The sequence below is a fragment of the Anarhichas minor genome, unplaced genomic scaffold, assembly GCF_050575085.1.
Source record: "Anarhichas minor isolate MPS153535 unplaced genomic scaffold, ASM5057508v1 ptg000012l, whole genome shotgun sequence".
Taxonomy (NCBI): Eukaryota; Metazoa; Chordata; class Actinopteri; order Perciformes; family Anarhichadidae; genus Anarhichas; species Anarhichas minor.
In genome coordinates, this window is record NW_027466458.1 from 8,301,481 (window position 1) to 8,589,838 (window position 288,358).

Sequence of the window (288,358 nt, forward strand, 5' to 3'; positions counted from 1 at the left end):
AGTCTCTATGACAAAACACACCCAAAAAAATCTTCAAATCAAAATCCACCGAACAAAATACACAGTAGAAGGTAAACGCTGCAAATGCTTTTTACCAGAAACCTGAAAACAGTTCACGTCTCAAGCAGGAGAGGCTGGTTACGCTGCAACATATCATGGATGTCCTCAATGGTCTGGACTGGTTGTCCATTTAGTTTGACTATAACGTCAACTTACATGAAGCCCTCCTCTGAAACACACTCATTAAACTGTGTGTATGTGTTTCAAAGGCCATTCAGGGGGTAACCATGAGCAGGAGGCGGAGTAGAAGAAAAGTAAAACAAACAGAAGTCCAGCGATAAAGTGAGCAAGAGTCAGCAGAAAGTTGCTGATCCCAGGTGAGAATTACTGTCCAGTGTCCTGGATGAAGAAGAGTGAAGGAATAAGGAGCACTGGTCCCAGTTATGTGGCAGAACGTGTGAGAGGAAGCGTATGGTAGAAGGAGAGAAGTTCACTGATTGGTTGGTGCGTCCAAAAGGGAGTCAGGGATTGAGGGAGCTGGTCACTCTGAATCCCGCTGGACCTCAGAGGCGTCGGCTCGACAGAGAGGACAGGTTCGGTTCGCCTGGAAGGAATGAAAACATCCTGATGCCTAAAAAATGTCTATCTTTACTTTTGATTCCTCTAAAAACAACACAAACGTGTAACGTAATGTTGGATAAAGCATGTGACCCATCAGCAGACTGATGCTCCTTTCTGTCACAACCACCACCACTGGGGTGTGATTTAGTGAGTAATACTATAAAACATCCACTTCACAGACATCGGGATCTCAAACAACAAAGACAGAAACTATTTGCTGTTACGTTCTATGTGCTGCTCAAGCTTTGACCTCTGACCTTTGCTGGGTTTGGTCTGTGACTCTGTGAGGAAGCGTCTGATTCTGTCTGAGGGTATAGCGAAGGATATCCCTGCTGTCACTTTCAGAGTGTTGATGCCTATCACCTCACCGTCCTGAAGGGAACACACACACACACACACACACACACACACACACACACACACACACACACACACACACACACACACACACACACACACACACACACAGTAAAAATGTGACAAGATCTGAAATACTGTCCAAGTCTTGGTGTTTATTTTGGACAATATATTCAATATATGGGCTAAAATATTATTTTGATTACTACAAATATGATCTGTTTGGTAAATTGTGCATAGTTTAACACATTAAATATTGCTATACACTGTATAAAGGCATTTGTGCAAAATCTTGCAATTATTTATGCAAATGTTTGTCTAAAATTCAGACTGAACTGACATTTTGTTTTTACTTCATTCATTCTTTGAATCGCTCAACAGATCTCAGATGTGGGCCGAACTCCAGAGGCCTATGATCGGCCTATCAGTGGACAGCTTCATTACTATCTGTTGTGTTGTTTTGGGTCGATGTTGATGCAATGAATGATTTATTTTAGCATTTTTTTCATGTAACAGGTTTTTAATTGTTATGTGTAGAACCAATATTTCAAATCAAATAATTTTTTGAATTGCAGAGTCAAAACATCCCATATTTTCACAGAAGTGTTGGAGGACAATAAGCAGTAGCAGTAGTTGTTATCATGTGTAAATATCATGTTATGTGATGATATTGTTGGACTCTCAGCATACATTTCAGCCCAATGTGGGAACAGAGTCTTATAATGTTGGGATCATAAGCACATGTAGATATATGTCTAACACTGATTTATTTTGTTTTGTTAGTAATGTATGGACCTCAATCAAATTATCAAGTTATGAACTCTACTCACCAAGTTCACAAGAGGTCCTCCAGAATTTCCAAACTTCTCACAGAAAAGATGAAATATGAGACAAAGACAAACACATCAATTCTTTTGACGCATATCCAAACGACCAAAATATATAATATCCATATAAAACAAAAAGATCTCTAACTGCATCTGTCCTTAATGAATGACCTGTGTGTGTGTGTGTGTGTGTGTGTGTGTGTGTGTGTGTGTGTGTGTGTGTGTGTGTGTATGTGTGTGTGTGTGTGTGTGTGTGTGTGCCTGTGCGTGTACTTGCAACATAGTGAGGACCAAAGCAACTTTTTTAACCACAGAGTGAGGACATTTTTGGAAAGTGAGGACTCCTCACTTATTCAAAGGCCTGTTTGAGGATTCAGACTTGGATCTACGGTTCAGGTTATAATTCGGGTTGGGGTTACGCCTTTAGTTGTGACGGTTGAGGTTAAGGATACGGGTCCCTAGTCAATGAGGGTTCTTACAAAGACAGAAGTACAGGGGTATGTGTGTGTGTGTGTGTTCTTGTGACCTCACATTAATAATAGCGTCAGTCTGGATGTAGTCTATGTCTGAGTCCTTGATGCCCAGCTCCTTGCCGTCTCTCTGAGCGCTGCTGACGATGCCGGTGGTGACGGTGTTCTGCAGGGCGAACGGGCTGCCAATAGCAACCACAAACTCCCCCGGTCTCAGATCAGCTGAGCGGCCCAGAGACAGCACAGGGAGCTTTCTCTGCTCCAATATGGACGGATCAAACATACCAACACAGATCAAACACAGACAGGAATGTCAGACGGAGACATACTGGGAAAGTTGTACAGAGAGAAAAATGCAAAAGATGAAGGGCAAAATAAATGAGGAAAAAAAGAGACAAACGGGAGAGAAATGAAGACGTGTTTAATGCTGACAAAACTGTCCAAGTATTTGAGATATGGGTGTGAGAATACACACATCAGCGCCGTGTCTGAGTCACAGAGCTGGTGTTTCTGAAGGTATCTCGCTGTGTCAGAATGTCTAGAAGAAAAGTGTCTGAAGTTGGAAGAGACACGTGTCAGGCGATGGGTTGTTGTGCAATAATGCAGAATGTGTATTTGTATTAGGGTGGAAATGTCTGTAATGTAAAGATGTTTTACATCCTTTTGGATAAAGAGAAAAGGGTGAAGAAAGTGGTGTCTTCTGGACTTGACGTAAACGCTCTCACCTGGGGATCGACCTTGATCGTGGCGATGTCCGCCTTCCTGTCTAAGTCTCGGACCGAGGCCTCGTAGGCGTCGCCGTCGTGGAGCTGCACGCGCAGCTGGGGCCTCCCGGTCACCGCGGCGGCTGTGGTTACCACGTGAGCGTTGGTCACAATCACACCTGAGTGGGTCACAATGAAACCAGAGCCACCGGAGAGACGCACGTGGCGACCAAACAGGGGATGTCTGGAGACAGAGACGAAGGAGACGGAATGAGAAAGAAAGGACAAAAATATTCTCATCTTATTTTGGGTCCAGGTTGTGTTGAATTTGTATCAAGTTTCTATTACATATATACTGTATATATATTCCAGATAATGACAATAATATTTACAAATTAAAGGTTAAGGAATAAACTTCTGTGATGTTTGTTTCATACACTCTGCTAATACACACAACACTCCCTCCTGCTTTAACGTCTCTCTACACAGACACGTGCCACACCTTATGAACAGTTCGATGTGGACAACAGCAGGAGCTATCTTCTCCACTACGTCAGCGATGAAGTTGAATTTGTAGCGAGGGCTGCTGGGATGGACCTGAGGACGACCTGTTGACGTGAGGAAAGCTCTTCATTAACACAAATACTCACTCACTCACACACACGTACAGAGATAACTACAAGTATTCATATACTGCTATTTACAGTATTCAGTACATCAGTAGGAGAAAGACTCATCCTCAGGAGGATCCTCTGCATCTTTTCAAGTTTTCCAGTCAAGTGTAAAATACAATGGAAATTATTTCCAAAGTATGTAAAAATATATTAACAATTCCAGATTAGGGCTGCAATGACGGATCATCTTCATTATTGATTAATCCGTTAATTATTGTCTTTGATGCATTGATTATAAAACACTAAATAGTGAAAAGGCTCCATCACAGTTTCCCAGGTCTTCAAACTGTTCTTCTGTCCGACAGTCACTGTTCACTTTACAATAACATATAAAAAGAGAAAACATTGATATTGATTAAGTGGAAATTAGATCATATTTGGCAGTTTTTACTTGTTTTCTTTCAAGAAATTAAAATAAAAAGTAATCTTCATCATCATTAGTCATTAGTAGTGATTTGATGAGGTGGAAACCCTGCAAAGTATTTCACCTGGTTGATCTACACATAAACCCTATCGCACCAGAGACACATGTATAGTCCATTTAGGACGTTTTGTGCATTTGTTTGATCATTTTCCCCAAACGCTCCATGTGAAGCCCTCCGACCACCCAAAGCTGCCCTACCTGCGCTTGAAGGTGCGCAGGGTCCTTTGTGCACTTGGCTAAGTGCGGGTCTCCTGTTCTTCTCGGCTTTACGGCTGGCTGCCCTCATCTTACACACATTACCATACGTTTTCCCGTCGCTTCCGCACACTCCATGCTCCTTCTTACACCGGCAGACCCCCTTGTTGCCTCGCCGCCTCCCCGCAGCGAGCAGCTTGCACTCCAAGCCATCCCCGCAGGGCAGGTCGTTTTTGCGGCCGCAGGGGTCCCCCTCGCGCGGTGAACACGCCAGGCAGCAGTTACATCTATCCGGGACGTACCCGCCGGGACAGCTGGGGCTCGGACAAGAGCTCACGTCGCAGCGGGAGGCGCACTTCTCAGAGCGCACAGCTCCGGTGAAGTCGTGCGTAAAGAGAAACGCCGCTGCGAGTAAAAGTAATCGCATTGTGATGAATTTTGACAGCGCCATGGAGCTCGGATTGATTTGATTCATTCCTTATATCTTCATATTAAATGCCTGTATCCAGCTGCTCCTCTGTGTTCTGAATAAAAAGGCTAGATACACTCTCCACTGGTTACTTCTCTCCACACATCTCTGGTGCTGTTTGCTAAATGATTGGGTCTACGACGCGCGCGTTGTCAGCTCTCTGTAGTTTAACTCTGGACATTGCTGAGTCATACGTGCCTGCATATTTTGACAACCTAGTGACTGTACATCTGTTAGTTCTGTGAGCAACATCCGAGGAGCCACTCAGGAGGAAACTGACGCGCACCATCTAGCGGGGACAAACCGCATTAAACACACATCTAAAGCAGCCTTCCGATAATGGTTTAAGACTCCTTCACTGCTCTACAGCTGTCCTCTAAAGTATGGCGTACATTAATCCAAATTCATATGAGCGCAGTTATTTTACACGGATTTGTTGAATGACATATTGAAACATGGACATAAAAGGGATTATATTTCTGCAACTGTCAGCGATTCTACAACATCAAAATGTCTCAAAATGTTAAAATAAACGACTTTAAAAAAAAAGAAATGTTGTTTTATTAATTATATTCAACTGTTATCTTACCCCTGCAGCAGTTGCTCCAGTGTTGATTGAGGATGCCCCCTGCAGGCTATTGTTCTTATAGCTGCACTTCTTATATCTGGTGGTTTTCTTTGTGTTACAGAATCAAACAAGAATAAGCAAATGTGTAAATAATACAATCAATGATGGCTGAATCCCAATAACTTGCTTTAGTTGCATCTGCTCATCAATGCTGAAATGTAAATGGTTTTTATCAGGCTACGCTGAGACACGTTGTGATGTCACTTCGAGGTTTCAGTATCGCTACTTTCTGCAAGCTCACTGATCACCAAGGCGTTTCCATAACCTTCATGATATATGGAATAGGTATTTCCCATGAATGCTGAAACAATAACACAATCAAATCAATTAGTTGTTTGTCATTCGACGAGATAAATTGCCAAATACTCAAAAGTTTGAGCGGATTTGCTACTTCTATTAGTCTACTTCTTCAGGTATCACCGATCCCGACATCGGTTCATTAAGTAGTCCAACGGTCTCGTCAGGAAACCGTCTGACTCAAGTCATCCGAGCTCTGCTGAACAAACTTTGTCAACATTGTTTGAAGGCAACAAACAAGATTCAAATTTCCCAAATTTTATTTTTTCATCTGTTAAATATACAACTTTTCTTATACAATCATCGAGTTGGAATATAAATTTCAAGATGCATACATAAGAAAACAGAAGGGCATCACTGGTGTGAAACAGTGTTTTCCTCCTCGTGTGTAATATAAAGGGCACAGGTGAGGGGCCGACCCTCGCGCCACAACGTTCAAGAGAAAGCTGCTGACCAGCAATTAAATACATTTCACACAAGAAATACATTCATCGTTACAGCGTTCACTCATGTTGAAATGTTTCGGAGCAACAATCTGTATAGAAGACGTAAACAGATTACATTCAAACAATGTGTTTATCATCGTCCTCCATCCCAACATTTCATATTCAAGTTTCAACAATGTTCACTTCCTTGAGGCGGTTAAATACTCCTTCCACAAACAGGTTTTGGCAGTAGTGAGGGGTGAAGACACTGGGTTTGTGTTTGTTCAACAGATGGTTTTGAGAGCTACCGCTGGGTAAAGAGCAGTGACCCAGCTCTGTAGAACCAAACACCTCCAGCAGTGCAAGTTCACATCTATCTGTTCATAAGAACTCCTACAAGGCAAAACAAACAGTTTGAGACTTAATCCCAGGCGAGGGACAACACTGTCCCGGATTCAAAGATAAATAAATAAATCACTTTCTGGAGAGATCTGTGAAACCTTTAGATTCCCAAACATACGGGACACATTCTTCTTTGGCCATTAGCGCCACTATGAGACCTTGCAAGGTGCTTCAGTAGGTACTTTAGGTGGTTCAAAAAAATCCTTTTTGCCTTCTAACAATAAACAAAGCCCAGATTATCCTATCAAGTCACAACGGTAACCACAAACAGACCCCAGGTCTCTAGGAGACACCGGTAAACCAATCTCTCAAGCTCCCGAGCTTCTCTGCGCTCTCTTCACAAAACGTGGAATGGGGCGAAGTTTCTTCATCTTACTCTCCGTCTCACTTCTTCCGCGTCGTCATTTCTTCTCTCGGCAAAGAAACAGGAGCAGCCTCCAGTGCAAGGACCGCGTCTTCTCCCTCGCTTCCTGACTTCAGGAGAAAAACAGAGCTGCTGCAGAAGTCTCTCCACAGCTGCCCTCCTCACTCATCTCCGACTACCAAGAGGTGAAAAAGGGGCGCTTGCAGTGGAAGGTTTGTGTGAAGGCGTTGCCAAGTGTGACCACACGTCCATGACCGCCTGAGCGGCTGCGCTCCACCACCACCCGGGGCATCTGCACCAGATGGATGGGGCTCTTCCCGTCCTTCAGCGCCTGGGTCAGATTCAACACCTGGAGACAGAATCACGATGTAATGCATACAGAAATCATGTTGCATTCTGAGTACTGGTGCATTGCCCCATTGTAATTAGGTTACAATGGGTAGTGATGAGGTTAAAAAGGAAAGAACTAAAGTAACAGAAAGTAGGGCACAGGAGAGAGAAGGGAGAGCAGGTAGGATATAAAAGACAAGAACAGAGTCAAACAGAAAACTCACCTGTCCCCTCATCACAGACATCTGCCTCTCAAACATGGTTTTATCAAAGCCTTTATCCGTCTGAAGAGAGAAACAATAACTCCTGTTATTTACAGAACTATTAGATCATCTCAAAGGGAAGAGGAACGTTTTAAGGGGACTCGCACCTTGAACATCTCATAGAGGTCCTCACAGAGGTCCTGGACAAAGTTCATGTCCGACAGGCGGGACAGCACCAGGTCTCTGGTCTCCTGGGAGAAGGTCACCTTAGCCTGGGGGAGCCATGCCCAGTGGAACGGGTCTGATGGAAGGAGGACACAGTTCTCTTTGTCATGATGCCGCTACAGTCAAAGCCCTCCTCTCCTACAACCGTCTAGAACTATACGCAAAGTCTACGCTGTCTTCTTATATGATTTTGTGTCTTTAATGTTGTTTTTCCTTCATTGTAAACTGTCCTATTGACAGAACCCCTCAAAAGGATCCAGAGAGACGGTTATACAAAATAATAACAATAATATATATATATATATATATATATATATATATATAGTAAGTTAACTATTTGATGGAGTGATAATTAAAATAATAACTGAATCACTTTCATGTCGAGAGCTCATAAGGGAAGATTGATAGCACTACATGCAGCAGCTGGTTAGCTTAGCTTAGCACAAACACTGGCACAGGGGAACCATGGAGCCTGGCTCCACAGATAACAAACTAAATCATCCAACGAGCTCATCTCAGCTCACTCATCAACATGTCAGATCCTGTTTGTTCAAACTGTACAAAACAACTAAATGTTCTTTGTTTGTTTTATTACCTTTGGAAAGGCCGGCTAGCTGTTCCCTCCTATTCACAGGTGTAATGCTAAGCTAACTGTCTCCTGACTCTTGCTTACCATCTAAGTCTCAGCAAGAACAGAACTATTCCTTTAACTGAAAATACCAGTCTGATTGAGAACGGCTTCAAATCTAAAAGACACCGTTCAGTTCTGTTTCACCTAATTAACAAATGATGAGAACTGATGCTAATGACATTTATATTAATGTAACGCTGTCATTGTAACTTAAATAAATAAAGGCCGTCATTCAATGCTCTGGTAGCTTGTGATTTGTCATTTTTTTAACTAAATGACAACAAAGAAATGAATCCAGGATGAAAGTCAATAACCACCGTTTCCACTATTATTAGTAAAGACAGAAGATGAAAGAAGAGAGCAACGTACAGGCTCTCCATTCGTCCGGGTGTTTGAAGGGGAAGGCCAGGCCGTTGTCGATCGCTGCTATCTTCATGCAGGAGTCGGAGCTGTTCTCTGGCCACTCTGCATCCTGCATGAGGAGAAAGAGGATCAGAAGAGTCATTGATCACTGCCCAGAGCCCTGAATAACTGGTACGATAGATGACGAACTTTAGCTCATTTATCAGTTAATTGGTAAATAATGATTGTTGATGGGGAGTCAGACCGTGCTCGGGTTGCTGGAAGCAGCAAAGTCACCGGGGCAATGGTGTGTTCCATGTATTGCCTGTCTGTGTGGCCCCTGTGTGTGTGTGTGCGGGGTGTGAATGAGCGGCAGAGTGTTGTGCGTTTGTTACGCAGTGAAAATGTATCAGCATTCCAGCAGTTTAATCGCATGACGCAGGGTGAGAATATACTGACTGAGTCTAAACACACCCTCAGTAAGTGTTGATTCAACCTCACCTTTTGTCCTCCTCCTCCTCGTCCTCCTCGTCCTCCTGGCTTCTCATACTTGATCAACCAGTTGTCATTCCCTCGATCTGAGGACGACAAAGAGAGGTTATCATACGAACATATGTAGGTGAGGGAAGACCACAAGCAGGCAGCTATTAACATGATTGCTCATGATGACAAGTTCAAATTCAGTGTAACACACGAGTGAACTTACAAAAGAACACTGGAGACAAAACTCACTGTAGTAGAACATGATGAATGTCATTTCTATCATTACCAGAATCTGTGAGTCAATAAAAGTGAGCGTAACACCGCTGGGTTTAAGTTTAGTAAACACTGTGATTAAACACAGACACACCCTCACCCGTGTTTCTGATAACGTAGTCCAACACCACCAGCCGCTCAAACTGGGACTGCAGCTGCTTCCTGATGTTCTCCGGCAAAGGTTCCGCCTCAAAGCGCCGCAGCCAGTAGTCCGCTTCACGGTAGCCCTCCACAAAGAGCTGGAAGGAGCCCACCTGGAAGCAGACGCACTCCTCATCACATATTGTTTCCAGCTTGTTTCCAACGGTAATGACGTGGTGGGGCGCAAATTATGCAACGGGAAATTGTGACACCAACAGGCCGAAACGTCAGCAGTGCATGAGAGTTTAAACATGAAGCCAACTTCCTTCCTCGTACTTCTTTCTGTACATTTTATAAACATCTGCAAAGCTAAAGATCATCAAGAAGCCCGTCTCAGACGAGGAACAGGGAGCTGCACAATACGTTGGTTTACACGTTGTTGATGAAATGTTTACATTGGTGCTGGATGCGATTACAGCAGCACACCACACAAGAGATAAAAATACACAAGCACAGTTTGAAGAACCCGGAGAAGAGATGACATGTATGCTTCCTCTGACCTATTCATTTGAATGAACCTGTCTTTTCAGGGAGCAGAGTGTGACGTGATTCCTGTTACTGTCCTCTGCATCAGCAGCTGCTCTGAGCCCTCAACCCTTTCATTCCATGACGACGCGACAGCAGAACATGCGTGTGTAAAACTAAACGTATGACATTCAAAGAAATGATCAAATAAACAGAAGAGATGTTAGTACTATAATTATTATAAGTATATCTTCGTATGTGTTCTAATTAAACCTAAAAGGCCTTCACAGCTACAAAGTGTTTTAAAGGGGTATAACACACAGGAGCACACAGGGGATGAGCTGCTCATTGACTGCTCTGATACAACAGCTAAAGGTTGGAGACATTCCTCCTTGACTTACCTTGGGCGGCAGGCCCACTCTGTGGAAGCGTAGCCCCACCTTGGGGACTTTCTCTAAGGCGTACTTCTTTCCCCTGGACTTGGCTCTGTCGATGGCGCTGTAGTGGAACGTCTCACTGGCCAGATGCACCACCTGATGAAGCAGAAGACGCTCAGTTACCGCTGGTTTAGAGCTGTGACTTATGACCACATCCAGGTCCATTCAGATGTTCACTGAAGGTTCTGTTTCCTAACATGTACACGAGTTCAGAATTTAGTCCGAGTGCAGTCAAACTGTGAGGCCATGTTGCAAAATGCATAAATAATAATGATGACAATATATTTTATTTGTATAGCGCTTGAAAAGGGTATTCAAAGGTACTTTATGTGGCAAATAACAATATAAACAAGGCAGAGAGATGACATTATAGAAACATAACTAGCTTCTCAGGTTAACAGCAGATTTAAATCGGTGAGTTTTAAGTGCAGTGTTAAAGTGGTGAGTGACGGAGAATGTCTGAGAATGCCTGCCCCCCCCCCCCCCCAGGTCCCATGTTGGACAGAGTAGGGGGGGTAAGGAGGTTACGGGTGGGAGTGTGTCAGTGCAGGAGGTCAGAAGGTATGAAGGGGCGAGATTGTGAAGGGCTTTGTATGCAATAAGGAGAATGTTGAACTGGATTCTTTGCTGTTTGGGGAGCCAGTGGAGGTTTAGAAAGCGTGATGTCATCTCTGGTGGGGGAGAGCAGATGGGCAGCTGAGTTGTGTGCATGTATACAGTTGTACATGTGCATGTATACAGTTGTATGCATGTATACAGTTGTACATGTGCATGTATACAGTTGTACATGTGCATGTATACAGTTATATGCATGGCTGTATTGTAGTTTGTTGATGATTTTGGTGGATGAGCCGTACAGGATGCTGTAGCAGTAGTCCAGTCGAGAGGTGATGAAGGCGAGGATGAGAGGGAGGGGCGTAGACGGGCGATGTTTTTGAGGTGAAAGAAGGCGTTTTTTGTGATGTGACTGACGTGGCGTTCGAAGGAGAGGGTTTGATCGAAAACGATACCCCGGTTACGGACATGTGTGGAAGCAGGAACAGTGGTGCCGTCGATGGAGATGTGTTGAAATGCAATAACATGCATGCAGTCAGAGCCCCCACCTTTGTTTTCGGCACCACTCCCAGGCCGAGTTTGGTATCCACCAGTGAGGCAGCAGCCTCCGAGAGGTAACCCTGGTTAGGCAGCAAGCAGCCTCGGCCGAAACAACACGGACAGCACAGCTGGTTAGAGGAGGAAAGAAAAGCTGGTTTAGACTGCTGCTTGTGCTCCTTCAGGTCGTTCACACACAGAGAACACACACACACACACACACACACACACACACACACACACACACACACACACACACACACACACACACACACACACACACACACACACACACACACACACACACACACACACACACACACACACACACACACACACACACACACGGCGTACCTTGTGAAAATATTTGGTCCATTTGGGGTTCAGGTGACCGTAAGGTTCCTCTGACTTTGGTTTGAAAACACCGATGACTTTCTGTGGAAGGAAAAGAGAATCATGAAGAGTGTTGTATCAGAAATGCATTTTAAACATATATTTGGTATCTGGCAGACTGTGGGAGAGTAGAGCACACACTGGGACAGAACCGCGACAGAACTTGCCATATTTCATTTTATGGGACCTTTAAATAACAAGATTAAAGAACAACAGGCCAGGTGTGTAAAGTTATAGCAGCAAATGTAAAGTGACAGAGATGCTGCTAACAAGTTAAAGATCAATTTATTCCCCCCGCAGTGTACATTAAACATGCCAGCTGTGCATGACGGCCATCTGCTATATGAGTCAAGCGTCGCTGGCTGCATTATTCAAAGAGTCTTCACTACGGATTCCTCCTGTTAACCTTGCAACTCACTCCTCTGAGCAGCTTGACTGGTTGAGATCAATGTAGACCTTCCTGATAGGCAGCTTACAGTAAGCTGGGTTCCATCAGCAGCTAGAACGTCTACACAGCTGGATGAATTGGGGAAAGTGAGTATATAATCCTATGAATGTGTGATTCCTCCATCCCCTCCTTACCCCTTTTGGGTCTTTGACAAAGTAGCTCCCGCTGGAACCCTGGGAGATCCTTTCTGGGAAGGCGCCGTTCTCGATAGCTTGTTCCGCCCTTTGGATAATATCTGCAAACTCGGGATCGTCAGGGAAATGGTTAAAGTCTCCGCTGCCGGTACCTAGAACAGGACCAAAATCAGATCGATATTCATGTTCATGCTCTATTAAAAGCTGTTTTAAAGTGAACACAGATTGTAAAAAAAGTCCATCTCTGTATGCTTGTAGGCTTATCTACGGGTCAGTCTCACCCGGTCCACTGTCTCCCATCATGCACACAGTTCGTATGTGAGAGAGGCAACTAGATCCATCCATCCATCCATCCTCTAACAGCTGATCCTGTTCAGGGTCATGGGAGGCTGGACCTGTTCCCAGCACTCACGAGGACCGGTGGCTAGTCTATCACACACATTCACATTGATTTCACCAAACCTGCATGTCTTTGGACTGCAGGATGAAACCCACACAGGCACAGAGAACATCCACAGACACACACACACACACACAGAGTGGGCGGGTGGATTTAACTCCAGTACCTTCCATCTGTGAGCTGATGTAGTGACTCTGCAACTCATCAGAAAACACTTTCTATTGCCTTGCAGATCTGATCTGATTCTGTGGATGAGACTGGGTGCTAATTATTCCTTCAATGAAGGCCCGATGATACGACACGACACGTTCTCTACTGTCTCCTCCTCACACGGGACGGAGCAGTCAGCTGACAGAAAGGCTCCATACGCTCTGTATCAGCAGTGGGATGCAGGGAGGGTGAAGGGACGGACACGGGGAGGAGGAGGGGAGAGGGGGGAGGACAGTTAATATAACGTTTTGTCACAAAGGGAGAAGGAGAAACCAGAGATAGCTTTGTAGCTAACTTACTTGAAGGGGGGCTGAGAGAGAAGCACATTAAAAACGAGGGAATAGAAGGAAGATAAACAAAAGATGATCTCAGGGACTTGGATCATTTCATGTCAGGATCACCGACACATTAAAATGTCCTATCATAGTCCGTCTTTTAATTAACATTGCGACTATAAAAGGACTTCCATCAACTGTTTCTGTTCCGATGGCGGTATCTTCAGTATCTTCAGTATCTTCAGAGGGATCTAAAAGCCACACACTGATGCATGTTTTATGGTTTACGCTCTGTGCATGAGGTGCAACTCAAAGTAGTGCTAGGCAGCAACCAAGATACTGTATTAACAGAGGCTGTGCTTGTGTTTTCTGCTCCACTTGGTAAGACTAGTTTATACTGTAGAAATATTAAAATCATGCCTGAAAGTAGAGCACTAGATTTTATGACCAGGACTAACTTCACCGGCAGGAACAGAGATGTGCCTCAAGGCTTGACCGTCTCCATCGACCAACTTTCCATTAAAGTACAAACTAAATATAGTTTAGCCAATATACGGTATGAAACATCAAACTATTGACTGACACGCACAGTTCACATGAGCTTGATGCTGATTTGGAGGAATATATGTGGTGAAACATTATCACACACCATGTTGTGTATGTAGGTCATGATTGTGCATTCTGGGGGTCCAATGACTCGTATGAAGGTATACTGTTGGTGATCTGCAGGGAAGCGGATTGATATTTAAAAACATTGAGATTAATATAACAAGGTGTCAACACAGACCTAGAGACAGATGGTGATAAAGTGCTGCGGAGGGCCTCTGATTTACACAGTTTCTCTGTGTGTGAAACAGAGCTGACACAATACTTTATCTTCATCGTTTGATTTCCAACAATAGACTCAGTGTGTGTATTCAGCCGTCCTGCCTGCTGGTGGATGTGTGCTTGCACTGGATCGTGCTGCTGATGAACGTCTGTGATAATGTCACTGCGCTCTCGTCTCATTACTTTCACCCCACCGAAAGTTGGAGTGAAAGTAAACACGCATGTTTACTTCCTCTCTCCCACATTCCCTCTTCTTCATCATCCTCATGGTCCTGTTTGCTTGCACAAAGGCCTGGTGTATATTTAATGTCTCGGGTCAGTTAATGGGCCCAGCAGAGCTCCAGAGACCTGCTGACCTGCAGTGCACACAGTGTGTGAGATGTTGCAACACTGCACTCTGGGAAACTTAAAATCCAAGTCACCGGCAGCTCATAGTCTGGATTCATTCGTGTTTCTCTCGTTACACATGGAAAACGTTGTCCTGCGCTTGCAAAGTTATAAGATTCAATGTTCCAACGTATGCAAATGTAGCAAGATTTAAATGACTTTTGCATAACTTTAAAATAAGATAACGCCCCATTGCTCCCTGCGATCAGTACTCATGGACAGTGTGAACCCAAGGCTGAATTCAGTTTGGCAGATTATATGAATGTAAATTTCAGCTCTTAACTCAAATGGTTTAGCGCCATGTTCCATGGTAGAACTTAACAGATTTGCAATGGAGATTTAATATCATACAAAGCGACACAGTGTTCAGGTCTACAACTACAACACGTGTTTCTGTTCTGTGCATTACAAAGTAGGAGTCACACATAGTCCTGATATTGTATTATTACTCTGAAAGGCCGGAGGAAATGGGGGGGGGGGGGGGGGGGGGGTTTGAGGGTGAGTGGTGTTAAATCCCATTAGTAGTTAGGTCAGAATATATGCTGCTTCCATGGTGAACAGATCACCTTTTCTTTGTTGTCCACTACACCATCTTTAACTTTATATATAGTCCAAACCAAATCTAGTGCTGCAGTTATGTAAGTCTGGCAACAGATAAGCAACAGAACAACAACCTTTTAAAGTCTACATCCACGCTGAGGAGGACATCTGCTTAAAAACCTGCTTGAGCTGGATTGGCATTAACACAGGAACGTTTTTAAAAACACAGTTACTATTGACTGTTCCGGTCACCAGGTCGAAGTGCCAGCTGATATCATGCACAGAGAAGATAACGCGTTATTACATCAGCTCACTGGGAACAGACTCTTAACACCATGCAAACACGAGCCTGCTGCATTCAATGCACCATGAAGCTTATGGATAGTTTGCACAACATTCACAGAGTCGTTTGTGTTGCTTAGAAACGGGGTACTTTCCTACTGAGCAGAGCAACAAGTTACTGCTTTACATCCTAGCAACAGCAAACGCTTTAAGACCCCCAAATCAGACCCAAGACCCTCCAGGGGCCACTGACGGGCTCCTTGTGGAGAGCCCCAGTAGGCCGGTTAACACTCCTCAGAGGACTTTGCGAGGCATCAAACCGTGTGGCCACGTTGCATTCACTGTTATCTACACATCTAACAATAAGGCGTGCTGCGCTGGTTGAACCATATGCGACAAAAAAACACAAGTCCATGAAGACATTGCACGTGGGTGCTCTGAACGAACTGAACTGCCCGTGTGTGTACTTCCGGTCATTAGATCTCGGTGGCATTGATCCACAGCAGTTACCTGGGGAGGCCAGGGTGTCTTTATCCGACGATGAGCTGTGTCTGTTGCGCTTCTCTCCCACACCCCGCGGAGACGACGAGCTTCCTGCTGAGCACGGTAACAACAGCGCCTCTTCGCCAGACCCGTCCGTCTCCAGTTCGGTTAGGACGCTTTCACACGAGTCCGAAATACGAACAGCACCTCCGAGGTTCGTCACCAGCCCCAGACCTATCCCGTTCCTGTCAAACAACACCTTCGGAGGGTCTGCGGAGTGAAAGTCGCACTCTGAAGCTGCCACCGCTGTTGCTCCGGTATCCAGCCCGGGCTCGCTCCTCTCTGCCTCCGTCGGGTCGCATTCTGACATCATTATGGCTCAGTGTTTAATACATACAATTCAATGTTGATTAAATTACACCGACTGTTGCTTCAAGCTGCCAGCCGTCCATTTTTAAAAGACTCCCTTATTTCCGCGAATATCTAAACTCTCAAAAAATGATTCGGAAGCGGCTTCCTTCACCGATTTGTCCACATAATCCGTCAAGATAGTCTGCTCTGCTTCCTAGTTGATCACTGCGCATGCGCGCCACGAAATTACACTTCTGGCAAGAGTTGCCTTCAGGTGCTCCTCGTGAAATCAGAACTCGCGGAATTTGGAAGACGTTAGCAATCTCTGACAAGATTTATTATGGAATTCACACCTGTCATAGACTACATATAATGTAGGGTGTGAACCAAATGTTTTACAATCCATAAAATTTGCGTTCAACGTCTTCAAAACACTTCAAAATTACAGCTAGGCCAAAACTAGTTGCGATGGCTTTTTGAGTCGATCAGGTAATAATGAGGTTCACCTGTTGGCCTGCTTTGAAAATGCGGCCTTCCCTCCGCTTCTTCTCTGTCGCATCTTTTAAGAAGCTTAGATAATGAACAATACCAAAATAAATGCTTCATTTATACATTAACATCAGGTAATCATTATAAATCTGTTTGACAAAGTTAAGCAGCTCCGAGACTTGTTTTTTTAGGTTTTATCATGACGAATTTCCCTAAATCTTGACACACAAATTAGAATTATTTTAGTTAACCGGCCAGACTCCTTTCATGGTAATAGCGACGCCCTTTTACATCACTTGTATTTTGATATTATACTCATCGTCATATTTCAACATGTTCGAGACACTAAACGAGTACAGTACACTGATGCCTTCTTTTGAAATGTGGTAACTTTTATGGCCACCAGATGTCGACAGTGATACACAGAAGAAGACGAGTGCAAAGTGTTGAGTCCCATGCAAAGTGACTTTTCCTTAGAAACGTTCTTATTTTTTTTTCTTTGATGTAAAATGGTTCTATTCAATTTGTTGTTTCTCATCATGTGTCGACATTATCTGGCCAGCAGAGGAGTGATTCCTGACCTACCCACAGGCTGCCTTTGAACTCATACTAATTGTTGTAGTGCAGCCACCACATGGAAAGATATTGATAAATGATATTAAGCGCTGCACCTCTTTGGGACCCATGTTGGATTAATGCAGGTTTAAGAATCCTTGGTATGCCAGACCTAACACATTGATTTTACATTCCTGCATTTTACTTCCCCCTCTCATTCTTGTTTCCTCTATAATTCCATGGTCTCTCTTCCTCTTTTCCGTCAGCCCTCACAGTGCCCCTCAATAACCCAGCGCTCTCCACAGCAACTTGCTCTCCCTTCACCCTCAGCCCCTCTCAACCTATAACTCGGTGCTTCCACCACCACCACCCCTCTCCCTATTAAGAGAATGTAGCTGAAACACATGCAAATGAGCAGTCAGCCAGCTGGTATCACAGCAGTCATGTGATCTATCAAGGTAGGGGGTTAGGGGGTGAAGGAGACATGGAGGGAGGAGGGAGGAGGAGAGTGCAGGGATAGAAGAAGAGGGAGGATGAAGGAGGTTCTGGGGGGATGAAAGGGAGACGGACAGGTTCAAAGACATGCTGGAGAGACACAGGCATCCCTCTGCTCTTTGCAGATGTTGAAATAATCCCATCAGCCCTCTCTTCCTTTGTCCATCAGCTTTCTCTGTATTGTTTCTGCCTCTGCCTCTTTAATCCTTTATACCCCTTTCTTCTGTATCCCATCCTTCAAGGACAAATACCTGAAATGTCACTCTTGTGACACATGACACTTTACAGGGAAGCACGTCAGCACACCCCTTTCTGTGTGTATGTGTTTGTGTCAATGTACTTCACCCACCACTGGGTGACAAGCCCCTGCAGCAGTCAAGACACACTGCTTCAGGGGCAGCAGTGTGCATGAATGCATGTGTGTGTGTGTGTGTGTGTGTGTGTGTGTGAGATCTGTCTTTGCGTCTCTGTAGCACCCATTCCAGCAGATTTCGCTGGCACAATATTTGGTTTACCCTGCCAACAGCAACCACCCTCATCCATTCCTCCATCCTTCCTTCCTTCTCCTTTCCCCTGGTTGCTTGATGAGGGAGAGAGGGAGAACATTATAGCTCAACTCACTTTTTTGTGTGTGCACGTGTGTTGTCTGTGATTAGAGTATTGGTTAGCTTGTGAGCAAATACACCCACCCAGCGTGCCCAGATATGAGCATGTGGGCTCCTGACTACAAAGTTCACCACAGAGGCTGAGACATCCACCAGGGTTAGACGTTGGCATGTTTAAAAATGCATTTATTAATACAGACTTACAATCAAAATTAATTCACATTATAAAAGTGAACAATCACCTACACGTGGCATCAAGTGGTCATCACACATTTATAAATACTGTGTATTTGTCATGATTTGGGGTTTTTTGTAAGCCTCTGTCAGCATTTGTCCATGTTGGTTCAGTCTGGTGTCCATGAACGAGCTGCACTGTGCCATGGCAAAATCAGTCACCTGTTACCTGTCAAGAAAGATTCACACAAAGAAAAGACATTCAGAAACTGCATGTGTGTGTGTGTGTGTGTGTGTGTGTGTGTGTGTGTGTGTGTGTGTGCTCTCATGGTGGGAAGGCAGTACCTCTTGGACCAAACATCTTCAGGTAGCAGTGTGGACAATATGGCTTCTCATCATACTGAAACACAAGCAGCAGGACACATTTACTGCATCGTTCTTCTCATTTGTGTAATCACTTTTTATTTATTTTTTAATTTTGCCTCCTTTATTGTCCACACATACCTCAGCATGTTGTCCAGCTGTGAGCTGTCTGTTGCACTTTTGACACTTGAGACATAGAGGGTGGTAGTCCCTCCCTAAGGACCTCTTCTTCTCACCTGGACCAAGGAAGACATAATGAGAGGCATGGTGGGTTATCGTAGATGTTTCACTAAAAAGTCAAAAGAATTTAGTATTTGCATCTCTGAAATTTGGGACAATCTCGTCAATCAAAAACAATAATATTTGTCATTTACAGTCATTTATAAGAAACAGTGAGATTTAAGGGCCTAGTAGACTGCTGTTAAGTACACATTTAACAGAAAGTATGTTGAAGGAGGAGTTAAGTGGACCATGTCACAGCAGAGAGTTTGAACTTAACTGGCTCATAAAAAGAAAAGTAAAAATAGCTTGTAAAATAAAAACAACAGAATACTTGGTTTAAGTGCTGGTGTGCATTTAGTAGTGAGTGATCTGAGTGTGGGAGGGGACTCAACTAAAAGAGACAGAAGGTAAGGAGGAAACCCAGAAAGCAGCGTGCATGCTCATTTGGCTAGACCCACATCCTGTTATCATGGATTTGTGTGCGAGCATTTGTGTGTGCATGCTTGAAAGAGGAGAAAGCCAACGATGAAGGCCTTCTTTTTGTCCTCCGAACAGACAATAGAGCCAGATATATCAACAAAACATTAGTTGCACATATCAAAATTAATATCAAAGCCCCTTTTTCAAGGCAGATTGACATGCCATAGCAGGAATAGCACTGGTGTAATGAATGATGCCAACAATGTCCCAGTTACGAGAATGATGTGTCTGTATTCAGGATGCACTTAATAATGTTACAACTAAATGAAATCCAGCCATTGTTCAAATTATGAGTTGCACCTGTGTAGGTTATAATGTCCACTGTAAGAAAGGTTTATTATGAATAGGATACATTCGTTTCTTTTATCCCATCGACTTTTTCGACGTTTTGTGACTTTTATGACACTTTTTTGAATTAATACAACTGGACTTTTCGTATTAATACTTTTTCCTCTTCAGGTGAAATGAGTAAAAGAAGAGAGAGAGAGAGAGAGAGAGAGAGAGAGAGAGAGAGAGAGAGAGAGAGAGAGCAAGAGAGATCTAAACAATCAGAGAGAAAATTCTAGACAGATGAAGGCAGACAGACGTATAGAGTAAAAACTTCGAGGTTCACACTCACCAAAGAAGACCGGCTTCCCACAGATCGGACAGTACCCTACCATGATGGCATATAATTATTTAACATACAGTCTGGGCACGTGCACTTTAGCTTGCGTTGTGAGAAAATATATCCTACGAGAGCATGTATGAGCATATGTGTGTGTGAACTGAGAATTGACAGGAAAACCGTTAATCTGCAGCTATGTCGGCGTCTTGTGACGTCAAAACCAGGATGTGGTGAGTGAGACGTCACAGGAAGAGAGAAAGATGTGATTTGAAAAGCTATCATCAGTAGAGAAAAGACAGGCCGCAACTCTAATCACACCTCTTTATGATAACAGATATGAAGCCAATTAAATAGGCATCATTTTATGGGCAGTTGTATATATGTTTATACAAGTGCTTTGGGAACACACGCAGCCATGACACTGTAAAGAGAGACAGAAACAGAACGACACAATGAGGGGTGAGGAGAGAAGGGACAAAAACAGCTGTCAGCAGCTCCAGTTCCAAGCTATCTTCTCTCCTTTCCTCCTGTTTTCACCCTCGTTTCTAGATTAAAAAGAAGGAGTTGAGCCTCTGAATTGAAAAGAGAAACCTGACACTTGTGCCTTTCTTTCCTTCTTTCTGTCGATTCTCTCTCTCTTTCTCTCTCTTTCCCTGTCACATACTCACACACATGCACGCCCCCGCTCACTGACTCACGTAGACACACACACACACACACACCATACACCCCTTTATACTCCCACACACTCCCACAAACACACACACACAAACCAAAAGGCTTCACTTCTCTTCAATGACATCACATAAAGAGGCTGCAGCCAGAAGGAGAGGCAGGGTGAGGTTGGGTTGGTTTAGGGACAGACAGAGGGGGAGGTGTGTGTGTGTGTGTGTGTGTGTGTGTGGAGGCAGTTATTCCCTCGGGACAGCCGATGGAAGTAGACCTGGGGAGGGACAGGGGTGAGGAGAGATGAGCGACACATGGATGGAGACAGTGGCCAGCCTCAGCTCAACAGTGACAAAGAAGATGAACTCTGTTGAACTTCGCAGAGCAGAACGGGTCAGTGTGGATCTGTCTGTGTGGTTCCATCCCAATCACTGTCAATGGGACTAGTTTCTTGCTTATGAATGACTGAAAGAGGCATCCGACTGCATGAGAGCAGGCAAAAAACAGTGGTGGATGAAGTATTCTGATCATGTTACTTCAGTAAAAGTCAAGGTAAAATTACTCCATTACAAGTAAAACTCCGGCACACAAAATGTCAGTAAAAGTTAGCAGCTAATGTCCTCAGAGTATAACAAGTAAAAGTGATAATTGTAAAAAATGACCTTTGTCAGCATTGTATTTTTTGTATGATTATCACGGATGCATTATGCTGCGTTTCATGTTGTCGCTGGTTAGTTGAAATTGTAAAGCGTAAAACAGGTGTTTACAGGTGTTTGGGAGCACCGCATGTGATAAACGTTGTTGTGTCTCCAGAGGGAGCTGAGTGAAGTCTGATAAATGTCCTCAAGTGATGTCACTTCAAGTGACATCACTTGAGTCATTGTCGGTTGAGTCTCATTTTCAAGTTAAAAAAATGAAAAAAATGAGTGAGACTGTCGATGTCATCGCAGTGAAATGCTAAATTGATGGAGTAGCTTTTAAACTTTATTTTACTATCATATTATTATATATTGTTAGAATTTAAATTATACTGAAAGAATTGGAATCAACTTGTGAATATGGAAAATAATTTAAACTTGTAAAGAGATGGTTAAATATTAATAAGCTATCTCTGAATCTGAGTGAGACCAAATTCATCATGAAAGTGATGTTTTTGGGAGAGATTATAGTTAATAAAGCTGAAAAGTACATCTAGACTTATGTCAGCAAAGATGTCGAAGTCTTTAAATATTGTTAGTTATAGTTTTCATGTTAAAGAACAAAGGGGTCACGACTGATGAACAACGATATACATTGCTTCATCTTATTGTATAAACTGATCATAATCTCCAAATTGTAACTACGGTCGTCAGATAAATACAGTGGAGTAAAAAAGTAGAATATTTCCCTCTGAAGTGAAGTGGAGTAGAAGTATAAAGTATAATGGAAGTTAAGTGCAAGTGCTTAAGTACAGTACTCGAATACATTTACTTAGTTACTTTACAAACATATGTATGCTTATTCATACACATGTGCACACATGTATTTACAACATTGGTTATGTTTTAAGGTATGTTTTCCAGCCCTCACACAGAAAATACATCTGTCGTTTCTGTTCCAGATGAACTAAAGAAGGCCATGAAATATATGAAGTATTTCATAATTTGCATATTTGCCAGCATCCCTCTCCTGTGTGTCATGCTTTGCAGAGGGATGGAATACCAAGTAGCTTCTTCATTTGACCAGCCTTCCCTACAGGATAACCTATCATGTCTCTCCATCAGCATTCATTGTGTGTGGACAGCGCTGGGAGAGTTACATCCTGGATCGGAGGCCGATATGCATGCACATCTTACAATGTTTTTTATGCAAATGATGATGTCATTATTTTAATAGAGAATTGATAGTTAATATGCACAAAGAAAAAAGCAGAGATCGGAGTCATTAGAGCGTGAAGGAACAGCTGGAAGAGGAATCAGAGAGGATTTCCACAGGTTGGAATGGAGAGAAGAGGGAGGAATTAGAAAGAAAGAGGGAGCGGAGCGTTAAGAAACAGAGGAGATGTAATTGTGAAATGGAGAGGGAAAGGAAACAAGAGGAGTAAAGAGAGGGGGCGTTAAAACCACATTTCCCAGTGGATCTTTTGGTAAGGCTGCGTTGAGAAAACTGCCAAAACTCTTAACACACACATTCTCACACTGGTTCACTTCTACCAAGTCATATGAGATACACAAACTGGATGGAGAGATGTGGGAATGTTTGTGTGTGAACAGGATTCATAGTAACATTCAGAGAGTGGTGGAAACAGACAGAGCTGCGAGGAGAGAGAGTGAAGGGGAGAGAAACACTGGCTCCTCTCCTCCCTCTCCTCTGGTGGGTTGGATCTTGTCGAGGCCAAACCCTCCGACGCCGGCTTTGAGAATTGTGTGCGGGGGGGGGGGACACAGGAAGAGGCTAGGATAGAAAACGGCTGGAAGGATTCCTTCTTCTCACACATAAATGCACTCTTGATCACATATGTGCGTGTACATGAGAGTACACACACACACACACACACACACAGCAGAAAGGAGTCTTTGGAAGGCTTCCTGTTTCCCCACTCGCTCTCACACACCCACTCGTCATCACGTTTCACTTCTTGGCATCCTCCTTTCTCCCCCAAGCCCAGAATATGACATGGCTTTGGGGTTGCATCTCAGCTGCATACACACAATCAGCTTCGCAATACAAGACATATGGCAAACAAAATCAAGCAGCGTTTCAAACATTTGACGATAAAGATAGCCAAAGGACCTCACAGTGATTTACTTTGTGCTACCTGTTTGCTCTCCTCTGATATGAATCATCAGACCAGCAACAGCACAAAGAGAAACAGCTTTAGCTTTTCTAACAAAGCCAAAGAGTATATCTCACCCTTTATTGTTTCAAAGCCATTCTGGTGCTTATCTGGCACGCCGGTCAGCTGTTTTGGTGCACCATGGTGTGTTGCTAGCCATTTCTGGGGTGTGTTTACCACAAATATCCCCCTCTGTGCAGCTTTTCTGGAGTCAGATGATCTAAAGGCTATAATCCTCTACTTAGGGTATCAGTGGATGGAAAAACAAGTCCTTGTTTTTCATATTAATCTGGCAAAGCCTATAAATCCCCTCATGCCTCGAGTGATATGATTATAGCATAGTGACTATTACTCCATGATTAGTAGCTTTGAGTAGCTTCGTCAGTCAGATTGCATTATAGGATATTTTGTTGTTTTGTATGAACTGTGAAGAAACCAATGGAGCAATGATCTTTGTTCATGTGTGTGTGCCAGTGACAGAAATTACACAGGTCTTGAGGCCAAGTTGAGACTTTTAGACCAGCTAGTGGCCAGCTGGTCGGCCAATTGGCCGGTCCACCATTTTGGTCCAGACTGAAATATCTCAATAATTATTAGATGGATGGCCATGAAATTCATTCATTCATTTAACATTCATGGTCTCCAGAGGATGAATCCTACGTACATTGGTGATCTCCTGACTTTTCCTGCAGGGCCGCCATAGCTTTAAGTAAAATCCTCAACAATTTAATGAATTGTCATGAAAACTGGTACTTTTCATCTAGCGCCACCAGCAGGTCACATTTCCACTTATTCAGTGAAATATCTCAACATCTACCAGATGGATGCTGTTTTGGTTGAGAAGTTCATGTCCCTCTCAGGATGATTTACAACAGCCTAACCCTAACCCTAACCCCCTAACCCTAACCCTAACCCTCTAACCCTAACCCTAACCCCCTAACCCCCTAACCCTAACCCTAACCCTCTAACCCTAACCCCCTAACCCTAACCCTATCCTCTAGGTTCATATTCAAGTCATGTTTTCTAATGTGTGCAATTCTTTGGTTTATGATCAAATACTTGATATTTCCATCAGCCTCAGCTGTGCTTTTATTTCAATGTTAGCATGCTAAAACGCTAAACTAAGATGGTGAACCTCGGCAACAGGGATAACTGTTAGCCTGTTAGCATTGTGATATGATTATAAGAAAATGTTATCATTTAGCTCAGAGCATCGCAGTGCCTAAGTACAGCCTCGCAGAGTTGTTGGTGTGGCCGTTGACTGATACGTGTGATAAATGATGTAGAAATTTAACATTTTTAGTAACACTAGTGGCCACATACTGTGTCTGGCTAATGAACAAGTCATTACAAACTCAGGGCATGCAGCGAAACACTGACCAAACCCACAGAACTTTGTAATAAATTCTAATTGAGACTGCAAAGGCACATATGTCAGACTGAATTTGGTGAACATGTGCACAGAATGATGGACAAATACATCTAAAAATGTTCCTTTTGATTGAATGATGCAGTCAAAAACCATCTCTTTCTTGGGTGTAAATATTTCACTCAGCTTAAACATCATAGAGCTTCAATGAAGAGTTGGAACAAGCTAATAAAGAATAAAAGTGAATGAAACAGACAGATTGTGTGGAATACGATGAGTTTAACAAACCTAAAGCTACTTAAGAGGAAACAAAAAACGAAAATGTGTTTTAAGGGGCTCATCAGACTTTCAAACTTCAAGAGTGGACCTCCGTCACTCAGCAGGGTTCTGTATGTATAGCGCTCAGTTCTCGTGGCTGGTCCCACCTATTGTTTAGATCTGCTTGGGGGAAACAGAGAGGCAGGCAGAAGGAAAAAACCTAATGTGTTGCTTCTTGCCTGTGCATTCTTGGCATAGCTCTTTGCCCTTTTCATTTTTTGACTGTGATTTTTTTTCTTCCTTGCTTTAATAGAGAAGCCAAGGGTCCACAGCCAGCCAAGTCCCCCCGCTCCAGTCTGGCTAAGCCACAGAAAGCTTGGCTTCTTCGTCTCTCTCTCTCTCTCTCTCTCTCTCTCTCTCTCTCTCTCTCTCTCTCTCTCTCTCTCTCTCTCTCTTTAAGTCTGTATGTATGACTACAGTATGCGTCCCTCTCTCTTTCTCTTTGGATTTTCTCTCTGTTGCTACATCTCTTCTGTTTGTCTCTTTCCTTTCTGTTATATTTTTCTGTCTGGGTGCATTGGTCAATCTGCCTCTTTGTCTCAATTTCCCTTCTTGTGTACTCTTCTAACAAAACACACACAGACACACAGACACACACGCACACACACACACACACACACACACACACACACACACACACACACACACATCACCCTCTCTGTTTCCTTGCCTGTCAGTCTGTCACAGCCAGCGAACTGGTTTAGCAGGCGAGGTTCAGCTGGGCTCCACAAACACATGGCTCTCAGTCTGCCTTCTTGTGTGTGCTGGAATGGTATTTATTTTTCTATGCTGTTCATGCTTGTTACTTAATACTCTTTTAAATTTATGGACATGTTTAAAGACAGTAAATATGTTTACACTACATATAGACGAGGAAGACATCGTACTGTGCCATATACGTATGTTTTAGTTTTTTTGTGACGAACTTTGTATCCGGACTAAGACATTTCAATCACTTGGATCATTGAAACACATTGTCACATACCTTCAAAAACATATTGCCTAATGATTAGGTAACCCTGGAGGCATTAAAGCAATGACAGGCCATCTAAAATCCAGCTGCTCCTCAGAAGGCACTCACTCCTTTTCCACACTAAACAAATAAATGTGAGTTTGAATATGGATGTAAGAGACAGTGATAGCAATTTGCTCATCTCTGTCTCTCGAGTGAAATTGAATTATAGATCAAGAACCCCTTATGTGCACTAACAACAGATTTCTCCAGCTGAAACAAAGCCTGCTCCCTCTTCTGCAACGCCTATTTCTATCTGATCAGCACCATTCATTCCGCTACTTAGACAGGAATCTAATTAGACCAGAATATCAACATTAAAACACATATCTGCCCCCCTCCTCTCTCTCCTCTCTCTCTCTTTGTTTCTCTGCTCTTCCCTACAGCTGGTGAGAGTATGGTTTGTGGCCGCCCCTCCCCCAGCGTTTGAACAAGCCAATAAGAGAGCACGTCAGCAAAATAACCCTCCCTCCACAAACACACACCATCCCTCGTTTCCCTTACCACCCCATCCATTCCCGACCCCATCCCCCAGAGCCCTCTACACCCCATCCCCCTTTCCTACCACCCTTAACCCACTTACTCATCCTGCCTCCACCCTCCCGCACACCCACGAGACTTCCCACACCCTCCCTACTTTCTCACCCGTGTTCATCCTCCCTATAAATGCTCCTTAGTCCTCTTGCTTTCTCCTCTCACAGATTCCCACTCACCCTTATGCCTGAACACCTTTTATTCACACTCCCTCTCCTTCATTACACCCACTCGCCATTTTCCTTATCCCCATCTCTGTCTCTCCCCTTCCTTCCCCCACCGCTCTCTCTCTCCTCCCTCCCTCTTCTGTGGCCTTATCTTGAGAATATCGGTAGCACACTGGGTGAAAAATTGATCCTCCCCGCCTGTCTGTGGACGCTGCCACAGCGCATTAGCCTGTGTGTGATGTGTGTGTGTGTGTGTGTGTGTAGGCTTGCGGGAGAGGGGGGGGGGGGGGGGGGGGGGGGGGCTGAGGTGGTAGGGATATTTGCATATCATCAAAGTAGGGAAGGGAGTGTAATGAGGAGAGAATGTGTGTGTGTGTGTGTTGGGTGTATGTGTGTATAAGGGCTAGTGTTGATGGGTTGGGTTTGAGTGTGTGTGAAATGAGAGAGAAGACCAAGGGAATATGGGAGGTGAGATGGACTGGGATGGGTTTAGGTATGTGTGTGTGTGAGAGAGAGGACAGACAGACCGAGATCACATGCATGCTTCCCTTCACATGCCAGCCATCACACCCCTCACGCACACACACCCGCACAGAGATGATGCACATAATATCAGCAGTCATCATTTACACTAGTTTATGTCAGACATATTAAATATGCTGGCCATATGCTGATTTTGACACAACAGAACTCGACAAAAAAGTACTCTTTCTAGCCTCACGCATTGCTATGAAACTATGACAAATGACCACATTTCACTATAAGAGCATACGGAGCTCAACTGGCGTGTGTAGGATGAGGACACGTGCACAAACATGTTCTATCCGTGAGACATTTGACTCGCAAGGCAAGCAGAGGGTCACACAAGCAGACTCACCTCGTTTAGCCTTGATGGTGAATATTTAATTAGGCCAATTTATTTGAGACGTAGGGTGAATAATCCCCTTTTTTGTTCGTCACAGTTTATTTTCTTTCTGTCTATCTGTGTGTGTGTTTTTTTAGCTACTGTAAAATGGTACGCAACTTTGGCAAACACAGCAAATACTTATTTTTAAAGCGAACTTCCAGCTCCAGCAGAAACAGCTGCAATGGGTAGGCTTGGTATTTGTAAATAAATAATTTAAAGCCCCTTTTAGCCTGCCTCTCTGCTATCCGCAGCTTCTGATTTACCAGGAGATATAATCGACTACCGATCCTCGACGAATTCATATCACCAAGTAAACTCGTGGTTCTAAAATAAAGTGAACGCAAACACGCCATGAAAAACACTTTGAAATATAGTTTCGTGTTCTTTTGGTCTCGGCGAATGTTGAGGAGAGGTGTACGCCGAAACCAACTACAAACACTTTCTTTGTTCTGGTTTCGATTGGTCACGCCTGGTGAAATCCGACTTGAGCGTTGACGGTCTGTCACATTTCACGCTGACACCAAGCGAACACTGGGCGCATACACACACATTGGCATCCAGCATACACTCACACGCTGGGCTCACCATATTATCGACAGATCCGAGTCAGGAGTACAGTCGAGGAGAGCACATCGCAGGTAAGGTGTTGTAAGAATGAAACTACTCCGTGTGGGGAAATTAGACCGGCTTTCAATGGCAGACTCGGAGGCGGGGTCATTCCTTAAGATCGTGTTAATTTTAGCCGTGGTTCTTTCTTTGTAATTTTAGGTTGACCACTTTTTAAACATCCTTCTCTGTGTGCTTTGCTGTTTGCCCCTTTTACAGCTGGGGAAACATCACCGGGTCACCCCAACTCAACGAAATATATCGCGAATAAGTTATTTTTAAACGCCTTTTTTGTTTGGTTACTATTAACCAGGCAATTTAAAGGGATCCGATGCGTGGGTGGCTAGCGACGGACGGGGTTTTTCTGTGTGTTGGTCGGTGGAGGAGGAGGGGTTGGTTGAGCTTGCCAAGCTAACGTTAGTGAACGACACTACGCATCCTGACTAAAGTTTAAATGGTTCTTAAAGTGGACAAAGTTGCATTAAACTTAATTCGGGGTTTAAACCGGTTGTGAGAAAGCCACCGGGTGTGCTAACGCGGTTGTTGTACGCTTATAATAAATGTATCATGCGTTTACCACGGTGTGCTATGCGCACTAACCCCCCCCCCCCGCTAGCCTCATGTGAGCTAGCGAGCCGTGGACTCACTGCTCGGTTGTTGTGAACTAAACGTCGCTGGTGGACCGTGGGGTTGAACAGTACTGTCCTGTGGAAGTAGCTCCGTGTTTGTTTAAGTCACCGACACCTGGCCACAGTAGTGATGAGTTAAGAATAGAGATGGTATCTCGAGCAGACAACGTTGTTTAACGTTACGGTAGTTGTTGAACCGGTTTGGGGAATCACGCGGGGGTGTAACGTTAGTAACGTTACTTAGGCAAACTTGAGGGAAGTAGTAACGTTACCTAAAGTTGGGCCACACACACGTTATATGAGCTGTGTTTCTTCACATCTACGTGTTTGTGCGAACAGCAACAAAGAGCTCAGTTTAACTCTGTAACTTTGTATTTATAAACAGTGACTAAACGCTTCGTCTGTGAGAGGAAACGAGAGGAAAACGCAAGAAAAAAAAAAAGAGGAAATCCCCCGAAAGGAAATGCCAATCGCAGCCACTGGACAGCCAACGACTCAGGAGCCTAGAGTTTGCCCCCGGCTGCCCTCCACCCCGGAGCCTGGACCTAAAGGGGCTGATTTATTCGAGGAGGCGGGGGCGGCGGAGTCGGCGGAGCGAACAGAGTACGGGGGCGCGGAGGGGGGCAGAGGACCGGGCTACAGTTACAGCCAGAGCGGCGCTAGGGGCTTTGCACAGCCCGGATCCACCAACGGCTCTCCGCCGCAGTCTCCAGCCGCGTCCTCCTCTTTTCTCTTCCACCCACTTCACCCCCACCAAATGGCCATGGAGCCCCCAAGGACTCGATCGCGTTCTCGGTCTGGATATTACCAGCAGTACGGTGGTGGGAATGGCAATGGAATTACCGGCAGCGGAGTCATGGGATCTAACCATCATCTCCACCACCACCACCACCATCAGCAGCAGCAGCAACTACATCCACAGCAACACGGTGCCGGTTGCGCACCACTTGGAGCTCACGGCAACCTCCCGGAGAACCAGCCGCGAGCCCCAGGAAGTAACGCCTCCCCCGGCATTCAGAGGCTGTCTTCGGTCCCCGGAGCGCACCGCATCCCGGCAGCAGGTAAATGCCGCCAGTTGTCATTGTAATTGAGTATGTATGTGGTGGTGTACCCTACGACCGATAGAGGTAAACGAATCGGACGTTTCACTCGACTTTTGCCTTCACATACCTGCAAGTTGCAGAGATAGACGTCGAGGCGGTAAATACCTTCGGGGTGTTTTCAGAGGCAAGTTGAGAGGAGCGAGCTGTCGGGTTGGCGTGGCAGAAGTGTCCGTGCATGTGTGAACACATTTGTTGTATTTGAATAAGACGTGGGGTTGAATGTGCTTGCAACAGAGCTGCAGTGGGGATGTGGTGCACCGTTCGCACATGCAGTAGGTGCATGAACAGCAGCAGCCATGTGTGTTGTGCTTATTGAACTGCTGTGAATAGTTAGTCACACAGACAGTTTTTCTTAGACATGTCTTTGTCTAAACTAGGCCTGTGTACAAAATGATGGCTAGATAACCAAGGAGTTTGGCTCTGTAGCCTGTAAATGAAAACAGGGATACCTCATACATGTCTGTTCATTTGATCTACACTCTTGTATCGCTGTTAAAGATGCAGGTTTGTTTTCACATCCACATACTAAAATCATAATACTGTAAATCTGAACCGTCACCACTTTGGACAAGAGACAAACTAAACAACAACATATGGTGTGTCATGTTCTATGAAAGAGGATGCACATGGCCTCCACAAAACAACAGGGTTTGTAAGGTCCTGAAAAACATGGAAAAGTCCTGGAATTTGAAAATGGCAATTTCCAGGTCTGGATATGTTTTGGAAACAATACTTAAAATGTCTGAGCAGATCAGATACGTCACTTGATGTTACATTATGCTCTGCGTGGGGTAATGTAAGACTCTGTCCCTTTTTATTTGATCTTTTATGTACGCAGACTTTTTGGAGAATGTATGATCCCCGATGGCACGGGGAAGTCTTGGGAATGAATATTGGTGAAGATGTGTATGAACTCTGATTATACCAACGGTTGCCTGAGAGCTGGATGGGCATATTAAGGTTCAGATAGGGGGTTCTCTACCGGTCACTATCTGGGTAAAACACGCTTTGATATTTGTGCTTCATTGCAACGTAAAATGTACAGAGAGTGTGAATAGACTGGTGCTAGATGGAGAATACATGTGAGGCCACTCGCTGCGTTGGCAGTGCAGCGTACCAAACAACATAGAAACGGCACAGCTAGAGTTTCACTTTCAGCAAGGCAATGGGAACGCTTTCATTTCAGCACACCTAACAGGCTTCTCAGGTTAGAAGCATGCGTTGTTGTTGTTAGTGGCCTTCTGTGGTGCTTTGGGGAATATTTTTTTATTGGTAATTTCATAGTTAAACAAAAAGCTTAAAGAGATTTTCTTCTGCGCGTGTAATGTACAAATCATCATAAGACGGATTGTTTTTTTTGATGAACTTTTCATTGGCTTTGTCAAATGTCACATCGACCACAAACGAACAGTATTTAACACAAACTATACACATTTTGACACAGAAGGGTATTCCCAGAAAACATGAAGGAATGTACCAACAGTATTCTGTCGACATTTAGTACAATTTTGACTATTTGTGAGCTTCATTTAGTTTCACCTGTATGGTACGAGGCAGAACTTTCTGTCGTGTACATTTTAATTATCGACTGTCAAAATGAAGAGACATATTTGATAGTTGCTCAGGGATTCTTTTGCTCTATCCTGAGCAGACTGGCTACTCATTCTGATTCTACATCCACCGTCATTTCACTCAGGAAGCAACTCCTAACTTAGTCACCACACGTGTTTATTTTAGTTCTGGGCACATAATTCTACTACACGGTGAAAGAAATGTAATTTAATGCACAAAACAATATTTTACCAGTCCAAATTCCACACTTATACCTCTTATGTTTTTGTCTGTACTGTCACAAAAAGTGCCTGCATGCATGTGCATTAGAGACTGAGCAACTGTCTGGGAGAGCAAGAAAAAGCCAGCTGAACATGCATACAAAATCAAAGGCCCCTTCTGGACTGTCCGCCTATAGCTTGTCTAGCCGTTTGTGTTCTATGTGTCTATCTCTGTGTAGCCTGCTGGCTTTGAGGGAAAGCATCAAGCTCTATGTGTGTGTATTAGTGCTAGAAAGGGAGATCAGGAAGAACTGAGACAAAGAGTCAAACAACAACAACCCAAAAACAGACTATGGTGGTGAAGTAGTCATCTGCAGAATGTATTGGTCTGCTGTGACCTACGACCCATACTCTGTCATGGTAGCTTGGCAATGACGTGTAGGATAGCACCAATCAATGGAGAGAATGACTGTATTGTATTTCCATCCAAATGGATTTCGATCTCGAGGGGTAGGCACTGGCTGGAGAGTCATTATCTGGATTCATTTCATTCAGACCTGGAACGCACAGGAACGCACAAAAGAACAGTAACATGGAACATGTATAGGTCTGTGTTTGTATGTATTTGGAGCAACGGTGGTGGAAGGGTTATGCTTCATGTTGTAGCTGTGAAGCGCTTTAAAGGTAAAGCAGTTGCTTTATATTGAAATAAATAAAAAAAACGGACTGCTTTTGTTTTTATATCCGAGTGCCAATTCCATTGTTGAGTTAGCCAGAGGAGGCCTCAGGGCTGATTTATAGTTGAATATTCTCTCACTCAAGTGAAGCAGCTGGCCAGCCGGACCAACACTACACACCTTTTTATTCGACCTGCTTTCCATTTCCAGAATGGGTCCTGCTTGTTGGGAGAGAGCGAGCGAGATGGAGAGATACTTAGTCCATTCTTCCTGTGCTAGTCACCTGCGCTCAGCATGAAAGCTAATGATATCCTGTCCTCTTCAATCCCTCCTCTTCTCTCTGCAGTAGTCCCTCCTCAAACTTCTGGCCTCTTTGTGCCTCGTGCTTTCATGCCTGTTTTATACAGTTTGTAGTGCTCACATTTGTTTCTTTATCTGTATTTGTCTTATCTCATTTACTATTTACACGACTTTGCTTACCCCCCTTAGGAAGTTAACATGTCTAATGAGGTAAAAAAGACTATGAGAGCCCACGTCTGCACAATTTAGACTCGAGCACAGAAAATGTAGAAGCACAACAAATGCTTTAAACTGCTGCCAATTAGGTCCGTGTGGATAAATCGTCCTCTGTAGTAGCTGCTGTCCTATCCTCATTCTTACCCACCTCTGTCAATGCCGGTCCTCTCTCAGCCACATTCATCTCTTCCTCCCCTTTGGATCAGTCGACCCTTCCTGTACCCCTCCTCCCTCCCATTTGTCTAATGGAGGGATTGTTTTAATGGATTGCCCAAAGCAGCAGAGGGGAAGACGCTCCTGCCACTCTACCTTTACCCCTCCACTCCACTCCTCTCCATCCTTCTGCCGGCAGCAGAGGTGGAAACATGCACTCTGTTTTTGCTTTTACTTTCCTTTGTCTTGTCTCCCAGGCAACCCCCCCCCCCCCCCTCCAGTTTGAAGAGAAACTCTTTCACTTGGATCGACCAAGTAGCAGGGGTTCCCTGCTCCTCTGTCACTCCAAATAAACAACAAAGCGGTTATGTTGGTAAGCAAGAGAAGATCCTGGGGGTAGAGGACTGTGCCCTCAAATTAGCTTTAAACCCAATAGAGGGGCTCTGATCTGGTTTGACAAAAAAATATGTACTTCTAAGAGGGAAGAGATGGTCAATGTGGGGATCAGTCAGTGGAGAAGAGAGCGGCTGGGAGCCGATGGAGGCCCGGCAGAGGGTGGCATAGGTGGTTGGACTGGAGGCGGTACGTTTCTGACTGTAGGTAAACGTATGTGTGAGAGATGCATGTGTGAATTCATTTTGAATGAGTTACTCCTGCTGTTTGCATGTTAGTCTCAGGTCCCTGTTGATGTAACTGATCTAACGGAGGTGGCTCAGTTGTGACATTGGTTCCAATGTCCACTGGAGTTCTGAAGGAGTCGGTCTTTCGGCAGCTAGATGTGTGTAATTGTGCAGCTCTCTCACAGCCTCTCTCCAACTCAACTTGGATTTTAAATGCTTTAGAAGCGGGTGGTCTTGAAAATCTTAATTTGAGTATATTTTTTGCCAAATCAAATTGTTTCCAAGATATTTAGCCGTTGTTTCTTCACAATACATGTAATACATGTAATACTTGACTTTTTCTTTGCATGGCTCGTACAAATGCAATAAAGTAGTTTATGAATATGAGTTTATTACAATCCCTCCTCGTCACTGTGGAGGTTGATTGTATTGCTTTTTGCTGGTTACTTCTACAGTCTATGGGCATATCTGTGGGTTACACTCGTTGTCTTCTTTGATTCATCACAGTTCATTCTGTTTGTACCTCCTCTGGCGTATCGGAGAATATTGCAGCGCATAGAGTGTAAACACGTCCGTTCATGCTCGGAGCTCGCGCTACGTAAACAAGACTATACTCGCTCACACTTTGAACTCTTGTTGCTTTTGTTTCAATATCTTTGTGTCAACAGTTTGTTTGCATCTTCAGCATTTCTTTTGTCATCTCAACATAACCCGTCTGTGTCCTTCCCTGTATCCCCCTCTTGTTGTTCTCCTTCTGCCTCTGTTTTAACGGTTACGTGGACACTACAAGAGTGTAGATGTTGATTGAGGTTGCTGGAACCTGCTGACAATATCCGTCTTTTGTTGTTTTTAAATTCACTGACTCTTTCACACAGTCCACATATCTACACAAGCGACTCTGTGTGTGTGTGTGTGTGTGTTGATGTGCCTCTACTGACTGTCTACTGACTGTGTGTGTGTGTTCATGTGCCTCTACTGACTGTGTGTGTGTGTGTGTGTGTTCATGTGCCTCTACTGACTGTGTGTGTGTGTGTGTGTTCATGTGCCTCTACTGACTGTGTGTGTGTGTGTGTGTTCATGTGCCTCTACTGACTGTGTGTGTGTGTGTGTGTTCATGTGCACACGTCTTGTTTCGTTGCTGCCTGGGTGGGCCTGGAGCAGGAACAGGAGTGTAAGAAACACATGCATACATACAGAATAAGCAAAACATATTGTTGAATGGAGAAGGACTCTTTATGTTTTGCAGTAGTGACGCTGACTTAGAAAGAAACATGTTTATGATGCAAAACCAATGTCTTTTTGTCTTTCCAAGGCTTTCTAGGCTGTTGTTCTGTGTAGATGAGTTAAACCGTATACATTGATGCTTGTGCAGGATGTATGCTGGGTTGCGGTAGCTCACTAGTCTTGTAAACTCAATATGCTCAATAACTCAGAATAACAACTGCACGCCGTGTGTTTTTGCGGTGCTGTGTGAATCAAGCCAGTTGTAATCGATTGGTCAAGGAAGGATCTACAACAGTATTGCATTCATTTTCTTCGTCATTGTATTTCATGTACTCTAGGGCTGGAAACAGGTTTTGTGTCTCCGTCTATGTTTCCTGTGCTTTTTTTCATTTTGGCCAAAGCAATACTGCCGCTGCACGTAATAACTTCACAATCAAGTATGCGTGTATGCGTGTGAACACCTGCGCGTGTTCTATGGGATGTATAAGCAGTTTTAAGACTTGAGGAGAAGTGCAGGGTGGAGGAGCAACCTCACGGACTGCAGCAGTAACGCTACAGAGAGGAAGATAATGAGAAAGATAACGAGGAGGAAAGAACAATAAATAGATGGAGGACAATGAAGTGGGAGAGAGGTAAAATCAGTCCCATTTCTAAATGCACACACACATTCAAGCTTGCCATCAGGCCTGTGTGAAGCAGTGTTAGGCAGGTAATGGTTGGGCAGACGTTACATGGCCGCCTATTTAAAGCCTGTATGCCAGCTCGTTACTCAACTCTGCTTTGCACCAGGGTGTGAAGTGTGCTGTGACATGTGTTCAGAAGGCGGGGTGGTGTGTGTGTGTGTGTGTGTGTGTGTGTGTGTGTGTGTGTGTGTGTGTGTGTGTGTGTGTGTGTGTGTGTGTGTGTGTGTGTGTGTGTGTGTGTGTGTGTGTGTGTGTGTGTGTGTGTGTGTGTGTGTGTGTGTTAAATTGTCTTTCTGTATGTAAATTGGTACGAGTTCTGCGGCAGTCGACAACATTTTCCCATTTGTTACAGTTCAGCTGGTGATTTGTTGTGTAGTAAGCTCGTCACTTATCTATCATCTTATCTGTCCAGACACTTTGTTTTGACATGAGAAGGGAAGTTTAATAGATAAAGTCTGCAACAGAGAGGGTGATGGAGATCATGGGCCGAGATGGTGCGATAAGGAAAGCAAGGAAATGTGTATGCTGTGAGATAAAGAGGAGGAAGGAGGAGGAGAAAGAGAAAGGAGGGAGGGAGGAGGAGGAGGGAGGGAGGGAGGAGGAGGAAGGGAGGGAGGAGGAGGAGGCTTACAGAAAATCAATAGCAGTCAAGAGGGGAAGCCACAACCCCCACCCTGCTCCCTCTGACGGCTGTCTCCGCCTCCAGTCGTCTTCCTTATGTATTTTCCCTCCATTCTTTATCTTCTCCCATCTCCGTTTCCTCCTCGGTGCTCTCTCACCCTTTCATGTACATTTCCATCGTTGTCGTCTGCTTCTGTAACGCCACTTTGCTGCCTTCTTCTTCTTCTTCGCCACATTGTCTTCCCCGGCCGGTCCCCCCCCCCCACCCCCCTCCATCTTCACCTCCCGTCGCCGTTGTGCCGACCTTGTCTTTCACCCTCCTTACAGAACATCCTCTTTTCTTCTACAGGCTTCCGCAAGCTTCAGACGGAACATGGGTACCAACTGTACCTCCATCATTTCCTTAACGTTCATGCAGCCATTGGGAGGGTGTGGTTGGTTGAGGTTGGTTGTGGTTGGTTGTGGTCGGTTGAGGTCCGTAAGCGTAGTTCATTCTTCACGCTGTCACTTAAACTAATTGATTGTTGATTACTTCATATTATTTTCAGCATTAACCTTTTTCTGCATTTGTGTCATGCTCTACTTTTATACCACCTGTAGCTTTGACACCTCCGTACAGGATTAAACCTGTTTTGTCTAGTTGGTGTTGTGCTGTTTCTGTGAGACTTGTAAAGGCGTGCTCTTTTCTTTTTAGTCGTTTAAGTCCAAACATTTTATTTTGTCTGGTTAATAGAGCATAAAAGATGTCCTGCTCACAGTCAAACCCTTGTCTATAATGGACATCGTCTCATTCCAATTTTACAATTTGTGATCATTTGTGGTCAGATTAGTCTGCTTGGAGCATCTACACACCTTCTAGGCTTGTTTTATTTCCTGCTTGGAGAAGTGAAACCATTTCACATTGCAAATCCCATTTATTTAGCTAGAATTGGAAAATCTCTTCCCAGAGTAGAAATGGCCTAAAGCAGTGGTTAGTGAAACGTGAGTCCTCTTACACTAGCTTCTGTAAAGGAAAGCTTGTCACACATGTCCATTTTGTTTTTGATTTTTCTTTTCTTAAAAGTGCCTGCCTTTCTTTGTTAAATCCCATAGTTTCAAATTGACAGTTATTAGTGTTTTTTATTGAATTATCATCCTCATCCTTTCACTCTTTTCACTACTTCCCCTCCAACATGTGAAACATTGATTTTGCCTGCAGCGTGTCTGTTGTGTGTGTGCATAAGTCTCCAGTATCTACCTCCACGAGACGGTGCGTGTGTTTAAAGTATTAACATATTTTAAAGTTCATAATATTCATGAAATAGCGCCATTAGCATTTTCTAAGATTTCCTAGAAGAAAGTATTGTGTCCACACACATTGAAATTCATAATGCTGTACTGCTTTCAACTTTCCTTGAGGCCCAAAGTGTAGAAACTAAACTGTGTACTGTGTGCCGTGTAGTGTGTGCCGTGTACTGTGCTGTGTGCCGTGTAGTGTGTGCCGTGTACTGTGCTGTGTGCCGTGTAGTGTGTGCCGTGTACTGTGTGCCGTGTACTGTGTACTGTACTGTGTACTGTGTACTGTACTGTGTACTGTGCTGTGTACTGTACCGTGTGCTGTGAACTGTACCGTGTGCTGTACCGTGTGCTGTGTGCTGTGTGCCGTGTACTGTGCCGTGTAGTGTGTGCCGTGTACTGTGTACTGTGTACTGTACCGTGTGCTGTGAACTGTACTGTGTGCTGTACCGTGTGCTGTGTGCAGTCTGTTAGGCCAACAGTGGATATGATGTCATTGAATCATTTGAAACCTGTTCTGCAGCCTCTGTGTTGCTCTACAGAGTGACTCCGGCTGAATCACTCGCCTCTGACTCAATTTACCGGTTTCTGACAATTTGCAAGTGAGCCCATATTCAGGGAGGGAGCTGGGTTTCTGCCTATTGGGACCGGTGAATCAGTGTCGTACAGGAAAGTGCTGTGCAGCCGGCGAGTCCCATGAATGCCTCAATGCACTCCGTCCCAAATCAACTCGGTGAAAATAGCCCGTTAGCCGGTTCCCACTAATGTAACCTTTACTTAACTCAGCCTTTGCAATCCTTGTATTTTCTAGGGATTGGAGAGGAAATGCTTTCTTAAGAATTCAGTTGTGAAAACCTTCCTCTGTCTGCTTCTTCTTTCTCTCTCCTCTTTGTTGTCAATCACAGCTTTTCTTCAAACACGGAGGTTGTGAGCAGGAGAGATCCCACAAACAGCCGAGGGGTTTAAAAAGTGCTCTTTTCAAAAGGCCTTTTTTTGCATCTACTCCCTTCTAGTTCAGCTCTCTTCATATCTACCGTACAGGTAGACTTGTCTGCACTGCCCTTGGGAGTGCTTACCCTTGGTACCACTGCCACCATCTGTGTGAGGACGTCCCCGGCTGAACACACGCCCACAAAGGGAAAAACAAAACCCAGACTGAATAGAAGACGATAAAAAGATGAAAGGATTGTGGCAAAACAAAGGAGTAAAAAGTCTTAGCCATGATGCAAGCGGTGGTATCATCAGCTCCTCTAATCCAGGATTACTGGGTTTATCACGTGTGTGTGTGTGTGAACCTACATCTACTGCCTCTAATCTAAGTGTATGCCATATGTGTTTAGCCCCTGTTGTGCCGGACACATGGTCACAAACATGTTGTCATTGTTTTTTTGCTGCTGTGTATTAAATCCAAGTTGCATGAGAACAATAACAACAAATAGATTAAAGGTACTGTGTAGAATAACAGGAGTCTCTCCACAAAGTCTGGGTATAACAGTGCTATCAAAGAAAATATATGTAAAAAGAATCTACCACATGAATTAATAGTTATGATCTGTAGAACATGTCGGATCCCTGAGCAAGTAAAACACGTTATATGAATGTGTATGAATAAACCCCCGACCTGACAGACCTGAGTACGTTGTCTCCCGGTGTGACCGTGTGTTCTTCTGTCACCGTCTCTGTGTAGGAGCTTCTGGCGGATCCTACCACTGCCACCCTGATCACGCATATGGAGAGGAGAGTGACAAGGTAAGCCACACACCTTCAACAGACACCATGAAACATGATGCCTGTATTGATGTATTTCAGAAGCACTGATTGAGATCATGTGACTGAATATTAGATTACATTTTCTCTCAGCTGATGCTGGGTGAAGGCCCGAGAGGCTTACACACAGGACCCGACCAGGGTGGGGAGGTCGGTGTCTAGGTGTGTGTGTGTGAGTGTGAGCACAATGTATATGCAGTTAACAATAATGTGAGTCTCGTGCTACCACAGTGAATTCATAGTCTAACGGTGTAGGAGGCTGAGCTGTAGCCAGTAAACATGACTGTAATGGTTCTGGTGCTGCCGCGGTCAAGGACTCTACTCTAGTAACCTCTGACTGTGACTCATTGTGATATGAAATGTCCACCGTCAAAGGATATGGTTTTAATAACCTTTTGTCCAACACAAGTACATGAGAACTACTACTACTGATGCATTAAACACTGCCACTAAACACAGCTTTCCAATGAATTATACATTTTTAGAGTTATAAAGTCAAAGAGAAATGTATTATTTTAATGACACTAATTCAGCTTCATCTATTTGTGCAGAATATGGGTGATTGTAGTTGAAGCTTAAGCTCAGAGAAACACTTGATGATGTTCAGTATGTCGTGTTTATGTACACACTTTCAACAGTAGTGCCTCCTTGAGAAACTCAAACACAGCACAGTTTGCAAATCTCAACTCTTATGTTTCACAAATGCTGAAGTATATTTATACGGTATTCATTTAAACCATTACACGCGTGTAGAGAGCCTGCTGAAGCACCAGCCGCCCAAAGGGTGGAGACATGTAAAGTGTGCTTGTTTGTTGTCGAAGCACATTTCTTGTGGGCAGTCGTGCTCACGTTGCTCCACACCTTCTCTTTCTCTCTCCTTTCATTTGATTAACAGGACGTTGTAGCAGCTCACCATGCTTTAAATCATTCGCTGATCATCAGCTGTGGAAACTTGTTTCATCAGCTGATGACTCAACGATACTTCCATGCGTCCTTCATACATACACTGTCCACACTAACCACATAGTGTTTCATTGAGGGTACGGATCCTTTGTTAGAAGCTATAGACTCTAATTCATAAGGGAAGAAAATGTTAAATCTTTTCAGCGTAACTGATCATTTCAGTCAACATTGCCTGTAAATGATGGCAGTATTATAGAAACACATTCATGTGGTTCATATAAGCCTAATTTAAAGTGTACATGTGTACTTCAGTAAATTACAGTCATCGTCACAAGCGAAGGCCTGTTTTTAAAAAGCCAGCAGACGAAGCAAAAAACCGGTGAAAGAAGGAGAAGAGGGGAGGCAGGATGCTGCGGAAGGTGTTGCAGAAAGCTTGGAGGGAGGAAGGGAGGGAGGGGAGGCCGAAAACAAGGAGGGGGTATTGCTAATGATTTCAGCTCCAGCTGTGGGACTTGGTTGGAGTGAGGGAAGGGGAAGGAGGAGAGAGAGAGAGCGGGAGGGAGGGGGGGGAGGAAGGGAGGAACAGTGGCAGAGGAAAGAAAATGGGCTTTGAAATCTTGTTGATGGAAAGAAAATAAGTGGGGGAGGGAGAAGTGTTTGAGTGTTAGTGGAAGCATGTCTGCAAATATTAATGAATCTGTAAAAGCAAATGACCATATTTGCTCAGTGTGCGCATTCATGCACAATTTCTAGGCCATGAAAGCTGGAAAAAAGGAAACTTGGGCTCAGTTGTGTGTCTTCGGTGAGTATTTTCATTCACTCTGTGGGCCTCTCTTTATTCTGGTTCTCAGCATTGACAGCGAAGCTACAACAGCTGCTGGCCTGTGTGTGTGTGTGTGTGTGTGTGTGTGTGTGTGTGTGTGTGTGTGTGTGTGTGTGTGTGTGTGTGTGTGTGTGTGTGTGTGTGTGTGTGTGTGTGTGTGTGTGTGTGTGTGTGTGTGTGTGTGTGTGTGTGCATCCCAAATGTGGACAGAACTAGAATGTGGTAGGGTGTGTCTGTACTTGTGCTTCAGGATATCTGCCCAGCCTGGTGTGTGCACGCTGAATGTGGACACAGTGAAAGGAATGGAGGGTGTGTATGCGTGTGTGTGTGGTCTCCACACTGTGAGCACAGCCGAATGTGCTGTAATATCAGCCATAGAGCAGTTCACAATGTTGTGTGTGTGTTGAGAGTCAGCATGTTTTTTTTTTCTCCATTATTCTGGCTTTAGTGCAAACATGGGACCAGAAGTGTGTATATAAGTTCACAACAAACACTCTATTAGAACATAAGGCCACGTTGAGGCATATTGCTTGAGAAAGCGCGCACATACACACACATACAGTACACACATACACACACGCACTCTCGCCCCTTTGTCTGACGCCGCTCTCCTCCCACTAACGCGGGTAGACAGGCCCATCAAACTTTCATACTAATGGGCAATAGTCTGCATGTGTTAAGACAGAGTGTGTTTGTGTGTCCTGTCTAAGAACTTCTTGTCTTGTCCCCTCAGATTTTAGGCCGGGGTCTCAGGAGAGGACAGGACCAGAAAGGACAGACAGACAGAGGAAAAAGGGGGAGGGAGCCAGAGGAAGAGGGGTTCAGCTTATCTGATGGAAGGAAAGGGGGGGAAGGGAGGAGGTTGTTGAGGAGGGAGGGTGTGAGGAGGGAATATGTCAGGCTGGGGATGGAGGAAGCTGGCTTAGATATGAAAATGGGCACAGTAGATGTCCCTAGGGTGTTGGTGTTGGGGCTAGGCTGGTACAGAAATGTGGGGTGTCGGTAAGGGGGGGGTTGCTGTTGAGAGGAGCAGAGTGGTTTGGGAGTGGGGGGGGGGGGGGTTGTGGATTGCTGCTGCCCTCCAGCATGTATAGAAATGGGCATAGATATAGAGTGTGCCTTCTATCTCACTTTTGATCCAATAAAAAGCGAGCACGGCTTTACTTCATGATGGAGCCGACCGTCGTACTTTTCTGTTTCATTGACCAAAAGGATCATTTCAATGTTACTTTATGTGCAGAGGTCTCCTGATGCGTAAGACAACCGAATTGTGTTGGAACATTACAAAGTACCTTTTGTGTCTGATGTTAATTATGTAGCATTTGAGAGATCTGAAGTTATAATAAGAATACTACGCCATACATATTTAGTGAGGACTCTACACATCCTGGCTCATTCCAACCCCTCTGCCACCGCACAGTTCAAAAGCTGGCGGTCAAAGACAGTATACCCTTACTTCCAGAGAGAATGAGATGACTGTATTCAGGGACGTGTATTAAGATAATATGCTCTGAACGGGTCGGGACAGGCTCGCTGATGCACCAGTCACTCTGGACACAGATTCTCGGGCATGGTAATTTATGGTAAATTCGTGGTGCGTAACCCATACGACCCAAATATATTTAGTCATTAAGGGTCTGGTGTGCCCTGAGGCTCCACCGAGCTTCTCCTCTCTTTCATCTGTCTTATTCTATCTCTACTCTACTCTCATCATTCCTTCCAGCCCTCTCCGATCACATGGTCCTCATTGTTATTGTTTGTCTTTCTCACAAGCTGCTCAAGCGCAGGTCACATCCAGTGCTCGTGGGCGATGGAGCCGTTAGTGTACAGTGTGTTTTAACCCGACAGTCAACATGCATTTAGTTCAGGGTTGTTAGAGCTGCAGCGTCTTGCTCTACAGAGCTTCACAAGGTATTGTTCTTTATAGGCTGTAGAACTCAAAACAGTGGCAGCTGCCCATGTGTGAATGCGAATTTGCACATGTCTGCAGGCGTTTCCATAACTGTGTGTGTTTCTGCAGCCTGTTCTCCAGCTGTTTCCTGTTAGCTATCACACTGCTCTCAAGGTTGCTGAGCTGTGTGTGTGTCTCTGTATGTGTGCGTTAAAAGTCACAGCCGCTGAGTCATTTTTATCACACTTTAACAATGTGTCTCCCACGAAGAGGGGAGGTGGAAGCAGGGATCAAGTAAGTAGAGGGGGGGGGGGGGGACTATGAAGGTGTGTGTGTGTGTGTGTGTGTGTGGGGGGCTCTCAAAGAACCTGTGTTCCTCAGAGCGTAGCTACGGTCTGTTAGTGACTAAGAACTCATCCATGAGCGTGTGTGTTCTTGCCTCACCAGGTGCCAAGTGTGAGAGTCACTGTTTGACTGTAAGTGAAGTGACTCACAGATGAGCTGATAGGATTGAAACAGAGTTCGTGATGAGTCCTTAGTCAGTCGAAATCTCGATGACAACACGTTCAGCTATTTCGCGGCCTTTGTGTGCATCACTGACGTCTGTTTGTTGAGGGTGTGTATGTATGACTCGCACATGGGCTTGTGAGTACCGTACTTGTCTCGCGTTTGCATTTGCTCACTCCAAGAGGAAGTGACTTTGTACCCTCAGAGCGCTGGTGGTGTAATATGCTCTCATTCACACACACATTGCACACAAATACATATAAGCACACGCTCACTCTGGATCATACAGGAAATGCCATGAGCCACAAAGGAACTTGGTGTCCATGCAGTAGTATGGATTGGAGGATTGTTGAGCATCGTGAAATTGATTTGATACGAGTGCTATGGGTCGCTAACCGCAACACTCATCCTCTCTCCCACTCTTCCTCCATTTTCTACCCCCCCCCCCCCTCTGCAGAGTGAGGAAAGCCCCAGTCCAAAGCGCCAGAGGCTGTCCAGTCAGTCTGTTTTGGAACAGCTGACCTCATCCGCCCCCCCACCATCCACCCCGTCTCCCCCCATCCGCCCCTGGGAGTCAGGACCCCCAAGTCGAAGACAACCTCACCCCCACACGCACTACCATCAGGAGAGATGCCTCACTCCTGCTCGGCACAGACGCAGGTCAGTTGATTTCTTGATGTCTGCAGCTGAGTTGGTTAACTGATGGTCCTAAATGTAAAACTGTCCCTCTTTCCTCACCTCTAGCCCGCCAGCGAGGCGCCAGCGCGGCCGTCTCGCCAGACCCACCCGTCACATGCCTCCCCATCACCACCCCTCCACCCAAGGCCCTGCACCTCGCCTGTCGCCATTAGAGCACCAGGATGAAAACTACCACCACAACCCCCATCCCTCCACACACCAGGCATACCCAACACACACACCCAGCGTCTATGGTCAGCCCCCTACAGCTGGAGGCGGAGGGGCAGGTTTGGAGGAGCCCCGAGCTTTCCACCCTCCCACCATGTCGCCCCGACTACTTCACCCGGCTGCCCACCATCATCACCTTCACCATCATCACCCGCAACAGCATCATGCAACGCAACAGCAGCAAGGAGCCATGGTCATGGACTTGCATGAACAGGTTAGTCTGCAAATACTTGTGTTAGATCACTTGGAGACTTGTGTGTGTGGCTGCATATTAACTGTGGTGTGTTTTCTCCCCAGCTGCAGCAGGCCAGTGTACCAGTGTCCTACACAGTGACCCCAGTCCCTCCGCACAGCCTGGCAGCGCCTTTGTGCAGCGGCCAGCACCTTCCCCCCACCTGTTCCTCACAGCAAGTCCCCGCCTGCAGTGTGGTTTTCAGCACTGGACAACACTACCACCCGGTGAGAAGAACACAGCAGTGTGCATCTTGTAGGAGTGTGTGTGGGCTTGTTTGTTGATAAGAAAGTACACTTTGTGCTGTACACTCTCTTATGAATCAACCAAAGAAAAAGCAAAGTGCACAAAAAGGAAAGTGGGAAACATATAGGAAAGACCTGCAGAGCATTTCCCCGTTTAAAGGGGCTCGTTAATCTTTCAGGTATTTGCTGCCACCTTGTGGCAGGACTTGGCACATTACAATCACAATGGTGAAAAACAAGCATCTCTAACTTTTCTCTCTCTTCTTATTCACCTCTTCTCTAGATGCTACAGGCTTGTTCAATGCAACATTTGCCGGTGCCCTATGCCTTTCCCTCGCTGCTGTCCAGTGACCCTCAGTTCCTGCTTCCCCATCCACCCCACCTCTCCCACCACCCGCCCCACCTCCCCACACCCGCACAGTTCCTGCCTTTCCAGACGCAACAGCCACGATCGGTACGTGAATGAGTTAGGATTTATAGTTTAGCTTTTTATTTACACGAGCTCTCATCATTCTGCGCTAAAGATGGCAACACAAGGACCATGGTATGCATGAAGGAAGCCATTCATGTTTCTGAAGTTGTGGTTAAATAATAGAAAGACGTCTTTTACCCCAAAAATAGTGTTAAAATAACAATGTATCGTATTGAAAAATCTGCTGTCCTGATTTAGCAGCAAAAAAAAGCCAACAAAGCTCCCTGTAAAGGTCTTTGTCCCAGTTATTATCCCATCACAACCCTCATGATCGATGATAAAGCGTGTTTCTTCACAGCCTTTACAGAGGATCGAAAATGAGGTTGATATTCTGGGAGAGCAGCTTTCAGTAGGTGGAGGCTTCAGCTACGCCCATCATCACCACCACCACCACCACCACCAGCCTCACTCCACCCTGCCGCCCGCCACACCACTCCAGTTCCTCTCGCACCATGACCCCCTGTCGCATGAGTTCTTTACAGTGGTGAGTACATGCGTGACCACACTCTTTGATTATGGTAAAATGAAGCCTTTTCGCTGGGAGGAATGAATTCATTTTCTTTTCTTTGTCCCGTCTTTCACAGCCCTATCCCCACTTTATGCCGCGCCGATTCACAAGCCGGCGTTACCGCTCTCAGCAGGCTGTGCCCCCGTCACCCTACCACCCCAGCTTCCTGCCTTACATCCTGTAAGTGACTTTAACTTTCTCAAGTTCATGTTGGAACTACACGGGTATATTTGAGTACGTCTCAGACACGTAACAAATGCAGTCCACTAAATTTTGTCTACCGTGTCTTCAACCACATACAGGTCTATGCTTCCCGTGCCCCCAAATGTGGCCCCCACTATCAATCTAGAGCTGGATGTTGATGACGGAGAGGTTGAGAACTATGAGGTAGGACAAAGTGCTACCTGTCAACCAGTAATGATGTTAATACGTGATACACCTCAGGATATCATTTCGGTTTTTAAAGTGACTTCTTCTTCTCTCTCTCTATATATCTATATATATATGTATGTATGTATGTATGTATGTATATATATATGTGTGTATATATATATATAGTTGTATACTATGACGGTCTTCATACCGGGACTGGAGAGAATCTGTTTTCTAACTGCTTTTAATACTTTTTCCATTGTGAACTTCTAAACTTTGCATTTGTGTGTGAACCCTTCAGGCCCTGCTGAACCTGGCAGAACGTCTCGGGGAGGCCAAGCCCCGCGGTCTAACTAAGGCCGACATAGAACAGCTCCCATCATACCGCTTCAACTCCAACAACCATCAGTCTGAACAAACACTGTCAGTACATTCCTGCCTTTAAACATCTGTGTGATGAAGTATTCTTGTGGTTGGTTTTAGGTTTGAGGCGGTGTGATTTTGTACAACATATTTAAATATTAACCCTTCGCTTTGCCTTACAGGTGTGTGGTGTGCATGTGTGACTTCGAGTCTCGCCAGCTCCTCAGGGTCTTGCCCTGTAATCACGAGTTTCACACCAAGTGTGTCGACAAGTGGCTTAAGGTGAGCAAAGACACTCTATTCACGCTATTTATATATAACTTAAATGTATTAACTGTTTCCCGCTGCGCCCTTAAAGCCCGGTCGAACCACAGAGTGCCACAGTGACATTCATCCGTGTTTTCTCGCAACATTTTTTTTATTCTTGAAGCTGGAAAGTAGTGACTCCTCACAAGACTAGTGAGCGAACTACCAAAGAGCTAACATGCTAGCCAGCCAGAACACCCTGCTGCTCGTCTGTTACAGTAGCTCTCTGTGCTTGTACCGGGCGGTTACTACTCCTGGTATCAGGGTTTCAGAGGTGTACATCCTTTCATTCAGTAGTTGAAGGGAGATAAAGGCTCTCTGAACTAACAAGCTAGCTAACTAACAGGCTAGCTAGCTTAGCTTACAGAACAATAAGTGAATTGTACCATCAACTCCTGTCTCATACATTCTGTGGAGCAGGTCTCACTCTGATATACATGTGTATATATCTATATGTATATGTGTGTGTGTGTATATACATATGCTGTGGTATTTTAACTGTTTAACACACATCTCCATACGTTTTCATTCCTTCCAGGCGAACCGAACCTGTCCTATCTGTCGAGCCGACGCCTCTGAGGTCCAGCGGGATTCAGAGTGACCAGCTCCCTCAATCCCTGACTCCCTTTTGGACGCACCAACCAATCAGTGAACTTCTCTCCTTCTACCATACGTTCCTCTCACACGTTCTGCCACATAACTGGGACCAGTGCTCCTTATTCCTTCACTCTTCTTCATCCAGGACACTGGACAGTAATTCTCACCTGGGATCAGCAACTTTCTACTGACTCTTGCTCACTTTATCGCTGGACTTCCTCGACCTTCTGTTTTGGACTTTTACACCCCTACTACTCCGCCTTCTGCTCATGGTTACCCCTTTACTATCAATGGCCTTTGAAACACGTACACTCGCTGTCATGTTCAGGTGGATATGTATGTATGTATGTATATATATATATATATATATATATATGTGTATTTTGAGCCCTGGACAGAAAAAAGACGTCTTTGAAAAACGTCGGTATCGTTGAATTGGCAGCCCAAAGACTATGGTAATTTCATTGTTATTGTTCTGGTTATAATTAAGCATTCACATCTTGGCTCATCTCTACCAGACTCATTATAATTGCATTTGAACAGTATCAGTTAAATTCCTGTGTGTGTGTTCTTGCATTCCTTGGTGTGATGGCAGTCTGTACGGGGCGAAACAAAGGATCTGTTTACTGCAGCACAGCTACTTTAGAACAGCGGGAAATAGACTATTTTCTGTGTGTGTGTGTGTGTGTGTGTGTGTGTGTGTGTGTGTGTGTGTGTGTGTGTGTGTGTGTGTGTGTGTGTGTGTGTGTGTGTGTGTGTGTGTGTGTGTGTGTGTGTGTGTGTGTGTGTGTGTGTGTGTGTGTGTGTGTGTGTGTGTGTGTGTGTGTGTGTGTGTGTGTGTGTGTGTCTTCTCCTGTTCATGTTCATGTGGGACAGTGCATCGACTTCCATCACCGCGTTTCTTTCCACTCATCTCAGATAGATTAGACTCTCTGGAGGTCGAGGGCAACTTCACACATTTATATCCAAGATTTGTTCAAAAATCAAAGTTTAAAATCAAAGGACCAGAAGAACCTCCATTGAAGTTAACGATGCTTTCTCATCACGTTTCCTGTTTGTTTTCTCAGCCACACGTCAGTTACACGCTCTACACGTGTAACTCCGTGTCTGCCCAGCGACATTATGTCCTCACTTAAAGGAATGGATGTGACACTTCAGCACTATAATGCTTAGAGTTAAGACCTACACACTCCTTCTTTATATATTCTGAACAAACCACTCATCAGTTTTCACACAGTCCATTTGTGTCTGAAAACAAATATTTGAATGCATTAAAAACATGCATGTTCTCCACATTGACTTCCAGTACCTGCAGTATCCCAATATGTAAATTCTTTATGTCATTCTCACTCCACATCAGCTTCTTAATGATACGTTGATCTCTGTAAGGCCCATGTCGGCATGTGAAGATGTAACTCTGAGATGTTCCCCTCATGCACAGAGCAGGCTTTCTAATGGAATCATAGCTGTTGATCACACTTGGTGTTTAGTTCTCAGACGGCAGCCTAGCACGGGCCTTATAGAGACGCTTAGACAGGCCAGGCACCTGCACAGTCTTCTCTGAGAAACATTCACAAAACTTTATTTTCTGCAGCTTCAACTTGTCTCTATGCAGAGACGTCGTTACATTTGTTCAAACCAGAGTTTTGTTTCCCAGAAAGTGCAAGACGACGGTGAGTTAGTGGAGAAGCAGGAAGAGCGTTGTTTCATGAAACTCTCCTTCAGTGTCCGTGTATAAACTGGTGTAATATCCGTGGGAATGGAGGGGAATTATATGTTATGTCCTCTTTTTTTTTTTTCTTTATTTGTGACCGTATGCTTCCGTTCTGTGTCTTGGGATTGTTTTACGTTGGACCGTTTTGTTGTTGTTGTTGTTGGTACAATAGCAATTACCTCACTCCCACTATTTATGTCTCTTCAGAAGACGGCACCACCAGTATGATTAGTGCTGATCAGCTCATTCTGCTCATCTTTTCCATGCGAGCTGTTGGGTTGTTTGAATACTTTGAAACTATGAAACTCTATAATTGAAATGGTGTCATAGTAGTTTCATGATGTATTATATCTGTAACCAAAATCATTTGAAGGCTTGTTATGACGATAATGACATTTCTAACAAACATTTGTACATTTTGTATGAGAGTAATTACTAGTAATACTTTATTAAGTAGTGCAATGATTTTTTTAATCCCTTACTCCGTCTTTTGGATTTCAAAAGCAGGTTCAATAATAAATGTATAACGTCCTCTTCTAACACGCTGTTCTCCAGTTATTCTGTCCTCACCTCCCGGTTATCTTTCAGCTTTTAAAAATGTAATTCTTCACTAAAAACAACAACATCATTTCCGCTTTGGGACCGTCCACTTGGTGGCAGTGAAGTGATGTTCACACCAGGTACCTACAAGGCTTTGAGTTGTTTACATGAGATAAAATCCTCTGCTTGTTACTCTTCTTCTAAAATCAAGTTCTGACAACAACTCGTCTTTATTTGACAATGCAGCATATTTTAAATACAGATTCGTTGGATTATAACACTTCATTAAAACATTTCAATGCTTAACTGAGAGCAGGCTGGAGGCCGACTGAGTGAACAAGTGCACAGAAACACTGCGGAAGGCGGCTCTCAAAGTATGATATTGTAATCTGACGACTGTATCGTGTTGTGTTCAGTCCCTCTGGAAGAGTTAAAGCAGACGCAGCGTTTCTTCCTGAGTTCAACTATGTGTGTTGTAGGATTAATATTGTTGGTCCAGCCTGGATGAAGATGATACTGAAGTCTTGTTGATGCCTTGTTGGATCTAAAAAGGTGAGAAGAACGTGTTTCTTTGCACTTCTTTTCAGATTCATCAACATTTACAAGCTAACTAATATTTTAATTTATCAGTTTCATGATGGTAGATGATGGACAAGCAGTGTGCAGCGTTGGAGATGCATGGATCCCAGCTACAGGAACAGCCAGCGCTCGCTTCACGTTGACAGTCGTTGGGATTCCTGCGAGGAGCGTTTACCTTTTGTTGGCTGTAGACTGGCTGCTGTCAATTTAACCTGTGTTGTGGAAGGGAAGGGATTACTACACCTGACATCAAAAAGCACTGTGCATGTCCCACATGTGCATGTCCCACATGTGCATGTCCCACATGTGCATGTCCCACATGTGTATGTCCCACATGTGCAGAGATTGCTGCAGCACTGCTGTCAACGTCCTAAGAGACTGCATTGGTGTGTCGCTTGTTCACCATTTGTCAAGAAATGAACAGGATATGACGAGGGGAACGTTAGTAGGTCATTGTAATCTAATACATGGACCCATGAACACGGTAGATTGGCAGGTTTTTAAACACGTTTACAGTACTGTGCTGTATAGAAAATACATTATACTGTTATTTAAGTGTTCCTACTGTAATCTCGTTAACAGTTTATTACTGTAGAATGTGTTTACAGTATAACACTGCTAGAAGCTAACGATTTTAAAATGTTACATTTCTAAATTAAAACCCCTGAAAATTGCTAGAATAGAAACACTCAGACAACAGATGGCCTTACAATATTCAGCTTTTATTAAAGCCAATGCAGTAAGTGAAACATTAAGTAACTGACTATTTTAAAGTTTTATTTTATTTTAGTATTTAAAGTGTTTCTGGGGAGATGTTGCCATTTCTTCTGTAGTTGTGCGACTATACTTATCAGGTGACACTAGGCTCTAAAGCAGACACTAGGCTCCATTATGGTGGATTGAAATATCCACTGGGCCGTGTGACGGAGTAATGTGTTGGTTATTTGGCCTGGTCTGTGAGGGATTCATGCACATGCTAAACCATCAATAATGGGCAAATCTCCCATCACTCATTGTTGTTGACATTGTTTTAGTTTTAGGTGATTTTGTGACTGCATGGCCTTAGATGCACACTGCTGTGTTCTTCTCACGGGGTGGTAGTGTTGTCCAGTGCTGAGAACCACACTGCAGGCGGGGACTTGCTGTGAGGAACAGGTGGGGGGAAGGGACTGGCCGCTGCACAAAGGCGCTGCCAGGCGTGTGCGGAAATGGGAGTGAAAAAAAATTGACTTCTGATTTAGATTCAATTATAAAAATGGGTTTCATTCTTTTTGACAGAATAAGATCCATAAGGTTATTTTCTCATATATCCTGCTTGTGCATTGTGTGTTTTAAACAAACATCTCAGTCCCTGGCTAAGAAGAATCCATGCATGCGACTGAATCTGCAATGGGTTATTCATGAGCAACAAGCAGGAATATCTAAGAAGCGGTGCTGCCTCTTCATGTCTTCTCCTCTTTATTGCTTTCACACTCAATCCTTTCTCTCTCTTCACGGTGACTTCTGCAGCAGAGTGGCCTGTGACATGAATCTCCTCTTAGTGAGACTGCAAATCATTGCATCGTGCACCTGGTCCGACTGTTAAAAATACTTTTATAAAGGCAAGCCCACATATGCACCATGACTGTGCCTTTGATGGATGATGATGTAGGATAGTAAGAACTGGAGATATTGGCTCTTTTAACAGAATAAGTTTCAAAGTAAAGTATCACTTAATAAAAGCAAATTGTCAACCCCGAGAATAATTAGAGATACACAAAGCCTGTTGGTGCATAATGAATAAAGAAATATGTGGTTACTGCAACTGCCACTACTCCCATTCTTGTATTTATTGTGATTGTTAAAGCCTCTGCACAAAAATGTGTTCTGCTTATTGTGACTTAATGTTTTACCTTCACTGTGTAGAATGATGTATTTCTCACATACATCTACTAAAGGGGAATGTTTCTCTTTATTCCCTTAACTCTCAGTTAAAGACATGAGCAGGATTTTACATCGTCACTATTTGGATGATAAGTTTGATGTGGAAACTTGAAATCTCTGTTACACACTAAGATACTTCTCAGTGAAGTAGGAGACAGCAGTATTGAAATGAACATCATTTGCCATTGATTATGGATTTTCAGTGAGGGAGAAGAAGTAGATGTAGTTTTAGCACATTTTAACATTTAACTTATTTGTGGGAAAACATTCTGGACAGAAGTTGTGATTCAAGGTTTGAGGATACTGATTCTTCTTTTTCCAGATGCACAGTGCCTGTGTGTAATGTCTTGCTCACTGCATGTTGCTGTTACAGGGATCAACCAGATGTGGGGTGCCCGTTCAGTGGAGGGGGTCTTTCTATGATCACCGGTTCATTGGTGTGATCCCTGTCTCCCCCTGTCTGCAAGTGTCTGTGAGCAAGACAAGCTGCTCCCTGCTTTACAGCAGCCCACTGTCCCTATGCTTAGGACAGAGGTAAGATTTAATGTATATGTGACAATTCAAATAAAGTTGAATGTAACGTTTCATTTAATTTATTAGTCTCCCGATTAGCTGTTAGTTCAACAGCTATAGCCTACTCTTCCTGGGTCCATAGAAAAAAATACTACAACAATTACATGTAATAATGTCAATTAAAAAGTAAGTGAAAGTAGTATTACATGCATATGCACTTAATGTATTTACTTAAAAAAAACAAATGTAAACAAATATGTATATAAATAACACAATACAATATATTTTCTGTATGTATGTATATATAATATTATATATTATATATTAAAGCAGCTTAAAATAGATTCTCATAATGGCTCATATTTAGATCAGACGGGTGGAGGCTGCACGTGCTCGGTCATGCTTGTCTCTTCTTCTCTTCTCTGTATTGTTCTAGTTTGTCTTCACGTGGTGCCGTGAAAGTAGATCACAGCTCCTCTGGCAGGACGGAGGCCAGCAGAGCAGACCGGCCGCTCAACATCAGTTCAATCCATGACGTGAATCTTTTTCACTCCGGTCCGCAACTCAAGAAGCACACTAACTCACCCCCCCCCCCCCCCCCCTCCACATCCGGCTTCTCCTCCCGACTTCTCCTCCGGGCAACACGGACTTTCATAGTAATCCGTCGCTGGCCTCCGACATAAACCGCTAGTAGTTACCGGAGGTAACACGTGCACAACGAGGGTCTTGTCAGTGCGTCCTGCACTTTCTGCAACTGCGGCAATTTCTCTACGCACTAGAACTTGTCCGCGCTTCACCGGAGGAGAGCGAACCTGGCGCAGGTGAGCGCTGCTGGTTTGATCCACAGATGAAGAAGTTCAGAGATTTTGGAGCGGCATGAACACAACACCCGGACACTTATTTGGACTCGTGGATTTGGATGGAGAGCGGTTTACATGTGATCGTGGCTGGTTTGTGGCTGAGGCGGCGGTGCGCAATGGTCAGCCCAGCTCCTCTAGTGGTCGGCTATGAAATAAGAGACCAACATGTAATCTTTGGCAAATAAACATTTGAAACAAATGTCCTGTTTAGTATATTTCAGAAGTTTCTGTCATTATTGCGCTGCTGAATATTCAGGCAAAAGACGACGAACCGAAGCAGGTGTGAGTGAACCAGCGCAGAGAAGCGAAGGAACCAGATCCGCATCACGACGGAACATAAACACTGCTGATCAGAGCTGCTCACAGTGAAGCTCTTCTTCTGTTTGGAGGAGAACATAACAAAGTACCAAGTCTGTTGAAGGAATCAGAAAGGAGATGACTGCCAACACTGTCCTCCTGCTCTTCTTTCTCTCGCACACAGGTATGTTCTTATGTTCTTCTATATTCCTTCAATCTCACAAAGTTTGGACGCGTATCTAAGTGCGGTGACGTAGTAAAACTGTTGTTTTGATGAAAGTCTCGAGACGTACAGGAATGGCCTCGTGTGCTTCAGCATCTGTACATTGACTAAAACAATAAGACGCTGTCCATGTGCACAAGTTCACCATCAGGAAAACGTCACCACACACACACACACACACACACACACACTGTAAAGATTAGGTCTAAGTGAACTGCTGCTAGATAATGAATTGTCCTGTTAAGTTAGTAATGTCCTGTAATCCTGCACAGGTAGGTCACATTAAAGGTGGCACTCATTTGATATGAACATCTTACAGTGAGGAGCCTTGAAGCAGACGGACTGAACGAACACTAACCGGTGTAGACGTGTTACACGAGTGCTAATTCAGTTTGATAATCTATCGTCAATGTATTGATTCAATGGAAATGTATTGTGAAGAAATCATATATCGAGACACACAATTATGTTGTCAAAATTGATAAGCGCATAACTCAAATTACTCAGGAAATCTGAATTGATAAGAATTCTGCTCATTGTTGTTAAATCAAGCTATTGTCTTAATGTGACTACTCATGTAAACGCAGGACATATATTAGTTTTCACTTGAAACTCTTATGTTATTCAAAAATAGGCTGTAACATGTAGTTATTTCATACCCACATTTATTCATTGAATTACAAGAAAACATGCTTTGTCATGATGTATATTGTAATCACGATATATATATATATATATATATATATATATATATATATAGAGAGATAGAGAGAGAGAGAGAGAGCTTGTCATCTTAGTGCTCTTAGTCAGTGGAGCTAGAGTCACTCTTATGCATTTTTATAACTCAACAGGCAGTGCAATTGTCTTTCATTTTTTGCTTTTAATTATTAGTTTGACCATTTTCATCGCCCTCTGATCAAACTCTTTCCCACATGCCAGGAGTATCATAACCACTAAACCACTCAATCACTTTCCTTTATTGAAATGGAATATTGTATGAAGGCAACACGACTTCCTAACAGAAATGCTTTGAGTGCAAAACCCACCATGTGTAGTTTATGTGTATTTTATAAATGTTTAGTTCTTGTTGCCTTGAACAGCATTGAGGAAATGACCTCACACACAGCCTGCCTACCTCAGATCCAAAGGACGTCTCTAGGAGGAGACGATGCTGTATGTCTTTTGCAACAAATTTGAGTTTTTAAAGCAGCCAACACTCAACTTTTGCCGCAGAGACGGGGTTTTAAAAACTGTGTGTAGTAATCATACTTTTAAAACACTCGTGAGTAAAAGCAGATGGGCTCTTTGAATAATTTACAGAAGGCTATTTTTTACCTACTGCCAAGAAAGCAGCGTCTCCCTTCTGTTAGGCACCACTGTCCTAAAAGAAGAGCTTCCTTTTACTAAGCTAACCTTGGTTCAGGCTTTCTTCTAAAGAGTGTTGACTGTTGCATAATGGGACCATGAAATGGTGTTAGCTTGTAGGCTCTGCTTTAGCTCCAGTTTGTAGGCGAGACTTATCTTTCAATAGGACAACATTATTAAGACAGAAAAAGTAAATCAGAGCCATCAATAGTCATGTCTGCTCTACAAAAACAAGTGGAATCTGACCCAGATCAGGTATGACAGGCAGCCTAGTCAGGCAGCCTAGTCAGCCATTTCTCTGTAACATCCATTAAGGCAAAGAGACCCTGAAATCTAGCTTTGAATTATTTAAATGATGTAATACACCATGAAGGCAGATCGTACTTTGCTGCGTCTGCCAGCATGTTGTTGTGAGCGTTGGAAGACGTGAGCAGGCCTTGTACTGTGAGATGATGTCTGGCACCATTCCTCAGTAACAGCATCTGAGTTTCAACTGAAGCCGTCAAAAAAACACACCAGTCCCAGTAGTATAATAAACTACTCCATCAATGTTGCACAGTAAAGTCTGTTAGGTCTTGGTAAGTTGTATGAGTCTATTGTGGCTCTAGAGGGAGCTTTGTGAAGTCTGATAAATCGTTACTTGAGTCAGCTTTGAGTAACGTGTCTGAAGACTGCGAGTTTGAAAATTAAAATAAATGGGAGCGTGTGGAGTAGAACTAAGTGATCCCACCAGACCTCCTTGACCGCTCCTCATCTCTGCTCGAGGCTTGCAGCTCGAGGCTACATGAACTACTATCAGCATAACACACCTGACCGAACAGAACCACATGCAGTCAAGTTACACTGTAGGAAATGTGGGCGCCAGGTTTTGACAATCAGACAATGTCTCTGGTTCTGCTCCATCGTGAGTCAAACCATGTTATAAGAGCGCCAAATATTTGGGGTACTCTTTCCAACAGTAATTGCTGTTACCTTCAGCTGGAACTACTCATGCATGAAAGTATGTGGTTCAATGAAGTGGGTCTGCTGGGATAATTATGTTCCTACACTGAAAAAAATGAGTTTTTGGCCTTGTAATTATTACCTCGATTATTTTTGTAAATTTTACAAGAAATTATCATTTCAGTGCTTTTACTTTAAAATATCACCTTTTACTTAATGTGTTACTTGGTATTTGTTTGTAATTATGTATCCTCATTTTTATAAGTAAATTGTAATCATTCACACCAAGTAATATCTACTAAACTACTGTATTGAATGCACTACCTGACACAACAAAGTAAAATGTACTTGGGTAATACGAGTAAAACCTGGCAACCTATAGCGCGTACTCGGGGTGACGTCAGAGGAGATTTCGCGCTCCTTTCGTCAACGAGACGACGGAACAGCAGAACCTGAACAAGGACGGCAGCGTTTCACCTGAGGAGAGGAACTTCATGGACGGGAGCCTTTGGGGTAGGTTATATGTTTAATTAATGCTCTACGTTGCTGTTGAGCCTTCGGTCAAGTCTGTGTTTGAGTTGTGAACACTGAAGAGTAGCGAACTGGTCAGTTTAGCGTGCTAGCTAGTTAGGCTATCGTGCTAGCTAACTTGGGGCAGCATTACAGACATGGCTCACGGCGCTACATTTTGTGGCTGTTTTTGGTGGTTTTGGTCGTGACTTTACAGGGTTCTCCCTTGAAAAGTTGTTGGCCTGGGGACACGGTGCTCGACCGGCTGCGCTCCGTCGACGTGGGGGGGAGGGGGGCTGAATTACTTCGGTTAAGTGAAGCCCACTTCTGCCACACAGGTGCTTTGCTGTGCTGAGTCACGCACACAGCGCGCTTTCTCTCGGACATCCTCAAGTGCAGCCGAGGTCGAATGAGGGAAATGTGCTAAAAAATATTCCATATGTGGTGGAATTAGTGACTTTAGAGCGAGTCTAATACACTTAACATTATTTTGTCACTATCATATTCTGACATATTTTTACAGTAACTTATATTTCTGTCATCAGTTTTAAACTGGTCTCTTATGTCTCTATCCAGTGCGGTGTCCTTGATGATGAAGGCTTTGGGCATGAAACAAGGTGCCAGTACTGTGTTGAGTTAGTGTCGCATATCAACATGACCAGGCCTGCTGTGTATCTCAGTATTAACGTTATGGTGGCTTGTTTATGTGCTGTTTTTGTGTGTGGGGATAAAACATGCTATCAATATGAAGATTTAAGCCAAATTCAGATTTAATGTTGTGTGTTCATGTTTTAACATAATTTCTTTATATATTTCACAGAATATTAAAGGACGTTCACTCTCAGCAAGTTGACATCAACAGTTGACACAAGGTAAAATCAACTTAGTACTGTTATAGTTTAATTAGCTTGACATATACATTTGAAGTAGTAGTTTGTTGCTGCTCAATAGTACATTATACTGGGAGGACTACTGCATTAATTGTTTTAGGTACCTCATCTTGATCATGTTGTTTTTTATTGTCTTTTGTTTCAGATCAATGAGGAGTTCAGAAGAATAACCACAGTTCATCTGGAGCGAACCTTTTTGTCGAAATTGGAGAATTGCACTACCAACTTTCTGGAGATACTTGGGACAAAGGGCGGAGTTGCAGGAACCAAGACCCATGCTGGAATCACCCAGCCTGGTAAAGTTTGGATATCATATATTGATATTATATAAAATTGTGTTGGGCTCATATACACTGAGAATGACGCATTTGAACACTTTAAATATTTTTGTTAGTTTCCCCCACTATTGTCCTTTTTTGAGAACACATCAGACTCGAAGACGTAAAAATGAACATTAGTAAATTTGAATTTCAAAGATGTCATTGAAGAGGACTATGCTCAACATGTCATGAAGATCCTTGTCATCCATGGAAATGCAACACAGAAAGGCTTCACTCCTGACAATCGTGTTCGTCGTCATCGAGGGAAAAGAGGTTCTTGATGACTGTCAAAGTGTGGCAAAGGCTTGCCTTCTGCTCATGGGCTATATCTATGTGTATCCAAGTGTTGTCCAGCAATACCCATCGTTTCAAATTAAAAGTTTGTTAAATGACTAAACGTTTGTGTTCTTAAATTTCTTATTGGCAGCACTGATTTAGAAATGTTTTGTCTGGCAATGCCAACCAGATTATATATGTTGGTATTTGTGTGTCTGTCAGCAGTGACCTCTTTCACCAGTTAACAAGTAAAGCTGCTGTAGTTTAAAAGAAGATGTTTCATGTTTTGTAGAAGCCTTATGTTAAGACAATTTTATTAAATAACTAGCCCAGTTTAAAAAATGCAACATTCATATTTGAATAGTTGTGTAGAGTAGTAGTAGATAAAAGATATATTGTGTAAATATTACTTAATATTTCTCAATTAAAAAAGTAAAGAAAAGCTAGTTAAATATACATGAAACACCTAATTGAGTTTTACTGGGGTTTTGTAATTGGATGCAAAGGTAGCCTGAGTAAAGATTACTATAAAAGGCTAAGTACATTTTATGTCTAAGGGAGACATTTGCAAGTAAAAGTTACTTGCAAATTCTGGATAAAAAACAATTCTTACTAGTAAGTAAATTTAACTTGAGAATTCCTGAGTGAAAATTACTTGGAATTTCTGAGTGCAAATTGTTACCTAGCTTTTTTCAAGTAAATGTCACTTATTTTTTTTTTCAGTGTATACAACAAAAGCACCTCGTGAATTCTGTTTTCAGAGAAAGTATTTTGTCTTGCATTATGTTTTCTTTTGATGTATCACAAATACGTTTGAAATAAGTCCGTGGAAGTCTGCTAGTTTAAAGGTTGGGTTTGTGGATGGGTGAAGAATACACAGACTGCTGTTTGTGTCTTATGTGAACCGAACTTACTCTTGTTGCCTAAATGTAACCAAGTTGTTTTGTTTGCCAAAACATATTTTTTTTGCGGGTTTTTTTCTGTCAATTTTGTAGTAATTTAAAGCCAAACTATGATATTTTATTCTCTAAACCGGACAAAGTTTTGTGTTTTGTTCTGTTGACCACGTGCTTCAAACTGTTTCAAACTGCGACCGTAATCCTGCAGAAAACTTCACTTTTGCCGCCCCCTGTGGACAAAGGCGGTAGTGTTTCCATGAGCACCGCCGCCTCGTGTTGTATAGATCTTTATCGGGCTAGTGCAGGCATTTGCTTTGGGCACGAGTGAAAAGAGACACTTTATTTTTATTTTTATTTATTTTGTCCTTTGGTCAATTTCTTTGTCTTCCTTGTTGCTGATCCTGCCTCAATTATCATCCATAACCACAAAACATAATGTCAAAAATAAAACAGTCGTAAGGAAAACGTACTCTTGCTTTTAACTGTCTTTACCTGGGAAACGTAAACAAGGGCTGTTCTGGTAAATAGTTTTGTGGGATTTCATGGGGAACCGGACCAGGCAACAGGCATTAAGAGTAGCTGAATAATCATAGTCTTCTTAATGTTGGTCTCGTTTGCTAACATAGGTCATATAGCAGTATTAAACTGAAACTGTTTCATAACCAGTTTAAAACTCCTTAACCACACATGTTCATACTGTAAATACATTGATGACTTAAGAGAGCATCTAAATGTGATTAAGTTCTCCAACTATTAGGTTAATTAAGCTTCAGTTTAACGAACAAATCTCTGGCACAAATAAACAATTTAGGTTTTTACTTGATGGAAAGTTATTTATCCTCTGAAGTTAAAATGAACTGTAGACTGAAGTCCCTTTAAGTTCAATTAAATCTCACTTTTAAATAGCTGAACACACTGAGAGTGACCTGAGAGAGCAGCGTGCTGTAGTATAAAGAGAACATCTTTGCTCATTCAGCCTTCTCTTACAACAACAGTTCATGTGGCACAGAGGGGGGGGGGGGTATTAAACGCTCTCTGCGCTATTGTCACTTTGTTTGACGATGTAGACGTAACGTCTATGGAAGCCAGGAGAGCGGGTCAAAAGCATTTTGCTTCTGACTTATTCATACGATCACTTTTATGTAACCAATGATTTCGGGCTGAGGAAACACAAAGCTTCAGGGATCCTCTCACACTGATGGATGCATGACTGGAGTTTTGTTTGTTATTTTGCTCTAAACCCTGCAGTAAAGTGTGAGACTGCAACACGCAACCCCACACACACACACACACACACACACACACACACACACACACACACACTCGCACTCACACTCTAAAGAGAACACGTGATTCCGCCCTTTGGTAGATTTACTTCATTTACACCCAACTTGTTTATTGTTCATCATTCATGGTGTCACTGGACTGAAAACATACTGTGATGAATATCACGCTTGGAACTGCAACATACACGCAAACATAATGCGGTGACGTCTTTGTATTCAATGAGTCGACAAGCGAGACACACGACCCCGAGACAAGTACATTAAAGGTACATGCAAGCGTACCTGTATTGTTAAGATTTGAAATGGTTTTTAGCTCTTTCTAAATGAAATGTTTTCTGAACGGTCTGCAGGCAGCAGGGCAGAGAATGCAGAGGAGCGGCTGGTGAACTATCTGTTGGGTCCAGAGCGCTACAACAAGCTGATCAGACCAGCTGTCAACAAGAGCCAACAGGTCACCATCTCTATTCAGGTGTCTCTGTCGCAGCTCATCAGTGTCGTAAGTATCGTTTTATACACAAAAACACATATTTGGGGCTTTGATTGCGGTGACATCAAATATTGTTTTGAAAATGTAAGGCTCTTACGAGCACACAGGACACATTCCGCTAATAGTTTACATTAAATATAAATATAAGATATTCTGTGGGACCAGCGCAGCTCCCAGTCGGTGTCTGAGCCCAGTAACGCTGTTAATAACCGTCAGCTCAGCAGTGCTAACTCTGCTGCTTTGCATGTTTCACCATTTTAAGCGACCGCACAGGTTCTTCCGAAATTCCTAGACATCCATGTCAGAAGTAACGTTACATAGACGTTACATAGACGTTACATAGAGGTGACATAGACGTCACATAGACGTCACATAGACGTCACATAGACGTCACATAGACGTTACATAGACGTGACATAGACGTCACATAGACGTCACATAGACGTTACATAGGCGTGACATAGACGTGACATAGGCGTCACATAGGCGTCACATAGACGTGACATAGACGTGACATAGACGTGACATAGACGTCACATAGACGTCACATAGACGTGACATAGGCGTGACATAGGCGTGACATAGGCGTGACATAGACGTGACATAGACGTGACATAGACGTGACATAGACGTCACATAGACGTGACATAGACGTCACATAGACGTCACATAGACGTGACATAGACGTGACATAGACGTCACATAGACGTCACATAGACGTGACATAGACGTGACATAGACGTCACATAGACGTCACATAGACGTCACATAGACGTGACATAGACGTGACATAGACGTCACATAGACGTCACATAGACGTGACATAGACGTGACATAGACGTGACATAGACGTCACATAGACGTGACATAGACGTGACATAGACGTGACATAGACGTCACATAGACGTCACATAGACGTGACATAGACGTCACATAGACGTCACATAGACGTCACATAGACGTGACATAGACGTCACATAGACGTGACATAGACGTGACATAGACGTGACATAGACGTCACATAGACGTCACATAGACGTGACATAGACGTCACATAGACGTCACATAGACGTCACATAGACGTGACATAGACGTCACATAGACGTGACATAGACGTGACATAGACGTGACATAGACGTGACATAGACGTCACATAGACGTCACATAGACGTCACATAGACGTCACATAGACGTGACATAGACGTGACATAGACGTGACATAGACGTCACATAGACGTCACATAGATGTCACATAGACGTCACATAGACGTTAAAGATCTTTGTTACTGAATAATATCAATAACACTAACAATGATTGCGTCCTCTCCATAAAGGTGTGCTTTGATATTTGGGTTTGATCTTTAGTGTGTTGTGCTAAATCCACTGCCAGTAGACAGCATTATAATAATTCAACCGTTTATATTGTAAAGGGATTTTTATGGAAATGATGTTTATCGAATGACAAGCTGACTATTGTTTTCTTGTAGAATGAGAGAGAACAGATAATGACGACCAACCTGTGGCTGTTTCAGGTACGATTTCATCTTTCTAACTATCCAATGCACACACAGTGTTCAACACGCACTATTCTGGTGTGTTTGTCAGTAAGGGAGTTCATAAACGCTCTCTCTGCAGGAGTGGAATGACTACAGGCTTAGATGGGACCCAGAGAAGTACGAAGGCATCAAGAAACTACGAATACCATCCAAACACATCTGGCTTCCTGATATAGTGCTCTACAACAAGTACGTACGAGCACGTCATCCCACAGAGAGAAGAGCAATGTGTACATGTTTGATTTAGGTGATCTGGATCTTTCAGATCAGTGAGTGTAATGAAAGAATGCAACTACATTTACAGCATGTGTTAATGTGTGTGTGGTGGAGTCATTTAATGGATTACTGTGTGGTATTAATGGAGTTAGTGTGTATCATTCTATACTGTTAAGAGGTTTTCCAACAACATCAGGGCTTTACAAGCACAACATCTGCGAGAGAAAAGCACGTTACTCGATGGGGATTTTGGGTTTGTCTGATTATTATCATTGCAATGAAGGGAGAACAGGTCTACAGTGCTGCCTTAAGACTTCCAACATGTCTTATTTATGTGTTGATTGTAATCGCAGACTTTGAATCCATCCACCTTCTGATCTTACCTCTCACCCACAACCTCTCACAGTGCTGATGGCGTGTACGAGGTTTCCTTCTATTGCAACGCTGTGGTCTCCAACACAGGAGACATCTTCTGGCTTCCCCCGGCCATCTACAAGTCGGCCTGCGCCATCGAGGTGCAGAACTTTCCCTTCGACCAGCAGAACTGCACTCTCAAGTTCCGCTCCTGGACTTACGACCACACGGAAGTGGATCTGATGCTCACAAGCGACTTTGCCAGCCGCGATGACTTTACGCCGAGCGGAGAGTGGGACATCGTCTCGCTTCCTGCGCGCAAAAACGAGGACCCCGATGACATCACCTACCTGGATATCACCTATGACTTTGTGATCAAGAGGAAGCCACTGTTTTACACCATTAACCTGATCATCCCATGTGTGCTGATCACATCGCTGGCTATCCTGGTGTTCTACCTGCCGTCAGATTGTGGGGAAAAGATGACGCTGACCATCTCCGTGCTGCTGGCTCTCACTGTGTTCCTGCTGCTGATATCAAAGATCGTGCCACCCACCTCCCTCGCAGTGCCACTCATAGGTCAGTGATATTTATCAGCATCTTTGTGCTGCTGTAGGCAGTTAGGGGCGTGAACCATTGCTTACAGATGAGTCTCGCATTATTAAATAATAAATATCTAAAATATGTCAAGATCTCTGCTAAGTTCTGATCAAAGTTAAATGAACAAATAACACACAAGTAACTTCTTTGATATCTTGTTCAAAGACATAAACATATCCTTCAGTCAGATTTTGCCTAAATAATCAGATTGTTAATACTTTTCCCATGAAAGACTAGTTTCACATTGTGGGTAATAAACGTTCTTGCAGGGATTACATGAGAAGATGAAAAGTGCTAGCATGTTCGTCTACCAGCACCTACCATCAATAAAGCCATAACATCTCATTTATTTAATCTGTAGAACAGCCAAAGTGTAAAAAGTTGTAATGTTTACGGGAGATTATGTATTGGACAATGTTTTGCACCTCAGAGCAGCACATTGGTGAGTGTGACGTGATGTTGTTGTTGTACTGATGGAAGCAGTGATGTGGAATGTGCAGCCTGAAGAAGGTGAGCCATGCGGGACCTTTATTCTGACTTATTTGTTCATGTTGGACATCATGCCCACAATTGTTTCAGACTTATTCAATTACAGAGTAACACATGATTTTGTTTTCTCTCAAAGGTAAATACCTGATGTTCACCATGGTGTTGGTCACTTTCTCCATTGTGACCAGTGTCTGTGTCCTCAATGTGCATCACCGTTCCCCGTCCACCCACCACATGCCCGACTGGGTTAAACGCTTCTTCTTAGTCCGCCTCCCCACCCTCCTCTTCATGAGGCGTCCGGGATCTTCCAACGTCCGTGATAAACTCCGCAAGAAGTATGCAAACCGGAGTACCGCCGAGAAAAATAACTCCCAGAGCGGCACAGACAAGAGGCAGTATTCAAACGTCAGACTCGGTGGGATCCGAACAGATGCCGACTCTTTCTACGTGAATGAGGACTTGGCACACAAGTTTTGCTGGAAGGTGGACGACATCCCAGATGGGGGTGGTGGGTTTTCAGACTTCCGGAGGCCTTCGGCTGTTCAGTGGGATGCAGATGTGGAGGAGGCGGTGGATGGAGTAAGATACATCACTGAACACATGAAGACAGAAGATGACGATGAAGGGGTGAGGAGATACAGCCGTGCTTAAAAGAATACATAAGTGATGATGAGCAGGAAGAGATAGGATCAGAGCATGAAAGAAAAGGAAGACAGAATACATTATTGGAAAGAATGAGGGAAGACAAGACCTATAAAAGCAGATTATGGAGATGGGTGATGACATGGCAATAAAGAGATCTGTACAAAAATGAAGAAGTTATCAGGGCCAGACAGATAAGAACATACCAAAATGTCTTAAATCATTCAGTATTTGCTTTTGTCCTTCTGTCACAGTATTCCAACCTGTCAACCTCAGAAACCCATGCACACACTCTCATAAACACAGACTGACGGACTAACCCGAACCCCAGATTTGTGGCTATGGGCTCTAAAATCCCACCAAACTCTCACACTTAATATACATTGTAATTGTTCTCCATCAAGCAGCCTCTCTTCCTTTGGCTGCAGTGCAGTTATACCCTGATGGCGCTTCATAGACGCAGCTTCTCATCACTAATATTAAGCTGAAAGAGTTCGCTCCTTGAGTTTGTTGGAAGCGCTGACTTTACTGTCTCCAGCTAGCTTGTATTAAAATGAGAACCCAATAAAGTGCTTAAATATCCACTGAAGGGCTGCACACCATATTGTGTTGTAAAATTGGTGTTGCAGAAGACATGGGGTGTAGCATCCAAACCTTTAGCAGAGTGTGAACCTGAAGTTGACACGTGTTTCTGGTCCTATGCACACAGCTCGCACCGACACCGCTCGTAGGTGAAAGCAAAACGTGTTTTATTGATCCAATTTCCTTCGTTTATTCTTAAAAGTACCACCGATTATCTCGACACACTCAGAAGATCCACAGGTTAATCCACAACATGATCCACATAACACGTTCCATATGCACAGTTTGAGTTTGAATGTCAGAGTAGCGCTGTTCATGTGTAGTCGAGCTGCTTGTCGACTTCAGGGAAGGGATGAAAAATGTGCTTGTTGCCAAGGAGGAGGAGGACGCAATGTGTTTAGCAAACATAATGCAATCTCAGCTCATTCTGTGTGGGGCTGCTGAAGTTTAAGCTCTCGGGACCTAGTTTCTAACATTACTTTTCACACAGTGGGAAATACCACAGTGGATGTGCTGGTCATAAACGGGTGTTTTTTCACATTAGACGTAACCCTGAACCTCACAGACTAGTTAGTTAATGATGTGCTCCGGGGCGTACTACTAGTAGTGCTAAACTATTATTGGACAGTCACTGTTTCGGGGACGGGTCTAGCAAACAATCACCTGTAAAATAGGTGGATTGTGAGCACACAAACCTTCAGAGACCCCTCATGAGTTTGTGTTCTTCTAGTTAAAACATGGTGTTTCCCTGAAGGTCTGTTCCTACAAACTCACTTTGTCGTCATGATTTGATCCGTGTTAACAATCTGTAACTTGCTGGTTTGGTTCCAGATCATAGAAGACTGGAAGTATGTGGCCATGGTGATAGACCGTCTGTTCCTGTGGATCTTCATCCTGGTGTGTCTGGTAGGAACTCTGGGGCTCTTCATGCAGCCGCTGTTCCAAAGCTATAACACACCCACAGCTGATGGCCCAGAGTGAGTCACATACACACTCTGAAACATACAACGAAGCACATCTCAACACGTCTCTTATCTCGGCAAAAACAAGTCATTTAAACGTCTAAAATATGAAATAAACTTGCTGTTTTCTGTATACCAGATCAATGCTAATGTACATTTGCACTGTATTTGATTTGAACTGGTAACACACTGAGTTCCTTTGCAGTCGCCCCAATTAAAGCTTTCCAAGTAAGAGAAAGTGTTCTCTTTATAAACTGCATCTGAACGGCGTTAGAGTTCATTAAGCTCCCGAGTGGACGAGATGACGGCGTGATTTCAACCTGCACTGCTGTTGTCTGATTGTTGATGCAGATTAATGGGTTGAGATACAGTACGGTGGAATCAAGTATCCTGTTGTTTATGGATAACGAGCTGCCTAAATCAGAGGAAAAATAGTTGATGATTGCTTTGACATTTTTCAGTTTGTTTCTCGTTTCTCGTACAATTGAAGGAATTTATGAACCAGAATCAATAAGCTAAAATCAATATGACAAATCAGAAGAGATAAATGTCTACATTATAGCCAAACCTGTCGTAGTTATTTGTGGTCATACCCTGGGTGCTGTGAGATACATGCATCACAGCATTCATGGAGCAGGTGCTCATTGCATGTCTTCTAATCTATTTCTATTCACTATTCTGTGTTTTTCTTTTCATAGGTACGGAGATTTCTAAGATTTGTGTGACATGAGATAGAAAACCACCAAATAATCGTCTCCCATAGAAACTATAAGTGAGAAGCTGCACCAGGTCTGATACGTACCTGATCCATGCAGCTGTGTTTGTAACAGTGGACCTAAAATAAAATACCTCTGTTCTCCTCTGCAGCACTGTTGATGTGAAAAATACGACATTATACGAATTATTGGCACAGTACAATGGACCACATTTCCTCCTGCCTCAAACCAAGCTTTATTGTAACAACAATGTGTCCTATCCACCTTTTCTCTTCATAAAGATATGAATCCATCACCTCTCTCGCTCTGTCCTTCTTCATGTTCTGCTTCAGAGCGCTGGGCCTCTTCTCCACAATCCAGCGTTGTAATCGTTACCGCTTTGCTTCATTTTGAAGAATGTGTATTCTCTCCTCATCACTTAGCAGCACCAGGTTACATCCAGTGTTAAGAATAAATATGACACTGACTGTATTCTATTACATGTTGAATAAAGAGGTCTGTATTTTATGTGCTATTCCCTCACTCACATCTTCCCCACTTTCTTCCTCACATCTTCCCATTTACTTAAAGACTCTACCAACACTCAGCCCAGTGACTCCTGTGTGCTTAAAAATTACACAACAAACATTTCCCAATTAATACAAGTGTCATTTCTGAATGCATTTGTCCTTCCATGGGCCCACTGGTGTCATATTACTGTAGTTTGTTATCAAAATCAACTTGCAGACACTTGAAAATTGCTCAATATAGCGAATGCATCACAGTGAAACATATACAGCACTGGTGTTTATTGAAGCTAAATGCAATGTTAGTTTTTATTGTGTTAAAATCCACAGACCTGGTATAGTCCTGAAGTTGGTCTAAATGAAGGTTCCAGTCATGAATATGAACAGCTGCACTATATTAAAGTATTGTTGATAAACCAATGTTATTACTCTGACTCATTAAAGTTCCACACATGTTGCATCATTACCATCAAAGACACAGCAACTGTCATTTATTTTCACCACACCCCACATACACCGACCTGCTGCTGTGAATATTCACAATTGCACCAAACGTGTGTCAATCTAAAAGTAGTGCCAAACAAATCCACTGCTTCTTCATCTTGAGTAAAGTGTGCTGAACTCTTCTCTCCTGGTGTTCCAGAATATCACTGGGCTGCTTTAGGAAATTAAACTCTATATTCTTGAGCTTTTGTTAGAGATTTACAACTTCAGTTGAACAAATGTACAAAGAAATACTCCAAATAAATAGACTTTCAGTCGAGTCTCACGTGTGATATTTTGCACACTTTCTGCCATCAACTTTTCCACAGGCTCACAACAGATCATATCAAAAGATGTGAAAATGAAAATGATTTACAAGCTCAGAATTTCTTTGACTCTATCCTCATGTTGTACCTGAAGACGCTGTTATACAGTATGTACTATAGATATATATATATATATATATATATATATATATATATATATTACAGTAAAAGAGAGGACGGGATAACTGACAGTAAGCGATAAAAGCAAGTGTTCAGCACTCAGAAGGGGGCAGACAGGGTTGGCAGAAAGTGGTACAAGTATTTTTATACTTCTCAAAAGTATAGTAAGAATAAGTATAGTAAGTATAATGACAGTAAAATGTCATCCGTGACATGTTTTATCTGGATGACCTTAATCACATTATGAACTTTCCCCACACTTGTTTTCATCGTGCGTTGATCAAACGGCGTCGGAAGACAAGCAGCTGTGTTTGATTTGCGTGTGTGTGAAGTCTTGTGAGTGTTGCTGTGAAACACAGATTCAGTCAACATACATTTGTTCTTTGTAAAATGTTATTTATGTTCATTTCCTTTATTGCTGAGATAAAATGAACCACAGTGATCATTTGTAGCGACGCACACACCCTTTGCTTTGGTCAGTGGATCGATCTGAAGTGGAAAAAAGGTTGAACCCACATTCAGAGTCGCATCCCGTTAATGGACATCCTGGTGTGTGTGTGTGTGTGTGTGTGTGTGTGTGTGTGTGTGTGTGTGTACGGGAAAGCCTCGTTCCTCAGTCTGACAGAAGAGGAAATGTGCTCCACAGCACTAATGCACTTTTGTAACATCAGGTGAAAATAACATCACCTTCCAACTGTCGGCAGCCTCTGAAGACGCAGAGCACACTGGTGCTTTGAATGTCCTACCACTGAATGAACACACACACACACACACACACACACACACACACACACACACACACTATGATAAGATTTAACTCGCCCAAATCCTTTATCTCAGCAAAAGTGAAGCGCTGATTCCTGAAGTCAGCACATCAGCAAAAATACTGTGAGCCTCTGCTGCTGTGGACAGCTATCGACAAAACAGATATTTACTGTGCCCCCTCTGATTTGTGTGTGTGTGTGTGTGTGTGTGTGAGATATTTAACAGGTGCTCCACCCTATAAATATGAGGTTGACTGGAGCATAAAGGTGACAGATGTGATGTGGATGTGTCGAGAGGAAAGGCAGCAGGCCAGCTGACATACTGTAGCACTAGATCGTGTAATGTAATGCTGTTGTGTGCAACTTAGCATTAGCTTATATCCATCCATCCATAATCGAGCCGGCTGTAACACCGTGTTACGGTTAAGAGTGCAAGCAGGAATCTAAAGTAATGAATAAAGAGTTATAATAGTTATCTCAATGTAAAGGTATTTAAAGCAGTAGTTTACTAAAGGCAATGGGTACACAGTTAGCATAGTTAGCTAAAGGTAAGAAATGGACAAATGAATTAGTTGCTCAAAGTAATAAATTGGTTAAACAGATCAAATAGTTATCTAAAAGTTATTGATAAATAAGTGTTGCCACAGTAACAATGAACTAACTTGAGTTACAGCTTTCATTTCTCTTCCAACTGTGACTATGATTTCTGAACGGTGTCACAGTTCTTCATGGAGCAGCACTTTTCCAGGACACTGATCTCTCTCCATCTCCAGCCATCTCCAGCATCTCCAACTCTTGTCATTTAGCTTTTACAAAAATATTCATAGCACTAGATAAGTTTACATTTTCAAGAAGATCTTAAACACATCGTTGCATTGGCCTTAAAGGAATAGTTTCTATTACCACATTCTGAGATGAGAATGTGGATCAGCAACCACTCATGTCTGTGTGTTGAATATAAAGTTACAGCTAGAAGATAGTTAGCTTAGCTTAGCATAAAACTGGAACAGAAACTGGAAACAGAGCTGGGCAAACAGCTAGCACAGCTGTTTCCGAAGACACAGCTCCCGTCAAACAACAAGGTATCGTACATTTACAGATTGAACAAACAAGATTACATTTGTTTAGTCAGTGCTGGTAGACAGATTTCTATACCTTTGGACAGAGCCAAGCTTGCTATTTTCCCCATTTCCAGTCTAAGCTAAGCTAAGCATCTCCTTGCTGTAGCTTCATAGTTAATTATGAGAATGGTATCAATCTTCTCAGCTAACTGTAGGCATGAGAGGGAATAAGCATGTTCCACACAATGTTGAACTATTCCTGTAGTATTCCCTGTTATCTTAACTTGAACACAAATCTTCAACAAAGCTTTTATTCATAGCTTGTCTTTACATCCAATTTAGGTAATCCTCAAATAATATTCCTCTTTTCGTTTTATCATTCAGACTATCACTGAATCTCCAGCACTCACTTCTATGTGTTTCTTCGTTAAACGTAACAACATGACGGGATGCCTCCATCAGACTGATGTTTTTTATGCCCTGTGATGTGTGCCGGGGTTAACAGAGGTCTGCATCATGGCGGATAATCCGGCTCCCTGCGTAGCTCAAGTTTCCTAAGGTTGCTCTCCTAAATAAGCATGTTTTGTTGGGCTCCCCTGCAGTCATCCAGAGGGCTTGTTCTGCTCCGTCTACCCGTGCTGGTGCCTGAGGGTAGAAACACTACTGCTCCTTCACACACACTCCACCAGACCTGGACACGTGCCAGGCTCCATCTCTGTGGCCCAGTCCATCTTTCTCTTCCCTTTATTAACCTCCATTCTCGTCGTCCTCCTCTTCCTCCTCCTCTTCCCTTTTTCTGCTCTTCCACTCCTTCACTCCCTCCGCCCCTTTTCAGTCTGTTTTAAATTGCGTGTGGAGAAATGTGAACTAAAAATACGCCAGTGATAAACCCAATTATCTGTCCTTTTTCACGCTACACGCCCAGATAGCTTAGAACATGGGACAGGCTGTGCGCCAAATACCAGCCTTCAGTGTAGATCTCTGTCTTTGTAATTTAGGTACGGTACGTTATCGACTGCTGTTACCGGTGTGGAACTACAAATCAACTGAATGCACCATTCACTCTCACTGTAAGAAATTGAAATCGATTTTTGATACAATTATTAATTTGGACTAGAGAAGTATTGTATCTTCTTCAGTGAAAACTAGCAGAGAGCCAAACAGCCAAGATAAAGTTGTGCTGGTGCAGCGGTCGGCTGCTCCCTGATGACCCTGCAGTGTTACTACTTCCTGAGTTTTCACTGTGTGTTTGTGGCTCCTTTCACAGAAAGTGCACTCCTTTCACTGTGTGTTTGTGCTTAGCACGATGGCTTAAGTCAGCTTGTCCCACAGGATAACCCGCTTTCAGCAGCACACACTACTTGATCGCTGTGTGCGTCAGCTTGCATGTGTGTGAACGTGTGTGTGCGCTGTCTGAAGATGACCGGAAAGGACACCAGCAGAGAAACACTGCAATGAGAAATGAATGCAAGACGAATGCTTCTGTCCTCTGAACAACTCTGAATATTTAACAGACGTATTCTGTTACAGGCTGCACATCACCGATGCACTGTCCTTGGCAGCTGAGTTTAAAGTTTGTCTTTTCAGTTCATTTCAGATATCCAAAGCATGTACAAACATCCCCAGTATTCACAGTACATTAGGTCTCTAATTATACTCCCCTTCCTCTTCTGCCACCACAGCGATGAATATAAGATACCGAGCTCTGCAGACAGTAATAAGTGCGGTGCTCTTAGACAGCACTTATGATGTACTAACGGAGGTTTGAGCTTGTTTAAATATTCCTCCTGCCTGTGGCTCGAGTGTCAGATACTCCTTCCCTCGCTATCACAAGCTGTAACAGTCAAAGCATTGCCAGACTGGTGAGCGGCCACATTTCTTTCAGGATTTATACCCATCAGTTTACAATCCCTGCAATCTCCTCACACTGAGACCTTTGGAGCTCAGAGTTCAGGACTTTAAACTAGTAATCTGGGAGTTTTATATATCATCTGGGGCAAACATTGGTGTCCCCAATTTGATTTATTGCAGTTATAGTCAGCATATATTTTGGACCACATGCAGCAGACCATACGACATTTACTGTCCCAGAGGTGTGTGTGTCTCTGTGTGTGTTCACGTTTAGCTTCAGTGTAAAATATGTTACCTGCTGCTGATGTAAATCATCTCTATGCAGGTGTACACTGACACTGTAGAGCTATAGATCTACGTGGGTAGAGTCAACCAAACTATTGCTTTCCTTAATCAGACAAATGAGCAGATGTGTTTGTGTAGGTGTTTGTAGCTCTTCCACCTGTATGTATCTGTGTGCGTGTGCATTAAGCTGATAATCCTTCGTTCAAAAACAAGGTTGCCCCTGTTGGCAGTCCTCATGGGATTTTATGTTGGCACAACCAGATGTGTTGATATCATTTATTTAAAGTCTTTGCTGAGGTTGCTTCTCTTCTGAATATACACTTCTTAAGAGTTGATTGCTTTTATTATTACCTTTTTTAAATTTCTTGAGAATTTAAAGGATAGAAAAGATTGCTCTCATGTGAATTAAGATTCAATGGTTGCAATTAAGCCCCCATTGAAGCAATACAAAGACATTCATTTCATTACAGCCAGGGTTTGTAATCTTGAGAAACTAGTTTGAGTACGCTAGATTAAAAATGATCCAACCAAAAAACCTGAAAGTCATGCCTTCTGCTTTGTCCATATTGCATCTATGCCCTCTTCACTACTCTACCACCACTCTTATTTCTTTTCTCACCATATAAAGAAGACGTGATATCCACCTTCCTGCTTCCTGGAAGCTTCCAGAAGCCTCTGATCACCGCCGCTCCATTAAACCCCACCTCAGTGAGACGATCACGTCAGGGAGAATGAGAGAGGCCATCCACATTTCATTACGCAGAGTTGAAAATAAAAGCACTTCTCTCGGGGTCATGGGATGTGGTGCAGATATGTGCATGTGAATAATTCAAGATGGTCTAAAAGTTCTAGCGAGGGAGATAGATATTTTTATACGTTGTGTTTCACTTAAGGCAGAGAGATGGCACCAGTGTACATTGAATGAATGAGAGCAGGTGCAGTGGGGGAAGAATGTTAGAGGTGTGTGAGGTGAAAGGAGAAGGGCATCAGGAAGCAAAATATATCCAGCAATAAGTAAAATGTTTTATAAAAAAGGACTGAGAGGAAAAGAACGGTAAAAAAAGGAGGACCCAGATTGATAAAGATATTTTGTGTAATGTTGGGATGACGGCTGAAAAGAGAGGGAGTGCAGAATGGAGAGATGACGCTGTGGAGAGAAGAGAGGTTGACACTAATGGCTTTTGGGCTCGGTGCATCCATCTTTTATGAAAAACATGAATTAAACATCGCCCAGGGCAGAGCAGCAGCACAGGCCATGGTGCGTCACGTTAAACAGTCCTGGCAGAAACATTGATTCTCACCTAGTTCCTCCTTTTCAACCGCTTCCCTAATAAGGCTGGTGAAGACAAGCGTGTCGTGATGCCACACTGTGAGCTCAGCACTTGTCAGATGGCGACACAAGCAACAGCAAAAACACATTATCCCCACCATGCTTATTCTGTTTCTCTTCATGCATCCTTTTCATGCAGCGCTTGGGATTAGACTCGGTAAACTCCTTACAATTGCTAAATAAGAAAGAGAAGGAGAAATGTACAATGATTTGATGGTTTTACTTGTGTTGAAATGAGGCGATACTGTTTGTTGTGACACCACGCAGATGTTGTTGTGAGATTGTCTTTATCCTCGGTAATATTGCCTGAGGGTGAAGGGAAGGTCTTGACATAGAGTCTGTGTGTATAAACGCTCGTGTAAATACAACTATATGCTACATATACTAACAGGATATTTATATCCCATGCACATCTGGTAGAGTTTTACCAGAGGCAACCGCCCTCTTTCACTTCAATATCATAATTGTGACGTCGTAATCCTTTCATCCAGTCTCATATTGCATTACTTTCATTAACCTTTGTAATTCATTTAAAATATAATAATACATTAAACTAAATTATGATTATTGGTGTATTGGATGAATGTCAGTGATTTCTTGGTGTTCCTGGATTTTCTATAAACTACATGAGGGGATGCAGTATATCAAAACAGATCAAGAGAACATGATTTAAACAAATCATTGTATTTTTTGAACAATAGGTCACATATTTCAACAAACTAAAACATCTCTAGTGCTTTTTCAGGATAAAATAAAAATAAACCTTATTGGAAAGTCACAGGACTAAGTCGGTAGTGGTGTGAACGGCCTATTGTCTGATAGTATGCCCCTAGAACAATTAGAATAAAGCTGAACAATAAAATAAATCATGAAGTTAAACAAAGCGAGGGGGTTGTGATGGCAAAAGTTCCAAAATCACTTCATAGTGCCAAACTACATAACACAAATGTGCCCGTCTGTGTGTGTGTGCGTGGTGTGTGTGTGTGCGTGTGCGTGTGTGTGTGGTGTGCTCCCATGTATAAGCAAGTGTCAGACAGGCACACATACACACACATACATCCAACCATTGAGTGTGTCCTGTTCACTTTCTACCCACTCACTGAAGGTTTTGTGTCGGCTCGGCTCGGCTCAGCATTACTACCTTAATTACTTTGTTTGATGACGTCAAACCAAGCGTGGAAAATCGCGGGCTAAAATTAAACATAATCAGCGCGATCCGGAGGCACCTGGGGAGCAAATAACACGAGCAGCCTTCTGAATGAGACAGAAACGATGTTTCAGAGCAGCTACACTTTCCTCCTCAGCACAGCACAGTGCTGCAGTTTAGTGGCTGGGAAAGGAAACAGCAGGCCAAACGCTCCATCTCTAATCTGGGATTTAGCAACGCAAACAATCTGCAGTTATGCAAAGATTGTACTTTGGGACACTCTGACACATGTTTCAAAAAAGACGTTTCAACATCTAATCGTTTCATGCAAAATAAACATGGTCTAAAATCCTAATAACACATGAAATCTCCCTCTCAATAAAGTACGTGCACGTAACGCAGCTGACTTCAGCACCACCGACAGCTCTCGTTGAAACTCATTGGCGCTGTCCGTGGTGCTGAAATCATCACAATCACAGATCATTCAGTTCTGCATTTACCGTCACACCAAAACTTTCTACCACGTTTATCAGCTGGAGATCGGAGCATTTAGAGCAACTGCCGACTACTGAAATGTTTTTTAAGTCAGACACTATTCTGTTTCATTATTGTACTTACTGACCTTTTTATGGCTCAGCCACAAACACATTAACGGGCATTTGAATGTCCCGCAGTGTGAGTTAAGTTAATGATATTTTACTCGTTCTTTGTTCTGTTCGAACCTAAAGAAAATTGCGCCGCGGTGGGTGCAACCCTTGCCTTTAGTTACTATACCAGTGCCAAACATTTCTCCTTAATATAGGCTCCGTTGTTGTTGTGTTTACAGATACATTTTCTCTTCCTGTCATCCACGGAATCAAATTACGCCTTTTTATCCTTCAGAGCAAGTCAGGGCGGCTCTTTCCTCCCTGTGTGGAGTCCGTATGGATGCGCCAGAGGGGAGCTTTGCACTCATAGGGGAGGGACGAACGAAGTCAAGTTCGGATCAGATCAGGAAGGAGCGCACCGGCAGAGCGAGACAGACGGTACCAGGGGAGAGACGCACGTTTTCATGCCATTACACATTATTTATTTCGCTCATCGATTGAACAGACAGAGTTTCTTCAGAAGAAAAAAAAGTGAAGCGGATCCCTGAAACGACACGGGGGAGATGCAGCCGGCGGCGAGATGGACTTTGCTGCTTCTTTCCGCGGGTTTGATGGCGCGAGGTAAGTAGGATGCAAGCTAGGCGCATACATATATATAATGTAGTTTAGATTCTTTCAGGTACGTATTCATTCCAGATCTGTTTGGTTTAAAAGAGGAGGTGACGATAAGGTGTGAGGTTTACGCGCCAGTGACTAGACAGTTAACTTGGACATTTTGTGATGCTTCAGTTGAACGCTTTTTAAAAAGATATATTTCATCTGTGGGAAGTCAGCAATACGTTATTGAGTTTCTGTCCAGTGCGGCAAAGCCGAAGAAGTTCATCTGACATTAGATCAATAGTCATCGATAATCAGTCTAATAACTTTTTTCCAGTTTGGTTGTTTTGAAAATGTCAAAATAGTCGTTCAATTGTCCAACGATTTAAAGCCAAACGGTCAACTTCAGCCTCGTGAAGTCATTTGAAATTGTTATCCATGTCGTCATTCTCGTGTCATATTCCTCATGACTCGGTTCCATGTTAACTAGGGCAACAAAATGAAATGCGGAAGAATCCCAGAGATGAATTTAGATGAATGCAAATTTAGTTTTGAGGCGTAAATCGTGAATTAAGGAAACCAAAACAGATTATAATTTGTTTACAGGATGTGTTTACGGCTGGTGAGAGTGGAGGGCCTGTAGGTCACTGTCTGCCACCACTGTATTATTCAGACAGAGGGCAGATAGGTGGGCTTCTGCAGGATTTTAAATAAAACCTTTCTCATCGTCATGTGCATCTATGGATAAGTCTTACAACCTTATTTCATTTTACCCCAATTATGGTGTGAATACAAAGTTGTATTTACATGTAATTACTGTGCTTGCTCCTGCACTACTTTATGAAAAGAGAGAAGTATATTTTTAGTGAGAATATTTTGTGAAGTTTGGTCATTTTAGGTTATTTTGATGGATCCTCAATTTATCAAAATGATTATTTTTGGGGTACAAGTTGTGTTTCTGGGTTAAGTTTAGTAAGTGAAGATCGGGTGGGAGTCATATTATGGTTGTGTTGATGGTGGAGCTTAGGAATTGGTAAAACAAAAGAACATATATATATAAATCATTTTTAAAATAAGGCACAATAAGCAGCTTTGTCTGTAGACATTAAGTTGAAATTGATTGGATAAGGAAGGGAGGGATAGAGGGAGAAAGAATAATGGAAGGAAGGAGGACAGGGAGGGGGAGGGAGGAAGGAAAGGAAGTAGGAGAGAAGGAAGGAGGGACTTGGTATTATTGAAATGCACCCAGACTTAATCATTGTCCGCTGCTGAGGCAGAGATGTGACCTCCACTCTGGGGATTCAGAGGCGGTAATTATGCCGCGGCATTTCAAAGCAGTAACGTAAACATTTGCTCTAAAGGCATAAATAGCAGCTATCTCATTTATGCAAGATGGTGCAAGGTTTATGGTTTATCAGGCTCCACACATATTTCATTCCATGCATGACCCTCTTGGCTGGGGGGGGGGGGGGGGGGGGGGAGGTGTCTCTCTGTGTGTGTGTGTTTGTGTTTCCCTCACTCTCTTGTTCCGGGCATTTTCAGAACGTTGTACTTCAATCATTTGTAAAGGTTTGTGTTGAAAGTTGTGAACCTGAATCTGAATATGTACATGTAATAACTCAGACACACAGCTCCAGACAAAGGGACTTCTGGGAATGAAGTAGCAACATCTTACCGAGGTTACTGGTATTTACTATATATCGGGGGGGGGGGGGGGGGGGGGGGGGGGGGGGCAGCTACAGTAGCTAGTATTAGCCAGCTGCAGGCAAGCTGTGGCTGACATCTTTCAAACATTCAGTCTGATGATGAGGATCTTTTTGTGTGACGGATTTTACATTAAACAGTTTGTTTAGTTAACATTTTCATTCTTGAGTACATTGTCAACATTTAGAGTTAAATTTACAAATCTCAGTTCACATTTAACAATTGTTTCACATCATTATGAATGTAAGTACTCTCACCCATCCCATCATTTTACAAATTCACAAATCTGAGACCACTTAGTAATTAGAGTTCACTTACAATTCAAAGTATATGATTACGTTTTACATCATTATAGATCTACAGATCATTTTACATCCACAAATTCTAGAACACTTACAAATCTCAGTTCACTTTTATAGATGTTTTTACACAATCGTAAAATAACCCACATTAGTATTAATAAATATACTTTGTGTATAACTGTAGTATTGCAGGGAGTACATTTTTAGCAGACCATCAACATAATAAAGAAACTTATTTTGAATTATTATTATTATTATTATGTGAACAATGTTATAAACTGTCAACATATTTTAAATCTTTTTTTTTTCTAGTATCAACTGAAACAACATTACAATGTTTCTGGATATGTTTCAGCAAACAAACCAAATAACTCGGTTAAGGTGAAAGACAGATTGTAGTCTTGATTAAATGTTGAAAAACACACAGATATGTTTCAGAGGAAACATTATAATGAATGTTGATTACATTCATTATAATGTTTCCTCTAAAACATATCTGCGTTTTTTTCAATTATGTTTCCTCTGTAACACATTTGGCAGAGCAAGTTAATAGAATACAAACATATTTTCCACATCCGGACAGTAAACCAGAGATGCACTCTGTTCATTATTCATCACCATGTAAGGGACAACATTACACTACCAGACAATACTGTAACGGTAGCATCTCTCTGACAGGCTGATGAATCAACATTTATCTTTTACCCACATCAACACTGTGACGTCACATTTGTTTTCAGGGCTGAGTGTTGGGAGATGTTGTCAAACAGAGGGCTTATGTGACCATACCGTAAGCTACAATGTTCATACACATCTACACCAACTGATATGCACATAAAGGTCCTCAGTGCCTTGAAAAAACATGAACACAGAGTAAATAGCATGTACACATATACAGTATTTCTGTTGCTTCTGGTGGTTTAAAGATGTGCTACTAATGTTACCTCAGCCTGTATTCATGATGCTGTCCCTTGTTTTCAAATAGAAGCTGCTCTCTTAATGTATTTGAATGCATGACTGATGACCCAGTCAGTGAACTGTGATGATGAGATGTGTGTGTGTGTGTGTGTAGCTGCATGGTAACAAGGCTTATATCACAGTAACATTTATAGAGCAGAACACAGAGCAGAGGGGGCGTGGTTAACTGAGTCACAGATAAATGTGTTGAGAACACCTCACACTGTGCTCGCTCCACAATGCTCCTCAATGCTCCACAACGCTCCTCAACGCTCCTCAACGCTCCACAACGCTCCACAACGCTCCTCAACGCTCCTCAACGCTCCACAACGCTCCTCAACGCTCCTCAACGCTCCTCAACGCTCCTCAACGCTCCTCAACGCTCCACAACGCTCCTCAACGCTCCTCAACGCTCCTCAACGCTCCTCAACGCTCCACAACGCTCCACAACGCTCCTCAACGCTCCTCAACGCTCCTCAACGCTCCACAACGCTCCTCAACGCTCCTCAACGCTCCACAACGCTGTATCGTCCGACTTTTTTCATGAACACCCAACTCATCATTTGATTTCACCATTTTACGCATAAAGCTTGGGAGCGTTTTTTATTTCCGTAAAACACACTTACATTTTAATAATTTTTTGAACATATATGTCAACAGATGTTTCACTTTTAACACTTTTTATAATAGCATATTTTGTGTAATGTAACACGTGTGCTGTCCCAAAGAGGGCACATTTTTGATGCCCAATGTTTCTTGCTCTGGCTTCTCTAAAGGAGCGATAACATTTCCTAAAACATATGAAGAATATGACCACTTCAGGGTCTCATTTACACCCAATCACCAAAGAAATTGTACATTTCTAAATGAGAAAATCACTGTTGAGATATTGAACTACAAAGGCTGAATGACTCTTTTACATGAAACATATTCAAATTCATGTAACCCACTTTTTGGGGAATGCGCCTTGAGGGAAAGATGTGCACTTTCTATTTGCTCTGCTCATTTTGAACGTGAAAAAAGTTAATTTTCTTTCCGCATGAAAATGTGTTAAAGCACTGATACATGTGTGGTCTTCTGTGAATTTCATAAGGCTTTTAATAGCACTGCATTAGACCCATATTACAGCTTATCTACTGAAAGAAGACAGGATGAAAGAATGTGAGGAGAAAAAATGAAGGGAAGTTGTTTGCAAGGTTTTGACACTGTAGTTGCAATGAGAAAGAGCATGCTGCTACGCATCACATCGTTTCCTATACCTTTTACTGGACACACACACACACACACACACACACACACACACACACACACACACACACACAGTCCTATCCGTGCTCCACTATCTTACGTTCTCTCGCTCTTTGCACCCGTCTCCACACTTCCTCACCCACAAATCTCTCAGGTTCTGTTACTGTCATCAGCTTTCTACTTCATCTTACTCACTTCCATCTCTGTCTCTTCTCCTGTCTGTCTCCCTCTCTCTCCCTTTCTCCCCCTTTTAATCTCTGTCAGTTGACTTCAGCTCATTTCAACTAAAAGAAAACAAATAGTATAAGCAGAGCATTTCAGCTCATGGCAAAGCATTTACTCATTCATACAGTGTTTACAATACAAACATTGTGCATGATGAAGATATTAAAGTGAAAACACACTTTCTCTTTCACCCCCCTCTCTCTCTCTCTCTTCTTCTGACTCTCACTCTCCTTTAAAAGCATGTGCGTGCTCAGGGGAGAATGAAGGCTAAATGGCTCTCAGAGAGTATCCTCTCAAACAGCCCATAAAATGGTCTCTTCCTCTCCATCACTCATTATCCGTCCTTCACCCTCTTCCCCTTTCCCCCCCCTCTTCCTTCACCTCACACTCGCTTTTCATCATCGTCCTCTTTTTCTATTGGGTTGACCTCCTAACCCTCTTCTCTTGGGTGCAGTAAATATCTCACGGGATCTATATTTGAATGAAGTTGCTTTCTAAGTGTTTTCTGACAGATTCTGCATATAGTTGAATAATTATATATATATAAATATGTCTCTGCAGCAGTCAGAAAATAAATGCTGGAAGGACACAGCACATGGTTGATGTGACAGTACAGAAAATTGTGCAAAACTATTTGCTGAAATTAAAACCAGAATTCTGGGGTGCTCGTTCAAAACACGGCTGTTCAGACGGGGCTCAATGCTTGAACTGTGGTGTTGCTGCTTACAGCTCATAAACACACTCAACACCTCAGACGGCTGTAAAGGAATGTCCAATCCCTTACCCGTCAACGACATGCCAAGGCCTGGTGATGGATTAGAAAGGGGTTTGAGCTATACGCCTGCCATGACATATATAGTAGTTGTGTCACACACCCAAGTCGGGGTATTCACGATCAGAATCACCAGTGAAATACACTCTGGTTCAGGGGCAGAAGATGAGCCACCTGGGCCTTGCTCATTAAAAGACGCTGACTAAAACTGATTTGTATTTATGATTATGTTTTAATTATTTTATTATTATAGACACATTGTCTTACTTACAACTTTCAAAAGACACTAAAGCACTTTAAAAATATGCAACTCAGCTGTTTACTACTAACTGTGCACTTCTACTGTAGAGGCTTCACACGCTGTGGGTCTTGAAGCCCAACCCCTGCAGCTACAGAGCGCTGTTCGCTTGTTCTTTTTATTAATATTGAATGTGTCAAATGTCCAAATTGCATCAAATTCGACACTTAAAACAAACATTGGACTTTTGTCCAGGAGACCGCTGTTCATGTTCCATGCGCGAGTAAATTAAGTTCAATTTTGCTGGTGAAAACGACAGCTGTCGCTCGCAGACCCGATCAACTCTTGCTAGCATCTCGGGCCGGCGTGCACACAGTGGATGCACCCCGCAAACTAATACTAACTCCAGCAAGTTAATGAGATGGTGTTTGGCCTTGGAAGTAGCACAAGCTTATTGTATGTAGTAAGGCAGTGAGCCGGACATGCTAAAAACACAGTTTGAGCAGTTTTAAACACCACTTCTTCAATGCAGAGTACCACTCTACACTCTACATGTACACCAGGTGAACATGTTGGCCGAGCTCTACAAACACAGCCGGTCTAATGAAGGTTGGATCATCACCATGGGCGGGGGGGTTAGTGATCCATTGGAAGATTGAGTCACGCTTATTTGGTTGGTGGTAATGGATAGCAAGATGCATTTGTGATCACATGATTAATAAACACTTCACAGTTATAAATTTGTTTTATTTAAACATCACGAAATATATGATTTTTTATAGTATTAAGTTTTGTCTCAGGCCTTCTCCTTCTCTTTCATTTTCTACTTTGTTTCTCAGCCCTTTACCTTTTTGCCACGTGATATATTAATCCTTATGAAAGAAGCCACCGAAAACTGTCCAATGAGATTGGTTGACTAATGAGAGAGAGAGAGAGAGAGAGAGAGAGGAAATGTGACAAATCCAGATGAAAGTGGGTAAAATCTGTACCTCATTTTTTTCATAATTGGTTCTTTTATGATTCTCAGCGTGGAATGTATCTGACCATGTTAAATGTGTTCGTTTGCGTTTGTGTGTGTGTGTGTGTGCGCATGTGTGTTGGATTGTGTTTTGATCAAAGAGCTGTTTAATCAGTGGACGTGTAGCAGAGACCATTAGTCCATCTTAGTCCATCTAATTTCTCCACTTCTTCTCTTTTATCTTCTAATTAAAATGACCTTTTTTTCATCCTTCCTTTCTCGTTCTCTTCTATTGTCTTCTATTTTTTTTGCGCTTGTTCAGAATATACTGCTGTCAACATTGTGTAGTGGAATTTCTTTTTTCTTGCCAAACATGGATTAGAAGTGTTTGGTCCCATCCTCCTTTGTTTAGCATAGCATCTGCACATGCTAGGCAGCTACTAGACAGACGCTCTGAAGTCTGGATTCTCATAATCTTCTGAGTGACATCTTAAGGAGGCTTTGCTTTCAGTCTCCTCTCTTCTCCTCTCCTTGTCTTTGTGTTTGCTGACTCCCCTTGTCATTCTCTCTAGAGGGCTGTCACCAGGAGTTCACAACCAGCTGGCTCTCTGGTGTCATTGTTGTCTCCATGAACAGGGTTCATCTCTTGCCTTTGAGAGGAGCATCTTGATGTAATAGGGTCAGCGCTGTTTCATCATCAGGATTTCAAGGCCTTCTCCAAAGAAGTCCATTTTAATAAGATATTTTCATCTCATCTATCATAAATCAGTTTGGCTGCTTTTAGTCAAATGAGTATATATTTAAAGAGAGGTCAGAGGCAAACAACAGAAGTACCTCACGGAACAATCTGCTGTCTTTGAGTTCTGCAAAGACATCTTCTTTGTCTTACTGCTTCCCATATTTCTTTGTCTTTGTTTGTTGCCTCGTTTGTCTGCTTTTCTCTTGCTGTCTTTATCTCTTCTGCATGATCCCTCTTCAATGCAGCTCTATCCTGCATCCTCGCCTCCATCCAACAACCTCCAGAGCTGCCCGACAGAGCAGAATGTGGTATTGATCTAGATATTTCACAGGGTGACGGGGAGCGAGCTGGGTGTCTGTGTGAGAACTCCAGGAGCACTGGGGGTCTGGAAGGAGGAAGAGTGGGTGATCACCTCCACACATGGCAGAAGTATGTTTTGTTGTGACTCAGTCGGCCTCAGAGCAGCAGACTGTGTGGGGAACCTTCAACTCGTCGCTTTGGTTTACTTTGAAAACGTTCGTGGATTACACAACTAACAAACAGGTTTATCTTGGTAAAGAGTAGTAGCACTGTTATTTAATGTCATAACTAGGTTTAAAGTTGTAATCCTTGTCATGGTCGTTTAGTTTGTTTCCTGTTTGATTTTAAAAGTTACTCTCACCATATGTCATCTTGTGTTTTACCTTCTTACTTTGTCTTTTTCCACCACACCTGACTTTCATTAGTTAATTAGTTCCTTGCGTATTTAGTCTGTGTGTTCGCACATTTCAGTGTCAGACTGTCTGCTAGTAGCTTGTGTAAACATCCCAGCCTCGCTCCTGGTGTTTAGTTTACGTCAGTGGTTTTTGGATGGTCTGTTTGATTGGAAAATTAACCGGAAACAGAGGCTTGACCTCGTCTAGTCACTGCATCCTGGCTCTAGCCAGGTTGAGGAGGTGCGACTCGGTTAAACCAGGTGTAAGTAATTCGGATAAAGGTGTTAAACACACTAAACACTGAGTAAGCTGATGGTCTCATCCAGCATTTGATGCAATATCTGTACGAAAAATAGCATGCTGTCATTTGTAGAGATTCCATGAAGTTCACTGTAATAATACTAAAATAGAGCAAAGTACATACACAAAACATGGAATAACTGTGAAAAGACACATTGTTTGATGGTGTAATTGGAGTGCCTTCTGACTGAACAGATAAGGCCCAGGAGTAATCAAGCCTGGCCGTTAGCCTGCTTCATTACTCCTGCACAGAACACATCTCTACGGTCATTTGTGTGCGACTGCTTTCATGAAACCGAGTCATGGCTAAATTCAGTCAGGATAAATGGAAAATCCTGTCTTAATCCGCCATTTAGGTTTTGTTAATAGCCACCAGTTTTTCACTACTGTTTCATATAATATTTAAAACTGATTTGCTGGTGTCTTGTATTATGAATGCTTTTTTTATTAACGATTGCGGTCATCAAACTGTGGTGACAAATACGTTGCTTTTCCTGTGGCTGTTTTGCAATAAAAGCTTTTAATGTGAAGCATCGGCAGTAAACAATGAAGGCTGATATGAATGAGATTGAACTTTAAACTGTAACACTATTTCCTGTAAATCCCTCATACGAGGAAGGTCATTCCAACCATGGTTTGAATGGCGGACTCCGCCACATAAAAAATAGAAAAACACTATTTAGAGAGGTAATTATTGGATGTAAATATACTGAATATGAATGGAGTTTGATAATCTTAAAGATTATGACTTTTATTAATTCACTTTTGATTGTTGGTCAATTTTGGATACATTTTGCTGTGGGATATAACGATGGAACAATGTTTTAAATTTGCTACAGTTCGAATTCACATGATGACATAACATTGTTACATTAACAAGGAGAGTGCAATGTATCTGTGTTAAGTAACACTGAGTATATTAAATAAACGAGAATACAGAATGGGGAAAAGCACAGAAAATAAGCAGCGTCTCTCTCTCACAACTCGATTCCTCACCTGGGCTTGAAAAAAAGACAAACTTTCATCCCTTCATCTCCTGTCCTCAGGCTACAGTCTTCAACTCCTCTGCACTAAGTTAAAATAGCTTGCCGTGCATTTTCACGAGGTAGACATGCTGATATTGAGCCTCAGGCCTTCCAGCTCCTTCCTGGGTGATTAGTAAATAAGACCCTTCATATTTTGATTATGTGTACAGAGATGAAATCTTGTACTCATACTGGCTGAACACCCTCAACTGCCAGCACCTCGAGAAGAGGACGGTATTTATCTCCATTGAGATTTTTGATTTAGGCTTAAATGAAATTCAGTGGTTGTGTACCAGCTGCCCATAACTCCTAAAGAACAGAAAGCATTTCTCGTACTGCACATAAATTGCAATGGTGGTCAATCAATTCATGAATTCTGGTTCGTTACAATGGTTTCCAGAAATGACAATAACTATTTAGACTGAAATGAATTAGTGAACCAATGATCCTAAAGTATTAACGAAAACAGACGATGCGATATCATACTATTCAGAGTGGACATGCCGGCTTTGTGCTTCCTTACTTAACAGCTTTCAATGTTGTGACTCCATCTAAAGCCACTCTGTCTGCTCCGCTCCTCTCTGTCTCTCCAGACTGCTTTTCATCCAAAGCAGAGGACCGGCTCTTCAGGAAGCTGTTCAGAAGATATAACCAGTTCATCAGACCAGTTGAGAATGTCTCTGACCCCGTCACTGTGGAATTCGAGGTCTCCATCTCACAGCTGGTCAAAGTTGTAAGCTACACACCCAAACACACACGCAGTAGATATTCTAATCATAACATGCACACAAAGCGGTTAAGTCCTCTGTTCAAGGTGTTTTAAGCACTTTTGCATATTCATTTCATACCGTTCTTAATATTTCGTTTTACAAGCGTGTATGAGCAAAGTATGTAACCAAAATGTTGTTTCACTAATAGCAACCTCCCAAATACGTGTGAACTGCGAGACGTCTTCCAACAAGCATGTTGATCATATTTCATACCTTTGATACAGAAAAGGCAAAAGATAAGCTGCAGAACGAGAGACGTGAACACAGTCTTTATTTAGTCTGTTCAATGTCACGGATTGTGAACATGTCACACAGTGTTGTTCTACACTGCTGGTTCGCTTTGGCAATGTTAAGTTTAAAGCGGTGGGGGACGGTGGTGTTGGTGGTAGGTGTGGGATGTGCAGCACCCCCCCCCCCCCCCCGGTTTCAGCTCAAAATGGAAATCCTCAGATTAAGGGGAAATTGCCTGCAGGAACCTGTTTCAGACTGGACGGATGTATAGCTATGTCGGTGAGATTAATGGAAAGGTGAGTGTGTGTGTGTGTGTGTGTGTGTGTGTGTGTGTGTGTGTGTGTGTGTGTGTGTGTGTGTGTGTGTGTGTGTCTGTACACAGTGTTTGCAGCTGATATATTTTTGTTTGTGGTTTATGTGGAATTCTGAAAATCACAGGACTGCAAATCAAACTGATCTATAGAGTCACAGAGAGAGGTGGAGAGGAAGTGACATGTGTAACCTCTCCATCTGTTATTAACCTTTTCAGTCAATCAACTGCAGCTCCAGAGGACAAAGAGTAGACGACAAATTCCATTTATTTTAGAACATTTTGTGAATAATTTTTCCTGGATATATAATTTACTTTTATTTTCTTTTAAAACTCCACATGGCGTACACTTTGCTTTACTTCAACTGATGTACCAACAACACACACACACACACACACACACACACACACACACACACACACACACACAGACACACACACACACACAGACACACACACACACAAAGAGTTCTGCATGTTAACAAGCCGTCTTCCTTCTTTTTGTCTTTGCAGGATGAGGTGAATCAGATAATGGAAACAAATTTATGGCTCAGACATGTAAGTACACACACAAGCACACACACACACAGACACAGACACACACACACACACACACACACACACACACACACACACACAGACACACACACACACTATTTCATTGACCTAACCCCATTTCTAGAGAGACAGAGGTAAGGGGAGACTGAGGAGGGGTATGTTAACACATTCCTATATATATAAAGCAGACATCAATATGGGATGCAACACCCTGTCTCTATGTGTGCTTGTGTGTGTGCTTGAGTGTGTGTGTGTGTGTGTGTGTGTGTGTCAATGTCATTCATCACTGAAATGTTAAACACAGTCAAACAAACAAAGAACATGAGACAAGTGAACAAGAAAACAAGGATATCTCAGATAGACATTTGAATGCAGTCAGCTGGTGATGGATGTCAGCATTATGTTTAGTCACGCGCGTCTCTCAGCAGATCAGGTCCATGGACCCTGACCTCCTGACCTCCAGCCAGCTATTCTCCCAAATAACACATTCTGTCTCCATCCTCCAGGCTGCCTGATACCTTTAAGTTATTGTTTATTTCCTTTTACTGTACGAAATCTGAATTTCCTTTTGAAAAAAAACAACTATATAATTTAAGCTACAATTTATGGTAAACATTATAGACTTTGCCCTTTTAAATCAGTGACTGATTGAGGCCAAACAGCTGTTGGATGCGGATCAATGGTGGCTAAGATGATCCTGATCTCTAAGCTTTCAAATGAAAATGCATTGAAAGGCCTGTATAGGATGATGTTATTGGTAATGGCTGAGCTGTTTATTTATTACAAGGCATCACTAATGAGACGCGGTGTAAACACCACAGTCACTGATAAAGATTTTGATTCGCAGCCATTTTAGAAAGCCCCCCTTGATGCATTTATTGCATCTGTTCTGCAGTGACGCTGCAGGGGATTCCTTCTGTAACAGCATACAGCATCTCTAAATGTCTTCACTTTCTGCTCCTTAAAGCTCTGTTGAAATATACTTTAGCTAATACCGAGTGCCAATCTGCAGGCTGGCTTTTTTATGTATTTCATTGCGTATGAATTTCAGGTTGAGAGTTGCTCGTTAATCAATCTACGGGGATAATAAAGTATGAAGTATTGTTACAACTCGTTTCACTATTCAGAACTGAGAGATGCAAAATATAATGGATTTTATATGGTGTATCCTTATTTAATATCTAGTTAAAGGAACAACAATAATAATAATATGTTACATACATTAGAAGAAGTGAAAATAGTAATTCCCAAATTAAAGAAAAATAGAGCAAACTATGAATCCACATAATAATAATAACAATTATAATAATATTAATAATAATTGTGCTTCCCTTAACTTCTGTTTAAATTCATTAATTTGTGAAAACTCACTTTGTTGATTATTGTTACACTTAACAGAAATGACCCACTGCATGCTTTTCTCATTGCTGTCATGATCATAGAAAGTAAATGTAGAATAATTTACTGTTGTAACAATAAGCCATAAACCTTAAACGATCATTACATCTCCAGCCAATCACACTGTAAACTCCCTGGATGGATAAATGAAGAAGCCAGTGTAGCATGAAGTGGTTCATTAAACAGCTCCCAGATCATAACAGGATATTAATCTGCCTGGCTAATGAATTTATTCATCTTGAATGCAATGCAAATAGCCAAGACTAATGGATCTACGGCTCGTGAAACGTTACCCGCAGGTATGTTGAATGGAATGCAGTCAGTGAGCTATTTACATATATGCTTCTCTGACACGTGCTCCTCTTTGAACTGCTCTTTATTCAGATATGTTGTAGATGTGTTATTATTTGCTTACTTACATTGTGTCTCTTTTAGGATGAAATGCATCAAACAAGAACACATTTGCTTGATTTTCTGTGAGAAAGCAGTGAAAGCACTAATGTTCCTGTCAATAAACATTATCTTTATTTGGCTCTGCTGTAATACATCAAAGGAAGTTCTGACTGCAGTATAAATATGCATTTCAAAATACTCCCATGAAGGGGAACGTCTCAAGTGACTGATACTGTCTGCAGTGTACAATGCAAAATCAAAACATCTGGTTAGCTCCCCAACATGCTCTCAATGTTTTCCTCCTCTTCTCTCTCAGATTTGGAACGACTACAAGCTGCGATGGATGCCAGCAGAGTTCGATGGGATTGAGTTCATTAGAGTTCCATCAAACAAGATCTGGAGACCCGACATCGTGCTCTACAACAAGTGAGACTCGTCGTATTATCATTAGCTTGTTGTTTAGCTTCAACTGCAAATAATTAAACCCCAACTCTGCAGTTGCCCTCAGCTCTCTGGAGTGTTTGAGCTGCTTTCAGCTTATTGTTTTGGTTTCACTGCTTTGGTTCATTTTCACCACTCTCATCTTCTCACCACCCTTTGTTTCCAGCAGCAGACTAGCTGGTGAACATAGTGGAGCATTTAGCAGCTTAAGAGCCAGATGCTTCCCTCAGGCTTTGGTGGAGACCAAATCTGAGCTAAAATGGAAATTAATATTGGACTTACATTCATCCAGTAATGAGAAACCCGACGCCGAATGACTGATATTGCTGCTCTGTGTCTGTATATTTGTAAATAGGCAACTGCTTGCCAACATGCTTGCTATAAAAGCGTAGGTGAAAGCGTGACAGTGTGACAGCGTTGTCACATAATGATGTCACCGAACCACTATTTATCCACTATCCGTAGAGAGGACGGATCAGAAACCACTCATGTCAACCATTCTGTAAAAAGCTCAGTCATTTCAGCATGAGAACTTGTGTTATAACATCATCAACATATTACATTAATTACAAATTCCTTGACGCACAGAGGCATTGTCTACCTCGAGCTGCTGCTCTATTCAACAGACTGTAATTACACTCTTCTATTGTTTGTGCTCTGCTCTGCTCTTTCAAAGTCATTTTGTCTTCGTACTTACAATCGTGACTCATAATGTTAATCAAAGGCAATTCTATATTTTACAATAATCCATAATGCAGTTTCATTGTACTCTGTCTTTCTGTCCTATTATAGCTTTCTTACCTCCAGAACCTCACCTTTTATCTTCTCCCCTCTTGTGTTTCTCGCTTTCATTTTCTCCTCACCTTTCCTCCCATTGTTTGATGTCTCTGCCTCCCTCTGACCTTTGTGTCCTAATCGAAACCTACATATGCTTGTATCATATCTCCTCATATCCTCTCTGCCATGGGACTACTGCTTTATTACACACACACACACACACACACACACACACACACACACACCCACACACACACACACACACACCCACACACACACACACACACACACACACACACACACACACACACACACACACATCACAGCGCTGTAGGTGATTTCCTGGTGGAAGATAAGACCAAGGCTCTACTGAAGTTTGATGGTACCATCACCTGGGTTCCTCCAGCTATTTTCAAATCCTCCTGCCCCATGGACATCACCTACTTCCCCTTTGATTATCAGAACTGCTCCATGAAGTTCGGCTCCTGGACTTATGATAAAGCCAAGATTGACCTGGTTCTTATTGGGTCGAAGGTCAGTGTTTGTGACTGTGTCCAAGTCTGGCGTAACTATCAACTATTTATCAATTTCATTACTTTTCTTTCTTTCTTGTTTACACTCATCCATATAGATACTGCATGTATTTACTTGGAGATCATTGTTTCTGGTAAATTACCTTGGAATGTTGAGCACTGCTCAGTCTTCTGTAGCTCTGGAAGGAGCTCTCTACAGTCTTGAAGTATAACCCTGATGGTGTCAGTAGGGTTACCTTTAGTAGAAAATACCTGCGTCATAAGCTTGGGACACGGAGTTTGAATGATGTGGGTATTTAGTGTTGGGCCAGAATAAAACGTTTCAAACCGGTTTGATGTATTAAATCAAACACCGTACAGGACTGGCAAACTGAATTGTATCTTTTGGTGTCGCACTTGACTGAGCAACCTCGTCACCGTAACTCGGAAAAAGCGGCTAACCACTAAGATGAGAATACTGGTCTGTCTTCAAGGTCAGCCCACCTTAAGTGAGCCTGGTGCTAACCCCGTTCACTTTAATCAGCAAGCAAGACACAGACACCTCTTGAGGAGTTGTAGCATTTATACACCAGCAGCCTAAACTGTACACTCGACACTGCTCTAACGTTACTGTTAACTTCATACTCACTAGCACACACGCTCGCTCCCTCTCTCTCTCTTTCTCTTTCAACTGCACACTTGATAAAGTTATTGGCCGCCAGGCTTTAAAACGCTGACTGGCAGAAATCCGTCTCGTCTTGTCAATCCAGAAAACATGAATTTTCAAGCAAACAAATACAACGAGCGCCTCGTTCCATCTCCATGAAATTGTCTGTCAGACACTCGAGTCTCCGTTAGTCTCTTTATAAACAAACATGATATTATGTTAACCACGTTATCATGTTTCTTATTACTAATCCAATACAAGTTGGACTTAGTGCTGTGACTGTCGGTGCAAGTTGTGATGTACATTTTCAGTTTTCCAGAATGTGTTATAATGAAAAATCGTTTTGCATAAAATCAAACGGATGTAAGCTTTTACTCCAGACTGACAGAACCAGAAATCAACCGAACTCTAATCCAGAATGAATGGAGGGTTTAATGAAGGATGTGTATTATGTACAATGCATGTATAACTTTTTCAAAGGGGAATAAATCGCTGGAGTTCCTCTTCTAACATCTTTTATCATTGTGTGTTTATATATATTTATATATATATATATATATATATATATATATATATATATATATATATATATATATAAATCGAACAAGAAGAGTTAGGAGAATACAATTGAATTTTAAAAGCAAGGTTGAACACAACCATTCTGTAGTTCAACTATTTAGTTTTGTTGGTTACTTAGAGGGACTCTGGTGGATAATCAGTGGCTTCACTTCCGATTATTGTACGATTTTCTGAGCCGTTAACATCACAAAACTGCCTTATTTACTGTAAACTACAGTGATCAACGTCTTCTTGCAGCGACGTACAGTATTTTGGGTGCATGTGGACATGAAACAGGTGAAAATCTCTTTGTTTTGCACATTCTAACAAATCCATATTCATCAGGAAAACAACTGTAAAAACCAAATGCACGAGCGTTATATGTATTGTACTGACCTTTAAGAATGGTAAGCAGACCCTGATTGTTGTTCTTGTGTAAAATCATTGCATCATTTGATTTTAAGATCTTTATCCATCACCAGGTGAATCTGAAAGACTTCTGGGAGAGCGGAGAGTGGGAAATCATTGACGCTCCGGGCTACAAGCATGATATCAAGTACAACTGCTGTGAAGAGATCTACCCAGACATCACCTACTCCTTGTACATCCGGCGGCTGCCGCTCTTTTACACCATCAACCTTATCATCCCCTGCCTCCTCATCTCTTTCCTCACGGTGCTGGTTTTCTATCTCCCGTCCGACTGTGGAGAGAAGGTCACGCTCTGTATCTCCGTCCTGCTCTCCCTCACTGTCTTCCTGCTCGTTATCACCGAGACCATCCCCTCCACTTCGCTGGTCATCCCGCTCATTGGAGAGTACCTGCTCTTTACAATGATCTTCGTCACACTCAGCATCGTCATCACCGTGTTCGTGCTGAATGTACACTACCGCACGCCAATGACCCACACGATGCCGGATTGGGTGCGCTCGGTGTTTCTCAAAGTGCTGCCGAAGATTATGTTGATGCGGAGACCGATTGACGACGACAGCAAGCCTGAGGGGTTGGATATCAGTGGGGAGGCAGGAGGAGCTGGAGGGGGAGGAGGAGGCGGAGGAGGTAAAGGAGGGAAGAAACGGAAGAATAGCTTGATGCAGGTAAGGCATTCCCACCCCAAAACATCTAGTCTACTTGAGCTCTCGGCTCTGACCCAAGTGTCATGTCTGGACCTGTTCTATAAACCACTGAAAGTTTAGGTTGTTAATTCATCTTGATGCGTCTACTCTGCGCTACAGCACTCTGTGAAGGCCAACTAGAGGCCAGGAGTAATGGCATTACCTCCACCAACAGACTGAGAGTGTTTCTAACAGTTTGATAGCTTGCTTGTCAGACCATACAACAGTCTTCCATCTTCGAGTGCTCTTCTAGAACTTCCTGCAAGAAGCAAATCATTTTTAAAGAGTTCTCTCACACACAGTGTTATTATTGAATCATACTGTAGATACACCACCATAACTTTCACAAAAGGTTTTAAACCCCAGAACACTGGAAAGAAACACGTGCTGTATCTACTTCATATCACCTTGTTAATGTTGCACCTGCTGTACAGATCCACATGTTTTATATGAAGTAATTACCCAAGAATGTCAACTTTGAGTTGAAACTTAATCCAAAACTCTGTTTGTGATGGCAGCAGGTTGGAGGAGGCTCTCTCAACTGTCTGGAGGTCGGGGACAGTAAGTTCTCCTCCGTGGACGGCTGCACTGGTAAGAAATGCCCTTGCCCCTGCCAGCATGGGAAGGAGACCCCAGAAACACCAGACATGGGGAAGATAACCCGTCAGCTGAGTCATCAGAGCATCAACACAGTGGTGGCCTTTTCTGTGCTGTCACCTGAGATCAAACAGGCAATCGAGAGCGTCAAGTACATTGCTGAGAACATGAGGAGTCGCAACAAGGCCAAAGTAGTGAGTACTTCATATTTTCATTGTATTTGATTACTCAGAATGTTTAATAAGTAAAATAAATCAAATGCAACGCAAGCTTTTTTATCAAGGGGCGCTGCTGTTCAAATGTTCTCCAACAAATGTGTTTTGCTTACGTTTACTGTCACATTCATGCTGTGTAAGCCAAGCAAAGCAGATAATTCAACACTCACAGAGGGACAATAAGTATAACCATCCCCAGGTAGCCATCACAGTCAATTGTTGCCAGACATTTGAACTTGTCACAGGTGTTAATGAGAACATTAACAATGGCTGTGTTGTATTCAAGTGTCCCAGTAAGCATGCACAATACCAGCACTCTACATGGCTGAATGCAATTCAGCTGCTTAATTGCATTAGTCACACCTGTGCATTATATATAAATCTGCTGCATTTTCTACCAGATATCATTTAAACAAAGCCAAACAAACAGGTTGGCCAAATATTTTTGGAGACAAAAAAAATACAAGCAGTGAAATAATAAACTAAATGTTGTAAACATACATCACAGCTTACAGACCATTTTCGGTATTAATTTGGACCCACTGTACTTTACACCGTACACTGTACGTGTCCTGTGCAATGAGGAATTATTGCACAGGACAGCGTGGTTTAGATAATCTGGTTAAACTTGTTTACAACCTGTCTTGTCTGCTTATGTATCTCGCCCCGTCAGACGTTAATGTAATAACACATGGCCAAACTACAAAAATACGATCCAAGCTGTAATTAATCACAATCACGAGAGACATAAGCTCCTGCAAGGGGCACCCAGAGCCGTCACACAAACCAGCCTTCATCCACATACAAGACAAAGCAGTTACTGTATTGTACGTGTTGAATTTAACACCAACAACAATAACATGCTCATTATGCACTCTTGCTTCAAATGCAATTTGACTATTTTGAGCTTTACTTTTGGATCAAATCACATAAGAAATATAATATTCCCATGTTTCTAAACTTTGTATGCACCTACAGCCGCTCATAGAAAGCAACAACACACCAAGTGTGTCAATGCATAATGTATTTATGCAAAACCACTGTAAACAGCACCGGCCCGGGAGAGTCATACTGTGATTCTGAGCAGCATTGTTGCAGATCCTAACTTGCTCCATAAGTTAACAATAGTGTAAATTTGAACCAAATGATTTTAGATGTGAGTCGAAGGCTCTCCCTCCTCTTCCTCTTCCCCTCTCTCTGTTATAAACACAGTGGATGAAATCTCCCGACGGGTAGAAACAGCCTTTGATATGCAAATATGGCGGCTCAATCAGCTTTGTCAAAACGCCTGTCGTTTCTTTTAACGCTATGGTTTGAATGCGATTATCATAGAAATTTCCTCCGGTGTAAATTATGTATCCGTGTCTGTTGGCTTGCAAGAAATGTTTAACTCTATTTTTCTCTTGGTCTGTTTTGTGGGTATTTCCTTCTTTCCATCCATCTGTGTACTCCTCACCTCCTTCATCCACTCCCACAAACCTCTCACCTGTAAATCACATGTCTCCGTTCATACCTATCCTCCCCTGCTTTAAATAAAACCTCTCCTTCATTTGTCACCGCTGACACTCTCTCACCTGTTGTCTGCTCACAGGTGGAGGATGACTGGAAGTATGTGGCCATGGTCATCGATCGGATCTTCCTCTGGGTGTTTGTGACGGTGTGTGTCCTGGGAACCGTGGGCCTCTTCTTCCAGCCTCTTATGGGTTTCTTCTCATAACTGCCGACTGATTAACGGTGCCAACGGTTTTTACCCTTTAAGAAGCTTATTTTTACCTAAAGCTGCACTCTGCCTTTCTGATAACCTTGACAAAAACAAGGTTATGATGCAGTGACGCATTTTAGATCATTTTAAGAAGTTTAAGAAAACAAACTTTATTTAAATTATTAATAACTGACAGTTTACAGGAATTAAATGTGTCTCTGTTTGAACATGTTCTAGAGCCCAGAGATTGCTGAACAGCGTGCAGTTAATGCAACCTGGCCAGCAATACACAGTCACTGAGGTTTGTTGAGCTCATTTACATCCTGTCTTAACTGAAATCATTTCCATGTTATTAAATAAAGGTCGTAACTTAATTTTGACAAAATATTTAGTTTCTGCGTTTTCGCCTCTTAGTCTTGATTCCTGGTTCTAAAGAGGTTTATTAGAGTTTGGGTGGGATCAACACTTTGCACATCCAGTACTCTTTCAGGACTGGGGCCAGATAATTCAAATCCAACAGATGTTAGAAAACTGGGAACCCCCCCACCTCCAGTAGAAGTGACACAAACTCTCTACCATACAAAGCTCAACCCTGCAGCAGACACCTCTCCCCCCATTGAGCTGACTGATGATTGTCACACCCGCTCCCCAGTCGGATTCATCAAGCTGCTCACTGTCAGAGCCAATCGCGCTCGCTGCGTTTTCTGTCATTTACAATTAGAGTTCAGGTTTCTGATGCAGTTGGCAGTGCTGTTAACAAACAGGACAGACTGTTCCTCTCTTTTGTAATTAGAAACCATGTGTTTATAAATGTTCTCTCTGATTAATGTTCCACCAGGTAATTGGTTGGCCTGGTAAATATTGGATTCAATGGTACTTGATTAGTTACTCCTGAAATAGCATTTCTATTAATTCATGAGAGGATTCTATCATCCAATTTCAAGCCTGTTAATTCTCTTTTCACTTTTGATTAAGTTTACGATTAAGAGCAAACGTGCAACGCACAAAACACACAAGACAGAATCTTTGATTACTTTGACCACAAATATATTGTTGTTGGATTACATTATTTTTTGCATTAAATTTATCCCATACTTTTTGTTTATATGATGAGGAAATGCACAACTCATGCTAAAGGGAGCAAACATGTTTGTACAAATGATCTTTGCCTTTCTTTTGTCTTTGAACTTAAATAAATGCGATATTTGTTCAAATAAAATGCGAAACATTTGCTGGTAGAGGTTTTAAATATGCCACTATGAATAACTAGCTTGTGAAGCAATTTACACACACACACACACACACACACACACACACACACACACACACACACACACACACACACACTATCACAATGACGCGAGAGGATTGCTGTGATATTTTTGTTTCCATTATGCACGAAAACAGCCACCAGAGGTATAGTTAAGCCTCCAGTTGCAATGTCTAATTACAATCTAAATTGCATCATTATGCATGACAGTGCCACATAATCACATGTATCTATCAGAGGGTCGATCTCTCAGCTGTAGAGCACATGTGTGAAGATATGTTGCAGGCTGTAATTAGTCAGTAATGCCTGGATATGAAAATATGGTAACAAACACATTTTTAGTTGCACTCCTGGATTTTAGGGTAGCCAATCCAATTTAAGGTGGGCCATGCACCCCTTGCCACCATTTTGGCCCCAACGCAGCGTGTCCTCATACCGAAAGTTAGATTCATTCTTTCGTGCATTTTGATGAATGTCCAGCAACACAAGCGATCAGTAGGTTCAAATGACTAGGTTAAGTTCAGGCACCAAAAGGTTATAATATTGTAACCCTAGCACTATAAGCACAGTTGGAGCTCTCTACTAGACTCTACGTGTAATACACTCCAATCACATGTTACAAACATCCGTTCAACATCACATGCAAGTGTACAAACTATACAAAGCAAATGTTATTCTGCTTCCCTGCATGTCCACCGCATGTTGTGGAAGAAAAAAGCATCCAGCTGTATAACCCTCAACCTGAAAGAACTCTAAGTTCTTGGGAACAAAGGAGCGATTTGTTCTGAGGGTAGTCCACCAAGCAGCAAGCAACTGGGGTCCATCGACCGTTAGTTCACACTCTTAGCTGAGGTCAGTGCCAGCAGCAAAACTGTCTTGAATAACCACCTCTAGAGAGGAGCGCTCCAATGCCTCAAAGGAAACTTCAGCAAGGCTTCGAGGACAGGCCCGGGGAACGCAACCCTTACCGTCTTATGCATTTCTACACTATCGATCTGCTCCAAACATAAGCCGTCTGCTCAGTTGCACCAGTTCACTGCAGCTGCGATGAGGGCAGTGATGGGGTATTTGTGCTGTGGCAGCTTGAGACGTGGAGGTGGCATGAGGCACAGGTGCTCTAACGCTTCCTCCTCCACACCATTGAACTTTGCCTCAGCTTTCCTCTGAGGGCGAGTGTGCGGCAGGTGACGGCTGAGCTGTGATTTCTCCTCATCCAGACGTTTAAGTACAAAACTTACATCACAAATATGTTAACATTGACTTCTGGTTTCACACCAGGCTGAAGATTAATGATTGTTTTGGAATGAAACGTTCAATAATCACACATTATGGAACCTTTATGTAGTATTTTTAGGAACATTTTATTTTATTATTTTACATTTTTCACCTGTAAATATATTTGATAACAATATACAGATTGTGTTAAAAGAATGAAAGTAGAAAGTAAAGACATACAGTAGACATCTATCCACCGACCCGATCTTTACACACTGCAAATTCAACATACATCTTTAATGCAGAATGGTTGTGTAGAAACGTGATTTATGGGAGGCATGGTTGCACGCACACACAAACACACAGACTTGGAAGAGATCAAAGAGCATTTTGACTCACTGAATAATCTCTTCTGTGCTAAATTATGGTTCCATCCCAGCATGAAACACACGGCTGTAGCCCAGAGGCTGGAAGGGCCTCTGTAATGCAGTGAACAGGGACATGGCGGCTGGTCTACAAGAGAACACACTGTACATGCTGGGTGGCAACTAATAGTTGCCTATTGGAAATAGACCTAACAAAACAATTGGACAACAATACTGAGGACTCTGTTAACCTATGATGTCATCTGTCATTGGTCAAACAGCCTTTAGACAGTTACAGGACTTCATGCAAGAACAGTTTTGTATTCTTAATGTGCCACATCAAATTCAGCAAACACTCCTAACTTCAGATAAATATGTAAATGACCAGGGTGAGGATATGCATGAATGAGTGCACATTCATGAAAATTTTAAATTAGCATTATTAACGCCCCAATAATACCATATCAGTCTACGCATTCTGCCCCATTTGTCCGATATTGAAGTCCTGCTTTCCCAGATGAAGTAAGTCTCTAAGTTTTAACAGTGTCAACAACGGAATGAAGGGACCTGCTGAAGCCGGGGAACGGGGGAAGATAACTAATTATGTTAATGCCGTGTCACCTGGTGGTTGCACTGTCTCTAAAATAAAGAAGAAATGGCTCGTAGAGTCTCATGAAGAAAAAAGGAATATGAAAAAAGTCATGAAAGAAATCACAGTATAGTATGTCGAAAAAATTGAAGGCAAAACACAATATCCTGAACTGCCCCTTGAGGCTTGTAATCATGCAATTAGTGAATGTGTGTGTGTGTGTGTGTGTGTGTGTGTGTGTGAGAGAGAGAGAGAGAGTGAGTACAACATGAGCAGGACATTTTATAAAATAAGTATGTATGTCTAAATGCACACTAGTTTGCAGCATGCTTTTTACGTTATGTGTTGTGTTGGTTTCAGATGAACCCTTATTATGATGTTTAACTTCAAAATGTAGAATAATTCCTTAGCCTTTTTTCCAAAAAGTAAAAATAAATTGTTACCTTCCTAAAATAATTTCAGGTCTTTTGACCTATAGGTAAAATAAGTCACACTCTTGCCATAGGCCGTTATACTGCAGGTGTAGAATCACATGATCTGCTCAACCAGAGGTGGCAGCATCATGAGATGATTTAGGAATTATTTTAGGAAGGTGACGAAATGATATATTGACGACCTACATGTTGAAGTGAGAGTAAAGCTAGACATGGACAATTTCAAGGATAACACTGAAGATTGCCATCTGCTCTCATCTTCCATTGCTGAGAATGAATCCGGCACAAACCGCAATGTTCATCTTTACCCGCTGAGAGAGCTCAGCGGGTAAAGACAGAGACATGTGGGGATGTTGCCAAGTCAATGAGACTTTTGGGTTCAGACAGCTGTAGGATAATAGTCATTTGTGCAGTGATGTGAATAACTATATATTTGTCGCTTTTTTCGACAAACTATCATACGACTTTATTCAACTGACTATACTTTGACTGTTTCATGACTTTCTTTGCCGTAGTCGTCGACACACTTAACGATACATTTTTTATGGCTTTTATCGACAAACTATACTATGACTGCTTTCGACCGACTAAGGTATGACTTTTTGTCATATATAATACTTTGACTTCATTCAACCTAATAAAATATCACTTTTTTTTACCTGCTATTCTATTACACTTGTAACACCCCCCTCATTGGACTCATCTCTGGTGGGGATGAGTCCGCCTACAGGTGGGAGACTGACCATCTGGTGACCTGGTGCGGACTGAACAACTTAGAGCTCAACGCTCTAAAGACAGTGGAGATGGTTGTGGATTTCCGGAAGAATGCAGCCCCACCAGCCCCCATCACCCTGTGTGACTCCCCCGTCGACGCGGTAGAGTCCTTCTGCTTCCTGGGCTCCATCATAACCCAGGACCTCAAGTGGGAGCTTAACATCAGCTCCATCACAAAGAAGGCTCAGCAGAGGATGTACTTCCTGAGGCAGCTGAAGAAATTCAACCTGCCAAAGACAATGATGGTGCACTTCTACACAGCCATCATTGAGTCCATCCTCTGCTCCTCCATCACGGTCTGGTACGCTGCAGCCACTGCCAAGGACAAGGGCAGGCTGCAGCGCATCATTCGCTCTGCTGAGAGGGTGATTGGCTGCAATCTGCCGTCCCTCCAGGACTTGTTCGCTTCAAGGACCCTGAAGCGAGCAAGAGAGATTGTAGCCGACCCCTCTCACCCTGGACATGAACTGTTCATGCCCCTTCCATCTGGCAGGAGGCTGAGGTCCATCAGGACCAAGACCTCACGCCACACGAACAGTTTCTTCCCGTCCGCAGTCGGGCTCATTAACAGAGCCCGGGTCCCCCGCTGACTCTGTCATCCCAGGACAATCTCCTACCGGTCACTCCCCTGCATCCCTCCTAGGTTCTTATTTAAATACACTCGACACTTTTACACTACACTTACATCTCACTTGTTTATAGTCCTGTTATCTGTTCGTTTGTGCACTTTAGGTTTTGGTTTTTTTCTACACCCACAGGCCACAGGGGGCAGTAATGAGACCATTTAGACAGAACTAGAAAACACACTGCGGCAAGCCACACAAAGGTGAGATTTATGCTTCATTCTCAAAACGTCTTTTTTTGGCTTGCAAGACTTCCAAGACTTTTTCCTCTTCCTCTTTTCAACTTTTGCCACCACGATATGATTACTAATACCAATACACAGACACACATAAATACAATATTAATCTGACCTTTGGACTTGAAGGGAACCTTGTTTTATGTTGAGAGACAAACACATTTGATCTTGGTGGAGCCTTTCATTGATTGTCTACGTTGAGTTTGGCAAAACCAAGGTGCCTTTTGTACTCATGTGATGTAAATATTGAATCATCTGGCCTGAAAGCATCAATAATCCATGCTTTGCCACTGGCTGTGGTTTCTTGTGCTCTGTCGCTTGATTTTCCAATTTGTATTCAAGTGTGTTATTTGATTTAGGTTCAGAAGAAACATGGAGAAATTAAAAACATCAGCGTAACTTCATACTATATGGAGTTCCATCTACAAATGTCTCTTAGTAATAAAGGTCAAATAAATTGGGATGTCACACAGAATTGGAACTACGATGTATAAAGTGATTCATGTTTCATTTTCTGTGGGATTTGCAGAAAGGAAAAGTGCTCAAACCTAACAGGAAACATTAACATATATAATAAAGATTTACATCCGAGTCCCTTTAGAAAATTGCCTTTCTATGCTGCGCTGTTATATTCAATCATGACATATGACTTGATGTGAAAAGCCAAGTTGTGATAATAGATGAAGCAAAGCAACCTTGTGCTTGCTTCAGTGACTGGTATAATATTTATTATTTGTTTTTAATGCTGCCAAGGATTTAAGACGAGACTTCTATTTGATAAAGAGTTTGCAGAGGGTTGATGAGAAATCACATTAGATAAAAATTAATGCGAGGGATGATGACAGCATTGAAAATGTCCTATTTTAGCATTGCAATAAAAAAGGAGGCAAATGTCGGACCACATATTGTGCTGTCTGAAGCTCTGTTGCTCTCGGGGAGATTGAACAGCTGAGCATCAGTTTTAAATAGATTTGTAATGGTTATGTGTAAACACTGCAGTGAATTGGTATTAAGAGTTATGATGGAGTGAGAAACACAGAAAGCTTATCAGGACAAATACCTTTTTAAGAACAACCGCATCCACAAAGCTCTGAAAAACTGTACTTATGAAGGCGTTTGTGACTTTCCTTTTATTTCTGGTGGGATATTGGAGGAGGAAGAGGAAGAGGCAGAGGAAAAGAAGAAAGACAGAGATGAGGTCCACAGCAGCAGAGAGGTGTTTCTTTGATGGCTGGCGGAGGCAGGACATCACAAGATGTAATGTTCGATGTTAAACTGAGCAACTCTCACAGGCAACTCTCACAGGCAACTCTCACAGGCACACTGCAGACAGAGGAGTGGGCGGGAGATGTAGAACAACGTTGCATACTGACCATGGTACGTGGCAAAAAATATATTATAATTGCATGCTGCTTGCAAACATAACATTCCCACAAATAAATAAATGCATAGTGAAAACCAATGCAACCATTTTAAAGATAAAATCATATCCATAACAAAAACACAGATATCTTGCTCTTTGGAACAAAGTAAAGGGACAAAGTGTTGTTGTTTTAGTATTTGAGTGAATATTTCAGGCTAGCTGCATGCGTACACATGCACAAAAGCAACAGCTACAATGTAACTGTGTGTTAAACACAAGAAGAGATATTCAGCTCATGGGCTATAGCTGTAAGGTTCAAAAGCCTGCCTTCATAAACACACCTCTCTGTAAAAACTTCCCACAATTATGCCACAGATTGTGTACAAGCAGCAAGCAACAGACACAAGTGTGCACATCTAAGCCTCAGACTCTGAGATCACAAACTCACGCTGCATTCTGTTCCATGGACCTGATCTTATATGAATGAGCAGTGCTTAGATCAATGGTTCCCAGGCTTTTCAAATCGTGATGCCTCACAATAACCAGGTTGGTGTTCGCGACCATCGTGTTCAACAAAAAAGAGAGAAAGAGAAAACCAGATTTTGACTGATGATTGTCAAACATCGATGATCCTCTCCGGCTCCCCTGCCTGCCTTGCTGGCTCATTCCCCAACATGCCACACTCACTCACACTCACTCACACTCACTCACTCACACTCTGCTCTGCCCGGCCTTCCTTGCTCGGCTCGGTCATCCACCATCGCCCTCTCAACCTTGGTCTCCGCTGCTCCATCTCAGCCTCTTGCCATTCTCACCACCCATTATCCCTGCAATAAACCTTTCACTTATTTTACTCCCCATGGCTGCGTTTGCATTTTGGTCCAAACCTCCGTCACATACATAATGCTTTGTTCATGTTGAGTTTAGTCGGAACAGCTAGCACTTAAGCATTGTCCAACGTACTCCAGGCACTGTGGATTTGTGAAGCATTCCGAATAAAATACAAACATAGTTTCCATGACGTCACTAATACATTTCTGAAAAGTGAAGCTGAATGTGGGCGGCTCTGGCGTCTTTGAGATACAGCTCTTCAGTGACATCTTTCCATTTCCTGAGACCACTGTTTCCGTCAGCAATGAGGAAATAGTAACAATATGATCCAGCTCTGACCTGCAGGAGGAGACCACTATACTGCATATCACACCAAGGCCATGTATCATTCCAACATCTGAGCCTTTTACCTGCAATATCTCAACTCAACAACTCATTTTGAACATTCATTGAGTCCATACCTCTTTACTAAACACAAGCTATACATTGACATTAGAATGTATTTGTGATACAGTGGCAGCTGCCTCGTCTTGTTTCAGCAAACTGACAGTTGACTTTAAAACAAGAAAAACAAAACATCATAAAACGAGGGAAGGTGTGCCGCTGTGATTATCAAAGACTGAAAGTCAGACTGAAGTTCTGATGTCTGTGTGTGCTTTACGACTAACTGCCTGTCAGCCTGTCTGGCTCTACTCACTGCTCTGTTGTTTCAGTATATGTTTTCTTGGGTCATCATATTCTCAGAACCCTTGATGTGAACCCTTCTGGCATGTGAGCGCTTGCCTTAGGATCAAATACAAGTTTGTGCTCATGCAGGGGTCCCACAGGCCCAAACATCATCACACAGACATGGAGTTGCATGGATATATATTATATTTTTGTGATCAAGCAACTTTGCTGAAACTGTGATTAAACATAAACATACAGGGACAGTGTGCAGTTATCCAAACAGTTTAATATCAATATATCTAGTCAGCCATGGTGCTCATTTATTAAAGTGCTCTCAGGAGGCTCCATATCTCTGATATCAAAGGGTCATTTCAGGGAAGTCACGCAATCTACATTATGATCTGACACACTAAGACAACTGGAGTGACATATTCATCCTGCCCATCGTCTATGTGTGGTTGCACAAACTGAAGGCAGTGTGACACGATAACGGATCTTTAATGACCTACTCATCAGAACTACAGCGCTAAGAGCTCCTCAGAGAACAGGAGATATGTTTTTATAATAACACACTGATCGCTCTTTTAGTATCAATTCTTGTTATTTATACACTTCAGAATAAGTGCTGCACTCACAGTCTACTCGTAGAATTATGCAATGAAAAGCACAGTTTTAGCTTCAATCATCTCCGCTGAGATTTGCCAGCCGCAGTTAAACATTCTTCACAAGCAGTCTGTTAGCGTATCCGAACAAAGATTCTAAATGCTACATATTTTACTTCAATTCCCAGCGAAGCAGAGAGTGTAATAATCAATCAGCTGTTGTGATATGAACAGCTTTGTAGATATTTGAAGATCCAGTGACAGAAATTCATGATAAATTACATGCAAGGCTTTTAAGAATCCGAATCATTGCACACGTTTCTATTTTTAGTGTGGATACAGTAACAAAAACAATGTGTGTATTATGTGTGTGTCTGTAAGCATATTAGAGAAACATATTCCATATTAAGACAGGGCTGAGTGAATCATTATTCTTTGATAGCTGCCACAGCTATACCCCAGAATACTGCAGAGCTTCAGATACTGGTCTGTTGGAGGGTGGTACTATACAGTCGATCGCAGGGTTTGTGTGCGTGTGCGTGTGTGTGTGTATGAGCATACACATCGTGAGACATGCAGAGTGTGAGTGTGTGTGTGTGTGTGTGTGTGTGTGTGTGTATGAGCATACACATCGTGAGACATGCAGAGTGTGAGTGTGTGTGTGTGTGTGTGTGTGTGTGTGTGTGTGTGTGTGTGTGTGTGTGTGTATGAGCATACACATCGTGAGACATGCAGAGTGTGAGTGTGTGTGTGTGTGTGTGTGTGTGTGTGTGTGTGTGTGTGTGTGTGTGTGTGTGTGTATGAGCATACACATCGTGAGACATGCAGAGTGTGAGTGTGTGTGTGTGTGTGTGTGTGTGTGTGTGTGTGTGTGTGTAAGAAGAGGGAGTAAAATATGTAAGAAAGAGTCTGATTGAGTCATACCTCTAACTCGGGGTCCAGAACATTTTTGTGACAACTTCAATGGTGGAGCATGAGGAGTGTGTAGGTCTGTGTGTGTACGTATGTGTGTGCAGATGGTGCACGAGTGCATGTATCAAGGTACGCAGGATCCACGAGTGCAGACAGTGAGTCGCACTGACTCACATCTCTGTCTCTCTATCAGAATATTTTTGTGGCAGCTTCAGCAGAAAAGAGGCAGAGAAGTAGAGTGGAAATGACAGACTTGGTTTTATTTAATGCCAACTCCTGTCCCTCTGGTGTGTGTGTGTGTGTGTGTGTGTGTGTGTGTGTGTGTGTGTGTGTGTGTAACTTGTATCTGCTTGTGTGTTCTTTGTGATGCCCTCATTTTTCACTGAAAGGTCCTTTAGCTGTCTTCAGAAAACAAACAAAATGTTCGACAAAGAAAACGTCGGTTCAGATCTTAATGTGTTGCTGCTGACTGAAAATGAAGTGATGACTTTCACAAATAACCACTTCTACGCTGCATCGGCCTTTCAGACCAACAGAATGCACTACAACATGTATCACATCACATTCAATCCTACATGTGTTCATACGCTCTCATTGAACAGACTCATTGTGATGAAAAATACTGGTCCCCACCAGGTAAAGCATTCAATTTAAGGGTTAGTATTTGTTTTCTGGTTCTGGTTTAGGGTCAACCAGGTCAACGATTAATGAGTAAGGGTCAGGGTCGTATAGGGCAGTTTCATCCATTGCCTTAGAGACGGTGCCAGATGTTTCCAATTCAAAAGTTTAGGGAAGCTGTTGTGCATCAGAGATGGGAAGTATGTTCTTAGAGTCCTACCAGAGTAGTGTCATCGCTGCTCCTCAGGTCCCTGAGTGAAACAATATGAGAACAACAATCAAGTTGTGTCCAAAAGTTTCAATATTTCCAACATGGTGCTTAAAACCAAACATGTGCAATTAAATCCAGATTGAATATGTATATAACGTAAATGTTGGTGCAGTTTATTCTTAAGCCTTAAATGACAAATTTGTACTCATGAATTGTCTGATGACATGAAAGTCACGGGGATCTTTGCCATATCTACTGTCCATCTCATATGAGTTAATGAGACATACCACGTATGGTTGGTAATGTTAGTGTAAGTTTCCAGGGAATTATTGTAAATGATTAACAACAAGCCTGTGTGTGTGTCTATCTGTTCCTCTTGCCTTTATGCATGAACTGGTGTGCTAACGAAGCCAACAGCATGTCCTCCTTTCTCTCTCCGACCATTTCTCTCTGCGTATGCCCCCCCCCCCCCCCCCCCCCCCCCTCCTCCCCCTTCCTTTGGCCCCAGCCTGTGCTGGGCGGCATGGCCGGCAGGATCTTCCTTCCTTTTCTGTATCATTGAAAATCGACCGGCTCGGGTAATGGAGCAGTGGAAAGGCAGAGCGAATGCTTCCCTACCACTGCAGCTGCTCCTGGCCATGGCAACTGGGGCAGAAAATCTGACTTATCTCTTCGTCATAATCAGCAAATGATCCCGGTTTCCGATCTCCCTGATCCTCTGTGTCGCTTTTTATGTCTTTTAGAGTCTAACAACAGAGTAGCATGGAGCACCAGTGGTGGCTGCATGTTTGAGAGAATGTTTTCATAGACTTTTACACACCCGTTCTAGTCTGTGCAGTCCCTATAGTCTGGCAAGATGATATGAGAGACAAACAAGGGACTTTTGTTCTATCCTCCAAATCTTGTTATTGTGGATTACAAGTTCGAGACCAGAGAACTGCTATTAATCTGCATTAAAACACACAAGCTGCACACAAGCATACAGATTGAGATAGCATTTATTTTGGATCTGAACAATTCTCTTTGAAATCCACAACTTATTCTAAATTAGGTTATGGTCCTCTCTCCCTCTGTTGTCCACCTCCCACTTTCTCTCTCTCTCTCTTACTCATTGTCTCTGTCTCAGACGACCAGGCTCAGAGGAAGATTTAGCTTTATTCTTCTGGGTGCTGCTCCTTGGAAGAGCTGCTGGTCGCTCAGCCAAACTGAATGAGTGGGTGAGTCTATGAACAGCCTCTCATCGTCTCCCTTTCTTTAAGTGAATGAGTGGACGTCTGCTTTACTTGTGTGTGAAGTAATTGCTGTTGTTGAAACATCGGACTCTCACGGTGAAGAAAAAAAAGAAACTTCCCAACTTTTTAATAAATTATAAAAACACAAGTATAAAAAGGAGGGACAGGAGGAGTTTAGGGAATAACGTGACATCGAATCAGTATGACAAATGACAGCAGCTGAAGTCACAGGTATTAGCTGGTGCAGCAGGGATTCAAAGTCAAAATCATGTCAGCTTTCTCTAAATCTGCTCGTGTGAAATGTAGCTGATTATGCTTATATTGCATAGATCCCGTCTCAACGTCATCAGGCCAATGCAGCATAACACTTTCTTACTAGTACGTCTATTTCAGTGTGCTTGGTAGGTAAATATACACACACACACGCACACACACACACACACACTCACATTTAACTTTCTATTTCATCAAATTACTTTTTGATTTTTAATATAAAAAAGACTATATTAATTCTTAAGTACCTGACCACCATCAAGCGTCTTCGTATGTCACTTCCGAACAGGATGAGTGACTTTAGACACTTACAGTTTGTAACGCAAGGCTTTCTATTATAAATGTGTCTCAAAGCACACACTGAGGAAACCCTGATGACATTAATCGGGTCATTCTCAGAAAGCTCTGTTTTCAAATGCTGAGTAGGCTTTCACTTTGATGACGAGTAAACTGATCTTGCTATGTAGTCAGTGGAGTCAACCTTCAATTAATAGTAACCCTAACTCTATATGCAAGGTGGCCTCTGTTTCATTGATCTGAAGGTTTCAAACTGAGTCAAAATAAATGCAAAAGAACAAACTCGTGGACACAGCCGCTCCTATTGTTGTTTACCTTTCTGTTTGGGTTGAAAGGTCACTGAACACACACTGGAGCATGAGTTGCTGGAACAGCAACAGCAGTTTGATGAAGAGCACAGCGACATTTGTAGTTTGTTTTCACACATATGCACAGTGTGTGTGTGTGTGTGTGTATCCAGGCAGTCATGCCTTTATGTTGTTGCATTAAGCATCAGCCGGTTGAAGTTACCTGAAAGGCCAGCTGCACCTCTACAGTGACTGAGTAATCCAACAACCTAACATGTTGCATTAGGTTACACACATCCACATGCTTAGACAGAAACATTCTTATTCAATGCAAGAAGAGACACAAATAATACAAAAGAATGGATTCCATGGTGCTCTCTCTCTCTGCTCGGTTCAATTACTCTTCTTCCTTCTCAAGCAGGAAAAAGGTGAAATAAAATGTGGATGAGAACTGAGGGTAAACACGTTACAAAGCTCTTTGTCTCCTGTTCCAAAATATTCAGTCGTTTTGACCATTCTGTCAGAAAGATCTCTCTTCATAATTAAAGCACAGATTGCTCTGGAGACCTCCCCTCAGCTCTCGTGACCTTAATGTGAACTCATTTCCTGAATTAACATGATTGGAAGTGGAATGAGACTAATTACTGAAGTAGGCTGAAATTTAAAGACCGTCCAGAATGTACATTTACCTCCAGCACTGGATAAAAAGACTGAAGCAATTTGTGTGCACTGACACAGAAGAGTTTGTTTGGGTGTTAGATAAGCAGGATGTGTGTGTGTGTGTGTGTGCGTGTGTGTGTGTGTGTGTGGCACATAGGCTAGGTTCCCCGTGGGCAAGTCCTGGCAATAGCTGAGCAGCGATCAGGTGCCAGAGCAAGGCAGCATTTAATGAGATGCTCAAAGCCAACAAAATGTGACCTGCATGTGTGCAGCACAGAGGTATGTGTCCATGTTGGTGATGAATGAACCATCAAATCACTTGCATGTGTTTATGTGTTTGTGCGTGGGTGCAGAATGATTCACCTTGCAGTTCTTCTTCCAGCTGCTATAGCTGACAATTAATTACGCTGAGAGAGAGAGAAAGAGAGAGAGAGAGAGAGAGAGAGAGAGAGGGAGAGAGAGAGAGAGAGAGAGAGAGAGAGAGGGAGAGAGAGAGAGAGAGGAGAGAGGAGAGAGAGAGAGAGAGAGAGAGAGAGAGAGAGAGAGAGAGAGGAGAGAGAGAGAGAGAGAGAGAGAGAGAGAGAGAGAGAGAGAGAGAGAGAGAGAGAGAGAGAGACCATTCCATTTCCTACACTGGCTCCCCTCGAGTTCTTTACGAGTCAACTAACAGCTTATTTGATTGCTTAAATAAATTACACAATTCAAATTTATCTGAGCTGTCTGTTCTCTGTAGAATGCTGCGGCTGTCGGACCTTTGCACCTCCATAAATCTACTCCCATTCTTCTCGTAGCAGTAGTAAACTGAACCAGAGGAGATGTGTGTTTCTCAATTTTCCAACATGGAAACTCTCTGCGAGATCGATAACTAGATCACTTCATCCGCTCAGCTTGTACAGCAGGTAATTAGATTGATTGTGCCAAAGTGTGCTCATCCTCACCACTTCACCTTTTATCAGTGAAAGGTGATAGCTTTGGAATAACAACATGTAAAATATAAGCACAACCACTCCCAGTCTTGTGGCCTACCTTGTACTGGAATCAGGCTGTAACCAGGGTCCATGATGCCCTCATGCATTAAGAGCTCGAATCAGATTACATTCTGTGATGTGGCACAATGTATTCTTTCAGTCATCTCCTTTTTCCACTCAAGTGTCGTTATAACATTGGCATGGATTCAGTTTTTCTGAAAACATTCTTTGTGAGTGTTGCCTCATACAGCCTCCTGTGACATGATTATCTCGTGGCATATACCATGGCATGCCACGAGATTATGACATGTATGTATGCAGTGACATTGCATGATAAGTGTGTGGCTGAATAAATGAAGCATTAAATTGAACTCGGATGATTTACAATAATGTGCCGACTCACTGCCGATAAAACCATGTGATGTGCTTCTCAGAGGAAACATACAGGTCCCTGCTTCCTGTAAGATGATCTGAAGTCATTTGTCATAAACTAAAGTTTCACAACATCTATGACTGTTACACTTAAAGGAACGTGGCAATAGTCCAACCCAATCCTTTGCCCATTTATGTTAACTTTTGTGCAGTAACTTGATGTAGACCTTTGACCTTTGTCTTATTAAAGGGTACTTTCTGTATTTTTCAACCTTTTATCGAAGAGATTTAATGGGGACCACATTCTTCTGAATGGGTCCAGTACTGAGGAGCAGCGCTGCAGCTGGAAGCCACGGAAAGGACTTTTTTTTGTCCCATTAGTCACTTGGGCAGAAAACCATGGAATAAAGAGTCCAGGTTGAAACATACTGAAGCGACCCTATTGTCTACAGTTTCAAGCCCCACTTTGTGGCTTAATGGGTTCACATTTGTTGTCTGTCTTAGCAATTATTATAAGCCCTTAACTTATGACCACACCCATCACTGGTGCTAAATATGTTATGTAATATACCTGATATTTGAATATATGGATGTACACTGCTCTTAAACTATTAAATTATACTATTGTATATCAGGCAGGCCCTTTCCTCATTTTTAATTATTTTGCATTGCTTTACATTTGACCTGCATCCAACTGGCCTTTTATTTAATAATATGTCACACCAGTATATCTATGTCTGTCTGTCATCATTTATTAATTTATTTACCACTGGATGGGATCCGTCCTCCGCAGTCCGCGTCCTCCCTCCATCCTCTAACGGGCCAGCCCTCCTCCGTCCCGCCCTCAGCCCGGCTCCGCTCCGGCAGCATCCGTCTCCGCACTGGATCACTTACTAACGCACACCAAAATAGGCTGCGGGGAAACAGAACTGGCGACAGAACAGGGGGTGAAAAAAACACATCACACGAGCTGTTGCTGCTCAACATTGTGAAGGCGGACCGTGTTACAGAAAGCCACCAGCAGCCGGCTGTCCTTTATTATTTAAACTGGACAGCACACAGCGGGGATACTCCGGAGGTCCCACTCAGATGTTGAGGTGCACACTGCAGGACTGTGTGTGAACAGTAAAATGATTTGATATTCGCACTGGATACAACCAGTCGGTGTTGTAGATGATAAGAGGGAGCATGAAGTTTGCGGTCGCGGTGCTGTGCTGGTCCCTCGCTCTCGGGGAGGCTACTATGGAAGGTAAGAACACAGTCGTCTTTAACTGTTGAAGCTGACCTAATGTTTCGTCTTATTTTTCTAAACTAAAGGCAAATTGACTTGAGATACAACATTCACCAAAGTATGTGGGTGTTTCTGGTCAGCATTTGGGATCGTGTTGCGTGTTGCGCGATCAACACACAGCATCCCCTCACAGTCCCATTAATCCAGCAGCGTGGTTGGCTCATGTGTTCCATCCTGAACCAATTATTCTTAATTTGGAAACTGTTTTACAAACAGGCAGTCATATTATAAATCAAGTGTGACTGCACTTTGAATCGAGCAGCGGGACAAAACGATAGTGTCAGGTGAGAGGAGCACGGTCATTATTTATTAAAGAACGGGAGCGCAGCGCCCCCTTGGGACGTATGACTGAGCGTGGTTGTATATCACGCTGCAAGAGAACAATATGGGACAATGAAACACAATGAAATGAATGGGAAAAGAATTCCCTAAAATAATAAAGCTGCTCAGGTATGGTGTTGTTATGAAAAGTAAGGAATTAGATAGTGTGTCACTGTGGTACATAGTCAGTCTTCTCTCTCTTCTTTCTTACTGTGTGTGTGTGTGTGTGTGTGTGTGTGTGTGTGTGTGTGTGTGTGTGTGTGTTGCTATCACTTTATGGTACATCATTTACATCCCTTTAATCTGGAGATGGAGTGACTCTTGCAACACATGCTACAGGCCTACATCTCTCCTGCTGTGTCTGTGTGCTAGTGACAGGGAGCAGGAGGGAGAATTAATGACAAGTTGATGAAAACGATTAATTCATCACCATCAGCGACCATTAATCTGTCCCAGACAGCCTCAGTGAAGTTAATGAGGAATCACATTTTAAACTGACACTGAGCTTCTTGCAAGGGCATCATGTCAGCCAGCAGGCTGACATGATGCCATGCTTAGACTTTATATGTTCACTTCACCCAAATTACAATTATTCTTTTTTTAATTCTCACTTCCTTCAAGCATCGTGCAGATGTCTCTGGTTTTATTTGTCCAGGTTTTCAAATATTGGTTTCGAACATGTATGGTGTCTAAATAAAACTAAATAAAGATGAATGGAAAATGACCTTTACAATTTCAAACACAACATATCTTTACAGAAATAATGTCCCAGTTATTCTGGATGTATTCCAGATACGTTGCTGACAACAGTCTCCATAGGAACTATTTATTTTAAAGGAGCTCCAATGGAAACAGCAGGTGTAGGCTGTGTGCGGTAATCTAGCACCTCTGGTCATGTGACGCTGAGTATCTTTGACATCCAATTACTGTGTGTGAACCGACATGTCTTGGCACATATGCTCATACACACGTACATGCCTCAAGGGCATTATGACTGATGGGGTTAACCATTGTGGAAGGTCTTGGCTCAACCAGAGTCATAATTATGAATCCACTCCATTCTCAAGACCTGCGTAAGCAGTTTAGGTAGAGATGATTGGTTCAGGTTGGACATTGACCGTGAGTAATTAGGGTCAGGATAGGACCTTAACAAATCAGGTTACCGGTATCTCGTAGAGCATGGGCGCCTGGCCAATCTGAGTGCTTGAGTGCTAAAAGGAAAGCAGTGAAATTCATAATAACGTCCCCCAGAGATGAATGTCCTGTTGTATTATGGGTAAAGCTGTTGCATTGTGAGCAGTGGCTCAGTTCTCTCTTGATTCTTGCCTTCAAAATGTTCCCTTTTCCAAAGGTCTGGAAGCATCTCATTAGAAATCAATGAGAACTAAAACACACTTCCTTTTGCAGCAGTGTGAAGAAAAGAAAATAGCTCCCCTCTGTTGTTCCTCCCATCCTTTACCCCCTCAGTGGTATATCCTACTGGTTCCACAGTGAACAGATGGTGGATGGGACAAGGTGATCGTACCCTTGTGTCAGCCATGGGCTGTTTTAGATTGAGGAGATGGTGTTTGTTTGAATGCTGGGCTAGCCTGTGTCAATAATCAGCACGCTGTAGTTTGTCTGTCTTACTTACACACACACACACACACACACACACACACACACACACACACAGAGTCAATCAGTCTCTGAGGGAGGGAGCCGGCTCTTGTGGTGTTTAACTAGTTTGGCCCCTTGTGTTTTTGTTGCTGCTGATCTTGAGACAGAGCTGCTTCCTGTAGAGATGGTAGATCGGAAGACTGATCGTACTGTTGGGCCATTTCAAGCCCTTACAAACTGTGCTTCACAGGGGATCTGATGCAATGGGAGGTAATCTGAGTCTGAACAGTCTGTGTACTTTAACTTCAGATTGTATCACACCCAACAGGAAACAGGAGTAGACTAAAGACAGGGAATATAAGGGTTCATTTGTGTCAATGCACACACACCCTTAAGCCATTTTGTTTTCTCGTTTCAACATTAACCACATGTTTAAAACTGCAACTGTAATATACGTTTCCCTTGAAGCATAACTGAGAATGCAGTTTACTTTTATGCTATTTGTAGGAGACAAGGTTGCACATGCACACAGGTATTGGAAAACACACATACATGTTTGTCTTACCGTACGAACTAGTAGAAACTATTGATAAAAAACAAACCCAACAATGAAGTGATCTAACAAGTAATGTCTGTGTATTCAAATCCATTGAGCTACCGGTTCTTTGAAGAAACTGAGTTTCATCCACAATCCACTGAGAACAAGAAGCAACAAAACAGACAAACTGCATTAGGCCTAACGCTGCAGGAACGAGAGAGGTTCTGTTCTACAGATTGAAATGATAAGTGGGTTGACTGAGTGGTTGTTTTACTGCAGAGCAGAGTGACGTAGACACTGTGTGTGTGTGTGTGTGTGTGTGTGTGTGTGTGTGTGTGTGTGTGTGTGTGTGTGAACAAAATACTGTGTGTGACAGAAAAATAAAAATGCATGACAAAAATTTGACTACAACTATACTAAAACAAAAATTAATTGACCAAACTTATTTGACAGACAAATATATGTGAATCATAATTATGTGTCAACATTTACACTGTTTACACCACACAAACATTTGTGCTTTTTTTAGGATGTCCTTCATGCTGTTAGGCTGTTAGCGATCCTAAACCTTGAACCCTTAAGTTTCATCCTTCAAATAGCTCCTTTAAGGGAACTTAAACAAGAAATACAGACAGATAATCATACAGCTATTGCAAAATTGTTGTGGATAATGAATGTGTACATTCAGGGACAGATAAATAGATTAAGTTGGAATCAACCCCAAAACTAAATATTGAACTACAGCAGAATAAAGTGTATTAAGTAATCTCTGTAGCATGTCAGAAGAGAGGGATTTGCTTGCGCAGTAACAACCTTGTGTTAAGAAACAAGCTGAAACGGGAATTTGCTCTCAACTTGCTCTCTGTTTTGCTGTGTGTTCTCGTTCCCCTTGCCCCAGTTATCTTCTCCTCCTGTTCCAACCTCTACCCTGCCCCCTTGTCCTGTTTCTCTGTTACTGAAGGGAATTGCTCTGGGTCACTCCGTCTCGCTCCTTCCCTTATCAGCTCTCTCCAGGCCTCTGCTCCATTCCCCTTGTTTGAGAGGCTATTGATTCAAACTTCTCTTTTCTGTCTATCAGCCGCCGTGTCTGGTGCAACACTACCATTGGCAGTGCCAAATATTGTCCTCTTATTCCAGTTGAGTGCTCAGAACTCAGTGTTGATAGAGTTACTGAGGGAGCCTATGTGTTGTGCAGCTCAAGTATAAATACCAAATAATGCAGAGCGGCAAATGCTGCTGTCGTCCGCATCTTTCATGAGTTATAATGCGTAACAGGGAAGCGGTGCAATGCCTTGCTCAAGGACAGTTTGACAGGACATATAGCTCCTGATCAGCATGCTGGCTGTCAGTAGAATTAATGCAAACGTTAAGCCACTGAGGAGTCTCTGATAATGTACTTTTAACTGAGTCAAACCAAACTGAATTAAAGTGTGTTTTCTGTACTTGTCTATCTAAGAGACCTGATATCTCCCAGCTGTCTGCTCTTGACCAGGTGGCTGATGAAGTGAAGGCAGTGTTCCTCTCCTGCTCAGAGTGAGCGTCACTCTTTCACTGACTATTATGTCTTGTGCCTGGCTGCACAAAGTGCTCTGAGCTCAGCTTGTCTCCCCTGGCAATTGTTCTGTCTGAAGTGATCATGTCAGCATGATCATTTTGTCAGCCTTGGGAGCTGAGATGCATTCACTCAGCCATGGCCAGCTGTCAGTCCAGGGCTGACAGTGTGTGTGTGCCTGACTCTTAGGCCCTGACTTCATTTTTCCCTCCACTTGCTTTTGGGACTCTGGGGAGGTTCACTTTGTTCATGCACGACTGTGTCTTTGTATGTTCTTAAACATGTAAGAAATAGCTGACATGTATACACACATCTTTCTGTGTACATGAATATTACATGCATGCAAAAGAAGTCCAAGACAGCGTTCTTAAATGTCTTGCTTCGTCCATATTTAGTGGCATGGCTCTAGTTATGACAATGTCGGTCTGTTGGTTGATCAGTCAGTTCACCACTTTGGTCCAGACTCGGGGTGGGTGGTATACCGGTATATTACGGTCTTTACCTGATACACACATACAAGGACGAAGAAGATACAACATCCGAAGAACTATGTCACTCCCACAATGCTGTCTATGGCTACGTACGAGCCACCGCTCTTCCGTGTTGTTGCAGAATCCCATGCTTTTCATTTCAGCAGCCATGATAAAAGGTCAGAGCAGTAAAACAACAGTAAATATGTGAAAAAAACCAACATTTTTCTAATTATTCTCTTTGCTGAGATCCAGGTTGCTCAGCAAGACAATTCCCTCACAGCTCAAACCAACAGCATGGCAGCTACTGACTCACACATTTGATTTACATTATGGAGCAGCCTACTCCTCCAACAACACATACAGGCCTATAGCTTTTATCTTCCATATCTAGATCCAACAAACACATCCGTAGTTCATGTTTTGTCCCTTACCTAATATACGTTCCCTTACCAATAGAGTGAACATTGGTAGAATCATGTTTTGAGTTGCGTGACCCTTTTGATTTTGTAATACTGTAGTATAATATCACTGCAAAAGACCAAAAATAAATACTGTGGTATACATTTTAGGACCCTTAGTCATTGAATGGACTGCAATATTTCAACAGATATTCACAGTACCCAGAGGATGAATCTTTGGCAACCCTCTGACTTTTCCTCTCGCACCAACATGAGGTTGACATTTGTGGTTTAAAGCAGAATGTCTTCACAACTATGCGCATGTGAAATTGACATCTGAAGTGACAAACAGCAGCAATATCAGTCCTCCATCAGTGTCCACACAGGATTCGTTCAGACTCAGTATTGAGCGTAACACAGTGTCTACACAGCTAATGTAGCAAAAGCAGCATGTTAGCAGAGCAACAGCATCAGATTCAGAGTCATCTACAAACGTCAGCACTACTTATAATCATATCCATCGTTATATTCTCATGAACGATACAATTTTCTCTCCCAAACTTGCTTCTTCTCTATGTTGTCTTCATCTCTATTTTCTTCTCTGGCTTCTTCCAGCGCAGGAAGACTTTGTGTCGCTGGCCGAAATGGAGGATTCCTTGTTGAGGAACCTTTTCAGGGGTTACCAGAAGTGGGTGCGGCCTGTCCATCACTCGAACGACACCATCACTGTATGCTTTGGACTCAAGATCTCACAGCTGGTTGATGTGGTGAGGAAACAACACCTGGATACACAAACACACAGGAGGCTCTGTCTAGAAGAACACGCAGCATTCTCATGTCCTGTTTACCTGCATGAATACTACCTGATCAAATTTCTCTGTTTCCACTCTACGGTCATCTTTAAGGCCAGTTTGTGCTGTTGAGGTAGTTAAATTAGATGAGAAAGGGAGTAAGTTTATAGGAAATAGATAACAAAGTGAAAGTGAATAAAAAGGATTAGGCCATTTTTGTTGTGAATTCTCTCAAAGTTGTTTTTATTTGTGTGGAGATTTTGATTCTCTGTCTCATTTGTTTGCAGCCTTTGAGATTATGTTGCATTTTAGTACAATTGGCAGAAGAAAAGAAGGGAAATCACCCTTTGAAAAGCCAATCAGAAAGACAAAGATAACAGAATGCTGAGGACATGACCTCATCTTCCTGAATGGTAGCTCTGGCTCTGTCCATGCCATACATTATGTGTTGTATTAATATTAGATAGATGTGATTCAGCATTGATCACATCCTGAGCTCCCTTGAGCAAAGTAGAACCAGACATAGAGGCTCTCCTGCTTCCAGCAGATTAACAGCAAACAGCCTCTGTGTTGACTTGGTAAGGAAGCTCCCCGCAAAATAAATATAATTGCTTTATGTAACATGGTTATTAATAAAATCCTGTTACTGTCTTCTCAGGATAGAATGGGTTTTTTTTGTAATGAGAGAGGAACGGAAGGGAGGAAGTGAAACTCACCATCACTAACACACATAAGAATAAGCAGAACGGAACTGTGAAAAGAAGAAAGAGTCATGGGAAGTTATAGAAAGAAGTCCATTTAAATAAGTGTGGTTCAAAGCTCATCATCTGTTTAGGACAGGACAGAAAGTTACTATTTATTGTTAAGAAGAAATGATAAAGGAAACCAGGGGAAAGGAAGGCAGGTTAGGAGTGTGAGAGATGGAAAGGGATGGCTGTGAGGTGAACAGAGGAGGTATAGTACAGAGGTTACACTGAGGATTAACGTTTGTGCATAAACAAGGAGGAGGATGAGGAGCGGATGGACTTAAACGGGCAAAATAGAAAATAAAAAAGAGCAAAGAAGAAAGGTTAAAAGAGTCCAAAGTAGTCTTTGATAGTAGCAGAGGAAGTAATGAGGCCATCAGGCTGAGAGGAACCAGATTGCATTTATTATTTAGACAAGGGCACCCACACACCCACACACACACACACACACACACACATGCATGGGTGCACACACACACACACACACACACACACACACACACATGCATGGGTGCACACACACACACACACACACACACACACACACACACACACACAAAGCTGCTCCCACAACTCCACAGAGGTCACATTCTGCCATGCAAAATTAAAATTTAGAAGACTGCCATCTTGTGGTATTCTAGCTAAATTACTGTGGTTTATAAAAACAAAAACCCCTCAGATCCATTTTTATTCAGAGTAGATGAATATGTAATCAGGTTTGCCTCAGCGCCTCTCATGAGCAGACAAACTACTTCAGACTATTCCATAGATGTTCTATCTTCTGTAGTTTAACTTGTTATGTTTCTTTAAGGCTTTCACTGTACAGAAACTCAACAGCTTATATTGAAACCTAACTGACTTCCAGAAAGTCATTCCTGTCTTTTGACTCCTCTCCGTGCCTTCCTCTTTAGTTCTTTGTACTTTACAAACGAGGCAGCTGTGCCTAAGTATTGCCAGTGATATTGGTCACTGAGTATCTTTTGCTTCTCTCGCTCATTAAATTCTGTAGATGTACCCTGAAGCAAGGCACTTAACCCCTGAGCTGTTTCAGTGTGCTTTCGTAGCAGCAAGCAAGAGAAGCAATTATCCCATTTAAAAATATATATATTTCTGTTTCACTAAGTTCTTTTTTTCATCCCACTCAACCTTTTGTTTCCAGATGCTGGTTTGCTCCTCACCTTCTCATTAGCATCTCTGCTCTTTCATATTAAGCACCACAAAGATGTACAAATAGTGAACAACATGTCTTCCCTGTCTTCCTGCAGGATGAAAAGAACCAACTGATGACTACAAATGTCTGGCTCTGGCAGGTACAAATCAATGCTACTATCTCCAAAACTGCATATTTAAATTGTTAGGTGCTATTTCAACATGTGTGAATTTGTTCAGTGTGCTCAATGACTGGAGGGGATCGGCTGTGATCAGTTCATTTGAACAGTCTGATAAACATGTAGTATGATTCATTAGCTGCAATATGCTGTGGTAGACAATATAAGATTTAAATGTCACATATTTTTTGGTGTATAATTTCACTGAAAGACAATTAATGTATAGTTAACAAATGTTATGTAAGTATTTTTTTATATACACATATTTCTATAAGTGCAATGTGAAGAGACATACAATCTGTGTCTGCACTTATCAAACTGCTAGAAGTGAAATGTATGATTGATATTTAAAAGTGCTCTAGTTAGATTGATACATTCTTGTAAACGTAACATGATAATTGCTGCTGGAGATATTAAAAAATACCCAAATAACATTGATTCAGAAACATCTAAATGAAATCACATATTTTCTTTTGCAGATATTCATTGATTTAAATGCAAGGATTTCGAAAGAAATGCAACACATGGCAGATGAAGGGTAATTCCTTGTCTCTGATTGGCTTAGACTAGAGCATATAAGATGTTTGATAAATAAGTCTTATTATTTACTTTCTACTCCTATGTTGATTGTTTAAAGCATCCTTAACCGTTCTTCTTGGTAGGCCCTGGTATATAAAATCCAAACATTGAGGGTATCAACAATAAAACGTTATAGCAACAACAGATATGGACATTGACAAGGCAACAAGCAAACTAGGGACAACGATGCAATAAAAAACATAGTTTCCATTTGCTTTGTGCAGTTAACAGTATGGTGCTGTCCATGGTGCTGAAATGAAAAAGATGCACTTAAAGACTTCTTAAGTTTTCTTAAGTCTCGTGTCAAATGATGTTACTTATCATGCAGTGTTATTTATGTATTCAAAGGAGTGGGTTGACGTGAAGCTGAAGTGGAACCCAGATGACTATGGGGGCATTACCTCCATCAGAGTGCCTTCAGAGACTATTTGGCTGCCTGATATCGTCCTGTATGAAAAGTGAGTTATGCAGCACTCTGTGCACATCAGTACCACATCCTGAGTCACTTCCTGATGACTCTGATGCATTTACATCAATTTCCCTTTCCTTATGGATATGCTTTCAACATCTCACCAGGGCTGTAACTATAGACAGTGCCGGCAGTGAGGTTGCACTGGGGCCTGTGGGGTTCATTGAAATGGCAAACTCATCTCCACCATAGTTTACTTTTCTTTTCTTCTTTGTAAAATAGTCTAAACTAAACTATAAAGAGCTATTCAATTGAGTGAATAATCACTTATTTTTTGGATATTTTTGTCACGTACAGATATGCAGTGATGGTTTCTGGGTAACATGTATGTCATTGTCCCGTGTCTAGTCTGTATTTGATCTTAGATCATATTTGTATCACACAATGGTGTGTGTGTTAATGTTCCTTACCACCTTATGTCCTTCTCATCTTCTCCCAGTGCGGACGGTCGCTTTGAGGGTTCCCTGATGACCAAAGCCATTGTGCGCTGGGATGGCACCATAACATGGACTCCACCAGCCAGCTACAAATCCTCCTGCACCATGGACGTCACCTTCTTCCCCTTTGACCGTCAGAACTGCTCCATGAAGTTCGGCTCCTGGACTTACGATGGAAACATGGTGGACCTGGTCCTAGTGGATCACTATGTGGACCGTAAAGACTTCTTCGATAACGGGGAGTGGGAGATCCTGAATGCAACAGGACGAAGGGGAAGCAGGAGGGATGAGGTGTACTGGTACCCGTTTCTCACCTACTCCTTCATCCTCAAGAGATTGCCTTTGTTCTACACCCTCTTTCTCATCATCCCATGCCTCGGCCTCTCCTTTCTAACTGTGCTGGTGTTTTATTTGCCATCCGACGAAGGAGAGAAACTGTCACTTTCCACGTCTGTGCTGGTGTCGCTCACTGTGTTCCTCCTTGTCATAGAAGAAATCATCCCTTCATCTTCAAAGGTGGGTTTCCTCTGGGGGTTTACATCTAAGCCTTTGTTCATTTTAAAGTTTCTACTGGGCTTCAATTTTTCAATCTATCTGACTTTTTCCTGTGTTCAGTTATCTTAATTGTAATCTTAATTGCATAATGTCCAGATCACAACACAGCCCTCTCAATTACCTGCAGCTTAAACTGCATGTCAACTCAATTACTGTAAGAAGCTAGTGACGTCAGCTACATCTCGGTCCAATACAGAAGCTGACGGAGCTCCAAAATACAATGACTGCATCCAAAATCACTGACTTTTCCAGACCACCGTTATCAACTGTGCTATATTCTTTTATATAAAATCATACTAAAATTCAACGTAAAAAGTACTGAACCGGCAATAGTTCTGTAGAGGACGTATTTAAATTACTTCAGTGATCCCGACATTTCATCTCGTGACAGTCAAAGACATTGATGGTTTCGAAACAATGAATCGTTCTGACTTCGGTGATTTCTCTTCCTGACCTTTAGTGTTAACGTGAAGTTGACATTTTTATTTGTGAGTGAAATATCTTGACAGCCGTTGGATGGATTCCTGTCTCGACAGGGTAACTTCAAATAAATGTGGTTAACTTTTCATCTCGGCCATCTTGAGGACAAGATTTTCCAATAATTTGGTCTCCGAGCAAAACTAATACCTGCAAAACTAATGAAGTTCCCATCAGCCTCAGCTGTACTTTATGTTTAATGTTAATTGGCAAATGTTAAAATGCTAACATGCTAAATTAAACATCAGCATATTAACACTATTTAATATAATGTTCGCACTTTGCTTGCACCACTGTGACTGAGCTGCACAGCTGTTTTCTTAGTCTCAGTGAATATGTGTAATTTAACAAACCACTAGAAACTAATCGGCATTACTTACTTCCGCCGAAATAACACATAGTTCAAACAGTCAGCTGTTAAACTGATTCAGTAACCTTTACAACTTTCTGTCCCCAGGTGATCCCACTGATTGGAGAATACCTGCTCTTCATCATGATCTTCGTCACTTTCTCCATCATCGTCACCGTCTTTGTCATTAACGTCCACCATCGTTCCTCTGCCACCTACCACCCCATGGCCCCCTGGGTAAAGAGCCTGTTCCTCCAGAGACTGCCCAGGTTGCTGTGTATGAGGGGGCACACTGACAGGTAATATAGGACCAACTGCAGTTTAAGGAATGAGTCTACAGTTTGAGAAAAATGCTAAGAGAGAGAAGTGACTGGCCCTGGCCAACAAATACAGCCTTCGGGAAAAAGCTAATTGTCGTTTTGACACTTTTTTTTTGTTTGGGTAAAACAAACAAAAAGATATAATTTGTTACTTAGTAACCTTTTGAGGTAGCCATCCTTGTCACCTTTTGACAGAGCCAGGCTAGCTGATACGCCTGTTTCCAGTCTTTATTCTATGCTAAGCTAACAGTCTGCTGGTGGCAGCTTCATATTTAGCATGCAGACATGAGAGTGGTATCAATTTAACTCTCAGCAAGAAAGCAAATAAATATATTTCCAGAAATGTTGAACTCTTCCTATAATATCTGCCAATACACATTACAAGATAAATGTGCAAAAAAATAAAACAGTTAGTGTCAATTACCTCAGATTCCACTTTGCCGATATGGAGATGCGCAGCCCGGAGCTGAAGACCCGTAAAGGTGTGGGGAGGAGGGGGGCTCCTGGCCACAGTGGCGGTCAGCAGAGAGGCCCCCTCGCAGGGAAGGAGGACGAGAACCAAGCCTGGCTGGCCATGCTGGACAAAGCCACAAATTCAGTTCGCTACATCAGCCGTCACATCAAAAAGGAGCATTTCATACGAGAGGTGTGTGGTTGTTTTACATTCTCTTCTGTATGCCTCTGTGCCGGCGACAGCCATGGCCTGAGGCATTATGTTTTCAGGTTTTCTGTGTCCCATTTTTGTGAACACAATATTTCAGGGACACCTGGAGGGAATTTCTTCAAATATTTCACAAAACTGATTAGAATTCTAACAAAGGTCACGGTCCTGGTTTTGGACATATTAAGATTTCATATCCTAATTTTGACAATTTCATACAAATGTTTGTTAGAATGAAATGATGAATTGATGACATTTGAGAGGTGGAGGAGCAATTCTAGTTTATACTGTTACAGTTTATTATTTGTCGAATTAATCTGATTTGCTCAAAATGACACAAAGTAGTTCTTGTGTCCTTAATGAAGAATGCATGAGGTTGACACAGATTCACACCGGTGGACCTTTCTCTTCTGTCTCTGTCTCTGTTGTTTCGGTATCTCTCTCTCTCTCTCTCTCTGTCTCATTCAGGTTGTTCAAGACTGGAAGTTCGTGGCTCAGGTGTTAGACAGGATTTTCTTGTGGGCTTTCCTCACAGTGGCAATACTGGGAACTGTCCTAATCTTCACCCCTGCTCTGCAAATGTTCTACAGCACACCTTGATGAACACACACAAACTCTCCAACAGCTCCGTCGTGTTTTCCACTTTGTCTGACTTATTGTCTTAATGATGAAACTCAAAAAAACATTCACACTGTTTATTTATTTTCTAGTAGTTCTGAACTATGGTTTGCATTTTGTAAAGACTCGTTAAACTGTAGTGTTAGATGCAACTTGTTGTTCATTGTGAGGTGCATGCACGGGAGTGCAGAGGAATGAAAGCAATAAGCAGGTTATAGTATGATTTGATTATCCATGTTTGTTTAACTCTAACATTGTAATTATACATGCAACAACATGCAGTATATCAATCCATGTTGTCCAGCCAGCTGTGAATGCTGTAATGATGATGATAATTAAAAGAAATCAAATGTACCACATCATTTTTCCAGTTCTGCTTTGAGGCTAACTTAATGCTTCCAACCTGGCAGAGTGGGCGACTATCTGCAGGTCTGTTTGTGTTCATTTGATTAACTGCGAAGTTCTTGTTTGTTAATACTGGGTTCAACACAAAAGCATCAGACAATTAAATGTTCTGGTCCTTAAAGGGATATATGGACAACTGAAGCCGTTATCTGCTCTTTTCAAAGCCACAAGACTCCTTTGACAAAAACAGTGAGTTTACCTTGCAGAACACAGGAGCTGCTGGTCTACCACTGCCTTGATCGCTTATTTTGATTATGCTATTATGCTTGCTTGTTAAATACTAAGTAAAACACAATACAAAAAGAATGCTTCCTTGTTCACTGTACTGAAGGGTTAATCAGGCCCTGTATGGAGTGGACCAAGCATGTTGGGTCTTTGGCTGTAATGACACAGTATCACCACTAAACGGCAGCAAACATCCTTTTAAACAGGTGAGTTTGTTTTACAGACTTTAATGATGTGATAAAAAGTATTTCAGATATAGTATATATGCGCACACAAATAGGAAGTTAACGCATTACCTATCAGGATGCCATGGTGCATATTTTAATGACTAATGATGTATCTTCATTCACAGTTTCAACCCGGATGAGCAGCTGTCATCAATATCCAACAGAGCAGTGCAGATAATCCGGGAAAGAGCACAACAGAATACAAATCTGTGGGCTGAGATTAGAAACAGCAGATACTCTATGAAGCTCATAATGTTGACTCTTTATTGAGATTCAAGCACATATTTGTAGTGGTGGGGTATAGGTCACATTATACTGTTACACCCCTTCTGAGCAGCTATACTTAAGCTTCCCTGAGTTGTCAGCGTTGCTAAAGGGCACATCATCATATTATTACAAGAGGAGTCAGTGGCTTGCTCCTTTGCTACGCACTTATTTTCCCAGCTGGCTGAGTTTGTCTGTTTGAACTGCCAACCTTCCGGTTATTAGCTGCTGCAACTTTAGCTTTCGGGCTTTCGTCACAAGTGGCAGTCCCTGGTGATACCACTGCGTTGTGTGCTTTGGCCTAGTTCTAGAGAGACATGAGTTTGTTCTCTGAATTATTAAAAATGTCTGGGATGCTTAAGTGAAAGTATCTCCATTGTTTTCCCTGCACTTGAATAGTCTGACCTCAGCCCACTCTTCTATTATTCACAGCTACAGATCTGACTCAGGCAGACAGGTGTGTGTGTGTGTGTGTGTGTGTGTGTGTGTGTGTGTGTGTGTGTGTGTGTGTGTGCCATAGGGCAACCTCATCCATCTGAGTGAACACAGTTTACTTAACTATCTGCTGCAGTCTGAATCCAATATATACCATTATACCAACTAATGATATTTATACTGTATATCAGGTATTGCATATTGACGTCATAACATTGCTTGACAGAAACACAGACTTAAAATACACAATAAAAGCTTAGTCTAGGCAAAATTCAGAGAGTGTACAGTGCTGCCTTATTTTAGTATTGACATGGGATTTGCAGGGATTCTTGTGTACGACTCCAGTAGCAATGAACATGAAAAGATTGAAAAGCTGATCAGGGTAGCACTCTGGGGAATTTCTTGGTAGAAAGACAAAATGATCTGCTTCACATCTGTCATCACTGTTGAAAGATTGAAGCTCATGTGGATGGAGAGGCTAAAAGACACACATTCTCCATAAGGTCAGTGTCATTCTTAATGAAGCAGCCCCTGGTTGAACATCATGGGAAGTTACAAAGTTGGGTCCTGGCGATGTGGTTCTGGGAGAGAGCTGATCATGCATTCAGTTACTGATTGAACTGCCAGAGACCAAAGCAATACGATTACTGTATCACCTGTGCTATAACTTATAGCATCACATATACAAACTGTGTGTGTGAGTACTTCCCAAGTACATGACTCAGACAGTAACACGAACAGCGTCATACGGTCATTTTAGGTCGTGCAAAACATGCTCCACTGCTAGCCTTTATTCTCCTGTCTCCAGGTGTGATACTGCCTCTCAAAGAAAACACAGCCTGATTTGATCATGATTGTCAGTTTTTATGTCGTCTGTCATGAGAGTAGACCGTCTAAGTTAAAGTTTGGGTTGATGTGTTTCGCTTAGACACAAGAGAAATACAAGTGAAGAAATGTAACGAGAGGCCAAAGAGGCAAAGAGAAGGATTAGCTCTTGTGCTACGTTGAGAGGTACATTGACTGTTATTGGTTATGGATTTTAAGACAAGCCTACTCTGCTCATACTCCTGTGTAAATAAATGTATCTACGGTAAGGCTTAACATGGTAAAGTATGCTGAAACATATTCAGTGACATAAACCTAGACCTACATGTCCAGCCATGCTTGGTGATCATGCTTCAGATGTTGTTTACATGTTTATGACATTAATGTAATGGAATCTGGGTTTCTGTGTATATGTTCATATATGTGTAGTAAAGGGACTACAAGAGACAGCCCTAATCTAGTATACAGGACTTCACAGTAAATGAACAGGTGCACATGGAGAAAAACACTTTCACAAATACACACACATACCGTACCAACTCCAATCCCTGCAGGCTCATCCCAAAGGACATTTATTTAATGTGAGCCGATGGCAGTCTACATACATGCACAGCACTGTGTCCAGACTAAAGCCGGAGGCAGACAGAAACAGACAGGGGTTCACACACTGAAGATTGAGACTGAAGCAACCGAGAGAGGGAGAGTGATAGATAGGGAGAGCGAGAGAAGCGCTGCAGGCACTCTCGTAATGGTCTGAGGACATCACCGCATCTGATGCTCACAGGCAGAACTGCGAGAGTACAGGGCAGAGAAGTGGAGGAGAGGAAACAGAGGGGGAGAAGAGATAGATGAAAGGTTGAGGAGGAGGAGGAGGAGGAGGAGGAGAGAAGACAGACGGGAAGATCAACAATGAATGAGTGGGTATAACAGATGGGCAGATGGTAAAAGAAAGGAGAAAACTGGAGTGGAAGTGAGAGTCAGTGAATGAGTGAATAAGAGGACAAAAGAAGGAGTGAGAAGAGCATTAAGACGATGACGCAGAGGTGACTGTGTCTCCTCCTCCACCCTGAAGCATTGTGCTGATCAGCTGTCTCCGGTGTTTACAGACATCTTCAACACCTCCCTGGAGACATGCACGTACCAGCCTGCTTCAAGGCCTCCACCATCATCCCCTTCCCCAAAAAACCAAGGATCACAGGATTTAATGACGACAGGCCCTTCGCCCTGACCTCTGTGGCTATGAAGTCTTTTGAGTGCCTTGTCCTGTCCCACCTTAAAACCCTCACCGACCCTGTCACGACCTGGCTCTGGCAGCCATGACCTACTCAGGGAGACGCAGACAGTTGATCAAAAGTAAAGAGTTTATTATACCCAACAAGGTAACTGGCAATGGTGGTTGCGAACGAACCGTCCTTGTTCCTCCACGGGGTGATAGTAGAGCGCCACTGGTTGCCAGGAAGGCGGAGCCTTATAGTGGAAGCGCACCGGGCCCAGGTGCCTCCACTTAGGGTGATCACCACATCTGGTACCTGCTGGCTTAAAGGAACACAAACAAGTAACCCAGATAGGGAACCGTCACAGACCCACTCCTGGACCCCCTGCAGTCCGCCTACAGAGCCAAAAGGTCTGTAGACGACGCAGTCAACTTGGCCCTTCACTTCATCCTCCAGCATCTGGACTCCCAGGAACCTACGCCAGGAAGCATCTCCATACAAGCTAATGAGACCGCATACTGACTGCCACACACACAAACACTAATACTCCCATCTCATGTCTTGGTGGTGTAAAATGTGCTGCCCTGAAGATGTTTCCCTTCCCACTGACAGCGCCACACTGAAGCTCAGGCTGTCTTGTGGAGATAATTATTTGCTGCATCAACTGGCCACCTGCACCAAAATTCACAACACTGGACAGCTGATTGATTGAGATGGACCCAGTGGTACATGCAAACATGCAATTATTTATCCGACTTAATTTATCACCAAAAATGCTTGCAACTCAAAATATCATAAATGTTCTTGTTGTACTAAAATAAGCACAATTCCAGGGTAGTCTAAAGACATTTAACTTGAAAATACTCTATCTTCTGCCATGCGCAGTATGCAGCAGGTGGCATGGCAAGAGAAAGACATTCATGCACATGAGTCACGGGCACCTGATCAGCAGGCTGGAGAACCATTAACCGATGCTTAACAGTTCAGTTAAATGAATGGATGAGAAGGTGCAGATTATGACTGAAAATGGAGGTGAGAAACAGTATAAGAGGAGAGGACAATCAAAAGGAAGGAGGGGAGGAACACTTGATGAGGAAGAACAGCAGAGTGCAAAGTAAGTAAGCTCTTTATTGTTGCTCAGTTGCAGTAGATTCCTTCCCACCTGTAGGAGGATAAGAGGACACTGATGAGCAGTGACAGACGATCGTTATCCATATTCTAGGTTGGAAGGGAGATCATGTTCACCACTCCCACAGCAAAGACTGAGGGATGCCACCAACACCCGGATGATCAAGTTGAGCATGCGCTGATCAAGGTTTGAACAGATGTTTAATTAAAATATTTGCATGCGTAAAAAAGTTTTTCAAACTAGAAGGGGCGGGGTCATCTCGCCCTCTGTTGCGGATCTCAGCGCGCGTGTTCGTCCCTCTGTTAGTCATCATCACCTATAAAGCAGACGGCACTGAGCAGAAGCAGCCAGCGGACAGGTGGCTGTCATCATCGACGCACACGGCTGCGACAGGAAACACGCGAAGGACACGCTCGAGATGTTTGATATAAAACACAGCTGAGCACAGAGAGAGAGAGAGAGAGAGAGAGAGAGACAGAGAGAGAGAGAGAGAGAGAGAGAGAGAGAGAGAGAGAGAGAGAGAGAGAGAGAGAGAGAGAGAGAGAGAGAGAGAGAGAGAGAGAGAGAGCACCAGCAGTCTGACAAAGCTGCACTCCCTCAAAGTTTGACATCCCCAGTGGGCTACAGGGAGTTCTGCTCCATCGCTGCCATGGAGCCTCGGAAGTGTACTGGATCTGTATTGATTGGAGTTTACCTGTTGGCGACATTCTGCTGTAAAGGTGGGTCACTGACGGAGCCTTGCCTTCAGTCTGCTGTCTGAGGCAGCCAGGCACCTACATGTCACAAGAGCTGCACTTAAGACACACTTTGGCTTAGTTGGGTGCTGTTCACTGTACATCTGATGGGACGGGAGCATCGTACAATATCATTTCATGCTTCTTAAGAAAAATAAGTCATAGTATTCATTCAGAATGGCAATTTAAAAGAGAGCTCAAAGAATCACCTTCATGCATCGCACTACATATTCAAATGTTTTGTACATTTCTGTTATATGTGCTGCGGAATCCCTTAAGTTAAGTATTACTAAATGTGCAAGCTTGCAGCGTGTGGGCCAGTGTATGTTCGTGTGCGCACGAGAGAGCTCTTTTTAATAGTCGGACAACATCTGGAACAATAAGGAGTCCCTGCGATGATGCAGGAAGCCTGGGATCCGTTCATCCCTTCAGTGTAATCTGCAGCTAAAGGATTGTCAAATGCGTGACTACATTGGAGCAGAGCTAGAAGACCCCCCAGAGGAGGTTACATCTCTGTAATATCCCTGGTTTACAGTCTAGACTATTCTGCAGGCTGATATGAACGTTTTTGTTTCTTTAAAATACAAGTTTTACTGAACTTTTTTGGTACCTTTTCTTCTGCCTGGGTAAACATCTTGAAATGTCTGTGAAAATGTCTGGAAGTACCAAGTAGATTTCTAGCTATTGTATCCTCAATGAAGTGAAGGCTTTCCTCATTGAGCAGTGATGGTGACTCACTAGACATTTTAGGACAACATTCCTGCCGTTCACACAATTAGCTGTTTGTATTATGTCCCTCTGTTCCAGACACAGTCCTTCCAATTAGCCTCTCAGGGTGCAGTGTGTCTAATGTAGTCTGGATACAGCCTTACGCTCATCTGAATCTGTAGATGGCTTGTCTGTGCTCGCCACTACACCACCGCACATGTATCAAATGAAACAAAATGGAATTGAATGACTCATCTGCATCCACGGTGACTCACAGGCAAGTCCTTCTCTGGTTGCTGATTAGATTACAGCCTGAATCACCCTGATGACGATTTGGCTTATTGATTCAAGACCCTTTGAATATGCTTTTGCGTCCTTTGTGTCGTCCTTTATCAAGCTGCTTTAGACAGCGTTAGATGGATGAAGACTAAAAGAGTTGAAAACAATTGACTTAACATGCACGAGTCAATATTCTTATGTTATTAATGGGAAACATGTAAAGCCTTTCTTCAAGTGGAAATCGAACAATTAATGCTCCACTTTGCAGTTGCACTTGGCTCACTGAGCGTTTTAGCGTCTTTCAGCTCATGTTTGTTTGGGGGGGGGGGGCTGCAGCTCAAGAGTTGGTGGAGACCAAACAGAGAGAAAGAGAAAGTGAATATTAGACTTACATTCATCAAGTAACCATAAACACAACTTCAAATTTATGATTATTTTGTTCCATCTCTGCTGGATGTGCTTTGCTGAAAGACCAAAACAGGTGACTGCTGGTACTTTTCTATATTCATATGTTAAAAGGAGAAACATTTGAGATGAGCGCTACAATATCACATCTAATATATGTTTAAATGAAGAATGCATTGTTTGCAGCAGCATGAATGTGAAAAACCAAAGACAATGTAATCATGCATAAACCCACATGTGGATCAGAAGCTATAACAACAATAACTTCAAAGTATTGAAGTATCATCATCGTCGTTTATTCACCTGTTGGATTGATCGCAGGTTGTCTCTTGTTTTCATAGCGTTCACTCAAACGGTCGTGGTGACAATGGCTGATTGTGTATTATACTGTATTATACTGTATTATACTGTATTATACTATATATATTCTATTTATTGTGTAGACACAGGATTGTTCTTCATGTGTTAATAATCATTTTGACTAAAATCTGGAAACCAAAGTGCCTCTGGGGGACATTAAACATTGACTCTTCTCTGGCATCGTCCCTCTTAGTGTAAAGTTAATATTGCTGCAGGCAGCATGCTGTTGGGTTCTTCTGGCCCTTGAAAGCTCCAATAAGATCCACACACTCTGCTCTACAGAGAAGCAAGCGGTGTGCCAAGTTACAGTTTATGACTTTAGATCATAAACAATGATTCAAACTATTTGTTTCAGCCAAACAAATAGTTTATATGTTCTCTTATTTAATGTTGAGTGCATGTCCATGTTTTTCTTCGTGTCTTAATGCTTTAGCATTTATTGCGTAACTGAGAAAAGAGAGGAAGAGCAGGATACTAAGAGATGCAGGTGTTTTGATGGACCTGTAGTTTTTATTTAACTTTGGAATTGAAACTTATACGAGCACAGTTGAACTATTTCATGGAGCTCCCAAGAGAATAACCCTGAAGGTGAGGAAACTCCTCGAAAGTCTGTGTGGCCAGCTGGAGGTGTTAAGTTTGAAAGACATCAACGTGGGACGACTGAAAAGATGCTTTCTAGTTGGACTGTTGGAAATGTAGGTTACAGTTTCTGGAGCCTGACTAATGGGACTAAAAGTCACAACATCTCACCCTCTACATATCAATTGCTGCTGGATATGCATTGATATTGTTGTGACAAAATTGTATGATTATTCCCAGATTGTATTCCGTCAAATTGATTCACAAAGCATCTCACTGAACTGTTTCACAGAGTTTCACACAGAACTTATAGCTGAGATTGCTTCATGTTGAACCTTTGGCAGGTTTTGTCTCAATGATTTGTTACACCTGAGTGTCACTGTTTATGAGAAGAAGAAAACGAGTTTACCAGGACAATAAGTCAGTAAAAAGGACTTTGAAGAGTGAGCGACTCATAAAGTGAACTACCTGTGTACCTGCTGCTGCAGCATCACAGCAATAAAAGACTTCCTCTTCATTTCTATACAACACAACTGAGGTTTAACGACTGAGGATTGAACGAGGCCCCCAGTGGGCTCTGAAATGTAGATATGATTGGTATCCAATGCCATGACAGAGAGATATATGGTAGCCATTGAAATTGATAGAGGCCTCCGGGCCACTTCAGGGCTCTGTCTGTGTTGGTATGTTCAGTATGTCTGTGGAGGTTCTGGATCACGGAGCAGATGAGTTAGCGCTGGGTGGAACGACAGGTGCAATCTGGGAGATGCAAAAGAGGACAGAAGGAGAATATATACCGTATATTACTGCTCTACTCTGGACTGCAGCTGCAACATCCAGTAAATGTTTTCACAGCCAAAACACATCGATCGCCCCCCCGGCTGTTTAACAAGAGCTTGACTTGATATGCAGCAGAGTTTTGCACGCCCCACGCATTTTAAACGTCAATATTGCAGACGATCATGTTCATTTAATTGTGGGAAGCCAGAATCGTGATCGCGATTCATATTTAATTAAATGTGCTGCTCTAACTCACATTGTACAGAAGCATTGGTGAAAGGGAAGCAATGCGAGCAGTGTTGTGCCCAAAAGAAGACATGACTGGGTTTTCCTTTGCTTCAGGGACTGCGCTGTAATATTCCTTCCTGTTCAAGACGGACACTTGGTTGTTGAGTGTAAACCTCCTGATGTGGTCTAATAGAGACAGAAAGAAAGCACAGTCAGCAGTTACAGTTCACTGAGGAGATAATGAGCTCATTACGTTCAGCATGTTGTGACATAATCGGGATTTCTTGAGGGATTTGGAGCCGCATGAACAATGTCGTGTTGATTAGATCACAGGCATTAATAAGTGGGAGTAAATCTTAAGTGTTTGGGCTGATTGAGTGTCTGTTAGAGACGTAAACAGTAGAACTTAAATGTGTCAGTTCCTTCCACCTCCGATGTCTCATTTTATACTTACCAAGACATTCGTCCATTTTCTCCCCTCGCACCTGTTACTCTTCCCTTTACTCCTGTAATTCCACGAGCTATTGTTCTTTTCCTCTCCTCCTGTAAAACCCATCTTCTCTCTTTTACCTCCTTCCTCTCTTTCATCCTCTCACTCTTTCCGTCCACTTTCATATTCAATCCTCTTTTTGCTCCAGGTTGCCATGGTGGTGTGTACCAAAGGAAGCTGTACCACGACCTGATGGTGAACTACAGTCGTCTGGAAAGACCCGTCCACAATGACTCTGCACCCATCGTTGTGGAACTCGGCCTCACGCTGCTACAGATCATTGACGTGGTGAGTGTGTGCGCCTGTGTGTGTGTTCTGGCACGGCGAAGGTGAAGAGAATGTTTGCAGACAGAAAGAAAGAAAGAAAGCAAGGATGTGTTTTTATTTATTTTAAAATCAACAGTGAAAGAGAGAAAGTGAAGTTATTATTAATCGTTTTTTCAGGATTTTTAGTTTTGTTTGTGTTAAAGGTGATGCTGATGCTGATGCTGATGCTGATGCTGATGCACACACTTTGTGCTCACTACACAATTCTTCCTCTAAAGTTAAAACTGTTTTTGCAGCAACCAACCAACTGAGACTCTTTGTCTTTGAAAGAGCAACTTCTTTGGCCCTCAGTCCTTTCTTTCATTCAACAAGACATTTAATCTCAGCGTTGAGATGCTCTTGCACATTTTTGCCGCTTTTTCTTCCGAGCTGCTCCGTCCGCTTCCTCCCATTCTGATCACAACAATGTGTCTCTGAGTTCAATTCATTTTTGGAAATAGGCCCCTTTTCCTTCCTGCTGAGAGTTAGAAGATCAATCACTTCCACATCTGTCTGTTAACCATGAGGCAGCAGCAGCAGCAGCTTAGCTCAGCAGAGAGACTGAAGAGTAAGAGCTGGACTAGATCCTGGCCTGGTGCAATGACTCCCTGAGTCTCTGCTTGTTACCGGGTAACATCACTGACCATCACGGTTACATTTGGTTATTTGATTTGAATAAACACCAACTGTGGAAATAACTCCGCAGAGAACAGGTCAGGCGTATAACTCCACGTAACACAGGTCACAGCACAATAACTGTTGCAGCTTCAGTCGTTGATGACATCGTGTTCTCGCCCTCTTCGTTCCCTCTCAAAAGCATTTGATGCAGTTGATCATAAAATCCACTCGTCGCATGTCGATGTGTCCTTGAGACACTTAACCCCAAAGTGTCTCCCTTCCTGTGCCTCCGGTATTTGAATGTGATAGAATCTGAATTGTAAGTCGCTTTGGATAAAAGCTAAATGACTGTAATGTAATTTCCAAGTGCATTAGATGATGTTATGCTCTGGACATTATACGTGTCAGTCATTGTGAAAAATGTACGATTAAACCTGATCACATAGGATAACATCAATAAGGCCTATTATTGTTATTATTATTATTATTATTGTTATAGATTTTCAGTTGCCCCATGGCCACCCTTATGAAACATGTCTGAAACACACAGAAACCCAGTTTAGCTCAATGTGGCCACAATCCTCTCTTCCTGTCACACTTCCTGTTCTCACTGTCAAACCCTCGGCTCTTAAATCAACACTTCTCTGGTTTCCGTCACATCTCATTTGATGTTTTGTTTGTTCTTTGTTCGCTTCGTCGTGTGTTTCCTCCTGTTCCCCGTCTCGTGCACCTCACCTCTCTCCAACCCACACACAACCTCTTGCCTGTAAGCTCCACCACACAGACGGAGCACTCATCCAAAAGAGCCAAGCCGACGCTCCGTCACATCCCTGAGCCAGCGCTGTCACAAGACGTGTATGTCTTCATATGATGATGACATGGTGGGAAGAGCCATAGACGCTGGGCGGTAATATAAAATTCCCATTCTATTATTAATATGCAAGTCCCCTGCAGCATCATATGAAACAACATTTGAATGTGTTCTTAGAGCGACGCAAACAACAGACTGGAGACACAGAGTCAAGAGGCGACGCAATCTCTGGAGACACGAGTCTTTAGTGCTTCTTATAACTTTATCTTATTCAATCGCTGTTGATTTAAAAGTTATGCTTGAATTATGATGAACGAGTGAACGAATCACACACGTTAGCCATAAATGTACAGAAACCAAAGAAAGAACAAATATATTGAATCTGCTGTCTGTTGCTGGATAAAGCTGACATGTGATTGAGTGTGTTTATATATTTATGTATTGTTGTTAACTACATTGTTCGCAAAATTGCTCCATAAATGATGAGCTCACTGGGCAGTTTGTAAATAATGTAAAGCTGGTTCCTGTGTGTGTGTGTGTGTGTGTGTGTGTGTGTGTGTGTGTGTGTCTGTGTGTCTGTGTGTCTGTGTGTCTGTGTGTGTGTGTGTGTGTGTGTGTGTGTGTGTGAAGTGGCCTTTGATTCCTCCATCTGCTGCTGGGTAACGCTCTGCAGGGAACTGGGGCAGACTGAGTTCATCAGCATGAATTATGACTGACAGACGAGCACAGGACCGGTCACCATCCAGTAAGGGAAGGGCCACCGTGTGCCTTACGTAGCTAACCAACACGCCGAGGTTCAGTAACTAAGAATACACTTTAGTCAAATATAACACTAAAATGCTGCTTACGCACTAGTGCATCAGTATTGATAATCCTATGATATAATATAGAAGTATCACACTCACAGCAGTTAAATATAAGTAAATAGCTGCAATTATATCATGTTTTTATGCAAACTGCAAAGACTGGACAGCCTGGCTCTGACCCATCAGTGACTTGCTGGAGTCCCTGCTTGGTGGTCTGTTGACTTAGTTAAGAAATAGTCCATCAAAAAAAACAACATGAAACAGAGGATTGTGATTTTTACTTCTGGTTTTTACAAGGATTACACAAACACGCTATAACATGTTAATCAGTAAGCGTTAGAGGTGCTGCTAGTAGGATTTAGTCACCTTTGCAGAGACCCAGCTAGCTGTGTCCCTCATGTTTCCAGTGCTGAGTGAAGCTAACACTGTATTAAATGGACAGATATGAGAGCAGCATCATTCTCCTCATCTAAAGCCCCATTCAGACAGGATTAACAACGCATTGTTATAGGTGGTGAATCAAATATGTACCTTGCTGCTCTGTAACTAAACTCATCATCCGGGGTGACATTGCCATTTAGTGTTTTTTTTCACTGAGCTCAGTGGTTGATACACACCTCCTCCACCTGCAGCTGTTGTTGTGCTGCTTCATAGGATCGTTAGAAATAAAGTAGCCGTTAAGATGACTAAAGCAGGCTTAGCATCAAAAGTATCCAACATCTCACAAATCACAACAAAAGAGAGGTCAGGTACGACATAGAGCGAAACACAGCAACCTTAAAACCAAAGACAAATCTTTATGATCAAGCTTGATCTCACCACACACACCAACAGAACTACGTGCTTTGTGAAGCACACAATGGGAGGCTGTTCTATTTCAGCAGCGGAGAAAGGAGGCTGTTTAAAAGAGGGACGGATCAGAAGATGCAGGGAGAGATGGAGGGAGGAGAGAGGAGGGGAGGAGGGAGGGGGAGGGGAGGAGAGAGGAGGGAGGAGGGAGGAGGGGAGGAGGGAGGAGAGAGGAGAGAGGAGAGAGGAGAGAGGAGGGGAGGAGAGAGGAGAGAGGAGGGGAGGAGAGAGGAGAGAGGAGGGAGGAGGGAGGAGGGGAGGAGGGAGGAGAGAGGAGAGAGGAGAGAGGAGGGGAGGAGAGAGGAGAGAGGAGGAGAGAGTGGAGATTGTGTGAAAATCGTTTTTCACTAAACAAGAAGAAAAAGCAGCGATGTTTGCTCTGTTTGTCATTGATGACACAGAGTTTAACCGCCTTTTAGAATAATTATGGAATTATTTACTGTAAGAAACACGTCCTCATAACCAAACGACAGAACAGGTTGTATGCCAATAACTCCCAGAATGACATGAATCATCGTTCTATTTAACGTTGTCAGACGGTTGCAGTTTAAAAAAAATGTGGTTAAAATGGTTAAACAAACTACTTGGTTGGGTTTAGGAAGAGATCACGGTTTGTGTGTGTTTGTTACGTGACATACGTGACGAGGTTACGTGCTAACATAATTACATACACAGCTTAAAATAACTCAACGTGTTGACTCTTGGTTTCACACGGGGCATGAACATGTTCTCCTGCTGCTTGTTTGACTCATCCATCCCATCACCAACCCTTTCTCTGAGGAGGATGGAGAGAAACTCGAGGGAGAGAGACAAAGCATGTGCAAGCATGGCGGCGTGATTCACATCCTGCAAAGGGTTTCATGCTGCTCCACTGATGGTAGCGATAGCATCACTCTTTGGTGGAACTGCTAACAACTGTTGGACATGTGAAATGTGACAAGGATGTGACATTTACTTTTTTGTGGTGGGTTACAAGATAAAAACGTGTATTTTATCTCACATTCTCACGTGTAAGATCTGAAACTGAAATGTAGTAGAAGTTTATAAAAAGCATGAAATGGAAATACTGAAGTCATGTACAAGAACCTGAAAATACTGTACACATATTCGGGAACACCTTCAAAAGGAGCATATTCGTGGCTTTGACATTTTTATCTCATTTACAAATTAACTAATTAGAAACATTAACGTTACTTCCATGAAGTTGAAAGCATTGCTCCTCTTAAAGGACTATGAAAGTAATTATTTAACTACTTTAAGCAGCAAGATCCACTCCAAGCACACTGCTCTGCGTCTGTCTCACATAACAAGTTTCATTTTTCAGGTTTCTAAAATTGTGTCCCGAGAGGGAAGAAAAGCAAACTGCAACGAGCAAGATTCATACGACACTGTGTGCAAAGAAATAAAACTATACATTAGATCAGGTCTGAGGAGAGGATAACGAGATAAATCCCCCAAGTGATGAAAAATGAATAATCCATGAAGAAAGACGATAGATTATGCTGTTGAGCAGTGAGAGGGAGGTAATCCGTCACACGCACAGCGTTCAGTGTGCAACAAGGAGTAAAACCTGTCGCTGTCATGTAGCATTGTGCTAAAGAGACTGAAGAAGTCCAATCTCACACTGAACGTCTTTGCTCTTCTTCCTTGTGGCTCTACTTCTGACTTGTTTTTCTCTCTTTGCTGACTCATGATCTCAACCTCTGTCTGTTCTGACTCTCTCTCTCTCACTCTCCTCTCTTTACTTTCCCCCCATCCCTCCGTCCATGTTTCCCCTTCATGTTCTCTCCGGCCATTTGACCATGAACTGACCGTTGGATAATGAAATGCAGCTGGAGCAAGAGTCTGTTCATTGTTTTGTTTTCACGCCGTAGATATAAATGCTGTAAACGCATCTCTTTGTTGAAGAGCCTCTGCTCAATGTCAATGTCTCTTTCCTGTGCACATTGCTGTTTGTCCTATTTTCTTTCTTTTCTTTCTTTCCTTATTGTCTATGAATTGTGACTTCTTCTAGCTTACATCACAAGAGGAGAAGCTGAGTGCGTGATTGTATTCAGAGAGCACGTCAGCTCTGAGTCTGTTGAGCTGCAGTTTGACTTCATTCTCTGTCTCATAATCTCATCTCGTGTTTACCAGACGTGCAGTTTTTATTTTACTTTTCCTCTCACGTTGCAGAATAATTCCCTCACTATCTGTCCACAGCAATGTCTCCTCCATGCTGATTACTCTCTTATCTCTTCCCTCCTTCCCCTGCAGGATGAAAAGAACCAGGTGATGATCACGAACGCCTGGCTGCAGCTGGTACGTCCGCTCTTCATGCACCGTTTGTGTGATCACTGTTATCATTTGGTTTATTTTTGGAGATTGTTTGTGTCCTACGGGCCTCTGACGTTTATTCATGCATTTTCAAAAGGTGTTCACATCGAACTGCATTTGAAGGCATAGAGCTGCAACCAATAACCTTTTGTTTGAATGTGAAGATGTTTTCTGTGACCAACAAAAACATGTATGAATAAGTACATCGTATATATGAGTGAATCTCCAGCTTCATGTGACTAAAGACATTACAAGATCCTTAAGTGTATGTGTCAAACGTCATGATGTGTTAAAAGCAGTAAGATTAGGTTATGTCAAAAATGATCTGTTATTATCTATTATCTACTAACTATTATCTATTCTCTCATGATAAACAGGCCATCATCCTGTCGCACGAAAATGAGGATGAAAATATCACATTTTAAAGATATTATCTCAGGACAATGTATTAAGTGTTTATATATTATATTGGCTGCTGTTGTTATGCACCTAAGTGTTCCGTTCGGCCCAAAAATAACATTGCAGATTGATTCCTCCAAATGTAAATGATTTAATTGACATCTCTTCCTGGTAATCATTGAATGAGCTGAGATCACAGCTGCTTCTCTAGCAGTGGCTAACTAATTAAGCTCACATTAGCTTCACGAGTTGGTCCACAGCGATGTCTCTGGTTGACCCGTTTTAAAACGAGAAAGGTCTTTTTAATAGTTTAAAAGAGGCGGAGCCTCCATGTTCTAGGAAGTCAGTACATCATCAACATTGTTTTGTCTTTTTGTTTTTGGAAAGGCACAACCTTCCAAACTCTTTAATGCAGAGTATTGCTATTATTACACCCCCATGCACGCTCAGTAGCTCAGGAGCACTGAGACTCACAGTTACTGCTGCCTTTCACACTTTGCTGGAGCTTTGAGAAATGCATGTTTTTTAGTTTTTCTTATTTGTGCAGGTTTAGCAGCATCAAGTACTGCCATCTAGGCATGTGGAAACGAAGCCACTTAGCTCAGCTACAGCACAGCTATCCCATTATGGAAAGGTGAAATGAAGTTAACGGAACAGGAAAATGTCAGATCAGTCAAGAAGGTACAACAGCCTCATTATCACAGCAGCCCGAGTCAGAATAGCCCTTCAAGGATGTCACAGCCCACACTCATTCAGTTTCAGTTGGTTGCTGACTGGCTTACAAGTTACGAATGAATGAATTATTCAGGAAGCCACCTCGTTAATGAGCGTCCACTTTGGTGTGATGGCTTAAGGGGGCTTTGCAGATGCAGCAGATTTTGAAGGAGACTTGAGAAGTACAATAAGAAGCTCAGACAGGCGGAGAAGGGTCAGGTTCCCCTTCGCTTCATCCAAGAGGATTTTAAGATTACAGGTTTACGCTGGCATTGAATGCCCCACCTCCGGATGGAGAGGCTTTATGTGTTTTTAACTATGGGAATTGTCATGAGTTTAAGTTACTTTTCTCTCCTCCTCTATAGACAGCTCTTATGGCTGTTGGAAGAGTGACATTTAACCCAAATTATCAAAAAATAGTTTTACCCAGATTCTAATATGTTGATCTCAGATATCGCTGCCTGCATCCGCATATAATGAAGGTAAATGGAATTGTGTTTTTGGTGCTCAAATTGTGTCAGTAGTTTATCTTTCCAGGAGCCGTGTCGCTGTGAATCTTAATAATCTACAGATCAGCAGAATTCACTCTTAAATGCAAATGTTGTGTGTGTAAATATAAAATGTATTTTATATTTACATGACATGCACACTATATCATCTCTCTTAAACAGTGTACTGACTGCTCTGGCTAAGGAGGCTTTGGCAGCAGATGTGTTGGGAGGATATGATGTGCACTGAAAAGATGCACAGAAGGTCATTACAAATAAGAAAAGGCAATCAGTCCTATATTTAATTATCTGCTCAACTATTCTGTAAACTTGTCTTGGAAGAGTGATAAATACAAACCTTTCATCCTAAATCTTGCATTCAGACAATGAACTGCACAATCTCTAAATGAGAACCTAGTTGTTTCAAATTAGTGACGCTTTCTTAACTTTCGGTTATGTAACTCCAAACCTATTCTTAGAAAGCCGTTACCTTACGCAGCCTAGTGTCCTCCTTGTCTGTTCCTGAAAGACTCCGGAGTTGGTGAGCTGTAAGTTGTTCTGTTGGCTGTTAGTTGTGCATTCCAAGCCAACGGGAACAACATGAAAGGAAGGCTCTGTAGCACCAAACAGCCAAGGCCCACAGACGACAAGTGCAGTGATTAAGTCATTAGCTGCGTGAGTGGAGACATGTGTCAGCAGGCCCACTTCAGATGGATGGCACCTCTTTGAAATTGTTCAAGTCAGACAGCATCTGTAAAGGATTGCTGTTGCTTTTAAAGTCACTTATCTGGACAGAGGCACATGTGCACGGAAACATGCTCACATTAACAATCCCAAGAGCACATTCATGCAAACACAAACATACACATTGCACACTATCCATACGCATATGAGCATACATGCACAAAGACATGCACACGTTTATATGTGCAAACAGATGTGCCCAGTGGACAGAGGACACATTAGCAATGGCTACATCTGACTACATCTATATGACTTTTATACATTTGCTATATACACACACACACACACACACACACACACACACACACACACACACACACACACACACACACACAGAAACAACAGTAACAAACACATACGAATGTGCTTAAATGCAAAAACACACGCTCATATGTATGCCATTCCACATCTCACACATCATCTTGATATGGATTGAAAGTCATGAAAAGAGGCAAGCAGGCAACACACACTCGCTCCCTTTGCCTTTAAGCGCTACGCCGCTGGGCTCAGTGAGCCCCTTGCTCAGTATGGAGTGCAGGGGTCAGCGCCAGGCCTCAGACGAGCTGTAAGAGCCAAGAGTTGTTGAAATATTAGCCTGGCAAAAGGAAAGATGCTGTGACGCACAGGAGATATATATATATATATATATATATGTATATATATATATATATATATATATATATATATATATATATATATATATATATATGCAGTTTGCGTGGCATCGTAACAACAATGTGACATGTAGCATTAGGTGGGAGGGAGGAATACAAAGAAGGGTCATGAGATGAGACCCGGCGAGTCGTGTGTGAGGATACCTTACCTGTTGTAGACCTGTTGTAAAACAACAACAACAACAACTTGGCTCTCCCGTCTGGGATACAAACCAAAAACAGATGAGTCTTGAATTCGGCATTCTTTTCCTTTTTGTTCAACATCTGTTTATTTCTCAACTGTTGTGTCATTTGCTGACTTATCTGTGTGTGTCCTGGTGACGATGCCCTTCCCTCACCGTCTCTCTCTATTGTTGTGTCAGTATTGGACGGACGTTTACCTTTCATGGAATCAAGAGAGCTACCCTGGGGTTCAGAACCTGCGCTTCCCTTCTAATCTGGTATGGGTCCCAGATATCCTGCTCTACAACAGGTAAGGTATCCTCACACACGACTCGCCGGGTCTCATCTCATGACCCTTCTTTGTATTCCTCCCTCCCACCTAATGCTACATGTCACATTAGTATTAATATAATGATTTCATAATGAATCTCTACTCCACAGGCCGTCAGAATCTCTCTACTTTACACTGACAGTGATTGATCATCGCACCATGTTGCATATAAAATAGTTTTACTCTTACATTAGAATCAGAATGGTTGTTTTCTAGCGTATTGTGATATTCAGGACGGGATACAGAGAGTAATTTTATCAGTTGTGATCAGCACAGCGGTTAATCGGTCACTGCTTTTGCCATTTCATTATATTTAGCATGCTTCTTATTTGTATACGTTGTTTACTGCGCTCTCTTTCTCTCTTCTTCCTCCGTTTATGAATTTGTTTTCTATATTACATCGACGGATACTCTCGACTGTCTGAAGCCTGCTCCCCAGATGAAATGTCCCTCTTTGTCAAAGCCTCGTTTAATGAGGTGATTGAGCCGATTCCCTCTGAGGACGTAAACCACAACTCCCATGGGGCTTTGCATCGGTTGCCTGCAATGGGCTGTGGGAGTTAGACGACTGAGAACACTGTGCCAGGCGGCTGCACATGTCAACAGAGATTTCTGTAATGTACCTTATATTTCTATCCAATATTTTAGTTATTTATTTAAACTACAGTTCTAATTGGAAACATGCATCTGGCTGAGCTCTGCACGTTTCATACTTTTGTCAAAGAATGGGACTTTCATTTATGGCAAAATACATGATGTCTCAACGTGGTCGATACCTGCTCAGAACAATTCAAGGATCTCTCCAGTTTGCCACTGAGCTGATTGCTGATTGGCCAGTGTATTTTGTGTACATGCTTTTGTGCATATTAAAAGAATATGTCCAATTCTGTCCTCAAAAACAAGCCGCCTGCTGACATTATTCACAGACGGCGGCCTACATGGTAAACAAATGTCATCCAGCACATTTAAACAGCTGTGACTTACTGGGATAAAAACAATGCACCCCTATGTGGTTCATCCAATGGAATCACCTGACTTTGTCTTGTATCAGTGATCTAAGTCCTTTAATCAAAAACTATAGGAAGTAATAATGGAACGCAGTGTCCAAATGGACAATAGGCGTAAGGCCTGTCAAACTAATGAAGTAGAATAAAACATGCTTACCTTGTACGACGGTTCTGTGTTTTGAACTTGTTTGGCTCGAGAAGATCCCGATTTTTATTCTGCAACAAAGACATTAAATAAAATGCAGTGACGGTTTTCCCCATGTAAGTGTATGCGTGACAGAAAGAGAGTAGGGAAAGGTTTGGCTATCTAACAGGGATGTTACGGAGCATTAAGCAGCTTACAGTGGGGATCAGCGATCGCTAACGATAACGACGATATCGTCCTGAAACAGACATAGATTGAAACTGACATTCCTTATGCATGCATCATAAATCATGATTACAGTCATTCATCTCTGTTTTAATGAAGCAAGAGAGATTAAAACTATGAGATAAGATTACATTTTACTGATCTCCATCTGTAGATTAGGCCATCAGCAGCAAGACTTCAGAAAAGAACCAGAACTGTGAGAGCACTTTTAAAAGAACCAGGAAAACTTGTCCAGTAATTTCTGCCTGCTGAGACGTGATATTGTTTGGATAACAGCTGAACACCATGAAACCATTCGTTGCTTTTGGTTGTTCACATGAAAAGTGATTAAAATAGTTTTGTCAAGAAATAGAAGAGCAGAGAGGTTCAAACGCCGGCTTCTTTCTCATTTCCACACAACTCATTACTCACGCAGTGTGACTGTCAACTTGTAGTTTTCGGAAAGTTATATAAATTGTCGGACAGACGCCCAATTCCCGTTGGAAAGGTTTGGTGGGAGAAGGTTTCCAAAGCTAGTCGACCATCTGTGTGTGAAGGTGTGAAAGTCCATGACTTTGTGCAATAACATGAACGATCTTGAGCAGAAACTGTCCAACAGCGTATCCCCTTATTTCTGTTTGTATGACTCACTGTCTCGCCAGCGAGGTCTGTCTTAGTGTGGCTGTTTGGAACAGATGTAAAAAGATGTGCCTTTGCATACAAAGTGTCAACTTTGTATGCAAAGGCACATCTTGCGGACCCTGAGGAGTTAGTCACTCATTTTGAAAAATAAAAAGTGTTTTGGATTAGAATCAAAGACTCGGCCTTTAAAGACGCCTTTAGCCTATATGTCTTATTACCGCACACGCGTTCCCACCATGGGGCAGGGAAGGGGCAGACTGACTCTGCCGGCTGCGCCGTTTGTCTCAGTACGTCACACGTTAAACAAAATAAAGAAGCAATATCTGTTCCTTTGTTACAGCAGGGACTCTCAATGTGTGGCTCTGTCTAGCGGGTTGCATGGGAACAGTCGGGTACAGAACTGATGTACAGTAGGGCTGTGTATTGGCAAGCACCTCACGATACGATACGTATCGCGATACACGTGTCAGGATACGATAGATTGTGATATATTGAGATATGAAATGATACACATTGCAATAATCTTTCTTTTTTCATGAACATGTAAAAATAGAGCTGAAAATACAACTTGTGCTGTTGTGCTGTGTACCACCCGATAGTCTCACATGTACATAACTGATTGATAACTCGGCGGACAAATGACATCAAAACTACTTCAAAAGGTATTTGCATTGCACATAATCACTCAGGAGATACTGAGATACTGAGCTGACATGCACTTAATAACAAATACAAATAAAGTGCATCTTGTATCGTCACTGAACACTTTTTTACTAAAATGCCACAACTTCATTTGAACATAAATTCACACTGTATTCTTTTATTATGGTGTCACTGACCACTCTCAACTTACATGTTCATTGAGCCGGTGTATATTGAAGCACTGTATTCTGTACTCAAATCTTTTTTAGGGCTTTTTTTATGGAGCAACACACTTACAAAATGATATTCATGTTGTAAGTGTGTTAAGCAGGTTATTACACTTCTACCACGGATTTGCTTTTGTTGTTTCTCTTCACTGCTGTGAGTTTAGACTTTGAGCTAAATGAATTGCTTTGGAGGTTCCACGAATGGCAGTTCTGGAAGTCTTGCAATGAATGCAGAAGGACACTTTATGTTGTTTATGTTATCAGATATGTAGAGATCTGTAGATCCTTCGGTTTGACTTAAAGAAAAAAGATGAATGTTGTAATATTCCAGCGGTGTTTTTCGATAATGTTGTGATTATGATGTCTGTACTTTGGTTTTTGGGTGTCCATCATCTGTTTGAAGGACATGGCAGACAACCATGTTTGTTCAAGTTAATAAGTCAAATTGTCTGTCTGGATCTACACTCATCCCCCGTCTCTGCCCGTCTCTGTCACCTTCATTTCACTTGAGGTTTATTGGTTTTTTTTCATCTTTGCTTTGGTTCTTAACTTCGTAACCTCTGGCCCGTCTACTCCTCTTTCTCCTCTTTTTCATAGAAGTCTTCCCATCTACCTTGTTCTGGTGCTTTTTTTACATGATCCATGTTCTCTCCCTGCAGCGCTGATGAGAGGTTTGATGCTACGTTCCATACAAACGTGCTCGTAAATGCTTCAGGATCCTGCCAGTACATCCCACCAGGTGAGATATACTTTTCCATTATGTAAAGATAATGATGTGTGAGCTATACTTCTAAACACGTTCAAACTATTTTAACCATAGATTATTATATCAGCAAAGCATTCTGATTACTCAGATTACTTTAATGTTAATTATGAATTAATTAACATTAAAATGTTTCAGTTCAATTAATCCTTTAAAATAATGATTTTTTTTAGTGACTGAAAATGTATCGATAAAGATGAAGGTATGTTGGTGTATGATTTGACCCCGTGTATTTTTCTTAAAAAAACCACCAAAAATGACACTTTTATAGGTTTGTTTACAGCGATGTGATGTATTGCTTTGCGATGCATCAATTAGATTTGAAACAAATTGAGCAAAGTGCAGACAGTAACTTAATGTAATAATAATAATCTCTCAAGGCATCCTGAAGAGCACCTGCTACATCGATGTACGCTGGTTCCCATTCGATGTGCAGAAGTGTGACCTGAAGTTCGGCTCCTGGACACACAACGGCTGGCTGCTGGACCTCCAGATGATGGACGTGGACATCTCCACCTACATACCCAACGGGGAGTGGGATCTTGTTGGTAAGAAGAAAAATAGACGGGCACACTAAGACACATTCAGGTGCATTCGTATATTTCTGCAAGAGAGCAAATACGCTTCTTTAAGTTTGAAACTATTCCTTGAACATTACAGCTTTATAAAACCAGGATTTTCCTATATTTTCTGCAGCTCAATTTTTTCCAATTATGTCCGTTATTATTATTATTTTTTGAGTTTCTCTAACTCTGTCCACACTACCTCTCAGTGTGTTTGTCTCTGTTGATAACAAAGCGGTTCCTTCTCTTTGTATCACTTTCTTCTCCTCTCATTTCCTGTTTTGTTGTTTTTTTTTCTCTAGAACTCACATCATCTCAAACTCAAGTTGAGGTGTTAATCAGAGACCAACAGAATACACACACACACACACACACACACACACACACACACACACACACACACACACACACACACACACACACACACACACACACACACACACACACACACACACACACAAGTGAGTGTACCCAGCTGGCTGGGGGAATGGAGGGCAGTGGGTCTGGGCATGTGTGGTGACAGCTGGCCGAGGGATGGTTCATTTAATTCAGGCACAGCCAGCCTGCAAGCTGGCCAAGAACACACACTGTCCTGGTGCCTCAGAACATTCCCATCCCAATGCCAACGTATGAACACACACACACACACACACACACACACACACACACACACACACACACACACACACACACACACACACACACAATGAAGTAATGAAGGAGAAAAGCTAACACTACCTGTCGTCCACTTTTAAATAATTGTGTTTATCAAATCATTGTCATGCATACTATTCATCTTCTTACACGAAGGCTCTCATGAGCACACATGCTCACACGTTTTGGGATTCATTTGACTGGACTGGACCAAGGTGACATTGTGTTTCTGTTAATCTGATGGACGAGGCAGATTAGTTGCATAATGTGACTATGGCAACAAGACGGATGAGCATTATGGATTAATAAATGATTGAGGATTGTTTTTGGAGGGGTGGTGGGATCTTGATTGTTCCTCCTGCCCAATTTCAGCTCATCCATTCCACACACAAGTGCTTAGGTCTTGCGATACTGATTGTACACTGACTAGTATACTGATTGTACACTGACTAGTATACTGATTGTACACTGACTAGTATACTGATTGTACACTGACTAGTATACTGATTGTACACTGACTAGTATACTGATTGTACACTGACTAGTATACTGATTGTACACTGACTAGTATACTGATTGTACACTGACTAGTATACTGATTGTACACTGACTAGTATACTGATTGTACACTGACTAGTATACTGATTGTACACTGACTAGTATACTGATTGTACACTGACTAGTATACTGATTGTACACTGACTAGTATACTGATTGTTCCTCAGGTAAACACAAAACATGGGGAGCCTTTTTCCACTATGTCCCACTATGACCTAGAAGGACCTCCCTGACTCTCCCTAATCTGACGATGTTAAAATCAGACTGTCTGATAGATGCTTGTCACTGGAGTCAGTGTCGGTTCGGTCTGAAGAATACAAGTTAAGAGAAGTTAAGATACGGGGGTGTGGAGTTAGACAGAAGTGAGCTCACCAGAGCTCTGTAGCCCGCTCCGCTTTAGGCTAGCGGCTCGAGGCTCCACTAGCCCCGACTAGCATAACACACACAAAATGTGGTGGTCAAATTGCATTGTGGGTAATGTAGGCACCAAGTTTAATAAAATTCAAACAGTGTACATAAATCTTCCCTCTCAACCATATTTAATGGGACCAATCATTTAAAAAGAAGTATTAATAATGACTGTTGACTGATTGTCTCTGCCCAGCACTCAATCAGCAGCTACAGCTGCACATTAATGCTTTTGTACAAGGTCTTCTTCAGCCAAGCAGAACCTTGAGCTGAACCTTTTTTATAGTTCTGTGTGTGTGTGACCCACCTTTTCTTTTTCCTCCAGGTGTGCCGGCTAAACGTAATGAGCTGTACTACGACTGCTGTAAGGAGCCGTATCCCGATGTGACGTTCACGGTCACTATGCGCCGCAGGACACTTTACTACGGCCTCAACCTGCTCATCCCCTGTGTGCTCATCTCTGGTCTGGCCCTGCTGGTCTTCCTGCTCCCTGCTGACTCTGGAGAGAAGATATCACTCGGTACAGGACGGGGGACACACACACACACACACACACAGAGAGATGCGTACATCACTGCACACACACATTCTCTCACACTAACACAAAGGGACAATGAGTCATGATTATAATCATACATGCAGTATGAAGTCCTGATGCTATTGCTAACCCATGTATTTGTCACTGCTCTACGCTAACGCTGACATTTTGGCTGTGAATTTACCTTTGAGTTGGATTCTACTCATTAGCAGATAAATAAAAGCTCCATCATAAACACAAAGTTATTCACCTGGAGCTGAACATGTCAGCTTGTTTGAAGATGACATTCAGTGAGACGGGGTCCGAGTGAATATATAACAGCAAGTCGTCCCTCGAGAGTAGAACACTGAATATTCCACAATAAACCCACAGCTGTTTTCACCTATTTTGAAGCAACCGGCTACATTTATTTGAAGTACTCTCAAGTCACCGTTAAAGAGAAAAGGAGGCGGTGATGACAGAATGTTTGCTCTGTCTTCCTCCAGGCATCACAGTGCTGCTGTCTCTCACGGTGTTCATGTTGCTGGTAGCAGAGATCATGCCGGCCACTTCAGACTCCGTTCCTCTGATCGGTAAGACACTTTTCTGCTCCAATTATAGCTCGTTGTGATTTTCTTACTTTCAAAGTGATGAAAAAAGACAAATAATTAACATTGATCACAAAATGATCAGCAACTTATCTCCCAAACAGTGATGTGATACTTACTGGTGATAATGTGTAATGCACATCAGAAACCTTTAGAAATAGTTTGAAATGACACGTTTTCTTGTCAGGAGTGGAGAACTCGTCTGTCTGGTCAGTATAACGCTATAGCCTGTAAACCCGTAGCTTCTCTTACACAAACACTGGAAACGGGTTGACTTGAGTCTTTTTCTTTGTGTACCTTCAGACGGAGCGAGACTGTTTCCCTCTGTTTCAGTCTCTATACTAAGCTGAGCTCCGGGCTCCAGCTATATACTGAAAGGACATCTGTAAAGGGGAGTTCAGGGGTCAGCCCCATGTTCCCTCAGGTCATTCCTGTGAATTTGATCAACATCCAGGCATGTGCAATACATGCTGATTTGCCCCAAAACAACTAATGTAAGCGATGTACAGACGGTAGCTGTAAGCGAGCTAGAAACACGTCACAGTGAGCGAGTGTTTGTGTTCAACTCACAAAAGACTCTTTTTTTCCTGTTAATTCCGTCCAGTCGCTTTCCTTTCCCCTCTTGTATTCATACATGTATGAGACGTACTGTACAGCCCTGCGATAAGCACAACTTCCTCAACCTCATTTATGTGCTCTTCTCCTTCCAGCTCAGTACTTTGCTAGCACCATGATGATCGTGGGCTTGTCTGTGGTGGTAACAGTCCTGGTGCTGCAGTTCCACCACCATGACCCCCATGGAGGGAAAATGCCAAAATGGGTAAAATAACCTTTAAATCCAATAATCTATCATCAGCCAATTGTGATTGCCCTAGCCAGTGGATTATCTTCAAATAACCACACAACTTATTGATATTGGTACATTTAATACCCATCTAGGCTGTTGCCTATACGTATGAGTCTGTAATAAGCCATCATAAGCAAGAGTGTCCACCAACAGTGCAGTTATATATGCATATATTTTTATCTTTAAGGTTTTATTTTATTCAAAATTTGACAAAGCTCTCGATTAATAGTGGATTTCCCCTAATTATGGATCAAAAACTCAACAGTAAATCATTGTTAAAGGATTATCCACACTGAACCATTCAGTTATTAAACAGTAATGAATTATATGGAAGGAAAACCTAAAGATTATTCTTGTATACCTCATGGCACGTGTGCATCTTCCCCTACAAACAACCTTAACAAATGTCACACTGGCAGAAGTAAGTTTGCAGAGTAAAAGTTCTACTTTTCTCTGTATTTCTATCTCCTTGTCTCTCTTTCTGTTTTTCATATGATTTTATTGCTCATACGTTGGTCTGTGACTCACCGATCTCTCCTTTACTTCTGTCCTGTCTTCCACCTCTGTGCCTGATCTCATCTCTTCATCCAGGTCCGAGTCATCCTCCTTAACTGGTGCGCTTGGTTTCTCCGCATGAAGAAACCTGGAGAGGAAAATAAGACCGCTGTGAGTTCCAGCTGCACCGCAGACTACAAGTACGCCCACCATCCTCCGCACCATACCAGCTCCAGCAGCATTGCGATGAGCACCATACCAGGGCAGGCGCCCACCCAGTCAACCACGACCAACGGGAACATGAGCCTGTACTTTGGCCACCACTCGATGGGCACAGAGAACCACGCATTCCCACCAAGCACTGATTCAGGGGTGGTGATGTGCGGCGGTGGCGGTGAGCATCTGAACGTCTCCTCCCCGCATGACGTCCACTCAGAACACACGCGGGCATTGCTGCTGGAGCAGGTTCCGGAGATTTCGAGGATCCTGGAGGAAGTGCAGTACATTGCCAGGCGCTTTCGAGATCATGACGCAGGAGAGGCGATCTGCAGTGAGTGGAAGTTTGCAGCGGCAGTGGTGGATCGGTTATGCCTCGTGGCTTTCTCGCTCTTCTCCATCATCTGCACCTTCACCATCCTCATGTCAGCTCCCAACTTCATTGAGGCTGTGTCCAAAGACTTCACATAAGGCTGATCTCTTCCCTCTCTGAGCGGGAACAGAAAGGTTAACATGAAACATCCTGACACGACAAACTGTTGTTTGCCTCCCTGCTATCCCTGTTGTACCTCATCGTGTACCGGACCATGTCTCATCACAATATGTTGTCAACACTCCTTCCCTTCAGGCTTTCCTTTCTGCTCATTATCTTTCACTTACTTTCCCAACAGCAGCTCTTCACATCTGCAACTGTCTGAATGTCTTCAACAGTTACACATAGTGCAGCTGCTAGAGTTCTGTAGACAGTTTTAGGTAAAGCTTGTTCAGGCCTGTATTCTATAATACTATTTATTTTGTATTTGTAAATACATCTACATCAGATCAAATCTTTTTTTATTGGTGTTGGTGAACTTATTGAGAGCTACTAACTCGTTAACTCACAGCACTGCACACCTCACATCTCTTTAAACTAAGGCTGCAATAATAGACCATTCATCGTAGATGTATCTGCCAACAATTCTCTTGATTATATAATTACTTGTTTTGTTTGTAAAATGTCAGAAAATAGTCAGAGTCCAGGTTGACGTCTTCAGATTGCTTGTTTTATTCAACCAGCAGTTCAAAACCCAAAGATATTCAATTCACTATTATATGTATAACAAAGAAAAACATCAATAAAACACTGACAAAAACGGCAAAGTATTTAAATATCATATCCACTCATAACGGACGGACAGGAAGAGGGGAGACAGTTCTGCCTGACATGTACAAGCCATGTTTAGTACTCTGTGTATTTGATCCAGTTTTGCAAATTTAATCAGGATTCAATAATCTTTACAAATCTTTATGTGTTGATATTTATTTGATTTAAACATTTTAAACATGGTCAGTTTTAGTTTGAGATACTTCTTGTAATGATAAAGGTGTAGCTCAACATTTTGGGTTTCTTGTAGTGAGTCAGATGAGGAGATTGATGCCACACACACTGTTCTGGTCCATTTGTCATCGTACATCGTGATGATTATTATAAGCTGCAGGTGAAGACTGGAAGATGAGCTCTGATGAACCGAGAGAACAAAGCTGGTTTTAAAGGAAACCCATGCTGCGTGTCAAAGGTCATGTAACACATGTGGTCAGAGGGGTCTTGGTTGCTTTAAGAATGTTATGTAATAGATTGACGAATAATGCAGAACCTTGATCACGGTTTCATCTTGGAGAAGATATGAACAGAGGAGACGTCATGACTCGTATGAGACGTGTCTTCTCTGTGACTTGGACTAACGTCTGTAGAGACTTTGTGAGATAACCTGACGCATTTCTATTGTTACTCATGTCGAAGTCTACTTAGCACATGTTGTCTGATCCTGTTCAGAGTGTGTTGAGAAGAGGATATTAAGGTAAAAGACATTCTGCATTGACAAATCAAAGCTATGTTGAAGTGGCTCAAATAGCTGTGCTGCAAATGTGAAACTCAAAATGAGAATATGTCCGTTTACTTTAATGCTATTGCTGTTTTTATCACCAGTGTTGTATTTTGGTCACCTTGAGCGTCTCTTTCTTTGTGGTCTGTGCGTCTCTGCTCAGTATATTTCATTAGTATGTAATGCCCACTGTACATGACTATTTGGAGAAAAATAAAGGAGACGTGTGATCATTGCTGGCATTTGAATGGCTGACATGCAACAATTACCTAAATAATACATTTTAAACTGCTTTCACTGAGCACAGTTCCTCCTCGTTCCTTTCTTGTCGTGGTTATGACACGGTTGATGTTTTCAATGTAACTGGACAGACAGAGTGTCTGATGTGCTGGTTAATCACAGCATGTAATGCTTACATACAATACAATTTATACATATACTGTATATCTCAAACTATTCCTTTAAATCTTTAACATTTAGCAAAAATTCAGAATGTTTCACATTTTCATTGCCTTCATGTGAAGACAAGCTACCAGGCTGCTGGCTGCAGTGGAGCGGGATCATCACTGCTGTGGTGGAACTTTCAATTAAATCAACGGCTTTGAATAACTGTCAACATCCTTCAGCAAATTACAAATCACTGCAGTGAAGCACGAGGCTGCTTTCATCATTACAGACGAGTTGATTAGTTGTGAAATATTCACGTAAAGCGCTGGTCCTGAGATCCTTTTGAAATGTTTGCTTCATGTCTGAACCGTACCTCTATAACCGTTTCTCCACTGAAAAAATATCACCTCCGTTCTCTTTGGACTCATCTTCTGCAAACATCAGCTGTGTCCTCTTCCCACTGATTTCATCCACAGAGGAGTGTGTGTCTGTGTGTGTGTGTGTGTGTGTGTGTGTGATGGTTTCGGAATGACGGGGCTAACCTAACCGCAGTAGGCCCAGCACAGTCACTGTTATGTATAATGCCTTATCCTGACTCATACAAGGGTTGATCAGGAGAAATGTAAATGAAACTGATTACTTTGCTTTCCCAATGCAAAACAACTAAAGTGTAGAACCTTCCTCTCAGGGCAGCAAGTACAATCTGTCTGCTTTCATTTTCAGTGTATAAAGGTGAGATTAATAAATAGAAAGGTTTCACATCTGAGCTAAGATGTCCTGATAAAGCCCCACAAAGCCAGACAACTCATCACCATTTACAGCTTAAGAGAAACCTTTTCACAAACTGTTCAACAGATCCAAACCAGCACGAAGTCAGACGGATTCAGTCTAATATTCAAAGTACATTGTAGTCTGTACAGGTGTGCACATAGAGGGAAAGATAAACAGAAAGAGATAGTACATCATATAGCCTCTTATAAACCTACTGAATGATGCACAACCTTTTATGATCAATAGTTTTTTATTTTCCTATTATGTGTCGGCTTTTGTGGGCAAAATTAGTAACACAGCATTTTGTGTGACGCGTACGGCAAATTGTTATGAAACTGTGCAGCAAACACTGATGGGCGGTGAGGCCGTGTGCGCGACAGAGACAGAGACAGAGTGCGTCTGCGCTCCACCCAGAGGACTGCAGTGCGTGTACGGAATGTGTTTGCACTGCATGCCCTAAGTGACACAAATAGGCTGCTGATGTGTGTGGAGGTTGTGGTGGAAACATTTCATCATTTGATGATCATCATGCCTTCTGTCTCAACTGACCCCACTCTTCTATTCCCTGTTGTGTTTTATTGAGAACCATTAACATCTGTGTTCATCCATCTCCTGTATCTACTCTGCCGTCCATCCCTCCATCTTTGCTCTCCCTGAGGCTACATGTGAACCGTCATTTTCAGTCAGCACATTCATCCAATGACCAAACAGCTTGAATGGATCTCCGCTACGGGATCCTACTACATGTTGTTTATCTTTAAAGATGTACGGCAGCGCTCTCATTAAGTGTCTCATATGTTGCTGCATATAACTGATGTTAATCTCCACGGGTACACACGTGTATGAAGGGAGCCGATAGATCACTCAGGGTGTTTATTACACTGTATTTGAAGTAAGTGCACTTTTAGCATAAATCTTCTCTGAAAGAAACTTTATAAATAATTCCACAAAAGCTTCAGTGTCAATTCAAGGTCGTGCATAAGTAAACGTTTCAGTCACATTTTAAATTCCTCTTTGTCCTCGAATACAAACTTAATCATCCAACTGGCACAGCAGAGCAGAGGCTCGTGATATCCAATAGTCGCTCGGTCGATTGGAGGGAAGCATTACTGCTGCAACAAAATGAGTTGAGTGACCTGGAAGGAGACAGAAGTTAAGGGTGAAGAAAGAAGTCTAATCACATTAGATATCTGTTGCACTGCTTGAATGGCAAAAGAGATTCTGGACACCAAAATTGGTAAAGTGCCCTTGAGCAAAACAATAGAATCCTGTCTGATCAAAAATGTAAGAAGATGAAGAGCAATGTAAAGCAGTATGTAAGTGAGTCCCCGTGTGGAGCACAGACCTGTGGTGGACAGAGTCCCGGCTCTGGCTGAGGTCTTGTACAGAGGAGCGTGGTAGAGGTCCGGCTCAGGCACGTAGTTCTGCTGGGGCTCAAAGTGCACCACCGGCAGCATGGCATTCATCACTCCAGGTAACGCGTCCTCAATCACCATGTTGCTATCGTCCCAGCGACTGGAATCCATGAACATGCCGTGCACGAGCACACCGTGCTCTGGCTGCGGTAGCTGTTGTATCCACAGATGAGATGGAGCAGCGGTCATCAATCATTTCACTGCTTTGCTGCCTCTTGTGTTTTCACAGTAAAAGCATGTAGCATGCAGGCTGGATGCACAACAATAAACCCCCTCTTCAGTACCTCATCATCCATGTCCAGTTTAGTGGTGTTAGGCAGAGCGCGTAGAGCCTCACAGACTGATACCTGGTCTCGGTACACCGGCACCAAGTTGAAGCGGAAGTTGAGCTCATCGATGGGCAAATTGTAGCGCCTGGCATGATTCTGAAGCACCGCTAAAGGCAGAGCGGAGCACATATTTATGTAAAAGAATAGTTCTAGCACCTTACTGCTGGGGTTCATTAAAACATGGAAGATATTCATTTACCTGTAAGAAAGCCTTGAGGAAAGAAGAACCCTGAGATCCAGAAAGACTTGGGCTGACCACGTGTGATCCAAGTCTAGCAAGAAAAAATTGAATTAAAATTGCGTATCTATAAATAATTTCAATATGTGTTTTGTTTAATAACGCAGGGTGCATCGCAAGCGTCCTGTTGTTAACGGGGTCTGACAGTGAAGAGGATTCTCTCCTCTGAGGTGAACATGTGCAACTAACGTACGTCTGTGAGTGAATGTTAGTGATTGTGCAACACACGTTCCAACCAGTCTCACGGAAGAACAATTTAAGTCAGGGGAGATCAACCAGTGTTGGTTGAGAGACAGAGAGAGAGAAAGAGAGAGAGAGAGAGAGAGAGAGAGAGGATATGTGCCTCAGGGAAGAATGCAGAATGTTTAATCAGTGTTTTCAACTCGATGAAAAAAAACAATCAAACAAAAAAAACGCCAAGCACACACACACACACACACACACACACACACACACACACACACACGGTGAGATGTCTCTGTCGTGTCAGTGTGTGAGTCAGTGATACAGAGACTTCAACCAGGACAAGTAGCTGAATCCTGACTCCCCGATTAGTTTTTACTGCTTTTCTGTTCTCGTTATTGAAACAAATGGCTTCAAACAACATTTGAATAACTCAACCAATATGTGTGTGTCAGAATTGATTTTCCTTTCTCTTGCACACCTGGATGAAGGAGGTCCTGAGAGCCAGGTCCCTGACCCAGGATGCCAGAGGTTTGAGAGAAGGGTAGGCAGAGTTGGCCCAGTGGGCGGGAACCTGGTTGTTCAGGAAGCTTGTGTATAAGCGGTCCATCTCTTCTGACATCACCACCAGTCCTGCTATGGCCTTCTGCAGAGTGATAAGAGACATCTGGGGAACACAAAAACAATCATACATCACAATGAGGGGCGTAAAGGACAGAGGCAATCTGGAAGAAAGTTCTTTATTTTGATATATATCAGCAACAGCATCATGCTGCTGTTACAACAGTTCGTTACAGTCAGAAAGTGAGGAGAATCCACTGAACTGGTCTCATTGTGTACTCAGAGCAGTATATGGTATCAGCAAGTACCCAGATGTCTGAAATAATCGGTGCATCCTTAGTTTCTGTTTGATCATTTCACTGCAGAAGGCCTGAGAGGAAAGTTAATTCTGGTAATCCATTTTCCAAGTCTGATCTGATCTGTTTCCTCTCGTGTTAACGACTTGAAAAAAGGTTAAAAATGTACTTGCCAGGATAATATTTCTAATTTACTTTCTTTGTTTTTTCATCTGTAATAACAGGTGAAGAGTACATGGAGAATTTAAAAGTCACCTGGAAGAAACATTACAACAACAAACACTTAAAAACTAGTTTTTACCGGTTCTGAGGTCATAAACACTGGAGAGAATATAGAATAGTCTTTATTGATGACCAGATTATATGTTTCAGTTGCCTCTCAGGGTTGAGATATACTTCCTCGTGGATAGATATACAAACATTGCTCGAGGAAGCTTGATTGTGTCTCTGTCTCAGTGAGTCACCTTGATCACTCTCAGCAGGAGGTTGAACCAGTCGGCCTCTTGGCCCAACACAGTTGTCAGGGAGTTAAGGCGGCCGTTTCCATCCGGGACACACAAAGTTTCAACCGCCTCATCCATGTCCAGACGCTCTGCGTGGACAGGTAGACAAGCAGGGAGACAAACCGGCAACACAAAGACAGGTGGGCAGACAGACAACAGATAGGTGGAAAAACACTGCGTTAGATCAGGAGTTATTAAGATACACAAAGTAATGTGGTTCTTTGCATGTGTGTCTCATGAGTGGTCCGTGTGTGTGTACCTGGTAGCTTGGCCAGGATGGCTGCAGCGAGCTCGCAGACGATGTGATCGTTACTTGTAGCTCCATGGTGGGCTGGTGAGCGAGGAGTTACATCCAGTATGGTGCTGATTAGAGTCATGGTTTCTTGACGCTTTGGAGGCAAATACATAACACACCCACAATGACACACCTCTCATGCTCTCTGAATACAAATGTTTTTTCCAAATGAAATCATGAATCAGCCAAGAAATGATAACATGCACTGGTTAAAATGAGCTGTTCAACATGTTACCCTAAAAAATGGGTCAATTAGTTTACAACATAAGCTGCTCATATGAGAAAGATTGTGATCAGTACGTCTTCCTTTCTGGAAGATGCTGCTGTTGTTCCTCACCTGGAAGGCCAGGTTGGCATTCTCATGCAAGCCAAAGACCTCAGGACCATCTATGATTGGAAGACTCTCGATATATTTCTTATATTGTTGTAGCTCCTCTGTATCTGGGGCATAGTAGATACCTTAAACACACAAGATAGGAAACCACTAAACCAAACTAAATATACAGTATATGAGCATGCACAGAGACCTGCTATATTGATTATATTATCATATATTATGTGTTCCTGTTATTTTGTCCATGCCTTGTATGTAAAGAAAGAAAAAGAAAGAGAGACCTGAAGATGGAAGAATACCTGAGGCGGAGTAGGCGTAGCCAGGCTCCAGGGTTTGAGGCGAGAAGAAGCCTTTGAGGATTGTCCTGAGGCAGCGCTGGTCCCAGGCATCCGTCACTCTGCCCCCATATGTGATCTCACCTGGAACACGGACACCACGACCACATAATGCTATCAGTCTCCATCAGTGATATGTGCAGGTGCTACAGCACATGGTTTAAAGAACATGGAGTACATTTAGGGTGTTTCCACCTCTGGGACCAAGGGGTTGTATTTAGTCCATTTATTAATCATAGGTGCATTTTAGGCAAAACATGAATTCAACCAATCAGAGTGTCATCTACCATTCCAAGGAAATGTTTGGATCACACGAGTTAGTAACAGTCCTAAGCAGCCCCCACTGGGACCTATAATACTAATGATATCAGTGTTGTCTAATCTTCATCTTCATCTTTTGTCTGTCCTGCTCTCTGACCCTCCTCAGCTCGGCAGGTTCACACTGCACCTTGTCCTTTATCTTGATCAGCTGTCTACCATCCATCAACATCTACCGAGGCCATGAGAAGAACCCAGTATCTGTACACCAGATACATTACATTAGAAAAGTAGGTCCGATCAAATAAACTCAGGAAGCTGGGAATTGTTTGGACGAAGGAAGGAATAGTGAAAAGACAGCCATGCAGAGCAAATATTACCAAAGAGCAAAAAGTAAGATTATATCAACTATATTTAACACAAACAATCCAACGCTTAAAATCCATACTTTCTCGAAGACACAGTTATATAAGGAAGTGAGGAAGCGGGTAAATAATCAGACACTTCTCTGCTGAAGCTTTGAGAAAGCTGCAGGCGTGGTGAAGCTGGCACAGACTGTTTTTAGCACGATAGAGGAACTGTTTCTGAAAGAGGAAATGCAATACAATGCTTGGTTTGAGCCCAAATTCTTTCCTTCAAAGAGCGCACTGCTCCATAATCACATGATCACACTACTGAGTTATTAGGATTAAACTAATAACTCAGTAGTGTGATCATGTGATTATGGAGCGGTGCGCTCCACTGAGACTGAACATAATCATTTGAAGGTGTAATTGAAAACCAGATCAGGAAAACCAATTAACTTTAGCAATATGCTGCGTTGTTGCTAATGAAAGGATCCTTCCCTCTTCTTCATAATAACTGTGAAGACGTGTGTTATGAAGGTCCAGGAAAGAGACGATGAAATCAACATAATTCAATAACATTGAAATTTCATTTGTGTCCATATGTGTGCCCAGGATGTATTTGACAATAATACAAGTGAATTAAAAAGTTTTCACTTTCATGTTTGCATTATTTAAGTGTTGCCTGCTACAGTGTGGTTTCAACAAAACTCTAATGTGTCACAATTTAAATCACTAAATGGATCTTTTAATGGAAAAGGTCATTTGAATCTCTTTTTAAACAATTTCTGGAAGATTAGAAAAGTGACTTCTTTAATGTTTACAGAAATGTGCCGTAGATATACGCTCAGGGGACATGCTTAAAGAATGGGTTGTGTGCTCGTCTCAAGGTTTGACTCAAAAGAGATGTTGCGCTGATGATGCTACAGCGCAAACACACCCACAACGTTTAGCAGCAATTTGTCCTTTTATGTGTTTGATTGCAATTATCCATGTGGATACGTATACATGTTGCATTTGCTCCAAGAACACAGGAGGCAGAACAACTGACGAGGTGCAGAAGCATTCCTTAAAACTTCAGACAAGGAATTTAAACACGACACAGAGAGAAATACGTGCAAATAGCAGCGGAGCGCCGTGACGCTGTTTGCCTGGCAGTGCAGTTAGGGGGGCGTTTCACACAGTTTATTTTTGTTTGATTTGTGAAGGTGTAGCAGCCACAAATGCTGCAACATTCTTTTGGGGTGAATTCATCCCCTACTTGCCAGTTTAGTAGCATCTAATACAACAGTCCTGCAATAAATTCTGCCTCCATGAACATTCTGCTGCAGGACAGAGTCACTGCCGTGTCACTGCTCTGCTTTTTGCCTTTCCCATTTCACACAATGCCAAAAATGTGTGTTGTTGACAAAACAACGGTGATCCAACTAATCTGAAGTTCCATCACATGCTTTGCACATTGCACTATACAATGTTGAATTTTGAGAACCAAAAAAAAGCACACACAACCCCGAATACATCAACATGTGCTTGACTGTAAATGCATGTGTGTACGCATTTAGATAGACTTGCATGCAAATACACACACTTATGCCTGCGTGACAGCATCCCTACCAGTCATGTAGATGAGGGCGTCCCAAGGGACCGCGCCGTCTCTGCAGTAGAGGTTGAGGTTGAGCAGAGCACACTCCCTGTCACTGTCGTTAAACTCATAGCGGATGTTCCAGCCCAGAGGACCAAACTTCTTCCGCTCCTAAGACACAAATAAGGATACGTGTAGAAGCACAGGCACATACCCAAGCAAACACATACAACAGAATACAAGAAAGTAAAGCACGTACAGGCACACAGAGCCGTAATAATGGAGCATGTGTGAGGTGTGTGAAACAGTGTGTAACCTGGATGACTGCATGGAAAAAGCAGATTCCAAAGATGATCTTCCTCCACTGGCGTCCCAGAATGTGCTCTTCTAAATACTTGCTGGAGATCTCTGTGAAGGCTCGTCGCATGTTGGCTCGGAGGCCTTTAGGAGGCTCATTAGTCACCTGGCAACAACAACACAGACACACACAGGGCTCGATGGCTGCGACAGAGAGAACCACATTGGACTGCCATGAACTCTGGGGCCTTGCTTGGGTCAATCTAATCCTCCCGGTTGTGCCGGTATGTTTTAGACATGGACGTTTTTTTTTGCCTGGTTGCAGACCTTTGAATCTGCTCACTCCACCGAGCTCCAATCAACTGATCTGTCTGGCGTCGTGACAAGTAAGAGTGGTATCTCAATTAACAGGCAATCGACCAATAAACGCAGCGGGGGAACGAACCAACAATTAGCCAATCAGAGCCAGGGGCGGGACAAACAATGCTGTCATGCCTCACTACCTTGGAGTAATAATAACAACAATGAGACCACTACAGACGACATTCAAGCTGCTATCAAGGCTCTAAATCCATTAAAAGCACCAAACAGCTGTGATGTCTGGGAATATATTTGACTTCTGTCTTACTGGGCTGAGTCATTGATATACAAATGGTAATTCCTTTAATGACAGATTCATTTATTTACAGAATTTACAGGATCTGTGATTGAATTACATGTTTTTCCTGCGTCAGTTTTACTTACATAGCCGGTGGAATTAAAAACATGCAATCCTAAAATAAAAGTAATTTCCTTTTAGGCTCATTTGACTACCACACCTTCACTGACACGGTTTAAAGTGATGTTGTGACACTTCCTTCTATGGAGACAGTATCAGTTCAACAAATTACAAAGCATGCAAAATATCACACAACTTTCCAGTAAAATGAATGCAAATCACATCCAAATAGCATTTCTTTACTTATTCCAGACTTTCCCTCATCCAAGCAGACACAACTACAATGAGAATACTACCATCAGCATCCTTTCCTAATTAATGACCTTTCTTCAATCTACTATCTCTACAAACACAGCAGTATTGACATGTATCATTGAGTCTCCTTTGTACAGATTCAATATTTGCATCATCAACTGTAAGTTTCACACAGAAGTCTAAGAAATTAAACTCAGTATATGCATTGAGAATATTTATTTTCAAGGCATGACGGTGTGAACTCTCGTCATGAAGAACAATGATGAAAAGCCATGTGCATCTGCAGAATGCTTAATTATCTTATTAACTATTAGATTGTTCATTTGTTCAAAGCTGGACTTCATATTGGAAGTAAATCTTTCTTAATCCTGCAAACAATAGTCCTGAAGACTGTGTGTGTGTGTGTGTGTGTGTGTGTGTGAGAGTGTGTGTGTGTGTGTGTGTGTGTGTGTGTGTGTGTGTGTTCACCTTGACAGAGTTCTGAAGCACTGTAACAGGAAAGACTTTGGTCGGCATGGAACTGAGAAACAAACGGAAGTTCTCGTGGATTGATGCGTCTGCACAGGAACAGAAGGGAATGTTGTTCACAGCCATAAACAACAGAAAACAATACATAGTGAGTGTTACTGTGACGACACAGAGGAACATGCATTCAATCTTTTTACAAAACAAAACAATCATTTGGTCCCAGAATGCTCGGCTATGTTGTGTTGCTAGTGTTTTCTGTATTTACTAGTGAGCTGGGCGTTCAGCCACCGTGCAGACAGCAGCAACAGTGCACGCTGTCACGCTGCTCTGCCCTTGTGTGATCATGTGCACAGTTACATGGTGGAAGTGTTTGAACACTGTTTGTATACCAGGCTCAGTGAAGGTCTTGATGAGCTCCTCCATGGCTAACATCCAGGAGACGGCCAGATGACAGTTCTGCACAAAGACCCATTTGCCAGTCTTCATTGCTGCATGGATCATCTTTTCTGCTATCGGCCCCTGGCCTTGACCTAATGATATGGACTCAACCCTGAGAGACAGAGACCCTTGTGATCATGTGTAAACACCTTCCAGGTTCTGCGCCATTGCCTGGATATATTCAACTCAATTCTGTCACAACACCCCCACCTTATATCATCCGTCTATCTTGTTCTTTTTACCTGTCAAGACAACCTCTCTCTTTTGCAAAGCGCTGGAAGGCCCCCATAGGGTCAGATCCTGTGCTGAGAATGAAGACCAGTGGTGTGGAAGGGGACATGTGATTGTAAAGGTTTGCCAGGTCTACTGGAGGGTTCTCCACAAACTGCTGTCCAAGGCTGACGATCACAAACTCTGTTGCTGCAAACACCAGCTGGACAAGAGGGGGAGGAAGTCAATCAGATAACAACAGGAAGAGAAGGGCCAGAAGAAAGCAATGGAAAGGTTTACAAAATATAAATCTAGGCTCACCTTTTCTTCTATAAAGCTCTTGATCAGGACTAGCTTCTGGAAGGCCCCCAACCTTTCATTCCAGTGACCTCTGATCCCACTCCCTGGCTTCACTTCTTTGGACACGTAGCCTTCCCAGGTCTCTGGATTAATAGATGCTTGAAAACGTCCTAAAGGAGAGGCGTCACTTAATGCTACACACATCTTCTTTATAAATCACTTTGTGGTAGAAGAACGATAGAATATCCAAGAATTACAATATTTAAGCCTGACAGTGAAAAATCTGATTTTGTTAATGGGTCAAATGTTCTAGCTTTTTAGAAACGTTGTGCACCTAATATGCTGACTCTTGCCAGACAGGCCTGTATAACAGCTGGGTTGGGTGTACCTAGCTCGATGTGGATGGAGGTTCTGGTGATTTCCTTGGAGATGCCCTTGAAGCAAGGCAGTGTGTCCTCCAGCTCGCAGCACGTGTGCCAGTAAAAATCACTGAGCCATGGCACATCTGGACGTTCTGCATTGTCCTGAAAGAAGAACAAGTTGAACAGGAGACGTTGACGGCCATAAAGGAAGGAGTTGGGAAAGAAATGGAGGACAGACCTTGAGTAGAGAGGCAGTGAAGAAGACTTAAAGGATGTAACAGTGTGAAGACAGAATGATTCACAACAGGGCAGGTAGACGTGGCGGATAAGAGAAGCAAAGATGATGGATGTATTGAAGCTGCGATACAAAAGACAGAGAGTGGGAGGAGAGGAAAGGCGTTAACAGGAGGATCACGAGAGCTGACGGGCAGCACCTCCAGCCTCAGTAATGCCACATGAAGGAGAAACAAATGGTGGATGAATGAAAGTATCCCAGGTCAGCACCAACTGATCTGCACTGTGGTCACAAAAGTGTCCTTAATACTCAAAGGGCCTTCTATTCATTGATCAGTTCTACCTTTGACCTTCTTCTCAGCTGCACACCCTTCTGACTCTCACAGGGGTTTGAGAGGGAAGACAATGATTACATAGAAATATATAGAAAAGAAAAACATTGACATGTAAACAAGCTCAGATCAGATCTTGCCCCTCTGAAGGTGTCATGTCTGACTTGAGTTACTAAGACGTTTGCACTGATTACAAAGGACTATTAGCATACTACTAAATATTCTTCTTTTGTTATCTCTCTTCCAGACATAATTATTTTGTCAACCTCTTCACTGACAGATTTTCTCATCTATTCTTTTTGTCTGTGGCTTACTGTGTGTGTTTCCATCAGTCTCAGCAGCAATAAGCTGGCTGAGAGAGAGAGCCTGACAGACACTTTGTTACAAAGGACTCTCAACTCAATCCCACAAGAAGAGGAAGAAGAAGAAGAAGAGGAGGGAGAGAGAGTGAAGTTACTGCTTACAGGCCAACTTGGGGGGATTTATAGAAGCACCTTGTTTATCCACATTTAAGAGGATTCTGCCAACAAACTGTAATAATTCTCTATTTTTGTCTAATTATAGAAACACCTCTTTGTTTGTTTTTTATTTAGAGCTCATGGCAGTTAAAATCAGGACGTTATATCTCTATTCCTCCAGGCAAGTTAACCACTTAAGACAGAACAAAACGTATGATTTGTTCTGGCTTTAGTGTTCACTGACAGTTGACCATTCTGGTATGGACTGAACTGATGTAGTTTCTTCTAAATAACTCTGCAGCCCGTCGCACCAAGTGCATGTAAGTTCAAACGTAGCTTAGTTTGGACTTCGTGGGGAAATTATGCTATAACTTTGTAAAAACAGATACAAACAAATCCAAGTTAGCACGCAGCATTGAGCTAAGATTAGATTAAAATTGTGGACGACTTGTGTAGGAAATTTGGGGTTTAGAAGTGTGTTTTAAGAAATTATAATAGAAGTGTTTAATGATTCATAATTAAGAAATCATAATTGGAAGTATGTTGGAATACATAATTAGAAGATTCATAATTAGAAGTGTTTTAGAATTTGTAGTTAGAAGTGTATCTTAGTAGAATTGTAGCACCTTAATATTTGCTTGTGAAACTTGTGAAGGTTTTTGCCAAAAGTTGCAAATCCTAATCTTTATATAGAATGTTTACCAAAGAAGTGTTAAGCCATAAAAGACAGTCATTGAATGTATTAAACTGTGAAGAATAGCCAAGGGAAAGTCAGACTTCTAGACAGACATTTGCAGGTTGTGCCCGCGCGAGGGTTTTCGGAAGCCTGACGCCAGGAGGAGGCAACCGAAATTAGCCAATAGGAATTAAGATGGCCAAAAGGGAGGGGATTTCAAACTGTAAGAGGAAGTGCTGGAAAGGTATTCACTCTCTTCCTACTCGGCTCTCAGCGTGGAAGCATCTGTGTTTTCAGGCTGAGTCGCGAGTGAATAGCTTTTCCGCGCGGATCATATTATTATATATTTTGTTAGTAGTGTACTTCATTCTGTAATTGTATTAGCTTCAGTAGGATTAAATACTTTTAATTGTAAACCAGTTTAGGGTAGATTTATTAAGAAGCAACTCTACTGTAAAATAACAGTGGAGCGTGCTCTCCGGCCTTCTCTCGGTGGGGGAGATTCAACCCTCCACACTTGCTTGACTCAAGCCCCGGCTGCTGCACATAGCGCTGTTCGCTTGTTTATTCAATTAATATTGAACATGCAGTGTGTCCAAACTGCTTCAAATTAGACACAGCACTCCCTCGGGTCCAAAGCAATATACCTGCCAAGTGTGAAGTAGATTGGAAGAATGGTTCCTGAGATATGCTAAAGACCCACACACACACAGAGAGGGAGAAAGACGGACAGAGAGAGATTGCTTGCTTTATAGTTAGATGAACACATCTGAGTCTCCACCCCATCTCCCATTGGATAGATTCTCCTCTGACACCAGCAATGTACCAGCAGGATTCTTTTGACTTGATTTCCCACCTCACCTTTTCCAAAGAGACACTTCCTTTTTGGAAGTGCTGCCACTCGGCATCGGAAATCTCCCCACGCTGCCTCATGACTTCTATGCACAACATGAAGCTGTAGATAAGCTTGTGCTGCTCGAAGAGGCCACGGGACACGTTGATGTAGGAGATGAGCAGGATCTGGTCCAGCAGGATCTGGAGACGATCTTCTAACACGCTGCTCTTCTCTGATGTTTCAATGGTGGAGTTAAAGAGCTGAGGGTGGAGAAAGCAAAGAACATTAAGAATGGGATGGAAAGATATTGAACAAGAGGAACAGAAGTGCTACAGGGAGTCTTGAAGTTGTTTGATAATGTGTGCTTTACAAAAGCTTACAAATGAAATCAGATGGAGATTTGTCTGTGGCTTGTACAATGACGCCTGTTACTCACTCACCTGTTTGAAGTACTTGAGGGAGAACTGGTACATTGGATCAATCTCAGAGAGACTGGCAATAACAAAGTACAAGACTGAGCCTCGGGTGGCCACAGGTTGGTAACGCTCCCTTGCAGAGTTGATCATCAGCTCAGAGGCCTCTGCCTCCTCCAGACGCTGCTTTATAGCCTCTGATGTCACCTGAGGAATGGTGGGAGAAGGGAGGAACAGATGTGGTAGAGGAAAGGAGGGAAACAGAATAGGACAATATGATTATAACAAGTCAAAATCCAAACAAAAGTTGAAATGGTATTTGTAGATGATGACAATATCCATATGATATCTACCTTTGACTCCTGAAGAGTCTGAACTAGCTCTTCGTTGTCAAGTATATTCCCCTCAGAGGTGAGGAGAAGCTGGAGGATGCGGTCCTCGATCTCTTTTAGCTGGTTGCGGTCAGCGTGGATGCGCACAATCAGCTCATTCCTCTGTTCCTCCAGATGTGGACTCTCTAGACGCACCACGTCACTAGAGGTGGCAGGAAGATCAGAGTAGAGAAAAGAATGTGGGGGAAAGAAAATAAATAAAATACAAATACCACTACAGTAGTAAAGAAAAGAGAGATTATGGCCAGTGCGAAGTGCAAATAGTCATTAAGGGTACAGAGAGTTTGTAAATACGACCATGTGTGTCTGTGCATGTATGTACCTAAGCAGTTGGTCCTCCAAGCCAGATTTGGTCACGGTGAAGTTGATAATAGTAACTTTGATGCACACCTGTAGGGAAACAGGAAGGAACGAACACACACACACACACACACACACACACACACACACACACACAGTAAATGGCCAGTTCTAACAGCCACCGTTCTAAATGTGGCCTAAACAACAATTAATTTGGAAAAATATCTTAACTGCCAAGTCACTTGAAATCTTTCATGTATTTGACAACAAAACAACGACAGAAACCTGGTGAATGGGTTCATGTTGCCTAAATAGTGGCGACTAAATCCCGACAATGCCTACAAACTGACCACAGTCAATAATATAATTGTACGCAGACACAAAGGTTCTTTGTATCACTGTTCTCTTAGTCCACAACATGCAACGTATTTCTGCCAGCCTACAAACAGCTCGGTGCCAGAGCTGTAAAATACTTGGAATTTCTTTTGTAGAAAGATCTTGAGGCAAACAGCAGAGGTGTGTTGGTGAGAGTCTCATCCAAGACTAGTGAACGTTCATTGCGTCTCTGATGCACAACTGCTACCAGATGAAACTAATGTGGAGATTTAGAGGAGTGTGTGTGCTGTCCTGACCTCTGGTAGGTAGTGCGGGTTGGCCATCTTGGTGGTCATATAGAACCTGAAGTTGTTGTCATAGTTAATATCTGAATCTCCGAGTCGGATCAGTGTCCGTTCACCAGCAGCAAATGTCTGCTTGAGCAGGACGGGCTCCAGAGCTGGATCGAGAGTCTCCGTTAACTATTCACACACAATATGAGAATGCAGGAATGTGCACACACTGATACAACTTTAATGAACAAGAATGTCCAATATGGGTCTCAAAGTTCAATCTATGTTTAATCAATGGAGGTAAATGGGCACTTCAATTAAATGATGTGTGCTATTATCTGTGTTCCTACCTCTTCTAGCAGCACAGGCATGCCTATGCTCATGGCATTCTCTAGGGTACGGAGAAAGCTCGGGTCTGTCTGCCTGATGACCTTCAGACCATGCTTCGCCTCCTTAGAGCGGATCCATCGGTTGGCCTGAGAGTGAAAGAAATAACCCTCATTTACTGTGACAAAAAGATGGCCTGTTTACACGGTGTGTATATAATAAGAATAAATGGTAGCACTTAATGTGACAAAGAGAGACTGTAGCAATGGTAGCGCAGCGGGATGAAAACATCACACAGTATGTGATCGAGCTCAATGTTGTGTGAGTGTGTAATCTATCCGTTAGGCACATTCAGACAACTTGCATATCCTTCAGACCCATATCTGCATCATCCTCTATGTAAAGAGAGAAAGAGCAGTTGTACTAAAAAAGAACAAACGATAGAGTTACAGGGAAGGACGGGAGAGAAAACTGCACTTGTTAAAGGCCAAGAAGACAGAGAACGGTAAGCTGTACATGTTTATCAGTGCGAGCTGGTTTGTGTCTATTCTGTGTGTCGGCTGTAACTTGGTCTCTGGTTCTTTACATTAGTACGGCAACCATGTCATCAAAGTGTTACTTCACAAGACATCCAGAGGGATCCAAGACATTTGTGGAATAAAACAATATTCACTTTTTGTTTTTTCAACCCATTGGGTTTATATGACAGTAACATGACACAATATGTGACACTTAAATAGATTAATGGAAAATGGAACACAAATATTAAAAGTGATTAATTGACCAATCACAACTAATAAGAAATGGATCTGAAACAGACGGAATGAGTCTGTAGTTCACCTGATCCTGCGGGTCGATCATGAGAGGCCAGCGGCGGCCCTCGGTCACCAGGATCCCGTTCTCCGTAGAGACGGTGTCCCGAGGCAGACCCTCTGTGTTCCACTGGCGGATCACAAGCGGATCTCCCAGAATGTTGATCAGGCTGAAGCTGGAACTGATGGGGATGTTCAGTGTCTGGCACTGTATCATCCACTGGTCAATTAGCTGGGAAGAGGGGGCACACGCACATGGATGAGTGCATTCATTTTGTCTTTGGTTAATCATATCGTACACTATACCTACCAGCTGTCTGTAGTGGGAAGTAAACGCTCCATGGTAGGCCACACACGCAGCTGCAACGAAGACATTCCCCACCACGCTGATGATCTCCTGATCTAACAGAGCAACACTTTGTTCCCAGCGTACTTGCTCATCACCGAGAGCAGAAGTAAGCTTCCCTGATCTGGTCAGTCGAGCCTGATTCAGAGCCATGGTGTTAACTTTGGGGAAACAGAGGGGGGGGGGGGGGGGGGGGGAGAGAGAGAGAGAGAGAGAGAGAGAGAGAGAAAAAGATAGAGAGAGAGAGAGATGAAAGAAAATTAAAAAGGTAAATTCTGGCAGACTTTATTTTCTTCAAATCAAATGGTAATAAAACCTCCTTAACATCTGAGAGAGAGCAGATATCTAAGTTGAGAACTTCCTGGTAGAACGTCCTCCATCTCTAGAGATCTTAACACATCAGTCCATTTAAAATATACAGTGGCTGGGCACTTTAAAACTCAGGGAGTGTTTTTAAGTGGCACACTATACTTACCAGAATCCTCCATCTCATTATCGCTGCTGTCACACTGCTCCTGCAGGACTCTGATCCGGCTCTCCACCTCCTGAAGGTGTTGCTGCTTCTCCCTCAGGGTTGCCATCGTCACATCCAGCTCTCCCTGCATTGGTTGGAAGAGAGGAAGAGAGGAAGAGAGGGAGAGAGGGACGATGGAAAATACCTTTGATGGATTATTTAGAGGAATGTTGTCCATTTCTTATTATTATTGGGTCCAATGTCTGCAGGAAAGTCCTCCGTGAGATTGTAAAAGTACAGAGAATGGTGTTTAGTGGAAGAATGCTTTGATTGTAATAGACTTGACAAAATAAGCAGCATTGAGATTAAAGCACATTACTGCACTCTACTGACTGTTACTGACCTGCACCTGAGCCAGCTTCTCCCTCTTGGGGCCTACTTCTTTGAGGACTCTGGAGTAAAGATCCATGGCTCTGACCCACATGCACATTGATCTGCAGGCTTCGGATACCTTCTCCACCTAACGGCAGTAACACAGTAAGGAATCTCACCAAGTAGCAGATATCGAAGCATACTGTGTTATGTTCCATAAATTATTGACAATGTATTCCATCAAAAATTCTATCAAAGTGTTTGTCAAGAAAACCAAACAGACCTTCTCAGGTATGAAGTCAGGGTTGTTGATGTATGTTTGCAGCTTGAGGAGGATCTGAGGATCGATATTGTTTTTATCATAGCCTGTGAGACGCCTGAGGAAATTGGAATCTCCCAGCAACTGCTGGGCACTGAGCCAGTCCGGTCTGTAAGGAGACAGACGTCAGATAATAAATAATAACAAGTAATATTTGTGCATGTGTGGCTTAATTTACATGGTGACAAAATACACGTGTTCAAAATGATGTAAACTGATTTTGAGTCTGGTGCACGAGTTAGCAAACCCAACTGGAACTGTCACTGCTAACAATGATATAAGAAGGAAACACTAATCACAAATAACCAAAGCACATTGTAATGCAAACTCCTTTAAGTCATGATACTGTAACAAAAATGTGTGGATTCAACTTTGACATACTGGATTGACAGTGGAGCGGGTATGCAGACAACTATTCACTTTTGTTCCAAAAGATTTAGACACGTTTTTCAGATGTAGTTTAAATATCTTCTGATGGGGAACTGAAGCCATCTATGCTCTCTTCAAAGCCACAAACTCCACTGACACATGTTTACCAAGCAGAACATGAGTTACTGGTTTACTACTAACTCTATCGGCTAGTTTGTTAGTGTTGTTGTGTGGCTGTATCTGAACCATCCCTTTAAAACACCGAAGACACATAATAACACAAACAAACTAAGTGATGGAGGCAGCGGGAAACCAGCAACCAGCAAGTTCCCCTTCTAAAGGGCTGTCTGACGACAAGGCAGAGTAATACAAAATACTCCTTAATATAGCAAACATTAAAACTGATATTGATTTATTTAGGTGGGTTTTTCTTTTAGGTGTTTAAAATCAATGTTGCTGCTTCCCCCGTCCACAGCAATACATCACTGTGCTCCCATGTTTTTCCAAACTGGGGGAGTTGCGACCGCCATCTATCTATCATCTATCATCTATGTGCGTAGATCCAAACTATCCCTTTAATGTCTGGTCCATGCTCTTATGACTTTATTATCAAATCTCACCTGCCGTCCCTAATGTAGCTGTATTTTCATCTTAAATACACTATTAGGATGTAACATAATTAGTGAGAAGTAAGTCTGTAATAATGAAATGTAATGATAAGTTCGACAGACAATAAAACATATTTGAGGAAGAAACTTTCTTTAAGTGAGAGAAAAGCACACTGACTTGCTGCTGAGCAGGATGCAGACGGCCTCCATGACGGTCCTGACTAGGTCTGGAGGTTCGGTGAACTCCTTGAGCCCAGAGATGTGGGCCCTGTCGAGAGACTTCAGGGCCTGATTGGCGCCCTCCAGGGCTGGCATAGCCTCATCCAGGTCCCTCTGGGTGTCATCGGCTATGGCCTGGCTGTCTTCAGCTTTAACCTTGGCCAAAGCCTCATCCTCTGTCACTACTTTACGCAGCTATGGAATGGATATTTTGTGTATGATACGTACACATACACTCAGCAATGAGAAAAGGGAATCATGCTTTTTCAGCACCTTATAGGAAACAATAGACACACTTTTGAAAGTCTCTCTCACACAAACATACGTACGCAAGCACACATACAGACCTCGTCAGCGCTCTCCTGGTCTACAGCCAGTTTCATCATGAGGGCATCAACATCCATGGATTTCAGTTTATGGACTGGCTCCAGAGCAGACACGTCTGCTTTCATTTTGTCCACAAGCTCATTGGTCTCCAGCATTGTGGTCATACCATTCTTCACACGATCCCTGGCCTGTGCATAAAAACCCCAAAAGTCATATTTTCTCTATTTTACATGGAGATATGATCAAAAAATAAGAAGAAAATGCCGTGCCACAACAACTAAGAAGCTAAACACTGAGAAAAATGAACAATTACTACAAAGGATAAGATAGAGCAACAAGCTATGTTCTCTTCAAAGTCAAGTAAAAATGTATCACGACAAGTAATCACGTGATACTTGCTTGTATTGCACTGGACTGGTTGCACTTACAGGAACTAACTGCTGTCTCTTCTCCTTCAGCATGGACAGGTAGAGGCTGATGAGCTCCAGGTAGGATGTAGGTGTGGTGTAGCATCGGCGTCTCAGCTCTGAGTAGAAGCGCTCAGCCATGTCAGTGACACTAACATGTGTCTCCACGCACATGGTGGAGACGCTCTGCTTCAGCTCCTCACTGCCAAAATCCACATCCTGGAAGAAGGCCTGAGAGACAGAGAGAAGTGCCTCACGAGGCCACTGAGCAACACAAACCAACGTGGAAAGAGGAAAGAGTTAGATCAGGATTGCAGCCAGAACTAACATATATATATATATACATCTTTTATTTAAGCTTTTGTTTATTTGCACATTGATTCAACAGAACAGCAATATGAAAGTCATAATAATTACCTAATCATATTTCATTTCACAACCTTCACCAAAGTGACCATCTCAACATACCTGCACAAACCAGTCGATGGTGCAGCAGTTAACCAGTGAAGGAAACATACGACATCGGGACCTGAAGGCATCGCCCACGGGACTCATACACAGCACGATGTGCAGCCTCTCTCGTACACGGGAGAGGAAATACTGGAACAGCTGAGGGCAACACAAAGACATGCAGAAATTCCATAATTTCCAGAGGTTTGGTCTCAACAGACAGATAACATTAAAGGCCGATGTTTTCTTACAGCTCCCTCAGGGGCACTGACTTTAACTCACTGCTCTAGGCCAGACTGAAGGGAAACACTGTGTATGTGTGTTGTTTCTGAAATGTTAATGTTAATTATCTTCTTTTGGCTACTGACAGCTTTTAATACTGATGATCTCTTTATTTGATCTGAACACCTTAAACATTGGATGAGCATATCTGGTATTGTCTTAGATCAGTTCATTCATAACTCTCTAAAAGGACCCTTTGTCTTATTGTGCCAGGCCAAATGATAGCCTGCTTGCACATGTTGTAGATATACAGTGCCAGAATGATGTATGTTTTGGACAGTAAGCATTTGTGTCTGGGTGTACCTCATCCCTGTCCTCCTCACTGATTCCAGCTTCTTTGGCTTTAGGGCGGGTGGCCGCCAGTACTTGTTCCAGCTCATCTTTCTCAAAGAGGTTGGGCACCTCGCCAGAGCTCAGCATGTTGTTGATATCCTCCAAAAACTCCTCCACCACAATCTACAACAGGAAAGTATACAACATCCGTGGATGTGCAAAAACAAAAAAACAATCTGCAGGGATCCAAATGTTTATTATTTTCATATAAGCCAAGTCCTCCCGTCGTACCTGAGTGTCCGTAAAGAGAAACACCACATCCTTGCCCTCTACACCTGCCATCTTGTAGAGCCTCCTCAAGTCTTCATGGAAACTGTCATAGTTGTAGCCTCGGCTGAGTTCGATCTCGAAGCAGCAGTATCCGCACATGTGGGATGCCAACCGAGTGAGTGACTGCTTGCCTGTACCTCCCACCCCCACGAGCAGGGCATTGCCTCTCTGCTGGCGAATCACACGGGAAATCCTAGAAGAGCAGGAAAAAAAAGTCAGTACAGTAAAAGCAGGAAATGTTATGTATTGTGTAATGTAAAGATATATACAGGTCACAGGTGCAATGTCATGTGAGCCATGTATCCATCTTCCAGCAAGGCCCTGTACCTCTTCCTATTCACCACTCACTTCATTATTAAAAGAACAACATGAGGAGTGTCCTTCAATCAAAACATGACAAAAGACAGTTTGGTGACATTGTGAAGTAGTGTGGGATTATGGGAGTTATTGTTCTCAACAGCATTGCCTTCATTGCTGTCAGCTTGTCCCAGTTAAGATTCCTTCAATGGCCGTCGTTCAGGAAGGACTCAAATCATCCATAAGGTGTCCTTCTCTCCAAAACAAGCACAACCCAGTGATTAAAACCGGTAAAAAACAGTGAATAATGCAGTTTCACCTTAAAAAGTTTCTCTGTCCTTCATCCGGTTAAAATATAAAGTTGAAAAGGACCAAAATCTAAAAAGTGTATCATAAAAATGGGGCTCAAAACTGGATAAAAGTCAGTTTATGGCAGCTTCTGGCAGACAACCACAGCGCTGACGCATGCACAAAGGGTATATGACGGCATTGACAGGCGACCAGATGAAACGAACCGCCATGTTGATTAAAATGACAATTTTTCTCAGTTTTATCCTCGGCTAAAACTGTGCAAGCTGACATAAACACACCTGGAAAGATGCTCGACGGCATCCTGGAAGAACACTAGCTTGGTCTCCTTGGAGAAGGTCTTGTTGTAATCATGGAGGTAGTCCTGGAGAACGGCCTGAATCTTTCCCATATCTCTCAGATCCTCATACAGACGATCTTCTTTCTCTGCACCCACCTACAGGCATCATTAGATGGAGAGAAACGGGAATAAATACAGGTTGTTATGTATTTCGGTGTTAACATAGACATCCGGTGGTTTTGATAAGAAGAGAGAACCTGACCGTGATGAAGTCCCCAAATATGATCGGCTGAGTCACAAAGCATGACGGCTCCAAGTTAATGCTAAAATATTTGCCTGGCAGAAAGGAAGAGAGGGTCAGAGGAGGGGTGTTGACAGACATGCATAATAAGTAGGAAACGGGTAGAGTGACGCATAGTGCTCGAACATGTGCACCATTCAAGCAGTTCGTGCCTTTAGCAGAGTGAGTTATTATTGCGATGGTCTTTGAGAGTCAGTTCTTACTGGACATTTCAGAGACGATGGTGTTGAAATAGGTTTTATCTTGGTTGCTGATTAGTCGATCGTGGAACACTCGCCGACACTCGTGGCAGAAGAGACGGAAGATCTGGCTCTTGTGTCTCACTTTACTCGGCTCACACTGCAACATACCTGAACATGGAGAGAGGGTCACAAGAAGATATGGAATGGATAACTGTTCAGTTTAATTAATACACAGGAGCAAAAGGTTAAAGTACAGACATACTGTATTGTCTCATGAGGTCGGAGATATACTTGCTTCTTAATCACGCCTTCATGGAGACAACTGGCTCTGCCGTGAACGTAACTGTTCACGTACTTGTGTACAATGAGTTTTACTGGAGAATTCTACTAGAGGCCACACCAGAGAACTCAGACCGTATAGAAGGCAGCTTAAATGTCACTGTGCAGATGTGGATGATATTCGCTTGTCCTCAAAACCTAACGCCCTTTGTTGAAGCTACCGATGTGCCTACTGACCCCTGAGCCCTGAGCCTGTCACATCGCCATACTGCCACTCCAATGCCCCTACCATTCATCTGCGTATTGCATCTTGCCGATGTGCAGCTTTAATTTCTGAGAACATCCACAACCATCGCTCCAAACGAATGCAGGATTCGCAAACACGTACTAAAAAGCAAGTATATCTCTGAATTAAGTGTTTCTGAACAACCTACAGTATATTTCTGAAGAGTGTGTAACATACTGTTAAACAAACTGTCTTGAAATAAAAAACATGGGAGGAGTGGGTGTCCGTTTATTACTGCTCACTAACAGCATGCATTGCTGAGGGAACTGTGCGTTTGAGTAATTCACACGAGCAATGTTGAACAAGCGGTGTACAGAAAGCAGTCACAGAAGTCACTTCAGCTCGTCTTTGTGCCGTAATGATGCCTGCTGGGTAAAGGAAGAGAGGGGGGATGGATGAAAGAAGGCAGAGGGGTTGATGGTGCAGACGATGTGGGAGCATGGGGCTGAGACAGAGCTTATAAATGTTGCTAGACTAAAGAACTCTCTGTATCTGTCCGTCTCTTTCAGCAAAGCTTAGTTTGTGCTGTTGAGGAAAAGAGAGGTGTGAGCATACCTCATATTAAAATGCACCTTTAATGATAACTAATCGCTTCAGGCCTTATAACTCTTTATAGCATGTTGTCCTTTTCTCTCTCATATTTCTGTTGCTAAAATATAAAATCAATATGTTCTCAATTAAATCGAATGTGGCCAGATTGCTGGTTAGCCCAAGTTATGAACCGCAAAGCTGCCAAAGAGAAGTCAGTTTGGGTGTCCACAACTGCCCAGCCCATAAGCTGGCTCAGGGCTGTTAGTCGTCGTTAGCAGTGGTGAGTGTCCGATGATCTGTATGTGATTGTGTCTGTCTCACCTTGGACACACTTGGAGAGGTCCCGGAGGTTGAAGACATAGTGGGACTTAGCTGGAGTAGGCAGCAGATCAACTCTCAAGCGGGTGTAGATCTCCACAGCCGCATCCACAATCTGACCAGCACAGTTCTTCACCGCTTGGGAAAACTCAGTCAGGAAACCGCTCAGAATGGCCTGGAGGAAGGGATGTGTGATGAATTGTGGAGAGTTGGGTGAGTTGGATGCATGAGAGTGATAGAGCGTCAGTTATCATAGAAAGTACACGTACATAATACATTCTGGCCATCTTTCCTGAACCAGATAGCAAATGATAATTTAAGTTTCTCGGCAATACATTTTGTTTGTAATTTGAAGCAAAGGTTTAAAAGCACTAATATAATAATAGCTAACGTGATGTCTAAAGGCCCAGACGCACCAAACCAGCAGCGACAAAGCGCTGCCTAAAGTTGCACCTAAACACGCAGCAAAGACAAACAGCATGTACGTTTCCTGCCAATGCGAGAGGAAGTAACTCTCCACACCAGCAGGTGGCTGTAATCTGTATTTGTCATTCAAAAAAGGAAACTGGACGACGTGGTACTGCAGGTATGAAAGCCGTTGTTATGATACATACATGCAACAAAGCAGAGTTTAACACTCTGGATCACCAATTAGCTGCATTGCAGACTGTTGTGAAAATATTTGTGTACTGATGATGATGAAGAGGAAAAATGAGAAGAACCTTATGTGTGTTCCCTTTTGACTCCAGACATTTGCATCCTTTCCGCACTTCCATTCACGTGCACTGATTCGTTTAGGCTGAAAAGGCAATCAGAGTGCCAACGGAGCGCGACACACTGCAGAAACTAGAGCGACTGACGCTCACCGACGGCCTGCCGGTGTGTACAAGTTGGAAAAGTAACAGCCTGTCTGTGATATATCCTCAATCCAAGTCACTTTAAAGCTCATTCTCTCAAAGGAGTCGTTGTGTGTGGATGTGTGTTTGCGTCTCCTCACTTTGAAGATCTGCTTGAGGCTGAGTTCCGACGGCGTGGGAAGACACAGCGTACTGAAGTGGCGGATGAATCGGGGGGTCACCTGATTGCGCCCCCCTCCCGGAGGAGCACACGCTGCGGCAATGGTCATGTCCTGGAGTAGGAAGATAAAAAGGTTTGTCCAATGGTCCAAAACCTAAACAAATGTCAATTCACAATGACATCAAACATAAGAAATCATGGGAAACATTTGAGAAGCTGGAACCAGATGCAGTTTGAAAGATTACTGAAGCCATTCAACGACTATCAGCATCAATTCATTTTCATTTAATATACGAATCTATTGGTTCAGTAGTTGTACTCTGTACTTCGATGCACGTCGTAGCAGATGTTTAGCATCTAGCTGGAGGAGATTCCAGTCATTAAAGATGAGAAGCAATTTCTATTGGACTGATCAATGTAAATGAATAGCCTTCTGGTAAACTGCATTTTCTCTCTATCTTTAGGTATATTCATTTCATCTAAACATTAGAAGGATCCCCCTTAATCCACTTTGATTGGTAAATAATAAGAATATTTCTACTACTATGACACTTCAGCATCTGGAAAGCAGTAGATAATTAAGTAACTATATTAGCATTTCTTTAGATTAAACAGATCCATAAGGGCAACAAAAAAATAAGTTGCATGTTGCCAGTGTAATTAAAATACTCATGAAGCATCAGGATGTCTGTGAGGGCAGGTCTCTCCTTCTTCAGGAGTCTTATGCTGCTTTATGCTGCACTGATTCTGGCTTTGGTCAGTAAGAAAACAGCTGTTAGATTGTGGACACTTTCTTTTCCTGATCTTGAAATGTCATGGCTTAAAAGAATGCACTGCACAGGAGGATACATGTGTTGAATGGTGTGTGAATGAAAACACAAGTGTAATGAATTAAATAATAAGTTTGTTTCCAGATCAAAACCACACACACACCTCTTCCCTGAATATAACCCCTTCTGATAACTCTGAGTAAATGTACTTACTGCCTACAATATGCTGTTTTCTATGTGTATGACCTGTCTGTGGCAAATGCAGGATGTATCTTCTGTGTTTACATTTGTAGAAACAGGAAACTAGGATTGGGTCTTAGTCAGCACTTAGACTCAGATTGTAGCTAGTCTGACCAATTAGCAGCTGAGCCCAGTAACTGCAGCACTTCAGTGGTCCTGTCCTTTTGACAGCTAACTCTCACCAGACAGCAAACTGAATACTGAAGGGTATGTTTACTCGTCTGTAATTAGACTCATTAAAGGGACGGCCACAAGCTATACGTAGGACTCTATAACAGCCATCTACTGAACTATATGCAGCCAAAGTCAGATGAATGCACATACATAACTCATTACTGTCAAAGGCATCTTATTGTACCTCATCTTACAGTATTTATAGATAAATCCATACCTGGATCTTCTTCCAGAAGAACTTGTTTCTGTCATAGAAGCCAGAAAAGTCCTGGAATTGACGCAAGAGTTCTATGGGGGGCTGAGAGCCATAAGTGTCCAGTTTAGGCATATTCAGGTCATCCACAAAGACCACTAACTTCTTGTTACCAGGAGCACCTACAGGGAGGGAAAAGGAGAGGAGGAGGAGGAAAAGGTTAACAGATGTACAGATTGAAAGATGGACAAATGGCAAGAAAGGGTGATAATGTATGTCGATGGATTGAAAAAGCAGAATCAGGAACACTTTGTATGAACAGATGAATGGATCACAAGAAGAACAGATAAACTATCTCATTTAATGCCAATAACAATACATGTTTTAGCACAGACTTTCTACATTGCAGTATATGAGTGTGGTAATGCAACTGCGAGTCAGTACCCCAAATGTTTTTCCTCTTTTTCTCCAGTTTGGACTCAATGATCTCCTGTGTGCGGGCGGATGAGGTCTGAGCCGAGAAGTTAATGTAGACGGGGAGGTATCCTGCCTGCTCCTGAAGACTGTTAAGAAGGCCCCGAGCCACCACTGACTGTAAGGGACGGACACATTCACACACATCACCACCACTGACTGTAAGGGACGGACACATTCACACACATCACCACCACTGACTGTAAGGGACGGACACATTCACACACATCACCACCACTGACTGTAAGGGACGGACACATTCAAACACATCACCATCACTCACACAGATAAGTTCTTGTCCAGGCTGTGAAAACAATAGAAACCTTTCATTTTACAGAAAAGAATCAAGCTTTTGTGTTTTGTTTTGTTGTAATAAAAGAACAACAGCACCATTATGTAAAGAAACTGGCCTTTAAAGGCTAAATATTCTGATATATTGATGAGCAGGATTGATGCTGGTTAAAAATATTTAACTCAGTAAAATTGGGAAATAACATCGTTATATAATAAGACATTTCTGTCGTCTGAGGACATCAGAGAACCTTTGTTTTAAAGTGAGGCTAAAGGGTTAAATTATTTCCATCTATTCGGTCGGTGTGTTACAGTTTAAAGTACAGTATGTCCCGGTGTTGTTCCTACTGTCTACATGAATCCTTACCTTCCCCACTCCAGTGCTGCCGGTGAAGAGTACAGACCGCTGCACAGATAACAGTTTCTCCATCAGGTAGCCGTAGCGGATGGTGTCTGTGGTGGGGACCAGCGTCTCAAAGAAGGGCTGCTCCCTGTTGTATTTGAATGAAGGGATGATGTTGTCCCATGGCTCCAGACGCTTCTGGTTGAAGTTCATATACGCACTCCACAAGGTGCCATGCTTCGGGAGCTACGTGGCACACATAAACGCACATTAATTGACACACATGAAACTGGGCAAATATAGTGTAATGACCAAACAACCTCCTTAGAAAACAGGCATTGAAGACACTTGTTTTACTCTGCTGTTGACTGTAGTCTCTGTAGCCCTGCGGCATTTGTTTCCCTGAATGCTGCCGTTACTGATGTGTGAGCATGCGTGTGCCGCTGCACGGCCTTCATCTCATGGTAAACACAACAACATACACACAATCTGTTCTCTGACCTAAATAATATTGAAATTCCCAAATACACACAACACCACAAAAAACAACAACATCATCAGCTCCTTATGCACACAGAGATGAACAGGATGTGGAAGCGTGTGAGATGTTCCAGATGATACTCACTAACATGCTAACCCACCTTCAGGTAAGTGAGTCCTGTTCCTCCCCTCAATCATCTGCCACGACTACCAACCAAGACAAACCTCTCAAACAATTCACTTTCCATTTCTTGTTAGGCTAAAGAACTCATAACGTCAGCCCCCACCTTCCTCCATTGTATTATACTGAAGAGCCTGGAGAAGATGCTGCTGAACATCATTCTCCCAGTTGTCGCCCTACGACGCTGTGGACTGGATTCATCAGGCAACTTTGTTAGGATCCTCTTTATGGATGTTCAAAGGCATCTTATGATCCATCTCAAGTGTAACCTCTCTGCTCTGGACTCTCACCACACAGCTGCACACTTCACCCAGTGGTGCAAAGACAACCATCTTCACCTCAATGTCAGCAAGACAAAGAAAATCACAATGGGTCCCTCCTCAACTCAGCATTCCATCATCTTCATCAATAACCAGACAGTTGACAACCTCAAATGACTCGGAGTGACACTGCACAGTAGACTCATCTCCGACCAGCACACTGACGACAGACAGAAAAGGAGCCACCAAAGACTATCAGTCATGTGTTAACTAAGTTGCCACCTCCACCTGTTGTTGTATCAGACCATCATTCATTCCAATCTACCGTACCGATCCACCTACTGGTCAACCTCAGCTCTATTTAGCAGGGCCTGAATGGAGCTGAGTGTGTGCTGTTGTCTGCGTTGTTGCCTGACATCTACAGTGCTGTGGAGATGAATTACCCCTCGGGGACAATAAAGCCTGAAGCCTATTCTATAACGACCAATCCACAATTCTACAAAGCTGGCAAAGTACGATAGTGATATGCAAAAATGTCAGTGAGTGACCGGCATTTATGTATTATGATACTTGACCTTATAAATTGCTTGATTATGAATATATCTGAGTGCTTAAAGCTATATATACAGTACTTTAAGCAGATTATAATACATTATAAGTAGGTTTAAAATGCATTATAGACATGCGTTACCAAAAATGCTTTGATTGACAGAGTTTTAACAGCGACACTGGACATGTTTTTCAGTGTGATATGAATAATTCCAAAACCCCTCCATCCTGTAAACCCATACGTGTCTGTACCTGTGGGTGTGTGCACAGGTACACATACCTCAGCATTGCTGCTGCCTTCAAACTGCTCTCGAATGAAGGTGTCAAAAGCATCCCAGTGAGAAGTGGTCAGGTTTCCTCCGACTGCCCACAGGTAGCAGAATATGAAGGTGTGACATAATATGCTGTTGAGGTGCTTGGACTCCTGCACGAACACACACAGACAGATAGAGAAAGGGAAGAAAGTGTGTGGTAATAAGTAGTAGAACGGTGTGGTTCTAATTATGTGTAACCTTTATTTACTGTAGGCATGTGTGTGGTCCACTCTATATGTATCTATATACAGGTCTATCTATATTCATAAAGTATTAGTGTTGTGTGTGGTTTGAGCAGATGCTGATCTTATCATCTGACCTTGCCCAAAACAAAACTGAATTTTGTTATTAAAGTGCTAAGTTATGGTGCACTGATAGACGAGGTCCTGTGTGGCACCATGGAGAGAACTGAAACAGACTAAAGTGAGAGTTAAATCTTGTGTTTAATGTACCATTTGAAGGTCTGGCCCCCCTTTGCCCAGCAGCAGTGCCTCCAACAGGGAGCACAGAGTGGTCACTTTACTGATGTCCACCTGTGGAACGGCCTGGGTACAATACTTCAGAACGAACTGAAGACCTTTCTCCACGTATTGCTCAAACAGCTCCAGCAGGTATGTTCTCACTGGGCCTGGGAGCTGTAGAGACAGCATGGGGTGAAGAGATGGATGCAGTAAGAGGAGAGTAAGCTGGTGCAGTGATCTTTACTTTCATCTAGAGTACATAACCACTGAGGCCACCTGGTTAGTTTGACTTAGAGTAATAGAGTTGGACATGTTGGGAAAACGTTTGTTCACTTTCTTGCAGAGAGTTAGATGAGGAAAGCATTACCACTGACATCTCTGTCTGCTAAATAAAGCCAGGACACAGTTAGCTGAGCTTAGAATGAAAGACTGTAAGCAAGGGGGCACATCCCGCCGGACAAAGGTAAAGAGGAAATCTACCTCCCGGCACCTCTAAAGCTCACTGGCCTTCCTTACCTCCGAACAGAGCAAGGCTCGCTTTAACGCAAAGCTGAACTCAATGTCTGGCAGTAGATTCAAATGTAAAGGCCAGACATGAGAGTGGTAATAATCTCCTCATCTATGAGCAAGAAATGGGATGAGCGGACTTCAAACATGTGCTGAACTATTCTTTGAGCAGGTGCTGAATAAACAAGTGTTAGACAGAGAAGACAGCCAAGAGACACAGAGACACAGAGAGACACAGAGAGACACAGAGAGACACAGAGAGACACACTCCCTCAGTTAGAATATCTCAGTGGAAATCAATTCAAAACTAATTAAAAACTCTAACTCTAACAAATCCACACATGTGTTTGTGTAATCAAAGCTATCCCAGACAAACGCAGGTCACTTTCACCAAAATATGTTGCTTTTAAAAAAAAACAATTGAAGTATCGTAATGAAGAGGTTTAAGAAATCAAAGGTGGGAGATAAATGTGGAGAGAGAATAGGAAAGCAGGCACAAGAACATGTGACAGATGTTCAGACAAACAGACTCGTCTCAGTCAATTAGACATTAGCAGAGAGAGAGAGAGAGAGAGAGAGAGAGAGAGAGAGAGAGAGAGAGAGAGAGAGATGATCCACTCTCACTGTGGTGTTAAGTCTTCCTAAAAGGCTCAGGGCTTTGATGTGATGTGCTGTCATGAACTGTAATGCTGAAGCTTAAGTTCTTCTCCTTGTAATGCCTGATACAGCACATAAACATTCATATACCAGTCACAGTCTCACAACACAACATTACATTAGATCCTCAATTACAATAAGCATGATTTTGCTTTTAGTCACTTCCAAAAGACATTTTGCAATTTCAAATAGTGTTATAAAGATGACAGAGATACAACATGTACAACCTTGGCTCCGAGACCACTGATCCACGTCTGGACATAGGGCATCCACTTGAGCTCATCTGGGTCGATATAAACCATCCCACAGCGGCTGACAGTGGCTGGAGAAGCTACAGCCAAGTCCTGGACCTGAGAAACACAGTTAGAGAAAGATAACGATAAGATAATCTAGGACCATGTATATATTCACTGAAACAGAAAGCATCAAACTCGTATTCAAGCTCTAGCTGTTTATTCTTGGACCTGTCTTTGACACTATAAAAATAGAAAACTGCTTATTGAATGGACAGAACATGAAACTCTCCATTCACTGAGGTCAGCTCTAACCTCAAACACCATATGGACGGATGGTGTAAGTTTGATTCGCTCGCCGTTAGCCAGACAGAGCATCTTGTTGTCATCCAGCACTGTGTTCATGTTCTCAATCCATAGGGCGTCGACCGGCCCGTCGCAAACCACCCACTTGTGGGCAGCACTCGTGTCGCTGACCGCATCACGGACACTCAGCGCCATCAGTCCGTCACGCCACTCGAGTGTTACTGTGTTAACCTGAAGGGTTGAGGAGGATAATGGATGAATGTAGAGAGAGGAGTAAAGAAGCTGTTGTGTATTTATTGTTCTATTGTCTGCCGTACCTCTCCGTAGAGCTCTCCCTTTGTGACAGATTTGGGGTTGAGAACATAAGTCTTGACATGTTGATAGAAAGGGTTGTTAGCCGCGTGCCCTGTGCCGTGGAGGGTCTCCAGTGCGTCTGCCAGGACACTGTAGACGGTGGTCTTACCTCCACCAGTAGGCCCGACCAACATGACACCATGACGCACTAACATGGTCTCATACAACTGCATCACCTGCTCGTAGAAAAAGAAGAGGAAAGGAGGAATGAGGGCTGGTTTTGAGGACGACGGGCCATAATCTATCATTTTCATTATTGGTAACATAAGATAATACAAAGACAAAGAATTTAACCTGTGAACAGCTGTTGCCTGTGTGGCCAAAGCTTGATTTCTCTGTGCCATGGACTTAAAATGTTGTCAAATTATTAGATTATTATAGAACATATATTCAAGCTATCGTGCACCGGCCTGACTATTGTTCTATTAACGATGACCTGCTCTACCTGTTGATCCACAGCCGCTTCATGTTCAGAAGAACAGAGAATAATACCGGCCGAATCTTTCAAAATGTACATACTTCATGTGAAGGGTTTTACAGAAGTAAAAATATTCATAAGGAAATAAAAAACGAGTTAATTAAGGAACATCACTGTCCCCCACTGTACCTTCTTGGTCATGCTAGCCAGTGGCTGCAGGTTTCTCTTCACCAGAGACTGCAGGATAGCGGCGTGTAGCTCACCGTAGTCACGCTCAGGAACACTCACACCGGGGAAGAGGTCAGACAGGATACCACTGGAGGGGTTGTTGGCATAATACAAACACACATAAGGTTTTCACATATAACAACGTCAAAAAAAAATCATTTTCTCATTTCTTAATTGTGCAGCAGGCTGGTGTAATATGTGAATGTCGTGTCCTTGGAGCAGCAGAGGTAGGATGTGAGAGGCATACCCAAACAGCACAGCATCATCAGTGAGCAACTTGGGCAGGTTGGAATCCCTCAGGGCTCTCATCAGAACCACCTCCTCACTGAGGGGGGGGTGTTCTCTCTTTAGAGGCCTAAGAACAGACACATCCATTGTGTTACTGTATACATCAAGCATCAAGTCATTGCCATTTTACAAATACTTGTTACGCAATATGACTAGCTAGATTTGATTGACAATCCTAAAATGGTGCTGTGCCTTTTTTTGCTTTATCCTGGAGTTATGTTCTTTAGGTCCGAACGCCTGTTCACTCGTTTGTTGAGTCTTTATTGTCTTCATGTTGATCATGAGGCAGAACAATCCTCAGTTAACATGTTGTTCACTACAAACTACGTCAGTTTCAATGATCCTATCGGCATGAATGGATATCGACTCATTACAAATATAGAGGCAATGAAGACTGTTAAAAACAAAGTAAAACAATCAGAGACATTAGAGATGAATGAACGTGTGCTGACTGAGGAACACGCAGACTCACAGAAGTAATATGTGAGCAAAGACAGACAATGAATCACAAGCCAATCACAGTTCCCTGAGCTCCAGCTAATAACCAACCGGCAGATTAAGCATGACTTTTACTACAAGTGGTCGAGAACATCCATTCAAATCGAGTTGAAACGAGGTTCTTTGTGCATCTTACAGCTGAATCAGGAGCTGCTCAGTTCTAGGACAGCAAACCTCCAAGAGACCTGAGTGCACTGATTGATTTGCAGCCTTTAATTGTGCAATCAGACAAACATTTTGACACGACTGTGTCTTCATCAGAGTCAAAATGAGTCGTTTTCACTCTGATTAAAGTGAATGATTTGTTTGTCTCTATATGAATGCACACGTGTGTCAGTGTATGTGTGAGTGTGATGCTCTCTGACCCAGCCATGACCAGGACGGACTTGACGGCTCTCATGCCAAAGTCGTAGTGGTCCTGCTGGGACAGCTGCTCAGAGCACAGCTTGTACATCTGGGTCATTTTCCTCGCGAGGACCGTACTGGACTCAAATCCCTCTGAGTACAGAACCACCTGGAGGGAGGGAGAGAAACAAGGGAATAATAAAAGACATGACGCGAAAATAAGCAAGCAAATACAATGAGGCACACGCAGAGAGCCTGTTACCTCAGCAATGAGTGCGTAGTTGGGCACCATCATGGCTATGGGTCTGAAGAGAGCTTTAAGGTTGTCAGGTAGCTCCGTTCTTCCAGCACAGCCTGGGTTCATGGTGATGAATGCAGCACACGTCCTCACCAGCTTGATCTCCCGGCCTTCAAATTGAAACCTTGACAGCTGCGTAACACAGAGTTGAGTGAAATGCTCTCGTTCATGAGCCAGTGTGAAGTCTTACCCACTGAGCCTCACGGTGTGCTCAGAGAACACAGATGTCTGTGTCTAAACAACTGCCTTAACTGATACATCAATATTATTCCCCTCTTTCGCCAAGTTCAGCCCTGGTCATCGCTGAACAATACTTATTCATTATCAGAGTTTAACCCTTTAAATACCAGTACGTTTACATAAAAAAAACACATAAATGTGATTATTTATAATAGCAGGGTGTTCACACTGCTAGAGTGGAATCAAGTACCTCAACGTCAAGTGAATGACTGAGATTTGTAAAGTTTATCTTTAGGAACGCAGAACAATGTTCTAAATTCTTCTCCATATAAGGTATGCAGTGTCTTAACAAAGTGGTGTGTGTGTGTGTGTGTGTGTGTGTGTGTGTGTGTGTGTGTGTGTGTGTGTGTGTGTGTGTGTGTACCTTATCAGCTTTGGCGTTTCGTATGGTTGTGAGTTGCTGAGCGATGACAGACAACACTTCAATGTCAATTCGGTTAAATTCGTCAAAACAACACCAAGCACCCGACTGAGCCAGACCGCTAAAGAAGCGCCCCGTCATCTGGAGACAAAGAAGAAGAGAAACAGATTACAGCTGAAGTTTGGGCGTTTATAAAATACAGATATAGTTGTATATATATATATAAGTAAAGGTTATTACTAATATATGCAATATCAGCATTGTGTATGTTTGTCAACTGATCATAATGAATGAAAACTGGCTGATGTAAACAAACTGTAAAAGAAGAAACAGAAACAATAACTTGTATTAAAAGACCTTCTCTCAATGTGAACATTATAGCAGATTAAAATCTTGGGATGTAATCTTGAAGAGGCATCCCTTTTATTTACATATGAAACACTGAATGTGCCTTTTACTGAATTGTTAATGCAATGAAAACACACAGCCAGATACAGTATGATACCTATTATCATACTATCGCATGCAACTGTCTTGTGTTTCTCAAACACCTACTGTTGGGACAGGCAGACATTAGAGAATCATTTTAAGAACATAGAGGAAAGGATTGAAACTGGCTTAAGGTAATCCTTGAGAAGCACACAAGGCTCTGTACAGAGTATCTGTTAAATGGCACTTTACTGCTTTTGCAATAGTGCCATCTAGTGGTACCACTTAGCAGGTGCAGTCAGAGTGAGTTAAGCCTTCCTGAGCTAATTAAAGAAGTAAAGGAACAAATAATTCAGAACTGAGTGCACAAACAAGCAAAGAAGGGAAACAGAAGGAGTAATAAAAAGGATGTGGGTTACAGATGAATACACTTCATGGCTGACCTTGTAGTCAAGTCCATCAGAGCAGTTGAAGACCACACACTGTATCCCCAGGGCCTTAGCCAGGTCCTTGGTGGTCTCTGTTTTGCCCGTACCTGCTGGCCCGGCTGGTGCTCCTCCAAGGTCTAACTGGAGAGCCCCCATCAGACACAAATAACAACGATCCTGAGCAGCGTGAGAGATAAAAGACAGCTTGAGTAACAGTGACACACACAGTATGCAGTGTTTCTGTGTCACATGTCAGCTCTACCGACGAGAGGACACACATGCTATAGGCTGCACTATTAGCTCCGCTTGGTTGTTTGTGTCTTTTCCATACGGGTCTGTGGCTTCACAAACGATCTGAATGAAGTAAAATGATCTTTATGATGCTTGTGTAACTGAGGATAAGAGATGTGTTCCCAGTCTGACCTCACTGCAGTAGCATTCCACCCGATGCATGAGAAGGTTTCTGTGTTATGCAGCGTTAAATGAATGTTGGGACAGAATACGTCATGTGTGTCTCAGTATCAAAGTGTATGTGTTACCGTGAGTGGTGTTATAACCAGTCTAGGACAGGCTCCCAGGTATTCATAGCCATACGTGTAGGTGGACACGGCCATTTTGGCTACACAATTGTCCAGGTCCATGTCCCAGTAGTAGCGTAACTGTTTCTGCCATTCAAAGTTACACCTGGTGTCCACCTGCAATGGAGGACTGAAGTTACTTTAAGGCAGTGAGTTGTTATAAACATTTTCTCATCACCTGAAAAATCCTCCCTCAATACCTGCACCTTCCATACAAAGCCAAGGACAGACATTGATTTAAGCTGGTTGGTGTTTCTGTGTTGGTTTGTCCTATTGTACCTTCTGGCGGACTAGATCTGTGACAACGTCTCTGGCATGGACGTCGATGGTGATGAGGGCAGTGATGATATTACGGTGTAAAGCAGGCAGCCGTCCTCGTACCAATGCCACCAGAGCATTCAGCCTCTGGAATACACACAGACACACACGTAGTATTCATGCTTTTAAGCTGAAAAGTTAAATGAAATTGGGCAAACAAAAGTGATTTGTTTGAGGAAAAGGCAAGCAGCAGTGTTGATTGGTGTGGTTTACATCAAAGTTAGTCAGTTCAAATTCCTGCAGGGCAGCAAAGTGGTCATGGTCTCCATCTAGGCAAGCATCCATGTCCTTGCACCACATCATCTGGGAGACGGTCAGCACCACCTGGTGGACACACACATAAACTGAAGTTAGATCACAGCATAAGCACAAAGCATCAGCTGAACTGATAGAAAGGACCAGTGTGTAGCATTGGAGTGGGACCTCTTCATGGAGCCCGCTGTGCTGTAAGGCAGTAGTGTTTCAACAGTAGTCCGAACCGGACAAACCAAGGCCAAAGGTGTTACAAAGGTTTTGCACTCGGCGGCTCACGATACCAGTGTTTGAAAGAGAGGAGTGAGCGAATCGGTAACCCCACCGTGAGATGCCACTAAATCCTACACACTGTCCCTTTAATATCTCGGTTAGCTCCTGAAAGTAAGTTAAAGGAAAAATCACCACAATTCTAATGGTGAGGAAGATAATATATCTGTAAAAGTGAATTTACTGGTAACTTTGCATCACAATGATTTTATATTTTTGCAATACAAACCCAAGGAGAGTTATACTCCAAGAACTACAGCACAAATGTCTATTACTTAAACAATATAAAAAGCACTCATCCATGTAATGTCTGCGTGTGTGTACCTGCGATGGATGTCCAGCCACCACCCATTCCTCTCTAGACTTCACCTGGTAGTCAGCAATGGCAGCCTTGCTGAGGCGTCGCAGTGAGGAGAACATCGCCTCCTCCACCTTGCAAAGCCAATCCTCCACGTTGCCTTGTGCCTTAAGACCTTTAGTCAAACCCACCTGAGCTTACACACAGGGCAACAAGGTCAGTTGCAGAGCAGAAAAAAGTTAGCAGGACGAGACCAGTCACATACTTACATTCTCAAACCAACAAATTCTTGTGTAGTTTGTGTAGTTTCTAAAACAATACTATATCATAAATTACATTTGTCCAGTTTTTGCCTTAATTACTGCTCACACAAGTTTTGGCACAATTTGGGAACTTGATTGAAGATGGCTGACAGGGTTAAATATTGTTATAGAACACATGAATGTATTTCTGTTAACTCGTGCTCTCAGCAAGCACTGAAACAAGATAATAACAGATTATATAACAGAGCATGATGACCAAAGGTGTTAAGGTTGCTCAAACCTTCTCTCCCTCGGGGGACACCATGTTCACGATGTCTTTGCTGTAGTCCGTCTCCTGTTTTCCAACATCCAGCACAGTTTCTGGATCGGTCCCAGAAGATTCGGGCAGTAAAGCAAACTCTAGCCGTGTAATGGCATCAAAGCACTTCCTAAGGTGGGGCTGCACTGCTTGGGGGTTTCTTGTCTGGGCCAAGATCTTTATCAGCTCGTCATTAGATAAGAAGTAGAACCTGCGAGGGTAGAGGACTTATCAGAGCATTTAACACAACACACCAGGATCCAGAACATGGTGTTTATCACCCAGTGTTCACTGGGAACAGATGTTTAGAGCAACAACTGGTAACCTGTCCAGAGAGAACAGGCAGAGAATCACACTGTATATATTATAGTCATGTTTAAAATGTAGTGTGTGCACGGGGAACAATAACCAGGAAAGGGAAGAAAAAACAGAATGTGGAGTATGATGTAAAAGCCCCGTTCTATGTAACAAACCAAGTGTGTGTGTGTGTGTGTGTGTACCTGGGGAAGATCACTCTCTTGGACTCCAGGTAGTTTTCCAGACACTTCTGTATCTCATCCAAGAGAGTGTTGTTGTGTTGAAAAGTCTCCAACAGATCTGCATAGCATGAACAGAGTACATTGTCGTGTGAATCTGTCTGCCCTTCCACATGTACATGTCTTCTTGTCTTATTTTTCCATCAAACCTACGAGGCTGTGTGGCGACTTGAAGCGCATTAGGCCTCAGTTTGACCTTTGCCATGATCTCCTTCCAAGACTTGTCCACCTTGAAGAACATCTTGGACTGAGCAGGCAGCTGCCTCTCGATGTCTGGGGCCAAGAAGATACTCTCCAGATAAAGCCAGTTCCTTTGGCATGTAAGCCACTCATCCTGGCAAGGACGGCAGGAGAGGAGAGCGAGGAGAAGGAGAGAGAGGGGCAGAGGGTTAAAACAACGTGAGCAGAAGAAAGATCATTGAAGAGGTAAAGGACAATCATGATATGTACTCGTAATACTGTTAGTATTGCCTTACATAAACCAGAATATAGCACTCATTAAATATAACCAAAGCAAAAGGACGTTGTCATCTCGTTTGCAGCCACTAGGGAGCGCTACTGTGTAACATTTGAGACCAAATTCAAAGTCACAATTTGCATTTTGCATTGAGAGAAGCCGAGAGAAGAGTCACTAGGAGCCAAACGAAAGATCACTATGTTCCATTCTTGTAAAAGCGTTACCAGTGTTTGGTTGAAGTGGGTCAGCTTTCCCAGCAAAATGTTCACCACATTTATGATGGGAGCTACGTAGCGAGAAGAGGCCACCCAGCCTAGAGAGATGATGCTGTCATCCAGGAGTACCTTCACAGTAAAACCAACATGAAAACACACACAATTAGTACTGAAACACTACTAGTGTGCTACAAAAGACTGTGTGCGGCATGTTACCACCTGGATATCATCCGTGCCTCCCAAGATGGAGCCGTCTTTAGAGTCCCCGTGAGACAGCACAGTGAACGCCGTGTTCCACCAAACCTCCTTCACCTACATGCCTCATTGAGGGCAGAGGGTAAAGGGTTAAGTTAAAGTATCAACCCTGAATAGTAGACAACTCCAGACCAGAGCTGCACAGTAGCAGCAAGGATCAATAGAGAACAAAACCTGGTGATTGATTTTAATTGGCTATTATCAATGCCAGCTTCTCCCATGTCCACTTACTCCAAATCACACCATGTTGCAACCATCAGCTCATAACACGCCACCAGGCACTAGCCATAAAATCCTCAAACGTTACGAGGACACACCCACTGCACTTAGGGTCACAAGTGTTACTTATACAAACATATGGATTAAGCTTTATACGATACTAAAGAGCATCTTTGCCAATGTACAAATAGCTAGATTCTCTGTATGCGAAGATGCAATTGCTGAGTCATTCACTATGAGTCATCACATTGGCTGTGTGTGCATCAAAATCTCATGATTAAAATCAAATCATATTCAGCAGACTGGAAGGTAGAGAGTACACTTCTATTGCACATATTCAGGTAGTTGGAAGGTAGTTCCCTTTCCACGCACCTTTGTATAAATGGACTTCACTGACGCCTCTCCTGAAGCCTGCCCTGACACCTACAAGTCAAGGGATGTGTTAGTCCTGTTTGTCCAGGCCAGATGAGATACACAGACAAGATATCAAGTACAAGCAGCTTGTGTGCTTCTATCCTTGACCTCAGAAACACTACCGCTTTCTTCCACAGGGACCGCCAAAGTCAACAAGAAATGAAAGTTCCTGGTAATAGTTTTAACCGTCAGCAACAACTAAAGCAAGAGAAGGTCATGATGTAGCCTTGAAGCACGTGTTACCTCCTGTATCTTCAGGCCATAGGAGAAGACGTTGAGCGTCTCCACAGCAGCCAAGGTAAGCTGCTTCCTGTTCAGGGAGATCCCCACAACAGACTCCAGCATCTTCCAGTGCTCTGGCTTCACACTTGGGTTACAGAGATCAGTGATCACAGGCAGCTGAAGGAGAACACATGAATACCATTTAGATAGAGAAGTAAAGCTGCAGTCAAGAACCAATTCAATTACTGCAGTATATATTTTACTATGACATCATTTCAAAAAGATTTTTGTGATAACATTCATTTTGTTTTTTATGCCACACACACATCAGTCACAACAAACACTCTGTCCTACCCACCCTCTGTTTGGTGACTTCCACCTTCTCCTTAAGAGTTGTCAGTACGTTGTTGCTCGACAGGCCCTCTTCCAGCCGGTTGATGTATTTGCTATATGTTGTGACCTGTGAGCTGATCTGCTCCAGGTCCAGCTGCTCAAGTGTGCTCTGGGGATGGGTGAATATGGAAGCACACAGTCAAAGGTAAAAGAGAGGAAGAGCTGTTGACATGTGTCTGTGCATATGTGTGTCCAGGCCTTCAGATACAGTGTGTTGAGTACAACTCACCTGCCTCCATCCATCTGACAAACAGTCCCATTTCTCTAGAGAGTCCCACAGCAGCTGTTTCAGCCTAAACTCTGCAATTAGCTCTTCCAGGGTGTCAAAGTTGGTGACCTCCACCTGTATGCATCAGAAGGTAGAGGGTGGGAACTCATTTGGGTCAATTGGCTTGTTTGCCGGTAAAGTTAAAATAAAATGACAGTTTCTGCTTTAGACGCAGTCTTTCAAAACAAAATAAAATCGTTTTGACTTGACTTGGGACATGTTTTTTTGCTAGAATCATTTCGAATGAAGGATCTTAAAAATGACAGCACCTTCAATTTCCCCTGGTAGGAGGTGTAGGCGTGGGCCTGGGCCTGCAGCTTGTCTATGGACATCTGGATGCCTTCCAGCAGCAGATGCACTTGGCAGGAATCTGCATTGATGTCAAGGAGTTGTGGATCCTACGCATGAGAAAGCACAAACAAGTAATAAATCAACAACATATTGACACACCTTGAGTAAACCAAACTATGGTTAATAGAAACATGATTAAAACGTATCCACGTACCAGTGACTTAAGCTTGGTTTGGATGACCTCACGGTTCAGCTCCTTGATGTCCTTCTGCAGGGAGCTGTGCAGCTTGTCAACGATGGAGCCCCTCTCCAGTAATGCATCACTGATGATGCAGTACAGCTCGTTAATGGAGGGTTGCAAGGTGGCAAAAACAAGCAGATCCTCAGTTGGCAGCGGAACTGAGTACACGTTAATCAGACTGTACATCTGACATAATGTCTCCTGTTCCGCTTCAAGCACCGAAATCTGTTAAAAGGGAGAAAAAGAAAGTGTAGTAGAATAAAGTCAAATAGGAGAAGAGGTGAGAAGAGGGGACAGAAGAGGAGAGAGGATACTTCGTTGATGAGTACATCATGTAAAATTAACTTTCATGATTTTGCTAAAAACACTAGAAACTGCTTTTAATGTTAAATGTGTGTCTTACCCTCTCCCAAATCTCATCCAAGAATGTGAGGGAGTTGGCTAACTCAGCCGTGGTGGAGGGACTGGACTCTAGTTCATACTTGACTTCACAAACCTCGGCAATGACAGCATCTAGCTTCACCCTAGCCTGCTGGGTAAGCATCTGGCGGATGACCTGGAGCAGAGATTCAGAGCACAACTATGATTCCGACATGCCTTCAAGAGCTTTGCAGTATCAGTATTTGAATATCAGAAAGTATTTTCTCCCAGGTTCTTCACTCAGCGAGGCCCTGGACCTCGCTTATGTTTTCACTTCAGTGAGATTGTATCAATACAGAATGGCCTCACTGCCCCTCTGTTTGAATCACTTGTTCATCATGATCTAAAGCTCCACAACCCTTTAACCATAAACTGATGCGTTGTATGTGTTAGCACATTGCTCGTCCTCACCTCCAGACAGCGGAGCGAGGAAGATGCAAGCTTTTCTTTGAGCAGTGTTTTGTCCACAAGCAGTGAGCCAAGACGTCTTTTCTGTGGGATGGCTGCGGCCTCCTTAAGCTCACTGTGGTATAACTCCAGCGCTTTTCCAAAAAAGGACACATCTGTGAGATAAAGCAGTCAACATCCAACGGTTTAATTTAAGAAAACCAACTGCAATGGACGGGTGTAGCAGGGTTTCCTGTTCTGAAAGCACTGCTTATGAATATAATACACGTTTGTAATCTTGCCTCTGCAAGTTGGCAAAATACACACAGCAGATTTAGTTGTGCATCCCTATGGTGCATAATGACAATAAATGATCCTTGAAGTAGATTTTTGATTGTAAAAAGTCTCCTCAAACCTCTGACATGCTTTGGAAAACGGACCTGTTGTTTAAAGGCCAGAGAATATACAAGAGGTACCCTGTGTAGGCACAGACCCGAGACATGTAGTGTGGCTCCTACGCACTGTTTTATGAATGAGAACCCAGCTCTTTGTGTTGGATGTGGGATCTGTAAGAAAAACAATGTTGATGTTGATGTAAAGTGCATCACCGTGATCCTTTTGCCGCATTGCATCCAGATCCAGACCCTCGTTCTCTTTATAGAACAGATGAAAACGCTCAAATGTGTGTAAGTACACTTTTGCTGCGTCAAAGGCAAATTGGAATGATTCCTGAGGGGGAAAACAAGTCAGTACTGTACATACACATACACAGTACTGTACATACACAGTACTGTACAGACACATACACAGTACTGTACATACACATACACAGGCCTGTACATACACAGTACTGTACATACACAGTACTGTACAGACACATACACAGTACTGTACATACACATACACAGTACTGTACATACACATACACAGGCCTGTACATACACAGTACTGTACAGACACATACACAGTACTGTACATACACATACACAGGCCTGTACATACACAGTACTGTACATACACAGTACTGTACAGACACATACACAGTACTGTACATACACATACACAGGCCTGTACATACACAGTACTGTACAGACACATACACAGTACTGTACATACACAGTACTGTACAGACACATACACAGTACTGTACATACACATACACAGGCCTGTACAGACAAAGTGCAACCTCAAGAGATAGAAACCTGTGCAAAGTAATAAACTGACCTTGATTTTCTGCATGAAGCTCTGAAGTTGGTCATCTTTCTCTATGATTGATTCCAAACAGGAATTATCTTCATTTGCGCATTCAAAGTTCTAAAAGTCAACAATCGCAAATAGAAACTCATACATTGACTTTATCAAAGACCAACTACAGGGTAAAGTCCAGCAATACCTTTATGTTTTTGACATATTAACCACATTAACTTTCAGAACAACGCTGAATATACACATCAGGGCTTTTTTTTTACTACCTTATAGTCTCCAGGGTCTGTCAATACAATTAAATCAGGATCTGTCTGAAGTGTATTCACTGACATCACTGTTTTCACAAACGAGCCAATGATCTCTGCAAAAGTCTCCTGTAATTCAAAGAGATACTGAGAATTAAATGGGTCATAAATGGCGTAAAACGTAACAGTTCGTAACAGTTTGGAAGACTAACCTGAACGTTCTCCTCAGAGGGTTTGTAGGTCAAAGCATTGAGGTCCAGCATCAGCTCAGAGAAGAGCAGAGGTTGACCACAGCACGTTTCTGACTAAGACACACACACACCAACCAAAACTGAACACTGGTCTGTACCCGCTTGATGGATATAGTGATTACCATGGTTTAAATTGAAACAATCCAATAATAATACTGAAAGAATAGCCTACCTTCTGACTCATCTCTTCTTCAGGAGGATCAACCTCAGGGCTCAGGCTCCAGCTCTGAATCGTGGCACGGCTGGGTGCTCCACGTACCTGCTCTTGGAGCACAGCCAGTAGTCTGGCCACTGTATTCGCAACTATGATGTGCAAGGTGTTTGCAACCATATAGTCAACAAGACGGATGAAGCTGGGTCGGTGAGGGGCAGAGAAGGGTTCAACTGGGTTAATGTGATGGATGTGTCACAAAGGAGAATAACCGGCGTTACTAATAACATTACCAACTGCTTGACAGATTTGGTGCCCAGGTCGGCTATAACAGTTAACTGGAATTCAGCCGTTGTTCATTTAATTTTGTACACTTGTGTTTTTTGACCGTGACATGTAAAACTGCTTACTGTGATTTTAAAAAGCAGGTATGTCTGCTACACAAATAGATACAGAAAGCAAAGAGAATTAAAGATAAAGACTTACTTTTTGGTCTGTGCAACAAACATCTCTTCCTTAGGACGAGCTGTGAAACACAAAGCATACTATCAACCTGTTCACATTATGGTCTAGGCATGTACACTCCAGTGTCTCCAAACGCTCAGCGTGCACGCACTTGCTTTGGCTCGAAGTTCCGTCAAGTAGTTTTGGCATGCACAAACTGTCACCTCCTTCACCAGCTCTTGAAACTTCCTCAAGTCATTCGACACCTGATGGTAATGAACAAATACAGGCAATGAGCAGCTGAGGAAGCACACGTCAAACATCTGTACCAATTTATGTATCGATGTACAATTGTACCTCTTGTAGTTGTTTTTTCAGGATGTCCTGGAACTCCTGCAGTGTGTGAGTGCGTTCTTTCTCCATGTGACACAAGTCTGTGTCACTGATTTGATAACACATGTTCCTGATGTCCATCAGTGCAGGATTTAGAGACTGTATTACATATACAAATGTTAATTAAGTAATAAAATGTTGTAAATCTGTAAGAGTTTTGCTCAGTGAACATATTTACAGAGAATGAAATTCCATACTCAAGATCATCAGCACAGATTAAGAGCACATCCAGCCCTCATATACACACTGTCATATACCTGATTCACAATAAACAAGCTGCTGTGGAGGGACCTCCTGGCCACATGAAACTTCATGGCACGAATCTTGGTGCGCCAGACGTAAAACGGTTTCCACTTTTTGAAGTTTGCAATGAAGGGGATGCGGATCAGCTTGGAGTGGTAGTATTCCTCCTCTTCCAATCGCTCGCTGGGTGTGTACTCAACCTCCTCCAGTGTCAAGTATCTCTTCAGAGAAAGGGGCATAGTGGGGTGAATAGGGGTTGACAGCACATTCTGGGACATCTGAGAAGAGACACAATGACAAATTAATTTCCTCCACATTCCTGCACAGAGCTTATTCAAAGTCAATGAGCAATTAATTGGGGCTTAAACAAAGACTTTGTCAAGCTTCTGCCTGAAGAGCCTCATTGATCCGAGAGCATTTTGACGTTACACTACATTTTGTCACCAGGTATTGATACTTTTGAGGAATCTGTCTATCATGCACTATATGGGCATTTTTCAAGCAAAGCTTATTCTCTTTGTAAACATGTCCGTCACTGACCGTGGTCCTGGATTTCAGAGAAGGTAGGTGAACAGGCAATTCCTCACGCCGCCTGTGTGGCTGCTCTGTTTGTTGAGATGACGGCAACTGAGTGTCCCAGCCTGGAAAATACATCCGCTCACGGTCCTTTAAGTGGTGCATGCTGGGTTCTTTCCATCTTCTTTTCAGCACAGCCTAGATAAAGGCGAAGAAAGTGACATCTACAAAAGTCCAACATCTACATACCGTAAATACTTTTTGACTGAGCTAAGGATGATAGACTCTATATTAATACATCTGAAGTACTACATTGAATGTGCAGGAGATGGTATTTCATATTGTCAGTTTGATCATATTTTTGCCAAGTCTCACCTGTGTGTCTTGAACCACTGGGGGCCTTGGGAAGCTGGCGGTGGCGCTCGGTAGTTCAGGGAGCTGCAGCCGTTCTGGGACAGGATGTCAATCAAGTTAAGTTTACCCCGGACACTGAATGAACAAGGTGGAGCTGGCTCAAGTTGTGGCAGCGGCCGCTAGCAGTGGCTCTTCCTGTGGCAAGATCAGCTGCCACGTGACTTGCCACGATTTGGGGGGGGGCATGGCAGTTGCCAGTTTTAAGCCTTATTTTTTGTGACAACATATTAGGGTCCTTGAGAGTTCGACTGTTGGTAGTTGTGCTTGGTTTAACCGTTTTGATTTAACTAAGCTAACGTCAGTTTGGCACTTGTTGCTACGGCTTGGGGGCGACCGTGGCTTACTGGGTAGAGAGGTCCGCCAACCGAAAGGTCACCGGTTCGATCCTCGGCTGCACCGTGTCCTGTGTCGAAGTGTCCCTGAGCAAGACACTGAACCCCTAACTGCTCCCCGGGCGCCTGTAATTGGCAGCCCACTGCTCCCTATATATATACAGGGATGGGTCAAATGCAGAGAATAATTTCTCCACTGTGGGACTAATAAAGGAATGTTTCTTCTTCTTCTTCTTCTTCTTCAACGATAGACACTTTCAATCAGTGCGCTTCAACAAGTGCCAACTGACGTTAGCCTAGCCTAGCTTAATAGAAAATAATTAGCTATAATAGTCGTCATTTTTTTACTCGAACTATTACAACTAAGAACAGTCGTACTCGCCTTAATGTATTGTCACATTTCGTCAAATAAATTACAAAAAAATAAAGGCTTAAAACCGGCAACTGACGGGGCACCTCTCCCAAAGGGCTGCACGTTAAGTGACGGGGCAAGTCGTTTCAGCTGCGCTTGCCACAGGAAGAGTCGGTGCTGTATGCTGCCGCTGCCACAATTTGAGCTCGTTTGTACAATAAAACACGTCAGCCATAACCAACACATTTTCATAAAACCTAAAGCGCCCCGTCTTAGGTGGGCCTACCTCTGGACCCCCGTCTTTCACCAGACCTCGGAGATGCAGGGCCCGGTGAGGCCATGTGTCCTTACAGGCTCTGAGACGGTGGAGGGACAGCAGGACGGAGGAGTTAGTAAAGTAGTAACGTCAGTAAAAGGTTATTTTATCAGATGCATTGTTTCATTTTCACAACTAACTTCATATGTAACGTTAAGTTAGTTAAAGTCATATTGTGTCTGTACACTTGACAGATCAGTCAAGTGTACAGTGTAGCTAAATTCCCAAGACTGCAGCGATATTGTTTATTGTGCACCGTGGTTACTGCAAAGGGAAAAGGCATAACTGTATCTGCCTCTATTAGCTAACGTTAGTAACGTTAAGTTACTTAACGCGAGTATCGAAAAGGTTGAACCGATAACAGCTCTAGAAATAAAGAGTTTGTCATCGATCTAAAATAACTTGAACTGAATAAAACTGCGTATTCTAGTCTTGGATTTGTAACTGTTGTTAAAGATAACGTTATCTGACCTAACCTAACGTTAGCTCATGAACGCTAACGTTAAGTTAAACTTGCTGAAAACCTCTTCGAGGTATTCAAACATGCCTAAAACAATAAAAACAAACATGCCTACCGTATCAAATATTCAGCTCTGACGAAATGTGTTGGTATGGCTTCTATAACTAATGTGGATAAACGTTCTCTACGTTATAACGTTAACTAATGCACGTTATGTTTGCTGACCCGGAGCCGAGTTTACCGTATCCTAGCAGCATCATCCTCTTCCGTTGTGCATCTATGCAGCTTAAAAAAGAAGCATTTAACCCTCAGACAACACATGTTATGATTGATATCATCAGGGACCCCCAGGCTCCCCAAACGGGGTGTAATATTTTTAACCCCACAAAATTAAATGTCATGCCATAGACTAGAGGGACCCGAAGCATTGGATTTCCATTTCACTGTATTTCTGTGTACACAACAAAGACCAGGGTGTATTTGGAGGTATTTATTTTGTAGTTACACATCAGACACATTCAATCCATGGCACATTAGTGCACAACATCAGAACACACTGCCTTCAAATAACCAGATCACAGACAACACCATTGTTGTCTTATGTCTTTGGCCAAATGTTGATATTGATAAAACCAACAATGTGCTCTAAACACACATTGTGTTCCTATAGCAGTGACAGACGCTGTTATAACGTCTCTGGATCAACCATGGCTGCTTTCCTTCGCTGTGACGCGAACATACTCAGCTGTTAAAATAAAATAAAGAAAAACATAAAGCATAATAAATGAATGATGTCAGTATTAAATGAGATGAGAAACTGGAAAATACACATCTCTCCATGTCAGGGTGAAGAGTACCCATACCTGTTGTGTAGCAGTAGTTGCCTTTTGTTCAGCTTGTGTCAGTCGTCTCTGAAGACGACTCGTCTTCTCTTGATACTCTACTAGCTGCCTCTCATACTGCACACACACACACACACACACACACACAGTTAGTAGATGTTTGACAGTCCAATATTCTGTTGAAGTCCATCGGATGGACAGCATGAATTCACTACTGTCTTTGTAACGCTGCTTGGTACTTCTGACACTTGTAGGCTTCTCGTAAAATGCCTTCTGCTTCTTGTCTTCTTGTAGCTGCTGTTCTGAGCACACTGTTAAACATGTAGAAGATGGCGTCCCACAATGCAGGATAAATATATACATTTTCTTTTTATAAGACCAGAATTTTCTCAGAATTACTCACCATTTCATCTCCCTTTCACACCAGCCACTCTTGCACTGAAACTCGAGCTGCATGTTGTTTGCGTGTGTGTGTGTGTGTGTGTTACACAAACCTCAGCAGCAGTGTTCTGGTGAGATTCAAGCTGCAGCTCCAGCTCGTGTGAACGATGCTTCTGCCGATTCAGCTCTGCTCTGAAACAGACGTAGAAAGAGAAACCATTTCATCACAGAGATGAAACATTAATAAAGCTTTTTAAAAATTATTTATAAGTTTTCTTTTAAAAATGTTTCAACATGTACAATATTTCCAATACAGTGTAGTACAGCTGTTGCTTTGTCCTTTATCCAGTGTCCAGTGTTATCCTCAGGCAGTATCAGAAGAAAGTATTGAATTGCACTTTTTGTAGTAAAAATTGATGTACATTTAAAGATATTGGGGTCAGAACAGTGTCGTCACAGTCTGTCAGAAATCCACTAGTTTCCATTCGACTGGTTATCATTGTACGCTTTTATTTGACCAGAAATCTTTTTGTGCACCACATTGCTTCACATTCATCTACACAAGGAGAACACACCACACTGACAGATATTGTTAGAGTCGGCCTATTATATTCCCTGTCTTTTGTTAAGGGTTTTACAGGCAACATTTTAGTCCTGAAGCACATTTCTCAGTGCATGTTTTGTATCCTTCTTTCCTTTCTTTAGTAACGTTAAATCTATCTTCACAAGTTCTTACTTGAGGCCAGTGATTTTAGTCTCGAAGGCCTGTACAAGGTTCTTAGCCTCTTCTTTCCAGCGCTGGGTACTTCTCTGCTGTGCTGTGAGGAGGCGCGTCAGATCAGCTCTGGAGCTTTGGCTGCTGTCCTCCAGCTCCTGCACGCGTGCATCAAGTCCCTGCTCCTTCAGGTTGTACTCCTGCTCCATCTGTGAGAGCTAGAGGGAGCGCAGCACAGTCAGGTGGTGTCAGGTCACCTGGCTGGTCCAACATCGGTTCAGTAGATATCATTGCATAATATTAGCCTGTATCACTATGTAAGCATGACTTGTTGTATTGCAACATTTATTATATCATCAGTGTTTTATAGTTTTTAACTTAAGTTTCTAAATATTTCTTGCAGTAATAGCTTCCCAAGTGTCTGGTATAGAGCCCCTCTTCCTCCATTTCCTTCCCTTTCTATCCATCGTTAGGTCACCTGTTGTTTGGCCTTCCTTTGGATCAGCGAGGTAGCCTTGCGCAGCTCATCCATCTCCTTGCGGAGCTGCAAGTTCTCCTGTTGCAGCTGGAGCCGCTCCTCGCTTACACCGACACAGTCGTCCCGGGCTGCAGCCAGAGAGGCCTGCAGCCGCCGCACTTCCTCCCGGCACCGTAACAGCTCCTCGCTGTAGCTACACAAGCACAGATGGATCAAGAAAGGAAAGAGTGAGAGAGACGTGATGGTTTAGTTTTTATATCCATCACTATTGGCAGCCACGTAGGGCACCTCCCCCTGCTGTTGTGAGGATGTGAGAAGGAATGGAGTAAAGGTGGAGTGCTCAACTTCCTGACAAGAATATGCGGAGTTTGAACTAGTGAAGAGCAAACATACAATGCAAAGCTACACTTACTCCATCTCCATCTTTTTCAGTTTGTTCTGTGTGCTTTGCAGAGTGAGGCTCACGTCTTCCTTCATCCTCTCTGCATCTAGACACCTCTGGTGAAGGGCATCTATCTTCCTGAACTCCGGCTCTGCCCTGCCCTCCTTATAAACCTAAAACAAAAACGACTTTACAGTCATGCAATCAAACACCGTCAGAACTCGGGAGTTTAGTTTCGTAGCGTCTTCCTTGTGGCTTCACTGATACCTTCTCCAGCTCCTCCTCTACAGCTTCTCTCTCTCGCAGGGACTTTGCAATCTGAGACTCTTTATCTGCACACTCCTACAGAGAGGTGGGAGAGAGAACAAGGAGTCGGAATGAAAAAATAGAAAACACATGAGCAGACAGGTGGAGTCTAATGTAACGTTGAAGGGGATTTGTCTTTAACAGGCTCAGTTCTTACCAGCTGCAGTGCAGACAGCTCCTCAGCCATACGGTGGATCTGAACGTTGCACTGCTTACGCACATTATCCACCTGTTAAAGATAGTGTCACATGACTACTGGGATCCGGGCAGTGCGATCGCTTTGCAATTATATCCAATAGATAGTAACCTTTATGAGATGGAAAAAAGGTACTCGAGTTGGGGACTTAACTCAACAGTTTAACGTTTGGGCAGCACGTTCAAATGACTAACATCACCTGAAACTCACCAGTCAAACGCACTGAGGCTGTGAGGGTTCTTTTAACACTAAAGACCGGAGGCAATGGAACAATCAGACCGATAAAGAGGAGGCTGCTGCATGTACCTCTAGCATTTGCAAGGTGAAAAATCTTCGGGCACTAAAATCGATCATGTGGCTCGCTTGTCCAATCTGAATTAAAGGTGCAGTGTGTAGGATTTGGCAACATCCAGCGGCGAGGTTGCAGATTGCAACCAACTGAAACTTGTGTGCCAAGTGAGTAGGAGAACTACGGTGGCCGGCGCGAAAACAAGAAAATGCAAATAGCCTTATCAGTTTGTCAGTTGAGGGCTACTGTAGGAAGACGGCAGCTGGCTCTGTGAAGATATAAACGGCTCATTCTAAGGTGAGGAACACACAATCATTCTGTGTGTATCCTTGACACCTACCGTATTTTCCGCACTATAAAGCGCACCGGATTATAAGGCGCACCTTCAATGAATGGCCTATTTTAGAACTGTTTTTATATATAGGGCGCACCGGATTATAAGGCGCATAGAATAGAATAGCGTCGTAAGCGTGTCTCTTGAAAGGTGCCATTTTGGAGTCTTTATACACACAAGTGGTGTTGGACTAAGAGTAAGCACAGTACCGGTGTTTACCGCGGTGCGGCTTTGTAGTTTACCAGTCGTACTGAAACATTTTGACAGAGCGCCGTGTACAACCAGTATGGATCAACCAATTAACCAATTGATCCATATATAAGGCGCTCCGGATTACAAGGCGCACTGTCGTTTTTTGAGAAAATTAAAGGCTTTTAAGTGCGCCTTATAGTGCGGAAAATACGGTACTTAACTTATGGTGAATGCATTTTAATTCCTCATACAGCATTTGAAGAGAAAGTCCTGCTAGATAACAGACAAAGTGTATTTAGACAGTGTGGCTGTCTAAATACCAGATCTATGGTATGTGTTCATACTGGTTGTACCTTTTTGTACAACCACCATGGTTTTGACATGTTATGCTGAATAGACAGTGTGTGTTGTCTTGACTGCTTTCACCAGTCAAGACATATTGCTGCATTTCTTCACCAGCTGTCCATCAGTGGAATAGCATGAAACCATCTGCAGCAGGCGTCTCTTTCATGCACAAGCATCCTTGTGTGGGCACAACATACAGTACTAATGCTGCATTTACACTGCACGGTGAGGCACAGTTCAACTTAACGGGCTCTGGTTTTCTATTAGCAGAAGTTGTGGATAGCGCCTGCTACATGGCATTTATTTTGTGGTAACACCGTGCTCAATGTTCCAAGCAAGCTGAATAATTGATAAGCCTGGAAACACCATTATTTCTGGGAAACTCAAACCCTCATGCAGAGCTGCCTGGGTGGTACTTAAAACCTCAGGTAAGTCTGAGGTCGGTCTACCAATGTAAGCAGTTTTGGGATTAATTCTTAATTCAACATACTTATCTCAAGTGAATATGAGGGGGAGGGGAAACGAAGGGTGACAACTTTATCTGTGGCTGCCATGTTTAACATCAACCTCTAACTCCAAAAGAAAATGTCCTGCAAGTTAAAAAGGCAAATTCAAGGGAAGGTCTCTAATGTACAGAAAGTCAAACACATCAACAGCTACTCTCTTAAAGAACATCACTTGTTGAAGTCTAGCCAGAGACTAAGATGACAGCCAGTGCTGCAGTCATGCTAGGCTGCATTAACAGGATTAAACTGTTTAAGTGCTTGATGAGGAAGAGCCGTTAATTGCGCATTAATCACCAAGTCCCTGACTGAGGTTAGGCAGGGGGGGAGAGCAGTGCTCTGCTTTTGGCTTCGTACATCAGTGCCGTGAGAGGTGGTGCCTCCGAGTTAGACTAATTATGAATCAGAAATTCTGGGGTTGCTGTAGTTTTTACAGATATTAATTTCTTTGGTCATTTAAGTATAGAGTTGGCACCAAATATCTCGACACCATCCGGTGCTTTTAATAATGATGCAATACATTTGGTATGTGAAAGCAGATTTTAGTCGTACAAAGAGAAAATTAAATCAAGAGCGTTTAGTAAAATAAGCCTCATCCACACAGCTGACATCATTTAATGTTTCACTATTCCAACGTCTACACAGACAGTCGGTAACTCCGCACCTCTTTTCTGGTGCGGACTGCAGCATCCTGGATTAACTGTTTGATGGCCTCCTTTGTTTTCTCAAGCTCCTCTGTCTTCTGCTTCTCTCTTAACAGGGCCTGAAGGAAGAGCACACAGAGACACAGCTACACATGTCAGTGGGCGAAGTGCTGCACTGATGTGGACACAGAGGATGGATCGTCGATTGAGAGGAAGGCTTGTTCTGGGAAAAAGATTTTCAAAAAACGGGGACGGGATAGAGATTGGCAGGAGATAGACAATGACTGCAGTCACCTGGTCCTTCTGCAACGCAGCCTCCTCAGCCACCTGAACCCTCTCTCGGACTTTGGCCAGGGCCTCATACTTCTCCTCTTCTAGGGTGGTACAATGTGCCTGGAGTTCCCCCACCTTCCTTTCCCACACAGCCTGATCTCTGCGAACTGCCTCGGCCTCGTGAGATGCAGCTTTTAGTCTGGCAGAGGAGAGAAACGAGTGAGCAGCAGCAGCAGGGGAAAAGACAGGGAACTGTCATCTTGATGTAAAACTCCATGACTGCCCAAATATTCTGACATCTTACTGCTTCCAGAAGCTCAGCAACAGTTTGCAACAGAAGGTGGTGTGATCGTGTCTAGTGAGCCATTTGTAAAATATGCTGAAATTCCCGACACTTTAGTGAGATTTCCTCACCCTATCGGAATTTACATTTCACAACGGTGCATACATTTCATGAATTATTGAAGCTATTCTGCAGAAAAGGACAGTTGCAGACAAAGGAAGGTTTTCCTTGCGCTCACCTGGCCTCCAGCTGGCTCAAGGCCGCCTGAAGCTGTTGGAGTCGTCTGTCTGCTGCGTCCTCTCGGCCCTGAGCCGCCAACACATCTTCCTCCTAAATACACACACACACACACCTGTTGTTGCTTTTTAATTAACTGGATTCATCTTTTTGTTCAATATCCCGAATAATGACAATTGGTGGCCACTACAGCCCAAAGTGACCCAACAACCGTTATTGTGATTAAGAAACAAAATCAACTTCTGTTTCGATTGTGTCAGAACGACTTCAAAGCGTATTCAGTCTTAAAGGGAACTGCGGACATTCAAAGAATCAAACATGTTATTCTTAGGGTCCGTGACTCTCTCCAGAATCCCCAAACTAGAGTGCAAAAGCTCAAATGTGTTGCGTCATTAAGAGAGTCAAAGATGGCTCCACAGAGAGTGAGTTGGGAAAGATGCAATAGATGACACTGACAGCACCCAGTATGTGGTTACAGTCTCTCTTAGTACTGATTGAACATCTAGGTGTTCACCTTTAAGATTCCTCATCAAGTATTTCTTCACAACCTTCCCATTTGGTGGACAAACTATTTTCTTCTGCAGAATATTTTTATTCTGTACGTTTAGTTGTTGTCTTCTCTCACCCGTCTCTGCATCTGCTCCTGGATATTTTGTGTCAGTTTGGTCATCTCATCCACTCTGGCCGTGGCGGTCCTCAGCTCGGCCTTGGCCCGCCTACACCAGGAGGACAGAGAGTCAACAAGAGTTCACGTGTGTAACAACCTAGAAACCGGACTGCCATCTTGCATTTAGAGAATATATAGAATACGTTATTTGGTTATCACTAACAAATGTTGGTCTTTTTTGGAAAAACGCATTCACCTTCTCCTTGGATTAAGCAGAGGAGATGCAACGTGTTGACGTGTGATCGTTGGAGGTGTTCACACGTGGAAGTAATTACCTTTGAACAGAGCTGTGGGTGCTGGCTGTAGCTTTATATTAAAGTACATACGTGAGAGGGCCATCAATCTTTTCAACAAAAAAGCGAATAATTGATTTCCCTATTGCTGCACACTCCTAGACTCCTAAACTATTCCTTTGACTTAGAAGCAAAGGCTTTTTCCAATCACACAGTAAAATGCACATTACACTATTTTGGAACATGTGTTCAACCTGTAGTTCCCAACATGGGCTTAAACAACGCTTTGACGCATCCTGCATGCACCCATTGTCCTACAGTTATTATTTCCATTGGTGCAACTGGTGGTATTTAAAGTCCACAACTGATGAGGGAAACTGATTGTTGTCAAAATGACCTCATAGAGCCCATTCACGGAGCAAGACAGCTGCCAGCAGTCATTTTCAATATCTGCTGTATTCAGTTACCTGAGCTGGCTGTGCAGCTCCTCCATCTCCGTGCTCTGCTCCGTCACCATCTTCAGAAGCTGCTGGTTAGTCTGTGTGTGGCAGGAGAGACAAGACTGCCATGTGTGTGGCATGACTCCAACACACCCCGAAAAACAACTGTCACCAAAAACATCTCTCTTCAAACTGTTTTGGTGCTTTTCGAGCAAACCCAATAAATCGCTCTCACATACAGCGAATAAAAACGGCTGCTTGTGTGAGGAGTCAGAGACGGGGAAGCCCAGGGTGAGCCCTCATTAACAATGCATCAGAGGGATATAGTATTACCCTCTCCTCACACACTGCATGCTGTCCTAAGTAAGCACAAGGCTTGCATGTGTAGTGTGTTCATGGGTTTGTAATGTATGTAAATAAATATATGCACAATAACTGTCTAAAGAGAGCCTAAACAGTGACTCTGACTGTATTTATATGTGACTGTGGGAGAGAGAGAGACTAGTGCATAACAGTGTGTGCTAGTTAGAGGATTACCAAGCGAGTGGACAGTCCATTATGCAACACGACAGCTCTGGATAACTACCACAGTGATTTGGAAAACCGATTCACTTAGTTACAAGATGAATTATTAGAGCAGGGTTCATTTCGAAGCGGTGTGCAGCATTTCGATCCCATGGCTAATTAGGAGGCCGTGATTTAACAAGCTTTTAATTAACCATCACTTACTGATTCCAGTTGCTGATTGGCCACTTGAAGTTTGTGTGTGTGCTGCTGGAACTGAACAAGCTGATCCTGTGACAGGAAAAAAAAGAGGCACTCAATAAAAGTTAACTGCTGGTAATTACCGCATGCTTATATCAAGCATTAACTGAGGCCAAGCTGCTCTAATTAACCTCATTTGTATGATAATGGCTCCATCTAGTGGCAAAAGGCCTGCATGTTTATGCAGAAATACTGAACCTTCAGCTGCTGTCTGTGCGTGTCGTGGATCTGTGCATCAGAGGCAGTCTTCTGGTAGGTCTGCTGGAGGAGGTCCAGCTCCTGGGCTGTTGTCTGCCACAGCTCCATAGCCTGCAACCGCTCCTACACAATTACACACAGAAACACGCCTGCACGTTTATACACACTCAGAGGCATTGATGCGTGGCAGAAAATAATTGCTCACTTCCTACGAGTTGCATCCATGTCCGTGCATTCTGGGACTGAATCAGGACATGATAACCTAACGGAGGACAGACACTAAGAGTACTGAAAACAGCTAACGTCTGGAAAGGAGAACTGCTCCAAAATGGTCTTATTTGTATGTTATGCATCTTGTCAGCGAGTCACCACTAAATGAAAGGGCCGTGCAGCGTTGAGCCACTGGGACCAACTGTTGTTGCTGTTGGCAGTTAACAACTCCAACGCACGAGTCAACTACTCAATAAACCACGATGTCTTGTTTTTTATTGCTACACATTTAAAACACTCAAGAAACAACAAGGAAATATGACAGTTTGAAGTTGTCGGGAACCTTTGACAGAGCTAGGACGAGCGTTTCCCTCTGCTTCCACTTCTTGAACCAAGCGAGACTAACGTAGATATTTAAGACTGTCGCTTTTGAAAGAAGTAAAATCACATTCTTGTCTTACAAATGAAAAGTTGAATTTCAATGCATTTAGGGGTTTTGCTATTACAGCCTCCCTTTGTCTGGGTATGACCAAACATCAGGTGAATAATTACTCACATTATTGGGTCACCGTGCTGATTCTTCTCCACTTGTGCTCCTGCAGCGTTAGTTTAGTATTCAAGCTAAATGCCTGACAGCAGTTACATGGTGTCGTTTATAACACACCTTGAAAGAACAACTTAATGCACAGAGATAAACACATAAACCCATTGTTCTTCTCATCTAACTCCCAGTGAGACAGTGTGACCTTAATCTACATACGGTATACGTTTAGTCATATGCTGACCTGTTCACACAGCTGGACCTGTTCGTGGAGGTTTCTGACGACTGCTTCCTCCGCCAGCACGCTGCCCTCCACTCCTGAAGCCACCGGCAGGTCCTGAAGCTGCTTCTCCACAGACTCCCTGAGCTCTGCATGGAGCCTGGCAAAGGTAGGGGTTGATATTAAAAACTAATGAGATTTCAAATATAATGCCACAACCTTAATTACAGCCGACCGAGAACACTTTATTTGTCTGTAACGTGAACGGTCACGATGCCTTGATTATCAACAAAGAAAGAAGTAACAACTAAACCAGCATTATTACTCTACTTCTTCTACTATCTCACTGTTACCACATAACAATACAACCAGTCACTCAACTGTATCATGATTATAGATAGTCAGCCGGTTCATTTCTTACATTCTTTAAGGAGTACATGCCATGACAGAACAGCTGCGTTCCATCTCCTCTTGTGTATCGACTCTCTGAACTTTAAAACCAGTGGAACTTTTTCTACCTTTCGTTCTCCTTGACAACCCTCTCCAGCTTCACTTTGACATCCAACATCAGCGCCTGTCGACATAAACAAGGAGACCAACACCGTGTTAGGAATCAGTTAAGACAACCTCGTACACTTCAGGGCACCTGTGAACAAATCATAGTTTGAAAAGTAATGCCTGACTAACACATGATCAGAGATCAGTGTCTTTACAGTGTAGAGAGACCGTATCTGTTCAACCAACACGATGCGTCTCGGTGTCTGTATTCAGACAGCAGAACGGACGTGGGCGGAGTTATTACCCGACGCTGCATTGAATCTGGTAAATGTTGCATTGTCCAACATAATATGCGTTGGCAATGCAATGTTTCCACCTTCAAAGCATCAAATGAATTTAAAGTCGACATATAATTATTCATGAAATATTTTGCCACGTCCTCACACTGTACTTTACATCTCTGCTGTGTTTGATGAACCGTGTGAACGTTACCTCCATCACACTTTAACTGGGGGACGTCGAACAAGCAAAAGACTGAATGTTCCATATATTACAACACTGCTCCTCAAAGCAGATAAAGACGATCTTTTTATAGATAATTGGAAACCAATAACATTATTAAATATAGCCTGTGAAATTCTCTCACTTACTTTGCCAGATGCTTAAGAAACGGTTAAAGAGAAATCATAAATGAAGCTTATTCAGGAACTAATAGATGACTCTGAATACGCAGAATCAGATGCTTTAACTTTGTTTTGGGATTCTCATAAGGCATTCGACAAAGTGGAGCATCAGTTCATATTAAAGTCAAACTCCTGGCTTTGGTAAGACATCCATCACTAGTCAGAACACTATGAAGAAGGCAGAGCTGTGTCATGCTGTTTCCAAATACCACCAAAACATTCTCACTTTGCAGATCAATCTGCCAAGGTTGCCCAAGTTATCCCTTCATTTTTCTTATAGTTGAATTGCTCTCAAATCATATTTTACATTGTTATCATTTTCAAGGTCCAGGAATGTTTGAGAGGACGATCAGAATAAAACAGCTCGCTGATGACAAGCAACCAATCAGTACGAGTCCTTCTCCCGAGCATCTGGCTGAAGAGCCAGTGTTTCAAAAAGTGAGCTCTTTTATCAGTACAAGACTGGAGAAACATTAATATGTGATACACCAGTTTAAAAAGTATTAAATACCGTGGAAATAATAATTGTAAAAGTCTTAATGAATGCATATGATTCAATATGTGGCTTCAAAGGGATTCGTCCTTGTTAGGCAGAGCAGAACAGGTGGTGTCTCTAGTTTGTTTATCCTACCCGCTCTCTTTTTATCTGTAAAGAAATGAATAAGCCTTAATTCATTTCACTTTGGAGAAACAATAGCATCATTTAAAAAGGAGATGTTAGCAGGTTAGAGGGGCGACCGTGGAGATACTGAACTATGCCTTCAAATTAAAATGCTTAAAAGAATATTTGAAACTCCAGAATTTACTTCATTAGTCAAAATAGGAGGCTTACAATTTATATTACTTACAATGTATATCACTTCATTAAGCTTTAATCACAATAGTGAAGCAAAACTTACAGAATGGTGGAGCTCAACTTCTCAGCAAAGAGAGATTTCTCAGATCTACAATCTTTCCTGTCACTTATAAAGAACGTCAAACTATTATAAAGTGGAATCCTTCAGATGGTGAAACGCCTCCAACACACAAGAGCTGGATCTTTTCTGTTCAATAAATATTAACAGTTGTCAATGTACAAATAAACATACATGGAATAATATTTACAGCAAAATGTGGGAGATAAAACACAGCGATCACTTTCAACGGTTAGTCGTAAGTGAAACAACCAGCTGGTGAAAGGAACGTGTTGCCCCCTTAATACGGTCCGTTTTATCTTGTGGCCATGATGGTTTTGAAGACAAATGTCTGATGCACAGCTGTGTCAATCACGGCATGTTTACCCCCAAAATAGTAAGGGCCGACTCTGGGAAGAGGAAGAAGCTGTTTCCATCTCCGTATTTGTGCTTTCCCGAATTTTGTGTTCATAATCAGGGTGCTTCCCTAAAAATATACGACTCATTAAAGTAAACACAGATCTAGGATGTAGGGTCAGATCAAGAGATCACCGAGCTATCTACTATTTAATTAAGCACATTTCAAGAGCGATACTAATTCATCCCATTACCTTATATCAACAGTATATATTCCCAGATGAAGCACCAATATTCAATATGTTTGTACAATATTTAATTTCACTGTACGAACTGAATTTGTGTTTACGTGTTGTGTCACCTGGTATTTCTGCAGCTGTTCAGTCATTTCATCCATGTGCCGATCATACTCCGCTATCAGAGGAGCCATTACACTGTAACACAGATGGATAATCATGCCACTTGTGTAAGAAAAAGCACTTGCTATCCAGTGCACACATATCCATAGACGGTTGTTGTCCTCATAACTCTGACTTGGAACAAGAATATGTTGACTGTCGTACAAGAAAGACTTTTAATTGTTGCACCGGACCTTCTATCTGAGATCCAGGGTGAAGGAGAGTCTGCCCGTCTTGCTTCCTCAGCCTGATGAGCAGAGATGCCGGCGTTGAGAGTTAGCATCATGGAGTGTTCAGTTCTACTTCTAAATAATCCTCAGTCATCAACATTCCCATATGTATATGCTATATCTTTTCAAATCATTTCCCTACAAAGTAAAAGTCATTTGAATACAAGTTGTTCACTGAAGACACCAAATAATGAGCCAAAACTTTGTCGAGTTATTAACAGACGTCTTCGTACCAGAGAAGGTGTCGACTGAGTGCGGTGTCCATACTGATACTGGCTGAGAGCAGAATTCAGTCTGTGGACTGAAAACAGACGAGCACACACACACACACATATATATATATATTTTGATGTATATGTATACACACACACATGTTGGTCTACTATTTGGAGCTGAAGTTTCTCCACAAAACTAGGCTATTTTGAAAACCTCCCTGATGTGTCCTTACCTTGATCACGTAAAAACTCAACTTCTGCTTCCATGGTGAAGGCGCCGCAATCACAACAGTTTGCATTGGCAAGTTAGAAACGATGTGGTGCGTCTCCCCTTAACGTCATCATGTAAGCTCACCATTAACGTTATTTTAGAATCAGATGCACTAGCTATGCTACTGCTGTTTCCAAGGCAAAAGTTCTGTGTCTCAAAACACATGCACTCCGCTAACGAATTCACAAAGCTGGTAAATATAAGGTCGCTTGCATTCACGTCAACGTTACCTTGCGCAGCTAGCATTAGCTGAGCTAATCAATCTCAGCTAACGCTAAGCTTAAAACAACTTGCTAACTTAACCGTATGGTCTGTTGAACAAATGGCTAACTTAAAAACAAAACCATAGCAAAGAAAGTTGTCACTTGCCGGTTACAGAACAAACTCCACAAAACCACGATTGTTTACGTTACTATTCGGTTGCGCCGTCCGTTTTGAAGCAAACAAACAACAGCCAATGGAGATGGAGATGTGCACCGCAGAAATAGTTCCGTGTGTACGACCGGAAGGTGAAACAGTTCCACGCTGTGTCAGGAAGCTTCAGTCGGATATATGTTTGAGTTAACTCAAGAAATCCGATCTTTTAGTTTCAGTTTGAGTATTTGTTGGACTTTTCCACCAAGTGGAAATAGATATTGTTTTCATTCGAGCTTTGCTGGTAATATTGATACAACGTAAGATTTGCTCGATATCGTCAGCTCTCGGCCAGCTGGTCACATGATTACAACATGTAAGTGTTTGGTCACGTTACTGAATCTCTGATGATCTCTAAACTACGTCCTCTCGATAGTTTGTTGATTTGTTAAGAATTGAAAGGTCTAATCTAAAACTACATGGACACCATGTAAGTTTTTTTTCCCATATCAGGAAGTCAACTTTACTATCTTGACAAGTTATTGAGTAACAGAACTGCATTTCTCAATAACCTAATTTGATGATAAACTGCATAAAGAGCCGAGCTGGGTGTATATCAAGACACAAAGAGCCCAGCTGGAGCACAATTGACACTACTGGAGTTCTGGCAGCATGGGGGTAGTTGGTGCTCTCCAGTGTCTGACACTTATCCACATTCTGCTCTGCTGTGAATCTCTGTAAGTTTGTGTTTCTCCACCGTGTGATTATGCTGCACAGCAGATTCTCACTCTTGATTCAATTGTTCCTTTCAGTCCTTTTAGGCAAATGCAGTTTTCCATCCAGCACACTTGGGACAGCGATCCTGTGAATCATGACCCCATCAGGGTCAATTTCTCTCCTGGGCAAGGAGGGCTGAAGATCGAGATGTTTGGTCCCTTCTTCAATGACCCAGCAGCCCCTGCAGCTCCCCCCAGTCAGCCCTTTCCTGGACTCTGGGATTATGAAGGTGGGAGCTCCGGTGATGCTGTGTGTGTGGTAGTGCACTACACCGCGTCCTAGACGTGCAACAAGAGCTTTGAAGGATTTACGGGAAAATCCATAATGAATGGTCATAAATGAATTGATTGCAAAAAAGTTTCATCTTTAAAAAGTATTCTAGAAATCTCTTTTAAAAAGTATTAATATTTGAAGACGAATTGGCACATATAAAGTTAATTTGATAACACAAAAGGTTTTTTAATAGTATAACTTTATTGTAATCATGTTAATCAAGTTCTTTGAGTGCATTGCTTAGCGATGAGATAGTTCAACATCTTTTAACTGTTTATTCGCTTTCTTGTCAAGATTTAAGTTTATAAACTTGACAAAGGTTGCATTTATGGCCTGTTGTAATAGGTTGGATTATATTGTACAGGTGTTGCTGTTATGCTTCCCACCCCCCAATAACGTTGTTACTGCTGTCATGATTTAGGGATTTAGTCTGTATGATGCAATTTTAGACAAGTCTCAAAGGTGTTATACAATTCTGATTATAGTCCAATGAGGCTACGGACTACCTCTGTTTATGAGGCCATAATAGTGATTGTATTATCATTATCATGGTGACACAGCAGTTAAACCCTGTAACGAGGTTGAGTAATAACAATCCTATCTAATTGACCTGAAGTAAGTTCGATTTCCGCTTAATGAGCCCCACATAGTTGACCTCATTAATGTTACTTATTACCTCATTATAGTCCAGGGAGATAATGAGCATGTTGTTAGCCGGTGTGCTGGTCTTCATATCTTACTTGATATAGTATATGTATCTGTTATTCTTTAGTTATAACTCAAGATATATGATTCAATGGTGTATCTTCTTCAGTTGTGGAGTCCTTCTTCCTCGACAGTACCACAGAAAACTACCTGGAAGTGGAGTTTTGTCCGTAAGTACCGAGCTGAACTGTTGTAACATCCATGTGACCGTATGTTTGTTAAATCAAACAAACATACAAACTGTGTTTTCATTTTAGACATGGACAGCACCTGATATTATTGCTGTCGGGAGTTGGCCAAGCCTTCCAGGTAGGCAGACGTTGAAGGAGTTATTGAATGGGGCAGCGTTCCTCTGAGTTAGGTTTTTAAGTAGTTCTTATTGTTGTCTTGTTGCCTTCTTTCTCCAGCAACAACTGCCCATGGTGTTTAACGCCACGATCACAGGGGACCGGTGGATGGGTGAGGCTCTGCTCCCCTGGTCGTACTTACCTCCCAACATCAACAAGATGAACTCCTATGCTATTCATGGCTCAGGAGAGAAGCGTAGCTATGAGGCTCTGTACGCCATCCCCAAGGAGGAGACAGTGGAAGGCCAGAAACCCAACTTGTGAGTTTGCTGATTCCTATGAGTTCAGTTGTGTGAGGTCATGTACACAGACAGTATTTATAGTTGTTTTTTATAGAGTGTTTTGTTGTGAAGGGGTAGTCCAGGAATTTGGTATTGCACTTTTCTTTTAAGTTGGGGGAATTGTGAAAGACAAATGTATAAAAGAGTGGTCAAAATCAAAGCAGCAGAGGAGGAGATATCGCATCTTTCCGTCCCTAGTGTGGCTCATGCTCCAAAAACACTGGATCCTACATTTCCCCTCATGCAACTCTGCGGTCTCTTTCGTTAGACTTCCCCTTGTTGGTAAATGTTCACGTCTTTCAACCATTTTAGAGCAGAGAATAGAGCCAGAAATGTACAGCAGGTTTTCACAGACGTAGCTACACTTCTCACGATGAGTAAACTGATCTTTATGAGGGAAACCGTTGGACTGCCCCTTTGATTCTTTTTTAATATTTTGCAGCCGGACCAAAATAAGTTTGGATGCCAAAGTATTAACAGGCCAACTTTCACTTTTTAGATGAGTCAACTATTATCAAACCACTGGCTATGTAATTACTCTCACAATTAGATACGCAGTATATGTGTGTATGAATCTGCAAGTGTGTATGTGAGAGTTTTGCGCATCCTATATTAAATTCTCCCTCTATCTCTTAGCCACCGCCTGGAGTATTTCCAAAATTTCCGCCTGCAAAGCATCATGGGAGAAGGTTGGATCCAGCCAGTGTCTGATCTGTGGATAGGAAAGCCCTGAGCTTTTCAAAAACACTCCCTTGTCTCTCTCCTTCTGTCTTTCTTTTGCACACACACACACACACACACACACCACAGTGGCCGGGCAATAGTACAAAGATTCATTAACGGGAAACAAAGGGCAATCAATCTTTATTAGTTAATGATGCCAAACGATATGACAAGAAATATGTTATCAGCTTGTCAGAGCATTTCGGCCTTCACACACACATCTCCATCCACACGGTCACACACACACATCACAAGGTATTGGACGTCACCTTAATTTGCCTCGGCAGAGTGTGACCTACAGCAGTTCTACTGTGGATGGTGGCAAGAAATGCTGGCTTTGACATTGTGCTCGTGTGCAGCCTGTGCGTTTCACTCCAGTGAGGTAGACCACAGCAGTGTGGTTCTTTGTATATTGCTTTTTTCTCTGCAATTGTTTGTGACTCAATGTCATTTTAATTGGCGACGGTGGCTAAGTGGAGAGCAGGGCCGTCCTTCAATCAGGATCAGCGGTTGGAACCCCGGCTCCGCTAGTCGCATGTCGATGTGTCCTTGAGAAACTGAACCATGTATGGGGTGTATGAATGTGATAGAATCTGAATTGTAAGTCGCTTTGGTTAAAAGCTAAATGACTGTAATGTGAATGTTTTTCTGATGCAGGATTAAAGAAAAACTTAATTATTATAGTCGTCATTATATATTAGGTGCATATATATGAAATTTAACCTGTAATTGTTGATTATGTTTCATGTCTCTGCATTAAATGAATGCACCTTCACTTTAAAAATATGATTTGTTGCTTTCTTGCTGAAAGTTAGTTAGAGGAGGTTACTGAAGTAAAAGAACGTATGAATAAATAACTTGTAAAAGTCCTTCATTCAAACTCCTAATTAAGAAACATTATACAAGTGTTGCCTTAATATATTTTAAGTATCAAAGGGAACTTTCTCTCTGCAGAGAAATGTCACCTTATTATTATTATTATTAGCTGGTTAGTACTGATGCATCAAAGTGTAACAATGTGAAGTTCCTGTAGCTCCAGTTAGACATGAGAGAGTATCTATCCCGTCATCTAACTCTCTGCAAGACAGCGAATAAGCTTATTCCCAGAACGTCAAACTATTCCTTTAACTTGACCACTGTGGAATATATACGTCCTCTCATTATATCAAATCATGTATGATAGGTACTCTTAATGACAAATCAAATTAAATCAGTAGTAAGCTGCATAGAATATTAAATTGACTCATCCCGACACGCTGCAGTTCATTCCCCTCATATAGCAAATATCAAAGTCGCCCTCACTTACTCTTCCACCTACTTTTAGAGTAAAGTTGAGATCACAGGCCTCTGATCCTCAACACACACACTTGATGATTGATGACTCACAAATCTCTGTCTTCTCTCCATGACCCTGCCAGTCTTTCCCCCTTGCCCCTGCTAAACCGCCCGGTCGAGCCTGTGTATTTATCAGAAGCTCCTGAACTGCTTCCCCTGACCAGGAGCCGGGGAACTGATCGATTTTCATATTTGATGTGTTGCTCCTCGCAGTGGCAGCCCAAAAGCCCACAGTGAGCCCGTTCACTTTTAATTGGCATTCTCGCCTTTGAAATGCGTGCGTGATTAGGCCTAGAGAGCGCGCTGCTTAAGCCCCCTCCTTATGATCGCCTGTGGTGCCTTGCCACCGCACTGCACACTATTCACATGCACACACACGCTCATGGAGTTGGCACATTGTATTTCACCAGTCTCCTATTAATAAAATGTTGATCTAAAAACATGTTTCTGGACACATTAAGGGTAAAACAGGATCTTCATGAAACACTTTGATGAATATACATGACTGTACCCACCCACCTGTGTGCAGTCAGAGGATGTGTGTCCCCACTAAGGTTTAAACCCAGCTCCCTCTAATTAGTGTGAAAAGATGAGAGGGGAGAGCAGAACAGGTAGCTGCCTCTCCTCCGCCAAAGCCCCGGCAGACAAGCAGACACAAGAGCCGTCTTATCCCCCTCAGAGAGAGAAGAGACCAGCCTGCTCTGAAACATTCAGCACCAGCTTAAGGGTGATTCCGCGTGTCAGAAACTTTCTGGAGATCACCCTAGACCTAGTTTCTTTTTCCTCTCCAAGAGACGTTGGTCTCATTTCTTCCAAGTTTAAAGAGTGTTTGAGGGTATGAAATGAGAATAAAATTGTGATGAAAAATAGAACGGGAGGGATAAAGGAGTGATCTCGGAACATGCAAAGAGGGAGAGATTGAAAAAGCAAAAACGGTAATGACTTCATCTTAAGGATTCTGGGATAGAGACGCAGATGAAAGATTCATACTGAAGCTAGTAAGATACTGGGACTATGCGTAGCCTTTGCAGGCCAAACAACGGTATCGGCTTGTACAGAGAGATAGAACTTATCAACACTGTGCAGTACACAATCCTAATGTGGCTGCCTTCCAATATACCACATCGCACAAACAGAGGCAAACTTTGATCAGTGTTCACGTGGGACTTTATCTTACCTAATCACCAAAGAAATAAACTGAAGGCAACCTCATCAACAATCTGTTCTCCACAACGACCGAGGCAAAAACCAGTCGTAAAATATGGAAACACACCAACAGCTGTGTTGTGTCAGTATTCCATTTACAAAAAAGCCCCAATAGAAGGAATATGACATTCCAGTGTTCACTGCAGGGGTGAAGGATGGGAAGAGTGGTGCTATGAACAAAGATCTGGACTTATGCTGTGTGTGTGTGTGTGTGTGTGTGTGTGTGTGTGTGTGTGTGTGTGTGTGTGTGTGAATGTGTGATGATACAGCTAATTGCAGTTGAAGCTGTGTACGATGATGGCATGGGCAGAATGTGGGATGAAGCTGTAAGAGGCTGGGGAGAGGAAAAGAGAGACGCAGAGCCAAGCGAATGCCAGGGACATTAATAAGGGCCAGACGAGTTCTAGTTCTCAAAAACACTGCAGTGAGGAGGAGAAGAGAGAGGGAGAGGAGAGCAGAGGGCTTTCATTAAGGAAGAATGCTTGACAAACGTTTGTAAAGCTCTTTCCTTCTCACATCCACACACTGATAGACATGCAAGACATGTTCAGGTCAACATGAAGACAAATTACACACAGAAAGTACAATCTCCTCCAACAGATACAGACAGAAACTGCCTTTATGTTTATGAGTCATTGCTCAAATGCATTCATATTTTACAGTAAGAAATAATAACTATTACTTCTGCTTTATACACACACTCCCACCAAACACTGTTGCTCAATGCATTTGTCTCAAAGGGGAATGGGATTCATACTGTATGTTATCATCGCATAAACATTACAAACAAATGATATCAGTAAGAGCGTGAAAGAAAGTAAATTAAGCTTTCTTTGTTATCGACACAGAATATAAATCATGAGTGTTTGCCTAATTGATTCCATTAGATTCCCACCTGCCTGCCGACGCTCTCGTCCCTCCGTGCGTTGTTTATCTTCATCTTAAGCTCGATGGATGAAAGGGATCGTTATTGGATGTGAAGCCTGCTGAATTCCATCCTTTTTAGCGAGCACATTAATTGCCAATTAGATGTGACACCGAATTATGAAAGAATATTTGTTGTCGTACAATAAACTCACAAAGAAGTAAAACTCTTGATGCAGAAGTTTACTAGTTTGGGAGATAAGAAATGGAGATATTCCTTTGTTTTTAATAGCAAACAGACCGTTTTACGCTTGAAGGTAATTTATGTGCAGCTTGGTATTACTGGCCGTAAGTGAGCAAGTTCACTAACTCTTAATTGGGAAATAAATCACACTGTTGCCATAGTAACAAACACTTAATGGCAAAATGAGAGCATGCTGATAGTGTCTCAGCACATGGTTGTGTGTGTGTGTGTGTGTACATGTATGTGTGAGTGTGTCCACTCATGCGTGTGTCCCCCCCCCTCCAGCTCATTACTAGAGAGCCTTGTTAATGCAGCTGCTGCTATGGTCTGCACACGGCGAGCCGTTTCATTCCATTGCGTCGTGTTTTGTCCGTATTGCTCTTACAGGCCTGCTCCTTTAAAACACTGACAAATGTTGAAAGAACAAAATAGTTAATCACATAAAGTGAACAAAAGAAATAATCACATCATTAGGTGTCACAGCCCACAAATCATTTCTTCCACTTAGTCCATCATCATTATTTACTCTCTTTCACGTTCTACTTTTTAAAATCTTTTCCTCTTTCATTCGTTTCTCCTCTCCCCCTGTATGTTCTCCTGCTGGGCCTCGTCCTCCACCTCCAGTCCCCTTCAGCTCATGGGATGGATGGAGGCAGAGAGGGCATTAGCGTAGATGAATGGGTAGGTTGCCAAACACAATCTGGCCCACTTCAGTAGACAATTTAATATGGACTCGCCCACAGTGCGGTTACCCTGCCAGGGCGCTGCACTAAATCTCACTTTGAATTGCTATGATGGATACAGATGTGAAAACGTGTGTGTGTGTGTGTGTGTGTGTGAGTGTGTATGTGCTGGTATGTGTGCAGTCCTGTGTTTGAGTAGGCATGATGGATACAACAGACGATCAACAGACGGGTGAGCTGTGAGAGGCAGGAGTGATAATCGTAGTATTCATCTGGGTTAGGCTCGTGTCATGGCTGCCTGTGTTGCATTATGAACAGATAAAAGGCTGAAGTTACTTTCAATGCTTTCCATCAGTTCAACACCTGTAACTCACTTTTAGAAGAGAGCAGACCATGCATGAAAGAGATGAAGTGTATAATTAAAGTGACTGTTGTGGCCTTATGGTGATTATATTTGATTTCACTAGAATATAGATCTATGAGGAGAATAGTGTAAACTAACAGGAAATCAACCCAGATGAAAACAGAATTTATTCTGCTTTGAAAATGTGCCAACATTGACAAATCATAATTCATCTCTGACACATTGTCAGCTGCAGGCACACTTAAATAGACCTTGGAAAATGTAGTGTTTTCTAATTTTGCCCTTATTCTTACAATTCACAAGCACCGTGCATAGACGTAACCTGATGCAGCAGATGGTTTGTTACTCGAAACCATCGAAGCCGTCCTTGATAACTGTTTGGAAGAGAGCAGCACTTGGCAGGTAATTGGATGAGTTATGTGATTATCACCAATGATAGACACATCACATGTGGCTAACTTCAACCAATCAGACCAGCAGTTGGTAAATCAAACTCTCTCTGGAGAAGAGAAGAGTGAAAACAACTTTTCCAATGACAGAATTCCTGTTTTGCTCTTCTTACAATGAAGAAATATGCGATTGCAGCATCTACGCTAACCTCTTCAGCAGGCCACCATTCTTCAATATCCAACGTTTATTTCTTACTCGTAATACAGTTCCAGGTTTAACGAGCCTCCATCATAACTTTCCTCAAATTAGAAGAAGAAAGTCTTTCTGGAGAATGTTACCCCAAACACAATGCATGCTGGGATGTAAACCCTTGTCACATTGCCACTGGGCAGAATTATCCATAATACAACATAGATACTGCTGCTTTGACAACGGCTACTAATGCTTCAACTAACAAACTATCCTGGTGTTACACTATGTTTGATAATTAAATTGTTATTTAATCAGCTGCAGCCAAAGAAACAGGCAACACTAAGTGGCTTTGGTCTGAATAACCCCTGCCACCCTGTCCTCTAACAGCATCTTATTAGCCGAGATAAGGGACAAATCAATGGTTTGAAAGTCACTGGATGATCACTGCACAGCCATTTATCTCCTCTGACTCAATTAATTCTATTGCTCTCACTAAGCAGATCAATCAGTGCAACTGAACTAAGTGCATTTCTAAGTGACAACTTTACCAAGATGCCCTAATTGCCTCTTATTACTGGAAAATGCCATTCATTTTAAGAATGACCATATGTTCCTCGGATGCTCTTAAATGTGCAGCAGCTGAATAGAAACAACTCTATTGTGTCCTCCACAGCAGCCTACCAGGGTGATACGTTGTCCTATGAACTTTGACGTACAGCAGTAGTTAGTCATGCAGGGATGCATCAGGGCAGACAGTTGATACCCTGTGAGACAAGGGACCAAACCATGGTTCGCTCTTTTCTTACATTTGATCCGGTTAGTTTTGATTTAACATGTGAGCACACTAAAGAACTCATGCTAATCATCATCTACGTGAGCTGCGTTTCCCTTTACGTGCATTTGATTAGTCTACAGACGGGTCCTGGACCTCTTGGTAAATAATTGAAAAGTTTCAGAATCTTTTTTATTTTAATTCGACCACACATACTCGACCCACCATGCTCACACTACGCACTGAGTTATTCCTTAAAGGAGCTATACGCTACTCTTGACCCAATCAATCTGGTGCAGACCGAGATCACCGCTCTTAGTCAGACTAGGTTTGGCTTTTTTGTGCTGTTTTGTGAGCCCTAGTCCCAATTCGCGTTACCGCCAGCAAAATACCTCCACTAATTAATTTTATGCTCTACTTATTAACTAATGTGGTTATTTCAAGGCAAGAACAGTGAGTACTTACCGAGTCAGAAAAGTGACAAAGAAGTGTTGTGTAAGTAGAAGGTCATAATGTGGAGGGTTAATATTCAGCCTTGGATTTACAGCTTCGAAAGGATTATAAGCAAGTTTCATCACATGAAAGTCTTCTGGAGCGTTGGCATCTTTGATATAAAGATGTGATCAGAATCTGATTGGAGGAGTACAAGCAAAGTGCAGCAAAGCATGAGAGGATATACAAAGAGGTGGTAGAGAATAATATAAAGTAGGAGAGAGGAAAAGCAAATCAAACGGCACAAACAGCACACAAAGGGAAAAAATAGGAAACAGATAAAAGCAGGAAACAGAAAACTTGTCTAAAACAAAGTAATTGTGAGGGAGAGAGAAATAGAGGGCAAGCTTAAAGAGAAAGAGCAGAAGATGGAGAATGTAAATGCTAAAAGTCAGATCCAGGATTCTACTGGGACTCTGCCAAAGAGGGGAGGTTTACAAAAGGAACTCAAACGGTCGGAAAACAGGCCGATAGAGATGTTTTATTTCATTCTAATATTGTTTTTCATCACTGCTGATGTTTGCCGGCTGGCAGCCAGTCAAACTGCTGATCAGAAGCAGCTCGGTGATGAGTGAAGGAGATACAACATCTACACGTTCACAGATAACACAAAACTAGAATATCTTTTATTTTACCCTCTTCGTGTGACTTATCTCCTTCTCCAACTTTTGTTCCCCATGTCCTCTCACTCTCTCCTTCCCCCTCTGTTTCTTCTCTTGCATCCCTCTCTCTCTCTTCTTCTCATTTCTTCTCATTTCTTCTCATTTCTGCATCCTCTTCTCTCTTCTTATCATGCTGATAAGGTTTCTATCTAGCTGCCGAGCAGACACTGATAATGTTCTGACATCCAACAGCAATTAACTGAAGCTCTGTGTCTCCCCTCGGACGAAAAAAAGCAGTTTGTCTGCATTTTGCCTGCTGTCCTCTTCTTCTCACTCTGAGCCACCTTCTGAATATTTGATCAGAGTGGTGGAACACTTTTGAACCCACCATCACAGAAGCAGGAGAAGATGGCTTCCCTCCTCTGCTCTGTGTTGTGTCTCTCGGTGTTTCTGTTAAGAGTCAGACTCGGGCAGCACGGCTGATCACATTTCAAAAAGTAAATGCATTTAATTTCGTTAGCAAGTGTGCACGCACGAGGTTCACTGCGTGCGTGAGTGAATGAGCATAAACTGCCACAGCTGCTCCGTTCCAGCATTACATGGGTGACGTGTCAGCGGCTGGTAATAGCTCATTCGCTGCTCTGAATTAAAACACAATCAACTAATAGGAGTACAGGGAGAGAGGCGGGATCTAACGGGATTCATGAGAAAATGAAAAGTGATTGGATGTGAAGATTGAATTAGCAGAAAGCAGTCTGGTGTCAGACTCTATGAAGGTGACTGACTGGACGAGTGAGCGGCCGACTCTCAGTGGACCAGAACCCATCCACAAGCTGTCTGTCAGATTAGTGCGCTAGGTAGGCTCCTCCCAACAGTTAGGCTGGGCCAGCTATTACTTATGCTGTAGTTTGAATGGCCTTACATGCCCTGTTCTGCTCTTCATGTGCATGTAAGTCATGTGTTCATCTACATATATATATATATATATATACATACACACATATATATATATATATATATATATATATATATATATATATATATATATATGTGTGTATGTATATATATATATATATATATATATATATATATATATATATATATATATATATATATATATATATATATATATATATATATATATATATATATATATATATGTGTGTATGTATATATATATATATATACATACACACATATATATATATATATATATATATATATATATATATATATATATATATATGTATATACATATTGGTTGGCAGTATAGCTTTAATAAAAAAAGTTGAATCTAGAAGTTATTGAGAAGACACCAAAAGTCTATAATGCAATGCTGCCACATGACATTTTGTTTCTTAAGAAGACTTTTAAAACACTTTCTCAAGGCCATTAAAATAAATTCAAAAGATACTAAGGCACGACGTTCGATCCCGCAACCTTCATTATTTACCTGACGACAGAAATGATTAATGCTTTTATCTTTTGAGTAAATATTCTGTTCCTGTCCTTGAGAGAGGATGGTGCGTTCTCTTAGGCTTATGAGCCGTGTTTTTGGGCTGCAGGCAGCTTTGTGATTTGAGTGGGGGCCATAACCGCCCCCGGAGACATGCCCTGAGGTCCATGAGCCAGTTAGAAGATTAGTCATGCAACATGTAATGTTTTATTGTTTATCTGATGTTGATAGAGAACACACTTCTGGGTTAGAAGCTACACCAGAAAGTGACTTGCGCCACAAAATACTTTCTTCAAGTCTGTTTTTCCATTTTATCCGTCCATCTTTGCCACTAAGCCATCATCTGTCCCTCAAGACGTCTCAAGACGTCATCACCTCGACCTTCATCGCTCACGCTGGAGAGGAAATAATGTTGCTGAACATTGAGCACCATGTCTCATCCGTATGATAGCAACAGTAAGTGCATCTCTCTGTTCTCGTACATCTTTCCGTTTCACTCTTTCTGCTATCATTAAAGTCCTCAGTGTGTCTTGGAGACCATGTTGACAGCCATCACTGGCAGCCAGACGGGATTGCCTACCTGGCGAGGGGAGCTCCATGGAAACTAAAGAGCATTAAAATCCCCCCGTACCCCACCACACCACTTCCCTGTCTCCCTTCCTCTCAGCTCTTTTCCTCTGTCACTTTCAATTCTTGGTTTCTCTTCGGAAGTCTCTTCTCTTTCTCCTTGTGTCTCTCAAACAGTGACTTACAATCAGATCTTCTCTTTCTTTCGCTGCACTTCTGTTCCATCCTTTTCCTCCTGGCTGTCCCCCATCCTCTTATGTGTAATTACTGTGGTGGATACAGTTATGGAGGATGGAGGAGGGAAATACATTGAAGAGGAAGGAGGAGGAGGGAAAAAAGAAGAAAAGGAGGCAAGTGAAGAAGAGAATAGGTAGAAGAGAGGAAAAATGAGGATGAGTGGTGGGAAAGAGGAATAAGAGGAGTAAACAGAGGGGGGATCTAATCGTACTGTGGAAAGTGTGGTAATATATCACCTGCCACAGTTAATAACGTGTCAAGATGCCATGGCTTTGGACAGGAAATATAGGTTAACTGGTACTTCATATAAATGTACTTCAAGAAGCACAGGTGGAGGAGTAAAGACTGCACACACACACACATACAGTACACACACTATAATACACACAACAACATGCAGGCGTGTAGGTAAAGATGCCAGATGAGCTCATAAAAACCAAGAAACGCTAACGGACAGTTCAAGCACAATCAAAGACATGGATGCAAATGTAGATGCAAGCGCGTAGGCAGCAACAGAAAGTGTACATTTTGAACACACACATGCATGCTCCTGCACACACACACACACACACTCAGTTACATGAACCCTTTGATGATATTTGTAATCATATGTGGTGGAAAATCAAATTTTCACAAAATGAGGTTGTTTTTTTCCGCATTGTGCATTCTCGCCATCACTCTCTTCTCCTCTAGCTTCTGTATCTACTCGCTCGCTTTTTTCTGTTTTTCATGCCTTCTCTTGTCTCCCTCTGCTCCTCGTTCCCTTTCTTTCTTCTCTCCTCTCTCTATGCATATCCACCCTTCATTCTCAACCTCCTATCTCACCCTCACCCCCCACCTCCTCTCCTCCCTGTGGTCGGCTCATCCCTCTCTCCTACTCCTTCTTTTGCCCCAAGGATATCTTCCCTCCTACACGGCCTCGCCTCATTCCTCTCTCTCTCTCTCCATTTATTTATATCAATGAGCAAATGTCATCCTTTTATCTTCCTCCAGATGAACAGACTCTGCCTTTGGAAGAGGATAGAAGAAGAGAGGAGAGGAACACAGAGGAACACAGTTTCTCTCAGTGCATAAATTCAACTGTACCAAGCAGTGGGGATGTTATATAAACTCTCCCTTGTAAGAGGAAATAATTCAATGTGTTTTGGCTGGCTGGTAAAGGGATTGTTTTGCCTCAAACACTCCAAATGAATATTAATACTGGAATGGAGAAATCAAGACTTTATTCCAGCATTTACACAATGGACTGTTTTGAACAGACAAACCTTTTACAGCATCACATCCACCTCAGGCTCGTACTTTGGCTCTTAATTCACCTAAAAGACAAATACACAGAAAAGGGAATATGGTGTTTGGAAAGTACTGGTTATTACGGTTGTTTCAAGTTCATGCTCTTCTATGTTTTTTACACGCGATAGCTTCAGCCAAGTAAGTAGAGATTGTGCATGTTACTTAAAAGAGTAGTACAGCACCAAGTCAACATATACGTGAAGCCTGACATAAGCTGGCATTCTCCTATCATGAGACGTTCAACTGATGATGGCTTACTTTTGCTCCTCTCTCAGAATGTTGTGGGCAGTCATAGTGGTTAGTAGAAGAGCATCAGGAGTCTGTATGCCCCCCAAGGGGCCCAGCATATTCATTATTGATGGACTCTTTGTTTCTAGCATCATTGCAGCAGAAAGAAGCTGGTAAACAGACAGGCCCAGACCAGGAGAAAGCAACACATGCAATGGCAGAGTGCTGATGCCCAGCTACATTCAAACCCTGATACCCCAAACTGACACACTAAAGCATGTCTCTTACCAATAACTAACTACAGGAGATGCTGACAAGACAGTTTCCAGCTGTGTGGCTGGTGTGTTTTACCAGGAGTATTATTTAATGTTAATGCTAAAAGCAATACGCATATGAGTTCATGGACTCTAACTAAACTAAACTGTGACCAATTCAAAGCACATAATGTGTAATGGTAGCCAACTTTTTACATAAATGGTCCTGTATGATATTGGCCAATTAAACACTTTTTGCTGTGTAATATCTGCTAAGCTTCCCTTTAGTATGTCATTATAGCCCATAATTACTCAGTCTTAAAATGTTCACAAATAAAACCAATTCATCTGACAATGAGGTGAGATCATTCACAATGTTTATTAAAACACAAATGAAGAAGAATCACACGTTATTTTCTTGATACAGAAACCTTATTCTGACACATATTTCTAAAGAAAGAAATTCCTGCAGTACTTCCTTTGCAGGAATGATAATCCCTCTGATGGGAATATTTCACGTTTATTTGAGGGGCTTGCTTCAGGGTCTGTGTATGAGAGGCTGCATCGGTCAGGAGAGTTGATGTCTGACACGTGTCTTTCGAATTAGCTCTCGTACCACGACTGACTCATCCTCTGTGACTCTGATGGTTAGAAAAGAACCTTACGTTGGGATACAGACACACACCGGTGATAATGGAATAACAAGCTCTCGTTGGAGTGTCATCGCATTGGACTCAGACAAATGCGGAGTGAGCCAGAGCACCTTTAGTTTTCCATTGAGGAGGAAGCTGCCTGGAATCAACAGTCTGTGTCAGGGGGAAAACCGCAGAGCTGGATGGAGAAAAGGAGACACAGGGTGACAAAAAGGATGATGGTGTTATTGGTTAACTGCTGGGACTGTGATCAAATCCTCCTCGCTGAGATAGGTCTCTGCCAGCTTCCTTTTCATTCTCAACACATCCTCTCTGACAGTTGGGTCAGTCTCTGCACATACACATCTCTTTCTCTGTCTATATATCTCAAGACGCACGAGTTCACATCATCTGTCTCAACAAACATTTAACCTCTTTCTCGCTTCTTCACTCTCTCTGTCTTTGTTTTCATCGGCTCTACAGCTGAATCTCAGTCACATCATCTCTTGAGGATCTCATTAAAGCTTTCTCGCAGAGCCCCGCCACATTCTACCCAAATCCCATGCCACTGCTAACTCTGTCAACTACACTGCGTGTACGTGTGTGTGTGTGTGTGTGTGTGTGTGTGTGTGTGTGTACATGTACAAAAAATAGATCCAAATCCCAGAGCACAGATTAGACAGTTATGTCTTTACTGAATAAAAAGGATGGGATAGGGCCCAATATAAAGATCGTCTGTGTTAAAAAAAGACTTCTCAAGCTGAGAAATCAATATTAGTGATGATCATCGTTAGAGTCTCTTCAGCAGCCGGCACAGAGCTGTGTGTAGATTCAATATTCTGTCAAATTGTGTAGAAAGAGAAAATTATTCATGATGTCATGTGGAATAAATGATCTCTCTCAAATGTGTCAGTTCTTTAAGTTTTTTAAATAAATGAAAAAGCGAGGAAGCGGAGGCGCATCCTTCACAGACTTCACAGAAGTCTCTTGCATGGGAGTCTTACTTCTGTCTGCTGACTTCTTCTTCTCTCTCTGTTGCTTTTCTCCGCTCCCCTCTGCTTCCCAATTTCTTCACAGCTTGTCATTTGTTCTATAATACCACCTCACTCTCCAAGTGGAAGATGCATAATTATCTTTCGATAGCTTTTGCTTTCACACCCTTTCAGCTTGCACAGATAAATCCTTTCCAGCATTATGAACTGGACAGAAATATATGCATGTGTAAGATACACATATGTGTGTATGTTAGTCGTGTGCAAGCACACGTCGACATTGCTTGGCAATGTGCGGATATGTTGAGAGTTTGCTCCCTACCAGCTCAGTAATGGATAAAAATGTGATGCTAATTGGAGGAATGTTTGTTTGTGTGAACTATGGTAACATCAATTAGCTCAGCATGAGCACTAATTATGTTTTACATTACTGGTTGAAAAATGGAAGAAGAGGAAAACACATGAAGATTTTGTAAATTGAAGATATTTCAGTGAAGTTTTTTTTTAGCACATTTAATTACAACAATTGCTGACCAAAGTGCTTTCAAAGACATTTAATAAAAACACTGACCAACAAAAAATACAGACATAAACTAGAGACCATCTTGAAAATGGGATCACACCAGTCGAATCGTGCCAGGGCACCATTCCCCATCCCGTACATCAGGCGCCCTCCATCAGATCGCACCCACCTTTGAACTCAACCTTTATTTTGATCTCAACTAAACACCTAAAAAAAGGCGACTTTTTTTTAGGTGTTTTAGGTGTAACCCTAACCCTAACCCTAACCCCTAACCCTAACCCGAACACTGCTTCTGTGGTAGTTCCCAGGTTTCATCAGGACCACACAGGGGAAGATAATTCTAGCTTTGCTGTCGCAGCTGGTAAGATAAGCATGAGATATCTTAAGAACAGCATTAAACTAACAACTAAATAAAATACAAACAAATAACTAGAGACAGTCTTGCTATTGGATCACACGAGCTGCAATGCCAAATCAGGCTATAGGGGCATAAAGTCGGGGGGCCAATGGCCCCTTCCCCACTTCCTACTGCTCTACTTCTGGCACCCTTGCTCAGACCAAACCCAAATTGAAACTCAGCCTTTATTCTGATCTGAAATACACAGCTGTACAGTTTTGTGACTGCATGTTGCACGGTTGTAGCAGACAGACAGACCCTAGCATAGGCCCTACTAAGAACAGCTTCTGGGGTTGTTGCTGCTACAGTAGGCGTCTCCAGGGCCGCATTTTGCCACGATGGCACACACAAACAGCCACACACTGTCACGGCTGGTAAAAAAACACTGTGGCATAGTCACAAAAAGTTCTGATTGAAGATAGTCTATTCATAGAAGATATGCATGTTATTAAAACATGTGGCCTTCAGCTTTCAAAATTCAAAAAGCATATGTGTTGCACAAAATATGTCCAGGATCATTTTTTTCAGTCTGTAATTACATTTTGAGCTTTCTAAAGCACTTAAAAAGCTACATGAGTTGAAACACAGCATCTGCTATAAATGGGGAAACAAAGCGGGCAAACTTTACATTTTACAGTCAGACAATTAACGGCATGATTTCTGTTTTTCTACAATATTGTTATTGAATAATATGCATTTTCCAAAAGGTTTGGTGTGTTTTAAATGAGAATCCAAATTCCAAAATTTAAAAAGGAACACCTTCCCAACAAATGAATATTTTGGTTTATTCCTACTTCCCAGAGAAGCATAAACTGAGCAATGGACAGACATGCCATCCATCCATCCATTTTCCACCGCTTAACCGGAGTCAGGTCGCGGTGGCAGCAGGCCAAGCAGGCCGACCCAGACCTCCCTCTCACCGGCAACATGTTCCAGCTCATTCTGGGGGATCCCGAGGCGTTCCCAGGCCAGGCTCGGGATCGCCTCTCTGCTGTTTGCAGATGATGTGGTCCTGTTAGCCTCCTCGGATCATGACCTCCAGCATTCACTGGGGCGGTTTGCAGCCGAGTCATGGCAGACATGGAACTTAGAAAAATAGCAGATAGCAGGAAACCGGCAGAATCGGATCTGTCACATTAGAGTGCATTGCAGTCAGTCCCGTGGGTCTGATTCAGACATTAGTGAATTTTACAACTTTGAGGACATGATTATTTAAACGAGGCCTTTTTCAGTGTTCTTATAGAAAGCTGATCCACGGATTCACAGACTCTCTACAGCCATGGCCACAGACTCATTGATGGCGTTTTTAGAAAAATAACCAGATATTCGTCTCTTCGCTTCTTTACTGTTGTAATTTATTTTGTCAGGTCTCAGGTAACGTCTTTGTGTCTGGACCACCAGAGCACGGACCCGTCAGCGTCCTGTGAGGAGCTGCTGTAGCTACGGCCGTGGTTTAGGTGTGTGTGGCGAGACACGGAGAGCAACAGTTCATTCAAAACAACAACGGAGGCTCCTGAAGAGGTTAGCGTAGATGAAAGAAGGGAACACATTCTGGGCTCTTACTGTGGGCATGAACGCCAGATGGATTTATGACAAAAGCACCTGTGATTTGATCTCCTGACTGGCAGCTGTACAAAGTCTCTGAAAAGGGGCTATTCACCTGGTCTGTGATCATTCAGATTCATAAAGAGGAGGAGACCTGTACAGAGTTGTGAAGTTGAAGACACAGTTGATGAATGCAATGGAAGAAGATCAAATTAAAGTAGCTGTATAGTGGAATATATATCTAGCAGTATTCACACTTTGAAAATCACAGTTAACATTTAGACACAAGGGAAATAGTGGGCTTTGGTCCTGAACAGCCTGATTGAAGTAGAGCTGCTCGACATGGTGCCCACCTGATTTAGGCTTGGATGGATTTAAATGATCAGGCACACAAATACACACATGATAGGTGGCTCATCATGCCCACACATACACATGGACATGAACATATACACCTGCACACAGGTATGAGTCCATCTCATCATCACTGTAAAACTCACCGAGCTTCACACTTCACACAGGAGCTTCAATCGCGTGTGTGAGAAGCTGCCAAGTAAGGCACCATTACACTGAGCCAAGGTGAGGATGAGATCTGCTGTAAAAGTGACAACAAGATCAGAGAATAATGCTGCCTTCAAAGGTCACCGCTTCCACCTGCAAATGAGGGAATATGAGAATTAAAAGAGATGAAGGAACGACAAGCGCTCTCTGAAGAGGGAACGAGTCGCTCGTGGCCTTTATGGAGTAATTCTGAGCTGTGCAGCGAAACCATTCTGTCTCCTTCTGATAAGGACCGAGAGAAGCGGAGGGACAGAGACAAAGAGAGAAGGCAAGGAAGAGAAGGAGTGTAATGAAAAGAGAGAAGGTAGATGTGAGAAAGGCCGAGGAGAGGGAGGGAGGGAGCAAGAGGCCAAGCTGTTTTCAAGCACATAGAAATACTTGGTAGAGAAGCTGTCTGCTGAAACTGTCACCAGTGGAATGGACTTCTGACTAGTGTTTGATTAACCTTTCTTACTTGATCCACACAACTTGGTATAATCTCTGATGCCCTCCTGCTTCACCTCACACACACACACTACTTCTAAAGCCTTCCAGCGCTTCAAATAACTCACATGCAACGTCTCCCCGGTATGAAATAAGTAGTGTAACCTTTCAGCATCATTTCTCAGCTTATTAATATGCCTCATCGCTAAAAGGCAAGAAGGGAAAATGTCTCATTTAAATTTTGAGCGACGATAAGATGGATGTGGGGTTCCATTAAAGGTACCGCTCTCTTTTCATGATATACACAAGAGTACACACTCGCACTGGTACGTACACAACTTGGCAGAGTCCCACTCAGTATGACTTAGTGAATCTCAATCTCAGCACGTTCTTGCCAAACCTGACATTTCGACTCGTTGCTCCTCTTAAATCTTGTGTCTATCAGCACTAAGTAGCTCGTGGAATAGCATAGCTTTCTTTGAGTCTTATTCCGTATTATGACCAGTTTTTGAGTCAACTACGGTACCTTTTGAGCTTTTTCTCATCTATTTGAGTTTTCTTCTCACTTCTCACATTTATGTATTTCAGTTTTGAAACAGCTCTCTGCTGCTCTCCTCTTGTTCACCCAAAAAGCAGCATATCTCTGCTTGGACAGCAATGTTGCTCTCATCTAGCTTGTACATTTCTGGTCGTGTCAATATTTGATAGCCCCTACTTTATTATTTAAACCAAACGTTGACTTGCTTTCAGGTAAAATGACCAAGGCTACCAGCAGCAAAACTAAAATAATGAGCCTGGGACTTGAATCAAACAAGATGTTTATAGAAAAAGGCAGAAATAGCCACAACATTTCTCAATTACAAATGGCCTGATTGAGCTACAAGGATGATGAGAAGTCAAAACACTCGACATTTTGCAAGTGGTTCCATCCTGACATTGTTGCCTTGACTTCTTCTTACCTCAATTACCCGTTTAATGTTTGTCCCTTCTTTTAAAACTCCCAACTATATCAGCAATGTTGATGGCTTCCTTCTCTTGTCTAGGTGGTGTACCACTATGTTGGTAGTAAATGTTACAGAGGCAGAGACACACACATGTTAACACTCGCTTCACCCTCAAACTAATCAGAAAGCTTACAAAAAAGCTCAATTAGCCGACACCGAGGACCTCTGTCAATTTGAATAAATGTAAGTGAGCTTCAAGGATGATGAGAAATAAACCATTTGAACATTTTATTTTTGAATACAATTAGCTTGGTATTAATTAGTGGAGTTATTTGTTGGACCACATTATACTTCAGGTTGTGATGCTTTATCACAATGTGTGTCCCAAGGTTTAGTTCTGGAGCACGTTCTGTTCTGTTGGTCCATGCTTGCTCCTGGTCATTGTTCAGTGTCCCTGCCTCTATCTTCAGTGTAGCCGGTTGTACCTGTTAAGCTCAGTGACCTCATTAAGCTGCCAGCACATTCCACTGTTTAGCTGGAGTGAAAGGCTGGAAACTCTGCTGCCAAGAATTCTGCAACCAAAAATCGTTTTGTCACAATTCCAGCATGATGATGCAGCCTGGTGTAACCAAATAGTGTATGAATAACATGACAATTGTCATTTTGTTTGTCATCAGTTCACATTTCACTCCGCTGCAATATTAGACCTTTAGAGCAAGCGCTCCGGAAGTCAGGTGACATTTTATAAAGAGCGAGACGTATCCCATGGGGAAACTCAGTCAGTTCTTTACTACTTATGCACGAAGATTCATTCATTTAACAAAAATTCTTATTCAACCCAAACCATGATCTTTAAGTAGTTCTGTTTGCATGTCCAACTTTAACCACTTTATAAAAACCTGTGATCCGGCAACGAGTTTGTGACGAGTTGAGAATGAGAATGGGGCTTAAAGGCCACACGAAAACCCTAAAATGCAAAGACATGAGGCACAACATGTCCTTAAAATTGGTTTGCTATATATATGCCTTCCCATGAGAACGCGTTGGATCATTCCTTCTGTTGCTCTGTTATTCCAGGACCATAGCCACTCCCACCTGCCCGGCAGGAACCCATTTCCTGAGCTTCCCCACCCACTCCCCTGCTTCCCACTTCCCCTAATCAGCCCAGTAGTATGTATAGCGGTTAGTAGTAGTATGCATAGCGGTTAGTAGTAGTATGTATAGCGGTTAGTAGTAGTATGTATAGCGGTTAGTAGTAGTATGCATAGCGGTTAGTAGTAGTATGTATAGCGGTTAGTAGTAGTATGCATAGCGGTTAGTAGTAGTATGTATAGCGGTTAGTAGTAGTATGTATAGCGGTTAGTAGTAGTATGCATAGCTGTTAGTAGTAGTATGCATAGCGGTTAGTAGTAGTATGCATAGCGATTAGTAGTAGTATGCATAGCGGTTAGTAGTAGTATGCATAGCGGTTAGTAGTAGTATGCATAGCGGTTAGTAGTAGTATGTATAGCGGTTAGTAGTAGTAGTATGTATAGCGGTTAGTAGTAGTAGTATGCATAGCGGTTAGTAGTAGTAGTATGCATAGCGGTTAGTAGTAGTATGCATAGCGGTTAGTAGTAGTATGCATAGCGGTTAGTAGTAGTATGCATAGCGGTCAGTAGTAGTATGCATAGCGGTTAGTAGTAGTATGCATAGCGGTTAGTAGTAGTAGTATGTATAGCGGTTAGTAGTAGTATGTATAGCGGTTAGTAGTAGTAGTATGTATAGCGGTTAGTAGTAGTATGAATAGCGGTTAGTAGTAGTATGCATAGCGGTTAGTAGTAGTATGCATAGCGGTTAGTAGTAGTATGTATAGCGGTTAGTAGTAGTATGCATAGCGGTTAGTAGTAGTAGTATGTATAGCGGTTAGTAGTAGTATGCATAGCGGTTAGTAGTAGTATGCATAGCTGTTAGTAGTAGTATGCATAGCGGTTAGTAGTAGTATGCATAGCGGTTAGTAGTAGTATGTATAGCGGTTAGTAGTAGTAGTATGTATAGCGGTTAGTAGTAGTAGTATGCATAGCGGTTAGTAGTAGTAGTATGCATAGCGGTTAGTAGTAGTATGCATAGCGGTTAGTAGTAGTAGTATGTATAGCGGTTAGTAGTAGTAGTATGTATAGCGGTTAGTAGTAGTAGTATGCATAGCGGTTAGTAGTAGTATGCATAGCGGTTAGTAGTAGTAGTATGTATAGCGGTTAGTAGTAGTAGTATGTATAGCGGTTAGTAGTAGTAGTATGCATAGCGGTTAGTAGTAGTATGCATAGCGGTTAGTAGTAGTAGTATGTATAGCGGTTAGTAGTAGTAGTATGCATAGCGGTTAGTAGTAGTAGTATGTATAGCGGTTAGTAGTAGTAGTATGTATAGCGGTTAGTAGTAGTAGTATGCATAGCGGTTAGTAGTAGTATGCATAGCGGTTAGTAGTACAATCCAAAAAACATTAAAACTATTTTAATTCCATTACTAACTTACTAACTTATTGTGTCCTGAATCGGAAAAGTAGCTCTGCTGTAAGGGTGAGGAGATGCAATAGTATAGATCCACCACAAGCTCTACAATAGCTGCTTGTCTGTTTTTGTTCCCACCCGACTGACTTAATATTTTAGGACTCCACAAATCTTGCTGGTAAAAACAGTAGCTGTGTGTCGGTGCTCTTGACCTTCTCTGAGCCGTAGTACAGCTTGTGCTCCCTGTGCAGAGCCTTCTTGGCTCTTCAGCAGTCCACACTGAGGACTTAATACGACCGGATGTTTGCTGGGAGGCCCAGTTGAATGTGGAATTCCTTGCCTGAGGAGATAACGCTGCTGGACACAGTTACCGTGTTTATCTCTTTTGGCAATGTGCTTTTTACCAGGCACTTCATATTTGCAGTATTATATAATTTTTAGTGCTGGGCAACGATTAAAATATTTAATCGCGATTAATCGCATGGATTTTTTGCGATTAATCGCGATTATACGCATTGTTATGGCAAAGTTCAATAATGAATTCAAAAGTAGTGTATTGCGCACTTTTATTTTAAAAGTACTGCTATATGAACAAAAGGGCAATAACATTTGGTTCACGAGATGCAGGTAGCATGTTTTATACTTAATGTGAATATAATTCATACTTTGTTGGCATCTTATTCTGAAAACCGGATGTTCGTCTGAAGAAACCGGATGTTGTCTCACGTTAATCTGACTGACTATAGGATGTTTGCTGGCTTTTATCCCACTGTTCTTGTCATCCTATTGTTGTTATGTCTATGTATTGTCTCTTGTCTTTCAATAAAAAAAAAAGAAAAAAAAGAAAAAAAGAAAAATTATAATAAATTTAAAAAATGCGTTAACGCGAGATAAAATAATTGTCGGCGTTAATTAATGAATGCGTTAACGCGAAATTAACGCGTTAACTTCCCCAGCACTAATCATTTTATAAACTAATTTATATTGTTATAGCTGTTTTCACTTCTCATTTTATATTATTTTTATTTATTTTTTGCAGGGATTAAAGAAGGAATTTAACATTAAATAAATAATAATGATAAACAAAACTCACTAAATTGTATCTATCTCTTTATTTTTCCTTCGTCTTTTCCCGAGAATGTTTCTCTCGATGAATCATGTCATTTGTTACTAATTATGTGAAAATTTGAGTTTAGCACCAGTTGTTGGTTCTAGAGGAATTTCCTTAAAATACATTTTAATCTAAGTAAATAGTCATGATTCATTTATTATTGGAAACTTTGTTAGAAAATATTAAAGTGTACGTTAGTAAGACACATTTCATATTTTGCGCATATTCAGCTGACCTGCTGTGCAAGTAATTAACTGGATATTTACCAATATCTTCCCTGCAATTAGTAAAAAATCCTTCAAAAATCCTTTACATGCGCCCATCTGAGTGTGCTGAATCCCTCTTTGTGCTACCGACAGTCCATGTCCACACAGTGGTCCCCCACCGTGGATGAGGGATAACAAGTAGACATGGCTTCATGTTGGGATCCTCTCCCATAAATACCACAGAGACGGCATTAAAACATAGAAAATGAGCATTAATGGATATCTACTGTATATACATTGAATAACTCTTTATGAGCTTCAGCGGCCATCATTTTTTGACAAATGTTTCTGATATTGTGTCCACTCCCGACATGCATGTAAACTCGGTCACGTACACACACACACATGCGCTCACACAGAAACACAGACACGGACATGCACAGTATCGAGACTGTCAGCTTTGACATAGCAGTCTGAATACCAGCTGTCATCGCTGTCCCAGTCTCTTTTACACTGTCCCCCACAGCCTGTCACTCTTTGTATTCCTTTCATACACCCCCTCCCATATTCCTTGTGTCTGCCGCTTTCTCTCACCTCTCAGAGCGGGAGGCAGGATCCAACATTCTCTTAGTATGTTGTTTGTTGACGTCGCCAACATCCAAGTTGTGTAAATGTCACACCCACACAGCTCTATCAACAAGGTCTGCCCTGTCAGCTGAAAAAAGTTTCTATATACTGATTGTCAACTGCCACAGCTGCAACCGAGGACCCATTAAACTATGAGAACTCACTGTAGTATGTATGTACGTATGTAGTAAAAGTTTACTGCTCAATAGATGATACGCAGAACTGATGATCCCTGAACTGAGATCAGGCAAGTTACAATACCAAGGCCCCTTGTTCTCAATATTTAACACCAGGTAAAATAAATGAAGGTCATTATAGACAGACCTGCTTTATTCTGCTTTATCCTAAATAGATACTGCTGGAGAGCAGTGCTTTATCACTGAGGTTGATAGAAATAGTCGTATGTGTTTCAGTACTTGTGGAGAGCAGCAACGCTCCGTTGTGTATGTTTATGTTCATGTTATGTGTATGTTTGAATATTTTCAAGTAATTTCTTGTTTTAGTGAGTCTTATTAAATATTCAATCTGCATGTGCATCTACTGAGTGAATTTTAATTTAGGTCGGAACCCTTCCTCTGCAATTAAAGATTGTGTACACACAGTATACACAGATGAATCACTGACACACCCCGAGGAGAGCACCAGGGAAGAGGAACCTTTCATATCTTAGTGTGACTGTGTGTCTCTGTGTATGTATCGATGAACACACCGGGCCACAGACACACATGCCGGGGTGCTCGTCTCACAACCCACATGGAAACACACAAATACACATTTACTCACAGAACCAGGACTTTGACTGTGACTGCATGAAGCAGGTGTCTGTGTGTGTGTCACATAAGTAAGCTTAAGCCAACCACACCCCCCTTATACTGCTGCCACGACGGTCCATTCTCTCCAGCACTTGCATTACACGTTTTACAACAATAATGGTGGCAGATTCACCACTCACATTGTTTCTAATAATATTTGATACAATAATATATTCATGAATATATAATAATACTCCCTAAAATTCAAACAGAGGTAGATTATGCCCGCTGGAATTACAATTCTTGCCAACAGATTTTATATAACTGTATCGCTGTATTCAGTGGAAGATTTGAAGAGGGATGCAAAATGACCAAAATGCATGCCCCTTGTCACCCTGCTGCCTCCCCGAGTAGCAGAGAGAGAGTGAGGACAGAGGGGTTGTTTAGTTGAGTATGTTGGTCAGGTCTGCCTCACTCATTCATCTTTATCCGACTGAGGTTTGTGCCAGTTAGAATCTATGACCTCGACCATGGCCCTAAAATATCAGTACCTGTGCTGTGTCTTGATGAATCCATGGCACCGTCCGTTGTGCTGAAGTAGCAAACACATCTACAGTTGCAACTTTTTTTCAAAATGACACCCTTTCCTTCAGGGGGAAATTATAAATATAGGCGGTTTATTATAAATAAAGCTACGTGTTCCAGTCAAAACGTTTGAATCCTCATCAGCTGATGATCCATGTAGACATGGAAGACATGAACATAGATAAACAGCATCGTGCATTGTGGTATAGAGCGAGCGCTGCAAGTAAGATAACAACAAATGTAGGCTCAGACTATTATTTAGTTTTAGCATAATCCTGGTTGGCAGCTTAGCTTACATATTTATTTAAATTTTCAAACAATATGTTTTCCCTTTTCACAACGGCTTTCAGGATGAGGACTAACTGATGTGTTTGGCAAATGTTCGCTGTCTCACGTAACATTGTCTGGGGGAAGTCCACACTTCCCTCAGTCCAACAGAGAGCAGGGCAGAGCTGCTTACCTTCTGATAGCATACAGGACCAGCCTCCACACATTGAGGAATTCACTACACAGCGGATGTGCTGGTCATGAACACACCTTTTACCAGAAACTAATATCGTCAGTTAATAATGTGCTCCTTGGCATTGGAAATAACGCTGACATAATACTGCAGGTAGTGCGATAGATAGACAGACATGCTAAAGCTTGCAGCTTATTATCCTGCTCTTGTGTTTTTGGTTTTGTGAAGGTTAGGAAAATGACAGCACCCTCCAAACAGGCCTAGTTACGGTTACTGAGCTACGATTGGACGATCCCAGTGTGGAGGAGGGGTTTAGCGAACGTTGGATGGCCGATGCAAACAACACTTCAATACACAAACTGAACAGGCAGGTGAGTAAGCGAGAGAGTAAGTTTGTGATTCAATAAATGAACGAGACTGAGAAAGTAATCAGGTAAATGAGTGAGTGAGCAAGCAGCAGACTAATCAAGTGAGTGAATGAGCAGGTAAGTGACTATGCATCTGACTGATTAAGTCACCAAGCACTTCTGCTTTCTACGCACTTAAGCCTGGCAAGCAGTTGAGGCATTTTATATGTTAATGTGTGCGAGAGGAAAGTTAGGAAAGAATGTGGTGTGAAAAGAAATGAGAGAGCAAGCAGCGGTAACAAAGGGTGGAAGCTGTGCAAGGACAGGGGGGCGGGGGGGAGGAGGTAGGGGGTGGAGAGAGGGGGGCAGTGGATGAACGTGGGCGAGCAGAGAAAGAAGGGAGAATCATTGGAGTGTGTAGGAGGGATGGAGAGAAGGAGTGAGGGTGGCTGTGGAAGCGGTGGTAATCAGAGGGCAGTGATGGGTGGTCAAGGTGCACGTAGATGTGAGTGTGCGTGAGCCCCACTGTGGTCAGAGCTCTGTGAAAGGCCGACACAGAGTTCCTCTGCCCTCAGAGTGTGTCCGTCTCACTGTGCACAGCTGTGTGTGTAAGTCGTATTTTAAGGTGGCTGAATGGATTTTCAGACGCTTTTTCTTCTCTCCTGCTGATTTGCCGGGTGCCTCCACCAATGGAGTTACTGTACCTACCAGTGTGCAGCGCTATGAAGTTTGCATCAAACCGAACCTCACATTTTTAATAGAATTTTCGATTTTTTCCTAATAACAACAGCAACCAATAAATATAACTAACACACACAAAAAAATAAATATATATATACAGTGTATATATATATTTATATAAATATGTTTTCTTCTCCTTCACATATTCAAAATGCACTCCCCCACAATAATGCCAATTAATGCCAATTAATGTCAATTAATTGACTGAATGATTTTCTGTCAGTTGGAAGCTCTCGATGGACACTTAGATATCTCATGTTATGTCTGCTTGGATGATGGCAGAGACAGAATGTAATACCTTGATTCGGGCTGATGCTTTTTAAAAAGATTTTAAAATGATGACTTCCAAGGAATATTATACTCTTTCCTGAGATCCTAAGATTTCTTGCCAAAATGGTTAATAACGCGACCTCATTTTATTATTTCATACGTTAGAAAATGTAGCAATATTTTTAGTAAAACCTTAAAACAATAATAACTCTTACTGTTATTGTGCAGTAAGGCACACACACACACACACACACACACACACACACACACACACACACACACACACACATATATATATTCTTAGCTTCCAGACTCTATAATGGTTGAGACTACATGTATTTATTTGATTCGGCAGGACGAGTACTGCAGGAGGCTCAGATATCTGAGAACTGAAAGTCAGCTGTTGAAAACAAAAAGAAAACCCACAGCTGCTCTGAGGGTGAGGACAATGCAAAACAAAATGCATTTTTCCTTACTGCCATTAAAACTGCTCATTTGTATACACATACAAACTGGAGAGTGGTTATCCTAAAGCCTTTCTGTCTCTCTGTGTTCTTTCTTGTGGCTCTCTGTCGACTCACTGTCTTCTGACTGGCTAAGCTTTGAGATCACCTTTCTGTGATCATTGTACTTACTACTGTGTGTGGGCGAGTGAGCTAGGGATGGAGACAAAGAGAAAGAGAGCGCATTCTCTAGTCTGTTGTTCTCTGCTTCCTCTTTGCCGCCGCTCTGCTTTGATTTCTCCCCCTCTTTCCTTTCCCCTGTCTTCTTCCACGTTTTCTTTCTCTCAAAACCTCCACAAACACAACACACAAACAACTTCACTGTAGCACAAAGTGTTTGTGCGCACACACTGGCATCCCAGTTGGATGGGACCCTGAGACAGAGACACAAACCAGTACAGCCCAGTGTGAGCCCAGTCATGGATCACTGGTAATCCCTACAGTGGATCAGTGCCCCTGTGTGTGTGTTTGTGTAGACAAAAGTGTGTGTGCATGTGTGTGTTGATTTGTGTGAGGCTTGCTGAACTTTTGGTGTCAATAATGACTGTGTGCTCACGCACAAACACATCCACTTCTCCCACACTTGTACGCACAACAAGTATCATCCACCTCCCTTGTTGACATTTGCTATTAGTTTAAATGCCAACATAAACATCTCTATTACTTTTTATAGACACGTTCTAACACACACACGCACACACACCGACACACTTCCACTCTGCTACTTTACATTCAAATCTTACCTTGGCTATGCTTGTGATTACATTCCTTGTCTCTGAGGAGAGCAGATGCTATTGTTTCCTCCCTTTGGCTGCCTTGAACGGAATGAGACTTGAGATCCCCATTCTGGCTCAACCGCCTCGCAGTTGCACTGCATCTATGAGCCCGACATGTAATGGAATGAAACTACAGGGTAATATATGGTTGCTATTACACCAAGGCCTGCCAGCCTAACCTCTCTCATAGATCTCCCAGCAGAATCTCCTCTACGTAGTATTCAGAGTTAAAGCTTGTTCACTCTGACTTGACTTTTGTGGGCCCAGGTCACTCTTATACTCCAGCCTTATTCACATATGTATTAGCATGTGGAAGTTATCTGTCCTGTGTTATGAGTAAAACAATCACTTCCCTCCACTACCGTCATGTACATGCAGTGCTAAAGCCAGCCAACAGGTGGCACTGCAACTCCTTGTTTTCTCTGTGTGAGGAGCTGACCGTGGTGCTGAATGTAAATCTCCCTGATCTGCTGTTGCAAAGGGAAAAAAGAGGTGAGAATGGATGGGACTGAGGGAATGTTGACACGAGGAAAAGGGAGAGAGGAAAAGAAAAAAAGGAGAGTTGGATTTAAAGATGGGTCAGGAAGGAAGAGGGCGCCGGGCAATTTAGGAGAGAAAGACGTTTATGGTGAGGATAAAGGAAAAACATGATGGAAGTGGGAGGCACGAAGAAAGAGAGGGAAAATGGATGGGAAAACGAAAGGGTGATTACAATACAAGGCAAGTTAAGGAGGAAATGCATAAAATTAATGCAGAGGTAAGACAAGATCTGAATGGAAAAGAGCAATAAATCAGAATACAGCTGAGAGAGAAAAGTGAAGAAAGAGAGGGATTACGCCATGCTTTCCACTTCAATAAGACAAAGGTAGGTTAAACAGGATACAAGTTCACCCTGTGGTCATTGAGCAAAGTGAATATTAGTTGAATGTGGCAGAATGATGGACACCGAGGGAGGATTACCAAACGGGTGAAACGAGATGGAGCGAACGTTAATGATGAAAAGACTTAAAAGTGCAGATTACGAGCTGACGATCAGCTGACTGATCAAACAATGGATGAGATGAATGAGAGGAAAAGCAAGGCTTGGAAAAAGGAAAACAAAAAATTGGACACAAAAATGAAAAAGACATTCTGCCTGAATGCCATAAAGGCTGGCAAAGTATGTTCCTGTACGTTTGTGTGTGTGTGTGTGTGTGTGTGTGTGTGCATCGATATGCTCGGTTGCTGTGTATTTCCGTGTTTGTTTGTGTCTGTCACAGTGACAACAGTGCTTATGTGCGCATGAAAGAGAAGAGCAGGGGAACAGACGTAGACAGATGGGGCTAAGAGGGGTGGAAGACATTAAGTGTGTCGTGTCCGTCTGTGTGAGAGCGTCTATGTGTGTGAATGCCTGTGTGTCGGCTGATGATCTCTCATGCAGTGGCAGCAGCGGTACAGTATGCATGACACAGATAGCAGGATTTATGTTCTCCACCAGACTACAGATGGTGACAGGGGAGGCCTCTGCTTCCCTCCGTTTGCCCTATGACTCTCTTTCTCTGTCTGCCGCCACCCCTTCTCCCACTCACCACCCGTTATTTTGATTCTTCTGTGTGTATTTCCTTTGCTTTGTCATACTCGCACAATGATCCAGTAAAGGGGAAGTCAAAGTCTATCATGTATGGCCTCTCTGCCTCTGTAGATTATTCAGTGGTGAAGAAAGGCTTTACTTACCATCGTAAGTAGAGCAGCATCTCAGGTTGCCTTGGGGCTTCATGAGGTGATCTCGGAGGATCTGGGAGAGGAACAACTATTTTCAATTCATATAGCTGTATTTGTGTTTTTTAACCTTTGCAAAACATGTATTTTCTTGTGAGCAAATGAACTTTAGAAGTCTGTCACTTTCTTCCAGTGTTACATCTGGTAGAGCAGCTCATAATGACAGTGGAGACACAACATTGACATTTAGGCTTACACAAGCCTAACGTCTTTAATAACCATTTATCTTGGAATCTCCTTGAACAGAAAATGACATAAGCACACGACAATAAAAAATGCATCTTTGATATCAACAAATTAGGATCAGTGCTCTTCAGATGACTTCACTGACCTGCTAGGTCCTGTTATGGGTTTATCATCCTCCTTGAGCTTAAGCACTCAACAAACTGCTGATTCAATTGATGACAAACTAATGATGATAGCCTTACTATGTGATCAGTGTTGCAGCAGTTCCCTTACTGTCTTAGTATGCTTCAAATGGACTAGTTCGTACACGATATTGTCAAACCACATTTCAAGTAACATTGTCAATGAAGCTCTTCCAAAGGGCCACATTTGCAGGAGGATGAAAAAGCATCATAGGGTGCATCACATACTCCTTCTGTAGGCATTCTGTGCTTTTCAAGAGTCTTCACAACACACAGAGACGTGCACATGGCAAAAGCCTCATCTCAAAATGAGTTGAAATATTTTTTTAAACAGTATTTGACTTGGTGCTACAAACAAACAATGATAACATTTTGTGGAATATGAAAAAAGAACTTGAGAGAGAAGTTCAAACCCTGCTGACTCTCCCTCCTCCGCACACCTGGCCACTTTCTGCTTGTCCATCATTGTGTTTACTTGCCCTAAACCAGGTTACAGGCGACTTTCTCCAGTCAGCTGATTTCTTACATTTCATGTAAATGAGAAACCTGGTTCTCTGTTGGGGATTAGAGAAGCCTGATTCCCCTGATTTTGCTAACCTGCACAAAGTTTCCTCTACATGTCTAAACAAGGCGGTTTCCACCACTGAACATTCGTTGAATCCAGAACTTTCTCATGTTGTGTGGAAGAGCCGTGCTCCTTCAGTCTGTGCGGTCTCTCACTGCGCTGTCAGTCTGCATGATTGTCAGTTCTTTTTTTCAGAAAGACACAATAAATGACGGAGACAGTTCTCCTGAGTCCAGCAACAGAAAAGGGTTGAGACGCTGCTGTTGTCTGTAGAATACTAAGGCCTCTACACCTGGCCACTCTCCACCTGTCCCAGACCTTTCCTTCCACACTCTGCTGGAGAATACAGATGGCTCCGAGCAGGTTGGCAATTCTGAATATAACATTTTCCTTGTTTACCTCTCTGCAGAATCGTTGGATAACTTTGTAAATAGTAATCCCCTCCCCCCCTGGCAGTGAGAAAGGACTTTTCGGGTGCAGTTAAGTTTGCTGTTGAGCGAATCCGTTTTGAGGTTGTGCCTCCTGATCCTCCCACTGAGCCTGTCTGTTAGACTGTAGGTTGCCTCTGGACCAGCTGCAGCGACTCACAAAGTCTTTGGAGGTAAACGTATTGAAGGTGGCAGCAGGTTAAACACGAGGTTAAAGTTAAGCACAAATGCAAGAAAATGACTTGGTCGTGTTTATCCACTGTTTGTTGAGTAAACATCATGTTTAGTAAAACACCGTGGTTTGGCTTAAAGTAAGTATGTTTGTTAGCTGTGCTATTTAAGTTACAGTTACAAAGTGAAATTTGACTTTTGGTTTCATAACACGAGACACAAACAGTGGACTTCCTGTGACCAGCACCCTGACCTCCTCCCTACGGACTGATTACAAACGTGTTTGTGAAAAGCAAACGTAATTGGGGAGCTAACTTGTTTCACTACAAACATCATTTACAATGCTGTTTTGTTGCATGGGTAATCGTTTTTAGACCAGGCTGCATGAGGAAAACCCCGGCTCCTCTTCTCCTTCCTCACTTGTCTGTCGTCTGTTTATTCAGCCTCTGTCTATTCCTGTCTTTCTTATATTTCCTTTTCTCTGTTCCTACTGCAAAGAGAATTACCTTCTTCCTCACCTTCTTCAGCCTGTCTTTCTACCTTTTCACACACACACACACACACACACACACACACACACACACACACACACACACGCTTACACGCACGCACACACACACACACACACACACACGCACGCTTACACACACACACACACACACGCCTACACACACACCACACACCACACACCACACACACACACACACACACCACACACACACACGTACGCCTACACACACACAAACGCACGCCTACACACACACACACACACACACACGCACGCTTACACGCACGCACACACACGCCTACACGCACACACACACACACACGCACGCACGCTTACACACACACACACACGCCTACACACACACCACACACCACACACACACACACACCACACACACACACGCACGCCTACACACACACACACGCACGCCTACACACACACACACACACCACACACGCACGCTTACACACACACACACACACACACACGCCTACACACACACCACACACCACACACACACGCCTACACACACACCACACACCACACGCACACACACACACACACACACACCACACACACACACACACACCTCCAGTTGTGAGATCAATGCTTCCCCCAGGTAGGCCAAGTCTCAGCTCTTCTGCCACACTGTGTAGGAGCGTTACAGGCGTACCAGTGGCACACTGAGTCTAATCTGTTGTGCATCTCGATGCTCTTTGCATGTTTTCTGTTTTGAAAATGACTCAATGAGAGTGAGGCTAGACTATTCATCTCACCCTACAGAGGTGTGAGGGGAGGATTCAGTGATGTGCTTTAGAAAATGAAAACAGCACAAAGCTTTAGACAGTTAAGATGATCAGTCCGCCGGAGCCTTTGTGAAATTATTCTAACTTTTTCTCATTTTGTGTGGTCGATGTTTTTATTGATTTATATGTTGTTGCATTGACAAACTGGTCACAGCCGGTGTAATAAATCCCACGGCGCACCAAATTCCACCCTTTACTTGACCACATGCTGAGTTAACTGTACGGCGGTGCTCATAGCTATGTCATTAGAGATATACAACACAGCATCGGATGCTTATTTGTTTGTTTGGGCATAAATGCACAAATGTGTCTGTATTGGCAGATAGAAGAGAAAATGGAAGGAGATAAGTGAGGCAAAGCAGGAGATTTAGGTTCGAGTGACACTCCAGAAAGAAGGATTAGTGAGTTAAACAGAAGATTTCACCAAAATACAGGAAAATCCTGAATTTTCTGTTCCAAGAACAGGGATCACAGAAAAGATCCCATTTCACAACTTAGTCAAAGACTTACTGATTTTTATGCACAAATTTATGGTTGAAATGTCTTTATACACAGAATTCCGGCAGCAGGTGACAGTTCTAAATATAGAATAGATTATGGATCTCAGGCATTCTGTGTTGCTTTCAAATAATTATTTTGCAGTAGACCAACTTTTCTCATTTAATGTTGCTGATAAAAAACACATGTAGGCATGATTTACTCTTCCGCTCTCGCTCGTGTCCTTTGTTTGGGTAACGTCTTCAAATGTGCCCGTGGGACCGATTTACGTCAATAAGAGCCGACATGAATTGATTTTCTTTATTCATAAAGCTCTGGGCTTAATAGATGTGTTTCAGATTTATTTTCATGTTAAGAAATGTTTGCACATCTGTGTTCTCTGAGAAGTCGATAAAAAAGATGTAATATTTTGAGAGGTCACAATTTATTGAGAACACAGTCAGAGGATATTATTTCAAGAAATGATCTACCTGCCCAATGTAATGCTGTGCATTAGAGCCAGTTTGGGGCTGTCTCTGGATAACACAAAGGCTGCTGCCCCGAAGTGGACAAAAAGAATCAGTATTTGCAGGTTTAAGTTAAACCTAAATCACATTTTTGAATTACCCAAGATCCGTTTGTTTCCAATAATCCCTGCTTCCTTACCCTCCTTTCTGTACTTGCGTGGTTACATGTACACACAAGAACACATCATGTGTCTTGGTGAATTAAGTTGTTTTCAATGTCCACTGTTAAAGTGGAAAGACCTCCACCCTCCAACGCACACACACTGGTGGTTATGCTCTTTCAGCAGAGCACGGAGCTTTTATCAATCTCCGTTTCACTTCACACCCACACACTTTCACACTGGCGCAGTTGTCTTTTTTTTCTGGTAAGAGTGTGTAGATGTGTGTGTGCCTGTGTGTATTCATACCTACATCGTGACGATATAGTTGTATTACCAGGAGGGCAAGGCGCCTAATTTCCCTTGAACAAGGTCATATCCTGTCTTGCGAGAAACAGGAAACAAAGGCCATGCTCGTCGGGAGGAGACCTGGATCCCACTGCTGCAAATCACGGATGTCACGCCTTCTAACTAGAGCCGGTCCCCTTCCTCTCTTTGGCACTCGAGTGCACACATGCTTGGATGCATAATGCAAGCCAAGTCGAGATCTAACTCACAGCCATGCTGTTTTGTCTCGCTGTGACAGATAAATCCGAGTTGTGGTTTTGTGCGTCTGTGTGTGCATGCAGCGCCCACGGCACCTGTCAGTCACCGCTGTCGTTTTTGCATGAGCTTCACTGGGAGATGAGGGCCTATTTGATTTGTTTGCTGAGGGGAAGCATACGACCTGTAACACGTATCACACACAGAGGGAGGAGGAAGTTGCTATTCCTGCAATATGTCAGATCCTCTTGAATGCACACACACCACACCGGCAGCATGCATAAAGACCAACAAAGACCCAGACAGACACAGAGACACAGAGACACATATGCGCACATGTGGAGGAACTCGGCTCAGTTGCTGGATCTAATCTATTACAGCAATGCTCCAGTGCGTTTAAATGAACACTCTCCATCCTCATCTTTTAGGCAGAGAGAAAGAGAGAGGGATCAACCAGAAGGGAAAGAGAAAGATCCAGTATGATAGCTACCAGATGAAAGCATGATAAAAGCTGATCATGTGAGCGAGCTAGAGGGAGAATGACGGGACGACAGTGTGAGATGAGGAGACAGAGTGACAGACAGAGAGAGTGTGCCTGGTCAGAGGGCTGTGGCCTGCTGAACAGAACGTACAGACGGAGTGTGGGGTAGCTTGGCCTGCTAACCTTGGAGTGCTAGTAATTGGCACTTAGCATTAAACAGCCTCTCTCCCTCTGGGATAATAAGACTCAGAAAAAAGAAAGAGCTGTAAGCTTTGAGGGACTAAAAACAGTTAATCACGCATGCAAGTAGTACTAAAAATGTATTTCAAAATGACAAATCGGTGTCCAAGCTCAGTATATAATGGCAGGAAATCTAATCTTCTAAAAATACAACGTGTGACATCATGAAAACTTGCCTCTTCAGTGCTTGTAATGTGCACGTACATTTGGGTATCTGAGTACCTATCCACAAACTGTGAATTAAAACATGCCAGTGAATTTCTGTAAGCTGATCTGCAAATATATGATCCAACAAGCCGATCAGAGCAGGTAGGGCTTAAAAAGACGGGCGGATCGAGGGTTAAAACTGGTATATTCAGACAGACAGCTTGAATATATATATATGTTTCACATTAAGGCATGAAAATATGTTAACCCAAACTGAGAGTATTAACCTGAATATGAGTATATGTCCACTTTAAACACAAACAACTATTTCAGATTTTCACAAACCAGCTAAGTGTGTTCAAACTTGTAGAAATGCGAGTTGAAGTTTAGGACACTGCTGGATGTCTTACTGCCCGGGCTTCCCCTATTCATAAGTTTGGAAAATCTCATTTTCTACATTTAGCGCCTCACCTTGGTTCCACTTATGATCTCAGTGTGTATTGCAAAGCAAAACTTCATGCACTGAGTAGAGCCACATTCAAAAAGGCTGCAAATCATTCCAGTCCCACTTGGCGTCCAGATTCAGCCTGTTTTGATTTACAGCATTGGACTGTAATATGTACTGTTCTTTTGGGGGTTGGTACTTGTATTATACCAGTACTGTCCGAGTACTGCAGACCAGTATCTAATAGGAAAACCATACTGCAAGTGACACATACAGACACAAATACTGTTGTTAAATGTGGACACATCATTATCTTTTATGCCCGCTCCAAACCAGAGAGAAATCTCTCAATTCAAATCCAGCATAGGAAAGGCGGACTCTGCCACCAGCAGTGAGAGCTACTGTATAGAGAGATCAATCAGAATGTAAATGTGAACGCTCACGACGATATTTCAGAATTAAATTATTTAAATGATCCTGCCCTAAAATCAACTTTACATTTGTGGCATTTTTATATGTATACATTTATTATGGCAGTTAGGATATTTGAAACTCAAGGACTCTACTGGGAAGTATCCAAAATAATAATATTTACTCTATTTTGGCCAAATTCACGGCTTATGGCATCCATAACAATCGGTGTTTGACATCACAAAGGCACATTGTTAGTGGACCCTGTCTGCATAATCAAGCCCCCGGATCAGGAGTGCCATGTGTGCCATGTTACATTCCTGCCAAACCCCAATTAAGGCAGGATTACCTATGCATGGACAGTTTTATCCTAATTTTGGAAGTGGGGCCCATATCCATAAGCAGCTCACGGTTAATTTGGGCTTAAATCTGACATGTACCTGTACTTGCTTTTGCCACTGGAGCTAGCGTTGCTAGTGCAGTCTGCATATTAGGGTTAATATTCTCCATGTATGTATGTGGAAACTTTCTGTTAGTAAGACAGCAATTAAATTGAAACTTTCCTCCCATTGCAGTCTCATAATCGATTACCATTAATTGCAGGTGCTGCTGCAGCTGAGCATACACACTGTCATCATCAGGAAATGACTCCGTGTAACAGACGGTGAAGGCTGAATTGTGATTTTGAGAAGATGAAGAGCTCTGTGCAAAACTCATTAAAAATAGTTAACAACTGACATTACCTTATTGAACATGTGCTTACAGTATGCACACACACACCCAAAGACACACTTTTCCCCCAACACCACTCCGGGGACTTAATTATTGCCACATATGAGCAGAGGGAAGCTCCCTTATATTATTAACACCGCTTCATTTTCCTGTTAATATTCAAGGAAATCTTATTAAAGTAAAAAAAAAAACTCCTTTCCTGAAAACAGTGAGGAGATCCTGATCAAATAAAAATATCTTTGCGCCTTGCCTGTCAGAGTGAAGGAGTGAGAGAGACGTGCTGTACTGATGAGGCCGGCAGGCTGAGCCTTTGAAGGAAAGAGACGTATCAATATTAACAAGACTCGCCTCCAACCTGACCTCCTATTCTTCTCTTGTTCCCTGCTTTTATTCCCAATTTTTAATTCCTGCCGCTGGACATTAATATAAAGCGCGGTCTTTTATGCTCTCGCTACAAATGCAGCCAGAGGTCTGAAGAGATCCTTTAGACTTCCTCTGAACCACACTGACAGGCCTCACAACAGGGAAATGCTTTTCCTTATGTACCCAGCTGAATACCTAATGAAATCACGTCCATCTTGATACAAATCTTAATCTTGTGATTTCATATTCTGCACATTTTCTTCACAGCTTTTCAAACAACATCTCGCTTTTAAGCAACATGAAACAGCAACAGTGTCTAGAGCACAACAACCTGCAGGAAACAGTACGTCATGCATTACTTACACGTGAAATGACATCTCCTCTCATGTAAGGAGTGTTATTAACATCACATAGCATACTAAATGGCAGTGAGCCTTTACAGTCTCACCACTAGTTCTTACAGATGTGGTTTAATGTTAGTGCAACATTAGAAATACAGTAGTATACATTGGTTATAGTGCATACACGTGAGACCATAGTGCATACAGCATTTTAGTTAAATACAAAACAAATATCTTCTATGTACTTTGTGTTTGGAGTTAATTAGCTAATGATGGCATGCTAACAGACTTCACCATGATCATGGACATGGTAAACATTATGCCTGAGCTGCATTTCAGCATGTTACCATACTAGGAGAAGCTGTTTCTATAAGTACAACCTCACAGAATCGGCTACATTACTTCATACTTTTAATCTTGTTTATCATATACATATTATTTGTGTGGTACTGTAAAGATGCCGGTTGAGAAATAGGGCAGAATTGATGTTTTTTAGTGCTTGGAACTGCAGACTGCCATTGTTGGTTGTAAGGTTGTCGTAAATTGCTTTTACTCACTCATTCATGAAAGCCTGTTGGACGGTTGGTGCTGGTCCAAAGGAACGCTTCCACCAAATTACAGTTGGTACTTGTCCAGTTGCATCTTTGCATGCAAATTGCTCAGTGGTGGCAGTGCCTCATCTATCGTGTAGTTGCACGCAAGTTCAAATGAAGTTCAGCCAGGCTAGGATGGTAGGTTCATTCCTTTACATGCATGTGAGGTAAAGGGGGCCACACATGTAATGCAAAAGATGTCACAAATAAACTATGTGGCTCTGATTGCAGGGGGACAGTGGCTGGTAAAACAGGTTCCCATAACCACTGCAGGCTTGCATTTCCATCAAAGCAAACAAAACATAAAGAACCCAAAAGGTACGTTTATTTCCTGTGTCGGGGCAGCTACAGAGAGTGAATAACAAGAGCACAAAGTGTTTGGAGCCAGTTCTGACGTTGGTTATTTATGACATGTTACAGAGGAACTGTATATCTGCTAGAGCCAAGTTTAAATTACTGTAGACTTTCAAAAAGTCCTTGAAGTCCTCAAAGTTTAGAGCCCCTCTGTATAATTGGCTGCCTCTAAAAATGATTGCCGGTGATTCACTGGGGAGTTCAATATCTAGGGATGTGTGGGGAGCTTCTTCCACCTTGAGGATCTGTCCACTTGAGTGAAAGGAATCCAGAGTAGAGGTGTAGTGGAGGGGAGAGAGAGAGAGAGAGAGAGAGAGAGAGAGAGAGAGAGAGAGAGGACATAATCCAAACTGAGATTGGTTGCTATGTGATATCTTGTCCCACAGACTCAATCAATAGCTGCCAGTGAGAAAGAATGAAGCTTTCGCTCTCTCTCTCACTCACTCACACACACACACACACACACACACACACACACCATACACATACACACACGCACACGCACACGCACACGCACACGCACACGCACACGCGCACACACACACACACACACACACACACACACACACACACACACACACACACACACACACACATACACACACACACACACACACACACACACACGTACACACACACACACACACACGCACACACACACACACACATACATACACACACACACACACACACACACACATACACGCACACACACACACATACATACACACACACACACACACACACACACACACACACATACATACACACACACACACACACACACACACACACACACACACACACACACACACACATACATACACACACACACACACACACACACACACACACACACACACACACACACACACACGTACACTTGTCAGTGAGGAAATGTTGAAGCAAATGAGGACAGTTTTAAGACATCTTTCTAGCTGTCCACTTCAGGGACATGTGGGCACACTGATCTACTTATTGCTCTTCTCAACACAGCAAAACAACATGTAACTCAATCAGCACCTGCTGTGTATTCACCTTTCATACTGCCCACTGTAGGATTATTCACATGCAACATTGAAAATAAATTGACCACCCAGTGTATTGGAAGCTTGTACAGCACTACAGTGCAGCTCCCATTTGGCAGAAGAAAGAAAAATCACAACTTTATTATTTACGTAAGATTGGCTGTTAAAATCATTCATATATGCATTAGAGGCCACACCCATTAATATCTAAATTGATCAATGTTGATAATTGCAGCTACAGTTTGTAAGCTGTTGGATGTGCAGCAGCTGTCTGTGGCCTGCTGACCAGATATCTGCTGGATCTATAGCAACTAACTGAAGAAGCTGACAAGCTTGCTACATGCAAGGGATACATTAGCCAGGAAGCATTGTGTTTTTAAGTTTAAGTTTAAGAGTAACTGCTATATGCACATAGGGAACACCACCATGAAAGCACACCAAAGGACAGGACGTGTTATTTATAAGAGCTGGAGCAGAAAAGCATGCAGTTTGATTCCAGTTGGACTTCACCTTTTGAACATAATAACTTCTGCTCTCGCTCTCTCTCACACTCTCTTGTCTGTAACACTGGATCACACAGATCTGGTAGCTCAAAGCAGACTCAGGAGGTAGAACAGATGTGGTCTTTAAATGGTCAGTGTAGTTAGTAATGGTGGGCAGAACATGCAGGCAAGCAAATCAGTGGGGCAAGGCAAGCACACCAGTCAAAAGACAGACAGATGGTCATCAGAAGGCACATGTACTCGGTCCAGAGTTTACACCTGGATAGTGTTGCTGTCCTGTATATACTATATACTGGGGCTCATGGTGAATGGTGTGCCATGACGCCGTCTGGTCCAGAGAAGGTTCTGCCAGTGCATGAAGACATCAGCAGGGAGCTGTGCCAGCTTTACTGCGGGAGAGATAAATAGACATTACTACTGACGACCCAATTACCTGCAGCTGCGACTGCAGTAGCACGCCAGCTACAGCTGCATGCCAGCCCAGACAGATGCACCGCACTCCGCTGCCTCGGCCACATCTCTCCTGGTTGCATCCCACAGGTGCTCTGTTTGAGAGTGAGCCTGCAGTGGAAATGTTGTCAATGAAAACATATATGGAAACATAAAAAAAACAAAATCACAGTTTTGTGTTCTGTAGCTTTAAGAAAATCTTCCCACTTCTGTCTCATGTGTTGGGAAGAGGCTACATGAACGCGCTGATTGTCAGAACTCTTTTCAAAGCTCACAGATGAAACTAATTGGCATTCAGCTAAAGCGCTTATTAGCTTTGCAATTACAGGTAGATGTATTTACTGCAAGTTTCCTTCAAGATGCAGAGGCAGCGGTGTGGTTCAAAGAGCCATTACAGGGCTCATTTTTCTAAATCTTGATTTCTCATTAAAAATTCAAAACAGAGTAAAAGTGAAACAGGAGATGGACACAAGCAGCCTGAAACCATGGAGCCTACATGTATACATGGACATACAGTATATGCCACAATGCCAGATCAGGATGAAACGGTCCTGCATGTACATTAACATTATTACCCTGCCGTCTCCACTGAGATGCAGTTCCTCGTGCACAGTAATATAAGTCTGATTTTAAGTTAATACACTGGCTGGATTTGGCTAATATTTGGGCTGATATTAGCTTTGGCTGAAGTGACAGCTGTTCTAATAATGTATTTGTTGTGCACCAGACACCAGACTTCACAGATCTTCTCTGCTCGATTGAGCTTTTTGGCATCTTTTCATGTTTTGGTTTTACGGGCAACAACTGTTTTTCTTCACTCTGATCAACATCAGGCGACTCTTGACAGTTAAAAAACTCTAAAGTGACAGAATATTCTACATGTTCAGCACCAAACGGCAAAAAGACAAAGTTAGCGACCAGCTGTTGGTTAGCATTATTGAGCATTTTGCAGAGATCATTTATCAGGAAAATGTGATTTCCCATTTGGTGCTGCAAAGGGAAAGCTGTCTTGGTCTGCTCCTCTTTTTTCCACATGCTCCCTGTAGGTAATTAGGGAATATAAACTTAATTTTCATAGTTATTCTGATCACACGCTGCTGTATATGTTGCTCGAGCCTGACGATGACTCCCTGAGCTGCCAGAGATAAAGATAAAACCAAAATACTGGTGAGTTGGTCATCAAGCCAAAATATATCTACTTTCCTGCAAACTGCAGGCTCCTGAGATCAAACCAGAGGTAACATGTCTGGCCATTGTTCTAGAGTCAGAGTTCAATTCCACGCCACATAAAATGAAGGTTTTTATCACTTAAGAAACATCGCCTAAGTACGGCTGTTCCTATCATATGAAGATGCTGAAAAGCATCTTCCTGCTTTCAGAAAGTCCATTATTAAAAAACCTGAGCTGATTCGGACCTGTGCTGCTCGACTATTAACCAGAACAGAGAAGAGAGAGCAGAGCACCCGGGTTCAGCTAACGGGCTCGCAGTATCATTCAGAAGAGATGTGAGGATCATTTGACTTCTTTTATAGTTCTTAATGGTTTGCGTTTGGCAGACACATTGCAGACACTCGACGTTTTAAAAACATAAATGAGCTTTCAAGTTTTCCACTGCTGGGTTTTTACACATTTTACGCACAAGAAAATTGGCAGTGCAGCCGTTTACCAAAAGGTACAAGTGAAGTCGGCTTTATGAACATTTTTAAAATACAGCTGTCTTTTTTCTTTCTTTTTACAAATCCTCTCATTTTTATGATTCATAATAATGTTTTTTATTTTTACGTAGATATTTTAGAATCTATTTATTGTCATTATATTGTCTATGTGCTCTTGTTTGAATGTGTTTCTTAATGTAAAGCACTGAGCTACATCTCTCTCACTATAAGTGTGTTTAATAGTGACTCTGTCCTGTTAAAATCAGCATCTTTCCCGAAGTGTTCGTAGTTTTAGAAGCACGGGGAGGAAGCGGTGGGGGCACAGCATGGTCCTCAGGCTCTCCTCAGGGTACACCGTGTCCTCTGAAGAATGCGGCCCATGAATGGAGATCGGAACTTTTGTCTCTTGTCACAAACACACAAAGATACACACACACACACACTTACACACTAGAATCTATACATAAAGAGTACACACAATACGTCAGTGCCAATAAGAATGAATAAAAGACACTGAATAATGTGCGACGTGTGAAAATCACCTTTCACGATTTCACAGCTTTTTCTCTCACCTCTCTCTTTTCACTCACATGTTCACGCAGGCACACACACACACACACACACACACACACACACACACACACACACACACACACTCACACACACTCACACACACACACACACACACACACACACACACACACACACACACACACCGTCCCCTTGATGTTCAGCATTTACAGGATTATCGATTCCCTATTTACGTTCTCCTTCTATGCAAAAAGTTCCTCCAACTTTAGTCAAATATACTGTAAGTCTTTTTCTGCATCCTGCATCCTTTACATTCCGTCTGTTGTATTCTTTCCCCGAAACATTCCTCCGATACAAAAGCTTTTCTGTCGCTGTGAATCAACAAACAACAGCGGCAGAATGAAATACTGTAGCACCAGATTAAATCTTTCTCTGCTCTTTCACAGAGATAATCTTTTTAGTCCATCTCCTATTTTTCAATGACAGGTTGTCGTGGTTAGTGTACTGCTGGTCTCCTTCACCCCTCTCTGCCTTACTCTCACTTTAACCACGATATGGCCTTATTTATTATATATATATATATATATATATATATAATTAGCCTCCTGTTTTTTTATATGAAATCACAATAACTAACTGGATGTGCAATTGTATGCAGTTTGTTGAGAGTAGTTCTTGTATCACATGTAAAAATGTGCTTTTAGCGATACATACACTTGCTCATAAAAACCCACATTTTTATTCTTTCAGATTTTAAAGGAACCTTGAGTGTTATTCGAGAGCAGAGGAGGGAATGTCTTTAATATTTTGGGTTGCAAACTATATTCCCCTCTTAATTTTTTTATCCTTGAAAAAGGCAGGTTTCCTTTCATTCCTTCCTTCCACCTCTCCTCCTCCTCCTCCTCCTCCTCCTCCTCCTCCTCCTCATCTGCAGCCATGAGCCCGTTCTAAAAGCTCTTTTTCACTTCCCTCTGATCCTCTACTCTCCACTCCTTATTGTACCTAAACCTTTCTCTTCTCTCAAGGTAAAACTCCCTTTACTTCCATTCAGTGGACGATGTACAACATGTAGGAACCTTGTTTTTCTTTCTGTGATACCTGTCAATCGCCAGTTTTGAGTACAAAAGTATTCAAATAAAATTTAAAAATTTAAAAAATCTGCCCGGAGGCCTTCAGACTCACAAGTGAATCTCTTTGCAGTTTAAGTGAATGGGGACGATATTGTTGATTGTCATAGTGTTCAACCAATCAGATCTTTAGTTTGACTGAACATCCGTGAGATTAAACTCTTTGTTAACAAAGAAAGGAGGACTTTGTCTTTAGATAGTGAACAGCAGCTGTTTTATATGGTTAATATCGTCCCCTCTGATGTTAATCATAATTGACCGGCCCGTGCTCTTGATTGTGTGGTGGAATGCGTGTTTTAGCGCTGCAGTTTTGCTGGATCAATTTTGACTACATGCATTGTCCGTTAATGACGCAGCATCCCTTCATGCGCGTATTCATGTTTCTGCACTCTGCAGTTATGTATTTGTAGCCCTCATAGGTGTTGAGCTTCATGTAAAATGTTGTTTCACTTGTCAAATGTTGCAGTGTTATGTGAATATGCGTTTTTTACATGAAACAAATAATAGCCCGTAGCTGTGGCGTCATAATGAGGTTATTAGGAGGTGGTTCAACTGTAATAGGACAGCACTGAAGGCAGGTATAAAACACACGGCCTGCCACTGCGTTACACAGTCTGACACAAGTCTCTCTATTTGTGTAACTGCTGCACAACCGGCCCAGAACTGACCGTGAAGCCTTATCTCCATTATCCGTCAGGAGTCATGATTCTTTTGACATCACATTGAAGTGTGTGTGTCTACGAGTGCTATCACAGATTGCTTTTGGAGTGTACTGCATCGGGCAGTGACCCAGCTGACGTTTCACTGTACTGTGACATCAATTCAATGAGTACAACTCCGCTCATAAAAGCATCCGTCCTCCTTTGCCAGTTTATACGTTTTAAAAATGTGTGTCCAACAGTTGAAGGGACAATGAGCTAGGGCAACAGAACTTTACCTTGACTGATGAAGTCTATGTGTCATGGAAAATTACTAAAATATTATGTTTAGAAAGAAACAACATGCTCAGCAGCGTAACAACATCCATTACAGTGCTTTATACTGCTGTGTTACTGCGACAAGTGATGTGATTACAGAAACTACTTGCAATGTGTTACCTCGAAAACCCACAAGTTGAAGTGACAGTAGTAATGGCAGCACTGTAGTAGTAATAGTAGTAGTTGTTGCATTCATGAAAACAATAACTTACGTTGCTGAAAGTTTCTGTCCGTCTGTCAATCTAAATGTATTTGTATAGCACTTTTATAGACTGTCTGTCACGTCTGGACAGTACATATGAAGCCAAACAGCAGCACCTTTAAAACTGACTAATGACACTTTACATGATCTTTGTTTCGTGAAAAGATGAAGTGCAAAAGGACAGATTGTGTTTTTTTGGGGGGGATTCTCTTATAGCAATGCTCCAGCTTGTTAATTATTGAGCTAAAGAAGTGCTGGTAGGCAGATTGTGTTATCGTAGGACAGAGTCAGGCTAACTGTGTCCCCCTGGTTTGAGCTGGTACGCTTAGCTAACTGGCTGCAGCTTCAAACGCACCACACAGAGTATCACTCTCTTCATCTCACTCTCAGCAAAATGTGTGAATGTGTTTAATATGCATGTTTGTATGTCTGTCAAGAGGAAGAAGAGCGATGCAAAGAGGGAAGAAGAAATCAAGGTGCATCACATTTGCCTTCGGGGAATCATTGGCGACAGCACACACACACACACACACGCACGCACACACACACACACACACACACACACACACACTCACACGCACACACACACACGCACACACGTCGTTGACAGAGTCCTTCATAAGATATAAGACGGTGAACTGGATAGATGGATGGATGGACTGCTGGATGACAAATCTCACGCACACACAAGGACCAATATCACACTGAGTGATGTGTCTCGTTGCACATTTCCATGCAGCCACGAGCTACGATCACTATCAACCAAGCTGGCTTTGATGTGCATGCGCTCATCCCCGTGACTCTGTCTCCGCTTTGTCTCGCAATAATCTGGATGACTACCATTCCAGGAGACTGATAGAACATGGTTGTGTGTTTGTGTGCATGCTCCTGCATATTTCTCTCTGTAGTTGAGTGTGCAGTTATGTGCGTTTGTGTGAATGTGTTTGTACTTTGAGAGGAGATAGTGGCTCATTTGTGGTGTCACTGCCTATCGCACAATGAGGCTGGAGTTTGGCAACATCAAAGGCTCGAGACTAAGCTTTTAGATGGAAGCATCTTTTCATCACTGCTTATCATTGCTTTACATAATTGCTTCATTACGGGAGGTTTCATGTGTGTTCAGTTTGCTATATGGCAGCAGTCACTAACAGGCAGACCGCGGTCCGTGTCCGGACCCAGACACCGTTGCATCTGGACCCAGACACCGTTGCATCTGGACCCAGACACCGTTGCATCTGGACCCAGAACTAAAACTGATAGATAATTGAGAATTATAACACTTTGACAGCGCGCCTCAATTTTAACCGGCGCAGCTTTTCTAGCCTTTGCGGCACTCGTTCGGTGGTCCAGGAAACACACCGACCAATTGCATGAGTTGTAAATCATCTCACGTGATGTTACTCAGCCAATTAAATATGTGAATTCCGATAATTATCGCCCTCAACTCGAGTGAGATAAACACACACATGGCAGAGACAGGGAGAGAGACCCAACAGTCGGAGAGAACGTGAGTCAGAGAAGTTATTTCCCACGACGTTCTCCAAAAGGAGAAAAGTGGACAACAAGACCAGAGCCTTTACTACAACTGCTGGGCTACTTCAGTATATATGGCACTAAATCATAGCGCAAGTTAGACATTATTGTAATGTTCCGGTCCTTTGCATGAGGAATTCTATCGAAGTGGACCTCGTTGCATTTTAATTGAGTACCTCTGCTATATGGACTGAAACCAACATAGTATATCACTGAACAATGTGCATTCATTTGTAGACACACAGTCCTTCAGTGACCGTCAACAGAACCTGTTCACAGCATCCACAGATGAGTCAGCTCCAGATACGTCGATCTAGTTGTGCACCACAATAATACAGGCAGACATTAAACGGCACACAGACAAAAGTCGGACACCAGAGCACACAACAATAATGCAAAAAATGTGGCAGAGTTCTAGCTCTATTAACCTATGACAAACTGCATTATGTCTGGAGGTAATAGGTGTGCACACCTCATGACTCAGGCGCACACACATATTCAAGGGAAGTGCAATCTTAATTCAAAGACAAACTGAAGTTTAGCAATCTCACCTGAGCAAAAGCAAACAATATAAAGCTGCTCATCTAAGACAGACGGTGAACAGACAAACGCAGGTAAAGCACTGCAAATAGTCAACGCTTCTCTACTTTCAGGCTATTTCCCACAGGCCCTGAAAACGGCTCAATCTAGACAACTCACCAATGAACAATTACAGGCCTTATCAAACTATTATCAAACTATTATCAAACTATTATCAAACTATTATCAAACTATTATCAAACCTCCCATGTGTAAGCAAAATCATTGAAAATGCTGTTTTTCCATGTTTTCCAGTCAGGCTTTAGAGCACAGCAGAATATGTGGACAGAATACCTTCTTTTGTTGAGGTTTTTCCTCAACAATTGGTGTTATTGGTATTTCTGTGAAAATCCGGTGTATTGTTTTTTTTATGTATCATGTCCAATTTATTTCCTCTAATAGCATCTTAAAAAATGAAAGGCCAGGGTCCAGCACAGTGCAATTAAGATGAGAGCGCGGCATATCACATCTGATGTTTGTTTCATACAGAAGCGTGAGCGCATTCTATTTGAGTATTCTCCGATGTAAACTAGAACCCTGCAGAAAGACACACAAAGATTGCACATCAAAAAGACAGCGGTGGCAGAAAATGTCTGCGTAGTCTCTTATTCTTTTAGAAACAATAAACACCGTCTTTTAACTTTCAAACGCTCCGTGGTGGCGACGCAGCGACTCACTCAGCCGGGGTGAGGCGAGGGTCTTTGAAGGAGAGCGAGAGGAAACCAAAAAGACAGTTTCTGAAAATAAACATTTCTCCTGAGATGCAGTGTTTTTGTGTGTATGTTTCATTTTGATGACAGCAATTCTTTTGACTCTGTGTGTGTGTGTGTGTGTGTGTGTGTGTGCGTGCATTATTCAGTGGTTATTTTCACCAAATTTTACACCTCCACCACAAAGCAACGCAACTGCACGCTGAATTTGTTTAAAACAACATGTTTTGCTCAATTTACTTCAATTTATCTATGCAAATAGGTGTAGTATTAGACTTTCACGGTTTAAATAATATAATAAAACCTACTCGGTTTACTTTAACTGTGTGAGTAGTTATATTATCTCTTCAAGGACAGACTGGGAATAACAAAAAATGGCCTCAGGCTTTAGCACTCAAACTGATCCACCTGTTCATCCACACTCAACATAAACAACTCCTTGAAGTATTGCAAGAAAATTAGAATCAGCCAAGATGAGAAGAGGAAGAGTGCAGGTGACATCAGTAACCTCAGCACTGGCACATCAGAAGCCTCTCCTCTGTCACACGTTGAAGGACAGAAAGAGTGTGAATGGGCACAACAGAACAACGAAGCAGGTTACAGAGGGAGAACATGTGCCTTTCAACACGAGTGTCTCTTTAATGTAGTAGCAACCACATTGTATCTGTTCAGGTGGGCTGACCTGCTCTTCAGTGCATCACTTTCCCCACATCCTCTTACGGCTTGGATCTACTTTTCATCATCTCTCCGAGTAAAGAAATGTCTCTGGCATCACAAGAAGAGAGAGGACGTGTATTTCTGAATATACTACTATCTGATAGTCAGTCTATGCTACCATAGCAACAGGTGGCTGACTAACTCCCGCTCTCGTAAGGAGCTGCGTCGGTTCGGCCGAGGATGTGTCAGGATGACGTCAATGACTTTACACTGCAAGACTTTGAGATGCTATACTATACTATATGCTATATACTATATACTATAGCTGTAAACATTCTGTAATGTTGAAGTGATAACATTTACATACTATAACCTTTGGAGTAAGTTTTATTTACATTGACTCAACATGGATATCAATCTCAACAAATGGGATGAATAGAGAGTCATTCTGTCTTGTTTCCTCCAGCATGCACATTTCCTTTATTCAACCACAGAAGAACTAATTAGATTTCCATCAACAGACGCCGCTGTAAGGCGATGTTTGGAGCAGGTTCTTGTATTGTTACTAACATGGGTTTTATAAGGACGCACCAAGCCCCCAGGAAACAAGATGGGATACACAATAATTGAAAAAGGAGTTGCCGTGAAATAGTGAATACAATTTTTTGAGCGTCAAAACCCGTTCAATTATCAGAATGTGATCCATTCCGTCCACTAATGTTTGCAAAGTCTAAAGGTACCATATGATTCAATTATTTCATCCCAATTGGGTTTCAACGCTGTTGATGAAAACAACCCAATGTTGCAGGCAGTCTCAGCCACCAGGGTCTGATTGAACCGTGCTAACCAAGCAAACAGACAAAGTTCTATTTAACCAAACCAAAGTTCAACGTGTTGAGTGTGAAAGCACCCTGAGTGTATCGAGCAGAATAATTGCTCACATTGTACTTCATTACTCTATATTATATACTGGCCAATTTGCTATGAGTTTTGATGTTTTACGGCATTTCAGAAAAACAATTCCAGGAAAATACAGAATTATTGTCAAAATGATAAAACAAATTGCACAAATAATCTACAACAAGGTCCATCACCAGAAGTTAGAATGAGAGTTAACTTTAATTGTACATTTCTGATGGAGTAATGGATAAAAGTGAAATAGTTCTCTGTGTACAAAGAAGATTAATAGATGAAGAAATGACTCAACAGCATAAGTATGAACTTTAAAGAATTGTACAAAGTCAACTGTTGTTGAAAGCCTGTTGTACACATCACATCCCGTCTTTGATGTCTCACAAGACATTTCGATTTTTGGGAAATGGAAATGTGAATAAAAAGAACATGACAAAAGAAAATGCTCTGCTGGACACACGATAAGAGCTGCTTTTGATACCATGGATAATAACATGCTGCTCAAGTATCTCTGAAACTCAGATTGAACTGCAGTACCATGGACGGATTTACTTCCTTTTCATCTGGCAGATCTGTTCCCTGGGCGGTCACATGAACCTCGTGTACCCTGTCACGATGTGCTCCGAAGGATTTAGTCCTCAGTCATATTTCATCATCTTTTCAGCAGCTACAAGGCTCAGGTGCTCTTAGTTGGCGTAACCCACCTCTCCTTTGTCTCAATAGGATTTTCTTTTGCAAATCTAGATGTACATTCGACCTTTGGAAACCCCCTCAAACGCCTCAAGAACATTCAGAGCCAGACTCTGTTCCTCTTCATCCCCACCGTCCATGCTTGTGTTTTTCAATATTCTTTGGGATTTCTACTCGAGTCTGAGGGAAATCCAATATATTTATAATAGAGCTGCTATGATACTGTACTACTGGTGCTCACCTTAACCTCACACTGGATTATTCATTGACTGTTTGCACTCCTAAGACTGAGGTTAAAACTATGTGAGAACAGGCTTTCTGCTCCATTTTGTTCAACTCTGCAACACAACTCCTGATCTACGAGAACCACAACATTGAAATATTTTAAAACGGACCTCAAGATCTTTTTTTGTTGAGCAGTTTATTTCTGGTTCTGGCTCCTGAACACTTCTCCTAATAATCTTCACAAACAAAGAAAAGGAAAGACATTAACAGAAAGACCACCGAAACAACAGTGATGTTGATCAGACGAGGAAAAAGTTTGACGAGAAATATTTTTTTCTGATGGCTACAAAGTGGACGATGCTGCGGTCCACAGCTGGATCCATAAACACCTGCTGGCAAATACTCAGCAGGCCGTTATTCACCAACACGCACACACACTGAGATGTGTCCTGGACACAGGAATAGGGGTCCTTCCTGCTGAGTAACCGGGGAGGTGGTGGCCACCCCACCGTCTCATTGATTTATCCAACAGCCCGCTCCTGTTTAAAGCCCAGCTGTCTCTGTCAGAACACACACATATACAAATGTAGCATGTGGCACGCATGCACGCACACACACACACGGACACACACTGATGTTCTTCCATACACGTGCTGCCATTTGCTGATATTCTGTCAACCGCTGCTTCTGTCCCTCCACCCCGTCGCTGCTGAGTTTGGCCTTGCGCCAGAGGAGCAGCGAGCGTCTGTGTGAATGTGTGTGTGTGTCAGCGAGGACAGAGAGATGAATCTGGAGCCTATTTGCTGTTAATATCTGCCGGGCATCATCTCTACTTCACGCTGACTCTGTTTATTACGGTCACACGGCTCTCCTGACCCATCATCTCTGCTGATGGTTGTGTTGATGGCTACACTCTGAGGGGAAACTGAACGTTCACATCCACACTACGCCAACAGTTTACTGCTGGGACGTTTTCCTGTCACGTCGGTAGTCGTGCATAAAGCTCTTCTTTAGCTGGTAAGAGTTTTTCTCATTTAGATGCGGCCTCAGTTTCGTTCTGTTGAAGGCCTGACCAGCTGCAGAAACACCCTGCTTGTATCCACGCACATGGAATAAGCAATCAACAAGTATTATGAAATATTATCATGTTAAATACGGAGGCCTGTGGCAACAGTTACCTACAGGAACATCTCCCGTTTCCATATTTAGATGCCAGGTTAGTCTTAATCGTGTTATGATGATGTGAGATCGCCAAGGTTGCTCAATTAAACATTTTCCCTTGCCTTTCATTCGTTCTGCCACCTCTTTTTCTCTTTCTTCACCTCCACCCCGTCACACAGATTATGCTCTCTCCCTCTATCCTCAGCGGAGATGCAGGAATCAAACACTAAGCTTTGAACATGAAAGGCAAGGCAGAAAAACAACAACAAGGACGACAGATCACTGCATGTGTGTGAGTGTGTTTCTGTTTCTGTGCGCAGAGGAATCTTCCCTCCAACATGTGCATGTCTGCATATTTGAGATGTCATGTGGATGTGTTTGAGTGTGTTTTTGGGGTCTTTCATGCTTTGCTTTTCCATTTACCTGTGTGTTCCTGCATGTCTACAGCCATGTAGATATGAAAGCTTTGATGTATGTTTGTGTAGGAAACCCTTTTAGCATGTTCAGAGACAGACATTTGCCAGAATATCTGAAGTCTTTTAAGGCAGTAAAGTGTTGTTGTCAAGTCATTAAAACGTTGGTTCTGCTCGGCACGATTCTCAGTCCAAGTCACAATAAAACTTTTTAAAATGCGCCCTAGTCGTGTCCCTTTAAAGTTCACATACTGAAGTTTAAAGTAAGTCCAAAGAGTTTGAGTTCTTCTCAGTTCATAGTGAAAACACAGAGGTCAGTACTTTAATGTTTCTTGCTCAGGGCCCTTGCCTACTCAAGCAGACCTGACTGAAGATACAGGGCTGTGTGAATATGATTTTAGGCTAGACTGGAGGTACAACGCTTACAATATAATTTTGACAGTTTCTAACGCACAAAAGAGCAACCCAGCAAGAAGTGAGACGGAATAAAGCTTGACATCAAATGACACTCGGCGTGCTGTCAGTTAAAATGAGCCGCTGGATGAAAGAGAAAGGATGCTGTGCACACAGCGGTGCAGGTAGAACCGTATTCGTTTTGCATACTGACACAATCAGATTTGAGAAAGCCGTAAGCCATTAGTGTGAGACTGAACTTGTGTGTTTAGACACAGACAGGCGAGCTTGAAACTGCACGGCCTGAGCTGACATATACCTGCATCCACGCTGACCATACGACAGCTTGCCAGTTGAGAGTGGAACAGCATTATCTGGTGGGTAGTACACCAGCACTGTATCTGTTTATGTTATATAGCTGCCCTTCTATTGACCCCCATTTAACAGGAACAAAACTATGTCAGAGAAGCTGTTCTTTGCTGTATCCTTTTCGGTGTCGACAGATTCTTCTGTAAATAATACTGACAGTTGAAGTGAAAAATCGAACAAGCACTGGTTTCAGTGAGCCCTGGTTGGTGATATATCGCCGGCGCTTTCTCCCTCTCTCCCTATAGAAAGATTTCCCTCTCTCCCTCTCCTGTAAAGCAGGATACAACCTGCTCTTGTGTGACTTGGCGATGATGCCTCGGCAGGAAGAAAAGAGCGTAAATGAGCAGAGTACAAGGGGAAATATGGATTTATTGGTATTGGGGCGCGTCCTGCTGTCACCTCAGGACACGTTGTTGTCATCAAGTGTAATGTATTACAGTGTTCAGGCGGGGCCAGTTTTAGTTTTACATGTAGCATCAATCATGGGGACTATCGTTCAGCTTTTAACACACTCGCACACAAGAAGCATGCTGGCACACGTACACACAATCTCACACACCTGCCTTTAAACACGTGCCTTCACACATACTGTATGCTGCTGTTAGAGTGAAAGCCAAGGCTAAAAAATGACCGCTGCAAACAGCCATCCATCAGGCCTACAAAATAACAACAGAGGCGACACCGAGCTGATATGTATAAAAGCCTGTAATATTGTCAATCCCCCTGAGTACACAGAGAATCCTCAACGGCAACGCTGCTGCCTCTCTGTCTGCAGCTGAGCTCCACAGCAAGTCTGTCCGGCTGCTGATCTTAAAGGTCCCATTCTGAGACTGAAAGGGCAGAAAAGTATTACTGCTTTAATATGCAACTTTGATTGGCTTTGAAGAGTTTGCAGATGATACTCTGATATTTGGTTTTGACATAATCCTCTTGGGCACATGTGCAACCAACCACACAATCTGCTTGACATTTTCTTACATATACAACGAAATACAAGAGACTTTGTCTACCTTTTAAAAAAGTATTGGCTTAGTGGCATTTAGTGGTGCGGTAGCAGATTGCAGACGTATGGATACCTCTCCTCTCACCCCGACCTTTACAAGACTGCGGTGATGTGAGCCGACAAATACAAAACCACGAGAGCCACGACGTTCCACGCTGAAAGTGAAAGCTAGTTAGTTTACCTTGCTAACATCAGTACTGATTCCCACTGTACCTTTACAGTCCTGCAAGCTCAGCTCACAATCCCAGGTTGTAAAAAGCAACGGCTAACAATAGCAGCGTCCCAGCTGGTGCCCGGCCTGCGTGGCCGCTGGAACCAAGGTGATAATGACAAAGACATATAGTGCCTGTGCACACATATCAAACTACTGTACCAGTACATGCAACAGGAAATGTAAAATTAAGCTGAATTCAGTTTTTAATTTTGTCGGTAATAGTACTTGACAAAACCAGTCAGTTCCTCTAGTGTACAAGTTGTGGGAACAAGTAAGACAAGGTCAAGTTCATTTTAGAGCACATCAATGTTAGACGAGGCAATCGTATTCTGTTTTTCTACAAGAAAAAGAAAAGTCATGCAATTTAAACTGTGGGGAAACTTACATTTTGACATCGGCCAAATATGTGACACAAGCCTTTCTCAGGTGCAGGGGTGAGTGACAGGCTTTGCCCAACTGTAGCCCAATTATTCCACAGCACTGTGGTACATGTACTGCTTTGTCATCACCCCGGGGAGTTCAGAAAACAAGACAGAAATGTTCTGTCCAGCTGCTTGTTCATTGGTTCACAAGAACCAGATCGGCAGGTTTTGACTCCAAGCAAACAGCAATTAGTTCTTCTTCTCTGTCTGAAGGTGTGCATCTCAATATTTGGTTTGAATACAGATCTGCAGAGTTTTTAGAATATTTGAATACATGCCTAAAACTGACAAAGTCACTAAGAGCTATCAGTTATATTTAACGGCATACTAAATAAATAAACACCCTCCAACAAATAATATCACACATTCTCTGAATATTCCCCAAGATGAAATGAAGTGTGTTCCTTCTGGACAGAGAGAACACCACCTCTTCATCACTCGGAGTGTAGATAATACAAGTCACTGAAGGAGTTTAGAGATGCTAGACGCCTCACTTTGGAATAAATATCACTATAAAAAAGAATGCAATTAATTTGATAAAGTGAGAGAAGTAAGTGTAAGCTCTTAATACCTATCAAGCCATTAGCATCAGAAGCAAAAGCAATTACTTTCACAGTGCCATTAAAACGTCCAACCAGCGATCCACAAACAGCTGTCTGCACCTCCACACAGCAGGATATCAGTGAAAGGTGTATTTTCCTTCTTATGGTTTCAGTAACACAATTATCCAAAGGCTTTGTGATGTCATGTACTTTGAACCAAGCTATGTTTTAACAACAGATTCAAAGTAAAAGGTCAAAAAGGACAAAGAACATGTTCCATTTAGGACCACGATGCCTACTCATTATTGGAAACGGTGCCTAAACAATTTGATTCAGTACAAATAATTATTGTTTTAAACTTTAACTCATGTGAATTGTCATCGGTTCAGCTCAGACGCAAAATAACTGACGGAAACCATTTTAGTTCATTAAAGCTGGCAATTTGTTCAAATGGTTAAGTATGCTTCAAAACAATGAACTGCCTATTGTTCAAGAGAATATTAAAAATATGTTCAAATTTCTAAAATAAATGAAGCAATATCTCCGAACATTCCAGGAACCATAACTGAATTGTGTATGTGTGTGTGTGTGTGTGTGTGTTTAAACTATAAACATAAACGGTGAAAGTAGAAATGCCCTTTGGCAGAATATGTGGAATGTATTTTAAAAGCCTGTTTTCTTGTAATTAAACGTGTGAAGCAGGATGAACACATATTCATTAAGTCAAGGATTTACATTTATTAAGAATTACTATTGACTGTTATGAATTGTATTTATGTGAAGAATAATAAAATCTAGTTTGTTATCTATATGTCTATTATATTGATATCTATATGTTTGTAAGCTGAGGAATTGTGATTGATTTATAAATGTTGGTCCTTTTCGTACCTGCTTGTTATTTCACTGAGATGAGCGGTGTTGTCTGTCGGGTTTATGTGTCTATAGTGTGCATACGTGTGTTTGAGTGTATGTGGATGAATAGCCGATGCTTATACGAGTGAATCCTCATAAAGAAAGACAGAAAACCTTTTATGTAAAACACAAACCCGTTCAGCTGCAGACACATATATTATGCACAGATGGTGATCTAGCGTTGATAAAATCCAATTTCTCTTTGCAAATGTGATAAGTCTGAACGTTTATATAAGAAAGAACCTCGTCTAGCTGTTACTGATACCAGCAGAGAAAAACTGCTTCAGCCAGTGTTTTGTCACAAACTGATTAGTCACCATAAATACAGACCTTTGGCTGCTTTACACTGGACTCATGGAACTGATTTTGGCTTTAAATTACTGGTCACATACCGGGCAATAAATAACCTGCTTTCTTCTACAAGTTTATTTGTTGCTTGCTGTGGAGTTTATTTCATGTCACTATGCTGTGGAGTTTATTTCATGTCAGTATGCTGTGGAGTTTATTTCATGTCACGATGCTGTGGAGTTTATTTCATGTCACGATGCTGTGGAGTTTATTTCATGTCACTATGCTGTGGAGTTTATTTCATGTCACTATGCTGTGGAGTTTATTTCATGTCACGATGCTGTGGAGTTTATTTCATGTCACTATGCTGTGGAGTTTATTTCATGTCACGATGCTGTGGAGTTTATTTCATGTCACTATGCTGTGGAGTTTATTTCATGTCACTATGCTGTGGAGTTTATTTCATGTCACTATGCTGTGGAGTTTATTTCATGTCACGATGCTGTGGAGTTTATTTCATGTCACTATGCTGTGGAGTTTATTTCATGTCACTATGCTGTGGAGTTTATTTCATGTCACTATGCTGTGGAGTTTATTTCATGTCACTATGCTGTGGAGTTTATTTCATGTCACGATGCTGTGGAGTTTATTTCATGTCACGATGCTGTGGAGTTTATTTCATGTCACTATGCTGTGGAGTTTATTTCATGTCACTATGCTGTGGAGTTTATTTCATGTCACTATGCTGTGGAGTTTATTTCATGTCACGATGCTGTGGAGTTTATTTCATGTCACTATGCTGTGGAGTTTATTTCATGTCACTATGCTGTGGAGTTTATTTCATGTCACTATGCTGTGGAGTTTATTTCATGTCACGATGCTGTGGAGTTTATTTCATGTCACTATGCTGTGGAGTTTATTTCATGTCACTATGCTGTGGAGTTTATTTCATGTCACTATGCTGTGGAGTTTATTTCATGTCACGATGCTGTGGAGTTTATTTCATGTCACGATGCTGTGGAGTTTATTTCATGTCACTATGCTGTGGAGTTTATTTCATGTCACTATGCTGTGGAGTTTATTTCATGTCACGATGCTGTGGAGTTTATTTCATGTCACGATGCTGTGGAGTTTATTTCATGTCACTATGCTGTGGAGTTTATTTCATGTCACGATGCTGTGGAGTTTATTTCATGTCACTATGCTGTGGAGTTTATTTCATGTCACTATGCTGTGGAGTTTATTTCATGTCACTATGCTGTGGAGTTTATTTCATGTCACTATGCTGTGGAGTTTATTTCATGTCACGATGCTGTGGAGTTTATTTCATGTCACGATGCTGTGGAGTTTATTTCATGTCACTATGCTGTGGAGTTTATTTCATGTCACTATGCTGTGGAGTTTATTTCATGTCACGATGCTGTGGAGTTTATTTCATGTCACTATGCTGTGGAGTTTATTTCATGTCACTATGCTGTGGAGTTTATTTCATGTCACGATGCTGTGGAGTTTATTTCATGTCACTATGCTGTGGAGTTTATTTCATGTCACTATGCTGTGGAGTTTATTTCATGTCACTATGCTGTGGAGTTTATTTCATGTCACGATGCTGTGGAGTTTATTTCATGTCACTATGCTGTGGAGTTTATTTCATGTCACTATGCTGTGGAGTTTATTTCATGTCACTATGCTGTGGAGTTTATTTCATGTCACTATGATGTGGAGTTTATTTCATGTCACTATGCTGTGGAGTTTATTTCATGTCACGATGCTGTGGAGTTTATTTCATGTCACGATGCTGTGGAGTTTATTTCATGTCACGATGCTGTGGAGTTTATTTCATGTCACGATGATGTGGAGTTTATTTCATGTCACTATGCTGTGGAGTTTATTTCATGTCACGATGCTGTGGAGTTTATTTCATGTCACTATGCTGTGGAGTTTATTTCATGTCACTATGCTGTGGAGTTTATTTCATGTCAGTATGCTGTGGAGTTTATTTCATGTCACTATGCTGTGGAGTTTATTTCATGTCACTATGCTGTGGAGTTTATTTCATGTCACGATGATGTGGAGTTTATTTCATGTCAGTATGCTGTGGAGTTTATTTCATGTCACGATGATGTGGAGTTTATTTCATGTCACGATGCTGTGGAGTTTATTTCATGTCACGATGCTGTGGAGTTTATTTCATGTCACGATGCTGTGGAGTTTATTTCATGTCACGATGCTGTGGAGTTTATTCTTTCTGACTTTTGTTGGAGCTGAAATACAATTTTGTATTTGTATAGTTCCAGTGCAAATACCAAATTCAAGTATCATATTCAGGCTGAAGTAGCTGTCAACACATTCAGAGGACGTTCATGACATGAATGCAGGGTTTGATCATCTGGGAACTTTTGAAAATCTTTCACTTTCAAGCAGTCTGGGATTTTTTCAGGCACATTTCCTCAAACTATTTTCCTTTCAACAGTCAACTACTCTGTAAAAGTGGATCTCGTGTCCTCATTGTCCCTAAGTAAGAGCCCAAAGAACCTTTGCATACATTTGCTTTCTCATTGACCGGTATACAATAAGATAAAATCACTCACCACCAGTGCATTTCATTTATATTTCTAAAAACAATTCTCATTTAAGCAGAAGTCACCACCTCACCTCCTCGCTAGCCTGCCCTCGCACTCCCGACTCACTCCCGACTCTTTGTTGGATTGTGGTTTAGGTTAAAATAAGCTAATGACAGGTGACTACCATTGTTACGCGAATACTGTTGGCGAAGTCCGTAAGATACGATGTAACAAACCTACAGTAAAATAACTCATTGTTGACTTGGGCCTAGTACAGTAAGGAATCCCTCCATCACCTCTGCTCCTCAATATAGTGGAAGACTCAATGTACATACTGTATATCTGTAAACATGTACAACGTCCTGTTATTAAGCCATGTTTGCTGTTCATGGATGTATTAATGCCGCCCTGTCACACACGTTGCCTCACCACAAGTCTTTCCTGTCTACACATCAAAACTGAAAACAGAGTATCTGATCTTTTAAAAAAGCTATTTTTTAATTAACCTAAAACGCCATGTTGTTATGGGCCACAGAACAAAACGCATAGAAAAAGTTACATTTACAGAAATACGCGTGTATGTTGTTGACGAGGCCTTAGTTTCACACGAGACACAAACTGCTGAGGACTTGAGAGGTGTGATGGGGGGGGGGGGGGGGGGGTATAGTCAGTGAGCAAGTCAGACATGTACTGTGGAGCTGAACCATGTCGTGCCTTAAACACCAACAGAAATATGTTGAAGTGAGTTCTTGGATGAGAAGCCAATGAAGGGATTATACTCTAGGAATGTAATTGTGCTTTCTTTCTACCGGTAAGAACTCTTCTTATTGACTGTTTTAATAATGCAGTAATGTAACGTGTTCATCAGAACCTCATAATCAGTTTAGTGATGTGATTTTTTAAACTTTTGATATGTTTCTCAGGTGGTAGAATGATGATCCTGTAATATTTGAGAAGTGATTTTAAAGTTAAGCTCAGCGTCCAGAATGTATCTTCGACAAAAAAGGACAGAAGCTCGGCAACACTGCCTTCAGTCTCTGCATCTCACATTTGATTTTTCAATAGAACTTCTGTGTCTTTCGCATAATTTCTTCCAATTTCGGATACTTTCTGCTCTGGTCTTCTAAACCATGCCGGCAATCTGCCGATGTAATCCGACCTAAATGACAAACGGGCCGGTCTTCACCAAAACCATGTTTCTTTTTCTCATAATGTTTCTCCACAGTATCAGAAAAACAAAAAGACAAGCAGCCACAGAGTGTGAGAGGAAATGCGTTCTCTTTTGAAGCTGTATACAATTATGCCACAGCTTTTAAAAACGCTTCCCAATCACAACATTCCTAAAGACGATGGAGTCGTTGACATCATAAAGAAAACTGTGTCTCTACCCACAGACAACTGCTTTCATGTTGGGATACAATACAAGTACAATTTTAATTATTTAGCCCTTTGCACAACAAGTTTGCTCTCCAGTTACAAAAAGACGATGAAAAAGGTTTTCAATTGAACATTTGAATAAAAGATGAGCAAAAATAATTTGAATAAAAGCAAATCAGGGCAAAGAATCATGAATAAGATGCTTTGAGAACAAATTGAGATGAGACTAAAAACACTCAACAGAGTCTGCTGACCACATGAGAGAGACCAGGACAGCAGAAGGGTCGTCACCACACATCTAGCCCTCATTGTGATCTGGGAGGCTCAGTGGATCTGTATGGGAACAGCAGCTTCAGTGGTGGAGCCAAACTGTGCAATGCCTGAAAAGTACGTAGAGGGATTCTGAATTCAATCCCAATGTCCGTACCAAGTCAGTGTGAAGAAGCCGGCACTAAGGTATTACAAGAACACTGTGGAGCTTGAGTTAGTATCGTGCAGCACAATGTTGAAGTCATTGTAATACTGCTACTGAGTCTTGCCTCAAACAAGAATACAAAGTCAAGACGTAAGGAGGCAAAGCAACAGACGATTTGTTTGAATTGTTTGAAAGATAAGCTAAAAATTGACCCCAAGCTAGAAGGCCTAATGTGGGGCAAAGGCAGCTTTTGTTTAGAAGACATCCAGCACTGATCTTCTTCAGATGATTATGTAAAATAGCCACATTTGGTCCCATAGTAATCACAAAAACATAAAGCTCATCGGCATACAGCAATGTCTGAATCTGTTAATTACTCACTTGTGAATAACTAACATCCAGTTGTGAATATATGCATTGTAAATAAATGTCTCGTTATTCTTCATAGAGTGCTGCAAGAATGAGTCCCCAGGTCCTAAAACCAGTTGGGATGTTTCCCTCGTCTCCAAGAGTTCCTTAAAAAGGTTTTCGGTTAAATTTCTGAAATAAGATATGTGGTAAGAAGCTGAAGAGATTTACAGGTTTTATGACATGACATATGTCAGTAGCTTGGGTAGTATTTGGGTTTTCATCAGTTACTGCTGATTTCCTGATTTGCAGTTCATTTCAGTGTGAAATATAGCCGGTGGCAATCGGAGGTCCCCCCCTGGGTTCCCCGCTCACGATTGAATTAAAAAGACAAGTGTAACCATGTTCTATGATGAAACAGGCAACTGAGCTCTGAAAGATGGTGGAATGAGGGTTTTGGGTTTAGTCTTCTTCAAATTAAAAAAGCACTTAGTGAACTCTCTCCATTCAGCCCACTGATATGTTGGTACGACTAGTACCTGCTGTGTGAGGCATATCAATAGCAAGTTTAGGAGAGAGAGAGAGAGAGAGAGAGAGAGAGAGAGAGAGAGAGAGAGAGAGAGAGAGAGAGAGAGAGAGAGAGAGAGAGAGAGAGAGAGCAAGTATGAAGTTAATCAGTAAGGTTATAGCTGTAAAGGTAGCAGTGCAGCGTTGTAGGATTTAGACCATTTGTCGCTGAATAAATGCTACAACCCACATGGCTTGCTTGGCACCTGCTGATGATTAAAGTGTTAAAGTGACGGGGGTTTGCCGTCATGTCAGCCATACCTTCAGCTCAGGCTTGAAAGGTGGGCTGGCTGTGAGGATGGACCTGCTGCTATTCTCACGTTAGTTTGTCGAGGAAACCAGGCCGATGCAAATTTCCAGGTCGGCCTACAAAAAGATGTCGTCCCTGCAGCACTCTATTGTGTGGAGAATGGAATTCAAGAACAAAGATATTTCTCTGCCTTCTGTGTTAACAGTTGAAGAAGAAGGGAGGTCAGTCACTGCCTTTAGAGACGCTGATTAAATGCTGCAGCATAAAAACTAATAAGTTGAATCTCACTGCCCGGGATGCATCTGTGGGTGATTAGTAAGTTGAAAAACCAATGAATTTACAGAGTTTGATCTTTTAAATGGTACAATCAATGATTTGCTGTCAGACTGAGGATGCATCTAACTTTGTCCTTTAGCTCACCTGGAGAAGGTGTGAGGTGTTGTGGAGGTGAGCCGTTTATTGGCAATTTCCTTTTCTGACATTAGTCCTGGAACTAATTGGACTAAATAAATACACCATGGACTAATTTGATTCAATTGTGTTCGGTGTCTGTCAATATGTCCGCCCTTCAATTGCTTCCCTGACTGAATTCATCTTGTTAGCTCGGTGTCTGTCTCTCCCCTCAGGTCAGCTGACTGAGACGGGCCAAAAGGGTCTTTTTAAAATCCAGTAAAATGAGGTGAAATCGGGCATTCCTTGCACGGAGCGGCCTGACATGGAGACACACTGCACACTCTCTCTTACGGACAGACAAACACCCCGACATTCACATGCACATATGTACAAACACGCATGAATACACGTGCACACACACACTCAGTCATGCAGAGATTGACTCCAATTAACCGACCGCTGGTCTCTCTCTTTCCCTCATCAGTGCAGGAGTGAAAGCCTCATCATTAAGAGAGCATGCTGAATGAGGCAAGGCCTCACCCTTCCTGCTTCCTGATGCCGGCGCTCTTTGATATTCCAGAGGTAATCCTGCACACCTTCACTGTGCCGGCCCCGTCACACAGTCATCGCCTTTTCTCCTTCATTCCTCAGTATTCTGAATATGCGTTGGCTTTATATACGGACAAACAAAGACAGTCATGCTACTACTATTCCATAATGTGACACATATTGTTATCTATTGCTTTACATATTTTGAAAGCTTTATTTTGCTGTCAGGAAATAGAAGGACAAGATAATGAGCAGAACATGAACTTTGTATATTTGAGCTCAGCACCAACCCGTGAACACACCCCTAGACTTCTGAAATGAGTTGTAATGAATAGATGAAAACAATAGATAATAATCTAGCTGTGCTGTCCAGAGCTGGTCTTTCATCAACAAATGAACGCCTCACACAAATTTAAATATAAGGACCTCATTTCAACACATAGCAGGAAATATAATGTCGTTAAACAACCGATCTCAAGGGAATTCCTTTGATACGGAACTATTTTGCGTTACAGAAATACATTTTTACACCAAAAGCAGCTCAAATATATAATCCGATAATGACCATGTATCAAATGACAATGTGAAAGCTATGTGGCAATGAGGGGGGGTCACACACAGAGAGCAACCTGCTGAATCTGTGGCTCCGCTCGGCTCTACAGAGACTCATGGTGAGTGTCTCCTCGTTGTTTCGGTTTGGATCAAATGAAACCTGCTATACAGGAGGCTTGTGTTTTGGGGTGCAAGCTTACAGATGCAGACATTCTGTTTCTGGTAAAGAGGTATTTTATGTGAGATGGGTTCTGAAAATGGGAAATACAGAATTTCGGAAAATTTACAGAAAAATTAGTTTGAACAAGTATGAACATTTTCAGAGATTATATTGTAATGCATGACAATAATTGATTTTGAGTTTATTTTAATCAGAGTTTAACAAAGGTGTGTTGCAATGAAATGAATAACAGACAAACAGTTATTAAAATCTTGATATTTCCATCTCATTAATGTTCTTTCTCTTTAGAAGCGGAGATGTGTGGGTCCTGTTAAGCGTTAACAGTGACAACAAGTTTTACTTTAACAGCCTGAGGTAAAAGGACATGTGGCACAAGCACACACCCAAACACATGCACAGATGCACCAACACACACACACACAAAACACTGAGCACTGTTTCCACTTGACTTGTTGCGGTGCCATTTTCCAGTCTTTGTAATGACTGTTCAATTGAACACTCCTCTGCAATTTCCTCCTCTTTTTTTATACATCATATAATTAGGTCCAATTATTGTTAATGACTTTGTGCAGAAAGCCTTTGTTAGCAAGGTCAGTGTGGTCTGAGAAAGCTTTAAAGCTTCATCATCATGCACACATGTCTCTCTCTCTCTCTCTCTCTCTCTCTCTCTCTCTCTCTCTCTCTCTCTCTCATGCACATACATGAACACACAGTGAAATGACGGTCCTTTCCAACACTCTCATGGTTGATACTTTTGAAAGAAGAGAGTATTTGGAATGATAACCGTGGCAATCATTTGTTTAAATAAAAGTGCCGTGTCAGTGGACTTAAGGAGGTCAAGTTGAGTGTGAGAAGCAGCCATCTTTACGTTGTAAGTCTTGGTGTGGTGATCAATGTGGTGTTGAATTGACTTTCTCTCATGCATTGCTCAATCAGGTTGCACCTCAAAAAAGGAAGGTACAAATGTGTTTACCTGCAGCGAAACAGGAAACTTTAGGAGCCAAGTATTGAAACAGATATAGTTATGGTGGTGGCTTTCTACGGCTTTATCAAATAACTAAATAATAAACGATGAATGACCTTTACTTTGAAAGGCAGTGATTAAACCAAGAAGGGTCAAAAAGGTGTCATGCAAAATACTCTTACTATTAGATATCATTATATGAAGTTTGTCAAAGTTTGCTTTAGTGGAATATCTGGTCCTCATTCTTCAGCAAGCTGAAGTCAAATTACAGTCTAACCTTGGTCTCAGCTTTAACTCCTGCACCTTATTTTCTCACCTTTAACGTTGCTGTACATTCATGCCATGAGTCAGCCCTGCTGCTAAACGTTAATGCGCTTGTAGCTTGAATATCAATTTTACCCTATAAACTAATTTTCCGTAGGATTAGCAAAGTAATGAGCTAGCCCTCTGAAACCAGAGAGCCCTGTTTCAGTCAGAGACTACGGCTTCACTGAGCTGCTTAATGTGGCGGCAACACAACTTTCTGTTTCTCTTTGAATCGTGGACTGCAGCTCTCAACAGAGGGCCACTAAGACCTTGAGAGTGAGTGGCAGCGAGGGTGATTAACACAGCTACGGAGATGGTGCAGGAGACTTACACATGGATACACACAGCCTCCCTGCTATGGATCAAGACTGGATGTGCTCAAATGTTCTAAAGGGATTTACATCCCATAATTGTAACTGCAGCAACGAGTTAGCAGAGTACATGACAGCAGTGTTGGTACATTCACGGAAAACAAAGTAAAGTGATGTTGCTTTTGTCAATATGTGCTGTAGCGTTATACAAACAAACACGCAGCCATAGTGACACAGATACTTTCTAACTTGTGTTCTCAGAGGAGGTGGGGAGCCACTTTGTTTTTAATGTGTTTATAACTCCAAGCGATATGGCTGCTGTTATTGTAACTGTTATCATTATTAAGTTCCAAAACAAAGAGTGAATTAATCTTACTAACAAGTTGTGTCTGTCGCCACAGCCTGATGTATACAGTAGTGTCTGTGCTGGAACACCAAGAGCATCTATTCCCTTATTACACTGAAGACAGCAAGTGCAGTTGATTTTTTAAATGAAACACTGGAAAGACTTAACTACACGTCCTGTGTCCGTCATAATGAATGGTACTGCTCTTTATGTGTATGCAATGATTTATGGATGATAATGGAGGTCTATGGCACACAGAGGCATACGCTGTATCAGGCTTTGGCTGCAGATTATACTTCTTAGAAGGATAAATGAATTGTTGGTTTTGCCATTTCATCAGGTTTTCTAATACAAAAAACATAGTAACACCAGCCACACCACCTGCTTACAGACTAGGCGGTGTTAAATGCTTGATGTAGTGGCAATGTGCAGGGCTAACAAGTTAGGAAATTGGTAATATGCGTGCACTACTGAGTCACAATAGCTCTCCAAGCTTCTTTCTAATTGCTCTGTGATGTTTACGCCCTCCAATAAAGAGTGAATAAAGCTCTCCAAGCTAGCTAGCTTCTAACGGCAATTAGCAAGCTCCCCATTCCCTCAAAGGTCAGCGCTGTCTTGATGTTTATTCAGTGCTGCTGACCAATAGTAATAAATAGATTTTGCTGCAAAATTATACAGTTTTTAATTTTGGTGTGACCTGGCCTTTATGTAATAAAGTATGTATATGGTAAAAGTGAATGAAAGATGGGCAAACAGGTTTTTAGGCATATTTCATGCATGCATCAATTAACCTTAGATATAGTCCTTTCATTTAAATAACCAACACAACCTCTGCCCTCAGACTGGTATTGTCCATCCAATTATAGCCTCCCTCAGGAGTGCAAACATGGCAATGATTAAGAAAAAGAGGGTCAATAATGACCAAGGGACTTTTTTCCGACAGCAAGAATGCCCCATAGCGCCACTACACACCTAGCTACTGCTTTCCGATTTCCCGTATGTTTTACGATTTGTATTCACAACCAAATGCCAGCGCTTGAGAGTGTGTGTTTATCTTCCTGAACTTAAGGCCTTCCCAAATGTTGATGTTAATAGTTGTTTTCAGAGGCTGAATGTCCCCCTCGGTGAATGTTATCTGTTTCTCTGGCTCGTTCTCTCTCCACTGGCGCAGCGCAGATTAGTTAGCTTCTACCAGTTGGTACAGTCTGGGGCTCCAAACATTCACTTAATGAATTGGCAGTCATCTTGTGTGCACATGGTTGTGTGTGTGAGTGTAGTATGTGGGAGAGAGAGAGAGAAAGAGCGAGGGAGGTCAGTGAGATGCTAAATTAATAGCAGTCTCTTTACATGCTTTACTCCGCTAGCTAAGCCTGCTAATGAACAGACTTGGAGGCCTGCGGGTAGTATCACACACAAATACACAAACACACACACATGTATTAATGCACAAAGGAAGGTTTCAAAAATGCCTGTGGATTTGGTTATGACACACACACACACACACACACACACACACACACACACACACACACACCTCACATAAATGCAAACCCTTAACATGCGGCTAAAGCAGTTCCAGCGTGCAGGGCAGCCGTTAGGTCAGTGTGGTTTGTTTCAGCACTCTAGCTCTGTTTAGCTCTGTTTCCTTTTTCTTTCTGGAAACTTAAAAGCAGTCACTACACACACACACACACACACACACACACACACACACACGCTAGGAGCATGAGGCAAGCGCGGCAGGTACTGTGGTGGTGATCAGGGAGGACAACTTCACACATTCCCATTCACACACAAATTTGCAAACACACAAACACGCAGCTCAACACACACCACACAAGTGCACAGGCAGTCACAAAGTGTTGAGATAGGGCTAGGGGATGCCTCTGGGGTGCTACAGTTTCTGAAGAGGAGAGAAGGGACCCCCCAGCTGCTGCTTGCCATTTCCTCGCTGTCATCCCAACGGGCCGAGCGTGTGCGTCTGTCTGTGGGTAGAGGCGAGATTGCAGAGCTTTCACAGTGGGGAGAAGCCAGCCAAGTGTGTGTGAATATATGTGTGTGTCGTCCCATTGGGTGAGACTGAAGCCAACTCCAGGAAATGGATTGGCATGGAAGGCCTCGCCAGGGATTCTGGGGTGAAGATGAAAGAGTTCTTTCACACACAGAGCAACTCTCTCTCTCCTTCTTTCCTCCCTCTCTCTGTCTTTGTGCTTCAGGATGCACTCTTTAGCTCTGCCACTTGGGCTTCACTAACACATGTTCTCATGCAAGCATAAGCCTGGGATATGCACAACCACACGCCCATGCACTCACATCCACACAAATGGACAAACCTAAAAAAACATGATAACATATTTACAATCTATACCTAGTTACCATTATTGAAATTATTATTATTACATATTACTACATTAGATACAACTATACTATTCATTTATTAAGCACCAATCAGACACAAGAAACCATTTTTTATTTTAACACTTTGTACGTGAACAACATAGTTTTTCCCTTTTAAGGAAAATCGGTTTTACATTTTGTGGAAGATTAGCTTTTTCCCCCCCGAGTGAACTCAGAAGATTGATATCAGCTTCTTGTCTGGGATGAAGTACAGAGCTGGAGTCAGACGTGTTAAACCTGCATCAGCATAAAGACTGGAGGCAAAGCAGTGGACATTTGTTGATGAATCCACAACAGATGTGTAAAAAAAGCAAAATGTGATGAAAAGCAGTAAGAGCGGTCAGAAAGCACACGTGACAAGCATTAGCAATGTGCTAACAATCCAAATCAAAAATCCAAAGGCAAATGGTAGATAGAAAGAGAGATACCTGCCTATCACATGCTGCCCTGCAAATAGATCCAAACACGCCAAAACAAGACTTTGAATGGATTGTCTGCTAAGTTAGTTTAGATCTTTGTACCAGTGTTTAAAAACATGATCAATTACTCACTACATATTACTTACTGAAAAACTATATCATTTGAATCATTATTAATAGCAAAAGTTATCAGTAAATGACTTGCTACTCGACCCAGCTATTAGGTGCCAGAAAGCTCCACACAAACAGTGTTTAATGAGCAGCCAGCCGATGGTTTTGGGGATATTTACACACCAGTGACTTCATGCAGCACGACTAAGGATCATACCCTCCAACTCAGAAAACAACCTCTATGATGCTTAGATAATAGTTGTTTCCCCCTGCTTTCAGTATTAATGCTAAGCTAGGCTAACCATGTCCTGACTCTGTATCCGTACTTCAGCCACAGATACGACGTGGTATCAATCTTCTCATCCTACTCTCGGAAAGAAAGCAAATCAGCAGATCTCCTGTAATTCAGTGTTATTATGTATGGACGCATGAACAACTCTATTTGCATCCTGTAGTTTCAGGAACCTTTGACACACGTGACATAATACCGCTGTTTGCAGCAGCACCTGTTCCTTCTTGTACCAGATTAGAAGTTGCAATGATGGGATTGTAATTACATACACTTTAGCTGCTGGAGAACATGCAATTAAGCTTTCTGTATGGAGCTGGTACAGTCTAAGATAACATCATGGGAAAGGAATGTTTGTGAATGTTTGTCTGCTAAAAAAAGCAGGTGTGAGTATTTGGGAAAAAGGGTGGTGGGGGGGGGCATGCTAATCAAGATCTGTTTCTTTTTTGCTCCTCCAAATGACATGTTGTGATTTAGCTGGATGGAGCTATTTGCATATCAGATACCGGGACACATGCTGGGAGGAACGTTCAGTCATGAGGTGTGTGTGTGTGTGGGAGTGTCCATGCATGTCTGAGTGTGTCTAGAAGTTGATATGTGTTTGTATGTGTACTTTTGTCTTTGATTGACACATAAAAAGCCACTGATTATCTTTGAGATAATGACTGTTGTTGAGTGAGGGGATGTTGGGTTCGTTAATCGGGCGACAGCACTGGAGAAGCATTAACTAGTTTCAATGCTTCTCTCCTGTTTTCACTTCACCTCTTCCTCTGGTTTACACAAAACTAAAATCATTTCTGTAAACAAGGATTATAATGTATGTAAAATCGTTTTGGAAAAAACTTAATTTTTACTCACAACATGCAACCAACAGCCACTTCATAGGTCGCGCAGACATTTGACCAGATGAAAATAGTCTAATAAGAAGGAGAGGGGGAGGATATTGTTTTGCCAGCGCTTTTTCAGAATACATAATTGCAGACGAGTAAAGTGTTCCGTGAGTGAACCATCAGACTCTGTAGGGAGGTGGTCGGATTAGATGTTATGTGTACATTATTATTATTATTGTTGTTATTGTTGTTGTTGTTGTTGTTGTTGTTATTATTATGTTTATATCACATGATCAGTACAAACATTTTGCAACTTTGCAGATGTTCCTTTACAACGTGTCCTTGTGATGATGATAGAAAAGAATCAGAGCAGCATTGCACTTCTTTCAAAACATATTTGCGGATGGATATTAGCAGTTCATTAGTGGTAAAACATTTAGCCATGTGGTGTTGGGGTCTGTTCATCTATTGGATGGATTGCTTTCCAATTTGGCGCACCCACTCAGTAATAACTGTGGTGTAGCTCTTACTATTCACCTGTGTCATCATCAGGTCAACATTACATTCTCATATCCAGCTTATGGTCAAACACCGCCAAATGGATTTCACTCCCATTGGCCTCAGCTGCACTTAGTGATTAGTGCTAATTAGCAACTGAGCTTCAGCTCTCTGCAGTCCAGCATGTTGTCCACAGCGACAGTGGCTCATTGTCTGCACTTCAATTTGGAGCCACATGAATGCTGGAAAACGTTACAACCGAACTTCTCTGCCATGGAGTCAAAAAGCACGAGTGGCTACAGTAACACTACCGATCTGCCATTGCAAATCAAAATGTGTACGTTTTTGGCAAACCAATTTATAACGCTGATAAAGTTGCCAAATCCAGGCCCGGCTGCCTGTGAGTCCCTCTGCTGTATAATGAAATATCAAGTATGATTTTAGCAGCAGGCTGTTCACAGCATGGGTTAACTGAAGTACAGTATGCAAAGCAGCAGCCAGGCCGGTTTCATGGCACACCGTGCAGCAACTAAACAATCTACAAACCTGCGTTATTGGGATGAACTTACCACATATTGGGAGTTTAACAGTAACTTTCTTACATGAAACCATTTTATATCTTAATAAAGTGACATATATTAACCAATTCTATTAGCAGTACTCTATTATATACACATGTAAAACTATTAACTATTAGTAAAAGTATTAATACAACACCGTAAAAGTCCTGCATTTAAATGTTTACCGGTGTTCTGTCCCTTGAGTGTATTTCACTGGTGTTTTGGACCATGAGTAGCCACAACTTGGGTCTGTGATGTAACTACTGTGTGTCATGGCAGGCGTATTGGTAAAGTATCAAGGAAGCGCAGTGTTGAGCGTGAAGTTGTATGAGCGATTCTCGAGAACGCTGCAACACCACAAGTCAAGCATTCAGACTGTTCTGAACGGGCACGTTTTGAACGGGCACTGCATTAGTATCTGTGATTTAGAGATTACCTCCACACGGCTCTCAACATGGCAAACAGTGCTTACAACTGCAACAGCACTGACGGGGCTAACAGTGCTGAGTGGAACTGGAGGGTTGGGGTTATGTACGCTTCAGCTACGACGCCTTGGGTCAGAAACAGCAGTAACTGCCGGATGAGTAATGTATGAGCACGGTGCAGAGCGACGGCTATAGGCTAGCCGGTGGGGCACACACACCCTGGCACACTTTAAAGCACTGTTGTGCTTATAAAAGGTACCGCAACAGGGTTGAATGTACGCATTTTGTTGTCTACCCCCATACACACACACACACACACACACTCATAGAAACAGACACAAAGTCCGTCTCTCGGGGCCAGGCTGGCAGAGACAGACACTACTGCAGATGGCTTGTTTGGGGCCTTTGGCATAAAGTGGTGAGCGATGCAAGCCAAGGGGAACGTTCATATCTGTGTGTGTAAGTGGGGGCTGAGCCTGCTATGCATAGAATGTTTGAACTAGTAAATGTTTTAGCAGACTTACCAGTTACTACCAGACTGTTGAAGACAACATACACACAATATGACTGCACTACTTTTAAATAGGTACTTGTGTAGAGCTTTTCTTCAGAGACTGTGTGTGTGTGTGTTATTTGTGTGTAACATTAAGAAGAATGATGTGTAGTATGTGATGTTCACTGTGTACAAATACACATGTCCAAGGTACAACAAGCAGTATAAGTGCATGGAAGTGTCTGGTGCCATCTCCAGTGTCCTTGTTTACCATCTGCTCTGCTCACACTGTGGTGCATACAGCCGTGCTACGTTCTGAAGTTAATATGTATTCTAATCCCATAATACACAGTAATTCTAGGCAGGTTTTGAGGATGTAGTGTATTCACACTGGAAATGCCGAACATGAATTAGATCCAATCAAGTCGCTTTAGTGTAGTGTTCATGTACACCATAGTAGGGAAACTATATATAAAAACATTGCTCTTTTTCTTTGTGAAGTAGAAAGCCAGCATGCGAGATGGAATTCAGCCCGTCTGGATTTAATCATTTACATCTGAGCTTTTCTTACTGTACATGTCAAAATGTCCCGGTAACGGTTTTGTTGATTTCATTTGCTGTGAGCACTAAACAGTCGAGTATGTAAATGTCTTTGTATAAGAACTTCAAAAACTGTTTACTGTGACAATTAGTACAATGGTACATGTTGTATACAAGTAGTATCTAGCATTTGACACAGATCAAATTAATATTATATTTCAAAGTCGAGATGAAATGATAAATGCCTGTCTAACCCTTGTAGATCACATCCCCGCTCATTCTAAGCCCACCTGTCCGATCAAACGTGAAGGATGTCATTTAAATCCTTTCAGTTCAGAAGCTAAAGACACTCAAATGTACATTTAAATCCCAAATTAGTCAATGAGTCAACAGTTTTGCACACATTACAAATATTGTTTGAATAAAAGCATTTTGCCAAAGAAACACAGCTTGTCTGACTATGTGAATATCTGACCGCTGTAAACCATGGGAGCTGCTTTAGTCCACTGCCTGCCATTAAAACTGTTCTCTGCAACCGACACCCGCGAGACCCGCGAGACCCACGAGACCCACGAGACCCACGGGACCCACGGGACCCACGGGACCCTGCTTTCTGCTGTTGACATTCTTGCTCTTTTGCCTGCTTAACCTTGTTCAGCAGCATCAACAATGAGTGTTATGATTTTAGCTGCATGGAGTCTTTTTCAATAGCTGAAGAGGACTCTTTGTGACTCACTTCAGGGAGAAACTCCAAAGAGTATGAAGAGCATCCACCATCTCAGTCCTCACAGACAACGTCAGCACTACGTACACATGCTTTGATAGAAGGTGGTTTAATAGCAGAGCACAGACACTGCTGCAGTTATAAACTTAAGACTTTTGTTTTTGCTGCATTTCTCATAACACAACATTTGGGTTTATATAGAAAAATGCTGTTGTTAATATTTTATCCAAACAATACATTGCGTGGGCATAGGAAATGGTAATCTGCTTAAAACTGCTGTCTGAGCAGCGTTGCTTTGCATAAATCCAACATGCAATTTTCATGCTGGCAATGGTAATTATATATATATATATATATATATATATATATATATATATATATATTAATGAATAATAATGAAGAACATTTTGGAGGAAGTTGATGAAAAGCTGCTTCCTGTGGTTCTGCATGGTTGTATTGCAAAACAGATGGCCACACCACACACATCTCAGCCAGATGTGTGTGGTGTCGAGACATGCTGTAGAGTGACAGCTCTATCATCTCCTGTCCCCATTGAGTGAGCCACCCGCAGTAAGTTGAGAATATTATATATTTAATAAAATGTAAACAATGTCTTGTAGTGAGCATATATAAATTATTTACATTATTTTATACATCACTTTTCCACGGCACTATTTTGAGCTGAGGGGTGAAGACAAACATCTAACAGAAAGCTACTTCAATACTGGAATACTGGAATCGGATATGTGGAGCTACATGGGGACCAGATGGGCCAGGATACAGGAGGAGGAAGAGGCCACATGGTCGAGAGCCACGCACTGCCAGCAGGCGAGGAAAGCAACGAGAGCTCGTGGTGCCGCTGCGGTAAATGTGCACCGATGGAAACTGAAGTGAAGTTATTGTGCTGCAGCACATTTCACAGAGGCCAGTTTCTTTTGGATGACAGCCCGATGGGGCTAAGTGGCACCTGAGCTAATGTGGCTGCTGTGCTAACCAGTATCATGGCGGTAACATGCTATTCAGCCACACAACCAATCAAGCTAAAGGAACGAGAAGTTAAAAGTTTATACAAAAGACATATTTGTATCATTGAGTACTGTCTCACAGGTTTATGCTTATGCAGGCTGTTTAATAGAATTGGACGGCGCCACACAGCTAATGTGGTCCACTCTGCTCT

General features: G+C 42.4%; 11 protein-coding genes and 1 long non-coding RNA gene across 18 annotated transcripts in view; 7 read left to right on the forward strand and 5 right to left on the reverse strand.

Moving 5' to 3' along the window:
• LOC142948724 (serine protease HTRA3-like) overlaps positions 1 to 4,890 on the reverse strand; it is a 5,450-nt gene extending 560 nt beyond the window's left edge. The window contains exons 1-8 of the mRNA XM_076090859.1: positions 4,276 to 4,890; positions 3,482 to 3,587; positions 3,001 to 3,223; positions 2,337 to 2,531; positions 1,809 to 1,841; positions 879 to 993; positions 572 to 604; positions 1 to 211 (exon numbers count right to left, since the gene is read on the reverse strand). The exon at positions 1 to 211 is cut by the window's left edge and continues 560 nt beyond it. Coding sequence (XP_075946974.1) covers positions 114 to 211; positions 572 to 604; positions 879 to 993; positions 1,809 to 1,841; positions 2,337 to 2,531; positions 3,001 to 3,223; positions 3,482 to 3,587; positions 4,276 to 4,747 — 1,275 coding nt within the window. The 5' untranslated portion in view covers positions 4,748 to 4,890 and the 3' untranslated portion in view covers positions 1 to 113. The remainder of the gene's footprint in view (positions 212 to 571; positions 605 to 878; positions 994 to 1,808; positions 1,842 to 2,336; positions 2,532 to 3,000; positions 3,224 to 3,481; positions 3,588 to 4,275) is intronic.
• A 1,018-nt stretch (positions 4,891 to 5,908) lies between these two features.
• Positions 5,909 to 16,422, reverse strand: pi4k2b (phosphatidylinositol 4-kinase type 2 beta). The gene is made up of 11 exons (XM_076090671.1): positions 15,887 to 16,422; positions 12,455 to 12,606; positions 11,834 to 11,914; positions 11,491 to 11,610; positions 10,352 to 10,483; positions 9,445 to 9,598; positions 9,090 to 9,166; positions 8,616 to 8,718; positions 7,558 to 7,691; positions 7,412 to 7,471; positions 5,909 to 7,206 (listed from the first exon to the last, which is right to left on the reverse strand). Exons 1-11 carry the CDS (start codon positions 16,230 to 16,232, stop codon positions 7,033 to 7,035), a joined length of 1,533 nt encoding a protein of 510 aa, XP_075946786.1. The 5' UTR covers positions 16,233 to 16,422; the 3' UTR covers positions 5,909 to 7,032.
• A 2,101-nt stretch (positions 16,423 to 18,523) lies between these two features.
• Positions 18,524 to 20,380, reverse strand: LOC142948672 (cysteine-rich protein 1). The gene is made up of 4 exons (XM_076090807.1): positions 20,213 to 20,380; positions 19,033 to 19,127; positions 18,874 to 18,928; positions 18,524 to 18,757 (listed from the first exon to the last, which is right to left on the reverse strand). Exons 1-4 carry the CDS (start codon positions 20,253 to 20,255, stop codon positions 18,747 to 18,749), a joined length of 204 nt encoding a protein of 67 aa, XP_075946922.1. The 5' UTR covers positions 20,256 to 20,380; the 3' UTR covers positions 18,524 to 18,746.
• Positions 20,381 to 28,506: 8,126 nt separating this feature from the next.
• On the forward strand, positions 28,507 to 50,013 carry rnf38 (ring finger protein 38). Of its 2 annotated transcripts, XM_076090672.1 has the most exons (13): positions 28,507 to 28,626; positions 29,609 to 30,284; positions 39,555 to 39,616; positions 44,216 to 44,418; positions 44,503 to 44,878; positions 44,962 to 45,123; positions 45,425 to 45,595; positions 45,912 to 46,097; positions 46,198 to 46,301; positions 46,424 to 46,508; positions 46,795 to 46,916; positions 47,039 to 47,138; positions 47,701 to 50,013. In XM_076090672.1, exons 2-13 carry the CDS (start codon positions 29,687 to 29,689, stop codon positions 47,761 to 47,763), a joined length of 2,232 nt encoding a protein of 743 aa, XP_075946787.1. In that variant the 5' UTR covers positions 28,507 to 28,626; positions 29,609 to 29,686; the 3' UTR covers positions 47,764 to 50,013. The 2 variants fall into 2 exon arrangements, with proteins under 2 accessions (XP_075946787.1, XP_075946788.1); XM_076090673.1 differs by lacking the exons at positions 28,507 to 28,626; positions 29,609 to 30,284; positions 39,555 to 39,616 and adding an exon at positions 43,298 to 43,545.
• Positions 50,014 to 52,706: 2,693 nt separating this feature from the next.
• LOC142948725 (neuronal acetylcholine receptor subunit beta-2-like) lies at positions 52,707 to 67,498 on the forward strand. Its single transcript, XM_076090860.1, is given in 10 exon segments — positions 52,707 to 52,717; positions 54,243 to 54,283; positions 54,286 to 54,369; positions 61,247 to 61,392; positions 62,871 to 62,915; positions 63,019 to 63,128; positions 63,562 to 64,088; positions 64,735 to 65,225; positions 66,654 to 66,799; positions 67,483 to 67,498. Coding segments are annotated over 10 exon segments (1,617 nt in total).
• Positions 57,954 to 58,822, forward strand: LOC142948673 (uncharacterized). Its single transcript, XR_012953533.1, has 3 exons — positions 57,954 to 58,097; positions 58,261 to 58,411; positions 58,592 to 58,822. It is a non-coding gene; the product is annotated as an uncharacterized LOC142948673 (long non-coding RNA).
• Positions 67,499 to 76,532: 9,034 nt separating the features above from the next.
• Positions 76,533 to 95,976, forward strand: chrna6 (cholinergic receptor, nicotinic, alpha 6). Of its 2 annotated transcripts, XM_076090676.1 has the most exons (8): positions 76,533 to 76,581; positions 86,314 to 86,453; positions 87,545 to 87,589; positions 89,697 to 89,806; positions 90,925 to 91,132; positions 92,818 to 93,429; positions 93,969 to 94,238; positions 95,851 to 95,976. In XM_076090676.1, the coding sequence occupies exons 1-8, from the start codon at positions 76,572 to 76,574 to the stop codon at positions 95,974 to 95,976; spliced, it is 1,521 nt and encodes a 506-aa protein (XP_075946791.1). In that variant the 5' UTR covers positions 76,533 to 76,571. The 2 variants fall into 2 exon arrangements, with proteins under 2 accessions (XP_075946791.1, XP_075946792.1); XM_076090677.1 differs by lacking the exon at positions 76,533 to 76,581 and having other exon boundaries at positions 86,322 to 86,453; positions 93,966 to 94,238.
• A 15,959-nt stretch (positions 95,977 to 111,935) lies between these two features.
• chrnb3a (cholinergic receptor nicotinic beta 3 subunit a) lies at positions 111,936 to 124,246 on the forward strand. Of its 2 annotated transcripts, none has more exons than XM_076090808.1 (8): positions 111,936 to 112,011; positions 117,550 to 117,701; positions 119,737 to 119,781; positions 120,727 to 120,836; positions 121,287 to 121,800; positions 122,774 to 122,964; positions 123,415 to 123,631; positions 124,115 to 124,246. In XM_076090808.1, exons 1-8 carry the CDS (start codon positions 111,936 to 111,938, stop codon positions 124,244 to 124,246), a joined length of 1,437 nt encoding a protein of 478 aa, XP_075946923.1. The 2 variants fall into 2 exon arrangements, with proteins under 2 accessions (XP_075946923.1, XP_075946924.1); XM_076090809.1 differs by lacking the exon at positions 111,936 to 112,011 and having other exon boundaries at positions 117,528 to 117,701; positions 123,415 to 123,469; positions 123,512 to 123,631.
• Positions 124,247 to 129,356: 5,110 nt separating this feature from the next.
• On the forward strand, positions 129,357 to 151,744 carry LOC142948675 (neuronal acetylcholine receptor subunit alpha-7-like). Its single transcript, XM_076090810.1, has 10 exons — positions 129,357 to 129,707; positions 133,700 to 133,839; positions 139,198 to 139,242; positions 142,639 to 142,748; positions 146,296 to 146,375; positions 146,780 to 146,947; positions 148,908 to 149,102; positions 149,606 to 149,692; positions 150,418 to 150,527; positions 151,146 to 151,744. The coding sequence occupies exons 1-10, from the start codon at positions 129,638 to 129,640 to the stop codon at positions 151,734 to 151,736; spliced, it is 1,596 nt and encodes a 531-aa protein (XP_075946925.1). The 5' UTR covers positions 129,357 to 129,637; the 3' UTR covers positions 151,737 to 151,744.
• A 542-nt stretch (positions 151,745 to 152,286) lies between these two features.
• Positions 152,287 to 199,986, reverse strand: dnah6 (dynein, axonemal, heavy chain 6). Its single transcript, XM_076090678.1, has 82 exons — positions 199,698 to 199,986; positions 198,689 to 198,762; positions 198,338 to 198,511; positions 197,812 to 198,075; positions 197,519 to 197,653; positions 197,334 to 197,427; positions 197,204 to 197,243; positions 196,739 to 196,919; positions 196,528 to 196,620; positions 196,337 to 196,444; positions 196,089 to 196,178; positions 195,473 to 195,593; positions 194,889 to 195,040; positions 194,461 to 194,613; positions 194,031 to 194,282; positions 193,795 to 193,923; positions 193,487 to 193,600; positions 193,223 to 193,366; positions 192,886 to 193,041; positions 192,601 to 192,651; positions 191,974 to 192,066; positions 191,764 to 191,883; positions 191,236 to 191,416; positions 191,047 to 191,143; positions 190,529 to 190,757; positions 190,012 to 190,176; positions 189,379 to 189,489; positions 189,127 to 189,252; positions 188,809 to 188,964; positions 188,285 to 188,446; positions 187,416 to 187,553; positions 186,776 to 186,943; positions 186,534 to 186,682; positions 185,630 to 185,737; positions 185,344 to 185,470; positions 184,700 to 184,912; positions 184,392 to 184,613; positions 184,071 to 184,193; positions 182,671 to 182,853; positions 182,185 to 182,328; positions 180,459 to 180,680; positions 180,084 to 180,104; positions 179,771 to 179,918; positions 179,351 to 179,508; positions 177,930 to 178,061; positions 176,936 to 177,107; positions 175,540 to 175,686; positions 175,298 to 175,371; positions 175,037 to 175,191; positions 174,111 to 174,342; positions 173,850 to 174,002; positions 173,283 to 173,423; positions 172,836 to 173,078; positions 172,428 to 172,595; positions 172,040 to 172,275; positions 170,849 to 170,993; positions 170,597 to 170,713; positions 170,215 to 170,338; positions 169,704 to 169,900; positions 169,422 to 169,625; positions 168,605 to 168,730; positions 168,279 to 168,443; positions 167,669 to 167,736; positions 167,308 to 167,488; positions 166,982 to 167,161; positions 166,568 to 166,801; positions 164,033 to 164,168; positions 163,666 to 163,814; positions 163,377 to 163,567; positions 163,086 to 163,246; positions 162,697 to 162,785; positions 161,275 to 161,421; positions 160,991 to 161,129; positions 158,739 to 158,858; positions 158,443 to 158,564; positions 158,070 to 158,199; positions 157,772 to 157,899; positions 156,932 to 157,117; positions 156,229 to 156,301; positions 155,985 to 156,136; positions 155,631 to 155,853; positions 152,287 to 155,421 (listed from the first exon to the last, which is right to left on the reverse strand). Exons 1-82 carry the CDS (start codon positions 199,750 to 199,752, stop codon positions 155,318 to 155,320), a joined length of 11,988 nt encoding a protein of 3,995 aa, XP_075946793.1. The 5' UTR covers positions 199,753 to 199,986; the 3' UTR covers positions 152,287 to 155,317.
• Positions 199,987 to 200,662: 676 nt separating this feature from the next.
• On the reverse strand, positions 200,663 to 213,890 carry sclt1 (sodium channel and clathrin linker 1). 2 transcript variants are annotated; one of them, XM_076090680.1, is made up of 21 exons: positions 213,369 to 213,890; positions 213,154 to 213,221; positions 212,885 to 212,937; positions 212,654 to 212,726; positions 210,380 to 210,435; positions 209,886 to 210,021; positions 208,891 to 209,013; positions 208,657 to 208,722; positions 207,955 to 208,025; positions 207,213 to 207,303; positions 206,589 to 206,680; positions 206,089 to 206,266; positions 205,815 to 205,913; positions 203,449 to 203,520; positions 203,253 to 203,327; positions 203,016 to 203,158; positions 202,604 to 202,796; positions 202,147 to 202,343; positions 201,524 to 201,602; positions 201,051 to 201,146; positions 200,663 to 200,932 (listed from the first exon to the last, which is right to left on the reverse strand). In XM_076090680.1, exons 1-21 carry the CDS (start codon positions 213,400 to 213,402, stop codon positions 200,873 to 200,875), a joined length of 2,055 nt encoding a protein of 684 aa, XP_075946795.1. In that variant the 5' UTR covers positions 213,403 to 213,890; the 3' UTR covers positions 200,663 to 200,872. The 2 variants fall into 2 exon arrangements, with proteins under 2 accessions (XP_075946795.1, XP_075946794.1); XM_076090679.1 differs by lacking the exon at positions 200,663 to 200,932 and having other exon boundaries at positions 201,115 to 201,340.
• Positions 213,891 to 213,935: 45 nt separating this feature from the next.
• On the forward strand, positions 213,936 to 217,650 carry cunh4orf33 (chromosome unknown C4orf33 homolog). 3 transcript variants are annotated; one of them, XM_076090684.1, is made up of 6 exons: positions 213,936 to 214,136; positions 214,573 to 214,766; positions 215,625 to 215,685; positions 215,773 to 215,824; positions 215,923 to 216,122; positions 216,780 to 217,650. In XM_076090684.1, the coding sequence occupies exons 2-6, from the start codon at positions 214,586 to 214,588 to the stop codon at positions 216,874 to 216,876; spliced, it is 591 nt and encodes a 196-aa protein (XP_075946799.1). In that variant the 5' UTR covers positions 213,936 to 214,136; positions 214,573 to 214,585; the 3' UTR covers positions 216,877 to 217,650. The 3 variants fall into 3 exon arrangements, with proteins under 3 accessions (XP_075946799.1, XP_075946798.1, XP_075946797.1); XM_076090683.1 differs by having other exon boundaries at positions 214,582 to 214,766; XM_076090682.1 differs by lacking the exon at positions 213,936 to 214,136 and adding an exon at positions 214,149 to 214,497.
• Positions 217,651 to 288,358: the final 70,708 nt, after the last annotated feature.

Coding starts and splice junctions, on each gene's coding strand:
- chrnb3a (XM_076090808.1), top strand. CDS start 111,936: ATGATAAGAGGGAGCATGAAGTTTGCGGTCGCGGTGCTGTGCTGGTCC. Junction 117,702..119,736: donor TCTCACAGCTGGTTGATGTG/GTGAGGAAACAA, acceptor GTCTTCCTGCAG/GATGAAAAGAACCAACTGAT. Junction 122,965..123,414: donor ATGAGGGGGCACACTGACAG/GTAATATAGGAC, acceptor CAATTACCTCAG/ATTCCACTTTGCCGATATGG.
- cunh4orf33 (XM_076090682.1), top strand. CDS start 214,433: ATGGGGGTAGTTGGTGCTCTCCAGTGTCTGACACTTATCCACATTCTG. Junction 214,767..215,624: donor TGGACTCTGGGATTATGAAG/GTGGGAGCTCCG, acceptor TATCTTCTTCAG/TTGTGGAGTCCTTCTTCCTC. Junction 215,825..215,922: donor GAGTTGGCCAAGCCTTCCAG/GTAGGCAGACGT, acceptor TTCTTTCTCCAG/CAACAACTGCCCATGGTGTT.
- dnah6 (XM_076090678.1), bottom strand. CDS start 199,752: ATGGCCTCACCGGGCCCTGCATCTCCGAGGTCTGGTGAAAGACGGGGG. Junction 189,253..189,378: donor TTGAACTGACTAACTTTGAT/GTAAACCACACC, acceptor TGTGTATTCCAG/AGGCTGAATGCTCTGGTGGC. Junction 156,302..156,931: donor TCAGGACCTCCTTCATCCAG/GTGTGCAAGAGA, acceptor TTTTCTTGCTAG/ACTTGGATCACACGTGGTCA.
- rnf38 (XM_076090672.1), top strand. CDS start 29,687: ATGCCAATCGCAGCCACTGGACAGCCAACGACTCAGGAGCCTAGAGTT. Junction 44,419..44,502: donor CCTGCTCGGCACAGACGCAG/GTCAGTTGATTT, acceptor CCTCACCTCTAG/CCCGCCAGCGAGGCGCCAGC. Junction 46,917..47,038: donor CATCAGTCTGAACAAACACT/GTCAGTACATTC, acceptor TTTGCCTTACAG/GTGTGTGGTGTGCATGTGTG.
- chrna6 (XM_076090676.1), top strand. Junction 89,807..90,924: donor GACATCGTGCTCTACAACAA/GTGAGACTCGTC, acceptor CACACATCACAG/CGCTGTAGGTGATTTCCTGG. Junction 94,239..95,850: donor GTCGCAACAAGGCCAAAGTA/GTGAGTACTTCA, acceptor GTCTGCTCACAG/GTGGAGGATGACTGGAAGTA.
- pi4k2b (XM_076090671.1), bottom strand. CDS start 16,232: ATGATGTCAGAATGCGACCCGACGGAGGCAGAGAGGAGCGAGCCCGGG. Junction 12,607..15,886: donor AGACACCCTGGCCTCCCCAG/GTAACTGCTGTG, acceptor GTCCTGTTCTAG/GTACCGGCAGCGGAGACTTT. Junction 8,719..9,089: donor GAGGAGGAGGAGGACAAAAG/GTGAGGTTGAAT, acceptor CTCCTCATGCAG/GATGCAGAGTGGCCAGAGAA.
- sclt1 (XM_076090679.1), bottom strand. CDS start 213,402: ATGGAAGCAGAAGTTGAGTTTTTACGTGATCAAG. Junction 203,521..205,814: donor CAGTCCGCACCAGAAAAGAG/GTGCGGAGTTAC, acceptor TATCTTTAACAG/GTGGATAATGTGCGTAAGCA. Junction 203,328..203,448: donor AGCTGTCTGCACTGCAGCTG/GTAAGAACTGAG, acceptor ACCTCTCTGTAG/GAGTGTGCAGATAAAGAGTC.
- LOC142948672 (XM_076090807.1), bottom strand. CDS start 20,255: ATGGTAGGGTACTGTCCGATCTGTGGGAAGCCGGTCTTCTTTG. Junction 19,128..20,212: donor TGGGAAGCCGGTCTTCTTTG/GTGAGTGTGAAC, acceptor TCCTTGGTCCAG/GTGAGAAGAAGAGGTCCTTA. Junction 18,929..19,032: donor CAGCTGGACAACATGCTGAG/GTATGTGTGGAC, acceptor CTTGTGTTTCAG/TATGATGAGAAGCCATATTG.
- LOC142948675 (XM_076090810.1), top strand. CDS start 129,638: ATGGAGCCTCGGAAGTGTACTGGATCTGTATTGATTGGAGTTTACCTG. Junction 139,243..142,638: donor CGAACGCCTGGCTGCAGCTG/GTACGTCCGCTC, acceptor TTGTTGTGTCAG/TATTGGACGGACGTTTACCT. Junction 146,948..148,907: donor CGGGGAGTGGGATCTTGTTG/GTAAGAAGAAAA, acceptor TTTTTCCTCCAG/GTGTGCCGGCTAAACGTAAT.